At 40.6% G+C, this 288,358-nt stretch overlaps 6 protein-coding genes across 9 annotated transcripts; 2 read left to right on the top strand and 4 right to left on the bottom strand.

Annotated features, from left to right (window-relative positions):
* Window positions 1-60,598: 60,598 nt before the first annotated feature.
* RTF2 (replication termination factor 2) lies at window positions 60,599-116,388 on the bottom strand. Its single transcript, XM_087720493.1, has 9 exons — window positions 116,233-116,388; window positions 114,629-114,723; window positions 114,435-114,528; window positions 113,486-113,625; window positions 104,809-104,887; window positions 67,037-67,150; window positions 63,944-63,998; window positions 63,200-63,286; window positions 60,599-61,555 (listed from the first exon to the last, which is right to left on the bottom strand). Exons 1-9 carry the CDS (start codon window positions 116,299-116,301, stop codon window positions 61,368-61,370), a joined length of 921 nt encoding a protein of 306 aa, XP_087576619.1. The 5' UTR covers window positions 116,302-116,388; the 3' UTR covers window positions 60,599-61,367.
* Window positions 82,901-90,741, top strand: LOC106551373 (putative beta-1,3-galactosyl-O-glycosyl-glycoprotein beta-1,6-N-acetylglucosaminyltransferase 7). Its single transcript, XM_087720492.1, has 5 exons — window positions 82,901-83,254; window positions 83,661-83,794; window positions 84,437-85,488; window positions 88,634-88,729; window positions 90,112-90,741. Exons 3-5 carry the CDS (start codon window positions 84,519-84,521, stop codon window positions 90,306-90,308), a joined length of 1,263 nt encoding a protein of 420 aa, XP_087576618.1. The 5' UTR covers window positions 82,901-83,254; window positions 83,661-83,794; window positions 84,437-84,518; the 3' UTR covers window positions 90,309-90,741.
* A 3,224-nt stretch (window positions 116,389-119,612) lies between the features above and the next one.
* On the bottom strand, window positions 119,613-169,730 carry CASS4 (Cas scaffold protein family member 4). Of its 2 annotated transcripts, none has more exons than XM_087720494.1 (6): window positions 169,563-169,730; window positions 137,976-138,401; window positions 132,665-132,769; window positions 128,664-128,813; window positions 124,901-126,232; window positions 119,613-121,007 (listed from the first exon to the last, which is right to left on the bottom strand). In XM_087720494.1, the coding sequence occupies exons 1-6, from the start codon at window positions 169,629-169,631 to the stop codon at window positions 120,594-120,596; spliced, it is 2,496 nt and encodes an 831-aa protein (XP_087576620.1). In that variant the 5' UTR covers window positions 169,632-169,730; the 3' UTR covers window positions 119,613-120,593. The 2 variants fall into 2 exon arrangements, with proteins under 2 accessions (XP_087576620.1, XP_087576621.1); XM_087720495.1 differs by lacking the exon at window positions 169,563-169,730 and adding an exon at window positions 161,287-161,440.
* A 10,769-nt stretch (window positions 169,731-180,499) lies between these two features.
* Window positions 180,500-194,907, bottom strand: CSTF1 (cleavage stimulation factor subunit 1). 2 transcript variants are annotated; one of them, XM_087720490.1, is made up of 6 exons: window positions 194,635-194,907; window positions 188,816-189,011; window positions 187,562-187,839; window positions 184,424-184,621; window positions 183,422-183,812; window positions 180,500-181,168 (listed from the first exon to the last, which is right to left on the bottom strand). In XM_087720490.1, exons 1-6 carry the CDS (start codon window positions 194,836-194,838, stop codon window positions 180,909-180,911), a joined length of 1,527 nt encoding a protein of 508 aa, XP_087576616.1. In that variant the 5' UTR covers window positions 194,839-194,907; the 3' UTR covers window positions 180,500-180,908. The 2 variants fall into 2 exon arrangements, with proteins under 2 accessions (XP_087576616.1, XP_087576617.1); XM_087720491.1 differs by lacking the exon at window positions 194,635-194,907 and adding an exon at window positions 189,637-190,166.
* A 3,735-nt stretch (window positions 194,908-198,642) lies between these two features.
* On the top strand, window positions 198,643-232,480 carry AURKA (aurora kinase A). 2 transcript variants are annotated; one of them, XM_087720489.1, is made up of 9 exons: window positions 198,643-198,685; window positions 200,842-200,894; window positions 201,415-201,673; window positions 206,254-206,359; window positions 207,210-207,401; window positions 207,976-208,114; window positions 209,819-209,967; window positions 212,091-212,265; window positions 232,407-232,480. In XM_087720489.1, exons 2-9 carry the CDS (start codon window positions 200,844-200,846, stop codon window positions 232,434-232,436), a joined length of 1,101 nt encoding a protein of 366 aa, XP_087576615.1. In that variant the 5' UTR covers window positions 198,643-198,685; window positions 200,842-200,843; the 3' UTR covers window positions 232,437-232,480. The 2 variants fall into 2 exon arrangements, with proteins under 2 accessions (XP_087576615.1, XP_087576613.1); XM_087720487.1 differs by lacking the exon at window positions 232,407-232,480 and adding an exon at window positions 212,603-213,493.
* On the bottom strand, window positions 214,837-226,614 carry MIMS2 (mitochondrial inner membrane scaffold 2). Its single transcript, XM_014064294.2, has 3 exons — window positions 226,071-226,614; window positions 217,942-218,114; window positions 214,837-215,517 (listed from the first exon to the last, which is right to left on the bottom strand). The coding sequence occupies exons 1-3, from the start codon at window positions 226,539-226,541 to the stop codon at window positions 215,301-215,303; spliced, it is 861 nt and encodes a 286-aa protein (XP_013919769.2). The 5' UTR covers window positions 226,542-226,614; the 3' UTR covers window positions 214,837-215,300.
* Window positions 232,481-288,358: the final 55,878 nt, after the last annotated feature.

Raw genomic sequence — 288,358 nt, 5'->3', positions numbered from 1 at the left:
TGTCAAAGCAGGTAGCAGTGTCTTCGGTCCCTTGCAGTTTACCTAGACTCTGTTTCAAGTAACTGAAACAGAGCCTAGATAAACTGCAAGGGACAGAAGACAGGTAATTTAAACAGGTAATTGATTCAAAGAGGTAAATTTGCCCTCTCTGCTTTTTCAAGAAAAGCAGACTATTTCACAATGGTTTGAAAATGAATTGCAGTTGGCACTGCCAAATGAGATGCAGTCCTGAGCAGTATCCTTGCTTGTTTGTTGCAGAAAAATAAGTTATTTTAAAAGGATGTGTTTTTTCCTTTTAAAAGTACAATCTAACAAAAACGGTTTCAAGACAGATATTCTTATTATGCCAGGAAGAATTAGAACACTTTTAAAGCTGAGAATGGCTGTAATACAAATTCTTCTTGACCTGCAGTTCACTTCACCAAATGGACAACCTGTTGACCTGATCAGAGTAGGATATGCATGAGATTATGAAATTATTAGGCGAGAGGTAGATATTGACATTATCTAGCTCATCAGTTGATCAGAAGCACTTTATCCAACTGATATGTAGAAGTGCGTATACAACCAACCATTGAAGTATAGAGTCTGTTTTTTGAGGTCAGAGCAAATTACTTACGTAAAACACTGCATTCCTCCAAATGAGAAGTCCTATCAAGTTACAGATAAGTAGATATATCTGATGCAAACTGATGCAATCAGTAGGGTTTCAGTTAACACATTCATCTTTTTTCTCAAGGCTGAGTCGGTTCCACCATGGATTCTCAGAAGTTATTAATGCATAATATAATCTTGCTAGCCAGGGAGAGATAAGCTTGCCACATACAAAAGAACCAACACTATTAAGATCAGCTGTCAGTATATTCAAAGGACTAACCAGATTTAAGCTACAGAAACCCAAAAACTACTAGACAACAGCAGAGAGATACAAGAAAAGTCACCTTCTGTGCTCCCATCTAATGACCATCCTGAAATTGGGAACTCTAATTTTGACATCTTCCATAAGAGAGATTCCCTTTTTCCCAGTCACCAGATCTTAGACTCCTCACCAGATATATCTGGTATAACTATTTAAATTCATATTGTCTTTCTGTATAAATCTTAGGTACCCTTTCTATCACCTAACACAATTGTTTGCTGTTGGTTTCAAGCAGGGGTGGGCTGCTATGGGTTTGCCTGGGTTCGGGAGAACCCACAGCTAATGTTATTGGTGGTTCTGAGAACCTCCAAATCCCATCCCTAGCTGGCCCTGCCCACCCCGCCCCTCCCACCCTCCTCCACCCCTCCCAGGAGTCTCCACGCACCCTGTTTTGGATAAGTGGTAAGTGCATAGCCCGTGTGGAGGTTCGGGGAGGGGGAAAAACAGGCCTCCCAGAAGATCTCTGGAGCCCGGGAGAGGCAGTTTTTGCCCTCCCAGAGACTTGAGGCAAATCTCGGGAGCCTGGGGAAGGCAAAAACAGCCCCCACTGCTGTGGTGCAGGAGGCCGAGTAGGCCACACCTACCATGGCCACACCCATCCAGCAACCAGGCAGAGAACCCTTTGCTGAAATTTTTGAAGCCCACCCCTGGTTTTAAGACATTTTCTTACTCTCCACATTTCTTTAAAGCCTACGCCTAGATCTCTGGGGCTCCTTTTGTCTTGTACCCAGATTCATATTGTATATTGTTCCACATTATTAACAATACAAAAGTAGGGATTCATTCATTCTCATTGGACATGGGAAAGAATTGGTATGAACACTGAATATTTGGTGATGGATCCTTAGGTTGAAAGACAGATGAATGAAGTAATCAATGAATGTACATGGGTGATATTCTCCAGTATGACATTGGATTGAATGATGGAAAATAAATGAATGAGATCTTTTCATTCAAGATTTCAATGTATAAAGGCATGCATATGGATTTAAAACATTCCTAATTGATTGTAGTTCCGGATTACTAGAACTGCATTTAAATATTTCCATTCATGTCTGATCACAAAAGCTGACTAAGGATAATCTACATGAGAAACTTTATGTTCCAAAAAATCTTTTTAAAAATAAAATAAAAGCAGAATGATTTTACATATATTGCTGTTTCAATTAATATCTTCCCGTTCTGCCTACATTCAATTCCCTAACCCTAAATAATTTTGTAAAAATAGCTCATAGAACAATTTCAGCTTTGAAGTCTAACATTTCAATACTTAAGCCTGAACTGGTAACCTCAAATAATTTGAAATCAGACTTTGCTGTCTCTGCGAAGAAAGAGAATAATAAGAATTCAAAAATGGAACATAGGAAAAAAAACCACCAGTATCTAATGTCTTGTTTTAAGTACTTCCGATTAACCAAGGGGCATATAAAAATAATACCAGCCTGATTTTCAAGTGTGAAGCGGTTAATTTTTTGTCACCACAGTTTAACCATAACCCACCCCATGGCAAGGTAAAGTTCAACAAAACTCTCATCTGGAAGAGAAGCTCTGGCACATATTTTAGGTTCACGAGAAAAACACCAAAGGACTTATTTTCTGGCAGGTTAAGTAAACATATGCCATGAATTTAATTTTAGGCTAGTATAAATTAGAACGCTGAAGTTAATTAGTGTTGTTCTACCACTGACAATTAAGGGATATGACTAAAAAGCATAGTTGTAGAATTGACACAGTCATGAGTTTTCTATCCGAAATCCTGTCCTGGTATTTCTCACACCTTTCATAGAGAAATCTTGAGTTTTGATAGTTTGACAAGAGAGTTTACTGGTCCAGTAAAGTTCTGCTATCCAGATAGCAATAGCACTTACACTTATATACCACTTTACAGTGCTTTACAACCCTCTCTAAGGGGTTTACAGAGTCAGCCTATTGACACCAACAATCTGGGTCCTCATTTTACCCACCTGGAAAGGATGGAAGGCTGAGTCAACCTTGAGCTTGGTGAGATTTGAACTGCCAAATTGCAGGCAGCCGGCACTCAGCAGAAGTAGCCTGCAGTACTGCGCTCTAACCACTGCACCACCGCAGCTCAGATCAAAGTTACATACTGATTCCTGGGAATCCAATGGAACTTTTTTCAAGAAGTGGTAAACATGCTGACTTGTGTTTACTACTAAAGAAAATGAAGCTGATTTCAATAAGTTCTATCTTGTGTTTGTGCTGGTTCTGGTGGACCTAAAAAGATGTGTGGTCAAATTCTCACAATTCACATTATGCTTTTTGAATATATTTGAAACTGGTCTTGATGCATTAACCTAATCTAATCACAAGGTTGTTACAAAAATAATAATGGGTGAGAAGGTTGAAATAATGGAAAAGAGATATATATCTTGTTGCAATATCCTTAATGCTGAGTAGCTATGCAAAATACAGTTGCCATTTTTATTTATTTTATTTTGTCAAGTATGAATTAGACAACAGATATAAATATAGACATGATTATGAATACATGACATAAATTCTAATACAAAGGAATATTAGGACAGGGACGGTAGGCACGCTGGTACGCTTATGCACACCTCTTAAAGACCTCTGAGGAATGGAGTGAGGTCGACAGTAGAGAGTCCAAGGTTAAAGTTTTGGGGGTTTGGAGAAGAAACCACAGAGTCAGGTAGAGCATTCCAGGCATTGACCATTCTGTTACTGAAGTTGTATTTACTGCAATCAAGTTTGGAGCCGTCTACCATAAGTTCGTATCTATTGTGAGCTTGTGTGTTGCAATGGTGAGTTCCGGAACCTGTTGCAACTGGTATGGTGCAACAAGTCCCCCACATGCACGTGCGTAGCACACGTGCACACGCATGTAGCGTGTGCATGCGTTCTTACCTCCACAATGCCTCCCCGATGCTTCCGTGACACTCCAGCTGCTCGGCAGAGCGTCGTGCAGGCGCTGTACACTCCGTGTGCATGCGTGGAAGCACCAAAGAGCTCAAATACAGGTAAGGTACTCGGGCGGGTGGGGGGGGGTCCCTCCAGAGCGCTGTACCGGAATGGTACCCGTTGCTCCTGGCAGGCACTGGTACGCCCGTACTGGGGCATACCGCCTGCAACCAACCACTGTTGTTGTTGTGGTTGAAACTGAAGTATTCATTGATAGATAGGACATTGTAGCAGATAATTTTATGTACTATGCTTTGGTCAAATCGAAGACGCCTAAGTTCCAAATTGTCTAAGCCCAAAATTTTAAGTCTGGTGGCATAAAGTAATCTGTTGTGAGCAGAGGAGTGGAAGACATATTACACAAAGAAGAAAATCTACTCTTTCTCTGAAAGAGTACCCCACTGTACTACAAAAGTTGAGACTATAGATATGTAATAGAACAGGGCATGGTGTTAAGGTGTTAGACTAGGTTCCAAAAAAACCCAGATTCAGGGCTATCCTCAACCAGGGGAAGTGTACAGAGTGATCTTAAGCCAGTGCCTTTCTCTTAATAGCCACCTGTCCTAGCAGAATGTTGTAAAAAAATTCTTCCAAAAGAAAAGCAATCTATAGATCAAACAAATACTAACTGAATATTTTAAAATGTTTTTTCTCTATGTGTGGAAGATATTAAGCTCAGAAATTCTAATTTCTGACTCACCATTCTAAACTTGCAAAACTCCCTTTCCCTCCTTTCCTTTCTGTTGCTTGTCTTTTAGTTTATAAGCCTGGGGGCAGCTCTCTCTCCCCCCCCTTCTCTCTCTCTCTGTCTCTCTCTGTTTCTATCTCTCTCTGTTTCTCTCTCTGTCTCTCTGTCTCTCTCTCACTCATATAAATGGGATAAAATGCAACAAATAGTCCACAAAATAAACTTCAGTCTTATTCTTTCAGTCACAAGCAAGATTAAGATAAACCATATTTGCCAACTTTTAGAAAGAAATACTGATCAGGTTAGGTGACACTTAAAGTGACAGAAGTCCAGAATAGTCACCCTTAAAATTGCAAGGCTTTTAGATGGTTTATATTCCAAAAATTGTAGCTGTTGAGACATAATCCTGTGTTCTTCCAGAATCTATGGGTTAAGGCTTTTGCATTCCCTGACAGCCAGATAATTAACTTGCAGGTAACATTTTCTTTTTTTGGGGGGGGGGGGGGAAATCCGCAAACAAATACAAAGAAAAACATGAGGACAAAGTGATTCAACTGCTTGGCTTAATAATGTAGATTGCTCTTGTTTAATAATGGTTGCATTTACATAAGCCCCATGGAGGCTTTGAAGTGAGTGGAGGGGAGGGGATGAGCTGACACTTTTGCTGAAATCACTTTTGTTTGACTGGAGACAGTTTTCTGCTGGACTGGTTTAACAAGATAACAGTCCATTGGCTCCCAAAGATGCCAGCCCTTGAACAAAGGAGTCAAAAATCCACACACACTCCCATCCCAAATCCTTCTGCTCTTGTCTGTGCACTCCTAGACCAACATCTGCATTCATGGTAAATGCAAGGAGAAAAGTACTTCCAAAAAAAAAAAGCTCTTTCTCCTTTCCTGATTCGCAACACCAGCAGAGAATTTTAGAGCCTTTATTTCTAACAAAACGTCTCTGAATGACAAAGCAGAGTCTTTCCCCTGGCCAAGCCAAAACCATGAACCACCTTTTGAAGTCCTTATTAAGGGTTCCTCTTAATGATATTTGGTAGATTAGATGGGAAATTGGGAGACTCCACTCTGCTTGGGTTAATCCCAACTTTTTTTAAAAAGACATGTTTATTTGTATCATTTGCAAAGGCTGATTGGCAAAGAGCAGAAAGATATTGATGAAATATGACTGTTGTGGCTCCTTTGCTCAGATTTGTTTTACAAACTTCCCCTGTTTACATGCTTTTTGTGTTTTGCATAAATCCTATGATCTGTTCCACTTTGGAACTTGGGAGTTTTCTTCTCTGTTTATAGCTCATTTCATTAAGTTGCAATTTTCCTGGTTCCTTGTCACTTCTCTTGAAAAACACCAATGTCTTTAAAGGAATGCAGGTGTGTTTCTCTCTGTGTGTGTGTTTGTGTGTGTGTGTTTGTGTGTGTGTGCACCTTTTCTCTGTATGAAATAAAGGCATAAAAAAGGAAATGAACTACTAATTGGATGAAAAGATGAACACTGTCTTGTCCATAGGAAAAAGGGATAAAAATAAAACATCTTAAAAATAAAATTAATTTTGGATAAAACCCTTTACATGTTGTGCTAGAATATTAAATAATGATGAGGGTGTTTTCTGTTTTGGAGCAGAGATGGATAGGGTTCACACATGTTTCATTGTAATTCCATTATGAATTATCAGGGATTAATTTAGGATAATGCAAGTCACATTAGATAATAAAATTCCTTAGGGCTGCTACAGTCTTTTCTGGGACTTGTTCCAGTGTCTGTAAAAACAGCCTGATGAACTAACATCAACTTTTTTCTATACTGTTAGTCAAATGAAATGGAAATCCCTCTAGACCAGCTATTAGCTGTTAAGTCATTGGACTCAGCTTGGACAGGTTCAAATTCTCTTGGATTTCTGAGTCTCACTTATATTCCTGAATTCTTTTCCTGTATGCATTTTTGAATTCTGAGAGATCAAGTGCCATACAAATGCAAAAAACAAAAAAATGAATTGAGGATGAAAAAGCAGTCAGCTTTACAAAGACCTAAGGAATGCTTTTCTTTTAAAATCATCAAAGAACTTTAGCATAAGGCAAACCGATAAATTGTGATTTAACAATGTAAATTGTCTGAATCTCCTGCCTGGCTCTGGCACTACTTTAGAACAAGAATGGAAAACAGCTCTAGTCTCTCTGTCTCTGTTTGTGCCTATGGAGCCACAACACCTGCACTCTTAAAATTACCATTGCTTATTTACTTAATGTGTTCTTTATCCATCTCAGTCAGCGAAACAAAGCCGATAATGGGGAGTTATTCTATTTTTTAAAGCGATCACCACAGTCCTAACAACATTAAGAGACGAACAGAGTTGGAAGGGACCTTGAGGGTCATCTAGTCCAGGAAAACCTTATACCATTTCTGACAAATGGCAGTCCAAACTCTTCTTGGAAGTCTCAAGTGATGAAGCTCCCACAACTTCTGAAGGGAAGCTGTTCTATTGGTTGACTGTTCTCACTGTCAGGAAATTTCAACCTTATTTCCAGGTTGAATCTCTCCTTGATAAGGTTGCATCCATTATTCCTTGTCTGACCTTCAGGTGCTTTGGAAAATAGCTTGACCTCCTCCTCTCTGTGGCAGCCCCTCAAATATTGGAACATGCTATCAGGTCTCCCCTGGTCCTTCTCTTCACTAGACTAGCTAGCCATGCCCAGTTCCTGCAACTGTTCTTCATATGTTTGAGTCTCCAGTCCCCTAATCATCCTGGTTGCTCTCCTCTGCACTTTTTCTAGAGTCTCAACATCTTTTTTATAGTGTGGTGACCAAAACTGGAGGCAGTACTCTAGGTGTGGTCTTACTAGGGCTTTATAGAGTGGTATTAGTACCTCCTTGATCTTGATTGTATCCCTCTGTTAATGCAATTTAGGATTGCATTGGCTGCCACTGCACACTGCTGGCTCATATTTAGGTGGTTGTCCACTAAGACTGCAAGATCCCTCTCACAGTCACTGCTATTAAGCCTGGTCTCACCCAGTTTATATCTGTAGTTTTGGTTTTTCTTATCTAAGTGTAGGACTTTACTTTTCTCTACATTGAATTTCATTTTATTAGATGGGACAAATGTGGGCATTATATTTCAGCAAGACTATTGTACACTTTGTACTTGAAACCCCTCCAGCCCTCAGATCTGGCCATTTTCGTGAGGTGGTTATATCACCAGCACCTTCAAGCTTTAGATTATAAACCTTTGAGGTCCTTGGTGCTTTCTGAGTGTGGTTGTTTTCCTGCAGACATTTCATTACCTAACTAGGTAACACCATCAGTTCTCTCTTCTAGCCTTGATCATGTTATCTAGTTTGGATAATGAAACATCTTCAAGAAAGCAAGCAAGCTCCGAGAGCACCAAGGATTCCCACAATTCAACCCCGAGCTACAAATATTCACTTCTATTAGTATAAATCCTTATTTTTAAAAAGGCAGAAGTGTGGTGCTCAGTCCTAAAAACCTTCTGATGTTCATGGAAATTGAGGTTGTTAGATAAATTAGTAGTAAACAAATAATTCCCTCAACATTGTCAAACTATTTACTAAGTCTACATTACTATTACTATTAATCTTCTCATCATTCCTATCACCCATCTCCTCCCACTTTTGACTGTATGACTGTAACTTTGTTGCTTGTATCCTTACTATTTATATTGATTGTTTCCTAGTATGATTTGATTGCTTATTTGTACCCTATGACTATCATTATGTGTTGCACCTAATGATTCATGATGAATGTATCTTTTCTTTTATGTACATTGAGAGCATATGCATCAGAGACAAATTCCTTGTGTGTCCAATCACACTTGGCCAATAAAGAATTCTACAATTCTACAATTAGTAAGTAAATAGGTTGCCTTCCTTTTCCTTCCCTCTGTGATTTTGTGGGAGTTTTCTAAAAGGCTGAAATGCAGCAGTGAAATCCTTGATTTCTGGGGGAAGAAACAAGGCATTAAAAATGAGGTCAACAAGGAAGTTGAGCTAGAAATCATGGCTATTTAGCAACCGACAGGCAGTTTTTGTCTCCTGCTTTGGCTAAACTTGTTAAAGACTAGTAGGAAATTTCAGAACTGTGTAGGAAATACAGACTGGAAAATTAATCAATAATGATTATCTATTGTAGTTGTGGTTCTATGATTTCTAAACATTGCAGCAAGCTTCGAAAGCAAAAGCAAAAACAGGAGGCTGGAAAGCGATGTTTATCGAAGAGCACAATCCTCGACGTCTTCTAAATTATCCCTAGTAGGCTAAATAGATTATCTTATGTAATTAATTTCCATAGACTTGCGGGCTTAATTTATTGGATTCATACATGAAAAAAACATGGTGTGTTTAATCATAATTTATTAAATAGACCATAGTTTATGGGTTAAAAGGTCAGAATGGCTGGGGTCACAATCGCCCTAAAACCAAACCAAACACTATTATGACTTAGTTGTGATGTGCAGCCCCAGCCTATGTCTTCAGAAAATTGCTCTTCTTCCTTTTGAACACCATGCATTAGGCAACACCTGTGACCACATTTTTCTTCCCAGCTGGCCAGACTTTTTTGCCTTTAATAGCAGTGTGAGACTGAAAATTAATTAGGAAAAGCTTCTTTACATAGTAAGAAAGTCTTCAACTGCAAAATGTGTGAAGGGGTCATTAAGGAAAAGTTGACAAACCCAATTCCAGTATGGTGTGCTTTTGAATAATCTTTATCTGTCTTTCAGATCTTAAAAGGAAAAATAATTTTCAGGTCCATAATTAAAATGAGCAAGGATGGAAGTCTAGTCATCCATACAGCAGTTTCTTGGTTTCCAGGCCTGAGAGAAATAATATTTGCTATGGTGTCTCATGAGTGCAGTACCTGTAATTTCTCTTAACCCCGGTGATTTATATTCTCTTAGATGTATTTAAAATCATTAAAGGAATTATGAGAGCCAACTTTCTACTATCTCTCCACATCCCATTTAAAAAATGTGTGCTTTTTTAAAAAATAAAAATAAAAAAACATTGCATAGACAGAGCTTTTTTTTAAAAAAAGTCTTAAAGAATACTGTATAAGAACATTCAGTCAGTTTTAAGGTCCATGTTTTGAAAAGGCTTTTCGGCAACTGTCCATTTTAAGTGTTTTCAGCCATTCAAAAAATAATCAACATTTTAAAAATCCCAAGCAATTTGGTGTTTTTTTTTAACATAAACCACACAAAAAGTGTTAGATTGGGTGTATCTGCAATTTGCTTAACGTTTTAGCTTTATCTTCAGTATAAATACAGTAGTTTACAGTTTTGTAGCACAATGCAATTCCCATACTTCTGGAAAAGTTCAGTTATGCTTATTTAAAACTACGTAGTCTTTTAAGCCTACAACTATTAGATAATTATTGGACCCCAAAATTCCATAATTTTTAATCAAAACAAAATCCAACAACTTTGCTAGATGATGTTATCCATTATTTCTCTATCAGAATGTCATATGAAAATGATTGCATAAGAACAATGCATACAAATGCAAAGGGAACGTAAATCAGAACTCATGAGAATTGCATGAAATGTCTGCACGTTTTTGTAAAAGCAGGAAATTGTAATTAATTTCATATATAATACTACACATTTGTAGTAAACAAATAATTCAGCGATAATTCGATGAGGATGCACGATGCTATTGTTGTTGTATTCCACTTGGTCAAATTAGCTTTTTCAAATATCAGTTTATTTGGATTTTGCTATTTGGTCTTCTATATATTATTTTTAAGCCTTTTCCCCTAAAGCAGAAGGTGGAATTAAAATATTTTAAAATACAACAATATAAAGTACAAATTCCATCAGAATATTAGTTAATACTAATTATTATAACTTATCTTGCTGCTATTGTGGACAAAATATGTATGAAAAATGGATGTACATCAAATAAATAGATAAAGTTTTGCTACTGCAGAAAGAATGGAACATAAATCTAATAAATAGGGAATGAGAACAAAGTCTGGAAAAGTTAAAAAAAGAAACCATCAGTGAAGGTTTTTTTTCTTTGCACAAAAATGGGCCATTCTTATCTTTTAACCATGCCCTTTCTCTTAAGCTTCTGATACCTTTACCAAAGACATACCTGCTCACCGGGAATTTTTTTTTAACATTTCAAAAGGCTAAACCTGTTAATCGATTATATTCTCAAGATACCTCAGTGATATTCATCTGAATATCACAGTAGATTGAATTCCTCACCAATGCACCTGGGTGTGGTAACCTGAGATAACATTCCAGTCTATTGAGATGGATGAAGATTGAAACACAAATAGAATGTGAAAGTGCGGTAAAAAGAAACAATTCAGATTTTTTTCCCACCTCAATTTTGCTTTCCTTGGAAATTCTATTTTTTTTTTTGTTACTCTGATATTACATTGGATTTAATCAGGAATGGTTATCTTTCCCAAAACTATCATCTCCATCTTTTTGCAACATTCCTTTGCCATCCTAACCTAATATTGCACATCAAACAGTTGAAGAATAAATAAACGTACAACCTATGCAGAATATTCCTAGAACTGTTAAATTCCAACCACACAAGAACCTGTTTTCCCTACTCTCTGAAATACACTACATTGGCCCATTGACATTCAGACTTTTGTGCCTGGCAGTTGAATAAATCTGATTTAAGATCAACATATTAACCACTACATCAATGTTATGCCACCATTGCCAACCCAAAATATTTTAAAGTCTTGTTAGGGATACAATGCCAACTAAATTTTCTTGGATTTTTCCCCCCTTACAAGCTCTTATTCAATTATATGAGATACAATTTGCTTTTGAAACACTACCCTGGAGGAAGGGAATTGTGCAAAAACTACCGCAGGTCAAGCATAGGATGAATGTAGTGGTGAAGACATCAAGCCAGAAACTGGGAGATTGTGGATTCTAATCTTGCCTTAGGCACAAAGCCAACTGTGTGAACTTGGGTCAGGCATTTTTTCTTTCAGCCCTAGGAAAGAACTAATTTTCCCACTTCTGGGGGAAAAAATTCTGCCAGGAAAACTTTAGGGACTACTCCACGCAGTCTACAAGAATTAGACTATTCTCCAAAACACCTGAAGGCAGGACAAAAAGCAATGGATGGAAACTAATCAAGGAGAGAACCAATCTAGAACTAAGGAATTTCCTGATGGTGAGAACTATTAATCAGTGGAACAACTTTCCTCCAGAAGTTGTGGATGTTCCAACACTGGAGATTTTAAAGAAGAGATTGGACAACCATTGGTTTGAAATGATACATGTTTTTCTGCATGAGCAGGGAGTTGTAATAGAAGACCTCCAAAGTCCCTTCTAGCTCTGTTATGATTAAATTGAAGAGAAAGGGAAAAGCATAGGATGTTTCCATGAAATTATGGGATAGATAAAATATGTGTGTGACTCTGTGTGTGTGTGTCTGGGTGTGTGGGTGTATCCCCTTATTTCTCCAATCTTCTGTTCTCCACTAAATTCCAAGGGAAGGCTTTAAGAAGAAATTTCTCCCATGGTTCTTTTCAATAGGACTGTTGGAGAACTAATTATATCTGACTTTAAATGCCTTGGCTTGGCAAAAGCAAAAGTCATTATTTTTCATTAATTCACTGATAAATAAACATGCAAATGCAGATTGAGTTGGCTTTTAAAAATTCAAACTTTGATTGCTTCTTAACAGCAATACAACTACAATTGTATTCATTGAGTGAGTTATCTTCAGGATCTAGCAAGTGATTGTGAATCCATTCAAAGTATAATACATTTATTATTTGTGTAGAAAATGGAAATGAGAGCGAAACTGTAAACACCAATAATGAAACTAAAGCTTAACTATTTTGGGCACACAGTGCAAAGAGAATAGAAACTCTGGAAAATTTGAAAGCAAGCAATACAAAGTTTGACAGAAGACCTTTATTGATTAAATTTGCAGGCCATCCATCTTAGCATCAAGTGACTCTGAAAGTCATAAGTGTAAGTTATGAGAACCCATAGCTAAGTTATAAGAACCAACAGCTAAGGCAGAAAAATGTCCATCAAGTCACAAAGATTGGGAAGATACTGAACAATGATCATAACTGTATTATAATAATCAGGACAACCAAAAGAAGATGGAAAGGAGCTTAAGGGAACTAATTTTGTTCCCATCTAATGGTCTCCTGGATTTTTGTAGCCAAATATAGTATCTTTTATTTGTTTAGTGCCTTTCAGTGAGTGTTGCCTGGACTTGTCCCTGCAGTTTTATTGGAAGCATTTTCGGAAGTGGTTTGCCATTGCCTTCTTCGTCCAAAGCCACCCAGCTGGTTTCATGATTAAAATGGGACTAGAATTCATGGTCTCCTAACTTCAAATCTGGTGCCATAACCACTCCACCAAACTGATATTTTTTTTAAAAAAAAATGCCAATCAATTGTTTTTTTTTTCATGACAACAACTCTATGTCCTCAAGCGTTTTGAAAGACATTTCTGTGTTCTTTCCCCTCTGCATTTAATTTTAATTAAATTTAAAAAGGAAATGAGAACTGTTCCCACTTGCAAAATTGTGGATGATTACTAGACCATAACCCTATTTGTATGTACAATCAGGCAGAACTAACCTAGGTGCTTAGAGTTGGCTGGGGATTATGGGGGATAAAGCCCAAGTAATTGAAGGATACCAAGGGGAGGAAAGGCTGTTTTCAATGCTCAGCATCTTCCCCAAACACCAATCTGTGCCCATCTTCCTCAGGTACCACAAAACAATTTTATGATTTAAGAAGAGGAGCAGCTGGAGCCTACCTGACTGCATGGGCCAACAGCTATTTAAAGGGTGAATGAGGTGCCAATATAATAAGCAAAATCCAAAAGAAATGATCCTGTGTGCAATCCACAGAGGTGTGAAATTGTGAGGGATGCAACAATTATGAGCTGCCTGTGTTGCTGAGCTGCAAATTATAGACGATGAATAGGATTCATTTGTAGGTGGAAAGATTTTACCTTTATTTATTTTCATTTTCATTTGCAGCACTGTGCCATCAAGAATTTTCAAATGAAGGCCATGAATAATATCATTTGTTTGTTTGTTTGTTTCAGAGGTGGGTTCCTACCAGTTCGCACCTATTCGGTAGAACCGGTTCGTCAAATCTACCGAACCGGTTAGAAGAGGTTCCACCAGTGGACCCGGAAAGCAGGCCACACCTACAGAAGAGGTTCCAAAAATTTTTGAAACCCACCACTGGTCCTTGGATATGATTATTCTACACTATCATGCTCATATTTATAAACCTCAGTGCCTCTGTGAAAGGTAAGGATGACGACTGCGTTTGTGGTGCAATCAGAACATTGCGTGTGTTGAAGTTGTTTTAACACAAACCAAAGATGCCTTTTAAGAAACAAGTTTACATCATATTCTTATGCAGGCCAGTGCTGTGTGTGAGGTAATTTAAGGTGGTTCTGACGAGTGTCGTCAGTATCTTCATATCCGGTCACATGGGCGGCAAGCCACTCCCATCTGGTCACATGGGTTGGCAAGCCACTCCCACAAAGGAGGCCACACCCACAGAGTAGGTTCAAACAATTTTTGAAACCCACCACTGGTTTGTTTGTTGCTGGACAATCAATTTGCTGAGCTCCATCACGGACTCTTTCACTCATAGAAGAATCTCGAGTTGTTAAATGCAAGCTACATGCAAATGATACAGTGGTGGGTTCCGGATCCCGTTGCAACCAGTATAGCTGCAACAGGGCCCAGTGTCCTCCATATGAATGTCGCCTACCCTCCAGCGATGCCTCCGCGATGCTCCAGCTGCTCGACAGAAGGACACGCAGGTGCTGTACACATCATGCGCGTGCATGGAAGCGCCGAAGAGTTTAAAGACAGGTAAGGATGACAGGTGGGCCCTCCGGAGCACCGTACCGGAATGGTACCCGGTGCTAAGGGCAGGCGCCGGTACACCCATACATGCAATCCACCACTGAAGTGATAGTATTTGGTGTTTAGTTGCTTTGACTAGTCCTCAATTTACGGCCACAACTGAGCCCAACATTTCTGTTAAGTGAGACATTTCTTAAGTGAGTTTTGCCCCAGTTTACGACTTTTCTTGCCACCGTTGTTAGGCGAATCTGCAGTCGATAAGTTAGTAGCCTGGCTGTTAAGTGAATCTGGCTTCCCCATTGACTTTGCTTGTCAGAAGGTCACAAAAAGGTGATCACATGACCCTGGGGCACTGCAACCGTCATAAAAGTGAAGCCGTTGCCAGGTGCCTGAATTTTGATCACATGATCATAGGGAGGCTGTAGAGGTCGTAACAATGAAAAACGGTCGTAAGTCACATTTTTCAGTGCTGTTGTAACTTTGACCGGTCACTAAATGAGCTGTTGTAAGTCGAGAACTACCTGCATTTTGTTTTTCCTCCAAGTTCATCCAGCCAAAATCTTAACTACAATCCTTTAAAGAGGAATCCATTGATTTCACAAGCTGAAATTCTTCAGGGCCAAAAGAAACAATGAGCAAAGAAATTAGAGAGGGGGCTTTCTAGCTATGATACTTTACTGTATATATGTTAACATAATTTTCCCCCTCGAAGGACTCCCTGGAAAAGAGCCTCATGCTGGGAAAGACTGAGGGCAAAAGAAGAAGGGGATGACAGAGAAGGAGGTGACTGAATGGAGTCACCAAAGCAGTAGCTGTGAGCTTAAATGGACTCCAGAGGATGGTAGAAGACAAGAAGGCCTGGAGGAACGTTGTCCATGGGGTAGCGATGGGTCGGACAAACTTCACAACTAACAACAACAACAACAACAACAAAATGTTGACATTAAAATCAGTTGAATGAAGAAGGTGTATACATGTTTTGAGTGTTCACAAACATAGGTGAAAGTACATCTGTTAACATGAAAGAATGGTTTCTGTAATTACATACAGTTGCCTGATATGCTATATATATATATATACTGTCTCAGAGAAGTGTGTGCAGGCAATATCTTAGTTACTGTTTTTATTTTATTCATCACATTTAGAAACTGGTCATCTTCCTCACAGAGCAGCTCTCTTATTGTTACATATATTGTCAAATGCTTCCAAATTAGTGGCCATCCTATATAAAATGCTACGTGCCCTTTTAATTTGCAATCCATCTTTTACTTGCCTTTTATTGACATACAGTATTGTATATGGTTGTTATGTTTTTAGTTGTATGCCACTCAGAATAGGTCTGAGAGTATGATGGATGGTCTGTAAGTTTGATTGACAAATATATTTTAGATATGATGGTTTATTATACTGCTTTTAAACACTGCAATTAAATTGTGTGGACTTCGATTTTCAGAATTCCCCAGCCAGTCCATGCAACTTGGCAAATTTCTGAGTTTAAAAAACACCGGTTTATTGAATTGCTATTATTCAATAAACCATGGTTAAATAAATCATGATTTAAAGGGATACATGAATTAAACCAATAGTGGTTTAATGCAAATCAAGTCACAACCCACAAACTAAAGCCAAACATTTTGTAATTTACACAAATCCCATTCCCCATGAATAGCTAGATTTTTTATTACAAGGATCAAAAATCTATATCTATTCCAAATGGAACTTTCTTAAAAAGCCAACAATACTAAACACCAACAGAGATAATCTATCGAATTTGTTACATGAATTAGTTTCAATGCCAATGTACAAGAAGAGATATGACTTTAATCTTATCTTTTGGTTTTAAATATGTATTTACCTTCAATAAGGTAAATACACTAAAGCTGAAATCTTTGGTGTCTTAGGAGGTGATTATTTTTTTTAAAAAAAATCAAATAAAGCCCAACAAGCACAGACAAAATTAAACTGGTGTAGTTTTGAAACGCCCAAACAAGAGAATTTAATTTTACTAATTTATGTATCTACTTCCCTTCTGACAGTGAGTCACAACTTAAAACAACACCTTGCAAGTTCAAGAATGGATAAAGCGAAGATAGTCACTTTCATCTCACCCAAATAGAGTTTGTATTTCCTGTGTTGAAAGAAAAGAATGGAAACATCTATAAGGGACAGCTTTGTCTTACTCCCTTGCTGATCTGGAACCCGACTGTTTCACAACATTTCGTCTACTTTGTGATTTCCTGTATCCTGCACAAGAGGTTCTGGAATCCCCATTCCCCTAATGACACTACTCAGCTTGACATAGCTGGCACAAAGGGCTTTCTACAATCAATGGAACTCACATTGGCATATTTTTTGGTATCCTTTGGCTTTCTCCAACATGCATGATCAAAAATGTCTTTAAAGCAGGGCTGTCAAACTTGATTTCATTGAGGGCTGCATCAGGGTTGTGTTGGACCTCGGGGAAGGGAGCTGGGGTGGGCGTGGCCAGCTTGACGTCACTTGTGTTGGGGGTGCCTGTGATGGCCCTAGTACTCTGCCAGAAAAAATGGACTCCATTTTTGCTGGCAGACCACTTGGGCCACCTCAGGCACCCCTGACACAAGTGACGTCAAGCTAGCCACATGAGCTCTGTTCCAGTTGTGATGGCCTCTATGGCCTCCTGAGCTCCATTTTTGTTGGCAGAGGCACTGCAGTCTGGTCCTTTGCTGTTTCCAGGGCAGCCCCACGTGGCAGATCTAAGCACTCCATGGGCAAGATCTGGCCCATGGGCCTTGAGTTTGACACCTCTGCTCTAAAGGATGTGTTGTTTACAGTTTATTAAAATAAGCCATTTACTCTGTTGTAACATTACCAGCTAAAATTATTTTGGTGACATTTGATTTTAATGTCCCAAAGATGCTTTTTGAACCATTACCTGAATGACTGAGCATCTCCATAAACACCTGATTTTAATGTGCTGACCATCACTCAGGTACAAGCATCAAACTGATAAAGTTCTTAGCATCATCTAGGAAAGCTTATGTCTTAATAGTGAACACAACCATTCACTGCCTCAAATGATGGTTTGAGTTTTGTTTAGTATGTACTTCAAATTCAGCTATTACAGTTTATAGGCTTATGAGTTATGGCTTCCTGTAGGAACTAACTGATTCAATTTCTTCAGAAACCACAGCTAAAATCTCCCAAGACTTAAGGCAATGCATGGCATCAAATGTTATGTTGCTTTTTAAGGTAGCTCAAATTTTCTTTAGCTGGTTCTGAGAGAAGTTTCTATTCTAAGGCAATATGGGTGAGAGTTTTTTCCCCCCACAAGTGAAGTTAGTGGAGATGCTGACATTTCCACTGAGCTGACATTAATAGTTCGGTTTATCTTAGGCTGTGAACTCATTCAACACCTTCTCACTGACCCATCAAAATTATTTAAACAACGAATTTAATTTAAATAAATATGAGAATGCCAGGAGGTAATGTACTTCAATCCTGTTCATAAAGTTAGTAACTCCTGTGTAATAAACTCCTTGTTCAGAGAACATTAAAAAAGAAACATAAAAAGGTTTCCTCGTTAGAGATTATCCTTACCTTCTACCACTTGGTTTTTGAAAAATGCATACCTTCACCTCCTGTGTCAAATACATGAGTGGCCAAAATTGTGGAAACCTTTTGGTAAAAGTGTATTTTTGAGGTTGGATGGCTAATGTCACCACTTTTTTTGGAGTAGTACCATAAAATTATATATCAATGGAAAGATAATTTAATCAAGAATGTAATGCAACAACGTGTGTTCAAATATATGTATTCTATGAAAAGTTATAGCCAAATAATCAGAAAAAGGAGAAGAATCGGATATTTGCATCCTAATTGTATTACATGTACCATGAAATACCCAGTCAGTGTTATGATCTGGGGTTGCATGACATCAAAAAGGTGTGGGCAGCATTTGTGTGATTAATGGGAATATAAATGGCCAAAAATACATTAATGAAATACTTGAGCCCAAACTGAAGCGTTTCACACATGATCTTTTCCAAGACAATGAAGCATTTATATTTCAACAGCATTCAACTCAATGCCATGTTGCTGCTGTGTGCAAAAAGTGATTTCAAGATAATCATATTCCACTGCTGGAATGGCCTGGGAATAGCCCAGACCTTAACCCAATTGAAAATCTATGGAGCCGAACAGTGGTGGGATTCAAGTAATTTAAACAACCAGTCCTGGGCCCTAATGATTTCTTCCAACAACTAGTTTGCCAAACTGCTTAGAAAGTTAACAACCGGTTCTCCCAAAGTGGTGCAAACTGGCTGAATACCACCACTGAAGCCTACTAAAGAAACTTGTTAGTCAGAAACGACCCAGCAATAAAACTCAGTTAATAGAAGCAATCATTCAATCTTGGTTTCACATTATAACAGCTGCAGAACTAAAAGACTTGGTTCACTCCACGGGAAGACATTGTAAGGCCATAATTCATGCTAAAGGTTATCCAACTAAGTATTAACAGACATGGTGTTAATTTTTGCATATCTCCATTTTTTCTATGGTGATAATTTTTGTATATCTCATTTTTTTCTACGTGTTTCAGTTTTCTTCTTTATGACTGCTATTCTATTAGCAAATCCTTCATAAAAGTTATTGCATTACATTCTTGATTAAATTATCTTTCTTGATATATCATTTTATGGTACTACCCCTAAAAAAAGTGGTGTTATTAGCCATCAAACCTCAAGAATACTGTACACTTTTCCCAAAAGGTTTTCACAATTTTGGCCACTACTGTACGTACAGCATCCTAGCATACTGGACTCTGTCACTATTCCTAAGAGCCCTGGAAATTTCCTTCTGAGGATAGAAGTGACCTGGTCACCAATTTCTGGGAGAGCCAGACAGGAGCGATAATTACACCCCCAGTCGCAGTCAGGTGGACTCCTGCAAAGCTACTGCTGAGCCTTTCAAATGTAAATGCAGCTGTTTCTTTGTAAAAACAACACAAAATGCCCAACCAGTGTCATTGAAATTTATTGTGAAATATTTTATGTTGCTAATTGGGTAATAATGATGGATGGAGAGAACATTTCCTGACTATTAAGTCAAACCTTCTGACCTTTGAGGTCAGTATCGGTTAGAAAGAAATTACTGCTTTGAAAAAGTGGTGGAATTTTAAAAAAAACCCAAAACAAAACGACATTACCTTTTAAGGTTTTTGAACCTTGACATGCTAAATTGCAAAAGATTTTGTTTTGCAAGATACCAATTATTGACTTGTAGGTTTGTAATAGGTTGGGGCTGTTTAGAAAAGCAAAATACATTGAATAATAATACTAATAATAATGGGCATTGGAAAAATATCTGAGGGACAGTGAATAAGGTGCACTGAAGGTAATACAACTGAAGGCTTGTGGAATCTTGGGTAGACCAAACTGATCTACAAGATCAGCACCAATGGCAAGGAAGAAGACATAATAGGCAAAGTAAATAACACTGACCCACAGTGTTGGGGCCAATATGCTGACACTAAACCACTCAGAAGTGGGAGGCAGTGACTCAGTGGCTAAGACGCTGAGCTTGTCAATCAGAAAGGTCAGAAGTTCGGCTGTTCGAATCCCTAGCGCCGCGTAATGGAGTGAGCTCCTGTTACTTGTCCCAGCTTCTGCCAACCTAGCAGTTTGAAAGCATGTAAAAATGGAAGTAGAAAAATAGGAACCACCTTGGGTGGGAAGGTAACAGCTTTCCATGTGCCATCGGTGTTGAGTGAAGAGCCAAGGTGGCGCAGTGGTTAAATGCAGCACTGCAGGCTACTGCTAGATCAGCAAGTCAGCGGTTCAAATCTCACCGGCTCAGGGTTGACTCAGCCTTCCATCCTTCCGAGGTGGGTAAAATGAGGACCCAGATTGTTGGGGGCAATATGCTGACTCTCTGTAAACCGCTTAGAGAGGCCTGAAAGGCCTATGAAGCGGTATATAAGTCTACTGCTATTGCTATTGCTATTGCTATTGAGTCATGCTGCCCACATGATCACGGAGACGTCTTTGGGCAGCGCTGACTCTTCGGCTTTGAAACCGAGATAAGCACCACCCCCTAGAGTCAGGAACGACTAGCACATATGTGTGAGGGGAACCTTTACCTAAAATCACTCACAGAGAGTGCTGTAAAGTACTATGGAATAGTACATAAGTCTAAATGCTATTGGTATATGAAATATGATTAGCACCTTCATTTTCTGAACAGGCTCTTTCATGATATTAAGCTAGGATGATGCAGGAAACCCACTCTTTTTCTACGTCAAATTTTTCCCATCTCTCTGACCATGCTCCTGGAGAAGGAAGGAAGCTGAAGTTTAACATTTTTTGGAGATCTTCTAATTTGGAAAGACTACCTTGAAATAAAATGCATAATTTTCTGTTGCATCCCGAAGTCGGGTTGCCAGTCATTTTTAATAACTATACATCACAGATAGGCAGGTCTTTGGCTATTTTCCAGGAAATTTTCTGCATAGGTAATTTTCTGCATGTAAGAAGAGAAAATAATAACCAGGAATGTCCTTCAGTAGCATGAAAAACAATCTTGCTGACTCTGAGAAGTTTTAAAAGTGGCTTGAAACCTTTTAGAAAAGAGTGAAAGCAGATGCTTGAGGGAACCACATATTTGATTTTTGTGTATCTGGAGAAGGGAGCAAAAATAGATCACGTTGCTTTTCACTATCAGATTATTGGTCCATCTAGTTTAGGGATAACCTGTGCAGCCCACTAAATCATATTCAATAACAACTTCCAGTATCCTTTACCACTGGCCATGATGACTAGTAACTGAACATTTAGCCTTTTGAGGAGACTTACAAAATGCCTACCTCTGGTTTAAACTGTCACATAAACACCAGACTTGGAACAGAATTGTTCCCTAATCCAGTGGTGGGATTCAAATAATTTAACAACCAGTTCTCTGCCCTAATGACTGGCTGTCTGGGTGTAGCCATGATGGGCGTGACCAATGGCTTTGACGGGCAGCACTCAGCCTCCTGCATCCCCTGGGGAGCGAAAATGGGCCACGAGAGGGCATGCCGCACCCCACTGTGCCCCATTTTGGGTGTGGTAGGCCTCCCTGTACTTACCTGGGAACCAAAATGGGGCATGTGGGGAGTCCTGGAAGGGGCGGGGCAGGAAGGGGTGGGGCCAGCCAGCAATTCAACAACCGGTTCACCCAAACTGGCCCGAACTGGCTGAATCCCACCACTGACCACATAAACATGATATCAATCAAACTTGAGGCAAGTGTTCTGCTAAATTAATCACATTGGTTGAACACCATCAATATACACTATATTGTCAAAAGTATTCGCTTACCTGCCTTTACTCGCATATGAACTTATTGTAAGGGACATCCCATTCCTAATCCATAGGGTTCAATATGACGTTGGTCCACCCTTTGCAGCTATAACAGCTTCAACTCTTCTGGGAAGGCTGTCCACAAGGTTCAGGAGTGTGTTTATGGGAATTTTTGACCATTCTTCCAGAAGCGCTTTTGTGAGGTCACACACTGATGTTGGATGAGTTTACGTGGCCTACCACTTCATGGCTGAGTTGCTGTCATTCCCAAACACTTCCACATTCTTATAATACAGCTGACAGTTGACTGTGGAATATTTAGGAGCGAGAAAATTTCACGACTGGATTTGTTGCACAGGTGGCATCCTATCACAGTTCCCCACTTTGATTCTGTGAGCTCCTGAGAGCGACCCATTCTTTCACAAATGTTTGTAAAAACAGTCTGCATGCCTAGGTACTTGATTTTATACACCTGTGGCCATGGAAGTGATTGGCACACCTGATTCTGATTATTTGGATGGGTGAGCGAATACTTTTGGCAATATAGTGTATAGTCTCTCCCAATTCAATTTCTCATTAACCTATTTTGTGTCGGTCCTTAGCCATGTTGATGTCCCTTTCTCCTCAGTTTCCTTGGCCCTCAGGCTTAAGTTGGTATAATGACCTTTGGCAAACATTTGTTCCTCACCTTCAGTTTCTGCTGGCTTCACTTTAAACATTGGAGTAATAATTGGGGTCAACACCTCTCACATCTTTAAACCTCCTAATGCTTTGAGGGCACCTTATCTGGGCTTCATAGCCAAGCAGAATTGGACCTGGTCTGTTCTTGGATGGCTAACTAGAAGGGAATTCCAAGGCTGTAGGTTAAAGTAGAATGTAAAAAAAAACCTTTAGCTTTATCAAGCCACTTCTGTATTTTTTTCAAGGATTTTTATATTCATTTATAGTATAATTTTGTAAAAAAAATTCAAAAGAAAATAGTGGGAAAGTAAGGAAGCGTGAAGGGGAAAGTGTGGGGGAAAAGGGCAAAAAACAAAGAAAAGGTATTGACTTACAACTCCCTTTGGTGCCGTGGAATAAGATTATAGCATCAAACCTCAACTTTTTACTTTTACATAATAATATAAACTATCGCTTGCTATAACAACAAACCTATCTAAGTGGTAAAATTCAAAATCAAAGTTTCATTTTTGTGTCCACCTCAAGCACAAAGTCCAGAAGTGATTTCCAAGTAGAAACAAAAGTAATTGTGTTTATTTTTCTTAATCAAAGCAATCAATTTAGCTAACTTTTGCAGCCATTCGTCCATTATGGGAATCAAAGTGTACTTCCATTTTGTGCATAATCTTGCTGCCATCAACATATATATAACATCAAAGTTCCAATTTTCCCCCCAAGTCTTTATCCATTTCTTTTATCTAAAAGAAAATTTTCTGGTTTTATCTTTATATTCACGTTGAGAATCTTCTGCATTAAGATGTGAATCTTATTCCAATATTTCTTTGCTGCAAGCCGCTTGTGTTTTGTGGCTAAAGAAAATTCATGGTTATATCTACAAAATGAATTGCAGCTGAGCTCAACTCCAAGGAAATATTATCTTGCTTTTAATGGAAGTTGAACAAAGGGAACTACTTCCCACCTTGTAGGTGCTTTGCTTCTCTTTGAATTTTATGGTGAAGGAGAGTGAATAGACAATAACTCTGGGAAGCAAATACTGTTGGCTTTATCTCTTGAGGTCTTCATCTGATATCCAGTAGCCATGTTATAGTGGTCAAATTTACAGCATTTATTATAAGACTTATTGAGATTGTATCTGCAAGGAATCTTGTGTGATGAAATGTAAGCTATAAATGCCAAGGATCTGAGGCTGTAACAATGCAGGGGGAATGAGAACCAATGTGAGACCTTTCCCCTCCTATTTCCCCACCACAAATGTTCAGCAGAAGCTGATGGAAACTTCATGAAGCAGGTTGTGAAGGCATAAAACTGTTCTGTTTGTGAGTTGAGGGGAAGGTCCATGTTGATACACAGACAAAAACAAGTACATTTGAGTGAAACATACATTAGGTATACAAGATAGAAAAAAAGGCAGAAGATGGGAATACTTTTGTTATGGCACTTCCTATGGCAAACAACTTTCAGTGTGTGATACAATCATTCTCAAGCAGCCCACCTCAATGAAGGACAATGCGACAATAAATTATCTACCTTTATTTTTCCAATTTTGATGAGTGGCATGGTGGCCTAGAGGTGAAGATCTCACCTCCCCCTCGGAAGGATGAGAGTTCAATCTTGGGCAGTGACAGATGTTTCTCTATCAGGGCACAAAGAGAAAATATCTACTGTGAGCTCTGCATAAGCATCAGGAAGGGCATCCAGCCAGTAAATGCCCAGCTCCATTCAGTCGCCCTGACTCCAGCCCAATAAAAAAGATTACAGCATCATAAAAAAAATCAATTTGGTATCTAATTTTAGCTCACTACAGATTACTTCACACCAGTAGTGAAATTCAATTTTTTTAAACTATCAGTTCTGTGGGCATGTCAGGGGAAGGATACTGCAAAATCTCCATTCCCTCCCCACTCCAGGGGAAGGATACTGCAAAAGCTCCACTTCCTCCCCACTCCAGGGGAAGGATACTGCAAAAGCTCCATTTCCTCCCACTCCAGGGGAAGAGTACTTTAAAATCTCCAATCCCTCCCCTCTCTGGGGCCAGCCTCTCTGGGGCCAGCCAGAGGTGGTATTTACCAGTTCTCTGAACTACTCAAAATTTCCTCTACCGGTTCTCCAGAACCTGTCAGAACTTGCTGAATTTCACCCCTGCTTCACCCTTGTCTTTAAAAGGTGCCTCTTTCATTTCCTTCTCTGTTCTCTAGAGCAGTGGTTCCCAAACTTGGCAACTTTAAGACTTGTGGACTTCAACTCCCAGAATTCTCCAGCCAGCAGAGCAGAGTTGGAGAATTCTGGGAGTTGAAGTCCACAAGTCTTAAAGTTGCCAAGTTTGGGAACCACTGCTCTAGAGTAACCTGCACACCACAGGAACAGAGAGATTGACAGAGGAGAGTTAAATTTGCAAGATGGCAAATTCCACACATAAAGGAGAAAGGACTTTGACTGTAACATTGGTTGCTGTCTTGCACATTCCCTCACCACGGCATCAGGAGTGGTGGTGGAAATGTGTCAAAATCTGCAAGATGGCAGCTGCAGAATTGCAATTAAAATCCCATCTCTTTTCTCTTAAATCCTTCCTCAAAATTCATTTTTCCACCTAGAGCAGGGATTTCCAATCTTAGCAACTTTAAGGCTTGTGGACTTCAACTCCTAGAATTCTGGGAGTTCATGCAATCTGGGGAATTCTCAGAATTGAAGTCTACAGGTCTTAAAGTGGCAAGGTTGGACTACCCTGATCTAGAGTTTATTTTGTAAATTCTTTGAAGCCAAGATCTTTAAGGAAAACTTATTTGCTGCTTGTACATAGAATACATTAAAAAGAAATATATATATTTATTCCTGCTGATGATGACAATATTTGTCTGTTGTCTTTCCTTCTGTTTCTCTAAAGTCTTTCCAGAAGAAGACAAACATAGACTTCTCCCAAACTGTACTTGCTAATTAATTTTTTTTCCCATCAATTTTATTTTTATTCCTATGGCTGTTGCTGGATTGGTGGCGAATGTTTGACCAGTTGTTGTAATTACCATATGTTTAGATTCCTTTATTTTAAGTTGGTTTATTTACTGTGGATGTGTTAATTGTAATTATACAGTGAAGGTTTTAATTATCAGTTGTAAACCATGAGTCCATGGTGTATTTGGCCGTGTAAAAAATACAAAAATACAAGATTACTTTATCATCATTATTATTACTATTATCTTCTCTAGTTTCTTATCTATTATTATTACTATTATCTTCTCTATTATCTTATCTATTATTATTACTATTATATTTTCTATAATCTATTATTAATGATATTTAAAGTTCCTTGAAAGAGCTCAAGAGTTCATTCCATTTTTATTTTCACAATTTAAAGAAGCATTTTTAAAAAGGATGCTAGGAAAGCCATTGACTAGGGCAAGTTCTGTTTTCTATAAAAAGTTCAAATAGAATAATAGAAAGATTCTCCTGTCTAAACAAGCCTATGAGTAGGAGGATATAACCCTACTAAAATGGCAACTGCTATTGCATGAATATATGTGTTATGTATGGCTGTCAAAGTTGGGCCATAAGAAAGACTGTGTACCAAACAATTGAGGCTTTTGAACTATGATGCTGGAGAAGACTCCTGGGAGTCCCTTGGATTGCAAGACAATCAAACTGGTCAGTCCTACAGGGGATCAACCCTGACTGCTCCTTAGAAGGCCAGATCCTGAAGATGAAACTCAAATCCTGTGGCCACCTAATGAGAAGGAAGGACTCACTGGAGAAGAGCCTAATACTGGGAAAGATTGAAGGCAAGAGAATAAGGGGACAAAAGAGAATGAAGTTGCTGGATGGAGTCACCAAAGCAGTAGGCGTGAGTTTAAATGGAATCCAGGGGATGGTAGAGGACAGGAAGGCCTGGAGGAATGTTGTCCATGGGGTTGCAATGGGTAGGACATGACTTACAACAACAACACGTGTTATGAAGCACTCAGATTTGCACACTAGAGTTCCCATTGCAAAGTTGATGGAGCATGCTCTAAAGATTATGGCTCCTTTTTCATTAGCTTTGAAACAGAGATTAAAGTGTCTCCAAAGCCTGCATCTTTCAGATCTCTACTATCACACCAAAAAAATGGTGCAATTGCCCAAGGTATCAATTTACCTACCTGTCTCTTACCTTTGCACACATTGTTACCGTCTCCAGAGAAGAAAACAACACCCACAGCTTCTAAGTGATGTTTACGGCAACTCCAGATCTAGCAATGGATCACATTCCTGCAATATTTCTTTCTAAATAGCTACATCATAAAACTTGCAGCTGGACAGCTACTTTCTAGAGTGACAGTAAAAAAATGGGAAGATATGTGGAAAGAATTTGTGGGGGAGGGAAAAAATTCTTTTCTGAACAAACAAGTCAATAGGTTGCACCTCTGACCTCTTTTCTCTTTCCTTTCTTGCAGGTTGAGGGGCAGGATTATTGTGGTGATATTACGGGTGAGAAAATGCAGGGCTGCTGGACAAGCTAAAGTTCAGTCCTGCAGTATAAGGATTAAGTCCCCTTTGGGCCAGCATCATTTTCAACATTAGCTAGTTGAAATACTGCACATCCAGACATCGGGACAACACTCAATTTCTTTTTCCACAGTCGCTCAACTTCAATTTGCAAGTCCCGGTACTTTGTGATTTTTTTCTTGCTGTTTATCTTCAATTCATGCATCTCCAGGTATTGCAATGTCAATGAACCATACTTTTTTCTTTTCAACTGTTGTTATGTCAGGTGTGTTGTGGGTCAAGTGCCTGTCAGTCTGAATTCTGAAGTCCCACAAGATCTTGACTTTCTCATTCTCTAAAACCTTCTGAACCTGATGTTCCCAGTGGTTTTTGCTGTACTCAAATCCAAACTTTTGGCACAATTTCCAGTGAATGATCTTAGCAACGCGGTCATGGCATTGTAGGAAGTCAGTTTGTGAAATTTTGCTGCACCCACTGATCAAGTGGTCCACTGTCTCCTCTTTCTCGTTACCGAGGCGACATTTGCTGTTGGTGGTAACATGTTGAATTTTTCCCTTCATGCAGTTTGTGGCTAAGGCTTGTTCTTGAGCTGCCAAAATAAAGCCTTCTGTTTCTTTTTTCAGTACTCCTGATCTTAACCAGTTCCAAGTTAGCTTTTGGTCAACTTTGCCTTCAATACTTTTCAAGTATTGGCTATGCATAGCTTTGTTTATGCGTAGCTAATAATAATAATATTTTTATGCATAGCTTATTATTATTATCATTGTTGTTATTGTTGTTATTGTTGTTGTTGTTGTTGTTATTGTTGTTATTGTTGTTATTGTTGTTATTGTTGTTATTGTTGTTATTGTTGTTATTGTTGTTATTGTTGTTATTGTTGTTATTGTTGTTATTGTTGTTATTGTTGTTATTGTTGTTATTGTTGTTATTGTTGTTATTGTTGTTATTGTTGTTATTGTTGTTATTGTTGTTATTGTTGTTATTGTTGTTATTGTTGTTATTGTTGTTATTGTTGTTATTGTTGTTATTGTTGTTATTGTTGTTATTGTTGTTATTGTTGTTATTGTTGTTATTGTTGTTATCGCAACAACAGAATTGTATCACAGTGGCCAGTTGTTTTGCCGAATTTGGCATTGATTACTAGTCGGGCCCCACCCAGGGGCCTAGGACGTCATAACATATTTTTGTAATATGCATGCGGATGCAAACAGTGCGGCTTTTTGCATTTGACTGATGGTGATTTTGTCAATTTTTAACTGTTTTAAATGTAATTCCAGTGCTTTTGGAATAGCACCCAGTGTGTCAATTACCACTGGAATTACCACTGCTGGTTTGTGCCATAATCGTTGAATCACCTGGTATTATTATTATTTAAGATTGAATCTTCAGTTCAATTCACAGTCTGGAACTGGTGAAAATTTAATGGTTCAAGTCCTAACCAAGGACCTAAGTGCTGTTCAGGTAACATCTGAGTATATATGTAGTTCCGAGTAAGGTAGATTTTTTTGCAAAATCAGAATATTCAGGTCTAATAAATTCAAAATTTCCATGTATCTAGGCAGCATTTTGGATATTATTATACAATTCTATCACAGCGGCCAGTTGTTTCACCGGATTTGGCATTGGTTACTAGTCGGGCCCCACCCAGGGGCCTAGGACGTCGTAACGTATTTTCGTAATATGCGTGCAGATCCAAGCAGTGCGGCTTTTTGCATTTGACTGATGGTGATTTTGTCAATTTTTAACTGTTTTAAATGTAATTCCAGTGCTTTTGGAATAGCACCCAGTGTGCCAATTACCACTGGAATTACCACTGCTGGTTTGTGCCATAGTCGTTGAATTTCAATTTTTAAGTCCTGGTATCTTGCGATTTTTTCATGTTCCTTCTCGGCGACCCTGCTATCACCTGGTATTGCAATGTCTATGATTGTGACCTTATTTTTCTCAACCAGTGTGATGTCTGGTGTATTATGTGCCAGTATTTTGTCGGTTTGTATACGGAAATCCCACAAGATCTTGACCATCTCAAGATCAATATTATTATTATTATTATTATTATTATTATTATTATTATTATTATTATTATTATTATTATTATTATACAATTGTATCACAGCGGCCAGTTGTTTCGCCGGATTTGGCATTGGTTACTAGTCGGGCCCCACCCAGGGACCTAGGACGTCGTAACGTATTTTCGTAATATGCGTGCAGATCCAAGCAGTGCGGCTTTTTGCATTTGACTGATGGTGATTTTGTCAATTTTTAACTGTTTTAAATGTAATTCCAGTGCTTTTGGAATAGCACCCAGTGTGCCAATTACCACTGGAATTACCACTGCTGGTTTGTGCCATAGTCGTTGAATTTCAATTTTTAAGTCCTGGTATCTTGCGATTTTTTCATGTTCCTTCTCGGCGACCCTGCTATCACCTGGTATTGCAATGTCTATGATTGTGACCTTATTTTTCTCAACCAGTGTGATGTCTGGTGTATTATGTGCCAGTATTTTGTCGGTTTGTATACGGAAATCCCACAAGATCTTGACCATCTCAAGATCAATATTATTATTATTATTATTATTATTATTATTATTATTATTATTATTATACAATTGTATCACAGCGGCCAGTTGTTTCGCCGGATTTGGCATTGGTTACTAGTCGGGCCCCACCCAGGGACCTAGGACGTCGTAACGTATTTTCGTAATATGCGTGCAGATCCAAGCAGTGCGGCTTTTTGCATTTGACTGATGGTGATTTTGTCAATTTTTAACTGTTTTAAATGTAATTCCAGTGCTTTTGGAATAGCACCCAGTGTGCCAATTACCACTGGAATTATTATTATTATTATTATTATTATTATTATTATTATTATCATCATCATCATTATCATCATCATTATCATCATCATCATCATTTACACAACAATGTAAAATCAAAGTAGCCAGTTCTTCGACTGGCATTATCCTTCATACACATCTGGTTCTTTCCAAGAACCTAGGGTGGCAGCTGTGATTTACATTGTTATACAATATATTTAGTAATAGTAGTAATTGATGGTCTTTGTGATTCCTTACAATTTTGTTGTTCTGTGACTCAATTAGAGCTGATGGGCAAGCAACAGGCTTTCTCCATTGTTTGTCTTCAGAAATTGCCTCTACACATGAAGTTTCAAACTTCCCAACCACTTTCCCTCTTCTTCCTAATTAGCTAATTAGCAAGATACTTCCTAATGTGCCCATTTAACATCACCATTGTCCTAAACAGTGCAGCAAACTTTCACACAAAAAACAACAACATTGGGGTGCAACCACCTGTCATTGGGGTGATCACTATTTGAGATTACCACACCTTTAAAGAAAGCTATGATAGCACTAGAAAAGATGCAAAGAGAATTAAAAAAGAAATCAAAATGTTTATACTGTAGAGCTCCTTTAAGATGAAAAACTGTAACAATTGGATTTCTCTAGTTTGGAATGAAGGAGATTAAGATGACAAAAGTGTCTACAATTAGACATGCATGTCATAGCATGAATAGAGACAAGCTTTCTTTCCTTCTTACATGTTGAAATTCCACAATACTTTGACACATGTGAAGATCTAACTCTAAAGAAGTTTCTAAGATGGATGGAAAGAGAAGAGGATAATCAGCGACACGGTGAATGGACTTAATTATAGTGGCATGTTTGACACACCTGAAGGAATATAAGTTAGAGATAAATTAGAAAGGGGAAAAATCTAAGTGGTCACTAAGAGTTTACACCACATTGATGACACATAATCAATCAATGTTGGAATTCAAGGTTATTCATTGCAATTAAATGCAAGAAGATTCAGGACAGATAGAAAGAAATGTTTGTTGTTATTTGTACACAGATGGCAGAATTAAATGGTGGATTTTGTTGCCAGCAGGTGTGCGAATTTCAGGCAATTTGAAAGGATTTAAAAGGAGACTGGCTAGATTCATGAAGGATCAGACTGTTCTTGGCTACTAATTTTGATAATGGTTTACTGTCTCCTGTTATGTAGGCAGTAGACCTTAAATGCTAGGACGCAACCATTGAAAGGGGCTATTGCCCTTCAGCCAAGGCTTTTAGAAAACAATTATTTGAATTTAATTCTTTGGTTTCTCTTTCAATGTACAATAGAAGGAAAATGAAGGGAAGGGCCCAGACAAGCATTCAAAAAAATAATAATATAACATTTTTTAGTACAAAATACTTTTGTGCAGATTGTGCACAAAAAATACTTAAAGATGTAAAGTATTAACAGACTAACAGAGTTGGAAGGGACCTTGCAGGTCATCTAGTCCAACCCCCTGCCCAAGCAGGAGACTGTACATCTGCCTCTACCCAGGATCGAACTCACAACCTCCTGTTATTACTTAATAATATTGGGGCATTATTACTTAATATTATTATTGTATGTTGATTAGAAGATATGTCAAGAGGAAAATGAATAGGTTAACAATGTACAATTGTTTAATATACTACAATTTTAAGATGAGAGAATTAATATTAATGTGAATGATGTTGTAAATGCTGAAAGATGCTGCACAGGGATATTTGTACCCAGACGATATAATGTTTAAGGAAAGATGACATGTTTATATATTGAAAAAAAAACTTTATATATATATAAAAAAATACTTAAAGATTGATCACGTGAAATAAAATCTTTTCATCCTTTCAGTCCTGTCATTACATCACTAAAAACCTAGGCATAAATAAACAGGTCAGAAATCATGAATTCTGTGATCCAGAACTGTAAGTCTGGGGCATCTCCATCTATCTACTGAACACTGGACTAACCATTTTTTGACTGCCCTTTATGCTCAATAAGTCCATCATTATTCATATCCTAAGAAATCCTGATATTTCCATGCCTTTAAATGTAATGTTGTGTAATGCCACATCAACAATTCTATTGATGATAAGCCACAATGGAATATTAATAGAACAAATCCATATTATTTACATAGGTCCATTTTTTGGACTATAAGACTCACTGGTGTATAAGACCATATTTTTCGGACTATAAGACTCACCGGTGTATAAGACGCACCAAGATTTCAAAGAGGTAAGTCAGGAAATAAAGTTTTTGCCATATCCCACACCCCAGAAGCACTCTGCAGGCTTCAGCAGGGCTCGGGGAAGGGAAAAATGCCCCCATTTTTCACCAAAATGGGGGCATTTTTCCCTCCCCCCAGCCCTGCTGAAGCCTGCAGAGTGCTTCTGGGGGATGGGGTAAAGCAAAAATGTCCCAATTTTTGTGAAAAATGGCCTGTTTTTCACAAAAATGGGATGTAGGGTGGGGCTTCGGGAGCCCAAAAATAGTTGTATTCAGTGTATTAGATGCACTAACATTTCCACACTCTTTTGGAGGGAAAGGGTGCGTCTTAAACTCTGAAAAATGCGGTATATAAAAATGTCCATGTATGTTTGGAAGTTTTACATGTCCAAACCTAATAAAGCTGATAATTAATCCTTTAAAAACATTTTCTGGAGAATCCAATAAACGTGAATAAGTATATTTCAGGAAATCAATTTCATCTTAATATAAGGAGAAATATATTTAATATTTTCAAAAATTCTTTAACTAATATAGGATATGTGAACTCAGTATTCTAAAGGTCTTGCAAATATGTAACTTATGCTTTATTATAACCTTGACTGTTCATATATAATACTGTACGTTTAGGAGTTTCTAAGTTATGCTCCAGTAGTAATAATAATACAAGGGTTTTGTTGGTGCTAACTGCAAAATCAAGAGGTGTTTTAGAGGAATATTTTGACATTTTAGTTTACCTAAATTTTTCCTGCAATTGCTCTAGTGGTTTGAAGTCTTCAAGGAAGTAAACTGATCTAAGGGATATTCCTTATTGTTCATGACTACTCTTCCACACCCAAATGTTTAACAGCTCTTTTTAAATGATGACTATTCCAATATGTAACTTAATGTCAGAAATAAAGGTCAAAATTATATTTTTCCTCACATTTCCAATGTGCCCTGCAGCTTTTAAGGCAGGAAATAGCTACAGCTAAAGCACTTGCTATGATTCCAAAGTTTCAAAATAACTTTCCAACTCTGCCCAAATAGCTTTTAAATCTTAATTCTATATGAAAAACTTGGTAATAATCATAATAGTCAAAGAAATAGTAATAGTACTGGCATATAATAATACTGTAAACCTTCAATCAGGACAATTAAAGCCCTATGAGAAAATCATATGATAACCATAAAATAGTTTATCTAGGAGTTTTTCCTCAAAAAACATTTTGTAATATCTTATCCAACTTCTCGAACCAAAGCGATTAATGTGTGAATACAACTCATGAAATAAGTTTGAAGTAATATGAATTTGCAATACGATTTTTAATATTTCTTTGTGTTGATTTTCATCTGAGAATTTAAATTTTTAAAGATTCTGACACATGCCAACTGTAGTAATCTATTCAGAATCCTCTCTAAACAAAATTGAGGGTTGGGAATTCTGCTAATTCTTGATTTGTCTGAAAACAGAGCAGCCCATTTGCTGGCGTGCAGAAATACTATTAGGAAAAGACTAAAAAGTCTCTTTCTATGTGTTTAATGGCTATGTTTTGCTTATTTACATCCATTTATTTGTGCCATTCTTCATGTGTTTTCATACTTGTTTTCTTGTACTTGTTGACAAATAAATAAATAAATCAAATAAAATAAAATAAAATATCCTCACGTCAAAAGTCTTTTTCATATTTAACAAACTAGTGCTACTGATTATGTTTTTTTCTGAATATGACAGTTCACATTATGAGATGCTCTAACCCCATGATGGCAAACCTTGAACCATGATGGCGAGCCAGAAGTGGCATGTAGCGTCCTCTCTGAGAGCATGCACGCCGGTCCCCCCAGTTCAGTTCCACCACATATACACGCATGCCTCCCGCCAGCCAGCTGGTCTTTGGGTCTCTGCTTGCACAGGGGATGGGGCATGTGGGGGGGTGCATGCATGTGTGAGAAAGTGGGGCAAATGTGGGGTGCATGTACAGGGATGGGGTGAATACACAGGATCACATGTCTGTGGGGGGGTTCATGGATGGGGTGGAGCACACACGTTGCTTTTGGGGGGTTTGGGGGTGCACATTTTGGGCACTCGGTCCGGAAAAGGTTAGCCATCACTGCTCTAACTCTTTTAAAGAACTAGATTGGGCAGATGAATAACTGAAGATGAAATCATCTTTAATTTACGTGCCAGTATCACTGTCAATATTTTTCAATCAATATTTAGCAAAGAAATTGAATGATAGTTTGAACATGTCATTCACCTTTGTATAGAGCAGTGGTTCTCAACCTTCCCAATGCAGTTTAATACAGTTCCTCATGTTGTGGTGACCCCCAACCATAAAATTGGTGTCTCGGTCCCTAAGACCATCAAAAATATGTGTTTTCTGATGGTCTTAGGTGACCCCTGTGAAAGGGTCATTCGACCACCAAAGGGGTCCCGATCCATAGGTTGAGAACCACTGGTATAGAGTAAATATCCAAACTAGGAGTAATTTGCTTTCTGGTTGTTGTTGTTGTTGTTTTAATGAACATTTATTCTTTTTAGAAGATATAGACTTTCAACTATAGAGGAAGTTTTATCTATGGTATGTCAAATGGGACTGAAATGTTAAAGATTTAGCAAAAGGCAAGAAAGTCACTCTTTTACTTTTGTTTCCACTTTTTGGATTGAAATAGTAGTGCATTAGAAAAGTAATAGTACTTACAGAAAATATTACCCTTGAGGCATTCCAAAGGATCTTTGAAGAACTGAGAAAGAAAGTTACAGCTACAAAAACAGCATAGATAACCCATTAGGTGAATGCACCATTTAAAAGAGATCTGAAAAAAGGAATAAAACAATGGACAAAAAATTGCTTTGAAGAATCTGCAGGACAACTAAGGGGGGAGACGAAGCAAATGAAAACCAAGGTGGAACTCTTGAAAAATAAAATAGAAAATATAAACAGAGGAAATACAAACAATATGATGGATTACTATTGGATTTACAAAAGAAAGAATTCTATTTGAGACCAAGACTACTTATAGAACAATCTGGTGAAAATAGTAAATCAAAATCTTTTTAACTTTTTAAAAAGATTAGAATGGAAGGAAAAAGATGTGGCTGGAGATCAAGATCTATGATGGCATCTTAATGTCAAATTAACAATGCTATAATAGTACGTAACAGAAATAAACACAAAGTAGTTGTTTTAGTTGTCCTGCAGATTCTTTAGTTATTTTTCATCCATTTTTAAAATTTCTTCTTTCAGATTTCTTTTAAATGATACATTCACATAAGCAGTTATGAGATAAGATGATAACTATAAATGGAAATCCTTTTTGGACTTTTTGTTGAAAATGAATAGAACTGAGTTAATGACTTTTTTATTTATCACATGAATAAACACCAGAGGTGGATTTCTGACAGTTTGCCCCGGATAGGACGAACCGGTAGCGGTGACAGCGGGAGGCTCCGCCTACCTGCCCAGACGCTTCTGGGCATTTACAGAAGTATCGTAGGCACGCATGAACGAACCAGTAGTAAAATAAATTGAAACCCACCACTAATACACACACACACACACACACACACAAGCAATTTCAAAGGGGCAGAAATACTAAATTTGTTTGTAATTGCTATAAAAAGATTGGAAGTCATTTATTTTTTCTTGTTTTTAACGCATTCTACTTTTTTCTATTTTCTGCATCTTCTTTTCTTTCTATTTCTTTTCCCTTTTTATTTGCTGTCTTAACCTTATTTTATTTCTTTAATAAAGCTATTTTTAGAAAAAAAAGAAAAACCTCTCCCAAGCTGAAGCTAAAATAAAGGCAAGAAGAAGTACATTCTAATTTGTAAGATTCTACTATTCCTGCAGCTGTTACAATAAAGGCAGTCCTGGCCTTTGTGTATGGCATTGATTGCTTTCTCTGGTCCACCTTGGTGCACTGACAGTTCCTAAGGTGTGGCCCGATTTTGGCAAAATTAATTATTGACAAACTCATGCTATGTCAGAAGAGGACACGCTGAAGGTTCTTGGGATGTTCAGCTTGGAGAAAAAAACTATGTCAGTATACATGCCCCTCCTCTGTGAGATAAACATAACTACACAGTGAAGTAGGAAGGTCCGACCATTTCAATGTACATTGGAAGTGACAGGATCATTGAACTCAGAATCTTGTTTGTTCTACCCACTCTATTCTAAGGTAAAGGTTCCCTTTGCACCTATGTGCTAGTTGTTCCCGACTCTAGGGGGCGGTGCTCACCTCTGTTTCAAAGCTGAAGAGCCAGCGCTGTCCAAAGACATCTCTGTGGTCATGTGGTTGGCATGACTAAATGCTGAAGGTGCACGGAACACAGTTACCTTCCCACCAAAAGTGGGTCCCTATTTTACTATTTGCATTTTTACATGCTTTCGAACTGCTAGGTTGGCAGAAGCTAGGACAAGTAACGGGAGCTCACTCCATTATGTGGCGCTAGGGATTCGAACAGCTGAACTGAACTGCCGACCTTTTTGTTTAAACAAGCTCAGTGTCTTAGCCACTGAGCCACCACGTCCCTCACTCCATTCTACCAGAGGACAAAACATATAATTGTAGTCCACCCAAACCACGGACCAGCAAGTTGTATGAAACCAGGCATAGGCTAGATATCTGCATTTCCAGCCAACTGTGCCAATGTATTTTATCATTTGCACAGTTGACTCACATCACCTGCTGTCAAGCCAACTTTGATCCCGGCTGCTTGAAACAAATGTTGCCATTCTCGATCAGACTTGCCATTGACGTACAACTCATCCCATAAGACTTTGTATTCTTATCATAAATTGTCATAAAACTCTGTGGTGATGTGCTGGAAATGTCCCCTGGGGGAAGAGTTTAAAGGTATCATATATCAGAATGATTATGGAGCCAATCACAGTCACCAGGGAACATCCAGCATAATTTGGAAAGAAATTCAAGCTCCCAAAATGTTCTCTAAATGAATACTTGGTGATCTGTGATGTCTGCACGAAAATGATGATGATGAAAAAAAGTATAAATCACCTAATCCTCTCCAATCCCTTCTATTGTAGAATGCTGAAGGGGCATCTTGTTCTGTGATTAGATGTCTCTTAGCTAGTTTAGCTACATAGCAGCTCCCTTCTTACACATTACAGCTAGTCCTCAATTTAGGACCACAACTGAGCCCAAAAATTCCGTTGCTAAGCTGTTGTTAGGTGAGTTTTGCCACATTTTATGAGTTTTCTTGTCACAGGTGTTAAGTGAATTACTGAATTTGTTAAGTTAGTAACTTGGTTGTTAAGTGAATACGACTTCCCCATTGACTTTGCTCATAGAAGGTCATAAAAACTGATCATATGAGACCCTCGGTGGCTCAGTGGTTAGAGTACAGTACTGCAGACTACTTCTGCTGATAGATGGCTGATTTAGCAATTTTACTGTGTTGGGGGAAAGTCTCTTTCTCTATAACTAACATAGAATATAGTAACAAGGCATTCATATAGATCAAGTCATAGTTTGTTTAATCATAATTAAATGATTATACCATTTAAATGAATGAATCACAACTGGCTAGGATCACACAAAATATTAAGCAAAAAGCAAACCAAACCATAAAATGGATTAATATGATGTGTGAATTAAGTCCCTGTTTCTATGGTAGCTACAGAAGTAACTTTTGAGTCAGAGTGGTTGATTATAAAGGACATTTTAATACAACAGATCTTAAGATCGTTTGAAAAAGTTGACTTAGGTAAGAGGCATGATATGTATTTTACTTTGAGAGTTTGGTGGAAATATAGGACATAAATCTTATATTTAAAATAAAACATCTCAAATTGCTACAATAAACTGAAATCAATAAAGACTAGTGCCTAAGTGAGAAATTAGTTTTCTCTGTTAGTTCTCACCCAGTTTAACAAAGGAAGATTTGCTTCAAGTTTTTTTTAAAAAAGAAGCAAAAGGCATTGAAATTCTCACAAATTCAGTGTGATAAGTTTCTACTGAGTTTGGAAAAGGCCAGGTTTCTTTCTTTCTCTCTCTCTCTCTCTCTCTCTCTCTGTGTGTGTGTGTGTGTGTGTGTGTGTGTGTGTGTGTGCTGCCTTTATTGTATAATCTCTGCAGCATTCTGCACCATTCCAGAGTTTCCCTACTTCTCTTAAATCACATGGGAAAACAACCTGCAGGGAATTTCTCTCACGAAGCATTTTTACTAGGGGTGTCCTTGTTCACTACTTTGAGAAATATCTGGAGAAATTATCTTTTCCTTGGGAAAATTGAGAAAAATCCTTCATCCTACCTTGCCATCCACAAATTCAGAGAAGAATTTGAAGGTTAATTGTGTTTAACAATAACACATATTAATAATTAAGATTTACACATAACAGAGCCCTGGGTAGCTTTAGACTCAAACCTAGGCATAGAAGAGACTGGAATGCTTGGTTGGGTATCTTCCCAGTATTTTATCCTGAGGACAAATTAGTTTCACTGCCCCCCCCCCCTGCTTCTGCTTATGTTTCTTGAAAAGAAGATGGGTAATTACTTTCTGCTGATCTCCGAGTGGAAAAACCAACATGAGTGTGAAGTATGATTATCCCATTTTGCCTCAATTTGGTGGCGCCCTTAATGAACATTTAATGAAGACTGTGACATTTGAAATTGTCTGAAGCATCCCAGGATGAGCAAGATAACAGGGGCAGAGCCAACTCCGGCTGATTCTCTGTGGTCTTTAATTAGAGCCGGTGTGTGTGTCTTTTTAATTCATTTAATTTGTACTCTCTGTTTAAATAACTCCTTGGCAACAGTTGAAAAGGATCACACTTTTTTTTTTAATTTGAAGATTTAGGCAGAACCTAGTGAACACTTGACTTCATCAGACAAGAGTCATGGCACAATTTTGCAAGGCACCAGAAGTCCAGGTTCAAAAAGGGCAAGGGAAGGGTTGAGGAATTCAGGTCAGAAGAGTTGCTGGAACAGCTTTCCAGAGCTGAGATGACACCACCCAGAACGATCTGCCCTCTGTAAAGCCTCAGATTATGAGTCTGGCATCCATGTTTTAAAGGCAGCAAGAGGAGAAGGGCGAGAGAATCCCACAATCCCTTCCCCTGCATGAAATGCAGAAAAGGATGGGGAGAAACCAAGGGTTGACTCAGGCATGATGTCCATCAGAGACACCAACTTGTGGCATGAGCTTGGGAGGTTCAGAAGAGTGACCCCCATGCAAGTTTGGGACGATGGTTAAATGCCGTATCTAACAATGGAAAGGAAAAAAAGGCACAAGAGCCTGACACACCCAGCAGAAGACTTCTCAGAAACTTTGGCTCCTGATTGTCTTGGGGCAAGAAGCTACCTAAACATTTCAGATGATTGCAGGGATGTGGTTTTCTCCTAAACCTAATCCATGGTTTGCTTAATTAAGGTTTGTTGAATGAGCCACAATGGGCAGAATTCTTACCTTGGGCCAAGACTTAATCTTGGTTTGCAATCAAGAGTAGTTGGCTACATAGATTTTACTTATATGCCATCCATCTCATTGTCAAGTGACTCGGGCTGGTTTACAATAAAAGTCATAAAAGAATAATATAAAACACTTAGAATATTAAATGAATTTTTAAAAAAATGAGCATTAAAATTAAGACATCAAAATATACCATCCCAATCCAAACTAAACCAAACCACTTTATGACTTAGTGCAGTGTTTTTCAATCATAGCCACTTAAAGAGGTCTGGACTTCAACTCCCAGAATTCCCCAGCCAGCCTGAGTTAGTGCAGGCACCTGGCTATTATCAGAGCTCCTTGCCATGAAGGAAACCAGGTGACTATGTGGCGATGATAAAAGAGAGGAATTTATCCTCTTTGCAATGTAGGATTTTGAGATGAGGCAGAACCTAGTGCTGTGATGGCAAACCACATCGAGTCTTGGCGCCTGGCATGCCTGACATCCCCTGTTCCTCTTCTGGGTTTCTGGCACAAACAACAAACAGCTGGCCTTCGCATGTGCAGCAGTGCCGTAAACCAGAAGAGCTGGTCTTCCATTCTACAGTGTGTACATGTGTGCCGGCCAGCTGATCCTCATGCACGCATGCATTCCAGAAACCAGAAGTCCATGTAGCTGGTATGTATGCGTGCACCAGAAACCGGAAGTTCATTTCCCGGTGCATACCTATAGTATAAACATGGAATAATACGCTAGCTTTCTCAAAATAATACACTTGGCATCTACATCGAGGAATAAAATAGAGCTTTGAGTAATTCCTACAACCCTAAAGCCAAACTGTAGCAGGTACTCTTCCTGCAACTTAAGAAGCCTTTTCTAACCTAAGGCCACTCTGGCTAGAAAGATGGGCCCTGCAAGCAGTAAAATCTGAAGGTTGCTGGGTTGGGAAAGATGTCTCTATCCCAGGGGCATCCATGGGGGGGGGGGGGGGGCAAGGAATGTACAAAATTTGCAAGATGGCAGAAATGGTTTTTCAAGTGAAACTTTGATCCCCAAACCATTTCTACCATCTTGTAGGGACGTGATGGCTCAGTGGGTAAGACACTGACATTGTTGAGCAGAAGGTTGGCAGTTCAGCGGTTCGAATCCCTAGTGCTGCCTAACGAAGTGAGCTCCTGTTACTTGTCCCAGCTCCTGTTACTTCTCCCAGAGCCGAGGTGGCACAGTGGTTAGGGTGCAGTACTGCAGGCCACTTCAACTGACTGTTATCTGCAGTTCAGCGGTTCTAATCTCACCGGCTCAAGGTTGACTCAGCCTTCCATCCTTCCAAGGTGGGTGAAATGAGGACCCGGATTGTTGGGGGCGATATGCTGACTCTGTAAACCGCTTAGAGAGGGCTGAAAGCCCTATGAAGCGGTATATACGTCTAACTGCTATTGCTATTGCTATTCTGCCAACCTAGCTGTTCAAAAGCACGTAAAAATGCAAGTAGAAAAATAGGAACCACCTTTGGTGGGAAGGTCACAGCCTTCCATGAACCTTTGGCATTTAGTCATGCTGGCCACAAGACCATGGAGACGTCTTCGGACAGCGCTGATTCTTTGACTTTGAAACGGAGATGAGCACCACCACCACCTAGAGTTGGGAACAACTAGCACGCATATGTGAAGGGAATCTTTACCTTTGCCATCTTGTAGATTTTGCCTCGTCCCCACTTTGGGATTCCTCTGCTCTTTACACTCACTTCTAATGGGTTCACAGTCCAAACTGCAACTCCTTATTCACAACTCTTTTGTTTCTTGCAATATTACGGAGCAGCCCCTGTGGAATATTGGTTCCAGTGACCTGAGAACTAACTTAAAAATTATCCTGCAGTTGGATTGTGTGTGTGTGGGGGGGGGGGAGGAGAGATCCTTTAGATCAGTGTTTCTCAACCTTGGCAACTTGAAGATGTCCGGACTTCAACTCCCAGAATTCCCCAGCCAGCATTCGCTGGCTGGGGAATTCTGGGAGTTGAAGTCCGGACATCTTCAAGTTGCCAAGGTTGAGAAACACTGCTTTAGATCTTTGTAAAGCAAACTTTGTTCCATCTTATCACTCTTTCTTTAACAGCTTTTTAATGGAAGAAATCAGCCAGGGAAGGTCTTCACAACATGGCTGTGATCATCATCACTCGCTAATGTCTGCATGTTCAAGAGCTGTTTCAAAGGGTTTGGATCAAAGTTGGCATCTCTGGTTATAAAAGAAGCAATTTGGGCAAAGCAAGAGTTTTTAAGCTCAGAAACCATCCAGCCTTTTAAGACAATAGACAACTGTGGGTGATCTTTATTTTTGAACTGTCTGGTGTCTGTCAAATTAAAATTACTAAGACTGCTAATTTTGGAAACAGTGGGGTATGAAAGCATTCATAACGATAATATTATGGGAAAAATCATCGCACCTCCCCTGCAGGGCATGAAGTACTTGCAACTATTCCCTCTGTAGAACAGCATGATTCCTGGAAAATCAGGCTGAGAGCATAGCTGGATTCAGCATCCTGCTTTCAACAAACACACATCAGCTAGCTGGTACAGAAAAGTCAAGAAACAGAGCATGGAATCAACTCTCTTCTGTCTTCCTCTTGCCTTTGATGTTCAAGGAGACAACTGAGATTCATAAAAATGTAGCCCCTGTAGCTTTTGCAGAATTCTAGTCCACCATCATTGTTCAGATTACAGCTTCAGATTAACAGAATAGGAAGGGACCTTGTAGGTCATCTAGTCCAACCCCCACTCAAGCAGGAGACTCTACACCATTTCTGACAAATGGCAGTCCAATCTCTTCTTGAAAGCTTCCAGTGATGAAGCTCCCACAGCTTCTGGAGGCAAACGGATGATTGTTCTCACTGTCAGAAAATTTCTCCTTACTTTTAGATCAAATCTCTCCATTCTGTCCTCATGTTTATAGTTTGCTGTTCCTCATCTCTTAAGAATCAGTCAGCTTTCCTTCTATAACCATCTGAACATCTTTAATGCTAGCTGTGTTGCCTGTGGGGTCATCTAGTTTAGCCCATCACAACAGATTTGTTTATCTGGCTCTCAGCAGCATGTTAGGTGATCTTGCACAAGGATGGTGACACTCCTGAAACAGAAGAATTGGCATTCACACTTGGGTATCAAACATCCGGAATGAATCTGTAATGTGTGAATTTTATTGTGAGGTTGGGGTGATTTGTGATGTTTGTTTTTGGTCATTGGAAGAAGCTTCTCGATGATTATACCTAAATATCTTTGTAAACCATCTGAATCAGGGCCATAATATCTAATCAGTTCCAAAACATAGTATCTGAAGGTGCAAATGCCTTAAATCTCCATCTTTTTCCAATTAAGTAGACTTGCTTTAAAGCATGAGTACCTGCTTTGGATTTGAACTCAGTGATTATAAAATAAAATAAAAAAGGAAACTTAGTCAATGGAACAGTTTGCCTTTTGAAGTGGGTGCTCCATCGGTGGAGGTTTTGAAGAAACGATTGGACAACCATTTGTCTGAGATGGAATAAGGACTCTTGCCCTGCGCAGGGGATCGGATAAGAAGATCTCAAGGTCATTTGCAGCCCTATGATTCTATGATGGAGGAGGTACTCGATTTCTATCAGGCTGCAAAATTGGAAATTGGGGCCAACCTCCTCTTTCAATCAAGTCTACTTAGGTATTAGCTATGAGGTTACAGTAGAGAGAGGAAGAGATAAAGAAACGTCATACCATAATGTCTCTCTTTCCATCTAAAATAAGGGGTATACAACTACTTATACTTAAAAAAAACAATATATATATATATTTGTTATATTTATGCTGATAAAGAAATATATAAAATATAACAAATGTAACAAAAAGGCAACAGTAAAAAATATTGGGTTTCTGTCTGGATGGTCTCTTGTGACGAGCTGAAGACAGAGAGTGGAAGTGTGACCTTCCTCCCATATTTGGGCATACCAGGGGTTGTGACTTTAAATATATACCTTTCACCCTGGCCTGGATGATAAGGAGTCGAGCTCTGTAGCTCAATGGTTAACACATCTGCCTGAGAGGCAATAGAGCACAGGTTCGATTCCCAGTAAGGGTATGGCTAGCTGATGAGAGCTAAATAGCTTGAAATAGATCTATACTAGTCTCCCTTTATTTATTTATCAGCACAAACATAACAAATGTAACAAAAAGGCAACAGTAAAAAATATTGGGTTTCTGTTTGGATGGTCTCTTGTGATGAACCGAAGGACAGAGAATGGAAGTGTGACCTTCCTCCCATATTTGGGCATACCAGGGATTGTGACTTTAAATATATGTATGTATATATGTATGTATGTATGTATGTATGTATGTATGTATGTATATATATATATATATATATATATATATATATATATATATATATATATATATATATATATATATATATATATATATATATATATTAGTATGGTATGGTATGGTATATGTATATGTATATGTATATGTATATGTATATGTATATGTATATGTATATGTATATGTATATGTATATGTATATGTATATGTATATGTATATGTATATGTATATGTATATGTATATGTATATGTATATGTATATGTATATGTATATGTATATGTATATGTATATGTATATGTATATGTATATCACTGTCTATATAGAAGTGAGGGGGGAAGGAATTTACTGTGTTTCCCCGAAAATACAACCTGTCCCGAAACTAACGCCTTGCCACATTTTTCACATGGGCAAAAATATAAACCCACTCCCAAAAATAAACCCCCTAGACAACCCCCCCCTCTCACCAGGCAGAGCACTGCTCACCTACCTAGCGGTATCCTGAAGGCACCAAGCCGCGGGAGCTGGGAGGGTGGAAAGGTGCTCATGTTGCTTGCTGTCTTTGGGATACTGCTAGGTTGGGGAGTGGCACTGTGCCTGGCCGGAGGGGGGAGTTGCCAGGTGGCTGCTCCCTTGAGAGTGGGCTTCTGAAGAGCCGGGCACAGCCTCAGGGGCAAAGCAGCCATGAGGTGACCAAGCTCACAAGCAGCCTCCCGGCAAATCCCCTCTCCAGCTGGGCAGAGTGCATTCACTAACCTAGGAAGTATCACTAAAGTGCCAAGCCATGTGGCGCTTTGCCCGGCCCCCAGCTCCTGCTCGTGAGCATGGTTACCTCATGGCTTCTTCGCCCCTGAGGCTGTGCCTGGCTCTTTGTGAGTACGCTTGCAAGGGAGCAGCCGCCCAACAACCCCAAAACAATAAGCCCTCCCTGATAATAAGCCCAAGGCCATATTTCATGGGGCAAAAGAAAATAAGACCCTGTCATATTTTCAGGGAAACACGGCATCAATATGTAGATAGTCCAACTAGATGGACTACATTATCTACCCAAACTGATATATTGGGATCACATTTGCCAGAAATCTCCACCAGGCTAACTGCAAACTCTGGATGCTATAGACCAGTGATGGCGAACCTTTTTGGCACAGAGTGTCGAAAAGGAATTGCGTACACACCAGTGGAGGGTTCCGGATTCCATTGCAACGGGGCCCAGCATCCTCCACATGAACATGTGCAGTGCACACATGTATCTTACCCTCTAGCAATGCCTCTGCAATGCTCCAGCTTCTCGGTGGAGCATCATGCAGGCGCTGTATGCACCGTGTGCGGAAAGTTTAAAGGAAGGTAAGGATGATGGGCAGGTGGGTGGGCCCTCTGAAGCACTGTACCGGAACAGTATCCGGTGTTCCGGGCAGGCACCGGTACACCCATACCAGGGCACAAGGCCTGCAACTCACCACTGGTACACACACAAACGCTTCGCGTGCTCGTCTGGGCCACAACTTGGAAGAGGAGCTGCCCAGGAGGCATACATGTGCTAGAAAATGAACTGCTGGTTTCTGGCATGCCAGCTACTCTTCCAGTTACTGGTGCACATGCATTCGTGACGATCAGCTGGCTGGCGTACATGGTCACATGGGAAAATGGAAGACCAGCTCTTCCGGTTTCCGGCACTACCGCACATACGAAGGCCAGCTGATTGTCACGCGCACATGCACGCCAGAAACCCAGAAGAGGAACGGGAGATGCCGTGCATGCCAGGTAACATGGCTACGCATGCTACTTCGAGCACGCGTGCCATATGTTCACCATCACGGCTATAGACCCACAACTATCTGGAAGATGTCAGACTGTGTGATGTTAGTTCTCATGTTAGGTAATACTTTGGGCCAAAGCTTAGGGTCACAGTTGTATAAGAGGTGGGATGTCAAATACAGCAGCACTGTATTTTTGTGCTAACAATGAAAATCATAGAGTGGGAATTAAATAACCTAATTAAATCCAGAGCAGGTCGTTCCCTTTTAAGATCATGAAATCCTTATTTCCTGCTTTCTAATGTCACTTTACTCCAGACAGGTCCAGCCTAGAATTTCAGAATCTAAATTTCTCTAATGTCCCCAATTGTGTAATTTTATTCATTTTAATTTTCACTCTTCTCCTGTCACTTCTGAGACTTTTATTTTGACTGATCTCTGCTCACAAAATCCATTTTTTAAAAAAAATGCTGTGCTGAGGCTGCCATCATATGGACAAAGCTAACAACTGCAACTTAGCAGTATTGCTCTGTGCTAAAGAGATGCATATTGTGAAATGCGGAAATTTGACCTCCTTAGCCAGAGGCCTAGCTTCAAAAGCTAAAGTGAATTTGGGCAAAAGGTGGTAGCAGAGTTTCAAATTTGTGTACACACGTTTACTCCAAAATCAGATTTTGGAGACAGACACCCCCTCTCCGCCCCCCCTGTCCCCAAGTCATTTAGTACAGTCTCTCTTTAAAGCCCTAATTTTGGATTAAAACCATTCCTAATGCTACCATTGATTACAAAATGCAATCACATGAAAAACAGGATTGCAGGAGCTACTCAAACCTATGAAAGAATTCAGTTTTGATGAATGTAACAAGAATGGAAACAATGCCCTACAATTAAATTGGGAAATGGTTGAGTTCATTAAGTGTGGGCAAGAAATAGATGCATCGCTTATTTTCAATAACTACATTTTAACATTTAAGTGATAGAAAGAGATAAATGCTGAGGGTTATGGATGGGCCATTTTCAGGAGAACCTTTTATTTTCATGGAAGAGATGTTTATATTTTCTCAGTTCTCATCTGGTAGGAATAACCAGTCCAGCTGATTACCTTCAAACTTTATTGGAGAGAAGAGTTATGAACAAGACGTTGGAGGTGTTGAGTCCATACCAGATGTAGGAAGAAGAATGGACTTGTAGCTGGAGCCTGTCAGAATGTGCTTCCAGAAATGCTTCCAGAATGCCCCAACACTAGAAGTTTTTAAGAAGATGTTGGATAACCATTATCTGAAGTGGTGTAGGGTTTCCTGCCTAAGCAGAGGGGTTGGACTAGAAGGCCTCCAAGGTCCCTTTCAATTCTGTTATTCTATTCTAAATGGTAGTATTGCAAACTGGGGGGGGGGAAATGCCCCCTCAAAATTGTTTGTGCCCTGACAGGGGCTGGAATCCATAGTTTGAGACCCACTGAGCAAAGCTAAAGGTATTACTAGAAAGAGCATTGAAAGTTAGTTTGGAGGTAGGCATAGCAAACTTGCCAGTTTGAGAATTTTTTTTTTTAAGGACATGATCAAAATTGAACAGGGGCTTATTAGAAAATTGTTCCAATTTATTTATTTACTGCCCATGAAAGAAAATTGTCTCTGGAATTCGTAGCTGACATTCAGATGAAATCTGTCAGAGCAAAGTTTCATGGAAACAGATGGGATTTCAGTTGGCCATGACAATCTGCCTCAATATTTACAGGGGCACTCCTCTAGAGTAATTTCAATCAATCGGAATAGAACTGGAAGGGACCTTGGAGGTCTTTTAGTCCAGCCCCCTGCTCAAGCAGGAGAGCCTATACCATTTCAGACAGATCCAGTCTTTTCTTAAAAACCTCCAGCGATGAAGCACCCACAACTTCTGAAGGCAAGCTGTTCCACTGCTTAATTGTCCTCACTGTTAGGAAGTTTCGCCTTAGTTCTAAGTTGCTTCTCTCCTTGATTAGTTTCCATCCATTGCTTCTTGTCCTACCCATAGGTGCTTTGGAGAATAGCTTGACTCCCTCTTCTTTGTAGCAGCCCCTCAAATACTGATACTGCTATCATGCCAGTTCTTCTTTTCTCTAGACTAGCCAAACCCAAATCCTGCAACAGTTCTTCATATGTTTTAGTCTCCAGGCCTTTAATCATCTTTGTTGCTCTTCTTTTCACTTTTTCCAAAGTCTCAACTTCTTTTTTGCAATGTAATGACCAAAAACTGGATGCAGTATTCCTATTGTGGCCTTACTAAGGCTTTATAAAGCAGAACTAATACTGTACTTCATGTGATTTTGATTCTATGCCTTTGTTTATACAACCAAGGATTGTATTAGCTTTTGTGGCTGCCACCGCATACAGCTGACTCCTGTTTAAGTGATTGTCCACTAGGAAGCCAGGGTCCCTCTCACAGTTACTGTTTTTGAGCCAGATCTTGCCTAATCTGTACTTGTACTTTTGGTTTTTTTTCTGCCCAGGTGTAAAAATCTTACTTTTCTCCATATTAAATTTCATATTGTTGGATAGGACCCATTGTTCAAGTTTGTCAAGATTTTTTTGGAACCTAAGCTTATCTTCTGGGGTGTTGGCGAATCCTGCCAGCTTAGTATCATCTGCAAATTTGATGAGTTGCCCTCCTATTCTCTCATCTAAGTCATTAACGAAGATATTGAAAAATATCTTAACATGAATACTGCCCTAATTATTATTTTTTTAAAAGACAATTTTGAAGTCCATTGTTAAAAAAAATGGCATTATTGAATAATAAGAACATGCCTGCAAGTCATACAGATATTAAATGTCTTTTGCACCTATGGTCCTACAAAATTGCAAATAAAAAGAACACTACGTATTATCCTAGAATGATTTCCACAGCAACAATGTTTTGATTAATGTATTGGATTAACCAGTGTGAATTGGTTTGTTTTGTTTTATTGAATTGTGAAGTACAAAAATTGTGGTTTGCAATCTATATGTAGCACTATATCCGAATAGTATTCATTACGTTTCTTTAAATAAAACATACCATATTTTTCAGAGTATAAGACGCTCCAGAGTATAAGATGCACATTAGTTTTTGGGAGGAAAACAAGAAAAAAAATTCTATTTCTGCCTACCAGCATCCATTGGTATTCATCTGGCTAGCGTCCTTGTAGCAAACAACAAACAGCCTGGTCAGCTTCAGCAGGTTATCATAGCCTGATTCAGTATGAGCAGCTGATTGGCAGTTGTTTGGCTTCCCAGAATACTGCCAATCAGCTCTTCCAGGCTGCGGGGATTGCCACAGCACAGCACCGCCAATCACTGCCTCCGCGTGTCACATTTTGGCCTCCACATATTGCATTTTCAGCCGCCGTGCATTGCATTATTGGCCCATTCCAGGCTGTGGGGATGCACACAGCCCATCGCCACTGATCGCCACCTCTGCGTGTCACATTTTTATCCTCCACGCGCCACACTTTTAGCCTCCGCATGCCCCATTTTTGGCTTCTGCATGAAAAATTGACCCTGCCGCCTGGAACTGCCCGAAAATGTGACATACGGAGGCTGAAAATGCGGTGTGCAGAGGCTGAAAATACAACATTCAGAGCCGAAAATGCATTGCGTGGAGGCAGCAATTGGCGGAAAGGGACTATGGCATTTCCCATAGCCTGGAACAGGTCATAAATAGGGCATGCAGAGGCTAAAAATGTGACACCCGGAGGCTGAAAACGGCTAAAGGGTGGGGGCCAGTGGGTGGGCGGGGCTTCGGCAACATTCACTGTATAAGACATACAGACATTTCCACTCCTTTTTTTGGGAGGGGAGTGCGTCTTATACTCTGAAAAATATGGTAGTTAGAATAAGCCAGTTTTAGTATGATGTGTCTATTGAAACATGAAAGTTCATTACACAGATATTAATGAGTAAAATTGAGGCATAAATAGGATAAGGATTTCAGGCCTTCGTTTTTTTTCTTCTGGGTCACGATTATCTTTATTATTTGTTGTTGAATGCTGTCTGGAGTCACGTTGTTTAAGTCGGCTGGCCTTATACAGCTGGTTAATAAATAAATAATAAATAAATTTTAAAACTTTTAACATTCTATTCATGACACCCTTTTACTCGTGATTTCCCTAAATAGGATACATTTTGTCTCTGCATTACTCTAATGGGGCAGTGTGATGGCTCAGGAGTTGAGATGCTGGGCTTGTTGGCTGGAAAGCCTGCAGCTCAGGTTCGTGATGGGGTGAGCTTCTGTCCTTACCTCAGCTCCTGCCCATCTATTTGCAATTGCATTTGAAAACATGCAAATGCAAATAGATAAATAGGTAGCACTTTGGTGGGAAGGTAAAGAGCTCTGTGATATACTATTGGCCACATGATTATGGAAATGTTTCAGACAGCATTGGCTCAACAGATGTAAGCCCCATGCTCTATCATGGCATGGCTAGTCTAATGAAGAGAAGGACCAGGGGAGACATGATAGCAGTGTTCTGATATTTGTGGGGCTGCCACAGAGAGGAAGAGCTCAAGCTATTTTCCAAATCACCTGAAGGCCAGACAAGGAATAACGGATGGAAATGGAACAAGGAGAGATTCAACCTGGAAATAAGGAGAAATTTTCTGACAGTGAGAACAATCAACCAATGGAACAGAAGTTGCCTTCAGAAGTTGTGGTTGCTTCATCACTGGAAGCTTTCAAAAAGAGACTGGACTGCCATCTGTTAAAAATGTTGGGTCTGCTTGGGCAGGGGGTGGGACTAGATGACCTACAAGGTCCCTTCCAACTCTGTTAATCTGTATCTTAGACAATGACTAGTGGAGTAAAATCTGCAGGGACTTCTTTACCTTTTTTTTTTAGTTTAAATGTCTTTAATTTTAACTCCAATTTCACACATTCCTTGAAAAATGGAGAGACCAGTAAGCAGTTATACAACAAATATGTCAATAAATTAATAAGATGAACTCTAGCTTATAGAATTATCCCAATTTGGGGTGTCTTGTACAATCCACTGACCTCTAACTAGGTGAGCTAACTTTGCCCAATGAGCTGTGGGTGGCTCATTGTTCCGGCTCAGTTTGTCATGCAGGTAAGTAATTATATACAAGTGAGAGAAAAAGCTGTCCATATTAGTGGAACTTGCTAATCAGCAAAAAAAGTTTCTACAGTTTGCTTGCCTGCCTTCCCCCCCCCATCCAAATCGGTGGATGAGCTCAAAGTTTGCTTACACCCACATCATTCTGTCCAAGAGCTCATAACAGGAAAGTGCTTATAAGATTTAAACCTGCGAAAGAATATTAAAAGATAATTATCCCTTTTCTCCCAATTAAACTGAGCTGAGCTGAGCCTCTTAGGATGAAAATGTGACACTGGGAATGGGAGTTAAGCTGCAGCAGGTGTCTGCTTTTTCACAGATTATTTAAAAGCACAAGAACATTTGCTCCTGAGACAGTCCAGACACAGAGCTTAAGGCAAAAATCATATTTCTCACTCCAACTTTCCATACAAGATAATTGCTAACGAGCAAAATGTGCAGTGGCAGCACAACTATTCTACATCAAGTTTGATTTCCAGTGGAACCCAGGGTTTCAATTCCCAGCATGTGTGTCTTTGTGTGTTTAATTCTTAGTTTGAAAAAAGGTGTTACGTCTGCAATGCAAACCATCTGGGAATTCTCTCTCTTTTTTAAAGCTGAGATAGCAGTTGCCAACAACCAAACCAGTGGTGGGTTTCAATTTTTTTTAAAACCTCTTCTGTAGGTGTGGCCTGCTTTGTGGGAGTGGCTTGTTAGCCATGTGACTGGGTGGGAGTGGCTTGCCAGCCATGTGACTTGCCAGCCATGTGACTGAGTGAGAGTGCTTGCCAACCATGTGACTGGGTGGGCATGGCCAACTTGTAAAATGGGGTGAAACTCACTTAACATCGCTCTAGCTTAGCAACCAAAAAGTTGGCTCAGAAACTCTGGCATTGAAGTGTGCAAGTCTTAAAGCTGTCAAGTCACAAGACCCTTGAACCCCTAACCCTTTAGAAAAAAAACCCAGCAGTGTTCAAACTTGACAGCTTTAAGACTTGTGGACTTCAACTCCCAGAATTCCTCCTCTCGCTCTTCATCTTGATGATGTGCGGATGGGCAGGGGGAGGGAACTGGAACTAGTTCTAAATGGCACTGTAGATTTGTGGAACCTCTTCTATAGAAGAGGTTAGAACTGGCAGGAACCCACCACCGAACCAAACATACTATCCAAAACAGTGGTGAAATTCAATTTTTTTTTTACTACCGGTTCTGTGGGCCTAGTCGGTGGGCATGGTGGGCGTGGCAGGGGAAGGATACTGCAAAATCCCCATTCCCTCTCCACTCCTGGGGAAGGATACTGCAAAATCCCCATTCCCTCTCCACTCTTGGAGAAGGATACTGCAAAATCCCCATTCCCACCCTACTCTGGGGCCAGCCGGAGGTGGTATTTGCCGGTTCTCCGAATTACTCAAAATTTCCATTGCCAGTTCTCCAAAACCTGTCAGAACTTGCTGGATTTCACCCCTGGTCCCAAAGGTGTTTTTCCAAAAGGCAACTGGACTTTCTTGGTTATATCCTTAAAAGCTGCTCACTTCTCATCCAAGAAGCTTCTTCAGTTCTTGGATGAGAAGCAAAAATATTTTTGATGATTGAGAAACTCTATAGCCGGGGTGTCAAACTCAATTTCATTGAGGGTCAAAGCAGGGTTGTGTTTGACCTTGGGAGGCATAGCCAAGGTGGGCAGGGCCAGCTTGACATCACTTCTGTAGGGTGTACTTGTGGTAGCCTTAGCACTCTGCCAGCGAAAACAGGCTCCTGAGCTCCGTTTTCAGCTGCAGCAACCTCCTGCCACCCTTTGCCACTGAAAATAAAGCTTGGGAGGGCTGAGCTCCATTTTTGCTGGCAGAGGCATTATGGGCCGGTCCATCACTGTTTCCACAGTGACCCTGCAGGCCAGACCTAATCACCCCATGGGCCAGATCCAGTCCCCGGGCCTGAGTTTGACGCCCCTGCTCTATAGACACGCAAACATAATACCAAAGAGTGGGTCAGAACTGAAGAAGCTTCTTGGGTGAGCAGTGAAATGTCTTCAAGGAAAACCAAGTCCAGTTGCCTTTTGAAAAAAGCACCTTCGGGGTAGGATCAAGAGGGAAAAAAGCCTCAAATGTTATCTTTGTCATTTCATTCATGTTTCATTTATAAGCTTACTAAATTTGACTGTAGCTGACTTAATAATGCATTTAAGATTAATATCCTCCTTTATATTAAAATTCAGGTTTTGGTAATAAATTTATTAATCTAAATTTAATTTTGGGATGTATTGGGTGGATGAACCCAAATATTTTAGGGTCTACATGCAGCTCTTGGACTCCAGATAGGATTTCTCTATTGTACATCTTTGTTGCTTTGTTCTGTTTGTGAATTCTGCCCACACAATTAACTAGCTTCTGGCTCCTGTTTTATATAAACTTGTATTTATAGAATACAAGAAGGCCCCTTTTGAATTGGAGCCTGTCATTGAACTGACTATAGGTGGATGAGCTTGTTACAGTTCTTTCATCCCAAATTATGCTGACAGCAACTGGCGCCTCAACATTGAAAAATTAAGCCACGCCACTTATGAAAGAAGTAAAGTTGATCCTATAATCCAGCTAAGAACGTGACAATGAAAGGAGAAAAACATTCATCTTGCTACATCGGAGATGCATTTGACCTTGTGGGCATCTCCACCACTCATAGAAATCAGTGAGTTGTAGACTCATAAAATGGTTTTAGGCCCCGTCTACACCCCGTCTTTAAGAGACGCGGTGGCTCAGTGGTTCAGTGAGCTTGTCAATCAGAAAGGTCAGCAGCTCAGCGGTTTGAATTCTCTAGAGCCGCGTAACGGAGGGAGCTCCCATTACTTGTCCCAGCTTCTGCCAACCTAGCAGTTCAGAAGCATGTAAAAATGCAAAATAGGAACCACCTTTGGGGGGAAGGTAACAGGGTTCTGTGCACCTTTGGCATTTAGTCATGCCGGCTACATGACCACGGAGATGTCTTCGGACAGTGCTGGCTCTTCGGCTTTGAAACGGAGATAAGAGCCGAGGTGGCGCAGTGGTTAGGGTGCAGTACTGCAGGCCACTTCAGCTGACTGTTATCTGCAGTTCAGCGGTTCTAATCTCACCGGCTCAAGGTTGACTCAGCCCTCCTTCCTTCCGAGGTGGGTGAAATGAGGACCCAGACTGTGGGGGCGATATGCTGATAAACCGCTTAGAGAGGGCTGAAAGCCCTATGAAGAGGGATATAAGTCTATGCTATTGCTATTGCTATTGCTATGAGCACTGCCTCCTAGAGTCAGGAATGACTAGCACATGTGTGCGAGGGGGACTTTTACCTTTACCAATTCTCTAATATTGCTTGAATATGTCTCAATAAGTTCTTTAGGGGCCTTTCTGTGTGACCCTGGCCTTTATCCCCAGACGTAGCTGAGGACAGCTAATATAGGGTGTTCCTGAACTGAAGTGGAAGGAGTGTTTCCCATCTTTTCCTGACACCACCTTTGCAAAATGGACGATTTGTGTTGCACTGACAGTGACAAAATTAATGAACTAACTGGAATGGAATCTATCCAGCTTCTATTGGCTGCTTCTCCTTTCCAGTAGTTCCTTTCATGACCATTTTGTACTTCCAGACTAATAGTCTGTAGAGATTCTCAGTCATCCGGGTCATGGTTGTCCCAAAGATGTTTTTTTCAAAAGGCAACTGGACCTTCTTGTCTTTTCTCTTGAAGATGTTTTACTTAGAGCCAAGGTGGCGCAGTGGTTAGAGTGCAGCACTGCAGGCTACTTCAGCTGACTGCAGTTCTGCAGTTCAAATCTCACCGGCTCAGGGTTGACTCAGCCTTCCATCCTTCCGAGGTGGGTAAAATGAGGACCCGAATTGTTGTTGGGGGCAATATGCTGACTCTGTAAACCGCTTAGAGAGGGCCGAAAGCCGGTATATTAAGTCTAACTGCTATTGCTATTGCTATACTTCTCATCCAAGAAGAGTCTTCAGCTCTGACAGGATAGCAAGGAATGGGAGGAATTATATTCCTTGCAGACAGCTAGGACTACAGGAACTAGGAGGACTACTCAGGTGACCCCCAAGGTCCACAGATAAACCTCCATGTCAGGCCTGGAAGCCATCTTTTGCATCGGGCCTTCAGGCCTGCAACATTGAATGCTGTGGGAAAATGGGAGGGGGATTACCGTATATACTCGAGTATAGGCCGAGTTTTTCAGCCCACTTTTTGGGCTGAAAAAAACCGCCTCGGCTTATACTTGAGTCTACAACTGGATCCAGCAGTGCTGTTGCCTGTTGGAGGAGGAGGAGGTGAACCAGCCTGCCATCGCCGGCCACCGCCAGCCCCGCTGCTCTTTCCGCCCCCTTCCAAGCCCCACAGTCCAGCTGACGCAGCACTCCAGGGGAGGAAGTAAATATTCAAAAACATTATTGTTATCTATTTTTATTTTTGAAATTTACCGGTAGCTGCTGCATTTCCCACCCTAGGCTTATACTCGAGTCAATAACTTTTCCAGTTTTTTGTGGTAAAATTAGGTGCCTCGGCTTATATTCGGGACGGCCTATACTCGAGTATATACGGTATATACAGTCATAATAACATTCCTTTCCCAGAGAGTCAAGAACATCTTGCCCTGCACCTGGAGAGGTATGACTGAGAGGCATCTCCAGTTGGGATGGTTCCTGACTCGGTGATGTGACGGACATTTGGGTGCTGGGCAGGGACTTGAACTTTCATTTGGGTGGGGAAAACCTGGAAGCTTTCGGATTTGGGTTTTCCCAGATGTGCCAATATGACATCTCTAATAAAATGGAACTTTGGGGAATTTCAAGCCTCGGAGTCTTCTTTCGATGGGGGTGTTCCTTGGAACCCTGACACTCCAAGTGCTTCAATGGCCCTCTAAAAGGATGCAAATGACCAGCTGTCTGCAAGGAATATAAATCCTGCCATTCCCCACTATCCTGTCAGAGCTGAAGAAGCTTCTTGGATGAGAAGTGGTATGTCTTCAAAGGAAAAACAAAAAAAGTCCAGTTGCCTCCTGAAAAAAAAAAGCATCTTTGGGATTCCAAATTAATAAAAGGAACACTAATGTCACTTTTTTTTTTTTTTTTTTTAAGTGGAAGATGGGGTCAACCTTACGGTGACTTTCCCATGAGGTTGAGAGGCAGGTTATTTAAACAGGTATAATTTTCTTAGCAGTTTTGGTGCTGTGGTTAGGGGTGGCTTAATTTAGATTTCTGAACTGAGCAGGTGATTGGATCTGGTTCTTTAAATGGTTCTTTTCTGTTCTATGATTCAATGAACACACCTCTTTCTTGTTGAAATAGACAAGGGTCTCCCTGTTGATCAGGATCTAAGAATTGAGATTTTAAAGAGAGAATCTATTTTGGAAGCTTTCACTCACTGAGCCATACCAGTCATAGTTCCTGCTCTTTTATGGAATACTCTTGACAGAGTTAATCTTAGGGTCTATTTTATTGTTGGATCTCGGTAAGTTATTTTATATTCTCAAGCTTTTAGTCCGAGAGAACCAATCAAAAGAGAATATATGTATAAATACTTCTACTTCTGTTATATTTTTAGACTTCTTGTCATTCGTGCTATGAGCTTGATTACTTTTAATTGGTTCCTGGTTTTGTTTTGTTCTCAAATTGGTCTTCCACGGGTTTTTACAATTTTGTTATACATCATGTTAAGCATAGGAGAAAAACAAATTAGTATAAACGCTGATAAACTAATATACCCCATAAAGCTTGAAAATTTCAAAAATGCATATTAAGTTTTAAATATGCATGTTAATTTTTAACTGGTATCTGGATTAAATGTAGGAAAAGATGACCCACAAAATAGTTACCCAACACTTTTCTCAAGAGGCCTGTCTCAAAAGCTATCTACTCGCTTGATACCAAGCAGATCAATTTAGTAAGATTGGCTTGTGTAGCCGCTGTGTTAACTCTTTTCCTCTTATTCCACCCCAACCAGGAGACTGTGAATTATAGTCTTCCCTTAGACACAAAGCCAGCTGGGTGACCTTGGGCCAGTCACTTTCTCTCACCCCTAAGAAGCAGGCAATGACAAACCACTTTGGAAAACAGAGAAGATTGGAGAAACTACTTGGATAAGCAGTGAAACATTTCAAATCAAAAAAGAAAAAAAGTCCAGTTGCCATGACTCAACTTCCATACGCTTTGGAAAATCTTATCGAAAACCTGCAGGGGTTAATCTAGGCCAGTGTTCCTCAACCTTTCTGGGTTGGCGGCCCGGAGGGAGGGAGGGGCAGGTGCCTTTATGTATGCATGAGCATGCAGGAATGGGGCTGCGTGCATGACGCAAGCAGGGCAGGGGTGGGTTCTGGCTGCTGCTACTGCTGGCTCACTCAGGGCTGCGCCACACGCGCATGTGCAGGGCAACAAAAATCATTCTGCGCATGCGCAGAAGGCAAAAACACGCCACCAAGAGAACCGGTTCAAGGGCGAGGCAGGCTTGGGTTGCTGCCAGTTCCAGTGAACCAGGCCGCCAAGTTACTATCTGTTCAGCTGAACTGATCTGAACCAGTAGGAACCCACCTCTGAAGCAGGGCCACGGGCACACACGATGTAAACAGGGTCCCGAGCACACGTGTGACGCAAAAGGGGCCGTAAGCGTGAGCATTGTGCAAATGGGGATGTGAGCATGTGATGCTAGTGCCCACACAATGCTGGTGGCAACTCTAGCGTGAGTAATGGGCCATGGCTCACTTGATCAAACCCGATCTAGGCAGTCTACCTATAATCAATGTTGTCTGAAAAGCATGCACACATACACACACACAAAATGAGGCAGAAACAACTACTGTTTTGCATTGTAGCGTTATGTATGCTGCATTGTGTAAGCAGCCTAATATTTGTGAGAGTACCTAGCATTTTCCAGGTGAAAACTGAGCGGTTTTACTGACCAGTCTTGGAAACCACAATGGAAGATTTTTTAAAAATAGCTCTTAGTATAGACATTTTAGTTTTTCTGGACATCTGCTTCAATGGTTGGGCAAGAGATTATAAGCAAAACTCATCCTGCATTCCACTTAGTTGCCTTAAAATTTATTAATTATGGATTAACCTAACTTTGAAATTAACACTGCTTAGCAATGCATAGCATGATTTTGTAACACAGCTTACGGGTGATGAAGTATTGTTGTTAAGAAACAGAAATTTTTTGGCTAAGCTGCAATTTCTATCAGCACTCACAATTCAGATGGGCTGTTGAGAATTGTGATCCAGCAATATCTGAATGAACTAAAAGGTAGCTAAGTCAGATATAAACAGACATTTACGTTATTTCTCTAAGATTAACTGCCTCTTTGGAGAAAAGCTAAGGAGATGTTGTCAAAACATATCTATGCTGTGAATCGGACTGTCATATTCTGCCTTCTGTAATGAGAAATTAGCTTCTGTGCTTCACAATTGAAAAGAAAAAAAAGGAAGAGAAGAACAAGAGGAAAAGGTCAAACACTCATTTATAAATAGAATAGAGCAGAATGAGAAAGCCTCACAATGTTTTGATCTGGGAGAAAATTCTCAAGGACGTAAAATTGTTTTTTTTAATGGGTTAATAACTTAGAAGAAGAAAAAATATTATGCAAATGATATGACAAACCGAGTGTGAAAAATATGACTAATTATGAGTATAAAATGGGAAAAATATTGCAGTTACTGAAGCTGGTAGTTGTATAGCAGGAATGCTGGCCAAATAGTAAACACAGTTGTCTGATTTTTATACTCAGATAGTTTCATTAATATTAAGGGAAGAAACATAAAGGCAATGTCATTATTAGTTAAAATCTCAAATGTCTATGAAGATTCTGTCATCCAAAAGGCAGCTGGAGTTTCTTGGGTGGAAAGGGAAATGTTTTCAAGGAAAAAAACCTCAAGAAAGCCCAGCTGTCTTTCAAAAAGGCACCTTTGAGATATCTCAAATGTCATATAGTTCCACATGCTTTTAAGAATCCAGGAACTTGTAACATTTCCCCCCAATTTTTAACGATATAGAGTCATCATTAGGCAGTTCAAAATTCCGATTTGCATTAATCTTGCACAAATTTTCAAAAGCTCTTCCTGGAAACCAACACAAGGTGGCAGTACTGTTTTTGTCTGTATTTGTGCTCTCCAAATATATAGGAGTTCAGGTCTCATCATCCCCAGCTAGCAGGGCCATGTTGTGCTGGAAGGCATTGTGGACACAGGACATAATGTCCTCCTTTGTCTTTTTGGCAAAAAGAGGTGATGAGTTAATTCATCTGGAAACTTAACACTATTGAGGAGTAACTGAAGAAATACTGCCAAATTAAACAGAATCAGTTTTCGAAAAGCTCAAAATTTCAACTGTTCTTCCCTCCTGACAAAAAATTGAGCAGTGCTAATCCAAGATCAAGGTGGGGGGAAAGTATTGGAATTTTATGCTCACTTTCTCAGTCTTCCTCTGTATGAGAATAGTTTATTATTAAAAATTCTTTTCAAATGCATTGCGTTACTTTTAATATTCTGGCATTTTTTTACAGGTTTTGGTGCTGTTGTTTTGCATTTTTAATTTCTCTTTTCTGACTCACCTGAATGTTCTTTTGATACATTCACTCAGCTACTTTTATTGGAAACGAGTAAAATAAAATACTCTTTGTGATGTTTAGGAATTTCAACAGCTTTGTAAAACTTTCCTTTCTGATCTCAGGCCTGTCATTTCCAAATGAAGTATTCTTTGCCACTAGTTGATATGTTCTATAGATGTCTCTCTCTGATCCTGCTTGACCATTGAGTTCTCAACTGCAGATTTCTCCTCCAACTATATCTGAATTCACAAAGACACCCCACCCACAGTACAATTACAACTCTTAGCACTGTCTAACACAGTGTTTCTCAACCTTGTCAACTTGAAGATGTCTGGACTTCAACTCCCAAAATTCCCCAGCCAGCATTCGCTGGCTGGGGAATTCTGGGAGTTGAAGTCCAGACATCTTCAAGTTGCCAAGGTTGAGAAACACTGGTCTAACAGTCAACGAACGCTTCCTTCACTGCTGAACAGTTGTCCTTTGCACCTCTCCTAAAAAGGAGATGTTGATTAGGCAGAAATATAAATGTCTATGTGACTTATTCCAGGAGCTGGCAAACGAGCAGTGGATAACTACTGTCTTTTAATCTAGAGATCCCTTCATGATCAGAAGATCCAATCATGATACCATGGCATACAGTGAAGCAATAGAATAGATTAGAATAACAGAGTTGGAAGGGACCTTGAAAGTCTTCTAGTCCAACCCCCTGCTTAGTCAGGAAACCCTACACCACTCCAGACAAATCGATATCCAACATCTTCTTAAAAACATCCAGTGTTGCATCATTCACAACTTCTGGAGGCAAGTTGTTCCATTGATTAATTGTTTTAATTATCAGGAAGTTCTCAAGTTCTCTAGAAGAAATCTTGAAAGTTTATACACTCACGTGCATTCTTGGTTGCCCTAATAAAGGCCTTAAAAATTAATGATGTATGTTTCCTTTTCATGGAATTACGTTGGGTGTTCCAATTTGTCAGATGGAGGGGAGAGGATGGGACAATCCTCTAGAGCAGGGCTCTCAAACTCACAGCCCGCGGGCCAGATGCGTCACACATTGGCCACGCCCACTTTAGCAAAGGGGGAAACGACGTGAGTTTGACACCCCTGCTCTAGAGATTCCAATGCTCTGGAGAATACTCACTATTGCAGCAATGATGAAATACCTACCGTAACAACTCTCACTTGTCAAAGGTATTGGACAGGTGGTTGTGGAAGTAGAGCTTTTTCATTAAGGCCTTGGGGAATTCTGAGGAAAATTTTTATTCGGAGGAATGTAACATTAAATACCTTCATCAGAATGTGTCATCTCTACTCAAGATTGCTTATATTTTTATCAAGAACTTTGTGTTCAATGAGGGAATATTCTGTCTCATATTTCTCATCCAACCTCTAATAAATTAGGATCCTGCACTTTGCAAATTCTATCCTCCAAAAGAGTTCACAAGTCTTTCTGTTTGCAATTCTTTTGATCCAAAATCTAAAACAAGTTTTGCTGAATTTCATAAATCTGAATCACATACTAGACTGCAAGATGAATTATTCAATTATTGTTTTATTTCAACATACAAGGTGTCAGAATGTTACAAAACACTGTTAGCTCTATTTTTTTTAAAGAAACTGCAGAATTAAGGTTATAATTTAATAATCAACAATATAAGAACTCTTATATCAATAAGAGTTATATCACGAAAGATGAACAAGGTAGAATAAAGACTGCAAAAGTGTGATGGTGACTCATCCCTCCAGAAACATTCTTGGATATTTCATTTAAGAATCTGCTTCAGGACTAAGACCTATTAAATTAATCTCACATTTGGACAACAGGATGGGGAAATGTCTCAAGTGGCATCTGTTACAAATCTAGACAAAAACTGAATAGGATGATGTAATCCTCGCCTCTCTCTTTCTACTCACAATTTCGAAATTTCCTACTAAGATAAATGGATGGGAAATACTTACAAGATAACAAACTGTGCCTATGCACTCAGATGCAGCCTAACGATTCAGATTAAGCAGAACCTAGCAGAACTTGTGCTTATTTCAAGCACAGTTCCCGACTTCAAAAAGGACATCAAGCAGTCATGTTATGATGAGTACTTACTCAAAGTAGGTGTCCTTTAAAAATTAAAGTCAAGTTCAGCTACCGTTTTTAATATCTCCTCTTTAAAACTATGTTGGCTTCTTTTTGAAGCTGTTTTGCTGTTTAAAAAGCACTATTTCCTATAACAAAAGCTTCTCCTATAAAAAGAAAGCAAGAGGTGGCAAAAAGCAGGAGGGCACTCAAAATCATATAATTTTCTCTTTCAGAAATAGTATGCGGTGTGTGTGATCCAATTGGAAGACTCTTCCTTAGAGCGTTTGGCTGAGCTGTGGGAAGTAAAAATAGACTTGTACGTTTCTGATTTCTCCCCACTGGCTGCAGAGGACCTCTTCACAGGTTCAGATGCACCTTTGATGCTTTTCTCGGAGAAAGTTGGTGCTTTTTCACTGACTGACATAGAACAGAGGAGAAAGAAAATAGGGAGCATGAATTCTCCATTGATAAAGTAGCACGTACATACAAGTAAACAATATATATCTTACTAAATAGTCACACCGCAAATTTTAGGTTAGCTGAAAATATTAGTTTTTCTATTTTTTTAACTTTTGTATCTAAATATTATTATGTTAAGGAGAGAATAACTTTTTATCCAAAAGGTTTGATAAAGATACCCAATAATCATCACCTCTATAATTATCTAAATGTGGATACAATATACTGTATTTTTCGGAGTATAATACGGACCTTTTTTCCTCAAAAAAGAGGCTGAAAATCTGGGTGCATCTTATACATCGAATACAGCCTCCTGAAGCCCTGCCCCTTCACCAAAATGGCCTTGCATACCCTTATGGAGGCTTTCAGAGAGCTCCTGGGGGGGGGGGGGAGGCAGAAATGAGCAAAAAACTATTCATGCCTTTTTTTAAAAAAAAAAACAGGCCCATTTTCACGAAAAACAGGCTGTTTTTGGGAGGTTTGCAGAGTGCAAAAACTTTTTTTTTCCTTTCAGAAAGCTCTTTAACTGATTAATGAGAATTACATTGATCAAGTGCTATGCCAGCAGAAACAAAGTCTTAGATGCTGCAGATTGTCAGTGATTTCCTTCTCCAGCACATGGATAAATACACCTGGAAATATCTACTTACCTACCTATTCTCTCTGTCTCCCTACCTGCTGTATTTCTCTCTCTCTCTCTCTCTCTCTCTCTCTCTCTCTCTCTCTCTCTCTCTCTCTCTCTCTCTCTCTCTCTCTCCCTCTCTACCTACTTACCTACCTACTCTCTTTCTCTCCCTATCTATCTACTGTATCTCTCTATTTCTCTCTCTCTATCCCTCTACCTACCAACCTATTTACTCTCTCTCTCTCTACCTACTCTATTTCTCTCTCTCTTTCTATTTTTCTCTCTCTATCCCTCTACCTATCTATCTACACACTCTCTCTCTCTTTCCCTACCTACCTACTGTATTTCTCTATCTATCTCTATTTCTCTCTCTCCCTTTACCTACCTACCTACCTAACTACTCTCTCTCCCTCCCTACCCATCTACTGTATTTCTCTCTCTTTCTCTCCCTCTCTATCCCTCTATCTACCTACCTACTTTTTAAAAAGTTTGCCTCTTCAAAACCTTGGTGCGTCTTATACTACGGTGCGTCTTATACTCCAAAAATATGGTACTTTTCAAAAGGCAACTTTTGAATTCTGCATTTTGTAAATACAGAAATATTTACATCCCAAAAGTTTGGTTCTCTGAGGCATAACAGGGAATCTTTCAGGTATCGCTAACTTAAAGACAACATAGCAGCTCAATTAAATCTGCCAAGAACGAAGTTCAAGCAAGCTGCTTAGCACAGTTAAATATTTAACTTTCAATTTTTACTTAAGATGGAAGCCTAATTCGTTTCCGTAGGTTTAAAACTCAACACTTAACCATGATTAACAGCAATAGGGAAAGTACCCTCATTAAGAAAGGAACTTAATTCTGGAAACTCTGATCTTTCAGTTTATGGAAGTGAAGAAGACACTTGGCTGCAACAGCTTCACCTGTAGTACCTATTGAATGGAGCATTTATAAATTAGGTTTGGAGATGTTACACCAACCTGTACTCTTGCAGAAAGTAATGCTTCTCTTTTCTCCAGTTTGTGTAGCATCCTTTGCAGTATTGACTTGAGATGGACTCTGTGAATCTGTATAATAGTAAAAAAAGGTTAAATGATGCAACATGGATTATTTTTATTACTAAAACTCTTTTTTCTATTAGATTACTTTGTGACTGACACAGGAAGGCAAGTCTCCATCAGGCTATTCTTTCTTGAGAAGGAATAACTGGCTGAATTTTGAAAGAAAAGGAAGGGAAAAAGTAGGACGACAGCCAATGTTTGCCTACCTCTTTTTGCAGAATGAGGACATTTGTGTTAAGTTCTAATGGCACAAACTTTACACCTACTTTTTTTCCAATCTCATTACTAGAGGTTCAACTAACATGTTATATAACAAGTACATTGCACCAAGCACTAATAAATCAGAAAAGATGGGAAAGCTAAAGACTATTTAAAGACTACTAAAGATATTTGTGCAACTTGTTAATCTTTGCCGTGAAGTTCTTAGGCATAGCCGTGTGTAATAACCTTCTGGTTAATTTATGATTCAATGTACTCTGAAAAGCCAAATTCGATATGAGGTTTCTGCAGACTCACTCAATATATAGTTTCCAATCCGTGCAATAAAAGAGCTCTCAATCCTTGCAAATAACAGAATAAAAACATAGGTTTTATTTATTTTGATTTATAAGATCTTTAATCTCTTTTCCGCATTAATAATTGAACCCAACATAAACAATTCACCTTCAGCGGCTTCTGATTTCACAATGGTCTCTGCTGCCTTAGATTTCTTGGATTTCTGAAACAAAAGAAACAAACCAGAAACGATTTAAGAAGCTCAAAGACCAGCAAAATCCAAAGATACATATGATAACTAGGAATATATTTGACTTAGAGGCATTTTACACATTCATTCATTCAGTCATCCTTGCTTTCAACTTACAAAACTACACAATCTACTCAGCTGAAGGCAAGGCTATATATTTCTAAGCCCATTTTTATTTTATAATATTGAAAGGCAAGTATTGGGTATTGGGAAAAAAATTATGAAGCAAACATGCTTGTCCTAAGAGAAAATTTGTACCCTGAATCCAGATGTATCATCAATATGAACTTCTGGCAGGTATTCCAGTAGGCAGGAGTTCCAAACTCAAGGTTTAGAACTGGCCCACAGGGCTGCCCTAGAAACAGCAAAGGAATAGCTCATAGCGCCTCTGCCAGAGAAAACGGAACTCGACCCTCAGCGTGCAAGTTCTGTTTTCACTGGCAGAGGATTGCAGGAGGCCGTCGCAGCTGGAAACGGAACTTGGGAGCCTGTTTTCGCTGGCAGAGCGCTTGAGCCACCACAGGCGCCTGCAACATGAGTGACGTTCAGATGGCCACGCCCACCCTGGCCTCCCAAGGTCAAACACAACCCTGATGCGGCCCTCAATGAAATTGAGTTTGGCACCCCTGCAATAAGACATTCATAGGTCTAATGAGCAAAGCCAGCATGAAAGGTATGCAGTCGACTTCATTTTCTCAGCCAAAGAAGGGCAGTTGCTATATTTGACTTTGGAAATAAAGAGTATTGTCTCTTATAGGAGGTTTAGGTCGTCGGAGTTTTCAAAAAAGAAGAAAACTACTCAACAAAACCAAATGTACCATAGCAAGGCATCGAAAGTACACACAGAAAGATGTCAAGCAAGTTTAATTTTAAGATATGAATAACCCGTATGTTTGTATCATCTATCATCCACTAGATGGCATATGACCTTTTCATTATAGAGAAAAAAATTAAGAGCAGATGGCTTTTGATTAAAACCCTTTTCTCACTCCTGATAATTGACCTTAAAAGTTATTATTGATTGAACTCAGTGTGATCACTAAGCACTAAGCACCTGTCAAGATTTTAAACACATTAGTATTTTGAAATAACACAAAACAATTATTTGCTGGAGGGGGTCAACTGCAAAATCTAAGACTAGCCTCACCAGGCTCTTCTAAAATTCAAGATGTATTTTTCTTTAAATTATGACATTCATATTTTTCTGTTTCCTTTTCTGCTTGATGCAGCCTTCAAACATGAATAGGAAAATGAAACATAATGTCTATCTAACGACATACAGGTCTTTAGATAGGTAGTGAGCTGACGTGTTTTCTTTTACAGATGCATGCATGAAAAGACCAGTAGTAGAGAGTATGTCAGTATAGAGGAGCCGAGGTGGCGCAGTGGTTAGGGTGCAGTACTGGAGGCCACTTCAGCTGACTGTTATCTGCAGTTCAGCGGTTCTAATCTCACCGGCTCAAGGTTGACTCAGCCTTCCATCCTTCCGAGGTGGGTGAAATGAGGACCCAGACTGTGGGGGCGATATGCTGGCTCTGTAAACCGCTTAGAGAGGGCTGAAAGCCCTATGAAGCGGTATATAAGTCTAACTGCTATTGCTATTGCTATTATAGTGAATAAACTGCCTGAAATTTGGCACATTGAATCTCAACAGGCTGAAAGTTCCATCTTTCCAAGGTGGGTAAAATGAGGAGCCAAATTGTTGGGGCAATAGGCTTACTCTGTAAACTGCTTAGAGAGGCCTGGGAAGCACTATAAAGAGGTATATAAGTCAAGGTGCTATTGCTATTGCTAAACAATGCCTCCATCAACACTTTTAGGCTTCAAAACCAGGATATTACATACAGATATATATAATCCATATATGGCTAGGGTGTTGTGTTTGGCGGCATAATCCAAGACTTTATAAATTGTTACAAAACAAGAGATTAATTCAATGTTCTTCCATATTTAATATTGTAAAGGTAAAGGTTTCCCTCCCACATATGTGCTAGTCGTTCCTGACTCTAGGCGGCGGTGCTCATTTCCGTTTCAAAGCCGAAGAGCCAGCGCTGTTCAAAGACATCTCCATGGTCATGTGGCCAGCATGACTAAACACCGAAGGTGCACAGAATGCTGTTACCTTCCCACCAAAGGTGGTTCCTATTTTTTCTACTATTCCTATTTTTTATGTGCTTTCAAACTGCTAGGTTGGCAGAAGCTGGGACAAGTAACGGGCGCTCACTCCGTTATGTGGCTCTAGGGATTTGAACTGCCGAACTACCAACCTTTCTGATCGACAAGCTCAGCATCTTAGCCCCTGAGCCACCACGTCCCTTATTTAATATTGTAAATCAATGTAAAACTTGTCCTTCTTTTGATCAGTAATAGAATGAGCTGAAAACAACAGAATGACCTCATAGGGTAAAACTGGTCTAATCAGAGTTGGGTTAGGGGATCTTCTGAAAAGAATGGAGCGGCTATATACATAGCTTAACTCCATCCATATTTTTTTCCCCTTTCTCTCCCCACTTTTCACATACCATTTTGTCTTATCGCACATTTTTTGGGAAATTCAGATGCTGGCAACATACAGCTTACTGAAGGTTCTGTCTCTAAATAGAGGTCAGATTTTTTTTTATGATAATCAAAAGCTGATACATTCTTTATGGACCAAACATTGGAGAAAATGTAGTCAAGGATCTAACAGGTTATGAACCTGTATTGGCTGAAATCCAATGAATCATGTCAAGTGCCTTGAACGGAAGCCAATGTTTTCGGCACATAAAATTGCTTATTCAATAGCTATTGGGAAGCCATTTATATTACTCTCTAGTGTTCTGTTATGAGTTCCACAGGACTCAGCAATGTTATTGGGGAGCAGAAATTATTTGAATTACATTTGTTATTATAAAAACTGAAGTGTTCCAGGTAACCTCTACTGCTCCAGAACCAAAAACCTCCATGCCAACCCTGTTCTTATTTTATCCCTGTATCTGCATATAACTTCAGAAAATGCGTTTAGACCTTACCTTCCCCAATTTACTTTTCAGCCTTCGCTCCTCCATTCTTTTCTTTAGCATCTCTACATCTTCTTTGCTGCCATTAAGGACAATCACATCATCATCTTGAAAGGGGATTCCACACTTGGATAAGGAAAAAAAAAAGAGACACTGTTTACGATGCGGTGCAGTTCCAAACAGAAGCACCAGAAAGTAAAAGACATGTTATTCATATTGCAAATATTTTATTAACCAAAAAACAAAGCTAGATTCAAATGGGTACCTTGTACCACAGATCTGTAATTAAGGTGTCTGCTTTCTCTGCCATAATTAATTCATCAGACGGAGCCACATAATTTTTTATCCATTTTCATTCATTAAGTATAGTTAAAAGGAAATACCTATAGGGTTGGGCCAATATTCTTCCCTCCCCTCAAATTTTATTAAAATTCTACACATAAAATAAACATAGCAAACATAATTCATCAAACAAAGTCTCTGGGGAAAGCTGGATCCACTGAACGACCATGTGATTCACTTAATGGTCATGGCGATTTGCTTAATGTCAATAGCAAAAAGGTAGTAAAATTGGGCACAACTCATTTAATGACTGCTCCACTTAAGGACAGAAGTTCTGGTCCCACTTGGGGTCATAAGTCGAAGGCTACCTGTAGCATGTAAGTAGAACCTAATGAGACAATCACAACTAACATATGAAGAACGGTTGCAGGAACTGGATATGTCTAGTTTAATGAAAAGAAGGACTAGGGGAGACATGATAGCAGTCTTCCAATATCTCAGGGGTTGCCACAAAGAAGAGGGAGTCAAACTATTCTGCAAAGCACCTGAGGGTAGAACAAGAAGCAATGGTTGAAAACTAATCAAGGAGAGAAGCAACTTAGAAGGAGAAATTTCCTGACAGTTAGAACAATTAATCAATGGAACAATTTGCCTCCAGAAGTTATGAATGCCCTAAACACTGGAAGTCTTTAAGAAGATTACCAATTACCTCCCTGCGCCCCATCAGATCGCATAGAGTTGGCCTCCTCCGTATTCCATCCGCCAGTCAGTGCCGACTGGCGACTACCCGGAGGAGAGCCTTCTCTGTTGCGGCTCCGACACTATGGAACAATCTCCCCGTGGAGATTCGTACCCTCACCACCGTCCAGGCCTTCCGCACAGCCCTCAAGAACTGGCTAGCCCGTCAGGTCTGGGGCTAAGCCTATTTTCGCCCCTCCCGAATGTTGAGTGAATGTTGAGTTTTATTGTTTAATTTATTTTTGTTCACATTTCTTTTTGCACTGTCCTACACTCCCTTTCCTTTGTGATTGTAAGCCGCCCTGAGTCCCCTCAGGGAAAAGGGCGGCCTATAAATGCTCAATAAATCAAATCAAATCAAAGATGTTGGATAAACATTTGTCTGAATTAGTATAGGGTTTCCTGCCTAGGCAGAGGGTTGGACTAGAAGACCTCCAAAGTCCCTTCCAACTCTGCTATTGTATTATTGTATTAACATATTTTATAGATCTAACAGAACTTAAAATTAAGTTTTATATTTCTTGGGACTCAGCATCGATATATTTGTTTCTCCAACAGTTATTATAAATCTGCCAGATATAGGTAGTCCTTGACCTACATCCACAATTGAGCTCAAAATTTCTGTTGTTAAGTGAGACATTTGTCAAGCGAGTTTTACCCCATTTTGCAACCTTTCTTGCCACAGTTGTTAAGTGAATCCCTGCAGTTGCTAAGTTACTAACCTGTATGTTAAGCGAATCTGGCCTCCCCACTGATTTTCCTTGTCAGGAGGTCACAAAAGGGGACCACGCGACCTTGGGACACAGCAAGGGTCATAAGTATGAACCAATTGCCAAGTGTCTGAATTTTGATCACATGAACATGGGGCTGCTTCAAAGGTCGTAGTTGTGAAAAACGGTCGTAAGTCACTTTTTTCAGAACTGCTGTAACTTTGAATGGTCACTAAATGAACTGTTGTAATGCGAGGACTACCTATATTACAATTTCCAGGGAAAAGTAATTGTTACCTAAAAATCTCTCTGAAAAGGCTAAAACCAGATCCTACAGGGAAAGAAAAAAAGGAGTAAAGCACTAATGAATGAGTGAATTGCATCCAAAGGAGGAATGAGGAAGTTGGCAAAGAAATCAGCATTACCAAATTCATCAGCATTGTGTATTGTGAATTCTAGTTTGTCAAGCTGCGAGCAATAATTCCTGTTCTGGACAGAGTCTCAAACTATGATGTTGCTGGGAAATTGAGAAAGAATAAAGGTGGGGGGAATGATAAGAATAGAAGAGCTTGAAATTTTTGGATATCTATAGGGAGGCAAGCTATTCTCCAAAGCACCTGAGGGCAGGGCAGGAAGCAATGGGTGGAAACTAATCAAGGAGAGAAGCAACTTAGAACTAAGGAGAAATTTCCTGATAGTTAGAACAATTAATCAATGGAACAACTTGCCTCCAGAAGTTGTGAACGCTCCAACACTGGAAGTTTTTAAGATGTTGGTTAACCATTTGTCTGAAATGATATAGGGTTCCCTGCCTGAGCAGGGGGTTGGACTAGAAGACCTCCAAGGTCCCTTCCAACTCTATTATTCTATTCTATTCTATCTAATTACATCAATGAAGCTTTGTTATTGCTAAAACTAAGGGACCTCCGCTCTATTTCTCTTATGTGCTTAGAGAATCTCATAATTTGTTGTGTTCCATATCTCCTTTAATATAAATCCTTTGCCTCCTTACTAAAACTGTGCAAAACTAAGCTTTTACAGGACACAGTCATGTGTGAACTGTTGATCAAAACAAATTGGAAAGGTTTAAAGAAGTGAAGGTCTTGTAAGTGGAATCCATTAATTGGCCAGTTAAGAGCACCTGAATTTCCCCTCTTACTTTTTTAAAATGGTGGGGCCCAGCATTGAAAATAATCTTTACGTGTAAGCAAATAATACTCTAATTTAGAATGACTACCAATATGATTGCATTGTCCAGAAATATCAGATATCAATACTCTTCAACATCTTCATAAATGATCCAGATGGAGGGATAGAAAGGGAACTCATCAAATTTGCAGACAACACCAAACTGGCAGGAATAACTAACCCTTTATTTCAAGGGTGTCAAACTTAAGGTCCGGAGGCCGGATGTGGCTCACGTGGTACTTAGATCTGGCCCACGGGACTGCCCTGAAAAGAGCAAAGGACCAGCCCACAGTGCGTCTGCCAGGGAAAACAGAGTTCGGGCGGGCTGTGGGCGGTCTTCCCAAACTGCGTTTTCACTGGTAGAGGGTTGCAGGAGCTGAAAATGGAGCTTGAGAGCTCATTTCCGCTGGCAGAGCTCTTGGGACACCAAAGGCACCCCCGACATGAGTGAGGTCGAGCTGGCCACGCTACCCCATCCGCTGTCAATAAAATTGAGTTTGACACTCCTGCTTCAGAGGTGGGTTCCTACCAGTTCGGACCGGCCGAGTAGGTAGTAACCCGGCTGGACATGCGCCCGAACCAGTTCTATCCTCGGCGGCGCTATCTTGATTTTCTGTTCTGCATATGCGCAGAACAATCTTCATTGAAAATATGTAATTTCCCCCCTTTTTTAAATGTGCGCATGCACAGGCCTTTTTAGGTGGAAATGTGCATGTGCGCAGAATAATGTGAAAATGTGCATGTGCGCCAAACCGGTAGTAATGCCGGCAGGAACCCACCCCTGCCCTGCTTGATATTGGCGACTCAACATTCAGAAGGAGCTTGACTGACTTGAACACTGAGCCCTATCCAACAAAATGTAACTCAGTGGTGAGAATAGTAAGGTCCTACACCTAGGCATGAAAAACCAAATGCACAGCTACAGAATGGCTCAATAGTACCAACTGTGAGGGGGATCTAGGTGTCCTAGTAGACCACCACTTAAGTATAAGCCAGCAGTCTGCTTCAGCTGCCGAAACAGCTACTGCATCCACAGAGGGATAGTTTCAGATCACATGAAGCATACTAGACCTTAGAAAGAATGCAGAGAAGAGCAACAAAGCTGATAACAGTTCTGGAGGCAAACTCATACAAGGAACGGATGAAGGCAAGTATACGTGTCTCAGGATAACGTTGCAGGATCCAATCTGAGTTGGTCACCAGGACCAGAGGTTTTCTGAGCTTAGTTTTCTGAGCTTTCGGACTCGTGCTGGAGCCCTTCCTCGGGGAAGTTTTTTCTCTACCAGAATGTGTATTAGTATTAATTAAACTGTTGCTTGTGGCCTTCTGTTATTTAATTTACTGTAGCCTTAAATTCTGTTTTTCCTATTCTAGCATGTCCGCCTTGCTATACAATTGTGGTTGTGGTCCATGTGCAGCAAACTGTTACAGTGGATTTAAAGTTTTTATATCGGAATACTGTAAGCAGAGTGCTGGAGATACACTGAAGGACAAAAGCAGTGAAGAGTTTCTGATATAATCTTCATCTGAAAAGAAGAAACCAGAAGTATAAAACAATCCCTCCACCCACCAACCAACCCATAAAAAGAGATCTGGGAAGAATAACCACACAAACAACCAGACGGCTTCCATTACCATAACTTCATCAGATCTAGAATTGTTACATCTTAAAAGTTTTAGGAAAAATATCTGGCCTTTGTTTTGATGGATGAACAGTAGTAAGAATACAGAAAGATGGATGAGATATCAAGAAAAGTGAAATGAGGTTCATGCAGAGAAGAGCTGTGGCTTTTGTCAACAAGTAAACAGAACTCACTTAGTGTCAAATCTGCCTCAACTTGGGTCTCTAAGAAAGAATGATCTTCAGTTCTTTTATTGAGAAAGAGTATAGTTTATCAGAGGTCAAATGAAACACAGGCAAAGCCAGAACTGAAATCCCCAAATGTAACTTTCCCCCCTTCTAGGTTTCTCCCCATTGCTTGTCCCCATTGTTCAATCAAATTCAAACAAAATGTTTTTGGAAAAGTCATTAGATTTGGTTTGCAGCTGTGTTCCGTTCCCACCAGCTGCTTGACCTTGACGCTCTTCTTGGAAAGATGCAGTTAACTTTTCATTTCCCCTGAAGCCTCCTCCCACCTATCCAGCCTCCCTTGAGTTCCTGGTAGCGGATACTGAATGATTGGGAAGTGCAAGCGTGAGGTGGAAGCTGACACTTAGGTTCACTATCTAAATTATATTTGGAATGTTAAAAAAAAAAAAAGTAAGACCCAAAATGCTTTAACAAAAGACAACCCCATTAAGAAAATAAAAACCAATAGCTCCTAGATTCTTTGCTATTTTCACCTGTTTTGTTCTCGCTAGGAACTGGTTTCTGTTTCATTCAATGGCCAACATTTTGGAAATACATGAATGCCTGCTGTAGCTGAAAGATTTGAGATCTAGTGTACATCTGTGGAGAGCCAAGGAAAAGACAATGATGGGGGAGATCAAATAACCCATTATGGGGTTTCTGCTCATCTTTCTGAACTTACTTTTGCAACATCCACTTTTGATTGTCGGTGCAGTGAGTAATTATCCAGTGTAACATGGTCTGCTGTAACAGGAAGCCAGCACAAGAGAACTTCAAAGTTCCGTAAGTTTATTCCCTTTTATTGTTAAGGACCTTCTTGCGGTAAATGTTTCTCAGCAATATTTCCTAATGAAATTATCTCGATGTTTGATTTGTTTTGGAGCAAGCTTTCTGCTTTGTTTGTTTTATCACAGAGCAGCAGAGTTGGGAGGGAGGACAGAGCTCATGCCAAATCCACTACAAGACCTTTTATTTATTTTATATCCACAAAACATATTTTTTCTGGCCCAAGGAGGGATATGATGTCAACGGTAGAGTCATAAAACGGGCAGGAGATACCATTTGCACAGAATAGATAAAAACATGAGGAAAACGTGGATGCTTATGGCTCTTAAGAAACATGTTTTCTCCTGTGAGAACTTGTTCAGATTCAGTTCACCTGGTGGATATTTTGGTTATGCCATTTGTTCCGCTTGGGAATTTTGCTTGGTGACATTACAAGGTGCTGAGCAAAAAGTATGCAGAGACTGAGTGATTTATACAGGCCCGCAGAGCAACTGCAACGGGAAGCAGATTAAGCTTGCCAACTGCTGTGCATTCACCATTGGGCGTTTATAGTAACAGTTGCATAGTTTTCGGTAGAGGCTGCCAACAGCTACCTATCCCTTGTATATCTTTTTGTTTACTATTTTCAGGCTCCTAGGCGTAGGTGACTCAGTGGCTAAGACAGAGAGCTTGTCGATCAGAAACGTCGGCAGTTCGGTGGTTTGAATCCCTAGTACAGGTCTCTTGCGTGAGCAGGGAGTGGACTAGATGACCTCCAAGGTCCCTTCCAACTCTGTTACTGTATCTTAAAGAGCAGTTGCTAGCTAGGGAGAACAGTAGAGGAGACACCCTTCGGTCTGTGCATTTGAAAGCTTTGCAAATGTATCTCCAGCTGGTTGTTTTGAAGGATTCCAGGATTAGATGATCAACTGGCCCAAACAGGTAAGGCTCAAAATGTTGTGTTCAGGATTGAGCTGTAAAGATATGGTGTGCCAAAATGAGACAGGAAGCAAACACGCTGACTCTGTAAACTGCTTAGAGAGGGTTGAAGAGCACCATGAAGCGGTATATAAGTCTAAGTGCTATTGCTATTCAACTTTTTTCTTATTCGTTTAAACGCCTTGCACAATTTTACATCGGTTGTTACTCTATGCCAGTGTCATTTTTCTCAAGCTCCATGCTATACAGATACCATTAGTGTAGCACTTTACGCAGCTGGAAAGGCAAAACTACATTATTCTCTCAATAAGACCCTGTCTTTAACAATAATCTCAGATCACTTGGTCCTGATGCCACTAAATAGGCCAGGTTTTTGTTCTTGAATGTACATTCTCACTTAAGCAGCTTATCAATAGGAGCCAGCTAACAAAATACTTTGATAGTATCTAACCTTCTTTAAAGAAAATGGTGGCACCACGGCTTGTAACAAGAAAACTCACTGAAAAACAGTTGAGCTATCATAGTTAAAGGTTAGAGAATTGCTACTGCTAGGCAGGTTTCTCCAAATCTTTTTGAACTCCTTCACATGAATTACCGAATATAATCTGCTTCTCTCTTCTGAAAACCTACAATTTTCAAGTCTTGTTTTTCAGATTCTGATTATTTAAAAAATGTACATGTTTTATCTGAAATATGCATGATTTTTAAAACATTTTAGATACATGCAGGCATCATACTAAATTACACCATCAAGCCTATTAAAGCTTCTTCAAAGGAACATAAATAAATTCCTAACTGAAGCCATTACGTTTTTGTATCACTTTTCCTAATGGTGGAATGGTGGAAGGAAGGATGGATGGATGGATGGATGGATGGATGGATGGATGGATGGAAGGAAAGAAAAGGAAAGGAAGAGGGAGGGAGGGAGGGAGGGAGAGAGAGAGAGAGAGAAAGAAAGAAAGAAATTAAATTACACACCCTGATCTGGATGCAAGTTAAGTCCAGCACCCGCAATTAGAGGAGAGGAGAGGGAGAGGGAGAGGGGGAGGGAGGGAGGGAGGGAGGGAGGGAGGGAGGGAGGGAGGGAGAGAGAGAGAGAGAGAGAGAGAGAGAGAGAGAGAGAGAGAGAGAGAGAGAGAGAGAGAGAGAGAGAGAACAGGAAGAAATCAGAGTCTGTTTCACTCATGGTGTAGAAATAACAGTTTGACTGATTACATGCCATCAAGGTGTGGTTGACTCATTGTAACCACAGATTTTCTCTTGTCCCTAACCTGGTCTTTCAGATCTTCCAATGGTGCACACTCGCCATCTCTGTAACTAAGTCCACCCCACTTCCTGCTTTTGTGTCTTGTTCTTCTCTTTTTTTTCATCTTTCCCAGCATTAGGGATCCATTTGTTTGCTTTCCTGACTGTCCACATTCTCCAACACAAAAGTCCATCAATACTCTTCCCATTCTAATTTTTCAAAGTCCAACTTTGACTTCCACAGAGCAGCACAGGGAATACCACAACTTGCATGATTCTGCTCTTTGTAGATACCCATGGAAATGTACCTATAATTCCTAAACATTATACTATTACAACTGCCAGTGCAAATCACCAGAATGTCAATAAAAGGAATTTGCTTTTAAAAAGGTTTGGGAATCCAGGAAGAGCATAGTATCAGAAGCATACTTCAGAAATTCTACTCAAGTATTTGAATTTATTTTTTCTGGAGTGGGAAAAAATTAAAAGCAACTTTTATGACTCAGGTTTTCTTTCTTCTTCAGTTGTTTTTTAAAGACAGAACTAGAGCTTTGGTGGTTGTTTTGGAATGAAACTGAAATAGGTTGGAATAATGCTACACAAATCAAGTCTCTTATTACTCTGCCTACAAGAAATCAAACTAAAACAAAAGGTTTTAGGTAAGAGTTGGCCAATAGCTCATTTGTGCTTTGCATAATGGGGTGGGGGGATGACTCACTTTTCTATTACCCTGTTCTGGGTGAAGCTAATGATCAGTTGTGGTCGTTCTCTTTCAAATCTAAGAATATTATTCATGCTATTCATAGCTAACATATGCTATACAATACATAAGCATACTGTTAGCCTCTGCTTTGCTGCTGCTTTTCAGCTGCCATTGAAACGGGGAGGGGGGGCATGGTATTTAGCAGTTAGCAGTTAGACTTATATACCGCTTCATAGGGCTTTCAGCCCTCTCTAAGCAATTTACAGAGTCAGCATATTGCCCCCACAGTCTGGGTCCTCATTTCACCCACCTTGGAAGGATGGAAGGTTGAGTCAACCTTGAGCCGGTGAGATTAGAACCGCTGAACTGCAGATAACAGTCAGCTGAAGTGGCCTGCAGTACTGCACCTAACCACTGCGCCACCTCGGCTCTTATTTGGGGAGGGAATCATTCTGTACTGGAGGACTGTTTATTAGGGAGTTATTCTCACCATCTCTTTGCGCATGTGGAAGGAGGGGAGTTTCCCGCCGAGACCAACTGTCCAGCATTCCATCCTGATGATTATTTTTGAAGATGTCTCCCACCTGACAGTTGGGTGAATTATGATTGGACTGGGGTACCAAGGGGAGGGGAATGAATCATGTATTGATATCTTTTGCTTTCGCGCCTTTTATTCAGATTCAGCTTTGCTTTGCTTCTCATCATTTGTAACCAGTAAAAGTACACTTAATTCTGAAATATGGAGTTGAGTGGTTTCTTTCTTGGTTATTAAATAAAGGGGCAGTGACACATACTGTATAGCAGTGAGTCTCAACCTTCCTAATACCGCGACCCTTTAATACAATTCCTCATGTTGCGGTGACCCCCAACCGCAGTGATTCACTTAACAAATGGGACAAGGAAAGTCGTAAAATGGGACAAACTCACTTAACAAATGTTTCACTGAGCAACATAAACTTTCGGGCTCAACACATGGAGATTATGAGAGGAGGTTTAAAAGTTTTATCTAGAATATGTTATAAAGATGTATTGTGATTGGACGATATTAGGATGATTTAATGGAATGTTATCATATAATCCTATTCTAGATTTTGAATATTATATAAAAAGGATGCAAAAACAATTATAGACAAATTAAGGTTGAGATATAATAATTGTGATATACATGAATATATGTGAATTTAAAATATGTGATTTGATATGAAAAGCAGGTGGTGACTATGGAAGAGATGCATGGAAATACTGTAACCAACTGACACACTTTCTACAATTTGTAATGGAAGATTTTTTTTGTTTTTATGTTTGTTTGTCCTTGTTCAAAAACAAATAAAATTATTTTTTTAAAAAAAAATAAACTTTGGGGCTCAATTGTGGTCGTAACTCGAGGACCACCTGTATATCACCTAACTGGGCCACTCAGTGATAGCAATTCCGGCACTCTCAGCTGTCATTGATAAATGAGGGCTTGACGTGGCAGCAACATCTGACTTCCTTGCCAGTTTCCCCCTTGACGACTTTGCCTCTGGGAAGCTGGCATGGAATCATGATTTCTGACTCGCTGGAAGCCAGGTGCTGAGCGCCTGGATTGCGATCGACTGACTGTTGAAATGCTGCGACAGCCAGAATTCCAAGGACTGGTTAGAACTCACTCAGTGCCATTGTAAGCTTGAGCGGTTACTGAACAAGTGATTCGAGGACGGGTTTTTAAGGAAAAATAAAGATGATCCAGAGAGCAGAAACTGTAATCAAAAAGATAAGTGTCCTGGTTCCTGCGTGATGACGTTCTTTAATTGACGAGACCTAAACTAGTCTCCTTTTGCTAGATCTAATAAGATGAGTAGAGACCACTGGAGAGAGGCAGTTCTAAGAGCCGAGGTGGCGCAGTGGTTAAATGCAGCACTGCAGGCTACTTCAGCTGACTGCAGTTCTGCAGTTCGGCTGTTCAAATCTCACCGGCTCAGGGTTGACTCAGCCTTCCATCCTTCCGAGGTGGGTAAAATGAGGACCCGGATTGTTGTTGGGGGCAATATGCTGACTCTGTAAACCGCTTAGAGAGGGCTGAAAGCCCTATGAAGCGGTATATAAGTCTTTAAAAAAAAGTTCTTCAAGTATCTGACCCCATGCCACAAAGAGCTTTATAGATCAGTGGCCCCCAATGTTTTGGGCACCAGGGATTGGTTCCGTGGAGAGAGATTTTTCTGTGGACCAGAGGGGGCATGGTTTCATCTGCTGCCTGCATCTCGCGGATGAAGCTTCGCTTGTTTGCACGACCCCGTTCCTGGCATGGATTGGGGACCCCTATAATAGATGAACAACCACTACCTTCAATTGCACTTGGAAATCTGCTAGGAGGCAGAGCAGCTTGCAAAATAAGGGTATAACATGGGCAAATCAGGAAATGTTTATAATTATTCTCTTATAGTAATCTTTTAGCAGCTAAAAAGTTAAAAGAGAAAGAAGAATGCAAGATTATTCCCCCCCCCCCGCACCGCTATGTCTCCTATTCGCTGCTCAAAGCCTAAAGGCAAGCCTATTTATAATCAACAGCCCAGTACTATCTACACATCTTGTTTTCCCAAAGTTGGTTTGCTTCCTTAAAAGGTCATCAGAATGAGAGCGGAGAAAAAAAATCCAGAAAAAAATATATATCAGGTTTTAATATTATTATTTGAATTGTTATTTTGCCCAAACAAGGGACACAAGTGGTTAAGGAAATCCATCACAAAATACTCACATTACATGTTAACAATTAACTTCTTTCATGTGACTGAAACCACTTACAAAATGGACAGGCTTAAAGGCTGAACTTGCCTGAAGGGCAATAGGTCTTAAGAACATTTCTACCCATTTCTTAAGTTTGGCTCCAAACCATTTGTCTTTAAAGCAATACTGGGTGAGTGTGTGATTTCTGAATTTTTAAGAATGAATTCTTTTAAAATTTGAACCAGCTGTAACATTACTAGAAATTTTGCGGTACGGTCATTTACTTTGGCAATAAAAGCCCCACTGAACTCAGAGGAAATTACGGCTGAGAATTGCATTCAAAACTGGTATATATTCAGGTTCAATCATTCTCTACTTAATTGCAGTGCAAAACGTTTCGCTGAGTATAAGTGTTTTCAAAGTTAGAAAGTTTTTTAGTTAGAAAAAGTAAATTAAATAGAAGAAATATGTTTAACCAAATTACAAGGATTTTTACCTTCTACAATCTACATCTTTGAAAAGTACTGCTGGTTTGTAAATTCCTCTTTTTTTAAACTCTTTGAAATAAGGAACTCCTCTATGCTGATAGATTAAACGTTTTAAAATTTATGATCATTTATATTGGGAGTGATTAAATGTGTGTGGATCCTTCCCGACAGCTAAATAGTTAACCTTCCTAAAGGTCTTGGTGCCTAATTTCAATTTTAATTTTTATGAGAAAGGGAAATTTAAATAATAAGCAAAAGTATACTATATTGGTGGTCATCACTTCTGTTGAAGAACTTGGCAATTCTTATAAATCTTTTATATCAAACCATTTTCTTTACGCCAATGATTCTTTTTAAAAAAACTGTAAGCACTTTCATTTGCTCCAGAATTCACTAATTCAGCTCACTAATTATAGCACAGTGAAAGCATTGTTGCTTGTAACACTGGTTTCTCAACCAAATTCTACTTGGAAAATTGTTCACTGTTAATCCCAATTTAGACTTTACACTAAATGATAATTGTCCCATATTATTTAGAGAATACACAAAGAACCTTACTGACTCTGAACTGGGCCATCTGTCTGTATGTTCTAAAATATGTGTAAACAAAAATAAATCTCAATCTACAGATTAGATTATTAGCATGTATAATGGTAATAATACTGTCTAAAACTGATTATGTACCATATGAAGAAACTATAATTATATAGTTATGATATTTCTCCCCCCCAATTAAGTTATTATCAATATATGGACTTCCTCTGTATTGCACTTTCAGATTTGTTTTAATTTAATCCAGTACTGTTTGTCCTGATTAGTAAAAGCTTTCCAAAGTCCTCCTGAAAAAAATTATGTAACAGTATTGTTTATCTGAAATCCTAAGAAGCTGTGGATGCAGCCTGTGATTTTCTGCATAAATCCATGCTTCACCACTCACCTTTTGATGTTTTCTTTAAAAAAAATATTTATTTGTAACCCGCCTTTATTATTTTCACAAATCACTCAAGGCAGCAAACCTATCTTTTCCACACAACAACAACCCTGAAAGGTGGGTTGGGCTGAGAGAGAGTGACTTTCATGGATAAGATGTGACTTTTTCTCCTTAGTAGCAATAGCAATAGCACTTAGGCTTATATACCGCTTCATAGTGCTTCACAGCCCTCTCTAAGCGGTTTACAGAGTCAGCCTATTGCCCCCAACAATCCGGGTCCTCATTTTACCCAGGTCAGAAAGATGGAAGGCTGAGTCAACCTTGAGCCTGGTGAGATTTGAGTTCAAATCTCTGTCAATGTTGGCAGCTGGCAGTCAGCAGAAGTAGCCTGCCGTACTGCAATCTAACCACTCTGCACCACGTCATTAATGCAATCACTGAAAGTTCTGATAGTTAAGAAAGAAGGAAATTAGCACTTTGTTGGATTAAATAAAAGTTTGATTCTCTGAGAAATCCCATCCCCTTCAATACTGCTAGCTGTTGGGTTGTTCCACTTTAGTGCAAAATTATGGCAGGCAACTTGTATGGATGAAGCTTTCAAAATGCAATGCTCAATTCTTTATCCATTATTTAAATATCAATTTATCCATAAGAATTGATGCAGGAAACACATCTCATTTTGGCATTTTTTGAAAGATTGACACCCTTCCTAAAGGATGGGCTTTAAACTCAACCATCATCCCAGTCATGGCCATGTTGGCTGGGAATGATGAATATTTAGGTCCAACACAGCGGGAAGATACTAACTATTCAAACACAATTATGTCTTCTAGCACATCTTTCTGCAAAGAAATTAATATTTTTGTTTTTAAAACACCCCCCCCCACACACACACACATAGTGGCTTATTAGTAGTAATTGTTGAGCAGAAAAGAGATTATGAAACTAAATAGTAAGCAGAGAAATCCTAGGATTAACGACTAGAGTCAGACAAAACTAGTTGGGCCTTCATCAAATCCAAAAAAAGACTCAGCAAGTGCTCCTCCATTACAGACAAAGAAGAGAACAACAAACGTAGCAGCGTTGTCATTCCATGCGTTTCAGGAATATCTGAAAAGCTCAGGGGGATTTTTGACCAACACAAGATACAGGTACACTTTAAACCCAAGAATACACTGAGGCAGAAGCTTGTCTACCCCAAGGATACAACCCCCAGATGAAAACCGAGCAATACAATGCAGTGAGACATGTGCAGATCTGTACATTGGTGAAACAAAACAACTACTTCACAAAAACACATGACACAGTAGAGGAGATCACACTCATCGGGACAAGATTCAGCGGTCCATCTGCCTTTAAAAGATGCAGGCCACCCTTTTGAATGCAGCAAAGTCCACATTGTGGATAGAGAGGACCATTGGTCTGAGAGAGAGGCAAAAGAATCCATCTATGTTAGAAGTACCCTCCCTCAATGGAGGGGGAGGAATAAGACCCCATTTATCTTCAGTCTACAACACAGCCCTTGCAGCAATTTCAAGAAGATTCCACAACCAACTGCCCTCTGGTTCAGGTGACCCTGAGGATACAGATAAACCCTCAGGTGGGGTCAGTGGCTCTCAGAGAGAGTGCTAATGACCAGATGACTTCCATCCCTCCTGCCCCACCACCCAGTCTCAACTGTCCGTAACTGTCCTTCCATCCCCACCTGGGCCTCTAAAAACAGAGCTCCAGTGCCTTTACAGTTTATTATAATTGAACCCCACTCTTATATTATGAGATAGACAAGGTGACCTATGTAGGTATCAAGTTTGGACCAATCATTTTCCTTCTTCTGTGCTTGAATATTGCATAAAAGGCTAAGGTGACAAGCAGTGAGCGTACGTCTTAATTGATGCAGTAACATACCAAGTTGGCTTGGATTTCTCTTGTCCTGCGTGTTATTTGGAGCCCCTCATGATGGATCCTCGTACTTATACTGGTTTTATGGCCAACACATAAAACTTCAAGAATGTTTATTTATTTCATTTAAATTATTAAATTTGTTTGCATGCCCATGTCACCAAGAGGTGACTCTGCCTTAACAGAACAGTGCCTCAAGATCTAAGAAAACCTTCTGCAATTTATTTTTGGGGCTATTACTAGTGGAATACTAATAAAAGTGTTCCCATTTCCACTTCTGAAATGGTGAACACTGTCCAGTATTACTGACTGGCAAAGGTCCAGGGATGTGATCTGTGCCCCATCAAGTGTCTCCTTAAATGCATTGATTATTGTCTCTCTCTAAATTTCCTGCGTTATTTTCCATTTTTAGCTTTACATTAAAAAAAAAGCCTGTCCCCTTTAAGCTATCAAGCTGATGAAAGGTTGCTAGCCACAGAGAATTTAGGAAGGCATGCAGGAGAAAAAAAGATAAGACTATGAATTCACACCTCTAGGTTCTGCGGACTCCTTAATGATGAAACTCAAGAGGTTCCTGGTAGCTTGCAGGATATTTGCTCGAGAACTGTCATACATCTTAAGGGAAGCCTGGCACTCTGACAAATCAGCCATCAACAGACACATAGACATTAGTAACATCTACAGACAATGCAAAAGAGACCAGCCCCAAAAGGAACAAAAAGACTCCAGCACCTCTCTACCAGTAATCAGCACCCAGATCAGCATAGATTAACTCTAAGATTAATATCAGACAAACAGTCAAGCAAACATTAACTGTCAAAGAACCATCAGTAAACAGTCCAACTGAACAATCTCTTAAGACCGCCCCCACCAACCCACCCACACAGGGAAGTTACCAGAATATAAACTGACAGCAAACAGCATTCAATCCTAGCCCTGATGATGCTACCTACTTAAGGAATAAAACATCTGTAAGAAAATAAGCAAGCTCAGAGAGCAGCAAAGACCCCCCTCATGTCAACCCTGAGCTACAAATAATTATTGGTGCCTCTTAACAATTCAAACTGTTTCCCTTTACTCTTTCAAAATAAAGTTTATAAATGGGCATTTGATCCCTTTTTCATGCTGTTATCTCCCCAGTGACAGGCAACATTATCGACAGAGATATCTTTTTTTAATTATTCGCTGTAACACAGCAATTTCTGACCGGAGCCAGTAATATACGACTATTCTCCCCCCATACACACACATCTTTTTCAGCTCCTAACCCTCATTACAGTGTAAGCAATGTCCATTATATTAATCTATTCCTGGCTGTGTTAGTCATTTTGCAGCAGGCGGCATTTCAAGAGTGTGAATCCAAGCGGCATTTCAAGAGTGTGAATCCGCTTTCCTCAGAAATGTTTGCATCCACCTTCCGTCCTCCCCCCACCTCCTTTTTTTTCCACATCACGGAAAGGCTGGTGAGGGAGCAGAACGCTTGCTGATTCAATGGATACTTACAGCTTGTCCTATTAAGAAGATGCTGTGTAGATGTTTACATACTAAGCCTAACTCCTATGAGCCTCCAGGCAAGCACAATTCTATGGGGAACTGATTTTCCTGATGTTTTTTCTTCGACTGCAGAAGCAGCAACGCCGAAGAACCAAGAACGCTGTGGCTGAACAAAAAAAAAGATCAGGCTAAACAGCAAAATGAATGCATCTTTCATCTAGCCCTCCACAACCGCAGTCAGCACTGCGAACCTGGGAACAGGAAAATTTTCTGACTTGAAAGCCCTGGTCTTAGCAGTAAGGACAATGAACCACATTAATTATTATAATTATAATGATTATTATTATTATTATTATTATTTGTATAACTGCACATGTCAAATGGGAGCATGTTGTTCTTGATATGGAAGGTTGAAAAACGTGATTTCAACTAAAATGAAGCTTTGAGATTTATGTGTGCAAGGGGTGGGCACATCAATGCATGCAACAAAATCATTACGAGAGGTAGATTATAAGAGGTTTGTGTTAAGAAGATAAGGACATGTATGTAATGATTTAGACATCATATGCGAGTATAATCTCTGTTCAACAGGGTGGTTGAGTGTTTGCTGTAGCAGGAAAAATCAATACAAGATAATGATTGGTTTGAATCTCAGTATTTCAACAAGCTGTCCCTTTTACTGCATCTTTTTTTTCTCCCTAGGGTTGCATATACTTAGCATCTAAGAATTCAAGCATGAAGACTTTATTTCTGAGCTCTAAAGAAATATACTGCTATGCTGAGGCACGTTTAATATTTCAACAAAGCCACACTTGTGGAAAAACATATTCGGAAAGGTAAAAATATGCAACTGTATTTTTCTCCCTGTAAAACTGCTCTGAAAGCCTCTTTAAACAGCAGTGCAAGGCAATGCAGTGTTGCTAAGGTCACAATTTTTTCCAAGCAGAATAAATAAGAACTGCATTCAAGACCATTTCCTTTCTATTTTATACAATGCGTTTGAAAACAATGCTAATTCAGGCAATTCAAGGAAAAACGAAACAATTTATGGTTTAGACTTCATTATAACAATGATGGTAAACACTTCAGCCTTTTCTGACGCCTCCCCATAAAATCAACAGTAAAAAAAACCCACACTAGATCCAATTCTGGTTATGCTTCAAATATATTTTTGAAATCCATAAGAAGGTTTCTATCTAATCCAAAAGATTATCAGCTAGTTGTATGAAAGAACAGCTTATCTCTATTCATGTCAGTGAAAGAGAGAAAGATTCCATAATCAAAACCACAAGAGGTAAAAGCAGATTAATTGCTAAAGCATAGTTAAGCCAGTATTCAAGAACACCTGCATTTGTAATATGAAACTTTAGCAGCAGTGAAGTATTTTTTCCCCTTTCAAACTGAATGAAGCATCGACTGAACTTCATTTAAATTAAATGATTAAAATGCTGCTGTTGTTTTTTTCTAACCTTTCCTAGGTAGAACAGTTTCAGGGAACTGTGGCCAGAAGAAAACTCCAGAGAACATTTGGAGCTTCAGAAAACATCTGGAAAGCCAAAGATGAACCTACTTGAAACATTCAAATCATGGTTTCTAGTCTGCATCGTGGTTTGTGTTTTCATCTTTGGTGTTTTCTATCTACGGAATACAATCTTCAAGACAGACAAGGAAAAAATAATCTCAAGGGAGTGTGGCTTTTATCCAGATGAACTTTGCTCGGCCCTTTTTGATGGGAAGAGAGTTGCTTTTCAAATTGGCCAACTGTGCCAGGAGGCATTAGGGGAAAAAGACATGTCCACCTGCATACAAACACCGTGCAACTGTTCTACGCTGCAGAAGAAACTCCACTTCATTACAAGGCCACTGTCGGAAGAAGAAAGGAACTTTTCCTTGGCGTACATCGTCACCATTCACAAGGAACTGAACATGTTTATAAAACTACTCAGAGCCATTTACATGCCTCAGAACGTTTACTGTATACATATTGATGAAAAATCATCAAAGGATTTTAAGCAAGCGGTCCAAAGCTTGGTCGACTGCTTCGAAAACGTTTTTATTGCTTCAAAGAGAGAAAAAGTGGTCTATGCTGGATTCTCCAGGCTGCAAGCGGATATCAACTGCATGAAGGACTTGATCCATTTAAACAATCAATGGAATTATGTTATTAATGTCTGTGGTCAGGATTATCCCATTAAAACAAACAAGGAACTTATACACTATATTAAAAGCAAATGGAATGGTAAAAATATAACCCCAGGAATTGTTCAACCACCTCATATGAAACACAGAACTAATTTCAGTTACCAAGAATTTGTACGTTCAGGAAAATCCTATGTCTATCCAACTAATAATGTGAAAAGTGAACCACCCCACAATTTGACTATATATTTTGGGACTGCGTATTATGTACTCACAAGAAAATTTGTAGAGTTCACACTGACCGATGAACGTGCAAAAGATTTGCTTGAATGGTCAAAAGACACCTACAGTCCAGACGAGCATTACTGGGTCACCCTGAATCATATACCAGGTAAGCAGAATTATAGAATTATCTTGCACTTAATTGTCTCTGTACATTGTTCACAAAGACTGCATATCAGACAACCCATGATCCCTTGGCTTCCCCTTTCAGAAATATTTCTTGATCAGATTCTCAATGCCTTCAACAAAGACAGAACTGCTAATGTACTGCCTTCATTGGAAAATTGGGATACATTCAGACATGCATCTGCTGTAAAAATAGACCATATTGAACTATAAGAGCTGCAGTGGCGCAGTGGTTAGAGTATAGTACTGCAGGCTACTTCTCCTGACTGCCGGCCGCCTGCAATTTGGCAGTTCAAGTTTTATCAGGCTCAAGGTTGACTCAGCCTTAAATCCTTCCAAGGTGGGTAAAATGGGGACCCAGATTGTTGTGGGCAATAGGCTGACTCTGTAAACCGCTTAGAGAGGGCTGTAAAGTGGTATATAAGTCTAAGTGCTATTGCTATATTGCACAGTTAATCAGCAGAAAAAATGTTTTATGGCATTTTTGTATTTATTATGTCATATACATTTTAATACGTTTCAATGTCGTAATTTTTTAAAATAAAATTTGCCAAAATTTTAATTCCATGGGATCATGAATCCCAGATTTTGGACCCATTCTGTAGGTTAGCCCACTTGAGGTACTTTAATTCAAAATTGTTGCCTTATGATGCATTGTTTTGCCCACTTAAATGTTACAGGAATGAGTGGTTTTAGTAATATATTGATAGAGGTAAGCTAAGGAGAAGCTATTGGAAAACATTAACCAAATCCCAAAATCTATTTTCAGTCTGTTTTTCGGATTTAGAAAATAACAAATTCACAACACACCATGAATTGGAGGGTTTTTCCTTAACCTGTGAATTAAGGGAGAGGTGGGGGAATAAAACAAATCAAAATAAAAAAGAGAGATTTCACAGGGTTTCAATCCCAATGGTTTAAATTATGTAATTTTAAAAAAATCAGAAGACACCAACAGCTTGCTTTACTTATTTACTTATCCATTTAATTCAATTTGTATGGCTACCCATCTCACCGAAGCTATTCTACATGGCTCACAACAAACAAAAGCGTAACTAAAATGACATTAAAGCATGAGAAGAAATCCTGTAATGACAGAAGAGATAAAAAGGCAATACAGTTCATAATCACCTGGGCTCCACCTTACTGCCTGACTCCCAGTCCTAGGAAGGTTTTCCAGTCTTTGAAGATGAAATACAACCCATTTGGTTATTGATATACTAGCTATCAACTATGCCATTATATGTTCCAGACTTTTCTTGGCAAATATTACATTCTCGCCAACAATGAGTTTCACCCACATTTGGCGGTTTGAGAAAAACATGTGATCTGTCACCCAAATATCATGTTGACATATCTAAAAGTTGAAGCCTGGGACTGGACAGGTTCTGACCAGTTGCAACTCAGAAGCATAAAGTAAGCGATACAATTTGTTTTGGAATGGGAAAACCTGTTTCAGGTGTGGTTCTGTAGCCCGAGTTTGGGAAAGTGTGTTGGAGATCCTCCCATATCTGCAGTCTCTCAAATTCTCAAAGATTTGCTTACTACCCTGACTGAAGAAATCACAGACCTAGATATCTCTCTCCCTCTCTCCCTCTCTCTCTCATATGCACGCGCACAGACACACACTGTTTTCCCCAAAATAAGCCCTCCCCGGATAATAAGTCCTCCCCGAAAATATTACAACACAGCAGCAGCCATGAGGTAACCATGCTCACCACCTAAAAAATAATAAGACCTCCCCAAAAATAAGGCCAAGCGCAGTGGTTAGGGTGCAGTACTGCGGGCCACTTCAGCTGACTGCTATCTGCAGTTCGGCGGTTCAAATTTCACCGGCTCAAGGTTGACTCAGCCTTCCATCCTTCCGAGGTGGGTGAAATGAGGACCCAGACTGTGGGGGCAATATGCTGACTCTGTAAACCGCTTAGAGAGGGCTGAAAGCCCTATGAAGTGGTATATAAGTCTAACTGCTATTGCTATATTGCTATTTCAGGTGTCAGAAGAAAATAAGACTGTCTTACTTTCGGGGAAACATGGTACACGCATGCATACATAAAATGTAATTCAGGATCCCAAGTATCTTAATTCAGCCAGAAAAGAAAATTAAGTAAAATAAATTAGGAAGACAAAAATAAAAGTATACGTGGCACTGAGCTGACTCTGTATGTCCTAAATTGAAACTTCCTACAAAGAACAGTATCAATGAAAATTTGCTGTATATTATTAATTTACAATTTGAGTTCCTCTATAGGAGACTGATATAAAAAGTGTGAAAATATACAGGTAGTCCTTGCATCTACTAGATTTCCTTTGTTTTTTTCTTCCAAAGAACACCCCCTGGAAACTAATTAGTTTTTTATAATATTAGTTCTGCCCTGAAGCAGTTTCCCCAAGGGCAGATATCATCAAATCCTTGTGGATTGAATCTATAATGAGAATTTGCATCTTATTTTAAAATAGAAATGTACTTTTATTCCAAATCAAAGTCTGTACTAGCTTTGACTGATGTGCCAAAGATTGGACTCCAAAATGTAGAGGAGACCTGAGCAATTTAAATTTGATATTTATTTTGTGCTAAAGCATAACAAAAATGCAATTTTGTAGTAACCTTTGATGGGGTTCTGGGGACTTCACCCAAATAATTTTAGAGGCTTCAAAGCCTACACTTAATTTTAAAAATAGCACACTCATATTTGCACAAAAACTTCCTTTTTGTGTTGCAACTATAATTGTGTTGCAACTGTAATTACATCCTTTAGTAACCACAACAAAAGCTTCATGGCCTCTTAAACACTAACACCTTTATTACTGCAAAAACTTTCATGGCCCTTAGTCTGCTTAAAAATAGCATCTTCATAAGTGGTCTTTTTTGCTTCACTGAGACGAACTAGAATTAATTTCATTTATTTATGGTTTTAAGCTGCCACTTACAAGATTCACAAAATAATGATTCCTAGGGGCAGTATAGTCACATACTTAAAAATAAGTAAAGGCAGATATAATATGTTATGGGAACTAACTACTATTTGTTACCCTGGGAACAGCAATACTAGAAGAGTAATCCATGCATAAATCTGTTTTTCAAAATGCAAAACATGTATAACAAAGCTTTCCAATTGGTTGTACAGATGCTCCTGGTGCTACACTAAACACAACTTGGCAAGGAAATATACGAGCAATCAAGTGGAAAAATCAAGAAGGACAAGCCCACAATGGCTGCAAAGGTAATTACTGAACATGACACAATCCTAGTTCAGGAACCGCTGAGAAGTGGTCACCTGTCAGGTGCTCAACTATGCATGACATTCTGGTCAATCTGACGGGAGTGGACAGATAAAACCCACAAAATCCCACTGAAGCAAGGATAAGAAAACTACTCTATTAGATGACACTAGATGACTCAACAAACTGCAATACAGAATAATCCTCATTGTGAATTTAATTACCATGTGGGGCACAAAGAATTTGCATCTACAGACATATCTAATACATATAATTGGCTGAGTTTTACCCAACTAGTAAAATTTTGTGGCTTTCTTTAAAAAAAAGCAGCTTTATTCTTCCCAACTTCTTTCAAAGGAAACCAAAATATAGATTTTTCCTTCTTATTCCCCCATTTCACACACATAGGCATGGGTGTCCATGTCACAAATGGACGTATCTGTGGTCAAAAGCAAAATTAAGATAAAAAGTAACTACCGTATTTTTTAGAGTATAAGACGCACCAAGAGGCAAATTTTTAAAAAAAGTTTTTGCACTCTGCAGACCTCCCTAAAATGGCCCGCTTTTTGTGAAAATGGACCCTTCCCCCTGCCCCAAGGACATGAATAGCCTTTAGGAGGTTTGAAGAGTGCTTGGGGGGGGGGGGGAAATGAGCAAAAAACGGCTCATTTTTTGTGAAAACGGGCCCGGTTTTGTCAAAAAAGGGGCATGAATAGTCTTAGGAGGCTTCCAGAGTGCTCCTGGGGCCTGGGGGGCAAAATTGAGCAAAAAAACAGCCTGTTTTTTGCTCATTTCTGCCCTTCCCAACTCCCAGGAGCACTCTGGAAGCTTCATATAGGCTATGCATGGCCATTTTGGTGAAGAGGGAGGGGTTTCGGGAGGCAAAAAATGCTATGTTCAGTGTATAAGACGCACCCAGATTTTCAGCCTCTTTTTTGAGGGAAAAAATTGTGTCTTATACTCTGAAAAATATGGTAATCTTTTTTAGGTTATCATGTTAAAGGGCCATTCCTTTCCCTTCTCCTTACCCCAATTCTGCTCTATAATTTCTACAGCATATTTCACTTCATTCATCGTTACCTGTCCCAGCTTTTGCCAACCTAGCAGTTTGAAAACATGTAAAAAATGCAAGTAGAAAAATAGGAACCACCTTTGGTGGGAAGATAACAGCGTTCCTAGGCGCCTTCAGCATTTAGTCATGCCCGCCCCATGACCACAGAAACATCTTGGGACAGCGTGGGCTCTTCAGCTTTGAAACTGAGATGAGCACTGCCCCCTAGAGTTGGGAATGACTAGCACATATGTGTGAAGGAAGCTTTATTTCATTTGCTGAATGGTATCCAGCCTGGGATTATCAATTTACAGTGCAATTTCTCTTTTGTAGGACATTATGTCAGGGATATTTGTATCTATGGACTTGGAGATCTGGAGTGGATTATTAATTCTCCTCATTTATTTGCCAATAAATTTGAGCCAGCCACATACCCACTTGTCATGGATTGTCTAGAAAGGCATTACAGAACGAAGTTGCTCCAGGAAGCTGAAGTTCGTTTGGAAGCACACTGGCACTTGGAAGAATAGAAGGGACATCTGCACATTTGGACTAACCGTAATCTCTATGGAGGGCAAAACAGAACCAAAGACATGCTATATTGCAACATGTATGTTCCAAAAATGGATACCACATCATAAGTATTTAGCATCTTGGACCTGAGAACAGAAAGGAAAATTCTGAACGTGAAGATTCAATATGCACAGCTCTAGCCTCTCTATAAACATTAACTTCTCTGGGCATGTCGTAGTTTTTTCTTCCTATACAATTGCTATGAAACAAATAATTGGTGTATATTGGTCTTACATACTTAGACAATATAGTTTTCAGTCCTTGTTTAGCAACTGCTGGCAGTTATGAAGATGGCATAAAAATAATTTTATGAACAATTATTGCATTTACAACTTTGGCAAGTTTGCAAAGCGAAGAAAAACTGCAGTAAAATAATAAGCACAATGGCAATTTACTTAATGACTGCTGCTTGGCTTAACAACTGAGTTGTGGTCAACAAAAAAGGACTAAGAAATATCTGAACTCTCTTTCACATAAACCTCTTTCTAATAGAATGCTTGCTCTTTTAAATGGATTGCTTAAAAATAGCCTCTTGACTTAAATCTAGACCAGGGATCTCCAACCTTGACAACTTTATGACTTGTGAACTTCCAATTCTTAGAATTCCTCAACCAGCTGGCTGAGGAATTCTGGGAGTTGAAGTCCACAAGTCGTAAAGCTGCCAAGGTTGGAGACTCCTGGTCTAGACCATGCCCTCTGAACTTAAAAGAACTAAATGAATCATAATTAACTTGTACCACTTGGTCTAAGAGGGATATCTAAATCCATATCTGAATATAATTAATACATTGTTTATTCTTCTTTAACATCATTTTTCTACATGCAATTTTATGTAAAATTTAACTAATAAATTGCTGAATAAAAAGTCATAAAATTAATCAAAAATTCCTGTCATTTGATAATATTGTTCTTCCATCTAGTCTGGCCTAATAAAGCTTTATGTAAAACCAAGTAAAAACCTATAAATAAGTTAATTAATAAATATAAATAAAATTCAGGATTCCATAAATCTTAATTCAGAGAGAAGAGAAAATGAAGTAAGATAAATTAGGTAGACAAAAATAAAAGTATATGGGGCACTGAACTAAATCTTTATACATCAACAATCAAGATTTCACTTGAATCTGTATGTCCTGAACTGAAAGTTTATACGCAGCACAGTATTAATGAAAATATGCTGTATATTATTAATTTACCATTTGAGTTCCTCTATAGGTGACTGAAATATAAAGTCTGAAAATATAGAGGTAGTCCTTGTCTTAGGACCATATGTTCAGCAACTGTTCAAACTTGAATGAGGGCACTTAGGGCCTGTGCCCAATGTTATGGCCGTTGCAAACACACATACCCATGGACATATGACCAAAGTTTGCTTCCTTGGCTGGCACTTATGACTGGCCGCAGAGGTGCTGCAACTCCTCCCATCTGCCTATCTCCACTCCCCAGCTCCACCCTTAAATGTCGTGAAAGTTCCAATAGCGCAGCACAAAGCAGCCACACTGCCCATGAGACTTCAATGGTTCAAAGCAATCACTCACACCCACAAACACTCTCAAAGGCCTAGCTGTTTTCACTGCCCTGCCCTGCAATCACCAAGTTGAGTCAGTCATCTGGTAATCTTCTTAATGGGTGCAATGAATTATGACCAAAATTCCAGGCTCAATTGTGGTTGAGGACTACCCATATCCCAAAGCATAATAGCTACGAGCTTAACCAGAAACAAACAATCTACCAACATATTCCATATAACAACACATAACTGTTTTGTTCCAAGTGATGATTGGAGAAGATTTAATATAAAAAAAACACTCCGTATCATGGTTTACATTTGCTTCTGTGTCAGAAATTTTAGAAATTTAACCTGAATTTTTAGAAAAGAGGCCCTACTAAAGGTCAAATAAAACTCACACAAAAAAATAATTTATTCTCAATGAGGCGTGGCATTTCCGCTACATTTGTAAAGGAAAATTCTTTGCAGATTTCTTAAGCAGATGAGCTTAACTTTAATGTTATCTGTCTCTAATTTGTCTAACAAAGATTCAACCATTTCAATATATGAAGGTTTTGTTAAATAAAGCGCCACTGATTTGGTTTGTATCTTAAAGAATATTTATCTTTTCCCAAGAACACAGAAGGTAGATGTACTGGTAACTGCTCTAATGTGATTTGGTTACGCAAATAAAATGGGCTCTTGTCCCTACAAAGACTTCGGAAATTAGGAGCACTAAATGGGATAGTCAGAGAACAATTTGATTTGCACTTTAAAAACCCTGTATTTACTGTACTTGAGCCAACTTGACTTTTGTTCATTTCCAAGCACAATAAAACTTGTGGGATTGGCGTCATAAAGCTCTAACTAATTGAAAGTGTGCAGCTAGGATACCTGAAAGTCTTCTGCCTCCTCCTCTATATGTACCTATTGCAATTTCTGAAATGAGACTTTATTTTAATTCTAGAAAAGTTGGGTTGGGTCCTCTCCACTGAGCTCTTAAAGGGAAGGAAAATGCAAAAGTTTCACAAAGATTGTAATGGCTGCAGATGGATTTGATCCATATACACCGTCATCTCACTATTCCTTTCCAAAATATGTAATGTTATGAAAAACACAGGAAAAAGACTAAGGAGTGTTTTGCAAAGGGAATTAAAAAGAGAGAGAAAAGAAAATCTAACTGATAGTATAAACCAACACAATTCACTATTCTCCATAGCAATACCAATAGCACTTAGATTTATAAACTGCTTCACAGTGCTTGACAGCTAAATGGTTTACAGAGTCAGCGTATTGCCACCAACAATCTGGATCCTCATTTTATCAATCTCTTAAGGGTGGATGGCTGAGTCAACCTTGAGTCGGTCACGATCGAACTTCTGGCAGTGGGCAGAATAGAGCCAGCAATAATGCATTCTAACCACTGCATCACCACAGCTCTATTAACTTTTTACCTTTGCAAACCATTCCACCTATCTATTCTATTTTATACATTGCCTTTAAACTTTAGATTTCCTTCTCTCTGAAGTTCTCATTTACTCCTTACAGTCATGTCTTTCTTATATTTCTGCTTCTTCTCAGCCTGTTTCTCCTCCTTTCCCAAGGGAAAAAAGAGAATAAGCCAGTGTATGGTTTATGATTAGCAGGACCCAGGTTTTGGTCTTCTTCTGCTACAGATGCTCACTGGACAGATACTTTCTCACTCCAAACTATCTCACTGGGGTAGTCTTGTAGCAAAAACAAAAAAAGCACTATGAAACCTCCTTGTTCTTCTGAAGAGGACTAAATACAAGTAGGAAGGAATACTAGGTACATGCATCGCTTTGGGTTGCTTATAAAGTACTACCATGGGATAAAAACCAACTAACTAAATAAACAAACAAATAAATAACATTTATTTTCTCATTCATTCTCTCTGTATGAGTAAACACAATACGTTTATTTATATTGGCCATTGATTTTAATAAGCACTCCACATTTATTCTTGAAGTAACAGAAAATAAATAACTGATGTTGTTGTTGATGATGATGATGATTAGTGTATGGTGGTGTTACAGTAGCCAGGAGACCACAATGCTATTGCAGGGCAGTAGTTTGGCTTGCCAAGGTACCAGCCTTGTTATAGGAAACGCTTGCACCCTTCCCAAGGTGTGCCACAGCAGACTGAAAGACCAGTGGTCCTTCCTGAGGTGTCACCCAAGCCCCCCCCCTTCCCAGAGCTGCCTCTCAAGCGGGCCCCATAACCAGGAAAGTTCAGAGCCATCAAGAATCTGATGGCCTGCACAAAGCACCAGCTCATCTCTCCATTGAAGTGGTACCTATCTTATCTGCTCACATACAAGATGCTTTCACTGTAAGGTGGGCCAAAGCTGAGGTGAGTGATGGGAGCTCATTCACTCATTCACTATGGCTCAAACCGCCAGAGCTGAGGCCATCTCCCTCATCATTAAGCCACTGAGTCAGAGTGCCTCTTCATGTTGCCCATCCCAGATATGATTGATTCTTAATCAAAGCAATATAGCTATTAAAGCATTATCAACCAGATGAAGAAGGGAAAATGCAGCCTGTTTTTTTACACTCAGGCTGAAATGGATAGAGAGGCATTCAACTGATTCAAATTCTTATTTCCTTCCTTTATTTATGTTAAAGGAAGGATGTCATTTTGCAATTCAATAGACGTTCCTTCTTGCCAAGCACTGAAGAATTGTTCTTTATTCTTCATACTTGCCACACCGTGTATCAGTAATGACGCTTATCCTATTTTTATAGCTGGACCCAGCAATATATCTTTTCAATGGGGTTCATTCCCGGCTTGAAAATATCTCATTACAAGAAAGATGTGGAAATGCCTTGCCTAACGTACAGTAAAACAGTTCATCAGCAGCAAGAAGTTGATGAAACCTTCCATTTCAGTTATCTCTGGCTCAGTCAAAAGGCCATTAATTATTAAAGATTTTCCCAGCTATGAGTATTTTCTTCAGCAGCTGTGCTTATTTTAAATAATCTCTAACCTTACCATTGGTCATTTGTTCCATTATTTATGTGAGAAACCTAAATCCAAATAAACTTTAAAAGGAAAGTAGTTATTGTTTTTCAAGCATAAATCATCTACTTCCTCCCACCCTGGAACTGTAGACGTAATTTAGAAGGATTTTCTTCATGAAAAACAACGGATGGCAATGATTTATCCACTGGGTTTCTGTTACACAAACTGGCTGCAAGCTGATATTGCAAGGGAGAACTCTTCTTCAGTAATTTTGGAGTCATTTTGATAGCAATATTCCATAAAAGATCAGCAATGTTTTTGACATCACTGTAGTTTTCAAGAAAATACACATGATGCAGGCTTTCTTGAAAGGGATCGTGAAAAAGAATAGATAATGTTTAGCTTTCAAGACCACGAATTTAGAACAAAGGAAATAAAACAAACAGAAACATTAGAGGGATAGAGAAATCTTGATCAGGATGAGGGGCGTTGTTTATTTTCCTCCTCTGAAGCAAATGGTCATGTTTTTAAATTAGCTATTTGTAATGGCAAAGTATATTTTAAAAATCATTAGTACTTTTCAGTATGCCTAACAACTTCTCTGGGTAAAGTGCAACAATTAAATTATAGATGTTGTTTAGTTACTTTCAAGCTAACAATGCATTTTCAAGATAAACCCTGATTACCAATTCTCCTCTCACTGCCTAGGTTCAGTAACTATATTTATCCTTAATGTACTAAGGGAAAGGAATGCAGATGATACAATTAACCCTCAGGATATTTCGCATATAATAACACAGGTTTCTACTATTTTCCTCAATCAAAGTAAATTGATTGCATAAATTAGAGTTCAACAACTGTATTTATCCTTAGGAAAGGAATGGGCAGATGATACAATTAATCCTGAGGATATATTGCATACAATAATAGAGTTTTCTACAATTTTCTCAAATCAAAGTAAGTCGATTTAGTTTAAAAGAAATTGTGACAGAACAACTGCTAACTTGTTTTATTTAATTTACTTATCAAATTTATATTAGTCCTTTGACAAAAAATAATTTCCATCAATTAATTATTGATATGTAGTATATCAATATTACTATTAGCCTGTTTCTCTGAAAATAAGACCTCCCCGGATAGTAAGCCCAATCGGACTTTTGAGTGCATGCGCTAAAATAAGCCTCCCCCGAAAATAAGCCTCCCAAAAATATTGTAACACAGCAGCAGCCATGAGGTGACCACGCTCGCCGCTTCCTGAACTTCAAAAATAATAAGACCTCCCCGAAAATAAGGCCAAGTGAAAACACAGTATCTACTAATAGATAGTTTGGTGTTACAGTGGGCAGATTGACCACATTGGACTGAGGTTTAATGGAAATTTACCACCAAAATGTACATAGAGCACTGGGTTGCCTATTCCTGCCACAGAGGCATTTGTTTTTGATCAAATAAAGACTACTCATATTTACAGAACATGTCACTGACATAAATAGAATATTAGAACATTTCTGTTTGTATTCCCTGCACAAGAAATATGGCATAGAACTTCTACCTGCAAAGCAAAACTGAGTTGATTTAAGGCTCCTTGCCTTTAGTAAACTCAATTGGACAGACTGTAATTTTGCCTTTGCTAAACAAGCACCCAGTTCATATGAACAAGTAAAATTCAGAATGAACACTTTGTAATATTTGAAAAGTGCACACACTATTCTGCACAGGAGTCTAGAGGTGAAAATCTATTTTAGGGGGGGAAACTTCTGTACTGCATAGGATCTTATTATCATTACAGGAATGAATCTTTGCTGCCTGTAATATTAATCTGTCATTCTACCATTAAAAGTGGCATGTCACAGTCACCATGCCTGAAATTTTTCACATGTCAACACTCCTCATTTACAGTGTGACAAAGATTCTTGTTTACTCTGTTGGAAGGGCTCTATAGAATAGCATCTCAAATACGTTTTGGTAAAATGTTTTATATATAACGTAGAATGAACAGAGGCAATACATGGGCCATATGAAGAGTAAGTATGGGGAGATATTATTTGTATATATTTATTAATGGACAGCTTGGTTATTTGTATTTATTTATTAAAGACATTTCTATATTGCTTCCCCTAAGATATAAGATAAGACTGGACAGCCATTTGTCTGGAATGGTATAGCATCTCCTGTTTGAGCAGGGGATTGGATTAGAAGACCTCCAAGGTCCCTTCCAACTCTGTTATTCTATTACGAAAACGTACACAACCACAAGATTATTACTGCATTTTTTCTTTCTTTTTTCTTTTTCTTTTTTTGCGGGATAACAGCCATGAAACAACCAAGACTGATTTATTCCTCATATCGTCAGGATGGAAAACTCCTGCTTGAAGCCTCAGTTGGTATCAATTAAGCAACATTTGTATGGTTAGGCTGGGGAATGGAAGGTGGTGGCACATGGAACAATGATATGATTCAGATTCAACAGAGGTGATGATAAAAAAAAATACAATGGAGATCCAAGGCAAACAATACAAGCTGAGTAGAACAATTTAATATGAATGCGTCAGAACAGAGCTAAATTGAGTGAGCCTGAGGATCTTTAGTCCACACCTCCATCAGTGTAGATAGAGGTGATAAATAAATCAAGAGCACTTAATGATCTTCTAATATCGGAGTTTTTCAATGCAGCTTTGAACTAGTGTCAGTAAGTAAAGTTAACATCTAACTAAGTAAAATTAACTTGGAGACCATAAAGATTGGAGATGCAGTCTACAAATGGTGGTAGCCCTCCATTACAACCACAATCAGACCTAAAATTTTTGTGAAGTAAGACATTTGTTAAGTGAATTTTTCCCTGCTTTACAACCTTCCTTGTCACACTTAAGTGAATCGCTGTAGTTGCTACATTAGTAACATGGTTGTTAAGTGAATCTTGACTTCCCTCTTGACTTGGTTCGTCAGAAAGTCGCAAAAGGTGAACATATGGCCCCAGGACACTGCAATGGTTGTAAATATGAGTCGGATGCCAAGCATCTGAATTTCGATCACGTGACTACGGGGATGCCACAATGGTCATAAGAAAATACGATCCTGTTACATTTTTCAGTGCCGTTTGGCTTTGAACAGTCACTAAACGAACTGTTGTAAATTGAGAACTAATTGTATTATATATCATACCCAAGAAATGAAGTATATCTAAAGTGTGGGTGAGGTTTTTTTTTTTCTTAACAAGTTCAGATTGGGCTGAGTAAATGTCTTTGAAGATTTCAAAGAGATAGCACACTTGGGGAACACTGCTAATTGCTAATAAAAAACAAACATTAACAACCAGAAACATAGCAACCAACTCCTACAGGACACATTTGTCTCACAAATATGTCAGCACTTACTTTTGTAGATAACTAGTGGTTTGTTTTCATCTTAACACAGAAAAAAAAAACCAAACCCTCATGAAATTACAGGTATTTTGACTTATTAATGTTTGTATTTGACATCTTTGTCTGCATTCCTCTGAACCAAAGAAAGCCAGGAAACATTCCCTTCACCTAAATAAAGGATCGAATCATAGAATCATAGGCCTAGAAGGGATCTTGGAGGTCTTCTAGTCCAAATCCCTCCCTGCCCAAGGCAGGTTCAAGTTCAAAAAAATTCCATGAAATTCCAAAAAATTGAGGATACTCAACTTGGGTTGTGTTTAATTGCAAATGTGTGTCTGTCCTGCATGGTGTAAACCATTGGGTAATAAGAAAACCCACTATTGTTATTTATTCAAAATAATTCAATAAATCATGATAAAGGTAAAGGTTCCCCTCGCTAGTCATTCCTGACTCTGGGGCGCGGTGCTCATCCCTGTTTCAAACCCGAAGAGCCAGCGCTGTCCGAAGATGTCTCCGTGGTCATGTGGCCGGCATGACTAAATGCCAAAGGCGCATGGAACGCTGATACCTTCTCACGAAAGGTGGTTCTTATTTTTCTACTTGCATTTTTATGTGCTTTCAAACTGCTAGGTTGGCAGAAGCTGGGACAAGTAACGGGAGCTCACTCTGTTATGTGGCACTAGGGATTCGAACTGCTGAACTGCCAACCTTCTGATCGGCAAGCTCAGCGTCTTAGCCACTGAGCCACCACGTCCCACAATAAATCATAAACGTGGTTTATTGTGATGTGTAAATCAGAATTTTGCTTTCAGTTAAGCAAGTTTCTGAGCTTTTTGAAAATGTGTTTTGGGACAACTGTATCAAACTACACAACTGTTGTTTTTTTAAATTATCTACCGGCAAGAGAAAATAAATTAAATTACTTAAAGTAAATGAGCCCATCTCGGAATTTCTATCTGAAGCCCATAATTACATTAGGAACTATTAACAGTAGGCTGGTTTTAAGTCTGAAAGTTGAGCATATGCTTGTTCATTTGATTTTTTTTTTTCATTTTAAAAGAATGTATAATATATCTACTACCAATTAGGTATTGCTGACTTTCTTTAGATAAAACGTACGCCTTCCTGCATAAGGTGACTTTAGATAGCATGGCCCTTGAAAATACTTTGGCTCAAAGGTGTACAAATGCCTGACAATGTGAAGGTATATATTAAAGCACATAGTGAGTGTCCTGTACAGCATGGCTTCAGAAATGTATATTTCTCCAGGCTCGATTGATCACATCCCAGTACACTGCAGAATGTACAAATCTTGATCACTGTTATCTCTGTGACACTTTTCCTTTAGCTTCTTTGCTTCTGCTTATCAACTTTTGATAAAGTTGATAAGCAGAAGAAACAGGGAGATAGGGATCTGTTTGCTTTACCTTATCTCATCCTCCCTCCTTCACATCCAGTAGGCAAGCCTACATTACAGGGTGTTGAGGGGGAAAATGATTGAGTCACAGTGCCTTCCAATGAACCAATACTTATTTGCACGCTGCTGTATTAGTCAGGCAGTATCTCAATTAAGGGAAAAGTTTACTTTGGGGAGTTAGGAACGAATCAACTGATATTTGTCAACATTAACACAACTGGCTGGACAGCATCCATCCTTCTGAGGCAGAGGTGGTATTCAGCAGGTTCTGACCACTTCTGGAGAACCGGTAAATACCACCTCTGACTAGCCCCTCCCACATCTGTTCTCTGCCTCTCAAGTCCCAGCTGCTCAGGAGGCAATGGGGATTTTGCAGTAACCTTCCTCTGGAGTGGGGAAGAAATGGAGATTTTACAATATCCTTTCCCTGCCACACCCACCAATCCCACCAAGTCACGCCCACAGAACTGGTAATTTTTTAAAAACCCCACCACTGTTCTGAGGTCAGTAAAACGAGGACCCAGATTGTCGGGGGGCAATATGCTGACTCTGTAAACTGCTTAGAGAGGGTTGTAAAGCACTATGAAGTGATATATAAATCTAAGTGCTATTGCTATATCTTAATACTAAATTGCTAAACAATTTAACATCTGCTTTAAGAGATTTTTATATGTCCTTGTCTGACCATAAGACTACATACAAAATTTAATATCTACGATATTCTTTTCTCAATCGGGTCAAGCTGGTGCACATTATTCTCATTTAAACCTTAAACACTGTAAAATGAGAATATCAATGGTGCTTTTTAGGCTGCTTTTACTGCCTATTCCTTCCGTTTGTTTTAAAATAGATTTTTATGTGAAAATTATCATTTGAAAGGAATCATCCAAACTCCCACTCTGTAAGGATGTTTCTGGGGAAAAAATGATGTTGCTGCCTTCCAGGTACCAAACATTACTGCAAGATTTTATAAACTGAGAGCATACATGAAAATGTAAACAAACACTAGGAAGTTTACAACAGGAGACGGCATGTCCTTGCATGTGTGTTGGAATTCAGAAATGTTTGGACATTTTTCCCACACTTAATGAAAACACAGATATATCTAAAAGAAGACAACACTTCCAATTTGACTTAGAATGCATTCTGTTTAATGGAATCCAGAAAGATGAATTAGCTAAACATTCCTCTGCCTATTGAGGACATAACTGATTTTCAGTGTGATGCCTAAACCCTAGATCAAGGGTGTCAATCTCTTAGCCCATGGACTCGATGTGTCACATGCTGGCCACATCCACCCATGTTTTAGTGAAGGGGGAAAAAGTCACGATATGTCACGTAGCAACAATGCGACAAGCTGTGAGTTTGACACCGCTACCCTAGATGAACTGGTACGGGAGGGAGGTGGGGAGGAAATTCCTATATATACAGTTTTTGTTTTTAAGCAGAGAAGCTGCCAAGTTGCCAAAATGTTGTAGGACCATAGCAAATTTCCTCAATTCTCAACAGACCCTGCTGCCAAGTAGAAAGAAGCTGAAGGGAGAGGCCTGGAAAGATGAAGAATGAGATTATGGGGGGAAATGAAATCCAGAGTTATTGGACATCTGACAGAGCAGCAGTGGTGATGGAGGCAATTTATTAATACTAATAAGGGCTGCTAATTAATTCATTAATACTATCAGTGCTGCTTTGGCGTCTCATGGTAACCTTTTACACATAGTCCTTGACTTACAACCAGTCACTTAGTGACTGATTGAAATTATGATGGACCTCTCTAGGATACTTATAGCCTGATTCCAAAGTTCTGGTGGCCATGTCTCCCACACACCCCGTGGTCATTTGATCACATGTTAGGTGCCAAACAACTGGATAAAATTTATGGCTATTTGCACCACCCCATGTCACGTTTTAGAATTTTGGCCAAAAATTGGCATTTGCTTTCGGTTTTCAGCAAAAATAGCCCATAGAAAAACCGTTGATATACTTAATGACCATGGTGTTTGCTTAAAGACCATAGTACTCGCTTAATGAGCACCACAAAATGGTAATAAAATCTAGTCAGTCTAAAGAGCAGCCCGTTTTACAACCATCACTACTTATGACTGTTATGGGACAGCTTCATTACTGTTGTAAAACACGGACCACTTGTATTTTACATATTAATAGCTACATACCTATTTTATTACAGACATCTTGGCATTTCTCTTTCTTGGAAAGATAAACTAAAACAATATTTTAAAAATTCTAAAATATTCTAAAATACAAAGAAGCTTTTGAAAATATTATCTACTCCTTTATTTCTGAATTATGTACCATGAGTTTTATTCTACACATTAATATATTAAACTTTAATGAAAAGAAGACAAAAGGGGGGGAGGAGCAGGATCCTATGCCTGAATGATATGACAATGAATGGATGGTTGATACCAATAGAAATTAGCCCTTAAGACTGCCCCATATCGCTTTACAGCACTCTCTGGACAGTTTACATACAGTTTACTGGTCAGCATATTGCCCCCACCCCACCCCAAACAATCTGGATCCAACAATCATTTTACCAATCTCGGAAGGATGGAAGTCTGAGTCAACTTGAGCCCCATCAGGATTGAACTCCAGACTGTTTGCAATTCCGGGGTCCTTGATTGTTGTTTCGATATTAGATTTCATGAATTCTTATGCAAGATCCTTTCATAAGTTGCTTTGAGAGCCTCTCTAGGGCTATAAAATACATATTAACTTTTTAATTTAAAAAATCTACTACCCCAATAAGGTTTATCTAGCACAACACTCTTCTCTGAAATGCAGTTTTGACTGGGGTCCACAATCAGCTGATTAAGTAATCAAAGGTAACACAAGCTGTAAAAATTCAGAAATGCTCCGTACTAAAGAGTTGTACCAAAATCCAGATGTTTCAAATTTGGTCCCTGCCCAGCAACCCTAATCTAAAACAGCAACCATGCACACTATATTTGATCTCTTTTTTTTCTACCCAGCGGGAGATGCAATCAAAGTAATTTGTTAAGCTTTTTCTCTTCCAAATGGGATAGCAATGAGGTTGAGCAGACCATCCCTTCTGCAAATACCCCCTTGCATACATCCAAGGTAAGTGATTAAAGAGAAGGTTCCTTCAATGGTTCAAGGGAGCTTCTTATTAGGGCAACAAGATAATTTGGGAAAATTATCTTGTTTCCTTAATGGTCAGGGGAACATTGGGGAAAGAAGAGAGAGAGAAAAACATAATTTCCTTTATTCCATATGTACAATATACTGGCAAAGAGCTATAGTAAATAGCCCAACTAAAGCTCAAAAGAGAAAAAGACTTTACTAGTAATCAGCACCCAGATCAGCATAGATTAACTCCAGGGTCAACATCAGAGCAACAATCAAGTAAGGAAATACCCCAATCAAGAAACTAACAGAACAGAATGACAGAGTTGGAAGGGACCTTGGAGGTCTTCTAGTCCAACCCAATCCTTCAAACAAATGTTATCCAATATCTTCTTAAAAACTTTCAGATTTAATTTTCGTTTAAAATGTAGACATTGATCAAACTTCTGCAACACGCAAAAAAAAAAACCATTACAAATGCATTTAATGATAAAAAGAACACTCATAACCTCTCTTTCCAAGAAATATTTTAAGATGATAATTCAGTAATTAATTCAACAATGTCTGTCACTCTGATTTCTTTCTCTCAATCACCTAACAAACAAGTCGTCTCAGCGAAGAGTTCAACTGCAAGGATGTTTAAGCTTGTTTTGTGAAGGATCACAAGAAATAAAGTTGAGAACCACTATGGCAATAGCAATAGCAATAGCAGATTTTTATATACCGCTTCATAGGGCTTTCAGCCCTCTCTAAGCGGTTTACAGAGTCAGCATATTGCCCCCAACAACAATCCGGGTCCTCATTTTACCCACCTCGGAAGGATGGAAGGCTGAGTCAACCTGAGCCGGTGAGATTTGAACCGCTGAACTGCTGATCTAGCAGTCAGCTGAAGTGGCCTGCAGTACTGCACTCTACCCACTGCGCCACCTCGGCTCGGCTCGGCTAAAGGAACCATCTCTAAAGAAATTCAGTACAATAAACAAAATCTAAAATACCAATAAATCATTGTCTACTAACATTTGTATTTCAAACTCAAGAAGCAACACCACATCAAAAGCTCTGCATTAATTTCAGTAGTAAAAAGGAAACAAATTTAGAAACTGCAGTGTTCAATGCTCTGTTCATTTTAAATGTGGACGATCACAGAATTTATGTTACTATGAATAACTGTGAACCCGGAAAGCCAAGACTGTCCATATTGCAGTGGGTTGGTTATGGAATACAAAAGGGGCTTACGGCATAGACTTTATTGTCAGGTGCAAGCAACCAGATCCACACATGCAGAGTTCAAGCTAATACTTCATTATATTCTGCCTATTACACAGAAATATCTCCAGACCGCTTGCTTTCTCTTGGGAATAGACAGATAAGACTCTATGGAGCTGGGGATGTGAATGGGCTAGTCCTGGATCTCTTGTAGTTGCACAAAGATTCGAGCCTAATCTCCCATTTGAGTCTTCCTGCCTGCCTAGCTGGGCATTTCCTGAAACACAAAGGAATTAAAACTTCAAAGACCTGTGAACTCAAAGTAACACTAGATTTATAGCAACCGTTCATATTACCAAAAAGTAAGTATCTAAATTTGGGGGAATACTGAGATCTTAAGAATGAAGAACAGAGTAATTTTATTATCAGAGTTCCTTAAAAAGTAGGGCCACATAAACGAAACTGGAAAAAACAACAACAGGAAAACAAAATCCTAGCTCTAGAGACAGATGTCAATTTGGCTAAAAGTGAAAAGCTTTGTGCTTGAATGATTTTTTACTGGGCTGCCAAGACAAAAGACAAAGGTTCCCATTGAATGAACAACCAATGGTTTGTTTTTTTTCAATAACCAACTGCATCCAAAATCAAAATGAAGCAGTGAGGATAAATATTTCCTTAACTCACAAATGCGATCTAGTTAGCTAGTATGAAAGCTTTGTTAAAATCCACAGAGTTTAAGATAAAGGAACACAGGACAAGGTTATCCTAGAATTCTGTGTGTGTGTGTGTGTGTGTGTGTGTGTGTGAGAGAGAGAGAGAGAGAGAGAGAGAGAGAGAGAGAGAGAAGGGGGGGAGAAACTATTGGAGTCAGAGCAAGGAGGTAACGTACCTTGTGACAAGTTTCCGTTTTAATTTCTTTGAGAGCACGTTCAGAAAACACACACCCACAGTTGCGTAGGAAGCAAAAGCTGAGAAAACCAAAGGAAGAGAGATTAAGTAAATTAAACACATAGCATTTTGTCCAGTTAAAGCAACTCTGATTAGAACAATCCTACACAGGTAGTCCTTGACTTACAACCAAAATTAAGCCCAAAATTTCTGCTGCTAAGTAAGACATTTGTTAAGTGAGTTTTGCCCCATTTTGCAATCTTGCTTGCCACAGTTAAGTGAATCACTGCAGCTGTTAAGTCAATAACATGATTATTAAGTCAATCTGGCTTCCCCATTGACCTTTGCAGAAGGTCGCAAAAAGGGCTCACATGACCCCAGGCACTGCAACTGTCATAAATATGAGTCGGTTGTTAAGCGTTTGACTTTTGTTCATGTGACCATGGGGATGCCGCAACAGTTGTACGTATGGAAAATGGTCACTTTTTTTAGCCCTGTTATACTTTTGAATGGTCATTAAGTGAACTGTTGTAAGTCAAAGACTTCCTGTATATTTTAAACTAGCAACAAGACCTACAGAATTCATATATACTTGTTTCTGTGAAAACATATATAGGATCCCGCTGTAGGTAATGTTATGCAGGCTAATTTTTAATCAATACACTATTTGTTTAAAGGTATCCTAGTTGCAATGCTGCACACTCCTTGTTAGGAATTAAATCTCTTTGCAAGGCCAGATTTTCCTAAGCAAATCCCTGACTAGCAACAATTTGCAGATGGAATAGGGAAGTGGTATCCTGTTGCAACAAAATAATTTCCAGAGCTTACTAAAAAGACAAAACAAGGGAATATTACTCCCACGCTCCATCTGATATTTTAACAGACATAAGGTAAATAATGCTAATATTCTTACCAGATATTGTTTCTGGGAAATCAAATACGCAACACTATTTTTAAAAATATTTTCAACTACCTTAATTAACTAATGGCTTTTGAAAAATATGGCTTTTGGTGCACAATCACATTTGAAAACTTCTTCTTTCAATTTGTCTTCAGAAACATTTTTTAAAAATGTTTTTGGCAAAACTGCCAATTGATCAGTCTGTATTTCCCAGAACGCCTGTGTTCTTAACAAAGATTAATATGTGGTGATATGAACATTTTAAGAAAAAAAAACATTGCAAGACTACAATATTTGCTACTACATTTCAGTAAACTAATAAACATCATGGGTGTTTCTTAGATTTAACATTCTACTTTTGCCAACTGTTAAAATATTGGGTTGTAAGTAGATCCAGACATTTCAAACCTAAGCATGTAAGTCATTCTTGGATGAGGTTTACAAACATTCATCAATAAGTTTGATTTCTCTAACAATGTAAAAGTAAGAATTTTGGTAATTAATGAATATATATCCTGTTTCCCTGAAAATAAGACCTCCCTGAATAATAAGCCCAATTGGGCTTTTGAGTGCATGCATTAAAATAAATCCTTCCTGAAAATATTGCAACGCAGCAGCAGCCATGAGGTTACCACACTTGCTGCCTCCTGCACCTCAAAAATAATAAGACCTCCCAAAAAATAAGGCCAAGTGCTTATTGGGGGAGGGGTCAAAAGAAAATAAGACCCTGTCTTATTTTGGGGGAAACACGGTATTTGCAAAAAAAAGTTGTACTGAATACATTGAGAGCTAATTGTACAACAAGTTCCAAGGCTGCTGTAAACTGTAAATATTAATGACTGCATAATCATATGTTATGTTTGCTTACAGTGAAGGGAAAAGAGGTTAATAAGGATCTGAATGAAATAAGGGAGAGCCAAGCATGACAGCATTTTCCAATACCTAACAGTAAAACCAGTGAGAATGGTACTTACTGTTGTGTGTGTTTATTTCTGAAAAAGTGCATTCAGAACAAATTGGGAATCTGTCTGTTTCTTAGTTTGTGAGAACAGAAAGATGCAGGAAGGAGAAAAAAATGTAACATCACTTTCAGTGTATATTCTGTATTATTTGGAGTTTTGGTTTTATATCTATGTTACTCTTTTTCATTTAACACACGGTTGTATTATTAGGGACTGTGCATAATTGTTTTCATAATTTACACTATTGATAATAAATTATCTGCATTTACCTTGAAGCCATTTGATGTTACATTACAGAGGGCTTTTTTAAAAACTATGCTCCAGGGAATTCATAAGAGACTAAAGACAAAAGATGAATAGAAGAAAAGAGTTCACTCAACTGCAGCCAATTTTCCAGTTTTAATAGACTTTTGCTCCTTCACTAGCAGTTCCAGAATTCTTTTTTTTAATATAAATTCTTAATTAAAAAAATAACTCAATAAAAACTTAAAACCCCTGACACAGGTGATTGAAAATATAGTTTTTATTGCCACGTATTCTACTATTCATTTTCTATTCATTTTCTATTGTGGGAAAATGGGAGGGGGGGTGATATGTAACAAACATCCTTTGCCTCTGCACCTGACTGGAACTGGATGGGTGGAATCTGTCTTCGTGGCAGTGGAAGATTGGACCATGTGATTGACTTGTGGGTTTTGGGATCTTGAACTTTCAACTGGGTGGGAAAACCTGGAAGCTTTCAGATTCGGGTTTTCCCAGATTTACCAACATGGCTCTCTTAGTAAATTGGAACTTTGAAGAAACTTTTGCCTCAGACTCTGATTTACTTTTGGATGCTATTTGGAACCCTGACAGCATAAATAATTCCAACCTGCTCAGAACTATTTTTTAAAAAAATACGTGCTAAAATAAGAACACAAACAAATGTTTTAACTCCATCTAATTTAAGCTGCAATTTGAATCACATTGGCGAGGAAACAAGTATCATTGGATTTAATATATAAAAACATTTTAGGACTAAATATTCAGCTGAGTTCTGTCTGTATATGGGTGGGTTTTTTTTAAAAAGAACATTTCCCTCATTTGCTTAAGAATACGGATTTACTAGTTCAATGTCATCAAAGGTTTCTTAGCCAAGGAATCTTGCATAGCAAGAATGGGAAAAATTTCAAGATGCCAGAAGCCATCACAATGGAGTAAATACTGTAATGTAATTGGACATTTTAGCATCCATGAATTCTAGTCAGATTTCAACAATCTGCTGGCTGGCCTGAAGTCCCAATGGGGGAGTTCTACTCTGGAGGTGGTGCTAGACAGACAACAAATTCCACTTCCCCCTCGTTCCCCACTCTACCATCTTTTTTATTAGTCATATTGATACATTTTCTTTGTTGTCTTTTTCTTTATTTTATTGTTCTACTATTTTACTTTCACTTTCCTTAACCTTCCTTTTTATGTCCTTGCTTGTTATTGTTGTAAGCTGCCTAGAATAGCCCCATGATGAGATAGGTGGCAAATAAATTTAATAAGACAAAGAACAAGAAAGCAAAGATAGTGCCCATCACGCTAGGCCCTTTGGGTCCAGGCTCAAAACAACTGGAGCACCACTTGAACACCATTGGCACTGACAAATTCACCATCCATCAATTGCAAAAGGCAGTCTTATTTCGAACAGTTTACATCCTACAATGGTATCTGTTAACATCATCAAACATCCACTTCTGTCTATCCCAGGTCCTTGGGGAGGCCTCAACAGACGGATAAAAATGCCAAGTCCGGTCTAAACATCTGGCTGACAGTGTGATGAACTACGTTATAGTAATCTCACCCCCAAGACCTCACATATTAACTATCTCATACATGAACACCTAAATCTCTTGTGATGTAAAGAAGATGTGCAAGATATTTTGAGTGACAGTGTTGAAGCTAGATAATGGTTACCACAGTTCTTCTTCTTCTTGTGCCATATTCATCATCGGACATTGGCGATCATGTTAGCAATCCTATTTTTGTCAATAGCTGCATGAAAAAGTTCTGCTGAGTTTTGTCCAAACCAGACCCTTAGGTTTTAAAGCCATGATGTCTTCTTCTGCCTGGACCTCCTTTGCCTTCAATCTTTGCCTGGAGGATTAAGTGAAGTATGCCGTATTTTTCTGAGTGTTGCATCACATGTCTTAAATATTCTAACTTTCATTTTTTAATGGCTTTTATGATTCCATTTGCTTTCCCAGGTGGCTTATTACCTCCTCATTTGTGATTCTGTCAACCAGCTTATACGTAACACTACAGTTCACTTGCATAAATATGTCAACAAATGAAGGTGATGGCTGAGAAGGATAGGAAGATCTTCTGGTGCCATTTGACCTGTTGGGCTATTAAGCTATGAAGGACTTTGTCAGCAGTAGTGATGAAAGTTTGAACATGCAGAGCCTCCAGAATTTTATTTATTTATTAATTAAATTTGCATAGCTGTCGACCAAAAACAACATCAGACTCCAGCAAGCTACACGGCGTGAGTACAGACATTGCTGCATCTTTGTTTTCACGGAGACATGGCTGAGTGATAGAGTTCCAGATGCTGCTATTTAGCTGGACAGATTAACTGCGTTTCGTGCCGACAGAAATGCAGCTCTGTGCGGTAAGACTCGTGGCGGCGGATTGTGTGTATACATCAACACAGAATGGTGTAAAAACTGTCCTTGTTTCCACCTACGGCTCACCGCTTGTGGAGTTTATGGTTGTGAGATGTAGACCTTTTTATTTACCCAGGGAATTCACTACTGCTATTATACTCGGCGTGTATATTCCACCTAGCACTAATGCCAAGGAAGCGCTCTGTATACTTCACCGGACCATCAACGAACTGCAGAACACACACCCTGATGTATTGTTTATTGTTGCCGGAGATTTCAATCATGCAAATCTCAGGACTGTGCTTCCTAAATTTCATCAAAATGTGGGCTTTGCAACCAGAGGGGAAAACACGCTGGATGTTGTTTATACAAACATCCGGGGTGCATATCGGGTGAAGCCCTGCCCCCACCTTGGCTACTCAGACCACATCTCTGTTATGCTAATTCCAACATACAAACCACTCATCAGGCATTCAAGACCAATTTGGAAGCAGGTGAGGACCTGGCCAGCAGCAGCCATCTCTGCTCTTCAGGACTGCTTTGAATGCACTGACTGGGACATGTTCAGGGAGTCTGCAACCAACGGTGACTCCATTGACTTGGAGAAGTACACATTGTCAGTGCCTGGCTATATCAGCAAGTGCATTGATGATGTTACAGTCTCCAAGAAAATTATCTCACACCACAACCAGAAGCCATGGATAACTGGAGAGGTGCGTGCTCTACTGAAAACCCGAGATTCTGCATTCAGGGCAGGTGACAAAGCAGCCCTAAGGACAGCGAGAGCCAATCTTTCCCGGGCCATCAGAGAAGCAAAGCGTGCGCATGCCCAGAGTATCCACCAACACTTCACGAATAGCGGCGACACACGGCATATGTGGCAGGGCATCCAAGCCATCACTAATTACAGAACATCACCACCTGCCTATGAGAGTGATGGTTCACTTCCAGATGTGTTAAACAGCTTTTATGCCCGCTTCGAAGCACAGAACGAGAGACAGTGAGGAAGACCACACCTCCTTCCAACGATCAGATACTTTGTCTCTCCACTACTGATGTGAGGAAAGCCCTAAGCAGAGTCAACCCACGGAAAGCTGCGGGACCAGACAACATTCCTGACAGAGTGCTCAGAGGATGTGCAGACCAACTGGCAAATGTTTTCACTGACATCTTCAACATCTCTCTGAGTACCACTGTTGTCCCAAAGTGCTTCCAGACAATGACCATCATCCCCGTGCTGAAGAAGCAATCAGTGTCCTGCCTCAATGACTACCGTCCCGTTGCACTTACTCCCATCATCATGAAATGCTTTGAGAGGCTCGTCTTGAGACATATAAAGACCCTGCTGCCCGTAACATTGGATCCACTGCAGTTTGCATACCGCTTGAATTGCTCCACCGATGACGCCATCTCCACTACACTCCATCTAGCCCTCACTCACCTAGATAACAAAGACTCATACATACAAATGCTGTTCATAGACTCTAGTTCAGCATTCAACACTATCATTCCCCAACACCTGATGGGGAAGCTGACCCTGTTGGGCCTGAACACTTCCCTCTGTAACTGGATCCTGGACTTTTTGACTGGAAGACCTCAGACAGTCCGGATCGTGAACAACACTTCTAACACCATCATACTGAACACTGGAGCCCCTCAGGGTTGTGTGCTCAGTCCCCTGCTGTTCACCCTGCTGATGCACAACTGTGTAGCAATGCACAGTTTGAATCACATCATAAAGTTCGCTGATGACACGACCGTGGTGGGTCTTATCAGCAAGAATGATGAGACAGCATACAGAGAGGAGGTGGAGAAGTTAACAAACTGATGTAAAGCCAACAACCTGTCTCTGAATGTAGGTAAAACAAAAGAGATGATTGTTGACTTCAGGAGGACACAACACGACCGCTTATAGCTATAGCAATAGCAGTTAGACTTATATACCGCTTCATAGTGCTTTTAGCCCTCTCTAAGCGGTTTACAGAGTCAGCATATTGCCCCCACAGTCTGGGTCCTCATTTCACCCACCTCGGAAGGATGGAAGGCTGAGTCAACCTTGAGCCGGTGAGATTTGAACCGCCGAACTGCAGATAGCAGTCAGCTGAAGTGGTCTGCAGTACTGCACTCTAACCACTGCGCCACCTTGGCTTCCTGCTGAAGATCAATGGCTCCTCTGTGGAGATCATAGAGAGTAATAAATTCCTTGGTGTTGACCTGGCGAAGAATCTCACCTGGTCCCTCAACACCGATTCCATAACAAGGAAGGCCCAGCAGCGTCTTTACTTTCTTAGGAAACTGAGGAAGGCACAGCTTCCATCACACATCCTCACAACCTTCTAGAGAGGGACCATCAAGAGCGCCCTGAGCAGCTGCATCACCACCTGGTTTGGGAATTGCACCGTTTCGGATCACAAGACCCTATAGCAAATAGTGAGGACGGCAGAGAAGATCATCGGGGTTGTTCTTCCCTCTGTCATGGACATACACTACACGTTGCATTCGTAAAGCCAAAAATATTGTGGCTGACCACACACCCCCTCCCATACACACTCTTTACTCTCCTGCCATCTGGAAAAAGGTACAGAAGCATTCAGGCCCGCACGAACAGACTGTGTAAGTTTCTTTCCACAAATCATCAGACTCCTCAACTGTCTCCAAGTTCTTAGATTTAGAGCTATATGTAGTTCTGTGTCCTGCTCTTTTTCTTTTTATCTATGTTGTCTGATGTAGCACCTTGGTCCTGGGGAAACGTTGTTTCATCTCACTGTGCATTATACTGTATATTGTTGAAATGACAATAAAACCTATTTGACTTGACTTGACCTGAAAGCAAACTGGCAACCAAAGTAGCTCATGGAGCAAAGGTGTAACGTGTTCTGTTTTAGGCGTGCACATAACTATCCATGCTGCTACATTTTGTACTAGCTGAAGCCTTGGGTTAGTCTCCAAGGGCAACCCCATGTAGTGTATGTAGTCCAATCTGGAGGGGATTAAAGCATGAATGAATGTAAACAGAGTCTGCTGATCCAGGAGTGGCACACAAGAAGGAGCTGTACAAAGGACTTCCTAGCCATGACTGCAATCTGCATATCGAGCTGAAGTCGAACAGAGTAATTAAGGAATAGCACTTTGAGGAGGAGGCTTTCAGGTGCTTCTCATAACATTTAAAATGGACCCAGAACCAGAAACCTTGGTGTGTTTGAGACAGATATGACTGTCTCATATAGTGTGAGGTCCGTTATTTGGTGGTATCAAATGTTGTTGAGTGGTAGCATGTTTGCCTGGATCAGCTGCTAGGACCTGGAGCAATGGTGAAGCAATGTTTCACTGGCAGTGATGAGAGCAGCTGTTACTTATTGCTTGGTGATGGCAACAATCAAGATACACTGGCCTTGGTGTTCCAAATAAAGAGTGAGTGGATGTTGCTAAGCAGCAGCAGTAAGTAGGAGTAGGCAGTATCTGAGTATAGGCCTGAATCCTGTGCCTGCAATGGAATCCATCGACCTGGGCAACAATTGCAGTAACTTGCCTCTCCCATATTTTATGAAGACTGCAAGCAAGCCAACAAATTTCTACTTAGTGCAATCATGGAAAGTGTTTTTTGTTGTGTACAGTAGAGGAATCTCTAGCTGACAGAATTAGAACGTTAAATTATTGTTTGAAAATATCATGGTGGATGTTTTCTGGACTGGAACAGAGATGGAGGGAGGCAATTGTGTCACTCTCGAATCGCCCCATAGTATAGAGAGTCCTTGGTGGCTCTCTGAGTTTGGTTGTTTGTTTGTCTCTACCTTTTAGTGCTGAATTTGTGCATCATTCAAACAAATCTTACCAAAGATTTGTACATAAGTAATGTCGTATTAACATTTTTATTCTTTATTTTTCTTAGTGATATCTGACATGGAATATTTTTTTTCATAGGGATATTATTTTCACTGAGCTGTTTATTACTACTTCATCAAACACTTGGAGTAACATGTAATTATAATTTTTTGCACTGTACAATGTACACCTACTGAACAGTTTTTATAATGTTAGCATTCAATAATATTCTACATCTTCTATTTTCATCTTTGAAAAGATTATGGAACAGAACAAGCAAACTTTTTATGAGAAGGGCTACACTTCAAAAAAGACAGCAAAGCATGTTATTTATAACCTAATTAAATTGGAAACACTTACCGATGCCTTCCATTCATTTCCAATCCAACCACAGGGCAAATAAAACGTGCACTTTGGATGTCAGCATATTTATCCCCTTTTGTATTCCCCTTGTCACCAGTCCAAGCTGGGTTGTCTGAGAGATTCAATTCTATGACGTTCTGCAAGAAATGAACCATACTTTACCTAACTTGATTTGACACTATGATAAAGGAAGTATAATCTAAATTGAAATTTAATAAAATTTGTATGCCGCCCACTCCCTTGGGACTCTGGAAGACAACAGTAGTGTATGAAAAATACAAATATTCTAGAAAGAAATATATTTGGCCATAGGTGGTAGATGCAAGCAGGCAGTTTTTGGTGATAAAAGCATTTTTCCTGAATTAGGTTAAACAACACCAATGGACTTTTATAAGTTTAAAAGCATGAGGGAAGAAGAAAATCTCCCTTCTTATAGGAAGAATTGTGACAGTGTTTAGGCATAAGAATCAAAAAGGAGGCAGTATAGGTAAAAAGAAGCAGTCTAACAGCATATATTTATGTCACAGAAGCAAAAAAGAAACATGTTGATGTTTGGTTTTGGAAAAAAAATGCATTTCACATATCCCCATTTTTTTTAAAAAAAAAACCATATTGTGCAAATTTAAATTTACTGACAAATAAATACATTTGCCGGTAAATTTAAATTGAACACAAAATAGTTTTTTGCAGAAGCAACTGCCTGCGAAGGCTCGTGGATTGGGGCTGAAAGTGGAAGCAGTATGTTCTGTCCCATATTTGGGTAGACCAAGTTGCCCTGATTGACCGGTCTCACTGGAAAAACACTTCATAAAGTGTAAATAAGGTGCTTCAAAGTTTCATTAATATCAAGGAAGTTTATGTCAAGAAAATAAAGGTAAATTTTGTGACTCTCCATTTAACTTGTGTACTATAATCATTAACACATATTTTAAACTTGTTATCATACCTTAATACTCTTGATATGGGATGCAGCCTCCACAAGGACTTTATCAGAAGATTTATCCAGCAAAAATTCAATGACTCCATCTTTGTTGTAAAGCCTATAACAGAAAATATATTGTGAAAAATAGGCTTTCTAATTCAAACTTATTCAAAACATATGACACTTTGTCTGAAAAAGAATTTAAAATGTAATCTTACCTGCCAAGTTCACAAGCTACTATTGGTCTGCTTAATTTTTCTTGACTTAGAGTGCAATAGTACCACTGGGCTACTAATTCTGCATTTTTGTCAACCTGGGGAATATAACAAATCATATACAATTTTAGAAAAAGAAATAATTAAATGCAAAATCTTTGTACTTACTTTGCATGCAATTTTTGAACCATTTTGATTTGCATAGATATCCTATAGTTGGTCAACTAAGCTACCTAGTTCTCCTGTATTGTAGTCTACGTTAACACAAGTAAATATTACTGTGTGCCATGATCTATGTTGATGTAATATTTGCTTAGGCAGTCCAACACTATGCTGGCTTTTTTAGTTATAGTGTCACATCACACCAGTTATTTTCAGAATGCTACTTTTCTACTTTATAGGTGTAAAATGATTTGTTTTTATTTTATTATCAAATGCTTACACCTCCTTATTCCTTGAAACCCTGGGCTGCAGCAGATAAAAACAGAGAGCAATAATACTGTAATAAAAACAAAACAAAAAATGGCACAAACCAAACAACAACCAGCAAACCCCTCTCCAGAAAGGGGCTTCAAACACCTTCACAAAAATGAAATAATCACAGAAGTAAGCAGGTGCCCACAACATTATGTATCTGTTTCACCATGCTTATTCACCACTGGAATCAAAACTTGAGTCTAGCCATTGACACAATGACAAGTATATGCCCATCTGGATATTTCTAATGCTGAAGAGCAAGTTATAATCCTACATTTTGAATTGTTGAAAAACCTGATGCCATTTCAACACCTACTTTGATATGGCTTTTTTCTAATCTTGTGGCCAACCTCCTCGAATGTTTCAAACTATGTGGAGGAAAGCAAGCAACTTTGGGAATTGTGTGTGTGTGTGTGTGTGTAACCAATTATGTATAAACAAACACAGTACAATAATCTGAAGATGATGACATATGCTCTCCCAACAGCCTGGGGACAGCAAATCCCACCCACACAACCCCATTAAAAAGAAACACTTGCTGTTTTAATCAAAACAATTCCTAGTTGCCTCTTTACTTCTGGAATTACTATTCCCACAAGCGGGTTAACATTATGAAATTCGATGAAACGCCTGTCTGCTATACAGGTAGTCCTCAACTTATGATCACAATTGAGCCCAACATTTCTGTTAAGTGAGAAAAGTGATAATTGTGCCCCATTTTATTACCTTTCTTGCCACAGTTATTAAGTGAATCACTGCAGTTGATAAGTTAGTAACCCGGTTATTATCTAAGCCTTCCCATTGACTTTCCTTGTGGGGTCACCAAAGGTGATCACATGCCCCTTGGACACAGCAACGGTCATAAATATGAGTCAGTGGTCAAGCACCTGAATTTTGTTCACATGATCACAGCGCAAGTTGCAAAGGTCATAACGGTGAAAAACGGTCACATTTTTCACTGCCGCTGTAATTTTGAACGGTCACCGAATGAACTATTACATGTCGAGGTCTACCTGTACTTGCAAAAAGGACCAAAAACTGAGGTAGTGGATCTATCTGGGCCACCATTTCTCTGTTCCAGAACGGAATACACCATCAGCCGGAGCTCCCCATTCTAAACCCGGCCTCACCTTCTCCACCTTACGAGGGCCCTTCACCAGCTCGTGCCGTTTCGGGATGGTTCCTCCATCGCAACCCATTTCGCCTCCAACTGGCTTTCTGAAAGTTCCGGGTTGCCAGGCAGAAAGACACTTCCGATCAGGTGACCCTAGTTCTTCCGGCGTAGACTGGCGAAATAGCGGGCAAGGCGTGATGACGTGTCCAGTGATGTCACTCGGGTAACCTAGCAACGAAGCGGCTTCCCAAGGCGGAAGTGTCTCCTTAGGGCTGTATTCGCGCTGCAGGCTGAGATACGAATTAGGCAACCCGCACGTTACCTCTGAGGGCGGCGTTTCTCAACCTTGGCCGCTGGAAGAGGTATGGACTTCGGCTTCAAGCCTGGCTGCGGAATTCTGGGAGTTGAAGTCCAAACGTCTTCCAGTGGCCAAGGTTGAGAAACGCTGCCCTATTTGCCCTGTGCTCGCTCAGCTGGTAGGAGGAGTTCAGGAATTAACATTTCTGCGAATTGAGTAACCAGGGTTTTGTGGCTGAGTCAGTATGGGCGTGATGTGAAGAATAGAACAGGAATAGGAACAGGAGTAGAATAGAATAGAATAGAATAGAATAGAATAGAATAGAATAGAATAGAATAGAATAGAATATTGGCCAAGTGTGATTGGACACACAAGGAATTTGTCTTTGGTGCAAATTTTGTGAGCATACATAAAAAGACAAGATACATTCCCCAAGAATCATAAGGTGCAGCACTTAATGATAGTCATAGGGTACAAATAAGCAATCAGGAAACAATATCAATATAAATCGTAAGGATAACAGAGTTATAAGGTACCTTCTATCCAACCCTCTGCTTGGCAGGAAACCCTACACCTCTTCAGACAAATCGTTATCTAATATCTTCTTTAAAACTTCCAGTGTTGGAGCATTCACAACTTCTGGAGGCAAGTTGTTCCATTGATTAATTGTTCTAGCTGTCAGGAAATTCCTCCTTAGTTCTAGGTTGCTTCTCTCCTTGATTATTTTCTACCCATTGCTTCTTGCTCTGCCCTTTGGAGAATAGCTTAACTCCCTCTTCTTTGTGGCAACCCTGAGATATTGGAACTCTGCTATCATGTCTCCCTAGTCCTTCTTTTCATTAAACTACATATACCCAGTTCCTAAGTAACCCAGTTCCATACCCAGAAGCTAAGATTCTGAACCCAACTACAGTTACAGTTGACCCAATAACAGAGTTGGAAAGGACCTTGTAGGTCCAACCCCACCTCACCACCAATCACCACACTCAAACAGGGGACCCTACAGCATTTCTGACAAATAGCTGTCCAATTTCTTCTTTAAAATCTCCAGTGTTGGAGCACCTCTAACTTCTGAAGGCAAGTTGTCCCGCTGATTAATTTTTCTAACTCATGAAGTTTCTCCTTATTTCTAGCTTAGTTCTCTCCTGGATTAGCTTCCATCCATTATTTCTTGTTCTCCCCTCAGGTGAGCCCCGTGGGACTCGCAGTGGAGGGATAAAATGAGGATTTTCTGGTAAGATAGGAATTGCTTGGTGCATTTAAACTTTGTGCACATTTCTATGATCTGTAAAGTCAAACTTCACAAATAACAAAATATTTGATTTCTGGCACTCAGAGTTTGGAGTTCTTGGTGCTGAGCTTGATTATTTCCTCGAAGTTATTTTATTATCCAACTAGGTAACATCATCAGTGCCAGTGAGGATGGGGTTTGTCCCTCTTTATATAGCAATAGTACTTAGACATATACCTAGTTTACCCTGCCAATCTTGATGGGAACATGGTTTTCTTTATATCCAAATCAAGAAACTGCCAAAAAGCCATCAGTAAACAGCCCAACCAAAGAATCTCTAAACTACCCCCACCCCCATAGACAGGCAAGACACTAGAATATATACTGACAGCAAGCTGCAAACAGCACTCCTTACTAGCATTGATGATGTTACCTAGTTAGGCTAATGAAATGTCTGCAAGAAAACAAGCAAGCTCAGAGAGGACCAAGGACCCCTCATTTCACCCCTGAGCTACAAATATTCTCCTTTATTGCTTTTCTTTTTGATAGTTCCTTGATTAGGATATTAGATGATTCATTGCTTGTGTAGTGTTGATCCTTACTTATCTGAATATGAGAATGTGTCTAGTCTTTTTGATTCTATGTTTTTTTTAAATTTACTCTTGAATAGTGTGTAAATGTAGTTTACCTCTGTTGAGACTAGTTTGTCTACATGCCAAGTTTCCTAGAATTCCCTGGCATTTTTGGATTGAGCTTGGTCTAAGATGCTAATAATAACCCAGTTGAAACTCTGATTTGTTCTATTTATTGTGAGATGAGTTTTCATTATGAAAGTAAATAACCAAACTTAGAGAGCACCAACAACTTCATAGTTCAACCCCCAGATACATATTAAGCATCACTTAGTCTAATAAGCCTGAAAAGATTTATGTTCATTGTAGTGAACAGATTCCTTTAACATCAGCATGTGGTATTTTCTGACAAAGCTTTTAAAAATATTGAACTGTTTTAATTAATAGCAGAATAAATTAAAAATCTTCAATAAGTTTTCTATGGAAAAACCAGTGGCAAATGGGTTACAAATGAATAATAGCTTTTCCTCTTCCTTGTAAAATGTAGTGAATTAGAAAAGAGTGTTGTTGCACAACAAAAGATCCATTTTCAATACTCTGGGTCTATATTTATGCATTGTGTTTGCATAAGGGCAGGTAATGACTTAATGGACACAGCCATATAACATAATAAGTTCAGTTAGTGTTAACCTTGGTAACGTTTCTTGTATGTTAGTGTGTTCAGCATAGGTCATTTTGTTTGTGGTTCAGTGTATTCTGTAATGCCAGAAAGTGACTTGATAAAATAACATTTAGAAAATCTTTTGAAATGTTTGACAAAATCCTGTCTTTTGCCCTAAAGAGAACAATACTGTTGCTGTGTATGCATGGTGGGGGAGGGCTGAACCTCATTTTATGAATTTCTGTTTACTCCTCATCACTATAAGAGCAAACCCAGCTTTTCTCAAGGACTTCCTCTTGCAGTTCATTGGGTTTTTAATAATGATCTTCAAATCCATAATTCAATTATTTTTATCTTTTTTATGTTGAGTATCTTAAAAGCAAGAGACTAATAGTTATTTTGCAAACATTTACATTGATTTTTCCTATTATAGAGCAAGCAAGTCCTTCTTGGTCTAAGCAACCTTACATGCACAAGGAAGGATTAACTGTGCCTAGTACCTTCTTTTTACATACATACATATATTCATACACATACATATATATGCGCACACTTACACAGAGACATTAGTTAGTTCCTTTGAAGGTTGTAAGGGTTTGGAAGATTCCCTTTTATTTGTTGTATGTTACTTTTCCTTTTTTTTTTTTAAATCTCTCATTGTACAATCACACAGAATGATGCCCTTTCCCCTATTTGTGAATATTGCTCCTGTTTGAACTGTAAGCAAAATGCAAGTTTGTTGATATGAAGACAGTGTAATTCTTTAAAAGGAGCAATTGTATCAAGGAGGAAACAAGAAAGAAGAGAAATTTAGATAAATAACAGAGCCGAGACAAATTAGTAATTACCAGACTGTTGAATAAGTTCTATTTTTTACCATGCTTTTTGCTGTATAAATAATTCATAATATACCATTACACCTGAAACCATGGTTAGTCACAGTAGCGTTTGCACCATCTTAAAAGAGTCCACCAGAGTTTATCCAACCAAGTGAATGGTTGCAAGAATGGCTAATAACCTGAGCACTATTGCAACCGTTCATAAAAGCCTTCTAAATAGCCCTAATCTTGTCATATCAATTTACTGTCAGGTTTTTATTAAATGTATATATTCTCACCACATCTCTACGGGGTAGAATGCTACAGTACAGTTACCTTCAAGCAGATAGACGCACATGCTTTGTAATAATAAAAAACCCTAACATGTCTAAAAATCCAACACAGTTTTTGTGAACACACTTAGAGTCTTAATGATACATTAAGCCTCAACAGAACAGACACATTTAAATGGAGTTGTATAAACTGAACCTTGATCCCAAGCTACCTATTCAAGATTGCTGTCTGTATGGATGTTGAGGATAAATGTCAAGTTGATACAAAGAGAAGCTTCTCAGGAAATCTTTATATCAACATTCTTGACAATGGGGAGAATTTAATCCTGTTTAAACATTGGGAGAAGACACTCTTGCAGGCTTCTCGCTCAGTATTGGCTGGAGCTGTATTAAGAGACACAGAGAGGGGAGTCAACTTACATCCCCACCCCGTTCACACGGATGTACTTTATCCCGTCCAAGCTTTACGTTCAAATTTGCCTTTTGAATTGTTCCAGTACTTCTTCATTCCATCATATCTCGAAATTGTTGTGTGAATTGAGATAATTCATCGGCTTGATTCTGAAGCTCTTTAAGCGCCTCAAAACTTGGATATTTCATGGCGGCATTTTTGGTGGCAATTGCCAGACTTTTCAGCAAGCCACAAAATGTGCTGCTGCCACGCAAGACATCGTTTCGGTTGGTCTTTTCAAGGGCTTCCTGACACAAGGTGTCCACCAGCTTTTGGCCTATCATAATGATCAGCTTGCTCTTGGCGACGAAGATTTCAGGAGTCCGATTATCGCTAAGAGTTTTGTGGAAGACACCGATGGCTTTCTGGACAGCTCCAAAATACAGTCTGGAGAGGCTGGAGAGTATCATTCGGTTATCTGGATCCTGTTTGCTGAGAGTCCTTTCTTTCATGGTAGGTGGAGAACTCTAGAGAGAATGAAAAGAAGAAAAACATTGAGAATTCCCACTATAAATGTTGTGTAGCTTGTCCTGGAAATCCTATCAGTGGTTGTGCTGGCTGTAGGAAGATCTTTTTACTAGTACAGGGGTGTCAAACTCGATATCATTGAGGGCCACATCAGGGTTGTGTATGACTTTGGGGGGCTGGGTTGGCATGGCCAGCTCAACATCAGTCATGTTGGTGTCTTTGGCGGCCCGAGTGCTCTGCCAGCAAAAACGGGCTCCTGAGCTCCATTTTTCGCCTTCAACAACTTCCTGCAACTCTCTGCCAGCAAAAACAGTCTGGGTGGGCCACACACAGCCCTTGTGAGCGCCGTTTTCACTGGAAGAGATACCACGGGCCGGTCCTTCACTGTTTCCAGGGCAGCCCCAAAGTCCAGATCCGCAGGCTGGATCTGGCCCCCGGGCCTTGAATTTGACACCCTTGCTCTAGTATCAAGATGAGAAAGGCTGTTTAAAATGCTTCCTCTCATCAGAAATATAAAGTATGTGGAAATGCTGCAATTAAGAAGGTAGAAAAATGCCTTAATGATAAAGCTATTTGTCCAACTAGCCCAATGTGTTGGCAGCAGGTCTCCAAATGTCAAGGAACTCTCCCTTGTTTGCATGGGAATAAAAATCCAGTTCCCGTTCCAAGCCAGGAGAAAGGCACTAGAGACAAAATGGAGGCTGAAGGCTGATTAGAAAGAGGGTCTGTTTATTGATGAAACAGATGGGCAGCTAACAAAATGGAGTTCAGAATGGGTGCCTTTTATACCTTTTGGGGGGCTTTGCACATGAGCTTCCTGTTCCTGTGCAAGAACATGTATTCTATTGGCTGTTGTCAGACTCCCATGTATGAGTTATGTAGGGGTCATAGCAGGCTCTATAGCAGGGCTGTCAAACTCGCAGCCCGTGAGCCAGATGCATCACACACTGGCCACACTCACACCTGGTTTAGCAAAGGGGGGGAAGTCCCGATATGTCACATGACGCTGCCGTGACGATACGAGTTTGACACCCCTGCTCTATAGACAAAGTACAAATCCTAGGTGTTTGTCTGAGCTAAGTTTGGTTGAAGTTTGGGCTGCTCTGAGGTGATACAGTGAAGGGGCTTGTGTTCTCAAGGATGTTGGGTAATTCCTATTGTGGCTTAATGGCTTTCATCCTGTTTTGGCTCTTGGTTGAAAGGTATTTGCTTATTAATAGAGCTATCTAGATACTTGTCTTCTTTGAATAAGCTCTTTATCTCTTAAGTGTTGGCATCTGCTATGGGCTATTAAGGAAAGTGGGGATTGCTTTCTGCCTCTAAAAAACATGTTTCTCCATTTCTCTCTTTTGGAAATATAATAATCTGCCTTTTTTTAGTATTCCTCAAAATATTTCATTCCTCTCGGGGGGAGGGTGGCTTCCCATACTTAAGTTTTTATTAAATCTCTGTTGATAGAGCATAGAAGTTTCCGCATGCATAATGTGTGTTTTAACATTAAGGTTATTTCCACAGACAGCCTTTCCTTAAACCATTTAAAGCACACCTGATTGATTTCCTGCGGACCTCAGAATGCTGAGATGATTGAGATGAGAACACAAGGCACTGCAGATCTCACAGCCACCCAAACTTCCCTCATCTCCTTGCCACCCACAAAGAAAATGATACCATCTGATAGAACCCTTCAACCGGCATATTTCTCTCACTTGCAATGCACGCTTATCTAATGTTTGCAAAAGTAAAAATAAAGCTCTCGCTATCTGTAAAGGAATGTGGCTGTCTGGCTCCCCTGCTCTGTTTCCTGTAATTGCAGAATCCCACGGACAGCTTAATAACATCAGGTTTTTTTTTGTTGAGCTAGGGACATTTCTCACCATCTTTAACTATAATGTGACTACATTTGTAATGATCTGTTCCCAGCCTGATAAGAGTTCCAGAGATGGTTGGGAAAGATCCCTGCGTATTCTTCAGTTGTCTGGGAAATGGGCCAGCAGCCCACTGACACAGGGAAGGTATGAGTGAAAGAAACTGAAGAAGATTCTGCACCAGCAAGATGAAAGAGAAATTTAAGTTATAACATTAAAGTAATCCAGTTGTTGGAATTCATATAATGGTATCCCTTTCTCAATAAACCTCAATTAAAAAATAATAATTTGGTGGAAATCTTATTTTTAGCTAGCAGAAGTCCTAGATGAAGGTGTGTGTGTGTCTGTGTGTGTGCGTGTGTGTCTGTGTGTCTGTGTGTGAGTGTGTTAACGTTCTCTACAACATGTAGACTTTTGAATTGGAATTCCTTGCAATGGTATTTCTACACTGGCTCCAATTCAGCTCTTTTGAAGCAATCTCCCCTATTCTGTCTCCCATGCCACTTAAAAAGGAAGAGGAAAGAACTGGAAAACCTGACTGATCTTGCAAACAGAAAGGGAGAAACAGACAAAACTCTGGCAAATTTTGCTGGGATACGTCCAAGTTTTTCCATTAAAATCCACTGGAACACAGGAATTCCAAAGAGGGATAGAGATGAAAATGTCCCCCACTTTGGATCACTTACAAGGTTTGTAGAGCAGGTGAGCAGTATTTTGCAGTTAGGGTTACACCACAGCTGAGCGAAAATAAGCTGGTTCAGTTGTTAAATTCAACCAGTAATGTAGAATCAAAGATCCAGTGTTGCTTTGGGACTGATACTGACTACACTCCTAAGTATGACACTTCGGTATAGTGGCTAAAATTCTGTTGCCCTTTAACTCAGCTGTTACTGGCCTTAACAAGTGGTAGGTTCCAACTAGTTCAGTCGGACCGGTAGTAGTTTGGTGGCTTGGGCCGCTGGAACCAGCAGCAACCCAGTCCCTGTCACTGCCTTGAACTGGTTCCCAGTTCGGGGGCGTGCTTTTCTCTCTCTTTGTTTTTCTCTCTTGTTTTTCAGTTCTGCGCATGTGCAGAACACTTTAAATTGCCCTGTGCATGTGTGCACAGCACGCACATAAGCGAACCGGCAGTAGTGCCCACCCCTGGCCTTAATTCATTGAGAATGCTGGTTTGAACATGTGTGACGTTGAATATATTATCAGAACACATTGATGTACAATATTGCATTCTATACTATTGAAAAAAACATGACAAATGCTTGCTACATTAAGCAGCCTCCATGTGGTTGAATTCAGATAGCAACTGCACTACAGGTTGAATATATAAAGTAATCAGTGACACCGAGTGTGCCAGGTAACATGGCTCTGCATGCCACTTAGCTTAAGGTGGCGCAGTGGTAAAATGCAGCACTGCAGGCTACTTCAGCTGACTGCAGTTCAGCAGTTCGGCTGTTCAAATCTCACCAGGCTCAAGGTTGACTCAGCCTTCCATCCTTCCGAGGTGGGTAAAATGAGGACCTGGATTGTTGTTGGGGGCAATATGCTGACTCTGGAAACCGCTTAGAGAGGGCTGAAAGCCCTATGAAGCAGTATATAAGTCTAACTATTGCTACTTAGGGTATATGTGCCATAGGTTCACCATCACAGTCCCAGGCACTCAACCAGTTCCCATTATCTATCCAATTACATTACTCTATCCCTAGCCATTGCAGGTGTGTGGATTCACTCGTATGTTGTTATTGTTTTTGTACTTTAAAGTTAATACTGACTCCTGCCAATTGTCTGGACGAGTCCTTGCAGTTTTCTAGGCAAGATTTTCAGACGTGGTTTACTAGTAACTCCTTCCTGTGGCTCAGAGAAAGTGACTGGCCTAAGGTCACCTACCTGGCTTTGTGCCAAAGGCAGGACTAGAGCTTATGATCTCCCAGTTTCTAGCCTAGTGCCTTAACCTCTACACCAAACTGGGTCTCGACCACATATCAATAACTTTTAAATGTCATTTGTACAGTGATTCCAACCACACCAACCTGTAGATGAGTAGAGGAGTCTTCGGGGACAGAAAGACTTGTCTCTGTTGAATAGAGATCATTTTCTTTTGCTTTGCTCAAACTACTTATGAGAACAGAATTATCTTCTCCTTGCTTTTCTTGGCCAAATTTCTTCATTTTAAGCTCTACACCCGCTTTAGAATCCTTGCTATTTTTATCTTTGCAGCTCTTTTTGAAAAGTAGCTTCCCGTTAGCTATGATAATAGATGAAAATCTCTTAATGTCATCGGGAAGGGTACGGGCCACCATAACAAACTGATCCAAATCATCTGGGTTACTCTGAGGTTTCTTAACAGCTAGAATCTCAAGTGACCACTTGCATTTGTTTAAGGCTTCTCTGGTGTGTACCAAAATCTGAAAGGAATCTGAGAGAACATTCAGTTGTTTTTTAATTCTTGCCTGAAGTTTACTGTCCGATCCCAAAACTGCATTTCTTTCAATAGTTTGAGCAAATTTCAAAAACTCCCCCAAAGACACTTTTATGTGATCGATTGCTCGGTGGATTTCCTCAATGTTTTCTTCTAAATATTCTGGGTATCGCCACTTACTGCTCACAAAAATCATTAGACTTGCTACGGAACTGGATACACCATGCTGTAGTTTAGTCAGGGTGTCTATAGCCAACTCAAGCTCCATAGTTGTCTCTTTTTTGAGGTCTTCTGGAAACGTTGATAAAATTGAAGACGAAAAGGAGTCGGTAGAAGAACTTGACAATGTGGATATGGTGCTGGTCCTGCTATTTTCACTTGAAATGGACAATCTATCTTGGTCCACATTGCATTCTGTGGATGATGGCAAAGGCATAATGTATAGGTTATCTCCCGAATTATGGTTATTTTCTTTCCGTTGTGCCAAAGCAACAGGTGTTCCCTTTGGAATATCATAATGAGTCAATTTTTGGCTTTCCTTTTCAATCCTGGCAGACAGAACATTGGAAGGAACATCATAGTTGCTGGCTGGACGTTGCACAAATGTATCGCGGGTGGAGGGGACATCATAAAGAGGAAGCTCTGGACAAGTTAATTTCCTATGTAGAGGTGGAATATTATACAATTTTGGATCTACTGATTTCCCTTTATCTTTTATTGGAGATATTTTTGGGGTAGCAGGATTGAACCTGTTTGGTGGTATATCATAAAGTGCATGCTTCTGAGGGAAATGATTCTGAGAAGTTTGTATTAATTTTGCTTTGTCTGGTGCCACGGGTACATCATAGATCCATTCTGATTTCCAAAGATTTGGTAACGTTTTGTAATGCTTTTCCGCAGGATTGGCAATGGGTTGAGGTGACGGTGTTGGGATGACGTACATCTGGAGAGGAGAACGAAGAATGATACATTATTTCTACTCCTTCAATTCTGTTCTCTTCTTCTCTAATATATATATATATATTAATTAGAACAAAAAATGGCACAGTAATAATAAACCAACAGATAAGAAACGTAAAATACCACAAGTACAGATAGTCCTCGACTTATGGCCATAATTGAACCCAAAATCTATGTTGGTGAGACATTTGTTAAGTGAATTTGCCTCATTTTATGACAGTTCTTGCCCCAGTTGTTAAGTGAATCACAGCAGTTGTTAAGTTGGTAACATGATTGTTAAGGGAATCTGGCTTCCTCATTGACTTTGCTTGTCAGAAGGCCACAAAAGTTGATTATACAACTCTGGAACACTGCAACCGTCAGAAATATGAGTCAGTGCCCAAGTGTCTGAATGTTGATGACATGACATGGAGATAATGCAATGATCCTAAGTGTGAAAAATGGTCATAAGTCACTTTTTTCAACTTTGAGCAGTCACTAAATGAATTGTTGCAAGTCAAGGGCTAGCTGTAATCCTACATTGGAGCGATTAGTAGTAGTATTCTCCCTCTTTCTTCATTGTGTGGAGAATCTGCTTGTATCAACCTCTACATTACAACAGAGGGCAACACTTTATGGCAGGGTGGGTTCCTGCCAGTTCTAACCTCTTCTATAGAAAAGGTTCCACAAATCTACTGTGCCGTTTAGAACTGGTTCCAGCTCCCTCCCCCCCCCCGCCCATCCGCACCATGCTTGCCCCGCCCGCCTCTAAGAGTCCTATCTAAACCTTAAAGTCTTAAAGCTGTCAAGTTTGAACACCCCTGGGTTTTTTTCTAAAGGGTTAGGGGTTCAAGGAGCTTGTAACTTGACAGCTTTAAGACTTGCACACTTCAATGCCAGAGTTCCTGAGCCAACATGACTGGAGGAGGAATTCTGGGAGTTGAAGTCCACAAGTCTTAAAGCTGTCAAGTTTGAACACCCCTGGTTTTTTTTCTAAAGGGTTAGGGGTTCAAGGGTCTTGTAACTTGACAGCTTTAAGACTTGCGTGCTTCAAATGGCAGAGTTTCTGAGCCAACATTTTGGTTGCTAAGCAAGAGCATTGTTAAGTGATTTTCCCCACATTTTACAAGTTGGCCACATCCACACATCCACATGACTGCCAAGCCACTCCCACCCGGTCACCTGGCTGGCAAGCCACTCCCACAAAGCAGGCCACACCCACAGAAGAGATTCTAAAAAAATTTGAAACCCACCACTGCTTTATCGGCTTGAGGATGTGAACTCAAGAGGGAACTATTGACTACCAAAGTTTCTGTAACCTATCCCCTATGATTCCACTTAAAAGTATGGTCAGGATTCTGACCTCTTCCGGGTTCATCCTGCTCACAAAGGACTAATAGGTATCTCTTGTAGTTCCTGGTCAACAACTGAGGATAGAGAAATGCCAACCAATCATTGCTGAGCTATTGGCAAGTAAATGCCTCCTGATCTTGAGCTCTCAGTTTTGCACCTAAACATACCCATCCTAAAAAGTAACTACGGTGAATTGTTTCTGCAGAGCCTGACAACATTACTCCATTGTTTTCAGATTGGCCTATTCTGAAATGATGACTTTTTGTTCCTCCAGAATTACAGGATCAGATTGCTTGTTCAACCCAATGGAATATAAGGTTTTCATTTTTGCAGGAAACAAAGGTTCCTTGCTAATGATTTGATAGGGAGGAAAATTGTAGAATGTTAAGTTGTGGGTTTATATGATCAGTTTGGAGTTTAGTTAATCAGATCTGCATCACTTCCTGGAAGAATCCAAAGTCCAGAGGAAGTCCATATGCCATAATGTGTTTGCTTGTCTTTAAGATGAGAGGAAACTTCAAATTTTGTTTTGAGAAAAACAGCTTTTTTTTTAATCCTTTGTGTTTTTGATGTTACACTTCACTTTTACAATCACAGTCGATCCTGTGGTTAATGGGCACTAGGAAGCATTTGGATTTCCCAGGCTTAATATAAATCTAAGCTTACACTCAACTTTTGCAGATCAGATTTTAACTGCTTGCTCCTACTCCAAATCCTATCCTGCTGAATTTCAAGAGCTACACTCTGTAGGAAGCTAAACAAAAACCCTCTCCTAGAAAAATGAAATATCCAGGGTGATGGGATTAAGGCATGATAGCATTAGCCCTTTACCCATCTCACCACAGGGCACCTGGGAAGAAGCAATGCTCAACCAAATTAGGACTCAAAGCACAGCATGGCCCCCTGGGAGTCTGACAACCAATCAGAATGCAAGATTAATATCAAAGGCCAGAGAGGGCATAAAACCAAGAACTTTCAGCATCTCACTCTCTTTTCCTTTTCACCCAATATCTGGAAGCACGTGATCCCCCTTATCTCTATGATTCAGAACAACATATTTATTCAAGTATGATCCAACTTACATCTTCCACTGCTGAGTCTTGCCATGGGCAAGATCTTGACTTTTCAGGGTTTGATGGGATATCATAAAGTTTCTGCACCTTTTCTGGACACCATTCCATGAACGGAAATGTTCTGGAGTCCTTTCTAGAAGATGGTGGAGTGGCAAGGTCCTAATGAAAGAGTTCAACATTAAAAAAAAAATCTGTTCTGTGAGTATGTGGGACTTTTCTAAGCAAGTTAAGTTGGAACAAGATTTAGCAATCGAAGTATGAAGAAATTCACCAGGCAGTAAACTACTGTAGGACAACTGTAGAGGACAGAATTCAAGCAAGGGCCAACAATTGTGACAGTATTTTATTTCCATTTCACTTAACGATATCGCTTTAGGTCACTATGGAAACTTAAAATGGAAACCACTGTCACTGAATACATTCAGAGTGGAAAGGCTACCATAGAGAGACTAACCAAAGGCTACAGCCCTAGAAATCTCTTAAGCCTGGAACTGGCTTATTAGAGTCTGCTAAGCTGAAGCTTAGAATGTTAAAGGACTATAAGACGCACCGGTGTATAAGACGCACCAAGATTTTGAAGAGGTAAATAAGAAAAAAAGTTTTTGTCCTCCCTGCCCTCCAAGAGCACTCTGCAGGCTTCAGCAGGGCTGGGGGAAGGCAAAAATGCCCCCGTTTTTGCAAAACAACGACTGGAAAATGGGCTGTTTTTTGCAAAAACTGTAACATTTTCTCCTTCCCCAGCCCTGCTGAAACCTGCAGAGTGCTTCTCTGGACTGGAGAAAGGGAAAAATGCCTCCATTTTTGTGAAAAACGCCCTGTTCTTTACCCATTTTTTGCAAAAATGAGATTCAGGAGTAGGATGCAAAAAATGGCTGCATTCAGTGTATAAGACACACCAACATTTCCATGTTCTTTTTTTGGGGGGGAGGTGCGTTTTATACTCCGAAAAATATGGTAGTCTAGTGTTGCTTAAAATTTGGAATGAGAAATAAACAACACGGTGTAAAATTAGCCTGCAAGATGGGCAGGAGGTGAATTGGCTCAATAATCTCATTATATTGTACTTCACATTCCATGGTGGGTGGGTGGTGGGTTTTGTAGTTTAATGAGCAACTCTGGAGTTGTGTGAAAAGCATCATTGTGAAGCATCTGAAGTTTTTCAATGTCCATCTTTTTGGAACTAAACATAAATGTGCTAACATACAACGATACCCAGATAAAAGCTAAATAGAGGTCTAAGCAAATCTCAAGGAAAGAGCCCTGAGGCTTGCATGGCTCCTTGGTATATGACCGTCTTCTCTAACTTTGTCCCTTCTAGATACATAAGCTGCACTTGCACCATCTCCATCCAGAATACAGGCTGGAGAAGGCTACTTAAGATAAAGGGGGCTCTGTCACAATGCACCAAAAGGATATGGGCACTAGATGGCAGAGTATCTTAAAACAAAACAAAACATGAACATTGAAGATTTAAAGCCAATCAGATTTTGTAAGGGAAGTGTTACAAAAGACACACATTCAAACTCTAAAAACAAAGTGCACAACTTTTAAGATGCTTGTCCAAAATTGGTGCAAATGTAACATGTTAATATGTTACATCACCAAAGATGTCACAGGTTGTCATGAACAGGCATCCATGATCAAAACATGAAAACGGTTGCAGGAATTGGGTATGGCCAGTCTAGACAAAAGAAGCACTAGGGCAGTGGTGGGATTCAGCCAGTTCGCACCTATTCGAGAGAACCGGTTGTTAACTTTCCAAGCAGTTCAGAGAACCGGTTGTTGGAAGAAACCTCCTTTTGCTTTTTTCCACTTTACAGGGCTAATCCTGTAAGGAAGGCAGGAAGGAAAGATTCTGGTGTTGTTTCTAGCCTAATCTTTATTGCCCTGCTTCCAGAAACTGCCTCTCCGGTTAATCCTTATTACATTGTAACAGCTAAGGCGAAGCGCCCATCGACCTGAGTGAGGTTGAGTTGGCCACGCCCACATGATCACATGACCACAGAGCCATGCCTACCCAGCTGGTCATTAGGGCAGAGAACCGGTTGTTAAATTATTTGATTCCTACTATTGCACTAGGGTAACATGATAGCAGTATTCCAGATTTGAAGGGCTACCACAGAGAAGAGGGGGGGTCAACTTATTTTCCAAAGCATCAGAAGGCAAGAGAAGAAACAATGGATGGAAACTAATAAGCAGAGAAGCGACCTGGTATTAAGGAGAAACTTCCTAACAGTGAGGACAATTAAGCAGTGGAACAGTTCCCCTTCAGAAGTTGTAGGCGCTTCATCACTGGGGTTTTTAAAGAAATGACTGGACCGCCACCTATCTGAAATGGTATAGGATCTCCTGCTTGAGCAGAGGGTTGGACTAGAATATGGGTGTCAAACTCGCCATGTCACGTTCCCGTAATGGGATGTTTCACGACGTTTTTCTCCTTTGCGGAGCTGAGGTGGGCGTGGCCTGCGCGTGATGCATCCAGCCTGCAGGCTGTCAGTTTGACGCTCCTGGACTAGAAGACTCCCAAAGTCCCTTCCAGTTCTATTCTGATCGATGGATTGATCAGGCTGACTGTCCAAAATATGTATCAGCTGTTGTGGGAGAGATAGGAATATTCATTTTGTTGATTGTCATAAAGGCAGCAATTTGTTGAACCCTGCAGTGACATTTCCTTGTGCTTGCTATGGAACAGTGCTAGAAATGCTTACACAATTTAGAAAGGACATATTCCAGTAAAAATAAGGTTGAAATAGCAATCTACAAACAACCCAGGAAACAATTACACAGTAAGGCTTGATTTCCTGATTCTCATCTAAGAGTTTCAGCAATATTGAGCAAAAATAGTTAGCCTAAAGATACCTCTTTTGTATGGGACAGGCTGGCACACCTTGGAGAATAGCAATAGCACTTAAGACTTATATACTGCTTCACAGTGCTTTACATCCCTCTCTAATTGATTTACAGAATCAGCATATTTCTCCCAATAATCTGGGTCCTCATTTTACCAATCTTGGAAAGATGGAAGGAAATCTTGAGCCAGTGAGGATGGTGTAAGGCAGCCTTTTTAGTGGCAGTGATAATGCTAGGGCTGAAGTGGCCTAGAGGTGGAACTCTCAGCTCACAATCAGGAGGCTGTGAGTTGGATCCTAGGGAAAGGCAAATATTTCCTTCTCTGGGCACAATGAAAATGTGTCTGCTGAAAAACCCCTCCACATTGGTGGCAACGCTCAGCTCCATTCAGTTGCCCAGACTCCACCCCGCAAGGGATTATGAGATCACTAAAAGAAGATGAATAATGATAGGGCTGAAGTGAAAGCCTGGGGCCTCTACTTCAGGCCCAGCCTTAGTGATGCTGGCAAGTGCCACTGTTCATGTTAGCCTAGATCCCTATGCAGATAGAGAATTGTTTCTCTTTTGTTGTTGGTGGTGGTGTATGCATGAGAGAGAGAGAGACAGAGAGACAGAGACAGAGAGAGACAGAGAGGGAGAGAGAGAATCAGAGAGGGAGAGAGACAGAGAGAGACAGAGAGAGAGACAGACAGAGAGAGACAGAGAGAGAGAGACAGACAGAGAGAGAGACAGAGAGACACAGAGACAGAGAGAGACAGACAGACAGAGAGACAGAGAGAGAGACACAGAGAGAGAGAGAGACAGAGAGACAGACAGAGAGAGAGAGAGACAGAGAGAGAGAGAGACAGAGAGATAGAGACAGAGAGATAGAGACAGAGAGAGAGACAGAGAGAGAGAGAGAGAATCAGAGAGAGAGAGAGACAGACAGACAGACAGAGACAGAGTAGAGTTGAGCTAGGAATTTTCCAAATTTTTGACATGCTGAGCTCAAAAAAGATCACCATCCAAGTTATAGAATAAATCTAAAACTAAATCTACCCAATTTTTCAGATTCCCTCCATTTTCTTTTCTGATAAGTGACTTTAATACAACCTTGCCAATCAAGCAATGATGGCAACTATGCTCAACCATCCACTTGCCATGCTCACCATCATGCTCACCTGAGTCAACAAGGATCCAGAATGCTGGGATGTTGGAATGTCATAGACGTTGTTTCTTTTCTCCAGAGCTGATGCCCATGTAGCTCTCGGAAGAGTGAAGAGGTGCTTGGGAGAAGAAGAGGGAAATGATGAAATCAAAATGACACTGATATTACCTGTGAATATTTTATGAGCTGCTGTTCTTTCAAGTTGATGCTGCATTGGGCTTTGTTAACCATTTAATATAAAAAGGTGCTTCTCCTATAGACAGTTATGAACAAAAGTATTTGCTGTTTGCTCATGAAATTGCTGGTTTTTTCCCCCCAAACTAACCTATTAATTGCTGGTGGATGACATTAAGGTCACACAAAGGAAGCAAAACGTCCTTTGTGATTATTGAATAGTGTGCAAATTAGATAATTCAATCTAGTGAAAAGGTACCAAGAATTTATGCTGCTTCATTTTATCTAATTATTTGGCTGATCCGTCAAGGAAACTGGATAAACCCAGGGGTGAGATTCAGCTGGTTCGGACCGGTTCGGGTGAAGCGCGCACTCACTGAACCGGTTGTTAAACCAGTTACATCTCACCACTGAATAAACCTGAGATGTATATATATTTTTACAGTTAGGTTTGTTATTGATGGCTAAAGTTTGCTAACTGTTTAGAACAACAGCATAAAATCAATTTAAACTTTGTTAAAGTTCAAATGATCAACAATTAAAGTCTCTATAAAATGACGTATTTTAAAAGGATGGTTAAAGGATCAATTTTGTCAACTTTTGACTATAATTCAGCCCAGAATTTCTGTTGCTAAGTGAGACAGTTATTAAATGAGATTTGCCCTGTTTTGTGAACTTTCTTGCCGCAGATGTCAAGTGAATCACTGCAATTGTCAAGTTAGTAACACGGATGTTAAGTGAATGTGGCTTCCCCATTGACTTTGCTTATCAGAAGGTTGCAAAAGGGAATCACATGACCCCAGGATGCTACAACAGCAGTGGTAGGTTGCAGGCAGTACGCCCCAGTACGGGCGTACCGGAGCCTGCCCGGAGCACCAGATACCGTTCCGGTACAGTGCTCGGGAGGGCCCACCCACCTGCCTTAGCTCCTTATCTGTCTTTTAAGGCTTCTACCCATGCGCATGGCACATACAGCACCTGCGCGTTGCTGTGCGGAGCAGCTGGAGCATCACAGAGGCTCGCGGCGGTGCTAGAATGCATGTGCGCATGCTGCACGCGTCCATGTGGATGCCGCCGGGCCCGTTCCAACCATACCGGTTGGAACGGGATCTGGAACCCACCACTGTGCAATAGACATAAATACGAGTCAATTGCCAAGCATCTGAATTTTGATCATGTGGCCATGGGGGATACTCCAATAGTCGTAAGTGTGAAAAACGATCCTAAGTGCTGTTTTTCAATACTGTTGTAATTTTGAATGGTCACTAAACAAACTCTTGAAAGTTGAGGTCTACCTGTACAGCAGATTTCTTTAATAATCTTTAGTAGGGTAGAGATTCATACAGAAAAAGTTATTCCTTTAACTAGGTGACATAAATAACCCATTGCCACTCATATCCCTCAAAGTACAGTAGATCTATGCTTTCTTGTGTAACTATAGAAGTACATGTTTTAAAATTAAAAAGACACAATTCCCAATTGAGTAAAGGTAAAAGTAAAGATATCCCCTTTGCAGTTGTTTCCAACTCTAGGATGTGGTACTCATCTCTGTTTCTTATCCGCAGGATCTAGCATTGTCCAAAGACAATTTCTGTGGACATGTAGCCAGCATGAGTATATGCCGAGGCTCACCGGAACACTGTTACCTTCCCACCGAAGTGGTACCTATTTATCTACTTGCATTTGCATGCTTTCGAACTGCTAGATGCAGCTGGAGCTGGAACAATCCATTAAAAATGTATCTTTAGCCACTTTACCAACCTTTTTTAATTACAAAAAAAAGGAAAGGAGGGACAAATACAAATTTCTTGATTTTAAGTATCCTCTTCCTTCTGTCCCATTCCAAGTTAAAATTGAACATGGGGAGATATTGCAGATGTGAAACTTATCTTTCTTCGAGGATAACAATCCTTCTATATATATATAAAAGCTAACTACCACTCACTCATCATGAAATCTCCAGAATGGTAATAATTCAGTAATGCAGGGAAACCACAATAATCAGCCAAAAAACCCTATCATGATGAAGATGGGAGAAGCAGTGATAAGAGAAGAGTGTCAAGAAAATAGAGGTTGGATTGTGCATCAGTGATATAAAAGTTGCAACACTGAGGAAAGAACCTTGGTCTAGTCTACCCCACCATTTATTTCATGAATGAACAGAGGTTTAAACCAATATCTCCTTGAACTTATTCTAGTACTCTAACTATTGTACCACTTTGGTATTAAATACTAGTGACTCTTCAAAGCTACATTTTGAATAATTCTCAGATACTCCTGCCTCTTAAAATTGTGATTGGGCTAAGAAATCTGATTTAAACAAATGCAAAGATTACAATACACAACTAGCATTCACATTTCTTCTATCGCATACAAAAACAGGTACGATGAAGATATTAAACATTTCAAGCAGGGGTCTGAAGAATAGATTAGATGTACAGATATTAATTTTACAGGAACTTAATAGTTCAATTATAAAAAACTGAATGGAGGTTTTTTTTGGGGGGGGGGGTAGAAGCACCGTATTGTGAATTATCTGCTGCTTAGTAGGAAATTTCAAAGAAGAAACACTAAAAATTGAGGCATATGCCAAATGTCATATTAGACTCTAAAAGAGATGGATAACAATCTGGCAGGTTGTCAGCAACAGCTGATGCTACCATGAAACCGCTGGGCGAGATCATTCGGAGGCACGGGATTAAGTACCATCAATATGCGGACGATACGCAGTTGTATCTGTCCGCCCCGTGCCAACTCAATGAAGCGGTGGACGTGATGAACCGGGGCCTTGAGGCTGTTAAAGACTGGATGAGAGCTAACAAACTGGTACTCAACCCGGAAAAGACCGAATGGCTGTTGTGTTTCCCTCCCAAAAATTCGGTTAACGTTCCATCAATCAGGCTGGGGGGGCAAAATTTATCCCCCTCAGATAGGGTCCGCAACTTGGGAGTCCTCCTGGACCCACAGCTGAGTTTTGACCACCATTTGTCGGCTGTGACCAGGGGGGCATTTGCCCAGGTTCGCCTGGTGCGCCAGTTGCGGCCCTACCTGAACCGGGAGGCTCTCACAACAGTCACTCGAGCCCTTGTGATCTCTAGGCTGGAATACTGCAATGTGCTCTACATGGGGCTGCCCTTGAAGAGCATCCGGCGACTTCAGCTAGTCCAGAACGCGGCCGCGCGAGTGATCATGGGCGCACCACGGTTCGCCCATATAACACCAATCCTCCGTGAGCTGCGCTGGCTACCTGTTGATCGTCGGGTGCACTTCAAGGTCTTACTCACCACCTATAAAGCGCTCCATGGTAGTGGATCTGACTATTTGAGAGACCGCCTCCTGCCAATTACCTCCCTGCGTCCCATCAGATCGCACAGAGTAGGCCTCCTCCGAATTCCATCCGCCAGTCAGTGCCGACTGGCGACTACGCGGAGGAGAGCCTTCTCAGTTGCAGCTCCGACATTATGGAACAACCTCCCCGTGGAGATCCGTACCCTCACCACAGTCCAGGCCTTCCGCACAGCCCTCAAGAACTGGCTATCCCGTCAGGCCTGGGGATAGGATTACTCTCACCCCGCCCGAATGTTGAGTGAATGTTGTGTTTTTATGACCAATTTCCTTTAATCACGTTTCTTTTCTTTTTAAGTCTTGTCTTGCACTCCCTTCCCTTTATTGTTGTAAGCCGCCCTGAGTCCCCTCAGGGAAAAGGGCGGCATATAAATTTGCAATAAAACTAAAAAAACTAAAACTAAAAAACTACTACAGCTGACTGTGTGATTCTAGCCAACTACTCTATTTCTATTCCTGCACTAGCTGGGCATTTCATCACATGTGTTCTTTAAGCATATGTGTTTGTGGTGAAGAATTGCCACAGGACATTTGTTCTTTGCGGAAACAACTGCAGTCATAAGCCAGATGTAGCTTGAGAAAACTGTACGTTCACAGGATTAACGTTTGAAAGCTTGGTGGGGTTTTTTTACAACTTCGCTCACAGAACTGGTAAAGCTAATTATAGTTACCATACTTTACCAGCCTTATCAAGTGCTTAAGATCATGGACTTATCAGATCAAAAATGTCACCTAGCCTGCCATTCTACTTCCAATAATGATTTAAGTAAAGGATTCTTGAAAGCCAAGCTGATGACATTGTCACTCAAGGGTGCCTGATGACGAGATGGGTGGTATACTACCACTATTACTACTACTATTACTACTACTACTACAAATAATAATAATAATAATAATAACAACAACAACAATAACAATGACAACAGTCAATGACAGTCAATAGTATTTGTGACACATTTTTAAACGTTCAATTAACTGAGTTTCATGTTTAATGAATAAAGTATATAATAATAATACAAAATAATAAAAATTGTTAGGGTGATTTCTTTCATTCTTGGTTTTGGTGTTCCTGGTGTTCTTAAGTAATTTTTCGTTGCAACTCTCATCTCATTATATTGCCCAAAAATTATATAGAGTTTATGGAAATTATATTCCAAAACATCGGGAAGAAATTAGGCTACATAATTCTGTGCTTTTTTTTAAACTCCCCAAGTATTCATAGCAGAGGGTACTCCCAATTTCTAAATGTAGAAATTGATATTATATATTGGGCTCTCTTAAATTGGTTTGAATTTCATAAAGATACTATGTAAGTGCTTCCTTTGTTATTGTAAATTATTGCAAGAATTGTTATTATTGTAAACCAGTTGTCCCCAATTTGACTTCTCCCTCTAGATTGAGCCTATCCCAATCTGGAGGAGGGCTGAAGCAGAGAATTAATCTGGACTCATTATGTAAACACAAGAGGTCAAGATCTGACACGCGCACGCACGCGCACGCACGCGCACGCACGCGCACGCGCGCACACACACACACACACCATGCGTTTCAGCCTCATCTAGTCTTTCCCAGATGAAAGCTGCCAATCTGGGGAGATTTCTGTATTATAGGCAGAGAACAATAAAGTAGCTAGTTTGAACTCTACATGAGCGGGTCTGGTTGTTTGTACCTGGCAACCAGACAACTACCGTAATGTCTCACCCTTACTGACTAGGAATTTGGGAAGAAGTAGTCGAAACATCCAAACATTCTTCCTACCTTTATTACATTTCCCCCCCCATTTGACAAGTAGCATGCACCTTTACCTGATTTGATGAAGTCTCGGTCTTTTCACTGAGCAGCTGAGCAGCCAGAGCTGGTCCTTTGTACCCTTCTTGTGTGGGCAACGATAAAGTAGAAGATGAAGCTGAAGGCGGATTAATCCAACCATCCATTTTTTCATAGACAGATAATGGGGCAGAAGTTCCATGTGCGGAAGGAGCCTGGTAGGTAGTCCAAGGGCTGGTTGGCAGTGCTTGAAAATCTTGTTCAATGGAAGGAGCCTGTGACAAAGTAAGAAGCTGGAGGCGATTGGCTGGTGCCAAGCCCTGCTTCCCATGAAGTGAACATTTCCACCAACCTTCACTCCCAAGGAGATTCTGTTCAAGAACTATCAGGATGTCTCCTTTGCAAAAGGCTAGCTCATCTGGACACTCAGCTTTGTTGTCATATAAAGCCTTGGCCAAGGTATTCTGAAGAAAAACAAATGAAAAGTAAGCGAAGCTGCTTCTTCTCATAATTACTAAATTTATATTTAAGTTGCAGTAAAGGTTTAAATGAGACAGGGCTCAATTCCATATTGTTCTGGAAGACCTCTGTGCCCCGTTATTCACTTAAAATTTAATCAAACATCTTACATCAGTTTTGGGGTTTCAAAGCTGCTAATTATCACTCTCACTCAATTGCAGATGCAAGGCTGAGAGAGATGCTCTCACAAGTAAATGATCTTGAGGAAACCGGAAGCGTTGCGTCGAGAACCGTGGCACGCCAAAACCGCGGTAGACTACAGCGCGCCCGACGAAAGCGCGTACGTGACGTCATCAGCAGCGCAACAAATAAAATTAAAAATAAATTAAATTAAAATTAAAATTAAATTAAAGCAAGCCAATTCACATAAAGGTAAGGGTTAGGTTTAGGATTAGGTTAAGGGTTAGTGTTAGGTTAAGGGTTAGGTTAAGGGTTAGGTTTAGGGTTAGGTTAAGGGTTAGGCTTAGGGTTAGGTTTAGGGTTAGGTTTGGGGGGGTTAGGTTTAGATTTACGCATTAATTTTAAGTTTACCGCTCACAGCGTGCTGTTTTCGTCACACTGTGATGACGTCACGTACGCGCTTTCGTCGAGCGCGCTTTAGTCTACCGCGGTTTTGTGGTGGAACCGTCGAGAACGTCTGGGAAAATAGTGAGCTCCGAGGAGCTTCGCAAAAAACCCAGCTGGCAAACCGCCATTGGGAGGTCTTTGAGCCAGAAACATCCTCGAGGGACAGTGAAGAAGGAGAGGCATTTTGAACAACCGTGAGGAGCAAGGCAAGCTCCTCAGCAAGTCCAAAACAAGCTCCCCAGACTGGTTGCAGGGGTGGCAACCATCGTTCAATGACCGCTCTGGAGCCAGGATATCCAGACCAAGTTTGGAACAGGAGCAATGATTGGACGGAGTGTTGGGTCAGGTAGAAAGACTGGCCGTAAATTTTTTTAAATTTGGAGCTTAAAAAATTTGTCCAGAAATTAAAAACAGTGGCTAAGTGGAATATGAAGGGGAGGGGGGAGTGGAGAAACAAGTAAATGATCTTCTGTTACAAAAAACAAACAAACACATAGGGCTTTCTGTTTTAAACATACAGTAATGGCAATATTTCTATGTGTTTAAATAAATCTATAGTACACACTGAGCCTGCACAACTTGTGTGCTGTGTGTGATCTATTAGATTTGGCCTGATCCACAAAGGTTTTTTCTTATCATCAGTTATGTTTTCTACTCTTATTTTTAAGAGATAACTTGAAAGTATATGGAGATGCGAACATAATCACACATTAAAAATAAATAAGCGATATCTGCAGAAATCCTTAGTTTTGTATTATCCCATACATAAATGTTTAAATCTAATGCCGTAAGAGATGCTCTAAAATCACATGTTTTCAAAGCTGCTGTAGCTTCCCACATCTTGTTACATGCACAATACAATTTGTAGAAGCAGTTATTTTGACTCGGTATTATCTAGTTGCCTACATAAATGAGGAAATATTTCTTGGTTGGCTTCTACATTGCGCATAAATACCTTGTCTTTCTTTTAAGTGGGACCTTTTGAGAAGACCACACGAAATCAAAATAAAAGTTACCATGACAATAGGTGAAACACAGGAAATGGAGATATTACTATCTCACGTATGTGAAACCGATGTGAGAAACCCCAAAACTGATACCGATCATACTCCCAGAAAGAAAGAACAAAATCTAAAACTGTTAGAAATAGAATTTTGTTAGAGATAAAATTCATCAGGATATGAGAAATGAACAATGGGAAATTACTATCGTAGAATGTGACCTTCAATACATATCCTTTATTAGGTACTAAACTTAGTATTAAAATATACCAATGTGTGAACAAATCAGCCTTCATATCTTTTCCAGAGGTCTTACCACTAAATAGGAATTTTTCATTTATATGTGTGACAACATCTCTAAGATTGTGTGCAAGGTTACAGCTGGCTGAACAAGTTACACATTGCTAATTTTTTTTCTACAAATGTATTTATTCCTTGATTTAGAGAAAAACCTGTTCACTAGTTTTCAGTGTAATGAAAGAAATTTTGCTTTTGAAATTCTACTAAAGGAGAAGGGAATGTTGGGAAAATTCTTGGGATTGGTACATTGTTGATGGTATAACCCTTTCCTAGTTAGCTCAGTTGTCAAAGAGCCCTTATTTTCATTGAAAAGTTCTCTCTTGGTTTTCACCAGCTTTTTCCACTTTCCTTAAATTCTAACAGAAGAGATCAGGAGGTTGTTCCTCCTATGGGATTTTTTTTCTCAAAAGAAAAGTATGGACATTTAGAATGGCTTTAGAACAACAGCAAATATGGAACAGAAAACAAATGATGTGCATAGCAGGTGGAAAGCACCCCATCTCTGATGTTTGGTATATAATAATTGAGTTGGATGTAATATTTCCTTGGGTTCTTCCTAGAAGAGGCTGTATTTTTATGTCTCATATCTGGTTGTCATGGAGAAAACTATGTTGTCAATAGGAGTCAACAATGACTTGATGGCTTAGTCAATTTCGTGTCTTGTTTTTGAAGGAATGCATTTGCTTTTCAGATAGGGAGGATAGCTTCAGGCTTCCTAACTGGATGACTGAGAACTTCAGCAATGGAAGGATTACAGAGGACCAACCAGCCAAGTTTGTTTTCTATTGGAGACATCTTGCAATCTTGGCAAACTATTGTACGGTTAGAAGGTCATCTTTGAGAAACAGTTGGAAAGATGTCCTTCCCCTGGAGAAATTCAAAGAAAGCTTCCAGCCAACCTTTTCCTCTCTACAAATTTGGGAGAGAATTTCAGATCTGCTACCTACAGATTTTCTTTACTTCATGTTGTCCAATGACAAGGCTGCCCTAGACAGCAGGTGCTGATGGATGAGTCCCTTAAGCCAGCCAGCTGCTCTCAGCTTTTGCTGGGATTAAATAAGATTTCATTATCAGACCAACTGGCTTCTATCAACCATAAAGAGAGGAAGATGGTCATCTTGCTCTAGGCTTCCAACTGGGCCAACTTAACCTATGAGCTGTTTTTATTCCCAATTAGCAATGAAATCTGCAATAGCACAGTGGAAGATGTTGGCACAAGCAGTAAAGTCAAGGCTTTTTAATTTGGGATCTACTGTGACAGCTCATGGCTGAAGGAATCACTCTTGATCTCTTTGGGAGCGGCATTTGGAATGGAAGTAGTGCATTCTGCAGTTCATAACAATGAAACCTTGAACCAATCTGATCAGCTCTGCATAACTATAAAGCTAGGACGGACTTCTCAGCCTGATCTACTCATCTTATTGAGTTACCATGAAGATGATCTGATGTCATTTGCCATCTTAGGCTTCAGATGTCCTTATTTAACAATATGAGTGCCTGCTCTCAAATAAGATATGAATATGTACTAACCAGAATCATTGACTGGTGAAACATACAGTTTGCCACAAGTACTGATTAAAAACATGAAAGAAACTACTAGAACTGATCGCTAATCAAGGAGAGAAGCAGCCTAGAACTAAGGAGAAATTTCCTGACAGTTAGAACAATTAATCAGTGGAACAACTTGCCTCCAGAAGTTGTAAATGCTCCAACACTGGAACTTTTTAAGAAGAGATTGGATAGCTATTTGTCTGAAGTGGTGTAGGGTTTCCTGCCTAAGCAGGGAGTTGGATTAAAAGACCTCCTGTCAGGTGTGCCTCATTCAGTATCTAAGAAAGAAAATCCCTAACTCCATTTGAGTAGAGGTAAAGGTACTTTTACTGGACATGAAATGAAAACAGCTAAAGTGAAATAAGATCTGAAGCAAAAAAGCGCAAACGTGTACATATCAAACATTTACCCAAGACCCTCCCCCCAGTTTCCCCAGCCCAATGTTCAATGTGCAACTTCCAAAGGTGTCATGTGGGGTGTATCTTAAGGTGGCCTAATTCAGCTGGTATGCAGAGACGGTTGACCTTGACCAAGCTCAAACACGAGCCATCAGCATGCACAGAAGATGATGAGAACAAAATGATAACTCCTCCAGTAATCCCCCCCCCACAATACCACGAACCCCCACCCTCCCCATTACTATGGCAGCCGATAGCAAGCAAGAAAAGTAGAGGCTGACACCTCCAAGGTCCCTTCCAACTCTGTTATTCTATTGACCTTTATTTCTTCATCAACTTTACTAAGTATTATTCCTTCCTATTCACAATATTGTCAAGAGTCATTACATCCATAATCATGATGGGCTTTGAAGATTGAGGAAGGAAATTCAAGAATTGGGGAACTCCATCTTTCAGCCACCCTTGCAGATAATGGAAAAGAAGAATGGGTGGAAAGCAGAATTCATGAAAAGGTTTGAGTTCTTGCACCACTATCAGCTTTTTATAAGTCTTGGTGGTAGAAGGGAGGGAAAGAAAATGTCTAGCATAAGCATCTTGACTTAGAGTACCGGAGCTTCAAATTGAATCTCATGGGGATTGGAGATGAAGATCCTAAAATAACAACTTCAAACCAATATTTGACCGTTGTAAGAGGAAGTGAGAGTGTTGCTAAGCGGGGGCCTAATAAGTTACTTAATGAAAAATCAGGAAGATCATTGACTCATAAAGTTCATGGCCTTCGCTTTCCATACATTAATGCAGAACCTAAGGAAAATAAAAAGATGCACTTTAATTTTCAACAAAGAATGCAAATATGCCTTTATAGATGTAAGAGAGACTTGAAGGATATCGTAACTGAAAAATAGAGTTTGTTAAAAAGAATAGAAGCTATAGAAGGAGAGTAATGACACTATATATTAAAATACCTGCACCTTTTTTGGGTGCACCTAATGTGGAGTTATTGTTAACAGAATCACATGTTTATTAAACCAGCCCAAAGTGTTTTGGGGTTTCTATAACCCTGAATTTAGAATAAGTTTATTGTCACTTTAATTGTACACTAATCGGCATACATTAAAATGAAATTTCATTGCATAAAGCTCTCAAAGGGCCACCATCTTAATATACACTACATAAGCATGAAATATGCATATACCCACATATATTATATGAGACAACACAATCTAGTTCAGATGTGTACATTTACATGGTGAGAAAAACGAATCTTGTGAGTTTACTTGTCAAGCGGGCCTCTCTCAATAACCAAGAAAGAAACCTCTCAACTCCACTGTTTGTGGAATTAAAAGTACTTTTACTGGTTATGAATAGATAGCAGCGAAGTAAAACAAGGTCTGAGGCAGAAAAGTATGAAATCATAAATATAAAACATTTGCCCAGCCCCCTCCCTCCAACAATCCCCACCCCATTGCCCAATCTGCAACTCCCTTAGGTGTCATGTGGGTTTCATCTCCAAGAAGCCTCACCAGGTTGGTATGCAGGACGGTTGGCCTTGACCAGGTTCAAACATCGGCCATCAGCATGCGCAGAAGATGGTGAGAACAAAACTCCCTTTTTGATTAACCCTCCTGTACTAAATCCCCATCCCAAATACCATGCCCTCCCCCCGTTTCCATGGCAGCCGAAAGCAAGTAAGCGAAACAGAGGCTGACAATAAGCAAGATCTCTCTTTGCACTCATCCTTGAGCTAACACCTTCCAAGGGGAGTGCAATGAAACCATAACCTTCAAAAAATTGTCCAACAGAGGCAGTGACCAGGAGGACAACTTGCGGGGTGCTTGATACTCATGCCCCTTGGAGATGAAGCGTATGGAGGGACTGGATTTGGAGGAAAGATCCGTTCGCCCTAGGTGGTCATTGGGAGTGGGAAAGAGATATGAGTCTGAGGAAATTCCTGCTGGAGTTACCACCAGCCGACATTGGCGACCTGCAGCTGCCTGGCACGGATGCCATAGGGAACAAAGCTGTTACAGAATCTGGTAGTCCTCCTCCCAGAGCAACAGAAACGGGCCATAAAGTGGATCCATGGGGTCTCTAACAATGCTTTGAGCTCTAAGAAAAGGATGAAATTACGTTATTATTTTTTTAAAGTAGATTAGCAAGGCCAAATCCAACCAATCCTGATCTGAGGCTGCTGGTGCCTTGTCATTCTGATAATTTTTTCCAAGACATGCAGTTAGGTTTGAAGAGTGTTTACAAGAATGGCACAAAATATGACTTAAAACCTGAGAAAGAGGATAGTATTAGGAAGAGACTCCAGCTGGCTCCTCTCTGACTCACTGTGGAACAGGGTAGGGCTAGGATGCGATAAAACACAGAATGAAGGTTCTGTTATTGTAGCCTATCTCAATAAAGGAGTGTCAAACTCAAGACCCGCGGGCCAGATCCAGCCCATGGAGCCATCCTGGAAAATGTAAGGAGCCGGCCCGCATCACTTCGGCATGGTCTACCCGATATGGCTTCAGCCCAGTCTACCCAGTGCAAAGAGGAAACATGCCAGCAGTTTGGGCATCAAGCTGGCCACACCCACCCAGTCAATCACACCCAGTGAGTGGCATCAAGCTGGCCACACCTACCCAGTCAGCCACACCCACCCAGTCAGCCATGCCCAGCTGGCCCTCCAAGGTCAACTACAGCCATAATATGGCCCTCAAAGAAATTGAGTTTGACACCCTTGCAATAAAGTATAATTGTGGTCTTCTTATGGAATTGGTCTCTTAATTTGGTCTATCTTGTAGGGCTGACACAGGCTGAAAAAACAGAAGCTAGGAGACAAAGAGTAGGGCAGGCAGACTTTCCAATTAAGTCAACAATGAAACCAGGCACTCACAACCATAATGAATAAACATCATGGAAACACATAGGCCAGTTTCTAAAATAAGGGTGTGCATTCGTGGAAAAATAGCCTGCTTTGCTTGGAATTTCCTTCAGTTTTCACCATAGTACCTCTGGTTTGATAACCGCTCTTTGCGACTAACCTCAGCAGGGGTGTCTTACACTTTGGCAGCCTCTGATGATGATATGGCTGAGCAAAAGCTGCATCATTATTTCCAGTATACTTGATTCTTTTCCCTTACAGGAAATTGTTGCACATAATATGCCTGACTATCTACAAAGGATTGTCCAATTCCCTGCCCTCTTGGACTGTTGACCCATTAAGTATCTGTGGCAAAGAGTCATGACTATAGCATCAGGGGCAGTTCAAAGGCATACAATAGGACTTCACGGGACATCCAAATGCTGTCCACTCTCTTTTCCCAACAGAAGTATTAACAGTATGAAAAGCATAATATGACATATCAGAGGTTTGCCAAGGACAATTGGTTAGAGAAAGTGGCATTGCTAGAACTTCTTATTGTTACTGTGCCAAAGCCTAAGGCAATATTGATGAATATTTATGCAGAGAAGCAGAAAATTGGAGGCAATGCTACACTGCAGAGCTTCAACCAACCGGTTAATTGCTCAACAATCAAAGCATTGGATACGTCATTCCCATTTACCAAATCGATTCCTTCATGGTGCAGAATCAAGAAGTAAACACTTGGCCTCCTGTCTGCTATCTCTATTCTGTAAGTTCTCAACTTAAAACCAAAAGTGGGACCAGAATTTCCATTGCTAAGCAAGGCAGTTGTTTGGTGCAGGGGTCTCCAACACTGGCAACTTTAAGACTTGTGGACTTCAACTCCCAGAATTCCTCAGCCAGCAAGTTGAAGTCCACAAATCCAAGGTTGGTGACCCCTGGTTTAGTGGGTCACACGTGGTTTTACAACCTTTTTTTTTTTGCCCCAGTGATTAAAATGAATCACTGCAATTGTTCAGTGAATCATGCATTTGTTAAGTGAAACTGGATTCTCCCGTTGACTTTGCTTGTTGGAAACCAACTGGAAAAGTCATAAGTGATGGTCACATGAAGCCAGGACACTGCATGCCATTTGCCAAGTGCTCAAATTTTGATCATGTGACCATGGAAATGCTGCCACAGACGTTTGTGTGAGGACTGTAAGTTCAAACAGTAACCAAATGAGTGTTCGTAAATCAAGGCCTACTGTAATGTTATACAGTATGCATAAAAAATTCAGGTTGTAGTATCCAAAGGCCATTCCCTCTGGGATAGTCAATGCTAACTATCTACAGTATGGTTTCCAGTGGCTATGGGAAACTCTGTGCCTTTTGATATGAGGACAATGTAAATAATGCAGATTCTTGCCTGTAGTTCATCTCTTAGAAGAGAATATTTGCAGTTCAGGGTTGAACTGTGCACTGTGTGTGCGCTGATGGCGTTACCTAGTTTGGTAATGAAAGTTCTGTAAGAAAATCACCAACCTCAGAGAGCACCAAGGATCCCCAGAGTTCATCTCTTCTTTGTACCTATCTCCCCATTTTTGTTCACTTTTTTCCCTCCTTTTTGACAATTAACTATTTTTTTATGCTTGCTGATATTTAAGATATAAACATCAAGTTATATTTTTGTCAGTTCAGCTGAGCGGCATATCTGCTTGCTCTGATCTTTGTGTTGCATATAAACTAAACTGGAAATTACTACCCACTTGCTCATCCAACATCCCAGAACAGGAATGCCTGTCTTAGCGATTCTTAGCGGTTTGCAAATATTCTTAACTGCTTCCTTTCCTGCTTCCTGGGGCAATGAGATGGGTGAGAGAGCTTGCTATAGATATAGAAGCTGCTGGTTATGGCATTGTCTTTATGCCAGTGTCACCATCCAAAATAGGACAGTGCCTGTGTATATTAAGGCTGAATTCCAGGACTTTCTAAGAAAAAAAGTAGGAGAGCTTTCTACTAAACTAGCATTTAAGTAAGAGTAAAGCAACATGCAAGTTCTGTTGAGACTGCTAGTTTGCATCAGAAGCATACGGCTTATATTTTTACCATCACATTTGCTGAGCAGGAACAGCTGCTCTAGTGAACTAAGGGAAGAAATGCATTCGCCAGCTCAGATTGTATTAGCGTCCTGTTGTTGATAACATCCATTTCGTCTGCTGAGATGGCTCAGAAACAATGAGCTCCTTCTTTTCCCTGCTCAATCGTCCTCTCCCTTTGCCTGTCGTAACAGCTGCCAGAGACGGACAACAGGCCTGTTTGCCTCATGGAATAATTATTTTAAACAAATTGAGGTGTCTTCCAACAAATACGTATGTCGGCCTAAGGTTCTATTTTTTCCAATCCCCCCCCCCAAATGCCTCGATCTTGCCAAAGAGTGCAATTGCTTTCCGACTAACCTTCCATGCACATTGCACTGAGGAAATGAAAAGTTACATTTTTAATGTAAGAATTAATTTTTTACAAGGGTCAGGTGTTGAAGATACAACATTCTCTGGCTATTTGGATGGGTAATGAAATGTCTACCAATGAAAAAATCAAGCTAAGAGAAATTCTATCCCGCATGCCAACCCTGAGCTCTGTACAGATGACAAAAGATAACTTTTATTGTCATTTTATTTTTTACTGTGAGCACACCGGCCCACATTAGAAATGAAATTCTGTTGCCAGCCCTCAAGAGAATGTCTTTCTGCCCAAACACATACATAACACACATATACACATGCTATATACACATGACCCGACAAAAGGGCGAACGACAAAACCGCGGCCAACTAAACTGCGTCGCTAAAACCGTGACGTCATCAACGCGGCGACAACAGCACGGCGACAACAGCGTGGAGACAGAAGGGCGATTTCAGTTGACAGAGGGGCGATTTAAGTTAAGGTAAGGGTTAGGTTCAGGGTTAGGTTTAGAGTTAGGTTTAGGGTTAAGTTTAGGGTTAGTTTAGGGTTAGGTTTAGGGTTAGGTTTAGGGTTAGGTTTAGGTTTAGGTTTAGGTTTAGGTTTAGGGTTAGGTTTAGGGTTAGGTTTAGGTTTAGGGTTAGGGTTAGGTTTAGTTTTACAGCGCGCTTCTGTCACCGCGCTGTTGTCGGCGCAATTCAGCGCTCATTCGTCGGAGTGCTTTAGAACATGCGGTTTTGTCACCGCGGTTTAGTCGGGCGCGGTTTTGTCATTCGCGCTTTTGTCGGTGAACCCTATATACATACATAAATATATATCTGCAATATACACACATACATACATACATACACACACACACATATACATATATACATACATACATACATACATATATATATCTGCACCATACATACATACATACATACATACATATTCATCACTGTCCATTTTGAATACGGTACATAGCGGAAAGAGTCCACAAGGTTGATGCTACATGGAACAAAACTATGGTTGAATCTAGATGTTCTGCTTCGGATACCACAACATAATATCACAACATAATATTATCTGACATAATAGCTAAAGTAAGGTGGTGCATGCTTCAAAAATAATTTGGAAAAAAAATGCTGTTTATATGAATCCAGGCTCTCTCTCTGCCAGAAAAGCTGTCCCCCCACCCCCCAAAAAATTTCTGCAGCAGGCTAAAAAAATAATAATACTCGACTGCTTTAAGAAGCCAATGATGCAACTCTTAAAAGCAGCCACATCTGTTTTCTAGAAATGTGAAAGAAGAGGGTTTTTTCCCTTTGAGCAGCAATAGAGAAATATCGCACGTTTCCTCGTGTGAGGTCCAAAGCCAAACCATTCTTTAACCATGTACAATTCTAATGTAAAGTGTTAATGTAAACAGTGCTTTACTGTTTAAAGTAAAGCAATTGTGTATCAACAATGACTGTTTAATTCTGCATTCCAAATTTAGCATCCTAATGTCACTGACACCATTGGTTGAGGCATGCTTCTAAAAATCCAGTTTGAGAAGGGAAACAAATGGTCTCGTTACATGGAAAAGTTGCAGTGGGACCCTTGCTGAAAATATGACAAAATAATATGATTTTTGTGTTCAATTATTAGAAAGGATAGATTATCGAAAGAAGGAAGTTGTACCCCAGAGAGGGTAGTATTTATTTGAATGCTCTTTTAACTGCTGTAAAGAAGATTGGAAGTCATTTCTTGGCATTTTGTCTTTCATTTCTTTTTCTTTCTCTTTCCCAAAAGTGCTTTTCAAAAAGGCAACTGGGCTTTTCTTTGGGTTTTCCATTAACTTGTTTTACTGAAAAAAACTTCCTGGATGAAAAGCAAAAGGTGTTCAAGGGAAAAAAAAGCAAAGAAAGTCCAGCTGCCTTTTGAAAAAAGCACCTTTGGGACAACCATGACTTGGATGACTGAGAATCCCCATAAATATTCTTCATCTCTCCTTTCTCTTTCATTTCTTTTTCTTTTCTCACCATTTTTCTTTTCTTTTCCTGTATTTTCTTTTTTTCTTTATCTAAATGCTTTCGTCCTGGAAAAAATTCTTTAACAAAAATTAACTAAAAATATTTTTTTTTCTTTACAAAGATCAATGTTCCAGCATTTCTGCTAAAGTTTTGAAAAGCTGTATTCAATATTACTCACTGGACTGTATAAAAACAATCTGCAGAAGCAGAGGGCCAAAAGCAATGGGCATTTTATTAAAGGTTTACATAAGACAGACTTAAGACCTTGCACTGGATATTCTCTCAATAGAAGTTAATAGCACCAGTGATCTCCATAGGGCCAAATAATTATGCTGCCTGAAAAGATATTCAAGTTGGGTCTTCTCCCCCACACCTCTTTCCGTAAAGCAAAAGAAAATAAAACACTGGGGCAATTATACAGACCCTTCAACCACACCAAAGGCAATTGCAGTCCGGAGATAAGACACATTGAAATACTTCCATCTTTACTACCTTCTCATTTCTCCAGAAATTGCTTGTTTCCATCTCTTGTGGCAACCAGTTCATTTTACTTAACAGATCTGGGATGAGCCATCTATTTCTGCCATAGCATAATCCATTTTCCCCATGCTCAGACTTCCTATCCAACACCAGAGTATTATCTTATGAAAACATAACTTCCTCCCCATTGCCAGAGGGTTCAGTTTTTAGAATCTACAAGAAACAGACCCATCGCTGAGTCCTGCAGGGTAAAACAAACGAATTAGACTTTTGAAACTGTAAATCCACTAGCTTATTGTGGCTGAATTCCCCTCTACCTGTGATGAATCCTGAATGGCTGATGCTTTAACTACCTGCAAGGATTCAACATGGAAGGCAGAAGGTTTGCCTTCTGAGCCATCATCCCCATCGACTGGCTGGGGAATTCTGGGAGTTGAAATCCACCTGTCTTCAAGTTGCCAAGGTGGAGAAACACTGCTGCAGACATTGGCATTATATTAGCTTTCCCAATTCTGTCTTCAGCCAACTGTCACCAGAAAATGCATTTGTGTTTACAGCTATTTAAAATAAATATGAAAGCCAACATAAATTCAAATGATACAGAAAGCATTTAGAGTCCACAGAAATATAGTGTCCTTGCAGCTTACTTTCTTTTTGGTAAATGATTCAAAATGCATGCATACAGCTTGAATCAAAAAATATGGATACTTGTTACTGAACATTTTATGTGTTGTTCCTGTGGAATCCAGCATGAGATTTTTCTTGCCTGAGGATTTATTTAGAAAGTTATTGCTTGGATGACTTTTTCTAGCATTTTACTTTTCTACCATTCTCTCAAACCGGTTTAAAGTTAGTTTAGCAAGGAGGAGCTAAGTTCAATGTAAAGATGTTATTAATTTCTCATTCCTTTCCCCCCCCCCAACATATCTTAGACTGTGTTTGTTAAAAATCTATACCGTGTACGGGTTCTGGGAAGCCGGGGGGGGGGGTAAGGTTGTGGGGGGGAGGGGGGAGGGTGGGGGGAGGGATATATCAGGTTAGATGAGATGTGTTAGATTTCAATGTAATTTGACACCATATGTATACTGTTTCTTTTTTTTCTCTTTCTTTATTTTATATTCTTACTACTATTACTATTATTACTTTTTCTTTAAAAATAGGATAGGCTAAGCATATTGACATGTAGCGGAAATACACCAAAGAGAGGAGGAGTGGGAAAGAAGAAAGATGTGCAGAGAGGGAAGGGAGAGAGGGTGGGGGGGAAGAGGAGAAGGATGGGGGGGAGTGGATTGTGGAGAGAGGAGTGGTAGAGGGGGAGGGGAAGTAGAGTAGAGGGGGATGATGGAAGGAAGATAGAAAGTTGGAGGGTGGTAGAAGAAAGAGGTGTATGGACAGCAGAAGAGCTATAATGGGTTTCTATTTTTGGGGGCATTGTTGACAAGAGGAACTGATGTAATTATTATTTAATACTATATGATATGGGCTATGTATAGTATACATGTGAGTGTGTGTTATGAAAAGAAAATAAAATATTTCAAAAGTAAATCGGTAAAAATCATGTTCATTCAATGAGCATTCAAGGATTTTCACAAAAGCAAGACTAGCCCACAGAATTTGCTGCCCTGAGAGTGGTTGGGAGACCCACCAACTAAGATCACTTTAAATGAAATTAAATCATATGAAATGAAGAATCAAAGGAAGGAAGCATTTGCCAGAAAATATTAACTACTGCTTTTGTCATCCTCTTGACAAATCATTATTAAGATTCCTTCTCTAATCACTCTGGGAAAGGAGCCAAATTGACACTACAATATTTTAATACAATATTCCATCAGGATAAAAGTAGCAGGTTATAATGACCTACTGGAGTGTTAAGACAAATGTCTATTGGACTCTCTTTTCAGAAATAATTAAACATTAATGTTCTTTTTCTAAAATCTTCATAAAACGATACAAGGAATCTTTTCTCTTCTGTTCCCGTCATTTTCCTTCCCTTTCTCTTCTCTTCCCTTCCCTTTCCCTTCCCTTTCTCTTCCCTTCCTTTTCTCTTCCCTTTCTTTTCCCTTCCCTTCCCTTTCTCTTCCCTTCCCTTTCTCTTCCCTTCCCTTTCTTTTCCCTTCCCTTTCTCTTCCCTTCCCTTTCTTTTCTCTTCCCTTCCCTTTCTCTTCCCTTCCCTTTCTCTTCTCTTCCCTTTCTTTTCCCTTCCCTTCCCTAAAGTATCAATTAAGGAAGGAACTACCAATGGCTGTCCTTAAATTACCCCGCAACAAAGCTGTAAGTGTAGGCTCAAAAGTCTGTGGAGATTCTCAGTCACCCAGGTCATGGTTGTCCCAAAGGTGCTTTTTCAGGAGACAACTGAACTTTCTTGTTTTTTCTTTGAAGACATTTCACTTCTCATCCAAATGTTTCCTTGCAGGCAGCTGATCATTTGCATCCTTTTAGGGGGTCATTGAAGCACCTCCAAGTGTCTGCAAGGAATATAAATGCTTCCATTCCCCACTATCCTGTCAGAGCTGAAGAAGCTTCCTGGAGGAGAAGTGAAATGTTTTCAAAGAAAAAAACAAGAAAGTCCAGTTGCCTCCTGATAAAGCACCTTTGGGACAATGGTAGGGTCACTCACAAGCCTTATTACCAGAGGTGTCAAATACCGTGGCACGACAAAACCATGCTCGACTAAGCCGCACCTGATTAAACCGCGTCGCTGACATCATCAACAGGGCAACAACAGCGAGCGCGGAGAAAGAAGGGCGCTTTAAATAGCGCTTTGAAAGCAAGCCGATTCAACTTAAGGTAAGGGTTAGGTTTAGGGTTAGATTTAGGGTTAGGTTTAGGGTTAGTTTAAGGGTTAGGATTAGGTTTAGGGTTAGGTTAAGGGTTAGGTTTAGGGTTAGGTGTAGGGTTAGGTTAAGGGTTAGGTTTAGGGTTAGATTTAGGGGGGTTAGGTTTAGGGGTTAATTTTAGGTTTAGCGTTTACAGCGTGCTTCTGTCTCCACGCTGTTGTCGCCCTGTTGATGATGTCAGCTACACGGTTTCGTCGAGCGCAGTTTAGTCGAACGCGGTTTTGTGGTGGAACCGTCAAATACTACAAAGCCCAGCTGGTGGTTTTGAGAGTGCAACTGGAACATCACCTGTTTTAAATATACTGATTGCACTGTTGTGGCCACCAGTAAATATTTTTGATAACATCCTGACGATAATTGTTCCTGACAGTTAGAACAATTAATCAGTGAGACAACTTGCCTCCAGATCACGTGAAATATTAATACCACTTTATAATGCCTTGATAAGGCCACAATTGGAATACTGCATTCAGTTTTGGTCGCCACGATGTAGAAAAGATGTGGAGACTCTAGAAAGAGTGCAGAGAAGAGCAACGAAGATGATTAGGGGACTGGAGGCTAAAACATATGAAGAGCGGTTGCAGGAAATGGGTATGTCTAATGAAAAGAAGAACTAGGGGAGACACGATAGCAGTGTTCCAATATCTCAGGGGTTGCCACAAAGAAGAGGGAATCAAGCTATTCTCCAAAGCAGAACAAAAAGTAACGGGTGGAAACTAATCAAGGAGAAAAGCAACTTAGAGCAGAAATTTCCTGACAGTTAGAACAATTAATCAGTGAAAGAACTTGTCTCCAGAAGTTGTGAATGCTCCAACACTGGACATTTTAAAGAAGATGTTACATATCCATTTGCCTGAAGTGGTGTAGGGTTTCCTGCCTAAGCAGGGGGTTGGACTAGAAGGTCCCTTCCAACTCTGTTATTCTATTACATCCTCTACTCATTCTGGGATAGATTAGAACTTGGCGGTTGGAGAGCTAAAAATTGTACAGATTTTTTTTTCCTATTGAGTGAAGGCAAGCAGGAATGCCTACCCACTGTCAGGCCTGCATTTATATTCCTTTTAGAATTTTGGCCTGCCACACTTTCTCTAATTTCATTATGCTGTTTCTTTAAGTATAGTCAATGGGAGGGGGGAATAGAAGGAGTAGGATTTTGGAATGTATCGTTTTTCATTCTTCACTAGAAGCAAGGTTATCCTTTGTCTCCACACCATTACACTTGACCGGAAGAAGCTGGGCATGGACACCAGCATGGAAGAAGAAGATTGGACCATGTGATGGACTGTGGGTGTGGGGATAAGATCATGAACTTTTAACTGGGTGGGATTCTGATGTAACTTCCAGAGTTGGAATCCCCACAGCTATGTGCCAATATGACTGTTTTATTAAATTGGAACTTTAAGCATAGTTTTGCCTTCGACTCTGATTTAATTCTACATGGTATTTGGAACGCTCTCACCCATATGGCTAGGAGAAAAAAAATCTTAAACTGATGTTTGCAGGTCATGAATGATATATTGCAAAATGTATACCAGCCGATGCTTTTGTGCTGTGGTTAACAGGAGCACAGAGGTATTTTTTACCACATTACCAGAGATGTTTTTTGAGGTATTCAGCAATGAAAAGAAAATGGCAATGTCGTTGCATTCTGGAAAGGAAGACTTGGTTTCACATCCTACCTGTAACACAAACACCTTCTGCATTGTCATTCTATTAATAAGAATGGCAAGCTAGGACCTTTTTCTTTCTTCCTCTCCCCAACCCCGTTTCCTATTCCGCTTGACAAAATGACTCATAATAGGGTGACCAGAAAGAAGGAAGGCAAGAATAAAGAAATAGGCTCATCCTTTGGACTACGGATCTTCTGCAACAGACTGACTCAGCTGTGGAACAAAATTAAGATGCAGTTTCAGCAATGTCACCTCTTAGGCAAAAGTTATTTACAGCCCACTTTTCCTTTCTGGTCTCAGGACAGTTAGATCTGCCAATGCATAGATGGGGGACTAATTTCTGGGCTGTACAGTAGAAAATCAAAGAAAAATTCCAGAGGAAGATCATTCCCTACTGCATTGTATGAATGTGTTTAGCTAAATCATCAAGATTTGAGCCAAACCTGAGGGTGTTTTGTCTTTATTCACATGCTACATATCTGTTGATACGTTCCTTACTTACTTCCTCCCCCCACCATAAAAAATAGAAATTGATTCTGCAAAATTATAAGTTGGGTCTTTAACTTCATCAGCTTTTAGTTATGTAAAGGTCCAATCCATTGGCTTTTTAAATATTTCAAAGTATATAAAATACAACTGAACACAGTCAAAATACCGTAACCTTACAGATAGATTTAATACAGTGAACAGTTCTTATAAAATATTTAGTATTCTATTAGGAAGTACCATAAATTTCAAAATCATGCAGGAAATTGTGAACTTCTTTTACCTGTTATCATTGATGTTACCTACTATAATAATATAAAATCAGAAATAGGGCAGAATTGGAATAAAAATGCATGCATATAAGTCAGAGGTGGGTTCCTACCAGTTCACGCCTATTCGGTAGAACCGGTTCGTCAAATCTACCGAACCAGTTAGAAGAGGTTCCACCAGTGGACCCGAAAAGCAGGGCACACCTACAGAAGAGGTTCCAAATTTTTTTGAAACCCACCACTGATATAGGTCCTCTGGCTAGAATTATTACCTCTCATTCCAAATGTTTGAAAATTGAATTTTCCAAAGTGTTTTGAGTAGCCTAGATTCAATGCTCAAGGAAAGCCACATTAGTGAACTTGTCCAGGGGAACCTTTTCAGAGTGACAAGCTTCAGAATGAACCAAAAGCTTGACACAAAAGCCAGTCATGGTAGCATCTTCTAGCACAGTGGTTCCCAAACTTGGCAACTTTAAGACTTGTGGACTTCAACTCCCAGAGTTCTCCAGCCAGAAGAGCTAGCTGGAGAATTCTGGGAGTTGAAGTCCACAAGTCTTAAAGTTGCCAAGTTTGGGAACCACTGTTCTAGCAGTTCCAGGAATAAAGTTAGTGCAACAAGAACACTAAAGCAAGATTCCTACTAATAAAGTATCATATAACATTTTAGAGTCATCCAGCCAAAATAACAATGACAAGAATAGATTTTCTGTCACCTCAAAAATTACTGGATGAAGCTGCTACAGTCATTGGAGAGAAATGACCATCAATGAAAAATTAATTTAGATCATAGGTATTTTATATCACAGTTAAAAAAACTGTGTTCCGTAAGGGGAAAATAGATTAGGGAACACGAAGAGTAGACTTTAAAATATAACTAAGAAAAATGGAGCTCAAAGAGTAAAGAAAACGATCCCTAATAATTCCATAATATATCTGGCCAATAAATAAGGTATGTCCTTCAGTACTTCAGATCATTACAGAGACAATTTCTGAATTCAGAGCAATCATAACTTTACATGATTTTTCACTATGCTGTGGATGATTTCTAGCATCTCCCATTTATTTCAATCATCTGGATGAAGATATGTTTACTGTATCTCTGTTGAGTTTCATATGCCTTGCAAAAATCAAAATGGAGTCTCTTTGGGCTTGACTTCTTAGAATGTGGTTGTCTGATGATAATTCCTGCACTTTACAAACCATGTTTCTATCTATGGAGATTCTCAATCACCCAGAGCTTGGTTGTCCCAGGTGCTTTTCAAAAGGCAACTGAAATTTCTACGTGGTTTTTTTTTCCTTTTGAAAATGTTTTGCTTCACATCCAAAAAGCTTCAGTTCAGAACAGAATAAGCTTTTTGGATGAAAAGCAAAACACATAGAGCTCCAAATGGAGCTCCGTTTTGGCTGGCAGAGGGCTGCAGGAGACTGTCCCAGCTACAAATGGGGCCCAGGGGCCAGTGGTGGGATTCAACATTTTTTACTATCGGTTCTGTGGGCATGGCTTAGTGGGCGCGGCAGGGGAAGGATACTGCAAAATCCCCATTCCCTCCTGATCAGCTGGGACTCCGGAGGCAGAGAATAGATGTTTGATGCCTTCAATTCTAAGCAGCTCAAGGTTGAATCAGCCTTCCACCCTTTCAAGGATGGTAAAATGAGGACCCAGATTGTTGTAGGGCAATATACTGACTCTGTAAACTGCTTAAAAAGGGCTGTAAAGCACTGTGAAGCCGTATATAAGCGTGGCCTGTCAACAGAGCTGGCAGCAGATTCAGAGAGTGGGGAGGTTGAAAAGGAACATGGGCCAGTCTTGGAGTCTGGGGAAGGCTCTGAAAAGGGCTCGAGCCATATGCCAATTATCAGCTGCCTTCAGAGTCAGGCATCAGTGAGGCAAACAAACAGCTGCAGCCTGTTCCCAGTGTGTGCATGCGCAGAGTTGCCAGATGAAGAGAACAGCTAAGAAACAGGAATTGACTTGGGAGTAAGGCCACAGGTGGTATTCAGCAGGTTATGGCCAGTTCTGGAGAACCAGTAGCGGAAATTTTGAATAGTTTGGGGAACCGGTAAATACCACTTCTGATTGGCCCCACCCACCCAGTCACATGACTGCCAAGCCACTTCCACTCGGTCACATGTCTGGCAAGCCACTCCCACCTGGTCACATGGCCAGCAAGCCACATCCACAAAGCAGGCCACACCTACATAAGAGGTTCTAAAAAAAATTGAAACCCACCACTGGTTACAGCTCACTGCCAAGGAAAGGCCCTAAATCTAAATTACACCAAATAAAAACAATATCTTAAATGCTTATTATGGCCTGAGTTTCCTGCAAGGATTAGGAGTGACATGATAGCAGTATTCCAATAGCAGTTGTCACAAAGAAGAGGAAAAAGAAAAGAGTCAATCTATTTTCCAAAGCACTTGAAGGCAGAACAAGAAGCAATGGGTGGAAACTAACCAAGGAGAGAAGCAACCTAGAACTAACTGACAATTAGAATACTTAATCAGTGAAACGACTTGCCCCCAGAAGTTGTGGGTGGTTTTTAAGAAGAGATTGAACAACCATTTCAGACAAATGGCTTGAGCATGGGGTTGGACTAGAAGACCTTCAAGGTCCCTTCCAATTTTGTTATTCTGTTATTCTTATCAATGCTTAAAGATGCTTGCTGTTTTTTGTACCTTCCTTTCTTACACATTTAGTTCCATAAAGTCTCATGTAATTTTTTAAAAAGCAGTAAAAATAATAAAAGTATTTTTTAAATGCCTAAAATAAAATAAAAAAACATAAGTAATGTGGCCCTGAGACCTAAAAATATGAATACAGCCATCTTCCAACAGAGCTAAGATTTTTCTTAGATGACCAATTCAGAATGAAAATTTAACTTCCATAATATTTTTAAATTAATCTTTGAAATTCATTCAGCAAAAAGAGTTTAGAGATAGATTTCCATGCTACGTTTACTAGATTACTGTTAAAGTGACTGGATGCATCTTTTTTGTCAAAAAAATTTGGACTAAATGGGCTAACTTGATAAAACTAAGTGAGTTAGTATTAGAATTAGAATTGAAGGGACGTGGTGCCTCAGTGGCTAAGATGTTGAGCTTGTCAATCAGAAAGGTCGGCAGTTTGGCGGTTCGAATCCCTAGTGCCACGTAAGCACATAATCCCTATGAGCTCCCGTTACTTGTCCCAGCTTCTGCAAAATGCAAATACAAAAAATAGGGACCATCTTTGGTGGGAAGGTAACAGCATTCCGTGTGCCTTTGGCATTTAGTCACCCCGCCCACATGACCACGGAGACGTCTTCGGACAGCACTGGCTCTTCGGCTTTGAAATGGAGATGAGCACCGCCCCCTAGAGTCAGGAACGACTACCATATATGTGTGAGGGGAGCCTAGTATTGGAATAGCAATGCCAATTAGATATTTTGCTGAAATGCAACTTTGTCTTGCCATCAAACTCTGACTTTGAAAGACATGTTGGGTTTTATACATCAAACTCTGATTTTGAAAGACATGTTGGGTTTTATACAAAAAAAAATGACTGAAGAGTATTCTACACCCATTTGTTTTAGCTTCAGTGAGGAATCTAATCACCTCTAATGCCTCGAAACAGAAGAGTATTATGGTAAATTGAATGTAAAGCTTTGAAACAAAAGAAATTTCCCTTTTAATACTGGAATTCAGATTCATGCCATAGAATCAAATAGTCACCATGCATATCCAATCAGGAACCTCTTTGTTTCTTTTGGGAAGGGCTGAAGATCTGTTTGAATTGTATAAGAACACATGAGATTATATTTGCCTAGGAATATATATCACTGTTTGCTGAATTAAATATGCCTACATGCATAAATAACATCACGGAGGATATATATCTGTGACTAAAATTGCCTTTGAGAGCTGTGGAGGCAATGTAAATAAGATGAATAACAGTCTCTAGAACTGATGTGTATTTTAATATGAATTCTGGCATGATTATATATTTCACGCAAGCAAATTGCTGTTTGTGGCAAGTCAAGGACCCTGAGCATTCTTTGCCAAGATATGGCTTTAATTTTCAACTTTATGACTGGAATTTTAGCATCCGTATTTTTGTGGCATGAGAATCTTGGTGAATATCATCCTCTTTGGGCTTATTTCCAGAACCATTATGTGACCTCTTTTAAAATCTTGGCAACGCCCGAGGTCAACTTATAAGAGGGTGCCTTTCTCAGTCTTGATAGCTGCTGGGTATATTTGCACATTAATAGGCCGGTAGATAAATTCTGAACGGAACTCAAAATGAGAAATTTTAACTGTAAATTATTGCCAATTTGGAGATAGTGGGGAAGTTGTGGGTCAGCAAAACCCATTATACTTTGAATTAACTGATTTATAATGCCCAGTTTAAGGCATTTGAAAGGATGTGTTCTCAATATGAATCATCTGCTGGACAGTAATATATATATAAAATGAAGGTATGCACTGTCAAACAACGTGTCTTGGATCCTTTGGCAAATTTCAGAGACATCCCAAATTTTAAGAGATGTTATGTTTGAAGTAAAACCAACACTGCAATTTTACACCTTTAAAAAAAAACAGGATGAAGTTTAATACTGGTAATACAAAATGTGAAGAGAGGTACTGGACTATCCAATTTTGAAAAAAGCAACTGGTCTAAATTTTAAGGAATGTAAGATCTTACGATAAAGTTAACTCAACAAAAAATCATCTTCTGTATTTATTGGATTCATCAACAATTGCTTTTAAAGAGTTGGAAATCCGATTTCCTGTGTTGGTATATTACAAAAAAAATAAAAAAATTGAGGGGTGTCTGTGTATGGATTTAGTCATACCTTCCAATGTCTCTTTTTTTTTTGTTTCCAATGATTACATGTCAATGTGATTTAAAAAGAGCAAAAAGATACAGTAGTAATGAGAAATGTAAATATGATGATTTATCTCCCTAAATAATTGGATGTGAGATTTTTTGAAGAACTCTTTTTCCCTTCTAAGCATGAGAGTCAGTAAAAATTACTCTATGACGATTGGAAAAAATATTATTCCTGAGTTTAACGAGTAAATTAAAGAGAGGTGTTCCTATTAATTTTTGAAATGCTTTTATATTGCAAAAATGAGACTATGAAGCAAAGTTTCTGTATCATCTGATTTAATAATATGGTATCAGAAACAAGCTAGTTTTATAGTAATACAGCATTATACAGAATCTCTCCCCCCCCCCTTCACTTTCAGTTCACTTCAACTGCTGTTAGGTATTTCTTTACTGATGGCATAATCACGGTGGTATCACTTATCCTTGTTACGTAGCTGTACTTCACCAATTAAAAATGACAGCTGGGATTGGTGCATTCTGCATAGAATCTGTTTTATTTTTACAAAAGGGCAAACAAAACATGACAGCAACCTTCTCCTGCCCCACTTCCTGATATATAAGCTTGCTGTCTTTACACCGACTTCCCAAAGAAAGGTAGAGAACAATGGAAAACATTTATACCTCAACCTATATTCACATCCACTAATAAGAGCATGCATTTAAGACAACTGCAGTAGTTCCTACAAATGAGAGCCCTCCTTCCCCTTATAATGCGTACTCAGAAGTAAACCCATCCAACAGATCAGACCTGCAGGTAAGTTACACATGGAAGAATTGTTCTAGCGGTATAAATTTTGAAGCAGTTGATTACACTTAACATGAATATCACTGAATATTTTCAGGGAGGTTTATCGATTCAATCAAGGAAAGCAAAAGGTGAAAAGTATAAAATGCCGTATGGAAAAGCGCTAAAGAATTTAAAAAAAAACCCCATAAGCTAAAAGGATTTTCTTTTAACCCATTCTCTTTATATCAAAATAAATGCGCGTACACCCCAAGGCAAACGTACCATAAACCTAGTGATCGTCTCTAATGAATAAATAAAATAAATGTATTTTAATAAAACACAGCCAGAGCTGCAAGAAATGCCCCATACTCACGTTGACTCTCATCTTGTATCACTTGGCACCGTTGTCTCCCATCACTTCGAAGTCCATGCTAAAACCAGCTTTGCATTTCTGCAGCACACTGTTTAAAAGTCTACTGGTGAGCCTCAGCTGTCTAACTCTGCTCTCCTTTTGCAGCACCAATAAGTCATTTTTTTTTCCCCCTGAGTGAAATGAACAGCCTTCCTTGGGGTGGGCGGAGGGAGGAAGGATTGCGGGATGTGCGTGATGTGTCCAAATCACATCACCCACTGAAATTCTCCCCCCCCCCCAGGATTGCAACCGGCTTGCAGTTTTAATTCATGCAGATTGAAAGGTCTCCCCAGAAGGTGCTTGGTAGTCTCCAATGTACGAGGCTCACACCTCGAAGGATCCCTAAATGCGGGGATTCAGAAAGGCTGAACGTGGCTAAGGAATATGGTCTTTGAGCCCTTCTTCAGAGCAGCCGTTCTAACACTGCAGTCAAAGTTGCCGGTTTTCTGGTTTTCTGATGGGTGTTTTTACTTCTCATTTTTTTTCCCCAGCATGGCTGCCTCAAGAGTTCCCTTTCAAATCCCAAGCAGAGGCTGAATAAGAACATCTTTAAACAGGGCGGGGAGGAGGGGCGGGGAGAGAATATTTATCAAAAGGAACAAAGCCATGACAGAGCCATTAAAAAAAAAAATACTTTCACTGAGGCCTGCCTATTCAAAGGGGACATCTGTCCTGGACTGGCATCTGCAATGTAAATCACTTCAAAAAGAAAAAAAAAGAACCCTAGCCACATGGTGTGGGTTGGAGGGACTTTCATAGATCTGGAAATATCTATCGCCCACTTTCAAAAAACGGGGCTATCTGAGCAAGGGAAAAAGCTTTCTCCTAGGTAGGTTCCATGCTATTACTGAAGATGATGATGGTATCCATTTAGACGTGTGCGACTCTTGGTGGTTTTATGGGCCAGGTCCAGGGGTGGCCGTCAAAATTTTTAGCAAGGGGTTCTCTGCCTGGTTGCTGGGTGGGCGTGGTCATGGTGGGTGTGGCCTAGTCATCCTCCTGCACCACGACAGGGGGGTGTTTTTGCCATTCCCGGGCTCCGGAGGCTTTCCTCAAGCCTCCGTGAGGCAAAAATGGCCACCCCAGGCTCCAGAAGCTCTCTGAAGGCTGGAAATGGGCTTGTTTCCAGACTTCCCAAACATAGGCCCATTTTTCACCTTCCCCGAGCCTCCACGTGCGCGCCCTGCACTTATCTGCATTAAAAATGGGCCGCATGGGGACTCCTGGGAGGGGCAAGGAAAGATGGGCGGGGCCATCCAGGAGTGGAATTTGGGGGTTCTCTGAACTGCACAGAATCTTAGCTAGAGGGTCTCCTGGACCCCTGCGAAATAAGCGCTTGGCCTCATTTTCGGGGAGGTTTTATTATTTTGAGGTGCAGGAGGCCTCTTAACCTCGGCCCTTGGCTCAAGGCCTGCAGGTCAGATGATCCACAAAGGTCTGGAAGTTCTGCTTCTGGCACCCTCTTGCCAGCCCTAGAGTCGCTGGGCCTCCCGCTCTTTTTGCAGCCGCCACAAAGAGAAGAGGTGCGGTACCTGGAGTTTGTGGGAGCGGTCACCATGAGGCCATTCCGTGTAGATGGCAGGTACATATGGGGCATTTGGGGCATGTTCCCGTTCCCTTCCCGCCCCAGGAAATGCTGGGGAATGGTTATGCATGCGTTTAAATGTTTTAGGAGATGGCTTATTTTCAGGGGAGGGCTTATTTTAGCTCATGCGCTCAAAAGCCCGATTGGACTTATTATCCAGGGAGGTGTTATTTGGGGGGAAACAGGGTATCTGTATGCACACAATCAATCTGTACAACCTTAACGGGGTTTAGTCCTTCATGTCTATTATCTCACTAAACTGCAAAACCCTTATTTGTTGGCATATCAGATAGAATAGGATTCTCTTTATTTCCATTCAACAGTAGTTCTGCTACATCTACTCTGAAAATTCCCTTGAAGATTGCAAAACGCTCATTTTTCTTTGTTTCCTATTTTTTTGGGGGGGCATTAGCCATAGAAAATATATGCAACAACTGGGTAGCATTTTGAATAGGCTACGTGCTTTTACAATGTTTCCTCTTTCGTCGCCTTTTTCCACTGTGAGAACTCAGTATGGTTTCCTCATTTGAAGCACCAGGAACTTAGCTTATTCAAAGCTGGCCTGAACCTCCTTTCCCAGCCCTGGGTTTCTATCTGTTTTTACTTGTGATTTTCCAGAAAGCTGATTATGTTGGCAGGCCAATATATATATTTTAAATCCTACCTTTAATATTTTCAAGGCAATTAACCTCATAGTCCTTCCTTCTGCTAATTTCTCCACAATAACAACCCTGTGAGGTAAATTGGGCTAAGAGAGAGAGAGCCCAAAGTCACTTAAAAGGGATTTCATGGCTAAGGCAGGACTAGAACTCACTGTCTCCTACCCTTGTGCCTCAACCACTAGATCAGGGATGTCAAACTTGATTTCATCGAGGGCCACATCAGGATTGTGTTTGACCTTGCGGGATGGGATGGCCATTTTTATGACCCTATAATCCTTTAATTTGGGGTAGAGTCGGGGTGATTGAATGGAGCTGAGCATTTACTGGCTGAGTGCCCTTCCTGATGCCTATGCAGAGTTCACAGCAGATACTTTCTCTTGTTGTCCTTAGAAAGAAACATCTGCTGCTCCCTAGGATTGAACTCTCAATCTTCCAAGAGGGAGGTTAGTATTTTCACCACTAGGCCACCACATTGCTCCACCCATCATTATTTAATAAAATTTACTGATCACAAATCAGCCTCCCAGTTAGAAAAATATTTTAACAACTTACATGCCTCAGTATCTCAGAAGAGCTCAATTCAAACAACTGGACTCCATAGTAAGACAAGGGAGGTTTCATGGAATCTCAGATGAAGGAAAATTGCCCATCTGTGGAGTACCAGCCATTGAAGACATGACACATTCTTGTTGATTGCAAATTACACTGTGCAGAAAGGGCTGCTTATTTAGATGTTTAATTTAAAAACTAAATAATATTGGGAGGTATCTGAAAGAAATAGCCTTACTCATTGCAGGGAACAAACCTGCCCATTGTCAATAAGACTGCACTCTTCATTTCAAAGTGTTTTTGCTTTTCAAAGATTTTTTGCATTTCAAAGGACATCTCAAAGAGAACAAGATGTCTGTTTTGAAGTTTTGTTTTACCTATTTGCATTTTTGTATCACTTTTATATATATATGATACAGTTAGTTGAGTTAATTAGTAGTTTTCATCTTTTGTTTTACCTTATACTATTTTATTATATTTTATTTGCAGTTATTTTATCCCACTACACTGGATTTTATCTCATTTTATTGTATTTTATTGTGCCTGATAGTCTTGTTTCATATGGTCAATTGACTAATCAATCAGGTATATCCTATCCTATCCTATCCTATATCCTATCCTATCCTATCCTAGCCTAGCCTAGCCTAGCCTAGCCTACGCATAGCATAGCGTAGCGTAGCGTAGCGTAGCGTAGCGTAGCGTAGCATAGCGTAGCGTAGCGTAGCATAGCATACCATAGCATAGCATAGCATGGCTTACTTGAGGGAGCGGCCTCTATGAGGCCATTCCATGTGGATGGCAGGTAAATATAGGGCCCCCTTTCCCCCCAGGAAACGGTTGGGGAACGGTTGTGCATGTGTTTAAATATTTTAGGAGAGGGCTTATTATCTGGGGAGGTCTTATTTTCAGGGAAATGGGGGGATCTGTATGCACACAATCAATCTGTATAACTTTAACCTAAACCTTAATGGGGTTTAGTCCTTCATGTCTATTACCTCACTAAACTGCAAAACCCATATTTGTTTGCATATCAGACACAATAGGATTCTCTTTATTTCCATTTAACAGTAGTTCTGCTACATCTATTCTGAAGGTTCCCTTGAAGATTGCAAAATGCTCGTTTTTCTTTCCTTTCCTTTCCTATCCTATCCTATCCTATCCTAGCCTAGCCTAGCCGAGCCGAGCCTAGCCTAGCCTAGCCTAGCCTAGCCTAGCCTAGCCTAGCCTAGCCTAGCCTAGCCTAGCCTAGCCTAGCCTAGCATAGCATAGCATAGCATAGCATAGCATAGCATAGCATGGCTTACTTGATGCATATTGTAATAAGGCTTACTACCCACTTGGCTGAACCGGTCTGAACTGGTAGGCACCCACCTCTGGCCCATTTCCCCGAACTGGTTCCCTGGTGTTTTTTAGTATTTTTTTCATGCTCAGCGCATGCGCAGAACAATTTATAGTCAACTGCAAATGCGCATGTGGCAGCAACCCAGCCTCGGACATAATATATAGGTATCATGAGTAGGAGCTACTGATATTTTTACAGTATGCTATACTGCACAACCCTGTTACTAGTTAGATCACCCTTTGAAAAAAACCTGGTGTAGTCTGATATGGGTCGCATGGCAACTCAGCAGTTAAGACACTGAGCTTGCCAACTGCCCAGGTTTGAGATCAAAGCACCACACAACAGGATGAAATCCTGTCCTCACTCCAGCTCATGCTCCAGCGGCTTGAAAGCATGCAAATCAGTGGTGGGTTCCAGATCCCATTGCAACCAGTATGGTGCAACGGGGCCGGACGTCCACCACATGCACACACGCAGCACATGTGTGGCACACGCACAGCGTGTGCATGTGTACTTACCGCCTGTGACACTCCACAATTGCTCCGTGATGCTCCAGCTGCATGGAGGAGCATTGCATAGGCGCCATACGCACCGTACACGTAAACCCCGATCGGCTCAAATATAGGCAAGGATGGTGGGCGGGCAGGTGGCCCGACTGGAACACCATACCGGAACGGTACCTGATGCTCCCAGCAAGCACCGGTAGGCTCGTACTGGGGCATACCGGTCGTATCCCACCACTGATGCAAATGTAAGTAGATAAATAGGTACCACTATATTTAGTCTGATATGACCAAAATGAGCATTAAATTTTAAGCTGACCATATTTTACTCCAATGCTGGACAGTCTTATGATCAATTAAGAGTATATATCATACATCAAAAGGCAATTGTAGTGTCAACTTTGAATCGAACCTGGTAGAAGCCATTATAAAGCCCTTCATGGTATTGGACCTGGGTACTTGAGAGACCGCCTGCTGCCAATCACCTCCACTAGACCGATTAGATCCCACAGATTAGGCCTCCTCCGAATTCCATCCGCCGGCCAGTGCCGACTGGCCACTACCCGGGGAAAGAGCCTTCTCTGTGGCTGCTCTGACCCTCTGGAACGAACTCCCCGTGGAGATTCGAACCCTCACCACTCTCCAGGCCTTCCGCATAGCCCTTAAAACCTGGCTGTTCCGACAGGCCTGGGGCTAAAGAACTGTTGCCCCCGTCTCGAATGGTATGACTGTTGTGTGTTTTTAAATTATGTATTGTTATGTTTTGTCTTTTATTTTCTGTCTGTACCCCCCTTCCCTGATTTGAATTGTGAGCCGCCCTGAGTCCCCTTCGGGGGGAAAGGGTGGCATATAAATATAATAAAATCAAAATCAATTTTTCTATTCCTCAGAGGGAGGAGGGGGAAGGAGGATGAAATATGTTGCTAGACAAAATACAGAACTTTCTCATGGGAACCAAATTCATCTCTATAGAGACGGGGGATGAGTGCCTGAAGAGCCCTTAAATTAACCTAATTGTTCAACATGACCTGTGACTTTAGGGGAAGGTGTTATTTCTTATTTTAATTATTCTGAAACCACAGGAAACATTTAGAGTTGTTTTTCCATTTGATTGTGCCGGTATGATGTACCCCATAAAGAAGTTCTTAAAGGTAGACCTGAGCCTCAGAGTTCTGATTTGCTTGGGTTTGTAGTGGCAAACGAACTTCAATAATAAATCTATATTTACCTACCTAAACAAATAAACAGAATGAACATGAGCAGGCAAAAGAAAAAAACAACAACAGGGAGAATGGGAGAAAAGTCCAATTTCCTGCTGGGTTGCCCAATGACTTTACTTGTAGAAAGGTATGTAATGGAAGATATGACTGACCTTGGAGAAAAGGGAAAAGAGATGCTGTCTAGGAAACAATCAGGCAGGAGAAGGGAAGAGCCTGCAGTTACTTAACCATCAGAGAAAAAAACTTTAACTCAAGCAGTTAAAAATGGAGGTGGGACGTTTTTGCTTTCAGACTATTATTTTAACATAGCTTGACAATAAAGTAGAATTAGTTCATCTTGTTGTGTTGGTTGTCTGGGATACTGGGTGGGTGAAGAAACTGGTAGGGAATTACTATTAATTCCCTACTATTGATTGGCTGACAGATTGAGTTTTTATTCCGTGTAAATAACACCTACCGGTAGTTCTATCTACCCCAGTCGTCATAATATAAAAGCACGGTTAGAAATCATAATAATAATAATTAATTATTATTATTTATTGTCAGTGCACAACATATGTACAATGAGATTGGTTGAGCTCCTTCAGTGCACACACCCCAACACAATAAATTCACAGTGAAGACCAAAAAAAATATCGCTAACCCAATAAATCATATTAACAAACATCCAGTCCCATTACACCAGTGTGAACCTGTTACACATTGCACCAGCCCTGCAAGTCCATCGTACTACTTAGTTATGATGTTATTTCGCATTCTGGAGTCTGACAGCGCACGGATAAAAACTATTCTTCAGCCTGTTTGTGTGGCTGGTTATGCTTCTATATCTCCTTCCTGAAGGTAGGAGGGTAAAGAAGTGCTGACTGGGGTGTGAATCGTCCCTGAGGATTTTCCTCCCTGTTCTAAGATCATGCAAAAAACTAGCCTCAGTTTCAGGCAATCCAACTGGATGTAGGAGTTCTATAGTTAGACAAGAGAGCCAACACCAAGTTCTAACAAAACAAAAAAATGATTTAGAAATTATTCCAGTATAAACCTTTGGATTCTAGCAATAAGCAATTCTGGTCATTTGTGTGACTAGAACTATCAACTCTTCAAAAGTCCTATTCTTCTGCTGGGGGTGCCCCAAAGTGTTTTGTCAAACTCTGGTTTCATCATGCATGCATCCTATGGTCAAGTGGACATTGGAATCATGAAATATGATTTTGGAGAATGCATTTCTAGCGATGGCTAGAAATAGTAGTAGTTAAAGATGCTGAGCTTGTCAGCTGGACATCTGACAGTCCAGGTTTGAGATCTGGGTGCCGCACAATGGAGTGAGTTCCCTTTCCTTGCCCCAGCTCCTGCCCACCTAGCAGTTTGAAAGCATACAAATGCAAGTAGATAAATAGTACCACTTTGGTGGGAAAGTAACAGTGTTCTGTGTCCCTTTGGCCTATAGCCATACCTGCCACATCACCACAGATAAGGTCTTTGGACAATGCTGGCTCCTTCACTTAAGAAATGAAGAAGGGCACCATGCTCTGGAGTTAGACATGACTGGACCGGGAAACCTTTACCTCCAGTTTAAGACTTGATGAAGCCAACTGCTCTCCTAAAACATTTAAGTCAACATACAGTAGGATGGTGAGATTTAAGTTATCTTCTGAGGACAACCTCCACCATAAAAACCTATCCGCTTAGAAGCATCTATATCATCCATTTAGAATAGCAATAGCAATAGCAATAGCAGTTAGACTTATATACCGCTTCATAGGGCTTTCAGCCCTCTCTAAGCGGTTTACAGAGTCAGCATATCGCCCCCACAGTCTGGGTCCTCATTTCACCCACCTCGGAAGGATGGAAGGCTGAGATTAGAACCACTGAACTGCAGATAACAGTCAGCTGAAGTGGCCTGCACCCTAACCCTAACCACTGCGCCACCTTGGAAACATCCATACCAAGCAAAAAATAAAAATAAAACCCTCTATCAGCCTTTTCCTAACCATTCAAAAGTACAAATAGTTAGATCCTGTGCCCCGTTCGGGTCTGAATTTTATCATTATTATGTTTTTAGTTCTTCATTGGTTCTTCAATAATATTTTAGATTTCTCCAAAATAGCCTTATAATGTTTACAGTGCAAGCCTATAAATAAGTATAGGAGTGCTACAGGGGAATTTTAGCTTCTGCAGATTTATTCATAAATCACTCTAATTATGTCCAACAAAACTTATTGAAAGCTTAAGTTCCCTTAAACTGCTGTCATATAGACACGCTTCTCTAGAATTAAGTCCTAGTGATCTCTATGATTTTTTAAATATTTGTAAAAGACTAGAACATACCTCTTTTAACTCACATTTCAAAGGTTTCTGCAATCAAACTCCCCCTGAATTTACCTTTGCAAGTGTGCCGAATCCAAAGTTTCTATCCATAGTTGTAAGAGATACCACTTCCTGAATCATCATCAGTCATCAAAGCAGGACAGCTGAGTTTTGCAAGAAGTTTGAGGTCAGAAGTGTTTTGAGAAAAAGGATCTGAAATCATATCCCTCTAAAGGCGTCCTGGTTGGGGGAATTTCTATCTCTTTCAGCTAAGTTGAATATCATCAATGCATAACGATCAGGACAGAGGCGGGAGTCTAATTTTAAAATGAGTTGAATTCTCATGACTGATTGCAGCTTTACTTCAAATAACCACACACAGGAAAAAAAACTTTTTTTTTTGCTTTGCTTCATCTTCCTGTAGTTCCTATTTTAGACAAGTAGGAAGGACTGTAAGGCTTGCTAGCTGTAAACATATTGCAAGAAGCGGTTTGCTTGCTTTAATAGTGGGAATGTTTACCACCGGGATGAAATGTCATTGATAGTTCCAATCGGCTCTGAAATTATCCAAAGCAGCATTAAAACTCAAAAGTTGGAGTGTAAAATTTCATGCTCTGGATTTAAAGAGGGCTGTTAGAGGCAGAGGATTAGGGTGTGTGTACAATGTAACACCACCATCATGATTATGTCTACGCACAAGGAAATCCTAGTGCAATTTAGTGAGATGGCTAGTCTAGTGAAGAGAAGGACCAGGGAAGACATGATAGCAATGTTCCAATATTTGAGGGACTACCACAGACAGAAGGGGGTCAAGCTATTTTCCAAAGCATCTGAAGGCCAGACAAGAAATAATGGATTTAAAGTGGTCAAGGAGAGATTCAACCTAGAAATAAGAAGAAATTTTCTGACAGTGAGAACAATCAACCAATGGAACAGCTTTACCTTCGGAAGTGGTGGGAGCTTCATCACTTGAGACTTTCAAGAAGAAACTGGACTGCCATTTGCCAGAAATAGTGTATGGATCTCCTGCTTGAGTGGGGGGATTTGGATTAGATGACCTATAAGGTCCCTTCCAACTCTGTTAATCTGTTAAATCTGAATTGATTTTCTAGGGGGAAAGGCATCTGTCTTACCAAACTTTTCATTTCAAAAATGCCTACGTACCCTTCAAAACAAAACATTCACTGAGGGCATAAAATAAAGTAAAAAATTAAAACATAACAGATAAATATATACACCGATAAAAGAAAAGCTTCCCCCCACCAAAAAAAAACCATGCGTGTAAAATATTAACAGAATGGTGGAAAGAACCATTTTGTTCTGGAAAGACAATAAAGTCTATGCCAGACATACCTCGCTTCAGATGTAGGGATAACCATTCAGGAAACCTCAGCAGTGGAAGCTGCTTAGAGCATGTCTCCGAGATCTTCAGGAAATATGTAAGAATGCACCGTATTGAAAGAGATGTTCCTTCAGATCCTTTAGACCAGAGTTTTTCCACACTTGTCAACTTGAAGATGTGTGGGCTTCAATTTCCCCATGCTGGGTGGGGAATTCAGAGGTGAAGTCCACAGGTATTGAAAGTTGCCATGTTTGGCAAAAGCTTTCGATAGTAAGACTGAAATTGTACAGGTAAAAAGTTCACTGAAGACCTAATTCCAGTTAAAGAGCCTGTGTGGTGCAATGCTTAAGGAGTTGGGCAAGGATGGAAGAGGCACAGGTTCAAGTCCGTGCTCAGCCATGATTACTCATTGGGTGACTTTGACTCAGTCCAAACTACTCTGCAGGTTTGTTATAGGGATGAAGTGAAGGTCTCATGCAGTGGTGGGATTCAAATAATTTAACAACTGGTTCTCTGCCCCAATGACCAGCAGGGTAGGTGGGGATTGGTGGTCATGTTACTGGGTGGGCATGGCCAACTCAACACTCACGTTGATGGGCACTTCACCTTAGCTGTTACAATGTAATAAGGGTTAACCAGAGAGGCAGTTTCTGTAAGCAGGGCAATAAAGATTAGGCTAGAAACAACACCAGAAAGTTTCCTTCCTGCCTTCCTTATAAGATTAGCCCTGCAAAGTGGAAAAAAAACAAAATGAGATTTCTTCCAACAACCGGTTCCCTGAATTGCTTAGAAAGTTACCAACCGGTTCTCCTGAATCGGTGCGAACTGGCTGAATCCCACCACTGGTCCCATGTAATTAGCTTCAATAAACAGAGTTTCTCAAACTCAGCAGCTTGAAGATGTTTGCATCTCAGCTTCCAAAATTGAATGAGGAACTGGTTGTAAAATTCTGGAAGCTGAAGTTGACACATCTTAATGCTGTTGAATGAAAATGTAGTGCAGTGGTAGTCAACCTGGTCCCTATTGCCCACTAGTGGGCATTCCAGCTTTCATGGTGGGCGGTGGGGGTTTGCTGTAACTCTGCTTTATAAATTTTATAAAGTAAAGTTACATCCCTACTTTATAAATCACCATTTCTGTGGAACTGGTGGGTGGTCAGAAAATTTTACTACTAACAGAGATACAAAAGTGGGTGGTAGGTATAAAAAGGTTGACTACCCCTGATGTAGTGTGTAAAGAAAATGACCTTCATGGAGATATGTAAGATTGAGGAGAAGGGAGTAAAGCTTACTTTAAGTACATAATGACAGATAATATTTGGAAAGGGATTAGACAAACAGTTCACTAATTTACTGAACCAGAAGATGTACAATACTATAAGAAGGTAATTTATGAAACTATGTATAAGTAGGACACAGAATTAAAAGATTCTGTTACTATAGACTAGGGGTGTCAAACATAAGGCCCACGGGCCACATCCAGCCTGTGATGTGGTAAGATCCAGTCTGTGGGGCTGTCCTGGAAAATGTAAGAGGCTGGCCCACATCACTTCAGGCTAGTCTACCCAGTGCAAAGAGGAAATATGCCAGCAGTTTGGGGAGTGGCATCAAGCTGGCCATGACCACCCAGTCAGCCATACCCACCCAGTCAGCCATGCCCAGTGAGTGGCATCAAGATGGCCACACCCACCCAGTTAGCCATGCCTCCCCAGCCCCTTGAAGTCAACCATAGCCCTGATGCGGCCCTCAATGAAATTGAGTTTGACATCCCTGCATTAGCCCATCTCAATAAAAGTAGTTTTAGTCTTCCTGTGGAGTTGATTTCTTGCGTTACTTTACCTGGACAGAAATGCAGGTATAAATCTAGCAAATAAAAATATATATTTCCTTTTGTATTTTATACTAACTGAAGCTGTTGAATTGTCATTAAAGGCAACCCCATGTAGAATGCATTGCAGTAATTTAAGTGGTACATTACCAGATCCTGTGAAGGTATTTTTTTAAGTAGGACTGCTTGTAAAAAAACTTATTGTATCAGAAAACACATGTGTTTTAATGACAGAGATAAAATTACAGAGTAACAAAGATGGAAGAGAACTTGAAAGTCTTATAGGCCAAGTCACTGCTGTGAAGTTCCCAGAAGATGACCTAATTAATTTATGAGACTTGAGACAAAGTTCAAAAGAAATCCATTCATTTATTAGGATCAACATTCTGGCATGTACTCCTATGGAGCCAAAACTGGCTTCTGCTTAATTGCATTTTAACTTTACCCCTCTATCTCCTCCCTTCTATCATGCATCATAAATTATATTCACAAAATAGGTTGTAGAAATGCATGGAATCTTCCCTCGAATGCCAACCTGATAATAGTCAAGGCAACACTTTAAAAGTTGACATCTGGCTCCCCTCACTTTCCGAAAGCAACCTGTGTGACACAAAGACAATTTGATTACAGGTATATAATGTAGGGATCCGTTCCTCCCCCAGGCTTGCCTGGATTTTCTGCATAGAATTTTGCTATAAGGTAATCAGCCTGGATGTTCCTACTTTTTACCCAAGATGCCTCTGATAAGGGGTAGCCCTTGATTAAGTATTGGAGTTGTATTCTGTGCCACCTCGAATCAAGGACTCATTGAACTTCATAATGGGTTTAGCCCCCTATGACCACAGGGCCCAGGGGCTCCCGGGGAAGTGGTCTCAGAGTGGATATGATCATGGGTTTTAAGGGCCTGCTGTGGTGCTGTGGTTCCCTGCCGGCTGGGTGGTTTCTGGTCAGGTTGACCTCTCTCTTTTGTGTCTGGTTGCTTTCTCATGTCGTTGGGTAGAGGTACCCATAGCGGAGGGAGGGAAAACACTGCCCTCTAAAGGCCACATCGGGAACGACACTTCAGATAAATAAAAATATTTTTTTTAACTTTTTAAATCGGGACTTTTTGAACATGCAGCGGGCTATGGGACAAATTTTGAAAAATCGTGACTGTCCCACCAAAAGCGGGACGTCTGGTCACCTTATCCAAGCACCCCAAATATTGGGAAGTGACTGGAGAGCTTGGGATTCAGGAAGCCTGGAAATCTTGATAGATTTTAAAAGTAAGTTTTGGCTCTCTGTGAAGTTCCCAGAAGTTCCCAGAAGAGCCGAGGTGGCGCAGTGGTTAGGGTGCAGTACTGCAGGCCACTTCAGCTGACTGTGATCTGCAGTTCAGCGGTTCAAATCTCACCGGCTCAAGGTCAACTCAGCCTTCCAATCTTCAGAGGTGGGTGAAATGAGGACCCAGACTGTGGGGGCAAGTTGCTGACTCAGTTTGCTAAAAAATCTGGAAACTGCTTAGAGAAGGCTGAAAGCCCTATGAAGCGGTATATAAGTCTAATAAATAAATAAATAAAGATGACCTGATTAATTTATGAGCCTTGAGACAAAGTTCAAAAGAAATCCATCCATTTATTAGGATCAACATTCTGGCGTGTACTCCTAGGGAGCCAAAACCGGCTTCCGCTTAATTGTGTTTGAACTTTACCTTTCTATCTCCTCCCTTCTGTCATGCGTCATAAATCATATTCATGAACTAGGTTGTAGAAATATGAGATCCAACTTGGCCGAAGGTACGCATGGAATCCTCCCTCGAATGCCCACCTGATAATAGTCATGGCAGCTCTTTACATGCTGACAACTGCTTTAGCAGGAGACTCTATACCAGGGGTGTCAAACTCGATTTCATTGAGGGTCGCATCAGGGTTTTGTTTCACCTTGAGTGGCTGGGGTGGGCATGGCCAGCTTGATGTCACTAGTGTCAAGGGGCCCGTGTGGCGGCCCAAGCACTCTGCTAGGAAACAGGGGTTCCCCAGCTCTGTTTTCGGCTGCGATGGCTTCCTGCAACTCTCTGCCAGTAAAAACAACTCGGGAGGGCTGCACAAAGCCCTCCTGAACTCTGTTTTCGCTGGCAGAGGCACCGCGGGCCAGTCCTTTGCTGTTTCCAGGGCAGTCCCATGGGCCAGATCTAAGCACCCCATGGGCCAGATCTGGCCCCTGGGCCTTGAGTTTGACATCCCTGCTCTATACCATCCTAAACAAATGGTTGTCCAATCTCTTTTTGAAAACCTCCAATAATAAAGCACCCACAACTTGCAGAGGCAAGCTGTTCCACTGGCAAGAAATTTCTCCTTAATTCTAGGTTGGATCCCTCTGTAATAATTTTCCACCCATTACTTCTTGTCCTGCTCTCAGATGCTTTGGAGAATAGATCGACCCCCTCTTCTCTATGACAGTCCCTCAAGAATTTGAAGACTGCTATCATATGTCCCCCCCACCAGTCCTTCTCTTCACTCTACTAGATATACCTAGTCCAGTCCCTGAACATCTTTGTTGTTCTCCTCTGTACTCTTTCTAGAGTCTCGACATCTTTTTTGCATTGTGATGACTGGAACTGGACACAGTATTGGTCTTATTAGTGTATTATAAAAGCAGTACTAGTCTTAACCTTTTAGAACAGGGGTGTCAAACTTGCGGCTCATAGGCTAGATGCGTCACACCAGTGGTGGGATTGAAACATTTTTACTACTGGTTCTGTGGGCATGGCTTTGTGAGTGTGGTGTGGCTTTGTGGGTGTGGCTTTATGGGTGTGGCAGGGGAAGGATACTGCAAAATCTCTATTCCCCCCCACTCCTGGGGGGAAGGATACTGCAAAATCTCCATTCCTTCCCCTCCCCTGGGGGGAAGGATACTGCAAAATCTCCATTCCTTCCCATCTCCTGGGGGGAAGGATACTACAAAATCCCCATTCCCTTCCCTCTCTTGGGGTGGGGGGAAGGAGACTGCAAAATCTCCATTCCCACCTCTCTCCTGGGGGAAAGGATACTACAAAATCATTCCCTCCCCACTCCTGGAGGGAAGGATACTACAAAATCCCCATTCCCTCCCCTCTCCTGGGGTGGGGGGAAGGAGACTGCAAAATCTCCATTCCCACCTCTCTCCTGGGGGAAAGGATACTACAAAATCATTCCCTCCCCACTCCTGGAGGGAAGGATACTACAAAATCCCCATTCCCTCCCCTCTCCTGGGGGGGGGGGAAGGAGACTGCAAAATCTCCATTCCCTCCCCTCTCCTGGGGGAAAGGATACTGCAAAATCTCCATTCCCTCCCCTCTCCTGGGCGAAAGGATACTACAAAATCTCCATTCCCTCCCATCTCCTGGGGGGGGGGGAAGGAGACTGCAAAATCTCCATTCCTTCCCATCTCCTGGGGGGAAGGATACTACAAAATCCCCATTCCCTCCCCTCTCCCTGGGGGGGGGGGAAGGAGACTGCAAAATCTCCATTCCCTCCCCTCTCCTGGGGGAAATGATACTACAAAATCTCCATTCCCTCCCATCTCCTGGGGGGGGGAAGGATACTGCAAAATCTCCATTCCTTCCCATCTCCTGGGGGGAAGGATACTACAAAATCCCCATTCCCTCCCCTCTCCTGGGGGGGGGGGAAGGATACTACAAAATCTCCATTCCCTTCCCTCTCCTGGGGGGGGTGAAGGATACTGCAAAATCTCCATTCCCTCCCCTCTCCTGGGTGGAAGGATACTACAAAATCTCCATTCCCACCTAACTCTGGGGCCAACCAGAGGCACGCCGGTTCTCCGAACTACTCAAAATTTCCACTATCGGTTCTCCAGAACCTGTCAGAATTGGCCGAATACCACCTCTGCGTCACACTCTGGCCATGTCCACCCCTGGTTTAGCAAAGGGGGGAAAAGTTACAATACATCAACTCGACACCATGAGTTTGACATCCCTGTTTTAGAATGAATGCAACCTTTTCCAAGGACAGAATGATCACTTATCTAATCTGATAAACCATCTATTAATACCTCCTTCCCCCCCCCTCAACTATGCTTCAATTCTATGACATAGGAATTCAGCCATATTATAACAGGCCATCTCTGTGTGGTTTTCTCAACAGACATTGTCAGTAAATCCACGAATTCCATCCAAATGTGCCCAGGACTGCAGCACTTGGCAATTGTTCTTGCATTACTCACCTGAGACTACAAAGTCATCCTCTCACCACCAGGCCATTCTCATCGAGACAAGGCCAAGAGTGGGTGATCAATCAAGAAGAGCTTCAAGCCAATTCCCACCGGCTCCATCAAATCTTTCCCCTTCTGGCCAGTTCCCCTCCAAATATTCTGTAAAGCTCACAGTTCTCCCAGAGCAGCTGATCCTCCTCTCTCTCATACACTTGGGCTTGAACGGTGGAAATGGAGGGTGTGATTGTATATCACATTTGTTTAATTATTAATCGAATTTTTAACTTTGCCCACCTCCTTAGCTCAATCTGTGGCTTATTTTTCCCTAGGCTTCCCCCCCCCTCTCTCTGCCTCCACATCTGCTGGGTAGACACTGAAAATAAGAGGGAGAAGGTAAAGGGAAAGCAAATCAGCTGCAGATGGTCCCCTCCTCATCTTTAATTTATATCCAACAGGGGCACTTAGAGCTCTCATCTAGAGCAGTTGTAAAGGGGCTTTTTAGACATGACTTCTAATCCATGCATTTGTCTCTTTTGCTTTACTCACTTTCTTGGTAGTAAATGATTTAAGTATTATTTCCTGATTGTTACTCACTGAGTTGCTTAGTCAGATTTCTGGGAGTAGCCAGTTCCAGGCCATGTGGCCCTTGAATACGGTATCCTTAAAAGGGTCTGTCTGCCTACTATTGCCATTGCTCAATCCCTTGTTTCCACTATGTCCAATTTTCATACATTAAATTTATTCTTGGTTTACTCAAAGATGATTAGGAGACTGGAGGCTAAAACATATGAAGAACGGTTGCAGGAACTGGGTATGTCTAGTTTAATGAAAAGAAGGACTAGGGGAGACATGATAGCAGTCTTCCAATATCTCAGGGGTTGCCACAAAGAAGAGGGAGTCAAACTATTCTCCAAGGCACCTGAGGGCAGGACAAGAGCAATCAAGACAACTAATCAAGGAGAGAAGCAACTTAGAACTGAGGAGAAATTTCCTGACAGAACAATTAATCAATGGAACAACTTGCCTCCAGAAGTTGTGAATGCTCCAACACTGGACATTCTTAAGATGTTGGATATCCATTTGTCTGGTGTAGGGTTTCCTGCCCAAGCAGTGGCTTGGACTAGAAGACCTTCAAAGTCCCTTCCAACTGTTATTCTAAATACAAATTAACCACACGTTTGAACAGCCCACTAAGTTAAAATGTGGCTGGTTTGTGCTTCCGATGTCACAAAAACACAACCATCTGAGGGTAAACAACCAGGTCCATCAACTCCTCTTAGAACTAGCCAGCAGTCAATGTCAGGCCTGGAAGCCATCTTTTGCATCGGGCCTTCAGGCTTGCCACATTTAACGCTGTGGGGAATTGGGAGGGGGGAATTATATGGAGTATGGGAGATATATAGTCATAACAACATTCCTTTCTCAGAGTCAAGGACATCTTGCCCTGCACCTGGAGAGGTATCACTGGGAGGCATCTCTAGTTGGGAGGGTGCCTGATTGGGCAATGTGACAGACATGTGGGTGCTGGGCAAGGACTTGGACTTTCATTTGAGTGGGGAAAACCTGGAAACTTTCACATTTGGATTTTCCCAGATGTGCCAATATGACATCTTTAATAAAATTGAACTTTGAGGAACTTCAAGCCTCGGAATCTTCTTTCGTTGAAAGTGTTACTTGGAACCCAGACAATTAAGATGTGACAGTTCTAACCCCAAGTATCCATAGGTCTGACAGTCCCTTCCTCTTTTTGAATTTTTTACACAACATTCAACGGGTTTACTTCCTGTTAGAAATTAAGTCTATTTTAGTGCTTCCCGGGAATAAAATGACTTTTGTCAAGACAGTTTTAAAAGCAAGTTGAGATGAATATTGGTGGTTTCATTATCCATTTTAAAATTTGCTATTTTGTACTAAACCAACAGTATTATTTAGCACAGTGGTCCCCAAGCCCCGGTCCGCGGACCGGTGCCGGGCCGTGGAGTACCTGGCACCGGGCCGCGCAGCCGGAGAAAAAGCGGCTCAGTCGTCTCCGAGTTGCCCAGGGAGGGGCGGCGCGCCTGGGACGGAGACGGCGCTTCCCCGCCCGGCCTTGGCTTGTGAGAAGGAACGGCGGGAGAGGTAGAGAGAGAGAGAGAGAGAACGTCGGGCAGCCGAGGGCGGGGGGGGGTCTTTTGAGGGGAGATGGGGGTGCGCGATTTTGGCGTGCGTGCGCCCTCCGCGGGCGTGGGTGGGGGGCTGAGAGGAGTCTAACGGTAGCGCAGGAAAGGGGAGGGTATGAGCACCGCCTGAGGTGGTGAGGGGCAGTCGCCAGATTCAGGCCGCCGCTGCCGCTATTGCAGCGCACGGTGGAAAAGCGGCGGTCTTGCCCACCCCTTCCCTGCCTCCCGCCCGCTCCAGTTGCCGCAGCCAGGGGTGGGGGCTCGGTGCCTGAAGTCTCTTGCCTCTCTTCCAAAATTTCGCCAACGGGCGAAAAAACGAGAGTTCTCTTAAGGCTGCAAAAAAGGAATATACTTTGGTCCTTGAAGCGCTTTTCCTGTTATTTGGACATTATATATACACGTACGTACATACGTACAGTATGTATATATGCATGTATGTATGTATGTGTATGTATGTGTATGTATGTGTATATATATATATATATATATATATATATATATATATATATATATATATATATATATATATATATATATATATCTGTAGTCCATAATATAGTGATGATTTAAAAAAAAATTAGTTGAGCACATGGAATCTTTTTTCTTTTAGTATATTTTGGAGGTGGGGGCCCACTTTGTTATTTAAGATAGTATCTCCTTTTATATATGGTAGTGAAGATACCTAATACTCCCACCCCCTATTTCCCCCACGACAACCTTGTGAGGTGGGGGGGCTTAGATAGAGTGAATGGGCTAAAGTTACCCAGCCAGATCAGTATCAAACATTGATACTAGGCCCTAGTATGGCATGTTTAATACAATAAAATAAAAGTTGTTTAATCAAAACAATCTGATATATAAACAATCAATGTGTCGTCGCGAACAACACCCCTCCACCCCTGCGCGCGCTCAGCGGGCCACGGTAAAATTATCAAAGGCTGACTGGTCCGCGGTGATAAAAAGGTTGGGGACCACTGATTTAGCACATTGTGTGAACTTAGCCATTGTAGTTCATGTGTTCATTGTTCAAATCTAACTATCTGCAGCTTACTAAACTGTTATTGAACAAAATTTCATCCCATACAAACATTATTTCTCAATGGGTATAACGAAATGCTTTGACTCTAAATGTTCCTATATGAAAATTCAGTATCTCAAAAATCAAGTATTTATGTTGACTGAATATTTATCTGAACAGCTTATCTGTAAATGGAGAGGAAGATCAGCTTGTTTTAATATGTTTTAAATTATCTATATTGTTTTTCTTAGCATATTATTCATTTCAAGTTTTAGAAGAGATTAAATTCCAATTTTCAGTTTGTCTATTATGTATAGTTTAGTGATGAAATTTCACCTTCAAACCAATCTTAGCCCAGAGAAGGCACGTCATTAACCAGAACTTCCTAGATGTTTTTTATAGTCATATTATGTTTTTCTTATTTGGGATTATGATGTAGAAACAGGAAATGGTTAATTCTGAAAAAACAAAGGCACACTGTTGTAAGAATCAGTTTTAATAAGAGAACTATAGGCTAGCAGATGTAAATCATCTAAAGAATAACAAAACATTGAAGTATAGTACAAAATTGCAAGTCGGGGCTAGGCAATTCAATGTATATCCAAAGAAATAAAGATTATTAAATGTTCTGTTAAAAACACAAAAACAAAGGGCCAACTTTTTAGTAGTAAAAAAGGTCAGACTTGTACACTTTAAAAAAAATTAAGCTTATGGGTTCTTTTTTTAAAAAAAAAATAAGATCACAACTTTTTAAAATACCCTTAAGGTAGGGCTTGTTTCTTACAGATGATTCATTTTCAAACTTCTGAAATAAATCATAATAAAAACAGACTGATCTGTAAAAGAAAATCGAATAAAATCTGAGTGAGCTTTTAGGAGCTGCTGTTTTAATCTGTGGTTGATCTTCGGTACCAAAACCGAGCTCGATAGTCATCACTGCAAGTCATGAACCCAGGATTTGTAGGCGAATGGACAATGCAGCGAACGATGCTATTATGCCCCAAGGAAAGAAGATTTCTTCGCTCCGCCGTTCGTGAATCCCAGCAGCAAAGGCTAATGGTCCTTTCATCGGGAAGGAGCACATAGTCTTCCGTGTGATTAAAAACAGCTTGTGTCCTATGAACCTGCCGTCCACTCAGGCCAGCTCCTGCAGGTTTAACAGCATATGGTATACAATTAATTATATGGTATCCACGTATGCCATCCTTTGACGAATGAGTCCAATACTTTTTAAGTATTAAAGCCCAACAATAAGAATGTCAAATCTCCTAAAATAGGCAACAACATATTCATTAGTAATGTCAGCAAGAATATTAGCAGAAAAGAAAATCCTCAGTGTTTCCCCGAAGTCCGGACTAGTTCATATTGTTTGGGGTAGTGTATATGCTCCTTCAAATTAATAGTACTTGGTAATAGGACTTCATTTCTCACATGACCATCACTGAATCCAGAAGCTAAACAGGATCAGGCCTGGATGGTACCTGATTGGAAGACTTTATTAAATACTAAAGCTGTAGGCTAGACTGGGTGATTGACAGAATAATTCAGAAAGCAATGGTAAGCCGCTTATCTATTGCTGCCATGAAAACTACCTTGACATACCCATGAAGGCATCAGCAGTCAAGCTCAACTTAATCTTTCAAACCTTCTCCTGAGTGTAAAACAATGTAAATTTCCTCTATTATAAACATTTATCACAAACAATGGAGAATTGCTATAATGCCAAGCCAGCTGTTATTTCTAGAGTACAATGAAACTCAGCCATTGGAGCAATAGCTTAACTCCCAAAAGAAGAGAATACAAGAGGAATATCATATTGACTTAGCTTTTCAAAAATAGCCAGAATTTTGCTTTTACTGATTAAGGAAATTGGTATTGTTAAGGGAAGACTATATGCTATCTTTCATTTAAATCTGACTTTTTAAAACAGAAAAGAGAAAAAACCTGGATTGCTATTTGTACAAAAAACCCTCTGAAATCCATGAATATACAATGTAAGAGGGGAAAGAAGACAGTGTATATTTCCCAAACTTCTAGTATTGTAAGACATATATAAAAATATTAGTACCCTATCTATAGACTATGTTGCTGTAATTCCTCCCCTCCAGGATGCTTAATGCAATAGTTTAATATATAAGTATTCAATAATCTAGTTTATATCAGTAAAAGAGTGAACTAACATGTAATTTTATCATTCATCTGTAATCCATGTTTAACTAAATAAGGCTTATTTTATTGAATTAGAACTAAGAGCAGGATTAGATTTAAATGAGCTAGTTATGAAAAATGGAGAGACAATACACAACGTAGATATAGTTTTCAGTTTACTCAGTGTTCAACTTCATTACAATAGAATATGGCATCAATCCTTAAATTTCTACTGACAACTTTCAATATTCCAGAGAACTAAAAGACCCAAAATATGCTTCTTAGATGTAATTGATAAATGTAACTCTTATATGTGCAACCTACGTTGCACATATAAGAGTTACATTTATCAATTACAAGTCTAGATAAAACTAATCACTATATATGAAACCTATAGATTTTTAGAATATAATACATTAGATATATTATGTTCTAATTACTAATGCTTACAAATAAATTTTCTGGGTTGAGGCACAGTGGTTCCACTCAATTCATACCAATATGTACTGGGGTGGCCTTAGTGAGTTCAGTTCACTCTCACTCAGTTTAGCCCTAGTGAGAGTGGGTTTAGAATGGGGTAGTGTAGTGTTTGTTTTGCATCTTGTGTTAGGCAGCTGGTTTGTCTGGATCTGTTGTAATTACAATATGTGTAGTAAAAGAAAGTTCTCCAGTTTTATTGCTTAAAAAAAGTAAAGTAACACCCAATGATTCAGCATGTCAAGTCTTGCCTGCACCCTGCTGGCTTAATGTATTATAAAGTGAAATTTGAAATAGTAAGCTAATTCCAGAAGATAGATCTGTTTAAATGACTTCTGATTATTCTTTTAGGATATTTACACTGTTTAAAAAACATTTCACACTGAAGGTGAAAAAGGCTTTGAGCAGAGAAATGCCAAGCTTACATTTTGTGTTGCATTTGATGACAAATGTATGAAGAAGCAACCTCATTTTAATACCAAGTATTATTTGAAACGTGTGTTAATGCATGAACCAGGACTTTTTCTCTCTAGGAAATAGCAATTCAGAAGTACAAAGTACGGTCCTGAGAGGTTTGCAAATTATACTCTGTATACTCCGAATTTCTCCTTATCTCCTAATTAAGTTATAGTTTACTTAACTATACTATTGTGCATTGTTAAAATCCAGGTATGTCCATGAATACACATTGCTAAACACAACTACTTATAGAATTCACTACAAAAAGTAAACCAGGGTGAGTCAGATTATATTGTTCAGATTAGTTTTCACCTACCTGTATATTTGACTAGTGTCCTTCCTGTTGATATCTCCCATAGTTTAGCCACAGAATCCTTTCCACTTGAAAGTATGTACTTGGAGTTCTTAGAGAAAATGGCGGAACAGACTTCAGCACCATCATGTGCCTTCTCAAAAGTGGTGATACAGCGATTTGAAACTCCATCCCACAATTTGATGCATCCATCTTTGCTGCCTGTTACATACATGTTAGCACTTGCATTGTAATTAACTGAGCATATAGCATCTGTATGTTGATCTTGAGGATTGCAAGATACAAAGCACTGGAAGGTATTCACATCATAGAGCCGCAGGGTAGGATGCTGTGTCCCAACAAGTATGAAATCCCCAGAAGGATGGAAGGATATAGAGCGTAGCATTTCTGCTTCCTGTTTAATTGGAAATTCAACAATTAACACTAGAGTGCACTATTCTATAACTGTAACATATCTAAATATCAACCACTATGCTAATAAATATATCAAATATAAAATGAATTCCTATCCATTGCTATCTGAACAAGTTAGACAGATTATAAGATAGAGGGGAAAAAAAGAGGGGGAAAGAATCTTATTTTTCTTCTTAAAAATGCATGACTATTATTTAAAAAATATTTTTTCAGGTTTTAAAAAAAGGGATATTGATTATAGAATACAGATATTTTCCCACCAAGCAACTTGGAATAGTAATGATTAGCTTTCAATAGAAAAAAAAGGTTTGAGAGAAAAACATTAGCACAATCTTTTCCAACTATATTGTTGTTTTGTGCTCATTATTTTTTGATGTATATGTAATACTTTGTTCCACGTATTAAACTACAGAAAAAGAACTTATGATGCTTGAGCCATAATTTAAGAACTAAAAATTCTCTGAAAAGCTATATCAAGTATAATTTATGTCCTTATACCTAAAAATTATATTCAGTAACATCAGCAAGACAAATCTTTTCTAAGTTTCTTATGATGCTATTTCTTGGAAATGTATGATTAGAGAACCTGACCTGAATATATTTGAAAGCTCTCTTGGCAGATGGTTTTGAGTAGTCAAACAATTTAAGAGTATAGTCTCTTGATCCAGATGCAAGGATTTGTTCATTTGGATGAAAGGCTAAACAGGTGACCTCGTCTACATGATCGTAAAGGGTCCTAATAACTGGATGGTTTTCCATGTTCTGCTGAGCTGTTTCATTCATCATAACCTGTAAAAATTACAAGTACAGCATTTAAATAGAGTCTTTTCAATATATAAAATAAAATGCATGTAAATACACAACTAATTTCCTTTGCAGAGAGTTTAAAGAATAAACAGCACCTCTTCACAATTGTTAATTCTCTTTCATACAGAGCCTAACAATTATTTAAAGTAAGCTAATGCAAAGCTGTTACAGGAAAAGAAATTGAAACATACATTTAAACTCTCACATGGTAGATTGTGGCCATGTGAGCATTTTTCAAAATCTTGGCAATCCACCTACTATAATGTACAACTGATTTATATGGTAAATAATATAAAATATGATTATTTCACATATTAAGAAATCTACCATATTTTTCGGAGTATAAGACTCACTGGAGTATAAGGCGCAGCAAGGTTTTGAAGAGGCAAATTAAAAAAAGTAGGTAGGTAGATAGGAGAGAAAGAGAGAGAAATACAGTAGATAGGTAGGGAGAGAGAGAGTAGTTAGGTAGGTAAATAAAGGGATAGAGAGAGAGAAATAAATACAGTAGGTAGGTGGGGAAGAGAGAGTGAGTGTAGGTAGGTAAGTAGGTAGAGGGATGGAGAGAGAGAGAGAAATAGAAAGAGATAGAAATACAGTAGATAGGTAGGGCGAGAGAGAGAGTAGGTAGGTAGGTAGAGAGAAATAGAGAGAAATACAGTAGATAGGAGGGCGAGAGAGAGTAGGCAGGTCTGTAAGTCGATAAAGGGGAGGAGAGAGAAATACAGTAGGTAGGTAGGGAGAGAGAATAGGTAGGTAGGTAGGTAGATAGAGGGATAGAGAGAAATAGAAATATAGTAGATAGGTATGGAGAGAGAGAGTAGACAGGTACGTAGGTAGATAGAGGGGGAGAGAGAAATACAGTAGATAGTTAGGGAGGGTGAGAGTAGGTAGGTAGGTAGAGAGAGGGATAGAGAGAAATAGAAATATAGTCGATAGGTATGGAGAGAGTAGACAGGTACATAGGTAGATAGAGGGGGGAGAGAAATACAGTAGATAGTTACGGAGGGTGAGAGTAGGTAGGTAGGTAGAGAGAGAGTAGTTAGGTAGGTAGATAAAGGGATAGAGAGAAAGAAATAGAGAGATAGAGAAATACAGTGGGTAGGTGGGGGAGAGAGCGAGAGTGTAGGTAGGTAAGTAGATAGAGGGATGGAGAGAAATAGAGAGAGAAATACAGTAGATAGGTAAGGAGAGAGAGTAGGTAGTTAGAGGGATATATAGAGAGAAATACAGTAGATAGGTAGGGAGAGAGAGAGTAGATAGATAGAGGGGAGAGAGAGAAACACAATAGATAGGTAGGGAGAGAGAGAGTAGGTAGGTAGACAAATAGAGGGATAGAGAAAGAGTGAGAAATACAGTAGGTAGGTAGGGAAAGAGCGAGTAGGTAGGTAGGTAGATGTTTCCAGGTGTATTTATCCATGTGCTGGAGAAGGAAATTGCTGACAATCTGCAGCACCCAAGACTTTGTTTCTGCTGGCACAGCACTTGTTCAATGTAATTCTCATCAATCAGTTAAAGAGCTTTCCAAAAGAAAAAAAAAGTTTTTGCACTTTGCAAACCTCCCCAAAATGGCCCATTTTTTGCAAAAACACCCCCCTCCCTTTTAAAAAGGCATGAATAACCTTCGGGGGACTTGCAGAGTGCTTCTGGGTGAGTTTTGATGAAAAACAGGCCCGTTTTTCATCAAAAAATTGCATGCATAGCCTTATGGAGGCTTATAGAGTGATGCTGGGGGGTGGGGGAACGGCCCTTCTACAGGCTCTGCACAGCCTTTTCAGTGAAGGGGCGGGACTTCAGGAGGCAAAAAATGCTGTATTCAGTGTATAAGACGCACCCAGATTTTCAGCCTCTTTTTTGAAGAAAAAAGGTGCGTCTTATACTCCGAAAAATATGGTAATGGTCTAAAATACATTACAATAATATACACTGCCGCGGTGGCACAGTGGTTAGAATGCAGTACTGCAGTCTACCTCTGCTGACTGCCAGCAATTTGGCAGTTTGAATCTCACCAGGCTCAAGGTTGACTCAGCCTTCCATCCTTCCCTGGTCAGTAAAATGAGGACCAGATTGTTTGGGATAACATGCTAACTCTGTAAACCATTTAGAGGGCACCATGAAGCAATATATAAGTCTAAGTGCTATTGCTATTGATTCCCCCCTCCCCCCCCCAAAAAAAATTAGTTTTGGGGAAATTTTATGTTATTCCCAGAGCATAAGCTATAATATTCATCAAATTAATCTTGACACATCCATTCAGATTTTTTGACAATGTTGTTGAGGCATTTTACTATTGCCTTCTTCCAGAGTATCTTTCAATTTTCCAGTCAAGCCAAGAGTCCCGGAATTCCCAGATATAAATACCATTGTGGCCAATTCTGCCTAGATTTGAAATCAGTCAAAAGCTTATCAGATGCTACCATTTGGTAAGTTCAGAGCACATTTTAACTAATTTGAAAACAAGCTTTGTAAATCAAAATTCTCCCCCCAAAAATTGTACAATGAATTTTCTGTGAAGAACAAAACTGGATGGCAATAAGGTGAAAGAAACAAGGGAATGTGTAAGAAATAAAACTCTGTTTAGACATTACCAAAAAGAATTAAAATTACCAAAAAGAATTAAAATTCAAAAAGTGAGTAACAGAGGTTTGAGCTCAATTCTTCCCACATGCCCAGCAAAAGTGACTCTCCAAAGACAATCCACAATCACATCCGCAATTATTTGTGATAGTTTTTTATATAAATTTATAGACTTTCAATGAAATCTAAGGCAAATGGGTATTTTTAAATTAAATAACTAGACCCTGAATTCTAAAGGTCGCCGAACAGTCTGTCCATGTAGAATTCAGTAGCTCTTTATGAGAACTGCAGATGATCAAAAAAGAGCTGAAGCAACTCTTCAATATTTAGTCTTTCAATGTTTACCTCAATGGGCATAGCACTTTTTGCTAACATTCTTTCGGTATCAAGTATTTTTATTGATGCATCAGCTGATCCCGTAGCAATTAACTGTCCATCTCTGCTGTATGTGGCTACACGACATGGTCCTTTGTGAGATGTGACATAACATGTCTCATATTCAGACGCTTCTGGGGACATAGTCTGTACATCTGCATCAAACTCCAAGTCAATTCCTGTTCCAGGAGCTACTGTGTCAGAGCGTCCAATTGCATACTGAACTGCACTATCGTCATTTTCCATTCCTGGAAGAGAGAATGCACCAAATTTTTATTTTTTAAACATATAAACCAAAGTTGATTCAATAATGTGCCATGTGGCACAAGAAGCAAATGCATCAAAATAAATTTAGATTACAAATTACAGGAAGCTTATAAAATATATAGTAAATATAAAGTTAATACATGGAATTTTAATATCTATACAAAGGTAAAGGTTCTCCTGCACATGCATGCTAGTTGTTTCCGGCTCTAGGGGGCGGTGCTCATCTCCATTTCAAAGCCGAAGAGCCAGTGCTGTCCGAAGACATTTCTGTGGTCATGTGGCTGGCATGACTAAATGGTCCCTATTTTTCTACTTGCATTTTTTCACACTTTTGAACTGCTAGGTTGGCAGAAGCTGTGACAAGTAACAGGAGCTCACTTCATTACGCAGCGTTAGAGATTTGAACCAGTGGTGGGATTCAATTTTTTTTTACTACCGGTTCTGTAGGCATGGTGTAGCTTGGTGGAGGTGGTTTGGTAGGCATGGCAGGGGAAGGATACTGCAAAATCCCCATTTCCTCCTGGTCAACTGGGACTTGGGAGGCAGAGAATAGATAGGGCGGGGCCAGTCAGAGGTGGTATTTACCGGTTCTCCGAACTACTTGAGCCGAGGTGGCGCAGTGGTTAAATGCAGCACTGCAGGCTACTTCAGCTGACTGCAGTTCAGCAGTTCGGCTGTTCAAATCTCACCGGCTCAGGGTTGACTCAGCCTTCCATCTTTCCGAGGTGGGTAAAATGAGGACCCGGATTGTTGAGGGCAATATGCTGACTCTGTAAACCGCTTAGAGAGGGCTAAAAGCCCTATGAAGCGGTATATAAGTCTAACTGCTACTCAAAATTTCTGCTACTGATTCTCCAGAGTTGGTCAGAACCTGCTGAATGCCACCTGATTCGAACCACTGACCTTTCTGATCGACACATCTTAGCCACATTTTTGTTTGCTGATGTTTCAACTTACCTAGTTTAATAAGATGCAACAATTGTTCAGAGGGTGCACAGACAGACTGTGGCTTTACTTCATTTATCAGACCATTAGCAATATTGATATATCCGTCATATAACAACTGACTAATAATAAGCCTGTAAAGTTGTTGCCGGTCTTTAAGGCTTACTTTTGGTCTATACATTGTGAACAAGGGTTGCCTTCCAGGTATCTACAACAAAAATAAAATAAAACAAAAATACATTTGTGACAAAATTGAGGGGGAGGGGGGGAACCGACATGTATTTACTTTTCTGTTTTTCAGAATAAAAATTCCCAAACAGGATAAGAAAGTATTGATAAAAATGAACTAGGTGACAAGAAGAACCATGTCAGAAAAAATATATGAACAAATATAAAATATATAGTGTAGGTACAGAATATTATAAAGGAATAGGAAAGATTGATTTTTCTAATCAGAGAGAAGTCAAGACTGCAACCACGGAGAAACCTCCCCCCCCTTTTTTCCCCACACATCAGGTACTGAAGACAAGACAGATTTCCATAAATGATTCAAGCAGGGGATCTTACCTACAGTAGGAAATGCACTAGGCCTTTAGATAACCTTACCTGCAAGCTATTTGCACTCAAGTCTAATAATAAACTGGTTTTTTTTTAAATTGGACACAGTGGCAGGAAAAAGATGCTTGGATGTATGAATTATATTAGTAAGAATTATTTAAAAATAATTTACATAATAAAAACTATCTACCAGCAGCTAGTTTAGAATATTTAGAAACCTCTTTGAAAGTTAAATAAAGAAAAATGATGGAGAAGGAATTATTTGTAAAACATACCATTAATGTTCCGAAGGTGCTTTTTTTCTTTTCTTCAAGAGGCAACTGGACTTTCTGGTTTTCCTTTGAAGACATTTCTCTTCTCATCCAAGAAGCTTCTTCAGCTCTTGACTGGATGGTGGTGAATGGAAAGATTTATACTCTTTGCAGACAGCTGGACATTTGCATTCTTTTATCGGGGTCCTTAAGGTCACTTTAAGGTTTATCTGTGTCATCAGATTCACCTGAGTGGTGCAAATTGGCATGGAACCTTCTTGGAACTGTTGTAGATTGGAGACAGATGATGTCTTATCCCTGCCCATCTGTTGAGAGAGGGCTGGTTCAGTTTTGACATAGATGGGCTCTTTAACTCCTTTCAAGCCAGAGATCCTCTGTCCAAAATATGGACTTTGTTGTCCTCAAAAGAGTGGCCTCTGTCTTTTAAATGCAGATACTGCTGAATCTAGTCCTGATGTGTTTGTTCTCCATGTTGTGACGTGTGTTTATGAAGTGGTTGTTTTGTTTCCCCAATGTACAGATCTGCACATGCCTCACTGCATTATACTGCATATACCATTTTGCTCACTTTCTGTCTGACTGTTTTATCCTTGAGATGGACAAGCTTCTGCCTCAGTGTATTCTTGGGTTTGAAGTGTGCACGTATGTTATGTTAGGTGAAGATCCTCCTGAGCTTTTCCAATATGCCTGCAATGTAGGGAATGACGACGTTGCTTCGTTATTGTTCTCGTCATTGTGTGTTACAGAGGAGCTCCTGTAGAGTCTTTTTTGAGATTTGATGAAGGCCCACTTGGGATAGCCACATGTTCTGAAGGTTTCTTTGAATGTGTTTGCATGATTTTTCTTTCCCATCTTTGCTGGTAGGCAGGCTTTCAACTCAGTGATGTAAGGTTCTGATGACTCACATTTTGTACTGCAGTGGGTGGTGGGAACCAAAATGTAAATATTGATCTGTGCTTGTGGGTTTTCTGTAAACTTCAGTGTTAAGGCTTCTGTCTTCCTTAATGTGTACTGTACAGTCCAGGAAGAATAGACTATTTTCCTTAACATCTTCCCATGTGAATTTGATGTATCTGTCCATAGAGTTGACGTGTTTGGTAAATGCTTCCAATTCCTGTTTTTTGATCTTGATCCAAGTATCGTCCACATATCTATACCAGTGAGTGTGTGGAATTCCTGTGAAGGAGTCTAGGAGTCTTCCATGTAGAGATTGGCTACAATGTGGGACACCGGTGAACCCATGGCACAGCCATGTTTTTGTCTGTAGAAACTTTCATTTTATTTAAAATAGGTAGTGGTCAAGAAGTCCAGCATGGCACATATCTGTTCTGGGCTGACGTTGGTTCTGTCAGCAACTTATTAGCTCCTTTAGTTGGCAACACCACCCATCACATCAACAATTCACAGGACTTCGCCAGCAAGGTTTCGAAATTAAAATTGGACCCGGATGAGACCATGGTTTCCTATTATTTGACTTCTCTCTTCAACTTCATTCCAACTACTGAAGTTGTCATGGTAGTGAAAAGAAAAACACGACTGCTACAAGACAGAATGTTGCTGGACCACTGCTTGACCACTATCTATTTTAAATACAATGAAGAAACTGAGCAACGTGGTATATGCAGTACAATGCAGTGAGCCATGTGCAGATCTGTACATTGGGGAAATGAAACAACAACTTCATAAATGCATGGCACAACATAGGAGAACAAAGGCATCAGGACTAGATTCAGCAGTTAAAAGACACAGGCCACTTTTTTGAAGACAACAAAGTCCATATTTTTGACAGAGAGGACCGCTGGTTTGAAAGGGGGTTACCGCTGGTTTGAAAGGGGGTTAAAATTGAACATGTCAAAATTGAACAACCCTTTCTCAACAGAGGGAGAGGGATACTATCTATCTCCAATCTACAACAGTCCTTTCAACAGTTCCAAGAAGGCTCCATACCAATTTGCACCACTCAGGTGTCCCTGATAACACAGATAAACCTCCAGGTGACCTTAAAAGTCCCACTAAAAGAATGCAAATGTCCAGCTGTCTGCAAGGAGTATAAATCCTTCTATTCCTCATCATCCAGTCAGATATGAAGAAGCTTCATGGATGAGAAGTGAAATGCCTTCAAAGAAAAAGCAGAAAGTCCAATTGCCTCTTGGAAAAAAGTACTTTTTGGACAACCATGACCTGGATGACTGGGAATCTCCATAGACATATACCATTAATGTAAACAGCAGGAAGGAGATTCTACGTATTGTCTAAAAACAAGGCAATATATTTATACAATTCCTTGTTCTAAGATGTAATAAGATGTTAAAACCTGGCTGTTCCGGCAGGCCTGGGGCTGTTGACCTTATTATGTAGGATCCAGCCCCGATCAGAACGTATGCGTGTTGGGGAATTTTAAAATTATTTTTTATTTTTATTTTGTTTGTTTTTTCTTGTTCTTTGTAAGCCGCCCGGAGTCCTCCAGGAGTGGGTGGCCTATAAATCTAATAAATTGAATTGAAATTGAATTGAATAATACTAGTAGTACTAATTACTTTTTAAAATAGATTCTAACAATTGAACAAAAAACCCACAACAGCTATATGGAAAGTTCAGAGATGGAATGTCTCAGTTTACAGCTTGTTGGACTAAATTATAATTACTGAATTTGTGGTTTGGTTACTGTATTATTATAATATGCTAAATCTGTATAGCTTTTTGGAGGGTTACTATGCTATGATAATCCAGGCAGTGGATTGTTGTTAATTTCTGATTCAGTGTGCTGTGTGAACAGTCAATATTAAGTCTATAATCAATGTTTAATAAACTATGGGGTTAGCATGTTGTGTAAATACATTTTATGACAGCACTCACGCAATCTTAACTTTGGTTGTGGAATTTTTTCCAAAGAAAGGAGCACAATGTGGAGAAGCAAATTGCCAAACTTTATTCAACAATCGATTACTGGGTGTCTGATTTGCAAGAAAACAATAGAATGACACAGATTCTTATACATTTTGGGATTCAATGGTGAGAAGTCCATGAAATATTATTGAGAGGAATGTTTTTGAGGGAGTGAGATACAACAGGTGTTAGGGGAAAAGTTTTTCTATTGTAAAACAAAAGTCACACTTCTGTGATACGTGGAATTTGAGATAGTCAGGTGCTCATGCTTGATTGTAATATATTACGATTATTGATGAACCTTTTCAGGACAAATGAGAGTTTAGAGTTTTTTTATTAGTATTTGTAGGCCGCCCTTTTCCCTGAGGGGACTCAGGGCGGCTCACACAAAACCGGGAAGGGGGAATACAGACATTAAGAGAGGTTTCTTTTCAAATATAAGTGAGGTAAACAGGAATAACAGAGAGAAAGAGTTTGCAACAGGAGAGGCAGAGGGGGGTACAGAAAGGAAAAAAGGTCCCAGGGAAAGCCTGGAAAAGACCTTGCAATTTTATTATTCTTCTGCCACTTTGTACAACCTGCAAGAATAGCCATTACTTTATAATTTAGCGTGCTTTGTAAATCTGAGGAATTCAATTATTTCAGAACACTAAGATGAACATTAAGATATTTCAGAACATACGTTGCACATATCCACGCAGCAAAGGCTGCACAGAGTTCTCGAGAATTGTACAGGTAGTCTTCAATTTAGGACCACAAATGAACCCAAAATTTCTGTTATTGAGGCATTTTATTAAGTGAGTTTTGCCCCATTTTACGATGTTTCTTACCACAGTTGTTAAGCAAATGGCCGCTGTTGATAAGCTAGTAACAAGGTTGTTAAAGTGAATTTGGCTTCCCCATTAAGCTATAGTGGCACAGTGGTTAAAATGCAGCTTTGCAGGCTAATACTGCTGACTCCTGATTGCCAGCATTTTGGCAGTTTGATTCTCACTGGCTCAGGGTTGACTCAGTCTTCCAATCCCTTTGAGGTAAGTAAAATGAGGACCCAGATTATTTGGGGCAATATGCGACTATGTAAACTGCTTATAGAGAGGGCTGCAAAGCACTGTGAAGCGTCTGAGTCTAAGAGCTATTGCTATTTTGCTTGTCAAAAGGTTGCAAAAGTGGTTCACATGACTTTAGGACATAGCAACCGTCGTAAGTATGAGTCAGTTGCCAAGCATCTAAATGAAACTGCTCCAAACTCGACTGCAGAATATATGACTTCTGCAACAGAGTGGTCAATGCCTGGAATGCAGTATCTGACTCTGTAATTTCCTTCCCAAACCCCCAAAACTTTAACCTTAGACTGTCAACCTCACCCCATTCCTAAGAGGTCTGTAAGGGGCATGCATAAGCGCACCAAAGTGCCTACCGCCCCTGTCCTAATATTCCCTTGTAGTCGTATTCATTTCATGTATTTATAATCATGCTTATACATATATTTGATATCTATGAATTAAACAAATAAAAATAAATTTTGATCACGGGGATGTGACGAAGGTCGTAAGTATGAAAAACAGCCGTCACATTTTGTACCTTTGAATGGCACTGAATGAATGAACTCTTGCAAATTGAGGGTTTACCTGTTTAACGTAATCTATACACTGCCTAGTAATTAAATCCTGGACTAGATAAGTAACATAGGCGAGGATGGATGGAGTTCACTACCGGAGATCTTTCGATCCGAATCTTTTTTCGTCTTTTGTTATTTTAGGCCAGAGGTCTTCAAATTTGGCCGCTTTAAAACTGGCGGACTTCAACTCCCAGAATTCTCCAGCCAGCTCTGCTGGCTGCAGAATTCTGGGAATTGAAGTCCGCCAGTCTTAAAGTTGCCAAGTTTGGAAATCCCTTTATTTAAGCTCCCCCCCTTATCGCAGCAACCAAACTACAAATCCCCCCACTCCTTCTCGGTCCTATGGCGCTCCACCTCCCTCCCGAGCGGCGGCTTTCCCACCCACGGGGATAGGACAAGAGGCTTCTCCGTCGCAGGAAAAGGCACCACCTCCTCCCGCCTTCCATGTGCGAGAAAGCGAATGGCTGAACGCGGGAACGAGCGGATCCGACACTTACGAGCCCGTCCTTCGTCCGCGATCGATCTCCGCTCAGAACGGCTGCGGGACCCCCCACGGCGTCAAGGGCCGACTGGGCTGGCAGGTGAAGTGGGGCGGGCGGCGGCAGGGCGGGCGGCGGTTGTGGTGGCGGCGGCGGCGGTATTAGCAGTCTGGCCCGAGGACCGCTCCGTCGAACAGGCTGCTGCATGGAGCCCCCGCACATCGATTGAAGCCGCGGCTGGAAGGAGGCAAAAGCAATCAATCCAGGAACCAGAGATAGCTTTACGTAAAATACGCAACGCTCCGATTCTTGAAATCAAAAGAGGCCGGAAAAATCCAACTTGGGGTTTCTTAGTTGAAACGGAGCCCGGGATCCAAGAAGGGAAGGGAGCAAACTTCCTAATAGTTGGTCGAAAATGATACCCTCCCGAAGAGGAAATTTAAGAGTGTTATTATAAATATAGAACTGGACTTGCTCGAACGCCATCCCGAAAATACTTCAGACTGAAGGGGAAAATATGAAAAAAACAACAATGGAAGAAGGGAAGGGAGAGAGGAGAGGGAAGAGGACAGAAGAGAGGAAAAGAAGAAAGGGTAAAGGAGAGGAAGAAAGGGAAGGGCAGTAAGAGTAGGAGACAGGGTAAAAAGGGGAGGAGTAGGAAAGAAAGGAAAGGAGAGGAGGAAAGAAGAAAGTAGAGAAGAAGGGAGGGTAGGAGAAAAGAGGGAAGAAGTAGGGTTATTGTAATGTAAGATGGATGTACGGGATGGCAGGAAAGCAATCTTGATTATATTATGCTTTCTAGGGAAGAATGGAATCAAATGTTAAAGGGTAAACATAATACTAACAATATGAGAAATGTATATTTGTGAAAGTATGTATGAGAAACAAAAATAAAAAACACTCTTTAAAAAATGATACCCTCCCCTTTGCTCTGGCTTTTTCTTTTTATTAAGGGCAACTGGGGCGGTGATAACTGTTTTAACTGGCAAAAACCTTGACGTTTCCGCATCGCTTCCTTGCGCCTGAAAAAAACCTTTAAATTTCTGTTCTGGATTTGACAAAAAAAACCCCAACCAACCAAAAAATCCTAGCAATCCTGTTAAATAAAATATTGAGGATCAGCATCCAAAAAAAGTAAAAAAAAGTTGGATCTACAGTAGTATTTTTACCTGGATTCAGTTCAGTGCACATGACTGCACAACACTTTAGGCATCACCAAGTCCAAATTGTCAAGGTTTGAGGTAGATTTCATATTTTTAAAAAATCATGGTATATGCCTGGACAACCTGTTCCCTTGCAAAAGGTTATGTCAAACAATTATTTCCTTTTCCAGATTTTTAATTCAGGATATAAGCTTGAAATATAATACAATAAAATATGACATGCAGAGTTCTGTATTTTGCTAAGTGAGTTTGTATGCCAAAAGCCAGCGTCATGTTTCTTGAATGGGGCAGCTACATAAATTATATAAATATCATTGTAAAGGTCCTTAAGCCAATGATATGTATTGTATACACTGGGGTTTTTATTTCTAGCTGGACTGCTGGGAATTGTCTGCTCAATTCATCTAATAGGCACCAGCTTTGGACTTCCTGTACTTTATGAAATGCTATGATTCCGTGTAATATTTATAATGTACAAGGAAAAGTAAAAGGTGAGAAATAAGTTCCATCCTCTTAAGTAAGGGACTAATTTAAGTAAGAATTTCTTCTATAAATTCATACTCAGCAGCAGAATCCAATTAGTTTAATCTGTATTTGAGAGAAAAATGAAAAAGTCTAACTGTGAATCCCCAATTCTCTATTTAAATGTAGATAAATTCAAGCAAGTCACTCCAGAGTTTGCAATCTTGGAAAATTTTAGGGATGCATATGCATTAGGTTTTATATTCATTATATGGCCTCTGTTAAACAGCACACCTTTCATTATTTGCTGAAAAAGAGAAAATCCTATTAGAAACATGACTTGCTTAAATATTTTCAAAGGTATCTGTAGAATAACAATAATGGAATATCAGCCTTTGGTTTGACCATTGACCTCGTCTGGTGGGCATTTTTTATGCATCATTTTTCCAGAGGTACAGTTAGACCCCACCCTGTTGGTTTTATGAAAAGTCATTTTAAAAAAACATGGTTTTTCAGCAGATTTGGGGGTCATGAATGGAGACAATGGATCAAGTAGCTGATTTGATTATGTTGCTGCCATGGAATTTTTTTTAAAATGGGCATTTATTATATCATGGATTTTTAGAATTGTGTAAGCTTCCTGGAGCTGCCTATGTATGAACTGGGTTCATACATAGGCAATTATATACATTAGTTTTAGAAATAAATAGCAGGCTTTTTCTTACATTCAGTCTTCAGAATCTTATTGGATATTTATGGTATTTACACATCAGCATGCCCCATTTACACTAATCCAAAAGAACAATGCTACTTACATCAGCTTCAAGAAATGGTAATCGCATTGGCCGCAGTTCACCAGTGGGTGAGCCCATGCCAGTCATGCTCCATGGAAGCTGCCGCCTGTCACATGGCGGAGTGATACGACGACTTGACATTCTGAGAGAATAATATATCACACAATATTCACACTTTTGAAATCTGTTCCTTACTGTCCTCACTAATGAGTACATCAATCTACACTTTCAATATGTTGCCTTTACGGAGCATAAGGACCGAAGAATCTTTTTTTTGGTCAAGTTTATGGGTACTTCTTTTAGAAATTGTTTGACTACAGTCAAAAACTGCTAACTTGATATGACAAAACAATGGCAATATTCACTGTACTGGAGGTTCCTGTTTTGGAAACTCCAACGTAGTTCTATTTTCCCTCTCTTTTTGCTTTCGGAGGGAAAGTTCCTCGGCAGCAAAGTGTCTCTTGATTGACTCAGAAACTATACAATCTCATTGTGTGCTACTGTTCAAATAAACAGGGAAAAATTCTTCATGCATACCCTTCTTATTCCTTAACTTGTAAGGCTGGCCTTAGCATTAGTGGCAAAGCATAAAATTGCAGTCATTTAGCCCACCGCCTTTTTGTATTGTTCCTGTTGAGGCATATAGAGGGAAAAAAACACATTAGGGTTATAAAATGCAGGACAATCACAAGTATCCTTTTTTAAAAAAAAATGCAGTGTGTTATAAAATGTTACACTGCACCCTTCTGCCTTTATTCTTGCTGCATTTTGGGGAGATCACACATAGTGAGCACAAATGGTCTCTGACAATTGCAAAACTGGTGACAAATTCCAAAATAGACCTGATCTCATCCATGACTTGTTTGGCTCTCCTTGTGCTCTAAGGTAGCCCATTTTTATTAAGTAAGTAAGAAATAAGGCGAAACTGCGGCTTTACTCCCTATAATTAAAACTCTGCACCAGACTGATATGGATCCATCATATACATTCAACCTGTCCTAATCATGGCTGTGTCAATGGCTGATATGCAACCCGCAGCAGCTCTCAAGGGTGTCCACTCATGTAAAGGAACTGCCTCATTCAAACTTTGCGGCAGGGGCTTTCGTCTAAAAGTGTGTCCGAGAGACGGAAGGTAAGCAGCCTTCACCCCGCAACCCCTTCAGTCCTGCCCTGACTGCTGCTGCTGCTGCAAACGCGCCGCCGTTAGAAGCCGGCTGCCGTTGCTTGAGAAACTACGCAATTTGCGTTGAGGAAAAGCGAGGCCGAACGCCCCCCAACAGCGGCGGAGCGATGACAGACTAACTCATGCGCCTGTTTCGGTAATCAGCGCAGTGTACGCCTTTAACGTACAAATGCCCGATACGTTTACGCTCCTTCTCGCCCCGCCTTTCTAAGCGACGGCGAGCTTGCTTGGAATGGGAACCGGTGCTCTCACTCAGCCGAAACGGTTAGGAAGAGGCGGGTGTTGTCGATGGAGGTAGCCAATGAGCGGTCGAGAGTCTTGGAGTGAAGGGGAAAGACTCGCCAATCCGAACGCGCAGGCGGTTTAAAGGGCGTTGAAGGTAGGCGGGAGGACATTTGAATTCAAACGGCGGTGGAGCCTGCCATATCGACTGCAGAGGTGAGCGGGCCTCCAAAGAAGGGCGGCTGGTGGGTGGCGGGGCTGTCGGGAGTGCCTTGTAAATGCTGGCGGGGAGAAGCTTTTTTCCTAAAACGCTGGCGCCCGCCCGTTTGGTGGCTTCCTTGAGCGTTATTATAGAATAGGTGTGATGGCCGGAGGGGATGGTAGTTGTAGTCTAACCACTATAGGGACTAGTGAACATCGTGGGATTGTAGCCGTTTCGTTATTAAACCCTCACAAGGTGAAAAGTATGGCGAGGACTGGATGATGCTCTAAATCTGCCTTACAGAATGACTTTATAAAAATTCGCTTCCGTTGGAATAACTCTCTTCAGTTCCTTTAAAATGCTACACGAGAGTTGGTTTTCTTTTTTGCCTGCCCTTTATAGTCTTTTTTTTTTTTGCTGTCTAACCTGCTTTTAACCCTAAAGGCAGGGGCTCAAATCCTTAATTAAACTTCCCTGCGAGTTGGTTATTTTTTTTAAAAAAAGAAACCAGCACCATAAAGGAGGGGATAATAAGGAAATAAGCGAATGAATGTTTTTATATAAATAAAAATAGAAGAACTCTTTGGAAAAACAATGGATTCTAATGCCTAGGTTTCTCTGATGAGCACTGCATTTAATGCAACAGACTCTTCAGACAAACTATGTTTTATCAAAGCATTAGAGAACAAGGTGCCATACAGTGTGTATTGAAACGGAGTGAGATATCCCTCATTCATTCTTCCATATAAATAGGTGTGTCCATTTAACAAGTGGGACAAGAATACAGCAAACAGCTTAAGTGATTGTGGATAAAAGTTGCATTAAGACTGGGAGAAAACTGTATTAAGACTGTTTGGTTCTAGGTGGCTTTAGCTACTTGTTGAGGAAAATTGGCCTCTATGACCATTTGTGTAATTGCTAATACTTAGAAAACAGGAAATAAAGTAGTTTGTCATACGTACTTTCACAAAATGGTTCTCATGGAGGATGGAAAATTACAGGATGCTTATTTGCCAGAAAGAAAACTAGTAGCATTCCTTATTGCATTTTGTACTACAATAGTTTCCCAAACACCTTTGTTTCTGAGCAGATGGGCATACTTCCACACACAAAAAAACTGGACTGCAGTTTTCCACCATATTAATTTTATAAGAATGCCTCTGAAGTCTTTGTGGAACCTGGAAGAAACCTTGAGGGAAAATGGGGTTTTATTTTGCAGCAAGTTTCCTTTTAAAAAATGCTGAGTTCCAACTGAGAGATAATCAGTCCATTGGTACCATATTGTAGTTCCATGATTTAAAATATCTGTGAGTCAAACAAGATGTCTTTTCTGAAAAGTATATATTTAATAAAAGTTATGCAACTCTTCAACCAGACAAACCAACATGACCTTAGGCTTGTGTTTTTCAAATCTTTGGTACTTTGATGTCTCTTAATCTCCTTGTTCCAAATGAAAACCTAAAAATTAACTTGCATTGCCATGAATGCCTTTGTAACTTCAGAGAGCACAATTATAAAGCCTTTTTAGCCAGTTTATGCTATTGAAATGCTTTCATAATTTAAGAAAGAAACTGCCTTTATTTGCCTATGTGATGTATATTGTATGGTGCATTACCTATAAATTGATGTGTACTTCCTTGAGGTCAGAATTCATGCAGTAGGATGACGTAATTTTTCCAAGGGTTTACTAATATGAGTAGATTGAAGATATTGAAGTGATAGTTTCAAATCGTGACCCGTCAAAACTGCGCTCGACTAAGCCGCGCCCAATTAAACCGCGTCGCTGACGTCATCAACAGGGCGACAACAGCCAGCGCGGAGAAAGAAGGGCGCTTTAAATAGCGCTTTGAAAGCAAACCGATTCAACTTAAGGTAAGGTTTAGCTTTAGGTTTAGGGTTAGGTTAAGGGTTAGGGTTAGGTTAAGGGTTAGGTTTAGGGTTAGGTTTAGGATTAGATTTAGGGGGGTTAGGTTTAGGGGTTAATTTTAGGTTTAGGGTTTACAGCGTGCTTCTGTCTCCGCGCTGTTGTCGCTCTGTTGATGATGTCAGCGACGCGGTTTAGTCGGGCGCGGTTTAGTCGGGCGCGGTTTTGTGGTGGAACCGTTTCAAGTAGCATGATGGAATCTGAGAGATAAAAAGTTTTAATTATTTTATGTTACCATGAACAAATATCTTGATTTTTTTTGTTCCTCAATATAGTAATGGACAAAGCGGGTAAAGAAAACCAGAGTGGACACTCACACAACAGCAAGGTAAAGTGACCCCTTGTGTTTATTGGGTAGTGTAATTCTTGCCTTTTTAGATTTCAATCTTGCGTTGCCCCTCACAGTCATGTGATCACAATGTGGCCGCTTGTCAATGAGTTTGCATTTACAATCCATTGCAGCATACTGTGCTCACCTGATTGCCATTGGTTGTTGGTTTTGCACTTACGACCATATTATTCACTTAATGAGCACTTCATTTGCTTAATTACCCCAGAAGCTGGACTTACGACTTTCATTAAAATGGTTATAAAATCTGGTCTGGTGATATAGTCTGACTCCAATGATTTATGACTGAAATTCTGTTCATAATTGTAGTTGTAAGTTGAAGACTACTTGTATTAAACTTTTGCTATTTTGAACTATGAACTTACAAAACTATAGAGCACCAGTGGTGCCCTAAAGTGGTTTTATGTTGAAAAAAACTCAATCCTGAGAAATTTTGCAACTTCTGTTTTTGCTTAGGTGCTTGAAACTTCAAAGTTGTGTTTTTTTTAAAAAAAATTAGGTAGTAGATGGTCCAAAGCGGATTCCTATGACTCAGAATCGGGCACTAAGGACTGGAATTCAATCACAGCGTGTTCCTTCTGCTTCAAATGTACCCCAGAGAGTGCCTATTAAGTCTCAGGCACAGAAACCTGCTGTTACCCATCCAAAATGTTCCAACTACACAAGTCAGCAGCGACCAACATCTGCAGTTCAACCAACATCTAGGAACTCCGGTCCAAATAAACCTGGTATAATCTCTCAGCAACCTTCTGCATCTGGTAAGTACTACTATTTCAGTTATTTCTAACTTTATAATAGTAAGCCTGTTTCAGCTATTTCTAATCATCATAGAAAAATCTATTGATGTTATGATACAGGTAGTCCTTGAGTTAAGACCACTAATTCGGTGACTGTTAGTAGCTGAATGAAGGGACTTGCAATTGGTCACTGAAATTACTGACATTACAATGCCCTCATGGTCACATGATCACTATGCAGTTGGTGACCTATTTCAACTTACAACTGGTTTCTAAGCACTCTACAATCATGGGATCTCCTTTGGAACCTTTCATGATGGCTTCCTTAGAAAGCCAATGGGGAAGCCAACATGGAAGATCACAACTCAATGGAATAAGGCTCTGCCCATGCAGTTCCCCAGCTCTTCTGCACTTGTGCCATTCTGGCCACTGAAGCACTTCCTGAGCTGCATGATGCCTCTAGACACCTTGCATCCCCTTTCACTTCCCCACTTTCTTTATCACCTGACAGTAGCCACTTGCCTGCCAGACAGCCTGGGATTTTTAACTTCCTGATGGCTTTCCCAGTGACTGATTCAAGGAAGCAGGTAGGAGGTTATCTCACCTAAAATCTGTGGCACTCATTCAGTGACAGCAACTGAATCTTCAAGGATTCGCTTTGCTAACCAATGAGATTTTGCTTTACAACTATATCATTTAGCAATGAAAATTCCACTCCCAATTATTGTAAGTCAAGGACTAATGTGTTTCCCAAAAAATAAGACCGGGTCTTATTTTTATATTAATTTTTGCTATAAAAGACACATTAGATCTCATTTTCCAGTTAGGTCTTATTTTCAGGGAAACTTGGTACTAAAATACGTTTGACAATCTTAACTGGGTCTTATTTTGGGAGGTAGGACTTATATCATGCGCCTCCAGAAAAGTCATGGTAGGGCTTATTTTCTGGTTGGGGCTTGTTTTCAGGGAAACTTGTATCTATATATGACAATGAGCAAAAATTGGGAAGCTTTAAAATCGTATTGGAAAATATAGTGAATTGAAATTCAAATGAAAATCATCTGCAAAAATTTGGTCAGTATGGGTTGGTACAGGTAGTCCTCAATGTACCATTTTGTTTAGTGAACTTTTCAAGTTACAGCGTTGCTGAAAAATGTCTGGTCCTTGCACTTAAAATGGTTGCAGTGCCCCTGTTGTCATGCTATCAAAATTTGGGGACTTGGTAAGCAGCCTGTATTTACAATGGTTGCAATATCCAGGGTTCATTTGATCAACATTTGCAACTTTTCCATCTGGCTTTCAACAAAGTCAATGGGAAAAGTTGTAATTGTTTGATGGCCATGTGATTCACTTAACAAACATAGTACAGGTAGTCCTTGCCTTACAACAGTTCACTTAGTGACTGTTCGAAGTTACAACGACAATGAAAAAAGTGAGGTGACCATTTTTCAGACTTATGACTTGCAGCATCCCCATGATCATGTGATTTACATTCAGATGCTTGACAACTGACTCAGATTTATGAGAGTTTGCAATGTACCGGGAAATGTGATCACCTTTTGCAACCTTTTGCAAAGTCAATGGGGAAACCAGATTCCCTTAACTGTGTTACTAATTTGACAACTGCTTTGATTCACTTAACAACTGTGGCAAGAAAGGTTGTAAAGTGAGGCAAAATCTACCACATTTTTTGGAGTATAAGACACACCTTTTCCCCCCCAAAAGGGGAAAATCTGGGTGCCTTATACTCCAAATGTAGCTTCACCACCTGCTCTGCACATTGCATTTTCAGGTGGTTCCATGTGGCAGGATCCTCACTTTCACATGGAGCCTGAGTCCGGAAGCAACCCGGGGAATTGCGTTGAAAGCATTTTCAATGAAAGCAGTTTTGGGCTGTAGTGCCATGATCCCCTCCCCGATTCCAAAAGGTGTGTGCAGAGGCTAAAAAAGTGCATCGTGTTTCAGGTGGCAGGCAGTTCCAGCATGCGCCGCCACCTGAAAATGCTTTCCTTCCCAGTTCCCCCGTGCACAATGAAGAGCCACATGCCCTCCTCCTCTACAGACTCACCTTTTTTCTTCTGGCCAGCATTGTCATCCAGGAGAGGCAGGGAGAAAAGTGAGAGGGCAGCGCGGTCGGGCGAGGGCGCAGGAGCCAGGCGCGGACACAGGGCCAGCAGATCAGAGGCAGCCAGCTGATTGCTGGCTTGCCGGCTCAACTGCTGGCAACCCGGAGTGCGCAGGCATCAAAGGAGACCCGTGCGTGGCCTTCGCTGCCTCCTACCTACATGCAACGAGGAGGCCAAGCAGCAGCGAGGAGAGCACAGACCTGAGCTGCGGGAAGCGGCTGCCAGCGATGCTTTCAGGGTGAAGAAATTGTGAGCAGGGAGGGCTTGCCCCCCTCAGGAGCTGCCAAGCATTCGCTGCTTCTCTGACACCTGTCAAGCCTCCTCCCACTGCGGACTTGCATTCTCTTTTCAGCTGGCTAGATCTACCGCCTGAAACGGATCTGACTAGCTGAAAAGAGAATGCGAGTTTGCAGAGGATGAAAGAGCTGTGCGCCCTTCTCCTTTCTACTCTTTAAGGAAGTCTGTGGGCAGAGATAGCAATAGCAGTAGACTTATATACCGCTTCATAGGCCTTTCAGGCCTCTCTAAGCGGTTTACAGAGAGTCAGCATATTGCCCCCAACAATCTGGGTCCTCATTTTACCCACCTCGGAAGGATGGAAGGCTGAGTCAACCCTGAGCCGGTGAGATTTGAACCGCTGACCTGCTGATCTAGCAGTAGCCTGCAGTGCTGCATTTAACCACTGCGCCACCTTGGCTCTAAGAGATCAAGTGGGGGCAGCCAAAGTATCCCAGCTTGGTTTTCCAGGATTACCCAAAGTGCGGAGAGATGGCCTGGAGACCAGGGACTTCTCCCAAAGACCTTGCCTCACACGTCTTTCAGGTACTTCCTCCGTTCTGGTCCCCGGAGAAAGCAGCAATGCTGGCGTGGGCGCCGCTCCAGCTAGCAAGCCCCAAGCCCGACTCTCCTCCCTGAAAGGCCACAGTCACCTGGGAGGACTCGCTAACTTGGTGCGCCATTCAGGCACTGCAGGCCTGAAGTGAGCTCAGCAGCATGTGGCCCGGGGGCTGGTCCTGCCTGCTGGGGATGGGGCACAGTGAAACTCGGCCGTCAGTATGGGGCTGGGAGGGTCCCAGGCAGCCACTTCTTGAAGCCCACTGCCCACTAAGTGTTGCTACCCCCTCTCCTGGATAACAGCTGACAGGAGAGCAGAGACAGCGCGCCGGGCAAAATGTCTCCTGCCGGGTCCCAGGTCCGGAAGGTGCCTTCACCACACCCGTCCTAACAAGCGAGGGGAGGGGAGAGTCCAGCAGCACCCAGAACACTTCTTTGCCGTTGGCAGGGATGCTGGGCACCCCATCCCCTGGCCCACCTGCCACCCCCAAATTGTGCCTCACCATGAAATGCGCATCTTAATAGTCTGGCAGCTCTGTTAGATCTCTCGGCCGGTCTTTGCAGGGAAAATCTTACGCAGTAAAGAAAAAACTTAATGAGACCTACTGTATTTCTCTCTCTTTCTCTCTCTCTATCCCTTTATCTACTTACCTAACTACTCACTCTCTCTCCTTACCTATCTACTGTATTTGTCTCTCTCTATTTCTCTCTCTTTCCCTTTATCTACCTAACTACTCTCTCTCTCCCCCTACATATCTACTGTATTTATCTCTTTCTATTTCTCTCCCTCTACCTACCTACCTACAGTCTCTTTATTTCTCTCTCTCTCTATCCCTTTACCTACCTACCTAACTACTCTCTCCCTACTTACCTACTGTATTTCTCTCTCTTTCTCTCCCTGTCTATCCCTATATCTACCTACCTACTTTTTTTAAAAAAATTGCCTCTTCAAAACCTTGCTGCATCTTATACTCCGAAAAATACGGGTAAATACTGAAAGGGGAACAACTTATTTAGAAAAAGTAAGACATCTCAAGTACATCCATATGTAATACAATTCTATCAATTCTTTCTCACCCAAGGGTAGCCCTTGGAGACACATAGATGATCCATACTTGATTTAATGCAGGATGCTATCTTCTAAATATAGAGTACTTCCTTCATATATCTAGAGCAGATGGAATATCTTAAATATGACTGGTGGGCTAGCAAGAAACCTTTAATTAATAAGAAGCCACGTGTCATATTTAAGATATTCCATCTGCTCTAGATATTCACCCAGAGCTATTGTGATTATGATGCTACATATTTTCTAAAGAAAAGTAGAATAGAGAGAAAATTGCCAGTAAGAGAGTTAATTTAAAAGTGTTCATCCTTACTAAAAGTGTGTGCGCGTGCGTGTGTGTGAGATAGCAACAACCAGCAATTTTCAATATCTTCTTGGTCACAAGATTTACTTAGCAGGTATATTTCTAGAATGGATTGCTGTGGCTAAACACAAAAAAATCATAGATCTTTAATTTCTGCATCATCTATAAAGTATACACTCCAAACCTGCCACGGAGAGGAACAATTAGAACAATCTGCTGAACTTTTTAACTTCAGAGCTTGCTTTAGAAAATTTAACTTTCCTATGCCCAGGAAAAAAGCCTGAAACCGAAGATATATCAGCTGTAACAACTGAGGCAAAAGGAGCTTCCGATTCAAAAAGTGAGAGCAAAGGGGCATCAAAAAGTGAAACTAAAAGGTAAGTTCTTATTTTGGTTTTGTGGGTGGATATATTCAAAGGTGTGTACACTTCATATGGGGAAATTCAGATGACTCCAAGTCTGTAAGCCTTCTGTAAAGGATTGAAGACTTGGCTGTTTCCCTAGACCTGCGATGGTGAACCTATGGCACGCGTGCCAGAGGTGGCACCCAGAGCCCTCTATGCTGGCACGGGCACCATTGTCGCAGGTCAGATCTCTGTTGTGTTTCTTTTGTGAGCTTTGGTTTCCCCATACCGACGAAATAGAAACTCGTGGAAGAAAAAGATCTTACTCTTGCCAGCTGCCGGTGTTGGGATGCCCTGCCTCCCACCAGCCAGCTGGACTTTGGGTGTCTGCTGTGCATGCGTGCATGTATTCATGTGTGCATGTTCACGCATGAATGCATTTGCGCACATACACCTTTCAGTTTGGGCATGGACACATGCAGTTTGGACACTTGGTGGATAAAAGGTTGACCATCACTGCCCAAAGCCTTTGAGTCAGCTGGTTCAATGAGTTCTGCTCTTACTAATGTGTATGTATAATTTTTTCCCCTTGTCAATGGATATCCTTGGGCACTTGTGATTTTATGTAGTGGGTTTTATTGTGTTATTTTTCAAATCAGAATATTTGCACACCCATAGACATTTATGTAAATTGAGTATTACCGAAAATTTTCTTCTATATTCCTTAGGAAACAAAGTTCTTTTAGCTATCCCCCTGTGCCTCTAAGCTATCCCCAGAAAAAGTTTGTTCTTTATAAGGATTTCCTATACAAATTGCAAGTTTTGAGGAGAGAGCAAAGTGTTCTTATTTCATATTTTAATGTTTTATTTCTTTAAAAAATAGAAAACAGTGGTTCCTGGAAGACTTTGAAATTGGCCGTCCTTTGGGAAAAGGAAAATTTGGAAATGTGTACCTGGCTCGAGAGAAACGGAGCAAATTTATCTTGGCACTGAAGGTCTTGTTTAAAGCACAATTGGAAAAAGCAGGTGTAGAACATCAGCTGCGGCGAGAAGTAGAAATACAGTCTCATCTTCGGTACGGTTGAATAAAAATACAGAGTGGTAACCTGGAGACCATATACAGCAAAGAAGGCTTACACTGCCAAAATAGGACAGTAAAAGAGTAAACATTCAGTAGTACAACTATTGTTCCAAATAATAGGTAAAAGTTAGAAGTGGAGATCTTTGGGAAAGGATTCTAATTCTTCGCTTTCTCTTACCCACATAGAGATGGCTTTGGAGGGTCATCTTTGATATATTTATCAGGTTTTGAAAGTAGGAATAAAAAGTAAAGGCCTTTAGGAGGCCAGCTGCTTTCATTCCTAGATCATCTCAAAGGCTCTAAGTTACCCTGAAAAGTGGCCATTTTTGACCACTGGAGAAGGTGAATAGAATATCTAGTTTTCCAGAGGTTTTTTATCTTGTTAAAACCTTTTCAAATAGTTGGAAAAAAGCTTGATCCAATTTTTTCTAGTAACATATTGAACAGCTTGCTTGGCTTCAGCCTCTCAATGTTGTTTATCACTTGTATATAATGAGGGAGTTATAGATGTGTTTAGCTGATTAATAGTAACAGTCTTGTTTAAAAATCCATATGCCTCCTTTTGTAGACATCCCAATATTCTCCGGCTGTATGGTTACTTCCATGATGCAACAAGAGTGTACTTAATTTTGGAACATGCACCTCGTGGAGAAGTGTATAAAGAACTTCAGAAGCTTAAAAAGTTTGATGAGCAACGGACAGCTACTGTACGGTTTGCAAATGGCAATGCATGCTTTTTGTATGAAATACTAAGGCTATCCCCGCCTTTTTGGGGTGGGAGGGAAATGGGTGGTCTACTATGGTTATTCCTCTAGCAATTTGAATCTGAGAATACTGAATAGCTTTGCTTTAAGAGAGTTTTTTTTATTTTAAAAAAGTCATTTTGAATTTTTCAAATAGGTAGTAAAGTTCATAGCTTCTACCTCTGAAGCAGATCACCACTAAGAGGCCAAGTGGGAGAACTTCACTGAAGCTGTTTTGCAAATAAAGGGAAATATAAGTTTCTCAGGATAATATTGCAGGCTCCAATCTGAATCGGTCACTGGGACCAGGATTTATTCTTCCAATTGTTTGGACTCATTGCTGGAGCCCATTCTCTCTCAGCAGAATGTGTGCCTGTTTTGTTTAAAACTTCTGAAATTAACAGGGAAAACATAACTAATTTAAAGGTGCTCAGTTTTCATAAAAGAGAATGGAAGTTCAAAACAAAATGGCTATTCATTGTATTTAAATTATGGTGAATTGATCTGGTACCCTGTAAAATGTTTTGGGTTAGAAGTTGAAGTGCCAATAGCTGTTGATTCAAGATTTTTGAGCCATTTTGTATTTTTTCCCCCGGCTTTGATATTTGGGCAACTTTTCAGGCTCATTCTCTGCATTTGCAATTAATTGGCAATCCTATTGCTGTTTTCAATGTAAACCTCATTATTTTCATGTAATGATGGGAATACTACTGTATGATTTTGTTGCAACTGTTTCCATTGATCATTGATTTGTATATATGAAAAGGGAGGACTGCTTTTCTTGTCCTTTTATGGCATAGTTAGAGATTTTTTCTCAGTGAGAAAAAATGGGTTTCTAAAAATGTATTCGTTTTTAAAATGCTCTTTAGGCTTTGGAACATTGAAAATGAAAATACAATTTTGGAAACTTGGTATTTTTTGAAAGTCTCTTAAAAATTAGCAAAAGAAAAAAACATCAGGCAACCTGTCTACAAAGAACTTGAGTTAATGGGCTGTTCCCACCCATCATGTTAAAGTAGCAATGACTGGGGGAGTGGAATAATACTAACTTGTTGACCCATTTTCAGTACTTTAAGAGAGAACAGATATTACTCTTTCAGAAACTGCTTGTCTGTCAAAGATTCTAGAAGTGCATTCCAGATGTACATGTATCCTAGTCATTGATAGAACATTCAATATCGCAGAAGTCTTCCATGTACTTCTATGGTCTCGTCAAATTTTGTTTAATGTGCTAACACATGTTTGCCAGAAAAATGCAAAATAAGTATATCAATTTATTTTTAATCTTTTGGGACAAAGTTACAAAACTTTTGGCCAATGATTAAGCATGAGAAACCACAGTAATTTTTGGAGCAGGTTTGCTTTGCATTAAAGCAAACTTCTGTAATTAAGCTAACACAGGCTAGTGACATTTTAGGTATCTGACTACTTAGAGGATAATGAGATCCATAATGACTAAGGGAAACGTTACATTTCATAGTAGAGACTTGCTGTTTAGCCCAATAATGCAGTAGTTTTTCCTGTTCTTTTTCATAGATTTTTAAATCATTGTCTTTTTTTTAATCATTGTGGCTATAGTAGTATAACATGAATAAATGCTCATATCTGCTTAAATTGCATTATTTGAAATTGTTAAGCCTTATTTGCAAATGTTGGTTTCTTCTACAGTATATGACTGAACTCGCAGATGCATTGTTATATTGTCATTCAAAAAGAGTAATTCATAGGGACATCAAACCTGAAAACTTGTTGCTGGGATCAAATGGAGAGCTCAAGATTGCTGACTTTGGATGGTCAGTGCATGCCCCATCTTCTAGGTAGGAGACTCTAATACTCAAGTTTGAGAGTATAATTGGCTTAGAATTATTTGAACATACAATGTACTTTTCCAGAAGTAGTAAAATTTACAAAAAATGGTTAAATAACTGATTCTTTCTGGTGAGGATAGAACACTTAATTGAAAATCTGTTTAAAGTAGGGTTCGCACTATAATACTGGCAACCATGTTTTCCAGGTGAATACCAAAGTAAATTGGCAAGAGTCTGTTTGGTGTGGTGGTTAAGGCATCAGGGTAGAAATCTATTCAGTGGCTTTAGAATTTCAGAGTTGTTACTGTGAGGAGCATCTCAGAATATATATATTTGAAATATTGAGTATAACCATCTAAAGAAAATCATGTAATGAATATATAAGAAAATGGAACATTTTAACTCAGAATTCAAACCAAAATATCACACCAACAATTCTAGTTGGTTATGAATGATAAATCAGCAGCAAGATAGTTATGAATGCAATAAACAAGATACCGTATTTTCACGACCATAAGCCGCACCGGATTGTAAGCCGCAGTATCAGTTAATGTTAATTTTTTAAACTTTTTTCACACATAAAGCGCACCGGGTTATAAGCCGCGCTCAGAGACCCGGCTCCCCTTGGTTCCTTATCGAATCACGTGCGCAACTGGAACTCCGTCTGCCCAAGTTGGGGCATTTTCTGGCTTGGGACGCTCCGGCGGCTTCTTCGGGAGGCAGCCCGCCGGCTTCGGCGAAGGCTGGGACGGAGAGCGCGGCGACCGTGGAGCATGTGCAAAGTACTTTCGACTCCACGCCGGCCCCGCTCACCGCGCGCCGGCCTTCGGGGATGAAGGGGCAGGACTTCCCGGGCGGAAGGCATGCCTGGCTCTGCGGCTCCAGCCCCGGCACCTTTCGGCCGAGCCTCTCCCGCCAGGCGGCCGCCTTCCTCCGCTGAGCGGCCCCGCGCAGCCACGCCACCCCGGGAGATCGCCAGCGCGGGGGCCTGAGGCGCCGCGGTCAGGTCGCTCTGTCCTCTCCGCCTCCCGCGCCTTGCCCACCGCCTGCCTGCCCAGGATGCTGACCTACTGCCATGCCCCGCGCCCGCCACTGGCCCGCTCCTGCGCCTCCGCCGCCGCCGCCGCCGCCCTGCTCGGAGTCCTCTGGCTGCACGCCTGCTGCGGCATGCCCCATGTCATCCGCATCGGTGAGCCAGGCGGGGGGGGGATGATGGGGGCGGGCAGGGCGCCCGGGTTGCGGTCCCCGAGGCGGGCGGGTGGGCGCACGTGGCAGGCGTCGGCTAGTGGGACATTTCTGGCGCGGGAGGCTTTGGGTTCCGCTGCTCTCCCGGCTCTTGCCCGGCCGGCGTGGTGTGCTGGGAAGACCGGCGCCGCACCGGCCACCCGCGCGCCCTTGACCGGCAGCGCAGAGCCGGCTGGGGCGCGGAGCGGAGTTAGGCAGGGCGACTGCCGGGGCGGATGGGGTGCTCGGCGCCGGCAAATCCTGAAGGGCTGCGCCGCTCTGCCGTCCCTTCTTGCGGATGGGGGGTTGACGGAACAGCCCACTCTATAGGGGCTGGGAGCTGGGTGGCTCTCTGCTCCGACTCAGAAAGTAGCGAGGTTGAAGGGAGAGACCCGAGGGACGTGTGCATGCTTGCGAGCTTCAAGTTTGAGCGTCAGGAGGGAGAGATTTTTGATCTTTTTTCACACATAAAGCGCACCGGGTTATAAGCCGCACTTCCGGTTTTTGATCAAATTTTAGGATTTTCAGTGCGGCTTATGGTCGTGAAAATACGGTAATACTGATAAGATCCTAGAATCCACAAAGAAGGTAGATGGGAAATCAGATCCAATAAAAAGGAAGTAAGGATGATATGTAGAGAAGTGTGAGTAGTGGAGGCCTTCATGTTCTACAAAGCAACTTTGAATTTGAGTTTGAGAAAGGAATGCTTCTTGTGACATCCAAAAATGTCAAATACTTTGTAATAGAGACAGCAGAAAGATTTAGGATTAGGTAATATTCATAAATAAAATGTCTTAAAACATAGTGTTAATAAGCAGTGTAGCTTATTATTTATTAGTATTAGTATCTATTGTGGTTTTTAGATAAATAACACGATTTGCTGACTGCTCTATACTTTGCTATCCTAGGAGGTCAACAATATGTGGCACCCTTGATTACTTACCACCTGAAATGATTGAAGGGAGGACACATGATGAAACAGTGGACCTGTGGAGTCTTGGTGTCTTATGTTATGAATTTTTGGTAGGAAAGCCTCCTTTTGAAGCAGAAACGTATCAGGATACATATAGAGCCATTTCAAGGGTAAGTTGAATTTATTTGGCTTGATGTATCCTATATTTTTGTTTTCTTGTAATCCATGACTCACACTATAGGAGTAACTTTTCAGATTTTGAGAAGCCTAAAACTGCCTTAAACTATCCCCTGATGTTATTCATGGATTAGAATTTTTAAGCATATTAGTACCTTTTTGTCAGCTGGCAAATTCAGGTTTGGTTCCTGCACTAGTAACAATTATTTGGATAGTGTCTTACATTGATATGCTACTGCCAAACTAATTGTTATTTTCCACCTGGACTCTACAATGGGAAGAAGTGAATGCAGTGCTTTGTGTGTAACTATAATTTTTTTTTGTTTAAAGGTGGAGTACAGATTTCCTCCTTTTGTAACAGAGGGAGCTCAGGATCTGATTTCAAAGCTCTTGAAGCATGACCCAAAGCAGAGATTACTACTGGAAAGTGTGCTTAAACATCCATGGGTTACATCAAACTCTACTAAACCTCCCAAGCATAACATGGTGGAAACCACTGTTGCTAATAAAACTCAGTCATAGCATAATAAGCATTGCTGACTGCATTTCCCAAGTAAGTAGCAGGGATGGCAACAAATTATAAGACACTTGATACAGGAAGCATAGAATTGGTCTCAAAAAAGAAGTCAACGTTTCCTGCGCAACGAATCTCTATGAACACGATGAAGTCTGAGCTGCAGTTTTCACAGGCATGCTGCAATACTTGTAGTTCCATTCAAAGCAGTTTGTGGATATCTGGAACACATACTTGAACTCTTTGTGCATGTGATTCAAAGCTGCTGGGGCACATCTTGTTCAGGACTTTCTCAGATACATAGCTCCTATTCGGTTGATCCTCCTTGCTGCTTGATAGCCACATGAAATTGTTGGAACGGTGCAATAACACCAAGGTTAACCTGTGCAGTGATGTGACATGGACGGCATCTGCTTCTGTAAATATGAGCTACTTGTGCAGTCATTGTCCTGTCTTCAGTTAGGAAATTCTTTGAAGTCTAAAGACTTTATAAGTAATAACCCAATGTTTTCAGACATGTTGTTTTTGGATAATACCTAACTACTTTATTTAGTGGTCAGAGATAGCCTACTTCCTAGGATATCCTCGATAGTGAGTAATTGGTCAATGTAAGTTCTTACAAGAAAAACAGCATAAACTACTTTTGATCATCAATTTTTAAATAATGTATTTGTTTAAGCACTAGTAAAACTTTATCACAAAATCATGATGGTTCTGCAGCACTTATACTTGCATCTAATGGTACTTCACTTTTAGAATTTACATTTATCCAAGTGTATTTCAAGCTACCTCTGTCAACCCTGAAAGGGTGTATTCTGAGAACCTGTACAGTTCAGATAAACTGAAGTATGTTGGATCCTGAAAATACAAGCCCTCTTTTGGCATGTAGTGATTCCAGGCAATTCTCAGAGTTATCCTGGGGTTATGATGAAAATTGGTACCAGGATTGCTGAAGCTGACGAAAGCGGGCCTAAAAGTGTAATTTTGTGTGACAGCATCGTTTTGTGATGGCAATTCCAGTACACCCTGACTGTGTGGGTTATTAAGCAGGGAGATGTGGGAGTGTGTGGTTTTTGTAGCCTCTGGAAGCTTCTGACTACAATGGTTACAAATCCACAGCAGCCATTTTGCAGTAGGAAATATAAACACTATAAATTGGCACAATACCATTTAAAGAACCAAACAAAGAAACATTCCATATCAAACCATACCAAACTCAAGAAAAATTGTGAATTCTAGCTTCTAATTGCCCTCTCCCATATTCTCAAATTGGCTACCTGCCCTATTATGTATGCTAATACTATTATCCACTGTCATTAAATTACTTAACCATTTCACTGTTTGGAAATCCCCCCCCCCCAAATGCCTGTAAACAATTAGCCAGGTACTCCTTGATTGGTCGTTTACTGAGTGAAGTAACTATAAACCCTGAAAAAGGGACTTAAGACTCAGTTTTAAAGTTTTGACCCCCCCCCCTGCAGTCACATAAGAATGTTTTCAGCACTCAGCAACTGGTCTACATTTACTACTGTTCACAGCACCTTGCAGCAATGTAACTGATTTATGGTTTCCCCCCCCTTGAAAACAAGCATTTCTAGTTTCAAGAAAAACACCCCAAAAGAAAAATGAGTTCATTTAACGACTGCAGCATTTGCTTAATGAAGACTTTTTAAAAAGGTTGATAAATCAAGTTCAGTCACGTGACGACTTGCTTTAGAACCATCACCAACAACATAACCAAAATTGTAGACTCAGTTATGGTGGAAAAATCAAGGCCTACCTGTAGTTCATACGAACTAAAAACTAGTTGCTACAATGCTATGCTTGGGAATTCAAGAAATATAACTCCTTAGAATCGAGTACCATACTTACTCATGGACATATTTGTTTCTAATCTCGTTTAAAATTGCTTTAACTTTTACAAAATCCCTGCGTGAAAGGAAACAAGATTTAGTAATCTGCATCCTAAATTCAATATGCTTATTTAAAAGATGAGTTTGCAGAGAATGTGGAAGGCTTAGAATCAGAACTGAAAAGACCATTCAGTCTATATAATTTACAGTTTTATTCAGTTCAGAAATCAAAATATGCTTGAAAGCATCCCAGAAAAAGGAAACCCCAAATTTGGTTTCATTGTCAAATTGTTCGTAGGAAGTGTTTTTAGTCCTCAACTTGAACCTGCCTTCTGGTCATTTATGCCTGTTCTTCAACATCCTCCACCATCCTGAATAGGCCCATTGTTTAAAAAGTCTTCCTACTCCATAGAGATAACATGTTCTAGTGGTGTAATCTGACATCTTTATCAGCGTACCAAATCCGTAATTCTTCAGGGCCTCAGTAAGCATGTAGCTGAGCAACATAGACAGCAATCTTTTCGAAGTAGTTACTAATTTCAGACAAAGCACATTCCCATCCTGTTGGGGAGATTGCAAACAGAAAAGCCAGAGTGCATGAGCTATCGAAAGTTTCTAAGAAGAAAAGATGGAGCGGCCTTTTTAATTCCAGGGAATAATTTCAAGGGTTTGGAGCCGGAGGCTTGAAAAATCCTATCTTCCGAAAATAGCGAACAAGAAAGGGCACCGAAATGACGGTGATGCTGATCCGGACCGGAGCAAACAGTTTGTGAATAGCGTAGGCCAATACAAAAGTGCTTGTTCCAGCAGCTAGCTTGGATCGCACAAGGGCTTCATTAAATCCCAGCTTGAAGAGAATAGTGGTCATGTCTACTCCGCTAAAAGGGAGAAGAGAAGAGAAACAGATGATACATTAATAGCGTGAAAGTGAATGATTTTGATAGTTTTTTCTTTTACAAAAGAACTTTGTACAGGTACTCCTCAACCTAACTGTTTCGTTAGTGATTGTCCAAAGTTTACAATGAAATTTGAAAAAACTGATAAGTTGTAATGCACTTATGACTACAACCAATGGTCCTATAATTAAAATTTGGATACTTGGCAACAAGGCATGTACCATGCTTCCCTGAAAATAAGACAGGGTCTTATTTTCTTTTGCCCTCCGAAATAAGCGCTTGGCCTTGTTTTCAGGGAGGTCTTATTTTTGAGGTGGAGGAGGCAGTGAGTGTGATCACCTCATGGCTGCTGCTATGTTGCAATATTTTCTGGGAGGCCTTATTTTGTGGGGAGGGATTATTTTAGTGCATGCGCTGAAAAGCCCGATTGGGCTTATTGTCCAGGGAGGTTTTATTTTCAGGCAAACAGGCAACTTATAAAGGTTGCAGCATTCTGGGATCATGTGATCACTATTTACAACCTTCCTGGCTGGCTTTGACCAGCAAAGTCAATGGATTCACTTAATGACTCTGATTCACTTAACAACTGGAGTAATTCATCTACCAACCATGGCAAAAAAAGATCATAAAATCAGGCATGACTCGCTGTATAACCACTTTGCTTAGCAACAAAAATTCCAGTCTCAATTGTGGTTGTAAAGGAAATCTTGGCTCTGTTCATGTTCATCCTATCGGAAACAAGCACTTTGTAAGTATGGGAGAAAACTATAGAAGTATCCGGTGCATCCCTCAGGCCTGGATTCCATGGTTCACATGACTACAGGTAAGCTAGAGTGAGTCTCATCTTTATTTTCTATACCTACTTGGAGAAATAGGTGAGATAAGTCTGTTCTGTGATTGAATTGTGGGACTTGGTGTCTTGGTTTGTTAAATAACCTGAATGAGAAGAAAACTGGTGCTGTGGAGTAGTGTGCCACGACTCAAAGAACTGAACTCAGCCACTCAATCTAACTAGAAGTCTTTTTCAGTCTCAGCAACTGAGGTATTCTGGGAATTGTAGTCCATACATCTTATCTTAGGGGCTGCCATAAAGAAAAGGGAGTCAAGCTATTCTCCAAAGCACCTGAGGGTAGAACAAGAAGCAATGGGTGGAAACTAATCAAGGAGAGAAGCAACCTAGAACTGAGGAGAAATTTCCTGACAGTTAGAACAATTAATCTGTTTGAACACTTAATCAGTGGAACAACTGGCCTCCAGGAGTTGTGAATGCTCCAACACTGGACATTTTTAAGAAGAGGTTGGATAACCATTTGTCTGAAATGGTGTAGGGTTTCCTGCCTAAGCAGGGGGTTGGACTAGAAGACCTCCAAGGTCCCTTCCAACTCATTCTATTGTAAAGTTTCTGAGATTGGAAAATATTCCTCTAGAGCCTTCTGTGAGTCACCTACAAGACCAAGGCCAGGGCTGCAGAGATAAGTATTATGTTTGCAGTCGTTATTATCATTACTAATTTGAATTTATTAGCTACCCAACTCCAACAGTCCTTACCAAAGGCAGAAGTTAAATGATTTTGGTCTAAGCTACTACTGTAAAGGGGTGAACAAAACTGGCTTTGGTTAAAAATCCTTCCAATTAGCTGGTTCTGGCTTGTGCTACAGGCTATACAAAGGCTGTCCAATCTGGTAGCAGTTGTGGATGGAAGAGAAAACAGGATTCTCAATAGCCGGAAGTAATTTGGAGCTGCCCAAAGTTCAATGTTTAATATTATTGGAAGCAAGCTCACTGAATCTTTTGGCATGGCCCAACTTTAAGAGAAGGTATGGAGAAAAATCAAAGTGTATGTGGCACCTTCATACAGATAGTCCTTAACTTACAAAAGTTCATTTAGTGACTGTTCAAAGTTAAAACAGCACTTTAAAAAAAGGTGACATGACCATTTTTCACAGTTACAATTTTTGTAGCATCCCCATGGTCATGTGATCAAAATTCAGGTGTTTGGTTCATATTTATGATAGTTGCTGTGTCCTGGGGTCATGTGATCACCTTTTGTGACCTGATAAGCAAAGTCAATCGGATAATCTGATTCACAAAACAACTGGGTTACTAACTTAACAACTGCAGTGATTCGCTTAACAACTGTGGCAAGAAATGTAAGATGGGGCAAAACTCACTTAACAAATGTGTTGCTTAACAACAAAAAATTTGGGCTCAATTGTGGTCATAAGTTGAGAACGACCTGTATACTGAAGATAAAATTCAGCTTAACAGTTTTTAAATGAAAACAAGATCTCTCATTTTCTCTTTGTAAATGCGGGAAGATCAGAAAGGGAGAACACCTAAACCTGATTTGCAGTATAGTGATCAAACTTCCAGCGCACCAATAACAGCAACAATAATAATGCTTACCTTGACACAATGAGATAAAACATTCCCAGAGATACCAAAGAAATCCCAATATGAAACGTTACTCCAACAGCTCCGTATTCCTTAAAAATTTTCTTCAACTGATGTGATTTATTTGGTTTCTTCCCGTTTTCCTGGCTGGGATCTGTGGGATTTTCTGGAGATGTACCTGTAGTCTGAATATTGGCGGTAAGTAAGGGAGAGAGATTGTTATTACCATACAAATAAGCCATTTTGTTTCTAGAGTAAAACTTATTTTGAAACATGTTTATTTCATCATTTGGATCCTGTAATTTATGGTGCCGTTTATGCAAACATCATATTACAAACCGGTGGTATGTAACAGTTGGTCCCTTTATCCTGTCTATAGCATTCCTGTTTGTCATAAACCGGCTGTTAAAACTGAGTTGACATAAATGGTCATTATTAGCTCCTATTGGCAAATATCAATCAGCATTATAAATGGTCCTCATTTATAGTGACTACCTTGTTTAGCAACTCTTTTGAGTTACAATGGTTATGAAAAACTAACGACAACCAGTCCTTCCACGTACAACATTTGCAGGTCTATGAAGCAAAAGAAAAACTGAAGGAAGATCACAAGCACAGTTGTAGATCACTTAGCAATTATTTTGGTTACTGACCAAGTCGCCAGTCCCTATTATGGTCACTAAATGAGAATCTAACTATTTGGAATCTGCCTGAAAGCATGGTTGCAGGGTGGGGATATATTTTTAGTATTTCTTCTCCTTGGTTAAGGATTCTTTTTTTTCTCTTTGGGGTTTTCCTTCATTTTTGTATAAAATCTATTTGAGAGCTAGCACTTCAACATGATAGGGAAATTACACCAATTGGGTGGCAATGACCTTCAAAAAAATTGCTGTGAAAGGATACAAGTAGAGATTTAAGGTCATAGAAAGCAATATTTTGCCTACTCCAATTGAGGTATTTAAGGAGTTGTTGGTGTTCACTTCCCAAACTCATTGATTGCTAGTTTAACTCATTTTTGTGTTGATTTGAGAAGTTAATTTGCTTTATTCTATTTTTATAATTTTGTAACTCATCCGCAAAAGCTTGGCTTCTATAGGAAGTCCTTGACTTATGATCACAATGAAGCCCAAAATGTATGTTCCTAAGTGAAACATTTGTGAAGTTTGCCCCATTTTATACAAAGGTACAGACTATGTACCTTTGTAAATGTATTCCCTCTGCATGTACTCTGCATGTACTAGGTCTAGATCGAGGTTGTCATAAACTCGATTTCATTGAGGGCCCCATTAGGGTTGTGTTTGACTTTGGAGGATCAGGTGTTTGGGGGGGGGGCATGGCCATGGTAGGCATGGCTTGGATGGGCGTGGCCATGGTGGGCATGACAAAGGACTGCACCTCCGCACATGGTTTTAGACAATTATAAAAATAGAGAGGCATACATTTGTGTTTTTGTTTTTTAAAAGTATATTTGATCTACTTGATCACCCTATGAAAGAGATCAGATCAAGAAACTGACCCCATAGGAAGACTGGAACTATAAATTATTGACATAGGCTATATTAGCAGAATCCTGCAAGCATGAAAGGTAAAATATTTTAACTTCCTCCCTTTTATAACCTTCTAAGTCAAGGATAGTCTCCTGCAGCACTCTGGTAGCCAAAATGGGGCACGGGTGGGCCATGCGCAGTCCCACTACACCCCGTTTTGGCTGCCAGAGTGTTGCAGGAAGCTGTCCAGGCCCAGAACAGGGCGCAAACCCCATTTTCAGTAGCAGGCGCTGCAGGCCGATCCTTTGCTATTTCCAGGTCGGCCCTCTGGGCCAAATCTAAGCACCCCGCGGACCGGATCCAACCCATGGGCCTTGAGTTTGACATGCCTGATCTAGATCAAAACAATGTTTTTCCCCAAAGATTTTGCAAATCCTGGGAGAAGAAAGAGACTTCTGTACTGCTGCAGGCCATGTGCACAGTAACGCTTGTCACCGCTTAGAGGATGCTGATATAAAATAACTCCTCTGGGAACAAAGCTTTGGCTTTCCTGCTCCTGCTGTGTAATGCAATATGTGTGCTTGTAACAAAACATGTTAGATTGCGGAAAGGAAATTGGTTGGCGATGGCTTGCAGACAACACTCTTTGCTAGGCAGCTGAAGAAATAAAATGTTGCATGAGTTTCGCTGGGGTCAGGGAGACAGCAACGATAGCATTCATCCTAGCTTTTTAATAAAAAGTTTGCAAATCACCCAAGCTGCTCTTTTAACATTAACACTGAGGCAAGTGCTCTGGGAGCCTACTAATTTGAATAAATTTCTCCAAAGGTCATGGCTACATTGTGCAATCAATTAAATTATCTCAAAAGTAAAGTCTGTGTGTCTGTTATGTTAAGAAACAGGAGAGTCATTGAAGAGCCAAGAGGAAACTGGAAAAAACAGGAAATCTAGCAAAACCTGATACATATTGTCCCCCAATAGTTCTTCCATAGGTTTCAATTTCTTTTTTAAAAGCTTAGGAGAGAGATTTGAGCCATTATCATGGATAGTAAGGAAAGATGCTTTAAAGAAATATTTTAAATGTGTTACATAGCAGGTTTATTTTTGTTTTAGAAAATTTATACTGCCGCCTACTGGGCCATGGCGACTCAAGATGGCTTACGCAATATCAATAGATTGAAAACTATTGTTTTGCATTACTTACTTTAATACTGTATTTTTAATTATGTCTTAAATCCTGTTATTCATATGCTATAAAACTTGATGTTCATTTATTTTACAAAAATGGTTGCATGGTCATATACACCTCAGCCTTTCTTATCTTCCATCACAACTGAAGCTTCACAAATTCCCCAGCTATAGCAGCCAAGCATCACGCTGGCTGGAAACGTGAAAATGAGAGTCTCACACATATGGAGGGCAGTGAATTGGAAAAAGCTGTTAGACCTGCTTGATTGGCACAACTTACGATCCATAAAATAAGTCAACTAAGCAGAAGAAGTGATAGGCATAATTCTCTTTTAATGATGCGTAAAGACAGGTCCCCCTCTGTGCTACCTAAGTGGCTGCAGACACGGATAACCTGAGATCCTCTGCTTTGGTATACAGAAAGCAATTGAATGTGGACTTTTCTTTGACAAAAAAATTCACTGTTGTGCTGCAGGAAATAGTAACATAAACAATGACACTAGTACATTTCTAATTAAGATCAGCACAGATCTCTAATTCATTTTCCACTTCACAATAGATTTTAAGTGTAAATTTAGTGCATTTTATTTTGTTAGATTTTTATCCTGCCTTTATTACTTTATTTGTAACACAAGGCTGTGAATGTACCTAATACTCCTTCCTCCTCTTATTTTCCCACAATAACCAGTCTGTAAGGTGGGTTGAACTGAGAGAGAGTAACTGGCCCAAAGTCACCCAGCTGGCTTTTATCCCTAAGGCAGGACTAGAACTCGCAGTCTCCCAGTTTCTAGACTAGCACCTTAACCACTATACCAAAATAGCTCTTATTTTGCTATTATCCCAGGTTCAGGCATGGTGTCATAGGCCTCCGAACATCACTTTTTATTCTTTTATTCAGTTCATAGGCTGCCAGATTCCCAATGACTCTGGGCACCTTACAATTACAAATAAATAATATAATAACCTCCCCCCCCCCCCAAAAAAAAACCATAAACAAGGAGAACTTATTCAACAGGGGTTCAAACATCACTCTACCCCCACACTGGGAAAATAGATACCGGTAGCTTCTGAAAGTTTTCAGAATGGAAGCCATCAAGAACCAGAAATTAATCCACACCCAGGAGAGAGGAGCAAGTTTGTGAGAAGAGCATATTTAAAATGTTCAGAAGCTATGACTTGAACACCCATAGAATGGCTTGCTGTGGCAGAGTTGCAAATTCATTTTAAAAAGCTGTAGATTTTGATATAGAACAATATTATCCTCTAAATCATATGTCAATTGACTACATGCCGGGAAGCATTTCTGGTCTCCTAAATTCTCTCCTGTGTAATGTAATCTAATTTGTAAAATAGGACAACTGATGAGAACCAAACTGCACTTTTATCACTCTACTGAAGATGCTAAGTGTAGTCACCAGAGACTTATTGATTTGCTGACTAGATTTAAGGCAATGGAGAGCATTGGGCTTGATCTTGAAAAAGCAAGAGTTTTCTCAAAAAAGGTTGCCCTACAATGCTCTACATTCAGCAGAATGTACGAAATGTATGAAAATGGTGTGAGACAGAAGGAGCAAGGAAGGCTTGACTGATAATGTCTTAGCAGGATATGATTTTTCTCCAATCATTCTCCCTTCAATAAGCTGAAATCAAAATGTTATTAAAGGATATAATTAATTTAGCTTTAGTGTTTCTTGCTGTCAAGTTGATGTTGACTCATGGTAACCCTGTGGATAATTGGTCTGAACTCTGCTCCATCTTCAGTTGGGTGGCTAAAGTGGCATCCGTAGCTACTTCTTCCATTGCATTGACTCTTTTCCTCTTTAATCCTTTCTTCAATAGATTTGCTTTTCTTTTTTCTTTTGCGTGACATAACCCCAATACCGAGGTGGCGCAGTGGTTAAATGCAGCACTGCAGGCTACTTCAGCTGACTGCAGTTCAGCAGTTTGGCTGTTCAAATCCCACCAGGCTCATGGTTGACTCAGCCTTCCATCCTTCCGAGGTGGGTAAAATGAGGACCCAGATTGTTGTTGGGGGCAATATGCTGACTCTGTAAACCGCTTAGAGAGGGCTGAAAGCCCTATGAAGCGGTATATAAGCTTAACTATTGCTATTGCTATAAAATACAAAAGTTAAGATTTTAAAATTCTAATGAAAGCTCGGGCTTGATTTTCTTCCAAAATTGATTGATTTGTTCATCAGGCAAACTAGGGTACCCACAATAGCTTTTGTCAGTATCACAATTCAAAGGTATCCATTATCTTCCTGTCATATTTCTTTATTGTCAAACTTTCACATCCATTGAGTGATTATTTGCCACCCAGTTGCTGTCAACTCTTAGCAGCTACATAGATTGTCTCCAGAATGCTGAGAACAGGGACAGAGCCATGATAGAGTTAGTCTTCTTGAATTTTCTCAAGATCTTCGATGACTTCAATTTTCTGCATTATTATCAGGCAGTGGAAAGACAATTGTCCAGCTGGAGATATGCTTGCTACTTTGAGGTGAATGTTTTTCAAAAGTACATATTACTCATTGTAACAGCTTTGCAGAAACCTTTTTTTTCACTATTTGCTTCCAGATTAGATCCTGAGGATTCTTCAGACAAGACCATCCTTTAGGTATTTGAAGGTCCTTGTTCTTAAACCAGTCACTTCCCTAACACAAGTCCAGAACAGGAAAGGTCAGAGCAAGGCAAAGAGCCTGTGACATTGCTAGCCACAAAGCAGCTCTGTGCTTTGGGGAAGTGTTTCTAATTCAGTGGCAGAGAATATCTAGATTTTCTACAGCAGTGATGGCGAACCTATATATGACATTTTGGATAACAAGCCAGTGTTTATCAATACCCAACAATTATTCCAGAAAATCTGCCTTGTTCGTGTACATCTGTCCCAAAGGTGCTTTTTCAAGACTTTCTGGTTTTTCTTTGAAGATGTTTTGCTTCTCATCCATGAAGCTTCTCCAGCTCTGGAGAATCTGGCTGGATAGTGGGAAATGAAAAAGTTGTCCTTTGGGACAACCATGATCTGGATGGCTGAGAATCTCCATAGACATTATTCTTGCACAATTTTCAGAGTCTCTAGAGGCCGCATGAAAATGGACATGCTCTCCTGTGGCTTCTGGAAGTTGCACAAGAATGGGGCATGCTTTCGTATGGTTTTTGGAGGCTACAGAGGCCATGGGAGAGTATTCTCCCAAGACCTTGTGCGACCCAGAGCAGCCTCAAGTAGGCTGCAGGGGCCTGTCAACAGAGAGAACATTATTTGAAGGTAAGCAGTGTGCGGCAGATCTTGGGGAGTGCCGAATTGCAAGGGCAATCACCCAATTCCCCAAGACTAGCATGCCTTGGGGAATGCCGTGAGGCGGCCATTTTTGAAGAGCAGTGGTGGTGTAGAGCCGAGGTCGAGTTTTGGGCCTCTACTACAGGCCCAGCCTCAGTGCCTCCGTCTGTTCAGGGTGGCTTAGATGGGGGTGTGTGAGTAGATGATTGTTTCTCTTTTGTTTAGGTTGTGTATGTGCATGTGTCATTCTAGCAGAGTCAAGTTAGGGCACTTTCTGAATTTTTGATAACGTCAGGCCAAAAGGTTTGCCACCACTGTTATAGAGCCAAAACTTAAGGAATTGCACAGCAATTCCTCCTCCAATTTAACCAGTGACTGGGCTCCATGAGCTTCAATGGCTGAGAATTGTTTTGAACTGTGTCTCTGCCATCCTAGGCCTGAGCTACTACAGCATACTGTACTGCCTCTCTGTTGGGATACACAAGATCTCGGGTTCAAGAGGTGGTTTCTAGAACTGAAAGGATAAGAAAATGGTGCTGAGGGTAACCTTGTCCCAAAAAGGCAAAAGCGAAGAAAGTTCCTTTCTATAAGTTCACACTTACAGCCAACATTACAAGAAACCAAACAGCTTTAAAAAAAAACCTCATTTAAAATAGATCTCTGACCAACTTTATTAAACAAATCCCTGGACATCTCCAACAGGTAAATACCAGCCCTGTTTCTTCCACTGCTCCTTATGCACAAAGGAATTTCAATTAATTAAATTGAATCTGACCTTTTCATAACAAATAGTGCTCAGAAAGGCCATTTAGTTTTCAGCATTAGCTGTAAAAGCCTATCTGTATAAAACCATTTTCCTCCAAGCTTTGGTGCTGCTTTATTATTTTTGCTTTATTGTCTATTGTAAATCACCTTGGATATCATTTCAACAGAAAAGCAGGTGCTTTTAAAAAAAAATTCAAACAGTGGTTGCATCCCACAGTATTCTTAACCTGTGGGATGCAACCTGGTTTCTGAATTACTCTATCATCTGTGTTTACGCAATCCAATGAATCGTAAATTCAGTGGGTTGATTGGTATGTACAGCATGTTTCCAAAAATGCAAATCAAAGTTACCATCCAACTAGCTTATCATGTTACTTCAAATTACTCTTCAAAGTCTTTATCCGATTGCTTAAACATGTTCCGATTGCTTAAACATGTTGTGCGTAAAGTAAGACAGAAGGAATTTGTCGTTCTTTCTGGAGAATTAGATATTGTAAGATGACTGTGAAAAATAAGCAAACAAACACAAAAGTCTTACAGTGCAGCACTTTTGACATCCTTGCCCCACACTGATAATTGTGGCCTATAAACCGAAATACAAAAAATAATGATGGAATTGCAATTCTATCTCTTTCTAGCAGGCACCAGATAATAGAAAACTGGTGTAAACTGTGAGTTCAAGGCAGATAAGTGACAACTGCCCCCTCCCCCCCCCCAGTCTCACCCTTTTATCTGTAGCATGCACACAAGACAAACCTCTCCCAAAGGATAAGTGAGCAGACCAGGGAGATACAACAGAATTCTCCAGTTCAAACCTGCTAAAATATTATTAAAGAGAAGGGGGGGTTAAGTGCTAAAGCACCTTTTACATGTGTGCAAATGATGTGCATAAGCGCATCAGCCCTACTGTCCCCATTTATTTCTCCCCATTTCCTGTGTACCCATTCATGTTATCTTGTACATGAGTGACAAACTAACTAAATAAAAATAAATAAATACATAAACATTGAAAAAAAGTTGTTTAGAAACCTGCTCTCCACTATTTTCTGAAGGTGCTCAGAAAAAATCTTCCTGTTTCACCTTCCGGGCAATTTTCAATGGAGGGAAATAAATTGTGTGTTCTTGTTTCTTTAATAGGCCCTTATTATTATTATTATTGTGACTGAACTCACAAGGACGCAAAGCAATTGTCGACACTTCCGCATTAAGCCAGCCCAAGTTCTCGAGGGATAGATCACCCCGATCCCCGAACTACACAGGCCACGTAGGTACCGCTCTCTGGTCGTGGCCGCTTCACTCGTACCGGGCGAAGGCAGCCTCGTGGGTCACCCTGATCTCCAGCCCTAAAGCCCCCACCGGGACCCCTTTACGCCAATGCAAGCGCGCATTCCCACGCACACGCGCGGCCCGTCATTCACCCACTTGGGGAGGTGCGAGGTTGCCGCGGGATCCCCCGCCGCGGCTCTCCTGCCCGCCGGCAAAGAAGTCGCCCTTCGCTGCATGCCAGGTTCTCTCGGGGTGCAGCCGGTTGGGATCCCCCGCCGGCGTTTCCAGGTGGCGACGCAGCGCCTCGGTTCCACCGGCCACCGCCGGGAGCGCAAAGCGAGCGGGTTGCACCACCAGCAGCAGTCCCGATTCCCGCAAGAGGCGACGCAAGAGCCGGAGACCGCTTTGCTGGTGCCCTCGGCTGGGAACCGGACTCTCGACCGCCCAGCTGAGCTGTGCCTGGCCCGGCAGGAACCCCGGCGCAGCGCCGCCGGCCCCAAGTAGCCCCGATCGGAGGCTGCCGGCCGTGCCAGCTGCTTGGTCCAAAGCAAGGCGCCCGCCGATGGCCTGGAAAGCTCCCCTGGGCAAAAACGGAGCCAGGGCGCAAGGCTGGCCTAGCCACCGCATGGCAGCCGGAGGTGGTGACCCGGCGCAGAACCTCCCAGCCCGGGGCTTCTGGAGCGAGGAAGGCGGCACCGCGGCCCCGAGAGAGAAGAGGGAAAAAACAGCCACCCACCGCCCTCTCTCCTTAAAGGGCCAGCGGCTTCCCAGCCGAATTTCGCCTCCCAAAGCAATCCACCAAGGCTTTCTGGCTGGTTCTTCTTGCACTTTTCTCCGCTGTTTGCCGGCTGCGTTCACACCTGATGGGGTTCTTTACCCGAAAGGGGTCAGCTCGGTTTTGCTTGGACGAACTGGGTGAACGCAGCTAATTGGTTGAGGCTTCTGCGTTTTGCTATCCCAGTCCATCTGCCTTCGGTATTGATTACCAACTCTATTAAGCAAATCCTGGCTAATCATAATAAGTGGACAAACGTGTTCCTTTTATTCCCATTGAAAGGGCCGGTCGGTGTCCCAGTTCAAAAGAGAGCCTTGTGCATTGGGGGACCCCGAGAAATTCCAGGGTCAACACAACCCTGGAGCAATTGACAAGTTTTCTGCTAATTACACTTCACTATTCATCTGTTTTATGAACACCCAAAACCATAAATATTCCCAAGAAGCTAATCATAATTGACAAGGAATAGTGTTTCATTTCTTACAGGGTATCTGACATCTGATAATGTTTACAGCAACTGACCAGTTGAAAAGAGTTGATAGATTTCTCTTTATTTCAAGGCCCTTCCTTCCTTCCTATCTACCTACCTACCTACGACCTATTTACCTTTGTTGTTGTGTGGGAAGTTATCATCCAGCCCTCTCCCAGAAAAATGAACTATCCTAGGAAATATTGAAAAGGCAGAATATTTCTCTGGATATGAAAAGAAAGAAACATGTTTTAAAAGACAGAATAGTTGCCTGTAGCATCCTGCCCATCCCCACTGTTAATGGGCCATTGAGAAGGCCAGGCTAGTCCCTTTTACATAATAAAGACTTCTCCACTGCAGCCCCAGGGGGGGTGGGAGTAAAGGCATGATAATATTGGCCCTTTACTCAACTGACCACATGGCATCTGAGAACTCATCCATACCTGGATTCAAAACACAGCCTAGAGAATAGCCCCTGCATGGCCCCATGGCAGTCTGACAACCAATCAGAATACATTTCTTACACAGGAACAGGAAACAGAGAGGTGGGACTGAACAGATTATAAAAAGCTTAGCAAGCCCCTCCCTCAGCCCTTCTCTTCTTCTCCACCAACATTGAAGCATGTGATCACCTTTTCTGTTCAGGGCTCAACCCATGTGGCCCTGTCCAACAATAAACCATCTTTCCAAGCAGCCTCTATGTCTCCAGTGTCTTCTTCCCCACTTGGAGCTGAACCCAGAAGGACATTTCATCAGTTGTTAGTTGCAAAGTTGTATCCGACCCATCGCAACCCCATGGATAACGTTCCTCCAGACCTTCCTGTCCTCTGTCATCCTCTGGAGTTCATTTAATCTCAGGGCAACTGCTTCGGTGACTCCATCCAGCCACCTCATTCTCTGTCGTCCCCTTCTTCTTTTGCTCTCAGTCGTTCCCAGTATGAGGCTCTTCTCCAGTGAGTCCTTCTTTCTCATTAGGTGGCCAAAGGATTTGAGTTTCATCTTCAGGATCTGGCCTTCTAAAGAGCAGAAGAACTTTGGAGAACAGATTGACTCCCTCTTCTTTGTGGCAACCTCTGAGATATCGGTACACTGCTATTATGTCTTACCTAGCTTTTTATTAAACTAGATATACCCAGTTCCTGCAACCGTTCTTCATATGTTTTAGCCTCCAGTCCCCTAATCATCACTGTTACTCTTCTCGTACTCTTTCTAGAGTCTCCACATCTTTTTTACATCGTGGCAACCAAAACTGGATACAGTATATTTCAATTTTCGCCTTACCAAGGCATTATAAAGTAGTATTAGCACTTCACATTTCACGTGATCTTGATTCTATCCCTAAATGTTTGTCCACTAGGACTCCAAGATCCCTTTCACAGTTACTACTATGGAGCAAGGTACCACATATACTGAACCTGTGCATCTTGTTTTTCTTGCCTAAATGTAGAACCTTATTTTTGACTTCTCTTTGAATTCCCTCAGCCTACCCGAAGAACATGGGCTTCTTAAAACCCATGGAAATCTTTCTATATCTACAGTATGTGATGGTATCATGAACTTCTTCTTATAATTCTACTCAAGTTATGTATGAATATATATGCTGCCCTATCATTTGGTCTCTGATTAGTTAATCTTTCTTAGACGTGTCTTATATACCAGGCATCTTTACTAAAAGAAATATTGTGTTAATCTACAAGGCTTCCCTACTGCTTTCTAGTATAATAGCCTTACAGAGATCAGGACAGTCGTTTGTCCAGCCAATATGGAGAAACATATGATATCTCTGCGCGTTCGGTACATTAAGAGTATAAATGCATCCCGGAACAGAGATTTCCTGAAGAGGGGCTTCAAGGAAGCTTTATATTCATTAAGTGGGAAGTTGAGTGCACTGAATGAAGGCTTTGTGTTTTGGGTATAATTCCAGCTTTCAAAATCCAGATTCTTTATAAAGAACGTGGGAGAGTTCCAAATATGACTTCACTTGCTTGCATCCTTTACATTTTATTTGTTAAAAGGCTTCTCATTAATGCAGATTCCCCCAACTTAATGTCCCTCATTAATAAACATGATTTCACAGTAATCATGCCCTAGTTTTCAAATTTAGAGCATTATGTAATACAGTTGTGACATTGGTTTTTTTTTTCTCCGTTTACTAGAGGTTGATGGCGTTTTCCCTGGCTGTAGGAGATCTAAATTCACTGCATTGTAACTAGTGAATGTGTTGTGAGATAACAAACATGATGAATGCATAAATCCTTCCAGCTTTAAATATTGCTGGTAAACGTGTATAAAACAAAGACATGTCATTGCTGTGTATACAGTTGCAGAGGCTTAATATTGCAGATAAACGCAGCAAGTGTTTAACCCAGCCACAAACGGAGCCATTCATAAAATGCATTATTTATGTGCATTAATAAGTTACATCTACGGCTGAGTTATATCTGAGTAGTCAGTCTCTTAATATCCCCTTAAGGCATTTGAAATCCATTGGGTAAAATGTTAGAATTGGGGTAGAGCTATAACACATTTACAGTAGACTCACATATCATGCCATAAGGTTATGTTTCATTTTGAAACAATGTGCGGTATGGAACCAGTTAATGTAGTAATGATTTACGAGTTACTAGGAGATATAAACTTGCCAAAGAAGGATGAAACAAACCAGGTAAAGTACAATATGGGGGGGGGGGGGACCTAGGCTAATGCAATGGCTTTTGGAAAAAAGTCTCCAATGACAGCAATAGCAATAGCATTTAGACTTATATGCCGCTTCACAGTGCTTTACAGGCCACTCTAAGCAGTTTTATAGAGTCAGCATATAACTCCCAACAATTTTGGTCCTCATTTTACCCACCTCGGAAGGATGGAAGGCTGAGTCAACCTTGAGCCGGTGAGATTTGAACCGCTGCACTGCAGATAACAGTCAGCTGAAGTGGCCTGCAGTACTGCACCTTAACCACTGCGCCACCTCGGCTCATAATAGAGTTGCATAATAGACCCCCAAAAGGCTATTTGTGACTTGGATTTGAATTCCCAATAACTGGGAATCCCTACGCTCACATGACTGCATTTGAGATGCTTGGGAACCAGAATGTCAGCATTCCGAATAACACATCGGCCAAAAGCAGAATTCCAGGGCAGGCAGATTCCTCAAAGAACATGTTTATCTGATACATCATATTGGCACAGCCAGTGACAACTCTAAAAGTTCGTTCAGGTTTTTGCCTAATTAATAAGAAAAAAATGGTTCCCTCCTCAGATGTCACTGGTCACATTGTCCAATGTAAGTAACTAGTAAGCTGCTTGGTCACTCCGCTCTTTCCCCAACTTCCACCTGTTAGGATGACCTTGGTTCCCACAAGAAAACTTTTTTGTTTTGACTGTTCCCCCTCCCTTCCCCCTTTCAGAGTTCATGGCAACGATGAGGCTGCAAAAGATGGCTTCAGCCAGGTTCGCTTCAGAGTTGACACAGAATTTATGGTTGATTTGCCTGAAAATAGCACTTCTCCTTTCTGGCAAAACCTGTCCCATAGCAAATATTCTGTTTGTTTAAAAACAGCAATATCTGCTTAATAATCATAGGCATTTGTTTCATTGTTGTTCCAGAAATTTTAGGGGAGGGGACCTTTTGCCTTTTCCTTCATCATGACTAGTGCAAAAACAGTTGTCAAAATTGGGTAGTTATGTGATGGCGTTATGGCCCTCACAACTTACACAACTTAATTGTGGACTCAACTGAGGTGGTTAAGTTAAAAACTACCTGTAAAAAGCTTTAAGGGAGCCCTTTAAAATAATTGTAGGAATGTATTATATGTTTGTTAAACATAACAAATAAGTTTATTGGTATTCTATCTGTAGTAAAAGTAGTGATATCAAGAATATGGAGATTGACGTAAAAATAATTTGCTGAAATGTTGAATAATTAAGGAAAGATTATAATTCAACAAAATATGTGTATTACTACTAAAAGTCTATAAAATTGTTAATTGTGTTAAAAATGAGTATTGTTTTATTTGTACTAAAATGTAACTCTGGTTCCACACTGTTTACACAATGATATGTTTGTAGAAAAATAAAAAAAAACTTAAAAATATTAATTCTAGGAATCTTCTCAATGGTGTCAGTATTTTATGCTAATTTTGAGCTGTTCGCTGTGTGTGCCTTAAACCTTGGTTTTCAAATTGCTTTCTGTTAGCAGGCATATATAATCAAGGTTCCTCATGAATTCGTTTCCTGACAACAGCCCACAAAACCAATGTTTTATGTCACAACAATTGTTTAAAATAGCACTTCACAGAAGCTGGGTCTCACGCCTCTTCAACAGCTGAAATACTTGCAGAACAAGATGCTCAAGTTGCTTCGACCAGATACAGAAAAGGAAACTGCACCTCATTAAGCTACAGAGAGAAATATCTTAACTCTTCAATGAGCCGGCTAAAACCATTCATATTTAATTTCTGTTTAGCTTTTTATGTGGCTGCCTTGTGTTCAGAGACTCCCTTAGACTTGTAAAGCATTTAATGGGCTTACTGCAACCATTCCCAGAGGGAAACATGAAATTTAAAGTTCAGGCTTCGTGTTAAATATTGTAACCGACTGGTGAATATTCATTAAGACAACCTTCCTCTGGTTCCTGGAGGTGAAATCATAATTGCCCCAGTTATTCCCACATGTTTGGAAATTGGAGAGTTAAACGCATAATCCGTGGGGCATGCCCCAATCAGTTGTAGGGAAAGCTGTATACAACAGTTACTGTGGGAACTTTGCTGTCTCTATTACCCAGGTTCACCTTCAGTATTGATGGGCAGCAATGATTTGACAAAGCTTTCTCTTTACTTTTGTTGAAATGTCAGCTGTATGCATGACAGGGGTGGGTTTCAACCGGTTCGCGGCGGTCCCCGCGATCCGGTTGGTCGCCGAACCCGGAAGTAAGTAACTTCCGGGAACGGCGAAGGCCCCCCCCACGCCCGCGCGTGCCCGCTCCTTACCCGGTTTTGCCGAATTCTGCGCTTCCACACATGCGCAGGACGCATACAGCGCCTGCGCGATCCTCCAGGAGCAGCTGGAGCATCGCACAGACGCTAGTACGCATGCGCGAGGACGCCGCCAGCCTCGTTCCAACCGGTTCGGTTGGAACGGGGCGAGAAACCCACCCCTGATGCATGATTACATATTATTATTATCCACTCTTAAAAGTAAACTAGGCTTGGATGCCAAATTATGAATTCTAAATCTACTTTTATTATAGGATTACGGAAACAGAATCCTGCAAATCTGAACGAGCCTATCCCCAGAGAGAATCAAGATAAAGAAGCTGCCAACGTATATATTTTTTTAATTTTATTTTATTTGGTTTGTCACCATGTATGAGAAAACAAATATAAGTATGAATAAAACATATAAATATATAAGTATAAGCAGGTATAAGTATATACATAAGAAATGAGTACAAATAAATGGGAACAGTAGGACAGGGATGGTAGGCACCCTGGTGCACATGCCCCCTTTACGGACCTCTTAGGAATGGGGTGAGGTCCACGATAGACAGTTTAAGGTTAAAGTTTTGGGGGTTTGAGGATGTAACAACAGAGTCACGTAGTGCATTCCAGGCATTGACCCCTCTGTTGCTGAAGTCGTTTTTTTCTGTAATCAAGTTTGGAGCAGTTTACTATGAATTCGTATCTATTGTTTGCCAGTGTATTATTGCGATTGAAGCTGAAGTAGTCATTGACAGGTAGGACGTTGTAGCAGACAATTTTGTGTACTAAGCTTAGGTCAGACTGTAGGTGGCATAGTTCTAGGTTGTACAGGTCCAAAATTTCAAGGCTAGTGGCATTAGATATTCTATAGCAAGTAGAGGAGTGGAGTACTCTTCTCGTGAAATACCTCTGGACCCGCTCAATTGTATTAATGTCTGTTATACAGTGTGTATTCCAGGCAGATGAGCTGTATTCGAGAATTGGTCTGGCAAAGGTTTTGTATGTCCTGGTTTGCAGTACAATGTTACCTGAGAAGAAGCTTTGCAAAATTAGGTTAACAACTTTTAATGCCTTTTTGGCAATGCTGTTATAGTAAGCTCTGGGGCTTAAATCTTTTGAAATAAGTACTCCTAGGTCCATAACAGAGTGAGAGTTGTCTACGAGGTCGTATCTGCCCAGCTTGTATTTAGTGTTCTGATTTTTGTTACCAATGTGTAAGAGCATTTATTGGTTGAGATGTGAAGTTGCCAATTGTTCAACCATTCTGACACATAGTCAAGGTCGCTTTGCAGGGATATATCCAAATGGGAAGTGATATATTATTGACAATTGTATATAGTCAATATCAGAGGTAGGTTCCTACTGGTACAGTCTGGTTCAGTAGTGGCGAACACATGACCGTACTGGTTCTATCCTTGGTGGCGCCATCTTGATTTTCTGTTCTGCACATGCGCAGAACAATCCTCATTGAAAAAATGTTATTTTTTTTCCTTTTTAAATGTTTTGTGCATGCACACTCCGTTTTTAGTGCAAATGCGCATGTGCGCACAAAATTTTTCGGGCACCGAACCGGTAGCAATGGTGGCAGGAACTCTTGACCTCTGGTCAATATTAATGCTATGGATATTTTAACTCAGATCAACTTTGGGGCATAGAAGCCTATGCTGTGCCAAGGGATAATGTCAAGGATCATTTGCCCTTTGACAACATATCTCGGCTTTGATTTATGAATGTTTGGTTGTTGCGACCTTGATGTACCCTGACTCTTAGCCCAACATGCAATATTGTTATATGCAATGAGAAGAGATTTTTCCATTGTGTTTTCTTTGGTGGGGAAAGGTTAGACACTGAAGAGGAACAGTAGAGAAAAGAGAATGGATGAAAGAAGACAACTGGAAATGCTTCATGTGTTAACAAAATCAACATTAGAAAGTGATGACCATAGATGATCTCAGTTAAAAAATATGTTGGAAGGAAAATTAGGGCACTTCCAAACTGGGTTTGAAAGACCCAGGCAGTCACTGGTCTGATTAGGCCTGCTCCTCCCCATTTTCCTCCCAAGCCAATGAATCCGCCCCTCGATCTCCATTGGCTCCAGTTCCGCCTCATCTTCCTCTGCAGATTCAGGTTCCAATGGGGGCATGACAAGAAGTTTTATATTCTGTAACTCTTATTACAGCCCCCAGCTCTTTGCAGGCAGCGCTTTCTTCTCTGCCAGAATTGTAGAATGGCTGAGAACAGTGGTGGGTTGCTAACAGTGGTGGGTTTCAAATTTTTTTAGAACCTCTTCTGTAGGTGTGGCCTGCTTTGTGGGAGTGGCTTGCTGGCCATGTGACCAGGTGAGAGTGGCTTGGCAGTCGTGACTGGGTGGGCATGGCCTACTTGTAAAATGTGGTGAAACTCACTTAACAATGCTCCTGCTTAGCAACCAAAATGTTGGCTCAGGAACTCTGGCATTGAAGCACGCAAGTCTTAAAGCTGTCAAGTTACAAGACCCTTGCACCCCTAACCCTTTAGAAAAAAAATCCCCAGGGGTGTTCAAACTTGACAGCTTTAAGACGTGTGGACTTCAACTCCCAGAATTCCTCCTCCAGTCATGTTGGCTCAGGAACTCTGGCATTGAAGCAGGCAAGTCTTAAAGCTGTCAAGTTACAAGTCCCTTGCACCCCTAACCCTTTAGAAAAAAAACCAAGAGTGTTCAACCTTAACAGCTTTAAGACTTGTGGACTTCAACTCCCAGAATTCCTCCTCTCACTCTTCATCTTGATGATGTGCGGACGGGCGTGGGGAGGGAGCTGGAACCGGTTCTAAACGGCACTGTAGATTTGTGGAACCTCTTCTATAGAAGAGGATAGAACTGGCAGGAACCCACCCCTGGTTGCTAACCAATTTACTACCAGTTCTCTTTTGCTCACTTGTGCCCTCACTTGTGTGCTCGCTTATGCTCTTGCACATGCACTTGCATGTGTGCTCAATAGTAATAGCAGTTAGACTTATATACCGCTTTCAGCCCTCTCTAAGCGGTTTACAGAGTCAGCATATTGCCCCCAACAACAATCTGGCTCCTCATTTTACTCACCTCGGAAGGATGGAAGGCTGAGTCAACCCTGAGCCAGTGAGATTTGAACAGCCAAACTGCAGAACTGCAGTCAGCTGAAGTAGCCTGCAGTGCTGCATTTAACTACTGCGCCACCTCGGCTCTCGGCTTCTGTACATGCACAGAAGCATTCGGGCAGGTGGGCAGAGCCCAGGGGTGGGTTCTTGCCAGTTCTAACCTCTTCTATAGAAAGTCTTAAAGATGGCAAGTTTGAACACCCCTGAGGATTTTTTTTTCTAAAGGGTTAGGGGTGCAAAGGTCTTGTAACTTGACAGCTTTAAAACTTGCGTGCTTCAAATGCCAGAGTTTCTGAACCAACATTTTGGTTGTTAAGTGAGTTTCACCACATTTTACAAGTTGGCCATGCCCACGCAGTCACATGACTGCCAAGTCACTCCCACCCAGTGACATGGCCGGCAAGCCACTCCCACCTAGTCACATGGCCGGCAAGCCACTCCCACCCATTCACATGGCTGGCAAGCCACTCCCACAAAGCAGGCCACACCTACAGAAGAGGTTCTAAAAAATTTTGAAACCTACCACTGGCGGAGCCTCCCACCACCGCCACTACTGGTTTGGCCAAACTGGACCAAACCGGGAGCAACTCACCTCTGGCCGAGGGACTACATCAAAGGTGGGTTCCTACCAGTTCCTACCGGTTTGACTGAGTAGGTAGTAACTCGGCCGAACACGCTCCCGAACCGGTTCTATCGGCAGTGCCATATGCGCCGCCATCTTGTTTTTTGCTGCTGTGCATACGCAGAAGCAATTTTTACTACTGCACATGCACGCGTAACGCACACAGACGTTTACAGCACACCCCTGAGCGAACCGGCAATAACAGAAGCTGTAACACACCCCTGGATTAAATGGTCTGAAGCACACCAGGCTTTGAAAAGCTCAGGATGGAAAAGATGTCTCAGTCCTCCTTATATATATATATATTTAAAAATAAACCACAACATGTCCCTGGTCTGAGTTTCCTTGAGAATAATGAGAATCATCACTGTCCATAATAATTATTTTCATGTTTGTAGCTCCATGAATAAATTAGGACATGTCGTTTTTCATTATTGGTTTTTAAAAGATGATGCACATTTTCCTTTTCGTTGATGTGCCAATTAGCACCCTAAACTACACTCTGTCAAGAGTGTTCTGGTAATTCTACTAGCCCTATGCTGGTAAAAATTACCAGTTTTGTTTCTGATGTTTTCTCAGAAACACGTCGCATTCAGTACAGTTGCTCCAAGGAACAAATCCAGGACTACAATCGTGTGTGTGTGTGTGTGATTGTGTGTGTGTGTGTGTATCTATGTGTATCTGTGTTTGTATCAGTGAGAAACTGACTGGAAAAGGGGAGTTAAGAAGAACTGAATATATTAAAGGAATTAAAGCGGAGGACAGGTGGCTGCAGGCAAAGTATAAAACCCAATAGGCAGTGTATCTTGTTATATTTTCAGCTGGCATTTCAGTAAAGAAACATGGATGAAAAATTGATGGAGGCTTCTGGTCGCCTTCAAAGCCTTCAGGCTAGCAATGCAAGTAACTCAGAAATTGCCTGAGGATGAACCAAGAATTTGTCTCAAGGTGCATCTGAACTGATCCCACAGCGCAATTAAAAAAAATAGTTGCCAGAATTGCTGCAACTAAACCACAATTGTGACGTTTCCTAGGAACAAGACTATGTGAAAGGGGTGGGTCAAAATAGTGAAAGGGGGGGGCGTATGACCATGTGACAGAACTGCCGCCTCATTTTATGTGTGTGGCGGATGTGACATACCTAAGAAAAGGGGTGGGGCTTTTTAACCCTCTCTGCGGGGGTAAAACAAGAAGTTGCAATTCCAGCATATGTAGAAGAATCCAAAATGGGGAAAACCATGAAGAAGTCTGGACTGACAGATGAGGTGACAGACTACAGAGGTAACAGGAGCAGCTTTTATTGAACAGAACCACTCGCAAAGGTAACCATGTAGAATTCAGCACCCTGCTCTGCTTGACAGCTATTTATACAGGAGCTGTCAAGCAGAGCAGCCAATAGGAACAGAGCAAAAAGCCCGCTTCCAACCCGATGTGTCTTAGCCAACAGGCGCAAGCCTTTGGTTGCTGGACTGTCAGTTGTATGTCGAGGACTTGCAGCCGATCGCAAGTCGAGGACTTAAGACTGGTAGCAAGTCAACACCATATGGGTATCCCTTGCAATACAACCATAATTGAGACCAGAATTTGCAAGCACCCCGATTTTGATCACATGGACATGTGAATGCAGTGATAGTTGTAAGGGCAAGGACTGATTGCAACTCACTTTTTTCCAGTGCCATTGTACTGGATGGTGGCTAAACAAATAATTGTTAAGCAGGGGTGGTTTCCGGCAGGCACTACTGCCGTTTCACTCACGTGTGCACTGCATGCAAGCACTTGATGCACGCTGTGCGTGTCTGCAAAGCCCAATTAAAATTGTTCAGCACATGCGCAGAACTGAAAAATAAGATGGCCACGCCTATGACACTGGCCAGAAAACCAGTTCAGGCATAGCAGTCCTGGGTAACTGCTGGTTCCAGTGACACAGGCTGCCAAACCACTACTGATTCGACTGAACCAGTCCCAACCGGTAGGAATCCACCACTGGTTTTAAGTCAAGACTACCAGTATTAAAAATGCAGTTATTGAATGTTGGGTAGGTATTATTCTGGTTCTGAATCATCTAACAAGACAAATACAGGTTGGGATGTGCTTTTAATTGCTTTTAGTTTAGAAATGTGAAAGTAAGGCAAGGGAACAAATCAAAACAAGGCCTTCCCAAGAACAGATGCAAAACAATTCTTGGATGGAAGTGTTTATTTTATACATTTTATCAATTGGGGAGAAGAACGCTTACATCTGTCCTTCCCCAATTCCCAGCTCTCATATTCAGAAATCTACTGGAGCAAGAGATTAACAAAATAACATAAGTCATTTTGATTTGTTCATCTTAAAGTATTTTATTCCTAGCATTCTTTTTGTCAGAATATCCATGAACTATAGCAGTTAGACTTATATAGCAGTTAGACTTATATACCGCTTCATAGGGCTTTCAGCCCTCTCTAAGCAGTTTACAGAGTCAGCATATTGCCCCCACAGTCTGGATCCTCATTTTACCCACCTCGGAAGGATGGAAGGCTGAGTTAGCCTTGAGCCGGTGAGATTTGAACCGCTGAACTGCTGGTAACAGTCAGCTGAAGTGGCTGCAGTACTGCATTCTAACCACTGTGCCACCTTGACTGGAATAGGAGCCTGGGCGTGGCTTAGCTATGTAACTCTGAGTCTGTGCAGGAGAACTAATCTAACTGAAACTGAAACCAATCTCTCCTCTAGCACAGTGGTCCCCAACCTTTTTATCGCCGCGGACCAGTCAGCCTTTGATAATTTTACCGTGGCCCGCTGAGCGCGCGCAGGGGTGGGGGGGCGTTGTTTGCGACGACACATTGATTGTTTATATATCAGATTGTTTTGATTAAACAACTTTTATTTTATTGTATTTAAAGCGTAGGGCTAGCGTAGATAGCGTAGCACAAACTGCGCCTACGCAAGGCTACGCTACTAGCGCTGTCTACGCTAGCCCTACGTAGCTGCGCAGGCGCTCTTAGTTTTTTTTCAGGAATTGGCCAGCGCTGAAGCACTGAAAAGGAATGAGAAGGGCGGCGCTGGACACAGGGGAGCGGTGGGCCGCTGGTGACGTCAGAGTGCCACCAGCGGTCCAGTAACACCCCTTGTGCCAGTTAGCCCTAATTTGCATACAGAAAGAAACTATGGCCCCCGGCCGCTGCAGCGATCATGGCCCCCGGCCGCTGCAGCGATCATGGCCCCCGGCCGCTGCAGCGATCATGGCCCCTGGCCGCTGCAGCGATCATGGCCCCCGGCCGCTGCGCGGCCCGGTGCCAGGTACTCCACGGCCCGGCACCGGTCCGCGGACCGGGGGTTGGGGATCACTGCTCTAGCACATTGGAAGAATCTTCTGTTGGTTTTGTACATTTCTTCATGTGTTATTTTGTATATAAAAAGTTAATGAATCCTCCTGAATCAGTTATCTGTCTGTGCTTTCTGGATTTAATTTTGCAACAAGCTCTGAAACTTTTTAGTTAAAATTCTATGTATACGCCTTAAAATTTTTTTTTCATTCTACGAGTCTCGCTAGAACAATACAGTTACCTTCATTTTCTGATTTGCTTTGTGCTGGTTGATGACCATAATAAAGATTGATGCTGATAATCAAAGTAACTAAATTCCTCCTTGTCTTTCAGAGAGTTAGAAATATATCATCTTTGGGTTCTTTTTGCTTGATTATCTTCTTTTTATAATATGAGGCAGAAAGCTAATCAGGCTGGAGGAATTCTGGTGAGTCACAAACAATGCATACCTGGCCTAAAAATGCAAAAAAAAATCTAATTACTTTTCATTTTTGCTCTTTCAAAGCTGAAATGTTGTCATCCCTGCATTTCTAATAATTACCTGGTCCCATATTTGTGTTAACAGAAATGCAAATTAATAATCATACTGCCTCTGTATAATTGGCGCTAGGGTTGACAGGCTTAATTCACACATGCATATATCTCTCCAATTCTTTCTTGGAGCATAGAGTATGCAAAAAAAAATACAATAAGAAAGTGAAATAATTGGCTGGTCTCTGGAATTGTGGGGCTAGGAGGAAATAAATGGTAGTCTTCACAGCTTGGTGCCTTGTAGTGTGAGAGAAAGGGTGTGATTCCAATTGCAGCCAACAGGTGGCAGGACAGCCTCTGATTTAGACAAGTAATTGACAGCTGGAAAAATTAGCAATACAATACTGGTTGCATAGCTTTTAACAAAAACCCTTTTCAACTCTGCAAACTCTGCAAACAGATTAGAGAATTTTAAAAAAACAGTAATATGTCTTTAAGAAATTATATTTGTGTTATAAATATATGCCAGAAGATTTTCAGTCAGTCAAAGATAATTTTAGTACTAAAAATGAAGGACCACAGTGAAAAATGGGTCTAAAATTAAATATAGACCAGACTAATGATAACAGGTAGAACAATTAGCCTTAAAACTTACAAAGGAAGTATCAAAGTAGTGGATGTCTTCTGCCTTTTCGGCTCAACCATCAGTAATAATAATAAAAAAACAGTCAGGAAATATGTCTAGCATTGGAAAAGATATTCAAATGCTTTCATGTGTCTATCTTATAAGATAAGATTTGGGCAAGCCATGGCATTCCCTGTGATGCTCTATGGAAGTGAAAGTTGGACTTTGAAGGAGCAAAACTGCATGTGCAGAAGCGTGGATGGGCGGAGCCTCCCGCCACCGCCACTACTGGTTCACCCAATCCGGGCCAGACCGGAAACAACCCACCATGGGTATTGACGCATTTGAAGTTTGGTGTTGGAAAAGACTTCCGAGAATACCACAGACTACTAAGAAAACAAACGGAGTTGAACAAATCAACGCACAGTTCTCATTCAAGGCACAAATGGCTGGGCTCAAGTTATCCTACTTTGGACACATTGTGCGAAGACCCAGATCTGTGGAACTGACTCTAATGCTGGGAAAAATGACAGGAAAGAGAACAGGAGGATATCTGACAGCAGTGTGGATAGACTCTGCAGCAATGAGTGACCATTGGGAGACTTGAAAGAACAGGTCAGGGATGGATTATGATGAAGGAAATCTATGTGGTCACTCGGAGCTGAAAATAACTTGATGGTGATCAACTCACTCACTCACTCACTCAATCCCAATCAATAATTCAAAATAGTTCCACTAAAGATGACTCCCCTAAAGGCTTTTCAATCAATCAATCAATCAATCAATCAATCAATCAATCAATCAATCAATCAGAATAGAGAAGAGACCTTGGAAGTCTTGCATTCCAACACCCCGCTCAAGCAGGAGAGACTATACCATTTCAGACAAGTGACTGTCCAGTCTCTTCTTAAAAACCCCCAGTGATGAAGCACCCACAACCTCTGAAGGCAAACTGTTCCACTGGTTAATTGTCCTCACTGTTAGGAAGTTTCTCCTTAAGTCCAGGTTGCTTCTCTCCTTGATTAATTTCCATCCATTGTTTCTTGTCCTGCCTACAGGTGCTTTGGTAAATAAATTGACCCCTTCTTCTTTATGGCAACCTCTCAAATACTGGAATACTGCTATCATATCACCCCTAGTTCTTCTTTTCTCTAGACTAGCCAAACCCAAATCCCGCAACTGTTCTTCATACGTTTTAGTCTCCAGGCCTTTAATCATCTTAGTTGCTCTTCTTTACACTTTTTCCAGTCTTAACATCTTTTTTTATAATGTGGTGGTCAAAACTGGATGCAGTATTGGGCAAAGATAAAAAAAAGTGGCTAGAGGAAATGGTAAAACAGCAAACAGATCTAAAGCCACAATTATTTCTATTAGGCATACTAACAGGGAAATATAATAAAAAAAAATCAGTAATTAATGTTACATGTAATAACAATGGCTAGAATCATATGCACAAAATTGGAAAAATGGAAGCATACTCACAGAGGAAATGGTAATAAAGAAAATACTGGATTGCACCGAAATGGACAGGATAACGATGGAAATTAAAGACAAAGGAGAAACAGAGTATTATTTAATATGGGATATATGGCATAATTGGTTAGATAATAGGTGCAAAGATGATTAACAAACCAGAAATAAATATAGGTATAAGGCTAGATAGAATTTCAGCTGGCATTTCAGTAATTGCACTGTGCATGTAGGCACAGCATGCATCAAGCACGCACATGAGCGAACTGGCAGAAGTTTCTACCGGAACCCACCCACGGTCCCAAGATAAGAGCTTTAGGAAGAAGAAGAAAAAACCTAACTTATCTCGATTCTCCTCATCTTTCCATTTCACTGCTGTCTATAGACACATAATGAGTAAATGCAGCCTTCAGTATTCACAGGCACAGCTTCTTATTTATAGCTGTATATGTCCTTCACCTTGGGAACTCTGAGTCAAAACTCTAGAAGAACAAAATGTGTAAAAATTATTATCCCAAGGTGGGAAGATGGCTAGAAGTGCCCATAAGGGTAGATTTGCTTTTTCTTTTCAAGTACTTCTTTCACACTTTAAATATATAAAGAAATAACACCTGAATGTTTATTTGCTGCATGCTTTCATACACAATACAATGGGATAAACAATTTTGGTAACTCATCATACAACAAATAATGTTTTATGATGAGTTACCAAAATGGTTTATACTAGGGATGGGCAAACCATTTTTAATATTATGGATTATCTGGATTATTGTAATGCGCTCTACATGGGGCTGCCCTTGAAGAGTGTTCGAAGACTCCAGTTAGTCCAGAACGCAGCCGCGCGAGCGATTGTGGGTGCACCCAGGTACACCCACGTCACACCTATCCTCCGCGAGCTGCACTGGCTACCCATTAATCTCCGAATCCACTTCAAGGTGCTGGTCGCTACCTATAAAGCCCTACATGGCATCGGACCTGGGTACCTGAGAGACCGCCTCCTGACGATTACCTCCCTCAGACCGATTAGATCTCACAAGTTAGGTCTTCTCCGGATTCCATCTGCCAGCCAATGTCGGCTGGCGACCCCCTGGGGGAGAGCCTTCTCTGTTGCAGCTCCAGCCCTCTGGAATGATCTCCCTGTCGAGATCCAGACCCTTACTACCCTCCCGGCCTTCCGCAAAGCCACCAAGTCCTGGCTGCTCCAGCTGGCCGGGGGGCCTGTGAAATATCCAGCCCCACGGAAATTGTGAATGTTGTGGTTTTGTTTTTAAAGTGTTGTCTTTGTCTAGTTTTCCCCCTTTCCCTTGTCTATTGTGAGCCGCCCGGAGTCCTTCGGGAGTGGGCGGCATACAAGACAAATCAAATCAAATCAAATCAAAAATATATTTATTTTTTATTCTTCTTTTCCTTTCCTATTTTTCCTTTTCTGCAATTTTTGTTTAAGTCCCTTTTTTTTTAGTTTGCATTAGTTTTCATGTTTCATGTAATTTTTAATAAAACTATTATTAAAACAAAAGTTTCAAATTCTTGTGAGTTTTTGTGATCTGGGAGAATACTGACTGTTAATAAATTAAACACACCTATATTACTTTTTAAAAACAATTTTGGATTCCATAGACACCATCTGGGGAGGACAGGCCACCCCTGCCCCTATGCCCCAAGATACTGCATTGCTAATGTGACAGTCCTTGAAAAGTTTTGATGAGCAAAAACTCATCCAAAAAATGAAAGAGAGATGAAGCAGAAATACATAATAAATGAGGATGGACGCACACCCAAGAATCATAAAATAAAATGAAATAACGCCAGCAATTCAAATGTTAGAGTTAACAGTCAGCTGGGACGGATAATAAAACAGTGATTCACTAACGCATCACAAATTCCCTTGGAATGGTAAGAGAGGAACAGAATTGAGAAAGAATGCTATAAAAAATTAATAATGCGCTGTCTCAGTTTGGAAAGAAACCTGATGAAAATTTCAGAACCACAAGAGGAGGCTTAAGAGGAGATACATTTCAGGTCCCATTCATTGAATGTTGTCATCTCGAGGGACTGAAGAAATCTGCCTTCTTTGTCACAGCCTTTGCTGTCTAGAACACCTTTTCCCCAGTGATATGTACAACGCCTGCTCTTTGAAGGTTGTGGAAGTGTCTTAAGACACTTTCTGTTTCCAAGCCAGGGACTAGGGAGTCCGTGGACCCCCGCTGGTCTTTCTCACAGGCCAAGGAGTTTTGTTGTAGATTGGGCAGGCCTAAGATTTTTATGTTCAGTTGTGCTAATGTATTGAACATACAGTAATCTGCCCAGATTCTTTTAGAGTTGGGCGGTCTTAACAATTGCAATAAATCAATAAGCAATAAAAATAGAAACACTTTTTATGGAAGAAAGAAAGGATCAAACATAGATAATTTGCAAAGAGAAAAGGAAGGAAGGGAAGGAAGGAAAAGAAAAAGAGAAGGAAAGAAAGAAAGAAGGAAGAAAAAAAAAGAAAGGAAAGGAAAAAGAAAAGAAATATGATATTTATGCCTTTTTATAGCTCTGCTCTGTGAATTACAACGGTTCTCGCTTGGCTTCCAGATGCAATTCAGTATGCTGAGTATCAGATTATTTATAGTGTCTCTCTCCACTCATTTTTACCCTATAATTGGGCCTGACAGGAGAATTATGCTACTTATCTTGTGGATTGAAGAGTGTCACTTAGTGGGAGCTCAGACGGTGGACCTTTTCTGTCCCTGCAGGTGCCTTTTGGAATCCCTCTCTCTGATTTTTGGCTGACCCTATTCCTAGTAGTTTTTTAGAAACCTTTAAAGAGTTGGCTCTTGGGCAGGGGATCAGGAAGTTGTGTGGCATCTAGGAAGTGTCATTTATTTTATTGTAGATGGAGTTGCTTTAGTTGCCATTGTTGGCTTTGATGTTTATTTTGATCTGTGATTTTATATGTTGTTAGTCATCCAGAGTCCCATGGCTACATAGGCGGCCATATTGAATTAAATGTATTGAATTATTTGTTAAATTTCTTAATTGCCCATCTCACTTAAATGATTCCTGGCAGCTCAGAACAATAGCAATAGCACTTAGATTTATTTACCACTTCACAGTGCTTTACAGCCCTCTCTAAGCAGTTTACAGAGTCAGCATATTGCCCCCAACAATCTGGGTCCTCATTTTATTGATCTCAGGAGTATGGAAGGCTGAGTCAACCTTGAGCCGGTGATACTCAAACAGCTAAACTGCAAGCAGCCGGCAGCCAGCAATCAGCAGAATTATAATAACATAATAAAACCACATAAACACATGTATAAATGTACATATTAAAAACAGAGTAAAAAATAAGTTAAAACCTAAAAGTAAGAATAAAAATCAAAGTTCAAAGTTCAGAAGCGAAAAGGTTAACGAGGTAGCAAGAGTGCCCTCAAACCACCAACCATCCCCAGGGCTGCATCATGCTTTTAGACCTCCAGGCACATTGGCAAAACCAGGTCTTAACCCTCCTTTGGAAAACCAGTAGAGTTAGGGATTGTCCCACCTCTAAGTGTAGGATGTGCCAATGGACAGGGTGAATAGCAGAGCAGGCCCTCCTCCTGGATCTTGCCGATCAAAATACCGATGGAATGCACAGCATACCTTCCCTGCTTGACCAGGTGGGATGGATAGAAGTAATTGGGACAAGATAGTTCCTCAGGTATCCTGGTCTCATTCCATGGAAGGCTGTAGATGACCAACATCTTGAACTGGATCTGGAAACAAATGGCACACAGTGCATCTCTTGGAGCAGAGGTATTACATGCGCTATTCTAGGGGCACCCAAAACAGTTCATGTCACTACATTTCAGATACTCTTCAAGGGCAGCCTCATGTAGAGTGTACTGCAGTAGTCCAAAGTAATGAATGAAATAAAAGTGTGAAGTTATTTGATTTTTTAAAAAAAGAAACATAAGCTAAATAAACACTTAAATAAATATTTTTTTTAAAAAACCAACCATAGATATAAAAACCTATTTTTTTAAAAGCAAAAAATCTCAAGGATAAGAACCTAAATCACTGAGAATAAGATTTATAATATTTTGCTTCATTATTATTATTTTTAAAATGTTCTTAAACAAAACAAAAGAAACAAAAACTCTTGGGACTTGAAGAATACATGATTCAGCGAAATGAATGTAATAATATTTTGGCAATTATACAGTTACATTCAGACCTTTGCAAGACCTTTGCAAGAAGGTTAAGGCAGCCCTAGGGTATTTCTAGTTTTTAAAGTCCTTAGCCATAATGAAAATAAAATCTGACAATAGATAAAAAGCTGACTGGAGCATAAATGTTTTAAGTTAAAAAAATCTGCCCCAGAATAAAAGAAAGGGATAAAAATAAAACACTAGCCTGGTAGGCCAATAAGAAAAATAAAGAGTTAGTGAAAACAAAAAAAAAATGTACCTTTTTATAAATATGCATTTTTCTTTTGAATTTGAATTTGTTTCATTTGAATAGGGTTTATGAAGAATGGTTACAGGAACTGGGCATGGCTAGTCTAGTGAAGAGAAGGACCAGGGGAGACATGATAGCAATAGTTGAGAGGCTGTCGCAGAGAGGAGGGGGTCAACCTATTTTTCCAAAGCACCTGAAGACCAGACAAAGGAAAAATGGATGGAAAAGGATCAAGGAGAGATTCAACCTTGAAATAAGGAGAAATTTTCTGACAGTGAGAACAATCGACCAACATAACAGTTTTGCTTTCGGAAGTTGTGGACGCTCCATTAGTAGAGGCTTTTAAGAAGAGACCGGAGAGCCATTTGTCAGAAATGGTATAGGGTCTCCTGCTTGAGCAGGGGGTTGGATTAGATGACATCTAAGCTCCCTTTCAAACATTATTCTGTTTATTCCACAGTGAGTGCAATAAATAAGCTATGCTGAGCCATTGTACTAGAAGCTGCAGAGCCCATTCTTCTGTTAACATCCCATGCCTTTTAGCCACACTGTCAGCAGAGGTAGGTTGCTACCAGTTCGGCTGAACCGGTAGTGGAATGTTGGTCTGGGGTGCAGAACTGGCAGCGACCCAAACTGGCCATGCCTCTGAACCAATTCTGCGGCATGTTTTTGGGGCAGTTTAAAAATGTTCTGCACATTTGCAGACCTATTTACAGGCAACTGCGCATGAGCATGGAGCACAGACCCGGGACAAGATGCATGCGAGTGCACCGAACCAGCAGGAACGCCGGCAGCAACCCACCACCCCTGCCTGTCAGATTTTGGCTTTCATCTTCCTGCTCCTGAATCACCATTAGGATGAAGGAATGAATTTTGGAGTCTAAGAAATTGTCAGTTTGCAGCTGAGAAATGTCTTGGGAATTTGCTGGGACTGCAAATGTCAAAGGAGAGTTATTGGCTCGGGTACTGTGGAATATTCAACAGGACTGCTGCTACCTTATATCCCTGGCTCCATGCCCTCCTCATCTGAAAATGTTCTCCAGCATGGCTGGAACAGCAGTAAAAGTAATCCTCAACTTACAGCCATTCGTTTAATGACCAAAGTTACAACAGCACTGAAAAAAACTAATGTAGAACACTTTTTCACATTTACTGCCATTTTAGATCACCATGGTCACATGATCAGAATTCAGTTGTTAATGAAAGTGAATGTATGTGTCCCTGGATGATGTTGCAGGATGCAGTTTGTTAGTCACTGGGGCCAAAGGTTTATTCTTCCAAGCTTTTGGCTCATGCTGGAGCCAATCATCAGGGAACTTCCCTCTCCCCCATCTCTCTCCCTCTCTTTCTCTCCCTCTCTTCCCCCTCTCCCCCCTCTCTCTTCCTCTCTTTCTCTCTCCATCCCCCTCTCTCTCTCTCCAGAATACATGCATTGGCATGTTCTACACGTTGTATTTATATGGTGCTTGGCTGTATGTAGCTTTTAGTTGGTAATTATGGGGTGGGTGGCTAGCTATGAAGTCATTGATTGTTGATTCCTTGTGCTGCTCTGTCCTCCTCCTTGGTTGCTAAGTACTTGATAAGCTGATAGTAAATCAGCACTTCTGCCGAGTGATCAAAAATGAGCTTTTTCCCAGGCTTCAATCATTTCAATCAGAGAAATGATTGAAGCCTGGGAATCATGCCCCATGTCAATCAACAGGAGTACTGATTTACCATCAATTTATCACTTGGAACAGCAATCAATGACTTAATAGCCAGTCATCAACATCCTAAACTAAAAACTACACACAAGCAGGCACCATATAAATGCAACAAGTATTTTGAAAGTTTGGAAGAATAAACTTTGGTCCCAATGATTGACTCGGATTGGATCCAGCAAAATTCAGATGCTTGGCAACTGGCATGCATTTATGGCAGTGGCAATGTCCTAGAGTCATGTGATCATCTTTTGCGAACTTCTGATCAGTAAGGTCAACAGGGAAGCCATCTTAGCAACCATGTTACTAACTAAACAAGTGTAATGATTCACTTAACAACTGTGGCAAGAATGGTCATAAAGGGGGGCAAAACTCACTTAATGTCTTGCTCAGAAATGGAAATTTTACGCTCAATTATGGTTGCAAATTGTGGGCTACTTGTATGGTTTATAAGCCCATGTCTTGTATCATCTGTTCAAATCTCACAGGCTCAAGGTTGACTCGGCCTTCCATCCTTCCGAGGTGGGTAAAATGAGGACCCGGATTGTTGGGGGCAATATGCTGACTCTGTAAACTGCTTAGAGAGGGCTGAAAGCCCTATGAAGCGGTATATAAGTCTAACTGCTATTGCTATTGCTATCATTGTCTTTGGATGAGGAAGCTGCAGCAGAAAAAAAAAGCATTGATCTAATGGGATTTAAGGACAAGATCCTTAACTGAATTTTGGGCTGGAGTTTTAGCTATGCCGATCATAGACATGCTATTTTCTAACATTATGGGTGAAGTACTGATTGTACTAACAAGGGTGCTTATGGGAGATGCAGCAAGAAACGTCATATATTCTTAATCTGTGTCTAGGAGAGAACAAATGTTCTCGTATCTCCAGGCTGCCCTCAGTATACGAATATTATGATTCATGTCATTCTTCTTTTTATGAGTTCCCCATAAAATAATATACAGATCTTCACTTGGGACAAAATATGGTAGTTAAATTGTTAGCCTAGACTTGATACCATACCTGTTGTGGCCCAGCAGGAGCTGTTGGAGCTGCCGACAGACTCCGATAGCGAGGGACCCTATGAGTCGGCTCTGGAAGATGTGGAGGACCCTGGGCAGGGTTCAGACTCCAAGCAGGGACCAGAGAGGCTGGTTGGCCACCAAGAGGTGCCTGAGACATGGAGCAGCGGTGAAAGCCAAAGGGAGTTTGTCCCTGACGTCAGGCCCTGGAGCAGTGGGGAGGAGCTAAGGGAGTTGGTCCCGGACGCCAGGCAGAGAAGGGTGGAGAAGCGCAGGGAGCAATTACGGAGACACAGGAGATAATCAGGGCCAGGTGGTTGTGATTTGGCTCCTCCCAAGAGAGTATATAAGAAGAGACTTTGGGAGGAGACCTTTTGCAGGACACAACCGTTTTACTAATCTGGAGAAGCTCTTGTGTGTATCTCTTATCTGTGGGAGTCTGGGTTGCTGGCAAAGTCTTGTCTGTGAGTAACAGTAACCTTGTGTTGGTGTGACTCATCGTACAGAGGGGGGTCAGAACACATACCTATATGAAGAAAAGGAACTTGGTGGTTGACATCACCCACAGATGCTAAAACATCTGTTATACTTCAAGATGCATTCATAGTTTTGAAAATTATGGCTGCACTTTGCTGAGATGGTCAGTCAGATCTCCTAAAAGTTCATTGACCTTATGAGGTATCTTGATTTCATGAGCCGCAGTGGCACAGGGATTAGAATGCAATATTGTAGGCTAATTCTGCTGACTGCTGACTGCCGGCGGTTCGATTCTCACCAGGCTCAAGATTGTCTCAGCCTTCCATCCTTCCAAGGTCAGTAAAATGAGGACCCAGATTGTTGGGAGCAATATGCTGACTCTGCAAACTGCTTAGAGAAGGATGTAAAGCACTGCGAAGCATTATATAAATCTAAGTGCTATTGCTATCTCAAGCAAGATTTCACTGCATTTAATAGGACAACACCCACACATTAGCATCTTGTGACGTTTCCGTTGATTTTATTTGGGGAAGTGCATAGGCCACTATTTGAGATTGCACAATAGTTAAGTGGTTAGAATCAGAAATACTTGTTGATGTGCAGTATACCTTTTCATACAGATGTAGTTGAACTGTAGTTTCCAACACCCTTCATCACTGATTATGTTGGAAAGGTGAGGGCAATGTCTACCAAGGTCAGAGGAAAATAACTTGAGCCAGATTGACTCATTGACAAAGCACGGATGTCCATCACTCCTCCTGTCCACTGTGCTCTAGCCCTCTGTCTGTTATATCACCCAGGCCGGGGGGGGGGAATATAAAAAGTAACCCTTGATTTTAGAATAAATAGGGCTTGTATTTTATACTTGGCTTGAATTCTTCACTGGCTTTATTAGTTCCTTCCGTAAATCTACTAAACCTCTGTTTGTATAGTTTTTAATCCAGTGTAAGGAAAGGCTGACCGTGAAGACTAATAGAAGTTTGGATATCCCTTCCCTAAAGCCATAAATGGCTTAATGTCTGGCTATCTGTCGAATCATCCATTGTAAACCTGCCCAAATGTAAAATCTATAGAAGAACAACTTTTAAAGACATTCTTCTTCTTCTTCTTGTGCCATATCCGTCATCGGATGTTGGCGATCATGTTGGTGATCCTATTTTTATCAACAACTGCATGAAAAAGTACTGTTGAGTTTTGTCCAAACCAGTCCCTTAAATTTTGAAGCCATGATGTTCTTCTTCTGCCCTGGCTCTTGTTTGCCTTCAATCTTTCCTTGGAGGATTAAGTGAAGGATGCCGTATTTTTCAAGATGTCTCATCACATGTCCAAAACATTCTAACTTTCACATTTTTATGGTTTTGATGATTTCCCTTGGCTTTCCCAGGCAGCTTATCATCTCCTCATTTCTGTTTTTGTCAGCCCAACTTATATGTAACATCCGCCTGTAAATCCATATTTAAAATGCTTTTAGTCTCTTCAAGTGGCTTTCTGTCAGAGAGACCAACTCTCTATTCCGTAGAGCAGGATAGAAAAGATGTAGCATCTGACAAGCCTGATTTTCAATCTTAAGCTTACTTTATATCGTGACTGCAGAAGACTTTTCTCATTTTGAAAATTTTAAAAGCATCCTTGAGGACAAATGCCTACTTACCAGGCCTGCGAGAAAAGGTCTTTTCTGGCTTCATTTTCAATGTGTTGAACGTTGACTTCTTCTATATCTGTATTTTTTTTTAAATGAAGAGTTTCTAAAAAGCAGAATTGCATTTTTTATATATTACAAATAATATATTAATAAATGTTTGCAATATATTGTCTGTAAATTGTGGATTTGACTAATTTGTTGTATCTTATAAACTGTAGATTTTCTGTTGTTCCTAGATGTTGCTACTTTTAAAAAACTCACTGTGAAATTATTTAGTTTATTTATTTATTTGCAGGCATTTTTATGCCACTTCAATAAAGAATGAATCATATCTAACATGCCCTTTCATGCTTGCTTTCTCTCAAACACTCAAACAAATCTTTCCATATTTCATGAAATGTATGTGCCTCCTACGTAACTGTACTTGGCTATGAACTTTCTGATTATAGAATAGTTTTGCCAGATCTACCATCCTGCCAAGCGATAAAGACGATTTTTGCCACCCATTCAAATAGTACTATAAGACAAGAGCTAGGTTTAGGGTCCCCTTATAATTAACTGGGCTACAGCTCCTAGAATTTATGCACACTAGTTTGCTGGTCCTGTTCTATTCCATTAAAAGTTGTCCTCTGCATATGACTATAATTGAGTGCAAAATTATTGTTGCAGGTCATGGCAGTTGTTAAGTGGGTCACCATGTCATACAATTATAGAATAACAGATTTGGAAGGGACCTTGGAGGTCTTCCAGTCCAACCACCTGCCTAGGCAGGAAACACTACACTACTTCAGACAAATGGATATCCAATCTCTTCTTAAAAACTTCCAGTGTTGGAGCATTCACAACTTCTGGAAGCAAATTGTTCCACTGATTAATTGTTTTACAGTAAGTGTCAGGAAATTTGTCCTTAATTCTAGGTTGCTTCTCTCCTTGATTAGTTTCCACTCATTGCTTCTTGTCCTACCCTCAGGTGCCTTGGAGAATAGTTTGACTCCCTCTTCTTTGTGGCAGCCCCTGAGATATTGGAACACTGCTATCATGTCTCCTCTAGTCCTTCTTTTCATTAAACTAGACATACCCAGTTCCTGCAACGGTTCTTTACATGGTTTAGCCTCAAGTCTTCTAATTATCTTCATTGCTCTTCTCTGCACTCTTACATCATGGCGACCAAAACTGGATGCAGTATTTGGCAGTATCATTAAGTGAACATCATAGTCATTAAATGAACAGCACAGTTGTTAAGCAAATGCAACAATTATTAAAGGAAACCCACTGTACCAAAATCACAGTTGTGGTCACATGACCATTGGATGCTGCAAATGACCATACAAATGTAACCACTGCGATAGAACTATCTGGAACTTCAAAGCTGGATCAAAGTAGCATTGGTGAGGACTTTGAAAGGTTGCTAAGGAAGTGATAATAAGTCAAGGACTACCAATACAGTATAACTTGTTTGGAAGGCACCATGCTACATGTTGCTATGCTGCAAAATGGTGATCTAAATGGATTTCTAACTGTCCATCCATTCTGCTGCCCATTTCATGGGATGTTAGGTGAGCAAGAAAAAGCAGAACTGTTCTGTTCTGAATGCACCAGTCTAGTTGGAATCAGGCAACCTCATCTACATGAGCTATACTCATACGCCCGAGACTAATGTACCAGGAAAATGCTTTGATGTCCTTGCATGAAGGAGAATTATTCACAACGTCAGTCAAGGCTATGATGTGAGCTAGGTGTTTGAGAAGCCAAGCTCAGCTTTGAATTTAGAAAGTGTCAGAATGCGGATGACAGCTCTTGTAAAATATAATATGATATGTAAAGGATACAGTACATATTGTGTGAGCTATTGGAAGATATGAAAGACCACGTTAGGGACAGATCATCATAGAGAAACATATAGGTGGAGGCTATGAGTCAAGAGCAGCGTGATGGCAAATCAATCAATAAAAAAAAAATCAGCGTCTGAAAAATTGTAACTGAGCTGACAGCTTAAAAACAGCAACCCAGGGAAGCTTAAGATAACTTAGGTTAAGGAGCATCCCTTGTCTATAGCAGATGAAAGTTTTGCCACTTTCTCCCCTCCCTTCCAGTGACAGCAAGACAACCATTCATTCTCCTGTTGCCATAGATATCATTCTGAAAGGGTCCTCCAAGAGGAATATAAGAAATAATAAGGAGGAACATTGGTAAGATCATGGGTGACAGTGGATTTTTCTCGGGTGGGGGGGGGGAAATCAACCTAGGATTCAGGAGAAATTTCATGACAGAAGAATTAATCAGTGGAATGACTTGCATCCAGAAGTTGGGACTGCTCAAACATTGCAGTCTTTTAAAAGAAGAGATTGGACAGCCATTTGTCTGAAATGATAAAGGGTTTCCTACCCAAGCAGAGAGTTGGACTAGAAGACCTCCAAGGTCCCTTCCAACTCTGTTATTCTGATCATTCCCTTAGCTTGCCCAGTTCTCTAAACATAGCATACAATCCAGTGGTGGGATTCAAAATTTTTTACTACTGGTTTTGTAGGTGTGGCTTTGTGGGAGTGGCAGGGGAAGGATACTGCAAAATCCCCATTCCCTCCCCACTCTCAAAATTTCCGCTACCGGTTCTCCAGAACCTGGCAGAACTGGCTGAATACCATCTCTGATACAATCCCTTTGGATTGAATCTGGCTCCTTAAGTAAAATATTTATACGGATTCATAGTGCATAGCTTTTACGTCATCACTACTCTCTTCAGCTTTTCTCTCTTTATTTTTACAGCAAACCAGAATAATAATTCCTTGATTAGAGGTAATAGTAAATTTGAGCAATCAATCCACTCTGCCACTAATTCTCAAGGCAAAGCTGTGTACATGGATATCTGTGAGCAACATTTGTTTGTAATCAATGTTATTTACTTAAACTGCAATGAATAGATTGTATAACTGTATTAAAACGAAGCCTAGTATTCCAAAGACATGACCCTTCTTTGAGTTTTATACAAGGCAAAATCCTTAATGGTCCTGTTTAAAGTCATATTTAAGTGAGTCATACAGGTGTGAGAAGAATATGTTATTCAAACAGTGCAAACCAGTGGTGGGATTCAGCCAGTTCACACCTATTCGGGAGAACCAGTTGGTAACTTTCTAAGCAGTTCGGAGAACTGGTTGTTGGAAGAAATCTCCTTTTGTTTTTTTCCATTTTACAGGGCTAATCCTGTAAGGAAGGCAGGAAGGAAGCTTTCTGGTGTTGTTTTTTGCCTAATCTTTATTGCCCTGCTTACAAAAACTGCCTCTCCAGTTAACTCTTATTAGCATTGTAACAACTAAGGCGAAGTGCCCATCGACCTGAGTGACATTGACTTGGCCATGCCCACATAATCACATGACCACCGAGCCCCACCTACCCAGCTGGTCATTAGGGCAGAGAACTGGTTGGTAAATTATTTGAATCCCACCACTGGTCCAAACCATGATAAAGCTGCTATGAAACATGTTTTAACCTGCAAGAAAGTTTTCTTTGTAATGGGTATGAAGAATCTGTTGCTTTCCCTTTGTCTGGAACATTGACAATAATTAGCCATAAGTTTGGAAAATAAATTTGTACCTTGGGGAATGGTTGATTGCAGCTCCGACCCTGTGGAACGATCTCCCCGTCGAGATACGCACCCTCACCACTGTCCAGGCCTTCCGCGCAGCCCTTAAGACCTGGCTATCCCAACAGGCCTGGGGATAAGTCTCTAATTTGTCCCACCCGAGTGTTGAATGTTGAATGCAAGTTGTGTTTTTATTACTTTATTTATTTTGTTCACATATTGTTTGTCTTGAATTGCACCCCCTCCCTAATGATTGTAAGCCGCCCTGAGTCCCCTCAGGGAAAAGGGCGGCCTATAAATCCAAATAAAATACTTAAAAAAATACTTAAAAAAATACTTGATTCATTTCCCCGTTCTGGGTAAACATGGCCCAGAGTATTAGGCTAGAACAGGGATGTCAATCTCAAGGTCCAGGGGCCACATCTGGCCCATGGGGTGCTTAGATCTGGCCTGGGGGAACCATCCTGGAAACAGCAAAGGACCACCCCATGGTGCCTCTGCAAGCAAAAATGGAGCTCCGTTTTCATTGGCAAGAGTTGCAGGAGGCCGTCTCAGCTGAATATCGAGCTCTGGAGTCCGTTTTCGTTGGCAGAGTGCTTTGGCCATTACAATTACCCCCAACACGAGTGATGTTGAGCTGGCCACACCCACCCTGGTCACACCCACCCCATCCCCTGAGGTTAAACACAATCCTGATGCAGCCCTCAATAAAATTGAGTTTGACACCCTTGGACTAGAAGGTCCCATTTTCAATTCTGAGAAATCTTAATGGTCCCAACACTAAATGGACCAGCAATGTACTAAAGTTTTCTGAATGGTCTTCCATCTGAAGTTGTTCAGGATCTCTGGTGGTGATTGAAGGCAGGGCATTCACAGTATTGATGTACAGTATCGACAGAAGAGGCTTTAGACCAGGAGTATCCAACCTTGGCAATTTTAAGACTTGTGGATTTCAATTCCCAGCTGGCTGGGGAATTCTGAAAGGTGAAGTCCATAAATCTTATAGTTGCCAAGGCTGGACAACCTTGCTGAAGAGTGATGATCAGTTCTAGTAGATAAAGCCTGGGGGTGGCTAGTGGAATAAATAGTCATCCTATTTCATTCAGTGTGTAAGTAGAAGAGTCTTGAGTTTGTTTAGATTATGGGAGATATAGGCAGATGGAACAGGCTTGGGTTGAATGACCAAGAGTGAAGTCTTATTGTTTATTTCTATATTTAATTTCTGCAGCTGCTCAGTTCAACCCAAAGTGACTCTGTTGAAGAGAGGTGGACCACAAATACAAGTAGAACAGCTATTTTCCATGTTACCTGTAAGAAATTTCTATCCTCACTGAGCTGGGATACTGATCTTTTTCTTTTTCTTTTATTTTGAATAAAATAAAATATCTCAAGAGGGTTTTTTGTGTGTTATTCTTAGCATTCTTCGCTAATCTCATCTCATCCTGGGCTTTTGTGTTCCTGAAACCAGTACATGGGAAAGATCTCTGCTTGTTTTTTCAATAGATGATAGAGCAAGATGCGGATATGCCAATGAGCAGAAAGCAGAAACTGCACAGGCAAAATGCACAGGTACAGTATATGTGGTACCTTGCTCAATAGTAGTAACTGTGAAAGGTATCTTGAAGTCCTAGTGGACAACCATTTAAATATGAGCCAACAGTGTGCAGCAGCTGCCAAAAAAGCCAACACAGTTGTAGGCTGCATAAACAGAGGGATAGAATCAAGATCACGTGAAGTGTTAATACCACTTTATAATGCCTTGGTAAGGCCACACTTGGAATACTGCATTCAGTTTTAGTTGCCAGGATGTAAAAAAGATGTGGAGACTCTAGAAAAAGTGTGAGAAGAGCAACAAATATGATTAGGGGACTGGAGACTAAAACATATGAAGAACGGTTGCAGGAACTGGGTATGTCTAGTTTAATGAAAAGAAGGACTAGGGGAGACATGATAGCAGTGTTCCAATATCTCAGGGGTTGCCACAAAGAAGAGGGAGTCAAACTATTTTCCAGGGCACCTGAGGGTAGAGCAAGAAGTAATGGGTGAAAAGTAATCAAGGAGAGAAGCAACTTAGAACTAAGCAGAAATTTCCTGACAATTAGAACAATTAATCAGTGGAACAATTTGCTTCCAAGCGTTTTGAACGCTCCAACACTGGAAGTTTTTAAGAAGAGATTGGATATACATTTGTCTGAAGTAGTGTAGGGTTTCCTGCCTAAGCAGGGGTTGGATTAGAAGACCTGTAAGGTCCCTTCTAACTCTGTTATTCTGTTTCTGAAACACCTTTTGGTCATTCATATCTGCCTGGGCAGGGACTCTTAATGGACTTGAGCTGTGCTATATGGATACATTAACTGGCATCTTCTGGATGAGCCAGGAAGTGATGGAAAAATGGTTGGTAAGTTTTTGCTTACTCAATTTCCTTCTCTCTTTCAGAAAAGCTGAGAAGGAAATGCCTCTGAGTGAACATGATGCAATCATTTCCTTTGGATAAATGCATAGCATAAACTGTAAGACATTCCAGGGGCATCAAACAAGAGTTCTTTGAAAGAGCAAATTCTAGATTTCAGTGGATCATTTGAAAAGTTGTTTTATTTCCTAATACATAAAGCATAAGGGGAAGAAAACAACAGGCACTGACTTATTATGTCCCATCAAGTTGGTGTCAACTGTTACTGGCCACATTGATTTTACCCGTAGTGATCTATCCCTAATATGATCTTTGATCTCTTCCAACAGTGCAGAAATCACCACTCTAACTGAATCTATCTACTTTGCTGCTGCTTGTCCTCTTCTCTCTCTTTCCATTTCTCCCAGCATTAGAGTTATGGATCTTCATATAATCTATCCAAAGTAGGACAATTTGAGCTTGTTCATTTATACCTCAAATGGGAACTTTAAAGGAGAATATTTATAGCTCATGGTTGAAGTGAGGGTAGTGTTATGATTCCCCTGGATGATTCCCCAGATACCTCTTTAGATGTCTGCTTAGGAGAGGATGACCCAATTCTTGGCACATCAGGAACTGAGTTAATTGATGGCTGTGAATGGCTGTTTGCAGGGGATTTGGCTGACACTCCAGCTGGGGAAAGTTTGCAATTGCAGATTGCCAGGGAAGAGGAGGAGGAACTGCCTTCTGCAGTAGGGTGGAGAAAAGGCAGGAGCAGAGAAGGTCAGCCAGACTAATCAAGAGGAAAGCCTCACCATCTTGATGGACTGCATTGGAAGCTGGCTATTTATCACAGTAGACTGATGGAAGCATTGCTGGGAACAACATGTTTGTTTCCTAGCTGTGTGTTTTCTGGTCATTGTGATTCCTGCCTCACTCTCGTTTGACACCCTGTTTGGAATTGAATCATGCCTTGGAAATGCTGGTCTTTCCTTGCCTCACGAGCTCTCTTGTGTGTGGATTTACATTTGCCTGGTGGATTTAAGTTTGTCTGATGGAGTTATTTTGTCTGAAAAACTTCCAAGTACTTTGTGGACTCTTTGGCCATTGCTCTGTGGACTAACCTTGGTTTACTCGTGGCTGAACTTAACTGGGACAGTTTTGGGTTTTGATGAAGGGATTTGCTAGATAATATTAATAAACTCATTAAATGACAATTTTGTGTATATGTGAGTGAACAGGGCAGCTGATGATGTTACCTAGTTTGGGTAAAAGGTTTGCAAGAAAACAACCAAACTCAGAGAGCATCAAGGATCTCTCAGTGGGAACTTTGACTTGATTTGTTCAATATCCAGTTTATTTTCTTGAATGTCCATGGTATTCTCAGAAGTCTTCTTTAATACCAAATTTTGAAAGCATAAATACTCTATTCTGCTTCTTTGAAGTCCAATTTTAGTCCATAGAATGGGGAATATCATGCTTGCATGATTCTGGTATTTTTAGATATAGACATATCATAGCAATAGCACTTAGACATATATTGCTTTACACAGTGCTTTACAGCCCTCTCTAAGTGGTTTACAGAGTCAGCATATTGCCCCCAACAATCTGGGTCCTCATTTTACCCAGGTCAGAAGGATGGAAGCCTGAATCAACCTTGAGCCTGGTGAGATTTGAACTGCTGAACTGCTGGTAGTCAGCAGAAGTAGCCTGCCATACTCATTCTAACCACTGTGCCATCACAGCAGAATAGGTTTTGCAAGACCTTCATGGCTACTTTACTAAGTTCTAGTTTGTGATGTATTTCTTGGCTGTTTTTTCCCCCTTTACTATTGCCATATTCCTTTGTTGCTTAAAAAAAAAAGTTGGGGGAAATGCTAGAACAGAGTCACAATGCTTATAATCTCACAATGTTTCTGCATATGAACCAGTATATGAATTTGCCAAGTGAATAAATAATCAGTCATGAGGAGGGGACAATCCGAAATGAAGAGACTGGTGCTGATTAGTTAGCAAGGTTGGTGTTTCCCTGCATGGGTGGGAAGGGCAAGAACAATCCATCAAGTCTTGTTATGCTGCGGGCAAGGATAGTTGAAGGGCGGGCAAGGATAGTTGATGCGCAAAATATACATTGCAACGCTTATTGCAAAGCCTCTCAACTATCAAACGACAACCCGGCCTTCACGTGGTGCCCCCCGTTCCCACCAATCGGGCTCTGTTGACCCTTGGGACTGGCGTCCCCTTGGGTATATCCAGCCGAAACAGCTTCCATGGATCGCCCTATCCATTACAGTGGCGTCAAATTTCCATGGAAGTCGCCTATACCCACGATGGGTGAAGAGGCGTCAAGTACAAGTACAAGTACATTGCTGGGGTGAAATCCAGCAGGTTCTGACAGGTTCTGGAGAACAGGTAGCAGAAATTTTGAGTAGTTCAGAGAACCTGCAAACGCCACCTCTGGCTGGCCCCAGAGTGGGGTAGGAATGGAGATTTTGCAGTATCATTCCCCTGCCATGCCCACCAAGCCATGCCCACCAAGCCACGCCCACAGAACCGGTAGTAAAAAAAAGAATTTCACCACTGCCACATTGTCAATCCACTGCAATCCAGAGAGATATTTTTGAAGCTGATGGGAATAGCTTGGAAGACTGCTTAGGCAGTAGTGTAGGTTTATCCAGCAACAGATAATTTGGATTCTTTGCTAAACAAATAAAATAGATTTGTTTAGATAAAGTTTTGTGCAAGTTTCTTAAAACTTCTTTCATATACAAATATTAGGTTTTTTACAGTATTTTTTCATACTGTTGTGCAAAGTGATTCCCTAGGTATTTATTAAGTTTAGCTGAGGAAAGCAGAACTGTTTTGGGACTGGGGAGCAATGAGGAGGATAGAGATAATCTTCAATTTACAACCATTCATTCAGCAATCATTTGAAGTTATGATGGCACTGAATGGTAGTTATGACTGGTGTCTTTGTGATTCCCTTCCCAGCTGGTGCATCTTGCACACTCTTGCTTTATAACCCCATCACTTGGCAATGGAAATTCAGATCCCAATGGCCATTGTGTGTTGAAGGCTACCTGGATTGCAGAATTTCTTTTTTGAGAACATTGTGAATGTTCTGTCAACTTTTGTACTATAGGTAGAACTTTTTGTGTGGGTGCAAAGATAACACTCCTGATGAGTTGTATGCATTCATCTGCACTATTGTCACATTTTGTCCTGACGATTAAATCAGCTACTCATGGGGGATGGTAATAATAACAACACAAATAATATAACATTGCCACAACGGGAGAATACTAATTTGAATGTTTTCTTTTCTTCTGTTCTATTCTCGCATTAGTCTTTGCTTTGTTATATTATTTCTTCCCATTTTCAAGGTTTATTTGAGAAATTCATTTCCACACTGCCACAATCAAAACAACTCTTGATGGCTTACACAGAAGAACTGTACAAATCAAAACATTCATGGTAACAAAGATAAAAACAACAAGAATACAAGAGGACAGGAAAAAAACATGTAGAAAATACAATAGAAATAAAGACGAAGGTAGAGATGATGATTTCAAATTAAAGTTCTACAGAACAGCTTGCTTTTCAAAAGCTTCAGAAGTTTCTAAAACACCAAGAGAAAAGCAGTGCCATCTTGTCTTGATCCCCTAAAACAGGGGTGTCAAACTTGTGTCATCATGGTGTCATCATGTGACATATCAAGACTTTTTCCCCCTTCAGTAAATCAGGCATGGACATGCATCCAGCCTGTGGACATCCCTGCCCTAAAACTTCCTTAATAGTATAGTGTTAGCAGCAGTTTCTTCCTGGTTGTGTCATGCCAATATTCATTGGAGTGCACAATCCTGCAGGTGCTGAACCATAAAATACTTCATACATCAAAATAGCATCTTAAATAGAGTTGGAAACCAGTGAGCAACCAGTGCTGTGTTCACAGAACCGGTATAATATTCTCCCACTGCCAGAAACCTGGAATTACAGAAGTTGTTGCATTTTGAAACAACTATAGCTTTTGTATGCTCCTCCAGGGCAATTCCAAGTAGAGCTCATTACAGTAATCTGTATCAGGTCCCAAGAATCAAGAACAATATATGGAGTTACTTCGGAGTAGTTTCCTTTATTGGTCTTCTCCTATAGAAGAGCAACAAATACGATTAGGGGACTGGAGGCTAAAACATATACAGAATGGTTGCTGGAATTGGGTAAAACAATTGTAATTGTCTTATTTCATGAAAAGGACTAGGGGTGACATGATAGCAGCATTTCAATATCTAATGGGTTGCCAAAAAGAAGATGGTGTCAACCTATTTTCCAAAGCACTTGAAGGCAGGACAAGAAGCAATGGATAGAAACTAATCAAGAAGCGAAGCAACCTGGAATTAAGGAGACATTTCCTAACAGTTAGAACAATTAATCTGTGACACAACTTGCCTCCAGAAGTTGTGGGTGCTCCAACATTGCAGGTTTTTAAGAAGAAATTGGACTGTCTGAAATGCCTGAGCAGGGATTGGATTAGAAGACCTCTAAGGTCCATCCCAACTCTGTTATTCTACAGACAGAATCTTGCCAGACTAAAGCAACTACCTGCATAATTATAGATTTAAAGCCATTTTAACCTTCTTCCTGCTAACCAACCTTTCAAAGCTCGGCTGCCTCTTTGTCCTCTGGAAAGCAGCCCTTCCTTCCTGGGAATCCAAACTTACATTCTGCCACAATTTGCCAGGCTGATGATAAGGACATGAATTAATGTTGCCAAGTTCTTCTACCCCAGGTAATGCCAGAGCTGGCACATCCGCTGAAACTGAGCACAGGCTCCCTGGCATCATCAGCTATCTGCTTATCTCACAGGAGCTGTGAGTCCTGAAGAACCCACACATCACAATATTACTCCTTGATGTCCAGGACAGGTATAACTTTGGCATTGACAGAAGACAATGACAACTTCAACTTGTCAGAGCTCAATGTCAGTCTTTTCTCTTCCATTCAAATGCTAACAATCTCCAGGCACCATGAAAGCATAGCCACAAAAACTTCCCCACGGCCTGGGATAGCGATGTGCAGTAGGATATCATTGGCAAATTCTGCAGTTTTGTGTTGTGATATTGTCAGCTTGTACAAAAAAAGGAGTGACTTCCATTATGACAGCATAATGTTGTTTCTGTCCTTTTAACAAAAAAAAAAAAACACCCTTTGGATTTTGTGAACATCTCTGTGCCATCCTGCCCCCCCCACACTCATTCAATCCTCTAGCCCATGGGTGTCAAGATTTGATTTCATTGAGGGCTGCATTAGGGTTGTGTTTGATCTCAGAATGCCAGGGTGAGTGTTGTCAGAATGGGCACCCATTTCGGGGGCACCTGTGGTGGCTTGAGCATTCTGCCAATGAAACAGGCTCCCAAAGTCCATTTTCGGCTGCCACGGCCTCCTGCAATCCTCTGCCAGTAAAAACGGAGCTCGTGAAGGCCGCATGTGGGAGGCCGTGGCAGCCATAAACAGAGCTTGGGAGCACTGGTCCTTCATTGTTTTCAAGGCGGCCCCACAGACCAGCTCTTAGCACCCCACGAGCCGGCCCCGGCCCCTGGACCTTGAGTTTGATACCCCTGCTCTAGCCTGTTCAAAAATGCTCCAAACTGCATTTCTATCCACACTGATTATGACCGCTTTACTAAATCAAACTCATCTACTTATTTATTTATATATTCTTGTTTTACTTTAGGGACACCAGACTTTACAATAAAGCTCCAATTTAAAAAAATATATAAATCTCCGTTGCCTGTGCTCAGATGGGTATACAATTAAACAGATCATCAGCATTTTGTCAGTTTTACGAAAACATGTAGAGAAAAACAGCCTCTTGGGTTTCTACTTGGAACAATTTCTTCCCTCCCAATAGGCACAGAATTAGAATGTGATACAAATCTAGAGAAAAGTAAGGGACTCAGGTCTCCTGATATTTCTTTTCATTTCAAAACCTTGTGAGATGGTTTGCTCAGCTCCAGCTTGAGAACTCAGTATAAAAACAAGATTGCATTCAAATTCTTGAGTTTCCCCTAAGGCTTTAAAGTGTGTGCAAACAGGTTAATGTTAGTGTTCTCTCACTTAATGTGAGTGCCTTTTGCCATATTTGGTAGAATTCCTAAGACTTGAATGTTATAATAATAATAGAAGGTGCTCCCTGACCTTGGCTATTTTCTTTAGCATTTCATTACCCAACTAGGTAATATCTTCAGTGTTGAAGGGAGTGGGGTTTGCTCTCATTTTATATATATATTGTCCTGTCTGTATTAGGGAAAGTGTTGTTTTCTTCTTGGTAGCTCCTTGATTTTTTTTCTTAGATTGTCTGTCTAAATTCATGGTTCCTTAATTGGGGTATTGTTTACAGCAACAAGTAGTCAAAATAAGAAATGCCCTATCAAACCCTGCACCTGTTAACAGCGGTGTCACCCAAGGTAGAGTTTTAGGACCCACACTCTTCATACTTTACATAAATGACCTTTGCAATCATATTATAAGCAACTGCATTCTCTTTGTTGATGATGTAAAAATATTCAACATCACTGACAATGCTGCTACCCTACAAAAAGACCGTGACTATGTGTTAGAATGGCCAAACAATTGGCAACTTCAAATCTCAACCAACAAATGCTCCGTCTTACACATTGGCAAAAAAAACCCTCATAGACAACCCCCACTCTGTCAAGGACCTTGGAGTACTCTTCTCAAATGATCTATAACTGCATTGCCAAAAAGGTATTAAGAGTTGTTAACCTAATCTTGTGTAGGTTCTTCTCCGGTAATATTGAACGGCAAACTAGGGCATACAAAACTTTTGTTAGACTAATTCTTGAATACAGCTCATCTGTCTGGAACCTGCACTGCATATCAGACATAAATAAAATTGAACAAGTCCAGAGATATTTCATGAGAAGAGTCCTCCACTCCTCTACTTGCAACAGAATACCTTGTGACACCAGACTTAAAATTTTGGACTTAGACAACTTAGAACTTCGCTGTCTACGATCTGACCTAAGCGTAAGACATAAAATTATCTGCTACAATGTCCTACCTGTCAATGACCACTTCAGCTTCAACCACAACAACACAGAAGCTCACAATAGATACAAACTTATGGTAAACCGCTCCAAACTTGATTGCAGAATATATGACTTCAGTAACAGAGTGATCAATGCCTGGAATGCTCTACCTGTGGTTTCTTCCCCAAACCACCAAAACTTTAACCTTGGACTGTCTACTGTTGACTTCACCCTAAAGTAGAATAAAATATGGATTAAAAATATAAGAATGAAAACGTGGCATAAGAGGGACAGTTAGAAGCCTGCTTAAAGGAAATGTCATCAGCCTCCAACCACAAGATGTTCTAGCCAACATCCCTATGTCAAAAGTCCACAAGGTTCAGATAAAGTTTGTTAATGACACGTAGTCCATACCTGTAACAAAAGGAGAAGTAAGAACCTCATCTACTTACAAGGCTTTCTCCTCAAGGTAACCAATAAGGAATGAGTTGTGATTCCGTGTTACGCTGCCTTTGAGAATGTATAAGAATGCGTGCTTCGATAATGAAGGTTGTTCAGAATTTGCAATGTTAGCCATTTCGCTAACTTTCTGAACCTGGCTGCCAAATAAACTTTTCCTGTATCCTGAGAAGTCTAAAACCTGTCATTTTCTGCAACAATTCCATTCCTAAGAGGGCGTGTAAAAGTGCACCAGTGTGCCTACCGTGCCTGTCCTAATAATTCCTTGTATTCATATTCATTTCATGTATTCATAATATGTTTATACTTATATCTGTTATCTAATTCATGCTTGACGAAATAAATAAAATAAAAATAAAAAATGTTGGTCTGGTATTCATCCTGGTTTTAATCCCTGCTTATTTAGGAGTTGACTGCTATTGAGATGTTTTAATTTTTTTGCTTCCTTTTCAGCTTTTTGATTGTCTCTTTTGAATGGTATGTAAATGTTGTTTATCTCTGTGCATGGGTTGATGATTGATTTGTCTGACTGTCAGAGCTCCTTAGTGTTTTTGTACTTAGCTTGGCCTAGGCTGCTCACAGGGACTAGCTGCTTAGTTTCCCAGTTGAAACTATGTTGACTATGTTGTGAGATTAAGGAGTTTTCATCATGTCTACTGACTGCTAGTTGGTTTCATGGATGTGCTCTGCGAGTCTAGAATAGATTCATGGAAATTATCACTCTGAAAAATCAGAAAAGCCTTTCTTGCTGGAAACAATGGCAGAAGAGCAGCAATTTTCCATCTCCTGATTGCAAATGCTCAGGAGATGCTCAGCAAATGCTCAGCAAATTCACCACTATCAGAAGCAAAATGTTGGGCTGAGGTGGCCTTTGGCTTGATCTAACAGCAGATTTATTCATATATTCTTAACACAGTCTAAAAAGGTGATCCATGGCTTTCAACAGAGAATCACCTTTCTCCTCTTGTTTCTACCCAGTCAGAAATGTCTGGCTAAGTCAGTTTGATGCAGATCCCATCTATAAAACCTATACAATAATGGCATCTTATTGATGGCCGAATCAGCAAAGAACTGATACCAACCAAAGAGAATTCTTTTGCGCTGAAGCACATGTGGTGCAAGTATTTTCCTTGCTTACTTGGGCAAAAGGCTCTAACACTCTATGTTGATAATGCACGGAAACTGTTTATGTAACCAAGCACAAGAACAGAAAATGGCATATAAATAACCCCTTTCCTTCCAACTTAACCCAGGACTATCCAGCACAACATCTGCTGGTAAATTGCCAATTAGTCTTATTGACCAAAAGCCATATTGAGATGACTTTAAAGTGCTAAATTGTGGTTGATTATCCACTCACGAATGCAGGCTGACTCATGGTTATTTTTTTGATGAAACTTCTTATTATTGCATTCAACAAGGCATACAGAAAAACAAGAAAGGTAAATAATGAAACCAGCAGCAAAACACTGTGGAGTACATTATCTTTCTATGTTCATTTAATCTCCTCTGCATGGCTTTCTCAATAGATATACCAACTGTACCACCACCACCACCACCACCACCACCTCCTCCTCCTCCTCCTCCTCCTCCTCCTCCTCCTCCTCCTCCTCCTCCTCCTCCTCCTCCTCCTCCTCCTCCTCCTCCTCCTCCTATCCCATATCCCAGTTCTCAATTGGCATTCATTTTTTTAAAAATTCCATTCAATTGTATCTGATTGTCAGAGACTACCTGAACAAGTCCGTGCAGTTGTCAACCCTGAGGTCAACCTGGCTGAAGCCATCTTGGAGGCTTTAGGGTTGCCACACAATGGTGGGAAGGGGGGGAAACAGTTAGATGAGATTTTGTAGCCGAAACAATAAAGTATTCCTGTGGGAACCAAGGACATTCTCACTGGTGGCTGGTGAGAGGAGGAGCAAATATCCAAGCAATCAGCCACCACTTGGATTGGACAGTATGACCAGTGACTTGGGGGTGGGACTTTTACTTTTAATCAGGTGAAAGTACGGGAAATTTCAGAGTTGGCTTTCAGTAGTTTTGCAAATATGAAGTATCCAATAAACTGTTCTTTGAGGAACTTGCCTGCCTCGGAGTTCTGCTTTCTATGGGTGCATTAACTTGGAACGCTGACAGCAGTTTTCTTGGCAAGGTTTTTCAGAAATGTCTTGCAATTGTCTTTTTCCTATAGCTGAGAGAAAATGACCAGTCCAGGGTCACCCAGCTGGCTTTGTATCTAGAATGGAACTAGAACTCACAGTCTCTCAGTTTCTAGCCTTAACCAGTACCCCACAGTAGCTCTCCAGCATTTCTTAAGAATGAGTATATTCAACCTGCATTAAATTATTCAATGCTTATAACCTCTCTTGAGATGTGAGGAATAGTAATGGTGAGGATAGTGGTATTCTTCTAAATATATATTTGCACTTAACTACGGACCTTGGTCCCCCCCCCCCTTAGAACTACTAATACCTCTTATAAGAATGTTTCCAGGAATGAATAATTTAACAATTTGTACCTTATTGGATGTAATCTTTCCAGCCTCTCTCAAAATTGCCATTTTGAATTTTTAATGTGATGGAACCATAATTACCTCCCATGCTTTTCACATTAACTGCAGTAAATTTGACTTAATTACATTTCCATTTCATTAAGTCAAATCTGTTTTTGATCCTTAGCCAGCACAGTTCTTTATCCTGCTTTTTAAAAAATCAGTGGAGTCACTGTTCCCCAGAGTCGAACATTTCTGGTTTCAAAGTTTTCTATCTTATACTTCCACTGAAACCCTTTCTGCATAGCTAAGACAAAGAACTGTTGAATCAATCTCATTGCCTAATAACTATGTGAAAATGTCAATGGTGTTTTCTTACCAGGTGGACTTGATTTTCCATTATTTTTGTTAGACCGGGTAAAGGAAAGGCAGCAACAGCTCTTTATTAACAGAAGTCAACTATGTACAATCAAGTGAAGGTTCAGTCTGACAGCAGCACTTTTATAGGGAGCTGTCAGACCCTTCGACCAATCAGGTTGAATCTCTGTTCCCGTCAGAACAGAGGACCTTAGTGTAAACCATTGTAACTGATTCTGGTATCTAACACCCCTCCCCTCTTAGATGGGATCAACCGACTTGTGACGTAGTCACACAGGTAGGTGGGCTTTCTGATGGCTCGTCCAAACCTGCACAGTTCAGTTGGTGGGTGTTCTTCAGTGAGGTCGGACTGACCTGTTGACTCTGTGGCTTCACCTGGTGGAAGCTCCTGGAACTATTCCCAGGCTGCGGCTGGAGCTTCTAGAGCCAGTTCGCTCGGAGCTCGCTGCAGGCCTGCAACACTAACAGATAAGTGTCCTGGTACCTTCAAGCTTGAGTTATCTGTGGAAGGAGTGACTTCATGCTCCTTTTGGGTAGGGCTTTGGCTAACTTGTGCAGGAGTTACCTCTGGTTGCCTAAGATTGGAGTTGGAGAGGCGACCACGAAGTTGGTCAATATACCGTCTCCAATTCTTACCGTCCTCGAGCTCTACTAGGTAAGAGCGAGGTCCGGTGATGTCTACTGCTGTAGCAGGAATCCACAGAGTTCTCCCAGCATAGTTGTGGGCATAAACTGAATCCCCTATGCTAAAGTTCCTTATTTTGCTTGTCAAATCAGGGGGTGATGTGCCAGAGTAGTTTGGATATAGCCGGTCTAAGTGGGACCTTAGCTGGTGACCCATTAGAAGCTTGGAAGGGCTTCTCCCAGTGGCAGCACTTGGTATGATGTTCTGTATGAGGAGGAATTGACCAACCCGTGTTTACCAATCTCCCAGGCCCATCCTGGATAGGGCCTCTTTTGCAGATCTCGCCATTCTCTCCACCTGACCATTGGAGGCCAGATGCATGTCTGATTCCCTGCATTGCTAAGTAGGTCTCGAACTGCATGGCAGTAAATTGGGGCCAGTTGTCAGAGACCAAGACATCGGGCAGGCCATGAGTGGAGAAAAGTCTCCATAGTGCCTTGATGACCACTTCTGCCATGGTAGAGGTCATGAGGACTACTTCTAGCCATTTCAAGTAGGTGTCCACAACTACCATGAAAGTCTGGCCATGAACTGGGCCAGCAAAATCCTAGACCATGGTGCTTGAGGTCATTCCCACTCCTTAGCGGGCACCTCTGGGGGATCTGGTTTGGACTCTTGACACGGTGTGCAGGTAGCCACCCATTCTTCTATCTCCCTGTCCATGTTAGGCCACCACATGTAACTCCTGGCCAAAGAATTCATCCTGACAATTCCAGGATGCCCTACGTGCAAAGCCTCTAATACTGAAATGCACAGTTTGGGTGGAACAACGACCCAGTCCCCCCCACAATAAACAACCATTTATTACAGACAGTTCATCACATTTGCAATAAAACATTTTAAATTCAGACGTGACAGGCCCCTTGGGCCACCCCCTCCAGACCCAGTTCAAAACCTGTTTGAGTGTAGAGTCTTTTGCAGAGGGCGGGAAACATCACTAGACGGGACAGGACCAGTCTCTAGGCAGTCAATGAGGAGGACTGGCATCTCGGGGGTAGGGTCTGCAAGCAGTTCAGACAGTGGGCATCGACTCAAGGCGTCGGCATGCCCCAATGTAGAGCCAGGTTGATGGACGAGACGATAACTGTAGGCCGCGTCACTTCTAGGCCCAGGGCTTCAAACCAGTCAAGCCCCAGGAGGCTCTGCAGGTCTCTGTTGACTACCGTCATTGGTAGCTGGCTGTAGAAAGTCTTGAATTTCACCCAGAAGGTGCCCTGGCCGATGATGGGGACTCGGTTCCCCTGGTAGTCGCGAAGGCGGATATCAGGAACCTGTAGATGCTACTTCTTAAGGCTAGAGATAGCCTGCTTGAGTGCTACCCAAGGCATTATGGTCAAGGATGACCCAGTGTCAATCTCCATTTCGCATGGAGAGTCCTCGATGAGGACTGTCACTTTCAGCTTTTTTGGCCGCTTAGTGCGGACTTGGCCTATGGAGGTGTGGTAGGTGACTCTGGTGTCGCCTTCTGTTCACCCTGGTGGTGGCTGCCATGCCCCTTGGTTGGGCCTCTGCTGGCAGTTCCAGGTTGTAGCAGGGTGATTGCTTCTGCATACCTTGGCGATGTGCCCTTTTCAATCGCAGTGTTGGCAGATTGCGTCGCGGAAATGGCAATATGTTCTGAGATGGTCTCCTCAGTAGCTGGTGCAAAGCGGGAAATGTGGTTTGAATTTTTGCGGCGACTTGGTGCGGTCAATGCACATGTGGTAGCTGTCATCTTCACTTTATGAGCCTTCAGGCTCTGTAGCTTTGCGATGCATGCCTGCGTTCTTCCGTGTGCTTTTAGGACTGTTTTGGCGCTGCAGGGTTTCCGTAGATTTAACAGCAGAGTCAGTGGCTCTGGCTTCGTCTAGGGCAATTTGGAGCGTCAGATTAGATTTCGCTAGTAGTCTCCTCTGCAGGCCAATGTCTCGAACACCATGTATGATGCGGTCAAGTAAAAGTTCATCGAGATCTCTAAACTTGCAGTACGCTGCAGCCTTTCTGAGCGCCGCAAAGTATTCATTGATGGATTCACCCTCTTTCTGGTTACAAATTTGAATTTGTGCCTTCTGACGTGTTTAGACGGTCTGGAAGCGTAGTGTGTCCTCAGCGTCTGTTGTAGCACTGACCAAGCGACCGATTGGAGTGGCGTTGGCTCAGACAAGTCCTTTGCTGTCTCAGTAAACTTGTCCTCAGTAGCTCAGGAACATGTTCTTTTTCCGGCTTCAGGAAGGCCCATGAGGTTGTTGGCTTTGAGGAAGCAGTTGAACCTCAGCATGTAGGATTCCCAGTGCTCGGTGACTGGGTTGTATGGAGTTGGTGGGGCCTGCATTGACATCTTGTGTCCCTGAGCGTGTTTGAATTTGCTGCTCAAAGATGGCTGCTTGATGCCGCGCTGAGCTCCGGGCTGGATTTACTTGCTGGATTGTTGTGCTCTCTTTGTTTGCCTAGTTGCCTTCCAATCCCATCCTCATTGCCAGTGTTAGATCGGGTAAAGGAAAGGCAGACTCAGGCTTAGGCAACAACAGCTCTTTATTAACAGAAGTCCACTATGTATAATCCAGCGAAGGTTCAGTCTGGCAGCAGCCCTTTTATAGGGAGCTGTCAGACCTTTCGACCAATCAGGTTGAATCTCTGTTCCCACCAGAATAGAGGACCTTGGTGCAAACCATTGTAACTGATTCTGGGATCTAACCATTTTCTTCCAGGATGTTACTTGTTTTCAAATTCCCACTCTACCATACACCATTTTTCAAAGGCAGTAAAAAAAGAAAGAAAGTAATATTCTTTTTTTAAAGAATAACAGCCACTTCTAGCATTCCAACAAACAGGGGAATTACTTAAGAGCACTACTTGAAGAGGAAAGAAGTCTATATGAGCATGGTGGCATAGTGGTTAGAATGCAGTACTTCAGGCTACTTCTGCTGACTGCCAGATGCCAGCAGTTCAACAGTTTGAGTCTCACTGGCTCAAGGTTGACTCATCCTTCCAAGGTTAGTAAAATGAGGACCCAGATTGTTGGGAGAAATATGCTGACTCTATAAATTGCTTAGAGAGGGCTGTAAAGCACTGTGGAATGGAATAGAAGTCTAAGTGCTACTGCAATTGGCTTTGATGGGAGAAAGTCCATCCACTTTCCCCTCTACACTTCAGTGGTGGGTTTCAATTTATTTTACTACCAGTTTGCTTGTGCGTATGAGCGTACTTCTGCGCATGCACAGAAGCATCTGGGCAGGTGGGCGGAGCCTCTCGCCACCGCCACTATCGGTTCTCCCGATCTGGGGCGAACCGGCGGAAACCCACCTCTGCTACGCTTCATCCCATGGAGTTTTCCTCAGAAGGAGAGCAACATCTACAGGTATCGCTCAAATGATTTTCATGGATACAATGACAACCAAAGTTCTACATGTAGACAAACTAATTACTCACACCAAGTTTGCTAGAATGTTAAATGGCATATCAGGTGCTGATTTTGATCTTGATTTTGCAAAGTGATGATATGGCACTAGGTGGCATTTTGCAGGAAAATGCCTTACAATTAGATGGGAACAGATATGCTCTACAATTCATCACATGACATAGCAATGATGTGAATGGGCCTTTCATTTGGGACAGGTTCTTCTTGCTAGAGGTTTTGAAGATGGATATAGATCCAGTGTTACTCTGGATTTTCTATAGCAGGGGGTTAAGACACTTAGCCGAGTCCCATGGGACTTTAACATATGCTTTTTAAAAGTCTTCTTATAAAAATAAAATTAATATGGGAGCAAGCTGGGATGACAGCTGAAGACTCTCATCTGGAAAGATTTGTCAATTGTCATGTAAACCAGTACAAATTTTACACAGGCCACCAACCATTAAATAGCAGCTGGTACTGAGCATTTCTCACAAGGCCTGCAATTATATTCAAAAAGGATCCGCAATACATGTGAAGTGAGTAAATTTCAAGCAGCTGCCTTGCCTCATTTATAGAATCCATTAGCAACATTTTATCATAAGCTGTGCATAAAAGCAGATTTCTCCATGGCTCTGAAATTGCAGTAATGGTTATTTGTCATCATCTGGGATGGCCATCGAAAAGCCAACTAATTATGGACAGCATGATGTTGTTTCTACTCTTCCACTCCTCATCATACATGGGACAAGATGTTGCACAATTGTAGATTCTTATATGAAATGTACAGGCTGAAATTCTACCCTCTGCAATTTATTTTTATTTATTTATTTATTTTATTTTATTTGTCAATAAGTATAAGGAAACAAGTATGAAAACACATGGAAAAAAATTGCACAAATAAATGGCTATAAATAAGCAAAACATAGCCATAAACACATAAAAAGGGTACATATAAATGGGGACAGTAGAACAGGGATGGTAGGCACGCTGGTGCACTTATGCACACCCCCTTAGGGACCTCTTAAGAAATGCGTAAGGTTCAAGGTAAAAGGTACGGGGGTTAGAGGAATTAACAACAGGATCAGATAGGTTGTTCCACACATTTACTACTCTATTGCTGAAATCGTTTTTTTCTGCAATCAAGATTAGAGCGGATTACATTTAGTTTGTATCTATTAGCAATAGCAATAGCAGTTAGACTTATATTAACTACTGCCAATTACCTCCTCTAGACCAATAAGATCGCATAGATTAGGCCTCCTCCGAATTCCATCAGCCAGCCAATGTCGACTGGCAACTACCCGGAGGAGAGCCTTCTCGGTGGCTGCTCCGACCCTCTGGAACGAACTCCCCGTGGAGATTCATACCCTCACCACCCTCCAGACCTTCCGCATAGCCCTTAAAAGCTGGCTGTTCCAACAGGCCTGGGGCTAAAGACTTGTAACCCCACTCGAATGGTGTGACTGTTGTGTTTTTAACGGTGTATGGCTCTATGTTTGTAACTTGTCTGTCTCCCCCCCCCCCTTCAATTGTGAGCCACCCTGAGTCCCCCCAGGGAAAAGGGTGGCATACAAATAAAGTATAAATGAAAAAATGAAATGAAAATATACCGCTTCATGGGACTTTCAGCCCTCTCTAAGTGGTTTACAGAGTCAGCATATTGCCCCCAACAACAATCCAGGTCCTCATTTTACCCACCTCGGAAGGATGGAAGGCTGAGTCAACCCTGAGCCGGTGAGATTTGAACCGCTGAACTAGCAGTCAGCTGAAGTGGCCTGCAGTACTGCACTCTACCCACTGAGCCATCTCAGCTCGTTGATAGCCCTTGTGTTATTGTAGTCAAAGTACAAGTAGACATTAACTGGTAGGACATTAAGGCAGATTACCTTGTGCACTAAGCTCAGGTCGGAACGTAAATGGCGTAGTTCATGGTTATCCAGGCCTAAAATTTCAAGCCTGGTGGTATATGGAATTTTATTACGAGTAGAGGAGTTGAGTACTCATCTTGTAAAATACCTCTGGACCCTCTCTAAAGTTTTGAGGTCCAAAATGCAGGTGTGGGTTCCAGGCAGGTGAGCAGTATTCAAGGATAGGTCTGGCAATTGTGGCGAATATCTGTAGCTCAGGTGTAGTATGAGGGCGAAGGTTCATTCTCCAGGCTGGTGGGTTGGTTTCCAAACATTTTGTTACCAGGCTAGGTAACATCTTCAGCAGAGTTTAGGGGATGTCAGTGTCCTTCTGTTTATAAGGGCTTCAGGAGTGGATGTGTCCAGTGAGGGTCTTGTGATGGGTCAGCTGTGAGTCATTAGTGTGAGTCTTGTGGTGTGTCTTGTGACTGGGAGGTGAACTGCTGGTGGAGGGGTGTGTGTGGTTTGGTTGTGTGTCAGTGCTGTTTCTGTTTGGCTGTGTGTTGATTTGGATTCTGAGGGGCTCGTAGGCTGCTTGTAGGTCAATGTGTCTATTGGTGGAATTGCTTGTGAAGTGTCAGGCTTCAATGAACTCATGAGTGTGGCAAGTGGTAGTGTGGACCAGCGGCGAAATTCAATTTTTTTAAATTACTGGTTCTGTGGGCATGGCTTGGTGGATGTGGCAGGAGAAGATACTGCAAAATCCCCATCCCTCCCCACTCCTGGGGGAAGGATATTGCAAAATCTCCATTCCCACCCCACTCTGGGGCCAGCCAGAAGTGGTATTTGCTGGTTCTCCAAACTACTCCAAATTTCCGCTACCGGTTCTCCAGAACTTGTCAGAACCTGCTGAATTTCACCCCTGGTGTGGACAATGATTTTTGTGTTTCTCCAATGAAACTGGTGCTTTTTGGTGTCAGTGTGGGTAGAGATTAAGAGTTTGGGATCATGGCAAAACTCCCACTGATGACTCACATCTGACCCATCACACTCAACACACCCACACCTGAAACCCTTATAAACATTTTATCCTCGTCTAGGGTACCTCCTTCTACATTTTTTTTTTGCCCACACTATTAAATCAGAAACTGAAACCTCCATCTAATGGACAATTTGGAAGGGTATCCACTATTTCCATTAAACCAAACAGTATATCACTAATGCAGGTGTAATAATTATTATGGTTGCCCCACACAGGCAGATGTGTAGGATTTGGCATTTTTATCCACCTCCCACACAGGGAGATGTGTAGATGTGTAGGATTTGGCACTTTTATCCACCTATGGAGACCTTCCTAAGGAGCCAGGAAAGAGAGGTGGTTATTTGATGGTGTTAAAGATACTGTCACAGGATGTAAACTGCTCCAAGTAAAGCTGTCTTTTGCAGTTGAATGGTGGTGATTTTATTAATACTACTGGTATCCATGTATCCACCACTTTATAATGCCTTGGTAAGGCCACACTTGAAATACTGCATTCAGTTTTGGTCGCCACGATGTAAAAAGGATGTTGTGACTTTAGAAAGAGTGCAGAGAAGAGCAACAAAGATGATTAGGGGACTGGAGGCTAAAACATATGAAGAACGGTTACTGAAATTGGGTATGTCTAGTTTAATGAAAAGAAGAACGAGGGGAGACATGATAGCAGTGTTCAAATGTCTTAGGGGCCATCACAAACAAGAGGGAGTCAAGCTCTTCTCCAAAGCACATGAGGGTAGGACAAGAAGCAATGGGTGGAAACTAATCAAGGAGAGAAGCAACCTAGGAAAAGAAAGAAAAAGAAAAATCTCCTGACTGTTTGAACACTTAATCAGTGGAACAACTTGCCTCCGGAAGTTGTGAATGCTCCAACACTGGAAGTTTTAAAGAAGATGCTGGATAACCATTTGTATGAAGTGGTGTAGGGTTTCCTGCCTAGGCAGGAGGTTGGACTAGAAGAACCTCCAAGGTCCCTTCCAATTCTATTCTATTCTATTCTATTCTATTCTATTCTATTCCATTCCATTCCATTCCATTCCATTCCATTCCATTCCATTCCATTCCATGTAGCACTGCCGATATTTTGTGGTTGCTCCTATTACTTTTCCTTTCTTTTGCCTCAATTGTTCTACTTTTATTTTCAGGTTTTTGTATTTTGTGATTTTTCTCCATTTTTTTGTTTTTTCGGATACTGCCACATCCACTATCCAGATTTTTTTTGTCCTTACTATCAACAATTGTTAAGTCTTAGGTGTGATGTCAGTTTGAAGTGCTTGTCTATTTGAATTCTAAAGTCCCAGAGTGCTTTAGGCTCTTCATTTTGCCTATTACTTTGTCTATTTTTGTCATCCTGCCAGTTCTTGCTTGCAGGCAAGTGGTATTTCTTGCAGATTTCCTACTGCTACTCTGTCATGTCTTTGCTTGTAGTCACTTTTGTGGCATCTTCTCACCAGGAAGTCCACATTTGCTATCTGTTGCTGTCTTCTTAATTCTGGTTTTGTTGGCATAAAATTCCTGGGGGCGTGAGGATTGCCAGCTCTGCCATGCTGCTTTCAGACAACCATACTAAGTAATTGGAGTAGATGTACCTTAACTACTAGATATCAATGAAAAGTCAACCTTTTCTGTATCTCTTTGCTATTTAATGGTTGTCTGGGGTTTAGCAAGTTAACTATGATAGATGTTAAATGGAGGGAAAAGAATATGTATACGCTCTATGCAGTTACTCTAAAGTGGAAGGAAACTTTAATGGTTATTTCTGAGAAACATGTAAGTAGAAAGATAACTATATTGGAAAAAAATGCCCCCCAAATGATTAAAATGTACCTTTTAGGACCAAATAGATGAAACAAAAGAATGAAGGTAGACCAAACACCTGTGAGTCACAGCTATATAGTCCAAAACTGCTCATTTTCTTTAAAGAAGATACTGTATCTTGCTTTGTCCTGGAAGGCAAATATTTTCTCATTTTGCATCAGTTTTTATTTGGCTCATCTATTGAAAAATACAATTAGAGAATTTTTTTTTCTTTTGAAAAAGGAGGAAGATATATGTTAAAATTAAATATGTATATTGAAAAGCAATTATAAATACCATCAACATAAAATGGAGCTTGCTCAGAAGCTGAAATACACCAAGTAAATGAGATGAAGAGTGTGAAGTAGAGGAGAGAGGTAAGAGAAGAAGAGAGGGATAGAAGAGAGGGCTGGGGGGAAGAGGAGGAGAGAAAGAAGGAGTGGAAAGGGGAGAGAGGAGAAGGAGAGAGGAAGAGGAAGTAGAGAAGAGAAGGACGATAGAGGAAAGAAAGGAGGTAGGGAGGAGGAGGAGGAGAGAGGGAGAAGAAAGTGATGGATAAGGTACAAATATGGTGTATGGAGAGCAAAAGAGCCAATAATTTTTTTGGGGAGTTGATGGTAAGACAAATAAATGTAAGCATTTAATAATACAATACATTGTTGGTTATGTATACATGTTATGTATACATGTAGTTATATGTTATGAAAAGGAAAAAATAAAAAAACTTATATGTGTGTATGTATGTATATGTGTATACACACACACACACACATACACACACACACATACAATTAGCATATGAAGAGAGATAGAAGTGAAAGTCTCAACATATAACTGTCTGCAGCTCTCTCTCTCTCATCTATCTGTCTGTCTATATCTATCTATCTATCTATCTATCTATCTATCTATCTATCTATCTATCTATCTATCATCTATCTATCTATCTATCTATCTATCTATCTATCTATCTATCTATCTATCTCTATCTCAGTGGTGGGGTTCATTTTTTTACTACTGATTCTGTGGGTGTGGCTTTGTGGGCGTGGCAGGTGAAGGATACTGCAAAATCCCCATTCCCTCCCCTCTCAAAATTTCCGTTATCGGTTCTCCAGAGTCTGTCAAGACTGGCTGAATACAACCTCTGATTTATCTGCCTGCCTGCCTGCCTGCCTGTCTATGGGATCCTGCCATTTTAATAACCAGTTTGGTGATTGCGTGCTTCGCACATGTGCACAGTTTTAACAAACTTACCTTCCATGTTATTTATGGGAAGTAACCCAGTTGAAGTGTGGCAATCCACTTTGCTATGCAAATCAGCTTAGAGGATATAGGAAAGTAAAGCACAGGGGTGGACCACCTGATTATCGGAGCTACCGGAGCTACCGGTTTTCCCGAACCGGCCCGAACTGGTCCTAACCGACTGAATCCCGTCTGTCTGTCTGTCTGTCTGTCTGTCTGTCATCTATCGATACCTAATCTCAGTCTTTAAAATCACCTCTAATATATTAAGCCCGTGAAATCTTAGATTTGATGCATACAGTTTAAACCAACTGCTATTTCACTGAGAGCTTGCCATTAGGCAATAGCTATTGTCTGTAGGATACTTTATACAGTATTTGAAGGCATGCTGTTTAGCTTGATAGCAAGTGGTAAAACTGAGGAACTGGCAATCGAAAGAAAGGACTAGTGATTGCTGAGCATCTACTGCCAGGAATAATAAGCTTTTTCCACGCCACCATCCTGTTCAAATAAGGAGTCATTTCCATTGGATTACTACAACTATGGATAATGTGCCAGATGGCTGTAATAGCTGCAGTCAAGAGAGAGATCACTGGAGGTGGTTGGGTGAGGGAAGCATTTTAAAGCAGTTTTCAACTCTGTTCTGATTTTGCGTAAGATGTTCCTTTTCCTGCATATCATTTTATCTGCTTTGTTGTTTGAATGAACTCTCTCCCAGAGTGGGTTTGGGGCTTAAAAACACAACTTTCATTTCTTATTTTACCCAGTGCTTCTTCCCTCTGAAAGCTGTTGACAGGTAACTCTTAATGGTGGGTAGCTTTGGCTTGGTTGATACAAGGGATAACTTGGTTAAGTGTGGTGTAACACACCGGGAGATGGCCAAAGGCTATAGTGATATATGAATAATTTTGCAAAAGAATTGATTTTGGAAGGATTACTTTGGAAGGAAGATTTTCTTATAGAAATAGACTGTAGCCTTTTTATCATAAAACAGAGACATCAAGGAGACAAAGCTGTCATTTTTCTATGTTAGAGCTACCAAATCTAAGAAACAAATCTCCAGATTATTAGTAAATTTCATAAAGTGAAAAGACGGAAAAAAGATAGTTCTAGAGGTTATCTGGATTTTTGCAATTCAGATCTGATAGCCTATGTTATTCGGCACATTTTGCAATACCTGACTTGTATTATTAAATTTCTCCCAGTGGTTATAAAATTAGAATTCTAATTCCAAATTAGAATGTGTTGAATGCATGGAAATTTATCATAATTATAGATAAAAGGATACATGGAACTGGTGTTACAGATTTTGAACTTTGGGAGCTTATGCAGTGATGAAAAGTGCAAGCAGAAAAACAGCACACAGAGCTCATTTCATCCTGCAGTACATAAGTTGTATTAATTACTATTGCTTTAGTGTTACTCTCCCTCACTTGCACATGTGTATATAAATTCATGTTGAGTTGTTTTGGCCAACTGATGCATATAGATCAGGGGTGTAAAAATCGATTTCATTGAGGGCCGCATCAGTGTTGTGTTTGACCTCGGGGAGCCAGAATGGGCGTGGCCAGAGTGGGCATGGCCAGATAAACTTGTGTTGTGGGGGAGGGGTTTCCTATGATGGCCTCAAAGGTGGGTTCCTACCAGTTCGCACCTATTTGGTAGAACCAGTTCGTCAAATCTACCGAACCAGTTAGAAGAGGTTCCACCAGTGGACCCGGAAAGTAGGCCACATCTACAGAAGAGGTTCCAAATTTTTTTGAAACCCACCACTGGTCCTTGGATATGATTATTCTATACTATCATGCTCATATTTATTAAACTCAGGGCCTCTGTGAAAGGTAAGGATGACTACTGTGTTTGTGGTGCAATCAGAACATTGCGTGTGTTGAAGTTGTTTTAACGCAAACCAAAGATGCCTTTTAAAAAACAAGTTTACATCATATTCTTATGCATGCCAATGCTGTGTGTAAGGTAATTTAAGGTGGTTCTGACAAGTGTCGTCGGCATCTTCATATCCGGTCACATGGGCAGCAAGCCACTCCCATCCGGTCACATGGGCAGCAAGCCACTCCCACAAAGGAGGCCACACCCACAGAGTAGGTTTGAACAATTTTTGAAACCCACCACTGGATGGCCTGAATACACTGTCAGCGAAAAGGAGCCCCCAAGCTCTGTTTTCGGCTGTGACGGCCTCCTGCAACGCTCTGCCAGCAAAAATGGAGCTCAGGAGGGCCGTGAGCAGTCCTTTGCTGTTTCCAGGGTGGGCACGCAGTCCAGATCTAAGCACCCTGTGGGTTGGATCTGCCCCCTGGGCCTTGAGTTCGACAACCCTGATATAGATCTATGGGATGCTGTGTAGATGACAGTTGCAAATATGGATTACAGGCTTCCAAACAAATATCTCTCTAGCCTTCCTTCTATTCTTTGCTAGCCTTTTTATCCATCATGTGTTCCTTCAGGTTGTCCTTTTGTTGACCATTAGAGTAACCTTTTGGTCCTTCTGTTCAATTCCTTCCAGTGTTTTAATCCCTGAAACATGTTCCTTTCCCCCAAACCGTTTTTGACAAAAAGTATAGTACATTCACATTCACAAACTGGTTTGATCCAGTTTGGCTGAACCGGTAGTGGCAGCGGTGGGAGGCTCTGTCCACCCGCCTGGATGCGTTGCACATGTGCGCGGGCACGAGAGAACTGGTAGCAAACTGCTTAGCAACCCACCACTTTCCTATTCCTATAGCTTTGATCATTTGTCCCCGTGTCCTCATATAATGCAAAATAGAAAACATTACCCTCTTTTACCCATGCTTTTGCTGTTGGGTAATTTGTTGGCATGAGCCCTGGAATCAAAAGTTAAGCCAGAATTTCATTCAGCAGGCAAATGGCCCATCCATGAATTCTGTAGAAAAACATCAGCATTTCAAATTGTAAGATGAGTTTTCGTGCACTGCAGGAAAGATAACGATAGGAAACACACACAGCTGAATACAGGTGAGAGCATGAGACAACCGAGATTCATAGCTGATTTTGAAATGTGCTAAGACCCCATGCTGAAGTGTTCTACAATACTACAAACAAAACACCAAGAGCAAGAAGTTTCCTGTTGGTGAGAAAAAGAAAAATGAATATAAAGGTTGGAAGAATTTTTTGCAGCTTCTAGCTAATGAAGAGGAAACACGAAATGCATTCAATGAGCTCATTCTGAGTTGGGATTGGAATGCCTGTCCTACTGTGCACGATATAAGTTTCATTTAAACAAGCATTAATATTCATGCCAAATTCAACAAGAGTGAGGTGAATATTAAGCGACCGTTTCTCTTATATCTTTCTAATTCATGGGGGTACTTTGGGTTGACCAGTGTTTTAATATCCCAATCTTTCCACAAACCCAAATATAATTTGGTATCATTTCTTATTCCCTTACCTTCGTTAATCTATCCTTACTATGTTTCCTCTCCCTGCCCCTTTATATCTCGCTCTTGAATATATACTTATATATTTAAGATTTTCTTTTCTGTTTTCCCCTTCTTGTCCCCTTTTCCATTTAATAGTGCATTGTCTGGGTTCTATATCTTCTCCCTCCTTTCTTTTCTAGTTTCCTTTCTCTAGCCAATCATAAAATCTTCCCAGTGTCTTGAACTACTCTGATTCCTCTTTATCCTTTATTTTCATTGTCAACCTATTCATCTCTGCACAATCTAATATCTTTTTATTATCTCATCATCTGTTAGTTGCTTATTTAATTTCCAAGTTTGGGCAAATACAATTCTCGCTGCTGTAGTTACTTGTATAATAAAATAAGTATCCTTTTTTCTTGAATTTCTTTGGGATATCCCAATCTTTCTGAATCACATGACCCCGGGACACTGCAATCATCATAAATATGAGTCGGTGGTTAAGCGTAAGGTTACCAGATTTTAACATTGGTAAAGAGGGACACCATTGACCCCGGGGGTGGGGGGCAGTTCTTGATTAAAAATTTTTAAAAAATCGGACTTTTTAGTTAATGCTACCTTCAATCCTCATGAAGGAATAATCCAATTGAATTGATTAGGAATAAGATGTTCTGATAGAATAAATGGTCTATGGTTCATTTAGTTTTAGTTTAATTTATTAGGTTTTTATCCCACCTGTCTTATTTTTACAAATAACTAAAAGGCGGAAAACATACCTAATCTTCCTTTTAATATTTTCCACATAACAGCAACCCTGTGAGGTGGGTTGGGCTGAGAGAGAACGACTGGCCCAAAAGCAGGACTCGAACTTATCTTCCCTTCGTGTGTAGGCCAGCCCTTTCACCATTACACCAAAAGGCTCTCATTTAGTAGGAAGACACGGAAGAGGGTTTTTTTAGTGTAATGAGGGAAATGGGGGGAAATTCGGCTTGAAGCAAGATTTCTGGGATAGGGTCTTTCTTTTTGGGGTTGGCTTTAATGCCCATCTCTTGGCATTCTGGGAGTTCTCCCCTGGGAAGGAAGCTTTGACAGAAATATTATTTTTGCTCCACTAGAAAAAGCCAAAGTGAGAGGGAAAGGCACTGATGGTGGAGGAAAATGAAAGTGAACGTTAATTACATTTACTTTTCATCTTTCTCGCCTGCTTAATTATTTTTACTAGTTTATCAGAATATAAAAGACAAAAAAATGAAAATAAGAGGAAATTATGAGTGGAAAAAGGGAAAAAGGAGAAAGTGTGTGGTAGAAGGGGAAAAGAGGGGGAGGCATTGCCTTCTGACTCTTTTTTAGTACAGTAGAAGATAATAAACATTACAACCTCAACTTTTTACTTTTACACAATAATATATACAACCCAATTCTATAACAACAAACTATCTCATCAGGAAAACCAAAATCACAATTTCATTTTTTCCACCGCAAGCACAAAATTTAAAAGTGGTTTCCACATGGAAACTAAAATAGATATGTTCTTTTCTTTGAATAAAGCAATCAGTTTAACCATCCCTGCTTTTCATCTTGCTGTGATAAATAACATATAATTCTGTTCACACCTATTAATCTTTATAGACTATCATTTATATTAAAAAGGGAAAACCCTTTTTTTTTTACATCCATTTTAAAATTCTAAAATTTCTTTAAAAATATTTAGCAAGAGGGAAAGGCAGAAGGAAAATGCCCCCTTTTTCCTGTGCCTTTCCTCAGTTGCTATGGGGAATGAAAGGACCAGGGTCCCCCCCCCCCTCACACGCTGAAAAGAACCCATGAACAACGTTGTGAAGTGCACAGCTCCATTTCGGTGCCTTTTACTGCTCAGTTTGGTGCCATTTCCATCAAAGATTTGGAAAAGTTTCTTCTTCTTTCCTTATGCTATAATTTTGACTTTGAGAAGGGTTTGCTGTTCTTTCTGACCTTTAAAATGATACATTTCAGTGACTCTTTCTCTGTACTTGCCTTTAAGAAGCACTCCAAGTCAATTCAGATTGATGTAGATGTTAATACAAAGAACTGAGCAAATTAAAATGGTGAAATTAGTCCCAGGGAAAGATTTTTCAAAGAAACCTTGATAGTGATGAGGAGCTCCTTGCACGCCACCATTTTTTCCACACGAGCCAACCTCCAACCTCCGTGCCCCTCCCCTCCAGGAAATCCAGGAAGGAACAGTCGCTACTTCTCTAGTCAAAGTATTTCCTGGAGCTCTATGGTACTGGGTTATCTTTTCTTATAAAAGGAAGTAAAAGGGGCGGGGGGGGGTCCGTTTTCTTGCTTTCATGTTTTAATATCTTCAATGAAAGTACTGAGACATAGAGAGGGGTTAGACAGAGTGTCTTTTGTCTTGCCCCGGTTAGGATTTCTTAAGCAAATCCACTGCGCTTTCAACATGAAGCCAAAATCGGGACTTTTTAAAAATGCCGCGGGACACGGGACAAATTGTTAGAAATCGTGACTGTCCCGCCAAAAGCGGGACGTCTGGTCACCTTAGTTAAGCATCTGACTTTCGTTCATGTGACCATGGGGATGCCACAACAGTCGTACATCTAGGGAAATGGTCATAAGTCACTTTTTTCAATGCCGTTGTAACTTTGAACGGCCACCATGTGAGTTGTAGTAAGTCAAGAACTATTTGTATTTGTATTTGTATTTGTATTTATTTGTCTACCCGCAGTTGCATTGCAGGGTCCCTCTGGTTACTTGATCCTGATTTGGGTGCTTAGCAATCAGCTTGCAATTACGATGTCGATGTGTCCTACTTCCACGTGATCACCATTTGCACCCATTGCTGTGAGCTTCGGATGAGCAAAATCAGAAAGGAAGTAGGCAAGAAGCTGCAAACGGCAACCACCCAAGACACACTGCAGGACCTGCTTCACAACAGTGAACCAAAGTGCTGGATCTGGCAGCATTAGGAAGCATGGCCTCACATGTTTCAATGGCATCACTTATTGATAGAAATTCCAGTTCCCAATTGCCCTTCTTAATCAAGGACTATTATATGCACAGGAATGATAAATATTGCATCATGGCTAGCAGTTCTTTCTTTCCAGGGTCTAATACAGGGGAGTCAAACTCAAGGCCTGACCTGTACGGTACTTAGATGTGGCCCATGGGACCACCCTGGAAACAGCTAAGGACCAACCTGCAGTGCCTCTGCCAGCAAAGACAGAACTCGTGAGGGCTGTGTGCAGCCCACCCGGAGCTCCATTTTTGCAGGCAGAGCAGGGGTGGGTTTCTCGCCCTGTGCCAACCGGTTCGGTTGGAACGGGGCCGGCAGCGTCCTCGTGCACGCGTGCGGCGCACGCATGCGTACTAGTGTCTGTGTGATGCTCCAGCTGCTCCTGGAAGATCGTGCAGGTGCTGTATGCATCCTGCGCATGCATGGAAGCGCAGAACTCGTCAAAACCGGGTAAGGAGCGTGGGCAGGCGGGTGGGCCAGTCACCGTTCCCGGAAGTTACTTACTTCCGGGTTTGCCGACCAACCGGTTCGCAGGGACCGCCGCAAACCAGTTGAAACCCACCCTTGAGGCAGAGGGTTGTGGGAGGCCATCGCAGCTGAAAACGGAGCTCATGAGGGCCACAGGCAGCACTCCCAAGCTCCATTTTTGCAGGCAGAGGGTTGAAGGAGGCTGTCTCAGCTAAAACGGAGCCGGGAGCCTGTTTTCACTGGTAGAACACTCGGCCACCATAGGTGTCCCCGACATGAGTGATATCAAGCTGGGCACATCCACCCTGCCCATGCCCCCAAGGTCAAACACAACCCTGATATGGCCCTCAATGAAATTGAGTTTTGACACCCCTTGGCTAGTTCCTCCCTTTGCACTGTTTTGCTGAGGGTAAACAGACTAATATTGAAAGCCCACAAGCTTAATGTGCATGATCCTATTTAATATGTTTGAATGGGCTCTTTTAAGGAGCAGCTATGTTGAGGACAGGAATATTTTTTCCACCTGGTAATTTCTAGACCCTTGTCTAGAATTCGAAGAACATTTTTGGAGGTGCATAAGAGTACTTTCCATTGCACAATTGACAAAGAAAGATGCCATTAAGCCCCCCTTTTGTGTGCAGTCTGCCCAACGGTCCTCTTTTTTCTGCCATCAGGTTTCTATGTTTCTCTTCCCCCCCCCTCTGATCCCATTAGCTGAGATTAAACAGTGGTTTTAATGTGTACAAGTCATTTGGGCCTCGAAGGTGCTTCAGTATTTTGCCAGGAGACTTTCATCTCCAAGACATCCATCATTTCCATTATGTTGTTTTCAAATGGAATAATTGTTGAAGAAAGATTGCAAAGAGTTTTTACAAAACTGAAACTGGATGTACCGTATTTTTCAGAATATAAGACACACCTTTTTTCCTAAAAAAAAAAAAAGGCTGAAACTCTGGGGGTGTCTTATACATCGAATACAGCATTTTTTGCCTCCTGAAGCCCACCCCCTTCACCAAAATGGCTGTGCATAGCCTTATGGAGGCTTTCAGACAGCTCCTGGGGGCTGGGGAGGGCAGAAATGAGCAAAAAATGGGCTGTTTTCCCCCCATCCCCCAGCAGCACTCTATAAGTGTCCATAAGGCTATGCATGCAATTTTTTTGACAAAAAAACAGCCTGTTTTTGCGAAAAACAGGCCATTTTTTGCTTATTTTTGTCCCCTCCCCAGGAGCACTCTGCAACCCCCCTCAAGGCTATTTATGCCTTTTGTTTGAAAAAAAAAACCTGGCCCATTTTCGTGAAAAATGGGCCGTTTTAGGGAGATCTGCAGAGGGCAAAAACTCTCCCCACCCTTTTAGAAAGCTTTTAGTTAGAGTGATTGATGAGAATTACATTGATCAAGTGCTGTGCCAGCTGAAACAGGCGCTACAGGTTGTCAGCTATTTCCTTCTCCAGCACATGGATAAATACACCTGGAAATAACTACCTACCAACCTACTAACTCTCTCTCCTTACCTACCTACCTACTGTATTTTTTTCTATCTCTCTTTATCCCTCTACCTACCTTCTCTCTACCTACCTACTGTATTTCTCTCTCCCTCCCTCTCTATTCCCCTACCTACCTACCTACCTACCTACCTACCTACCTACCTACCTACCTACCTACTTTTTTTTTAAAAAAATTGCCTCTTCGAAACCTTGGTGCCTTTTATACTTCAGTGCATCTTATACTCCGAAAAATATGGTAGATATTTCAAGGGCTAATGCGGCCGTAATTGGGTTCACTCAGGAAGGATTCAACAATTACAGTACTTTCCTCTATCCAGCTAATCCATCCATTAATATCTTATAAAATAGAGAATACTTGGCAGGTAATTTCAGGCCCATTTTACTCAAGACATTACTACTTCTTCGGCAGAGCTGTTTCAGAGAACATTAAGTGCAATTAATTCAAAGTTGTGAGAAAGGCAAATAGAAGTGACAACCAGAAAAAAGTTAAGAACCTGAAGTACAACATCGCACTAAGTGGGCAACAGTCAAGAGAAGATCACAACAACAGAAACTTTTAAGTGACATTTGGTGCTCAAATACACTTCACTCTTCTTCTGTGTGGAATTTTCTTCGGTGTTTTTTCCAGCCAGAAGTAAGGATAAGGTAAAGGTAAAGGTCCCCTCGCACATATGTGCTAGTCGTTCTTGACTCTAGAGGGCGGTGCACATCTCCATTTCAAAGCCGAAGAGCCAGCGCTGTCCGAAGACGTCTCCGTGGTCATGTGGCAGGCATGACTAAACTCTGAAGGTGCATGGAATGCTGTTACCTTCCCATCAAAGATGGTCCCTATTTGTCTACTTGCATTTTTTACGTGCTTTCGAACTGCTAGGTTGGCAGAAGCTGGGACAAGTAACGGAAGCTCACTCCATTACACGGCGCTAGGGGTTCAAAATGCTGATCTTTCTGATTGACAAGCTCAGTGTCTTAGCCACTGAGCCACTGCATCCCTATAGAAGTAAGGATACAGTCACTAAATCTGAAATACCTTGTGCTCTAGAACTCAGCCATTGTAACTTATGAACCTTTGAAACAACCAAATTCAGCAATTATTAGCACGAACACCACACAGGTTTATCCTCAACTAAAAGGATTCTAAAGTCTTCTAGGGCGTACATATCCTTCAGGGTGGTGAAAGCGAAACAAAAGGAAAATTAAATTCCCATAAAAGTATATAAAAGTAAGCAGATCAGAGGTGGTATTCAGCAGGTTCTGACCAGTTCTGGAGAACCGGTAGCGGAAATTTTGAGTAGTTCGAAGAACTGGTAAATATCACCTCTGACTGGCCTGGTCTTCATCTATTCTCTGCTTCTCGAGTCCCAGCTGATCAGGAGGAAATAGGGATTTTGCAATGTCCTTCCCCTAGAGTGGGGAGGGAATTGAGATTTTACAGTATCCCCCTGCCACGCCCACCAAGCCACACCCACAGAACCGGTAGTAAAAAATTTGAATCCCACCACTGAAGCAGATACAACAGCTATACTAGTTGTAGAACTAATGTTTTCCTAGATTTTACCAGATATAATAATAGCAATAGCACTTAGACTTATATACCGCTTTACAGTGCTTTACAGCCCTCTCTAAGCGGTTTACAGAGTCAGCGTCTTGCTCCCAACAATCTGGCTCCTCATTTTATAGACCTCGGAAGGAGGGAAGGCTGAGTCAACCTTGAGCCTGGTGAGATTTGAACTGCCAAATTGCTGGCAGCCAGTGATCAGCAGAAGTAGCCTGAAGTACTGCACTCTAACCACTGGGCCACCGCGGCTCTTTAATTATTCTGGTCATCACAGTAATTGATTATAGGCTGCTTTCCAGAGAAACATGGCATACCAAAAATTGAATAGAATGGAGGCTCTGTTCTAGAACTTCATTTAGAGTAATGTTTCTGTAAAAGACCACTGGACAACTATCAGGGATCTTCCCTGCAAACAGCATATATAGTTGTGCTCTCTCAGCTTGGCTATTTTTAAAAAGACATTTCATTACCAAACTAGGTAACCTTATCAGTGCACCGTCTGTAAGAAAATAACCAAGCTCAGAGAGTACCAAGGTCCGCACAGTCCAACCCTGAGTTACGAATATTCTCTTCAAAAGCACATACAGATTCACTTTGGAGTCCTTTGTAAGTCACGATCTGTATTAGAGAACATTAAGTGCAATTGATTGCATTTAATATTATCCCAAAATTGGTTTATTTGAATCAACCAATTCGGTTGGTTCAATATGCTAAGCTGTAACAACAACAAACCACATTTAGACTTAGCACATTGAATTAAAGGTGGCATGTTTGAAAAGTATTATAGTAGTTTTCATAATTAATGCAAACTATCAAACAAATGTAAGCTATTCCCAGTTGATTGTTCTCGTTGTTCCAGATAAACAACATGTTGAGATAAATGGTGATGATAATAACCAAGTGCACACATCACACAAAGCCGCTCATTTGCATGCTCTTGTAGGAAGTTAAAATCCACCTCTCTGCTAGAAAAATGAAATATTCTGGGAAATATTAAGAAGGCAGAATATTATATTTCCTTGGATCACAAATGGAGAAACATATTTTTAGGGAGGAAGCACTCATTATTAATAGCCCCCACCTTTGTCAATGGGCCAT

The sequence above is a fragment of the Thamnophis sirtalis genome, unplaced genomic scaffold (genome assembly GCF_051295495.1).
Source record: "Thamnophis sirtalis isolate CommonGarterSnake01/CBP01778 unplaced genomic scaffold, rThaSir2_p1.2 scaffold_7, whole genome shotgun sequence".
In the NCBI taxonomy this organism is placed as follows: Eukaryota; Metazoa; Chordata; class Lepidosauria; order Squamata; family Natricidae; genus Thamnophis; species Thamnophis sirtalis.
The sequence above is the reverse complement of the archived record's forward strand: the minus strand, read 5'-3'. Positions and strand labels throughout refer to the sequence as shown.

What these genes read in the sequence shown, in the direction of transcription:
- RTF2 (XM_087720493.1), bottom strand. Translation starts at nt 116,301, where the DNA reads ATGGGTTGCGATGGAGGAACCATCCCGAAACGGCACGAGCTGGTGAAG. An exon ending in CCCATATCAAGAGTATTAAG is followed by an intron (nt 113,626 to 114,434) that starts GTATGATAACAA and finishes CATTTCTTGCAG; the next exon opens with AACGTCATAGAATTGAATCT. An exon ending in AAACGGAAACTTGTCACAAG is followed by an intron (nt 67,151 to 104,808) that starts GTACGTTACCTC and finishes TCCTTATCCAAG; the next exon opens with TGTGGAATCCCCTTTCAAGA.
- LOC106551373 (XM_087720492.1), top strand. Translation starts at nt 84,519, where the DNA reads ATGAACCTACTTGAAACATTCAAATCATGGTTTCTAGTCTGCATCGTG. An exon ending in CACCCTGAATCATATACCAG is followed by an intron (nt 85,489 to 88,633) that starts GTAAGCAGAATT and finishes TTGGTTGTACAG; the next exon opens with ATGCTCCTGGTGCTACACTA. An exon ending in AGCCCACAATGGCTGCAAAG is followed by an intron (nt 88,730 to 90,111) that starts GTAATTACTGAA and finishes TCTCTTTTGTAG; the next exon opens with GACATTATGTCAGGGATATT.
- CASS4 (XM_087720494.1), bottom strand. Translation starts at nt 169,631, where the DNA reads ATGATGATTCAGGAAGTGGTATCTCTTACAACTATGGATAGAAACTTT. An exon ending in CCGAGACTTCATCAAATCAG is followed by an intron (nt 132,770 to 137,975) that starts GTAAAGGTGCAT and finishes TCTTCTCCCAAG; the next exon opens with CACCTCTTCACTCTTCCGAG. An exon ending in CTGGATCCTTGTTGACTCAG is followed by an intron (nt 128,814 to 132,664) that starts GTGAGCATGATG and finishes CTCTTTCATTAG; the next exon opens with GACCTTGCCACTCCACCATC.
- AURKA (XM_087720487.1), top strand. Translation starts at nt 200,844, where the DNA reads ATGGACAAAGCGGGTAAAGAAAACCAGAGTGGACACTCACACAACAGC. An exon ending in GAAATACAGTCTCATCTTCG is followed by an intron (nt 207,402 to 207,975) that starts GTACGGTTGAAT and finishes CTCCTTTTGTAG; the next exon opens with ACATCCCAATATTCTCCGGC. An exon ending in CATATAGAGCCATTTCAAGG is followed by an intron (nt 212,266 to 212,602) that starts GTAAGTTGAATT and finishes TTTTGTTTAAAG; the next exon opens with GTGGAGTACAGATTTCCTCC.
- MIMS2 (XM_014064294.2), bottom strand. Translation starts at nt 226,541, where the DNA reads ATGCGGTGGCTAGGCCAGCCTTGCGCCCTGGCTCCGTTTTTGCCCAGG. An exon ending in GCAACCTCGCACCTCCCCAA is followed by an intron (nt 218,115 to 226,070) that starts GTGGGTGAATGA and finishes GCCAATATTCAG; the next exon opens with ACTACAGGTACATCTCCAGA. An exon ending in TTTTATCTCATTGTGTCAAG is followed by an intron (nt 215,518 to 217,941) that starts GTAAGCATTATT and finishes TCTCCCTTTTAG; the next exon opens with CGGAGTAGACATGACCACTA.
- CSTF1 (XM_087720490.1), bottom strand. Translation starts at nt 194,838, where the DNA reads ATGTGCGGGGGCTCCATGCAGCAGCCTGTTCGACGGAGCGGTCCTCGG. An exon ending in GTTGCATCTTATTAAACTAG is followed by an intron (nt 187,840 to 188,815) that starts GTAAGTTGAAAC and finishes TCTCTCTTCCAG; the next exon opens with GAATGGAAAATGACGATAGT. An exon ending in GACACTAGTCAAATATACAG is followed by an intron (nt 181,169 to 183,421) that starts GTAGGTGAAAAC and finishes TTAAACCTGCAG; the next exon opens with GAGCTGGCCTGAGTGGACGG.